Source organism: Balaenoptera borealis, assembly GCF_965194805.1.
Source record: "Balaenoptera borealis genome assembly, contig: HAP1_SCAFFOLD_137, whole genome shotgun sequence".
Classification (NCBI taxonomy): domain Eukaryota; kingdom Metazoa; phylum Chordata; class Mammalia; order Artiodactyla; family Balaenopteridae; genus Balaenoptera; species Balaenoptera borealis.
Window position 1 is genome coordinate 755406 of NW_028123955.1, and position 288358 is coordinate 1043763.

Below are 288358 nucleotides of genomic sequence, written 5' to 3' on the forward strand. Positions count from 1 at the left end.
TCTTATCCTAGTGTCTAAACTCTTCTCCATGGCTGGACCCCCAAATAATATTCCTTTACGTGCTAAGGGGTATCTAGAGAGTGGGATAGGTTTAATAACTACCCTAACCCTAACGCGTACCCTAACCCTAACCCCTACCCTAACCCTAACACGTAGCCTAATCCTAACCCGTACCCTAAACTGAGCCCTAACCCTAACACTAACCCTAACCCTAACCCTAACCCATACCCTACGCCGTACCCGCACCCCTCCCCGAACCCGTACCCTAAGCCGTACCCTAAGCCTAACCCTAAGCCTAACCCTAACCCTAGGCTACCCTTGACTAATTCTGCCTCCAATAGATTTCCTAAGCACTAGTGTTTTAAGGAACAGCTTTAAAAGAGAATCCTAATGTGATTTCTTTATAATGGGTGTGTTCCTTATCTTATCCCAGTGTGTAAACTCTTCTCCATGGCTGGACCCCCAAATAATATTCCTTTACGTGCTAAGGGGTATCTAGAGAGTGGGATAGGTTTAATAACTACCCTAACCCTAACGCGTACCCTAACCCTAACCCCTAACCTAACCCTAACACGTACCCTATTCCTAACCCGTACCGTAAACCGAGCCCTAACCCTAACACTAACCCTAACCCTAACCCTAACCCATACCCTACGCCGTACCCGCACCCCTCCCCGAACCCGTACCCTAAGCCGTACCCTGACCCTAACCCTAAGCCTAACCCTAACCCTAGGCTACCCTTGACTGCTTCTGCCTCCAATAGATTTCCTAAGCACTAGTGTTTTAAGGAACAGCTTAAAAAGAGAATCCTAATGTGATTTCTTTATAATGGGTGTGTTCCTTATCTTATCCTAGTGTCTAAACTCTTCTCCATGGCTGGACCCCCAAATAATATTCCTTTACGTGCTAAGGGGTATCTAGAGAGTGGGATAGGTTTAATAACTACCCTAACCCTAACGCGTACCCTAACCCTAACCCCTACCCTAACCCTAACACGTACCCTAATCCTAACCCGTACCCTAAACCGAGCCCTAACCCTAACACTAACCCTAACCCTAACCCATACCCTATGCCGTACCCGCACCCCTCCCCGAACCCGTACCCTAAGCCGTACCCTAAGCCTAACCCTAAGCCTAACCCTAACCCTAGGCTACCCTTGACTGCTTCTGCCTCCAAGAGATTTCCTAAGCACTACTGTTTTAAGGAACAGCTTAAAAAGAGAATCCTAATGTGATTTCTTTATAATGGGTGTGTTCCTTATCTTATCCCAGTGTCTAAACTCTTCTCCATGGCTGAACCCCCAAATAATATTCCTTTACGTGCTAAGGGGTGTCTAGAGAGTGGGATAGGTTTAATAACTACCCTAACCCTAACGCGTACCCTAACCCTAACCCCTACACTAACCCTAACACGTACCCTATTCCTAACCCGTACCCTAAACCGAGACCTAACCCTAACACTAACCCTAACCCTAACCCTAACCCATACCCTACGCCGTACCCGCACCCCTCCCCGAACCCGTACCCTAAGCCATACCCTAACCGTAACCCTAAGCCTAACCCTAACCCTTGGCTACCCTTGAATGCTTCTGCCTCCAATAGATTTCCTAAGCACTAGTGTTTTAAGGAACAGCTTAAAAAGAGAATCCTAATGTGATTTCTTTATAATGGGTGTGTTCCTTATCTTATACTAGTGTCTAAACTCTTCTCCATGGCTGGACCCCCAAATAATATTCCTTTACGTGCTACGGGGTATCTAGAGAGTGGGATAGGTTTAATAACTACCCTAACCCTAATGCGTACCCTAACCCTAACCCCTACCCTAACCCTAACACGTACCCTAATCCTAACCCGTACCCTAAACCGAGCCCTAACCCTAACCCTAACCCTAACCCATACCCTACGCCGTACCCGCACCCTTCCCCGAACCCGTACCCTAAGCCGTACCCTAAGCCTAACCCTAAGCCTAACCCTAACCCTAGGCTACCCTTGACTGCTTCTGCCTCCAATAGATTTCCTAAGCACTAGTGTTTTAAGGAACAGCTTAAAAAGAGAATCCTAATGTGATTTCTTTATAATGGGTGTGTTCCTTATCTTATCCTAGTGTCTAAACTCTTCTCCATGGCTGGACCCCCAAATAATATTCCTTTACGTGCTAAGGGGTATCTAGAGAGTGGGATAGGTTTAATAACTACCCTAACCCTAACGCGTACCCTAACCCTAACCCCTACCCTAACCCTAACAAGTACCCTAATCCTAACCCGTACCCTAAACTGAGCCCTAACCCTAACACTAACCCTAACCCTAACCCTAACCCATACCCTACGCCGTACCCGCACCCCTCCCCGAACCCGTACCCTAAGCCGTACCCTAAGCCTAACCCTAAGCCTAAACCTAACCCTAGGCTACCCTTGACTGCTTCTGCCTCCAATAGATTTCCTAAGCACTAGTGTTTTAAGGAACAGCTTTAAAAGAGAATCCTAATGTGATTTCTTTATAATGGGTGTGTTCCTTATCTTATCCCAGTGTCTAAACTCTTCTCCATGGCTGGACCCCCAAATAATATTCCTTTACGTGCTAAGGGGTATCTAGAGAGTGGGATAGGTTTAATAACTACCCTAACCCTAACGCGTACCCTAACCCTAACCCCTACCCTAACCCTAACACGTACCCTATTCCTAACCCGTACCGTAAAACGAGCCCTAACCCTAACACTACCCCTAACCCATACCCTACGCCGTACCCGCACCCCTCCCCGAACCCGTACCCTAAGCCGTACCCTGACCCTAACCCTAAGCCTAACCCTAACCCTAGGCTACCCTTGACTGCTTCTGCCTCCAATAGATTTCCTAAGCACTAGTGTTTTAAGGAACAGCTTAAAAAGAGAATCCTAAGGTGATTTCTTTATAATGGGTGTGTTCCTTATCTTATCCTAGTGTCCAAACTCTTCTCCATGGCTGGACCCCCAAATAATATTCCTTTACGTGCTAAGGGGTATCTAGAGAGTGGGATAGGTTTAATAACTACCCTAACCCTAACGCGTACCCTAACCCTAACCCCTACCCTAACCCTAACACGTAGCCTAATCCTAACCCGTACCCTAAACCGAGCCCTAACCCTAACACTAACCCTAACCCTAACCCTAACCCATACCCTACGCCGTACCCGCACCCCTCCCCGAACCCGTACCCTAAGCCGTACCCTAAGCCTAACCCTAAGCCTAACCCTAACCCTAGGCTACCCTTGACTAATTCTGCCTCCAATAGATTTCCTAAGCACTAGTGTTTTAAGGAACAGCTTTAAAAGAGAATCCTAATGTGATTTCTTTATAATGGGTGTGTTCCTTATCTTATCCCAGTGTGTAAACTCTTCTCCATGGCTGGACCCCCAAATAATATTCCTTTACGTGCTAAGGGGTGTCTAGAGAGTGGGATAGGTTTAATAACTACTCTAACCCTAACGTGTACCCTAACCCTAACCCCTACCCTAACCCTAACACGTACCCTATTCCTAACCCGTACCCTAAACCGAGCCCTAACCCTAACACTAACCCTAACCCTAACCCTAACCCATACCCTACGCCATACCCGCACCCCTCCCCGAACCCGTACCCTAATCCGTACCCTAACCCTAACCCTGAGCCTAACCCTAACCCTAGGCTACCCTTGACTGCTTCTGCCTCCAATAGATTTCCTAAGCACTAGTGTTTTAAGGAACAGCTTAAAAAGAGAATCCTAATGTGATTTCTTTATAATGGGTGTGTTCCTTATCTTATCCCAGTGTCTAAACTCTTCTCCATGGCTGGACCCCCAAATAATATTCCTTTACGTGCTAAGGGGTATCTAGAGAGTGGGATAGGTTTAATAACTACCCTAACCCTAACGCGTACCCTAACCCTAACCCCTACCCTAACCCTAACACGTACCCTAATCCTAACCCGTACCCTAAACCGAGCCCTAACCCTAACACTAACCTTAACCCTAACCCTAACCCATACCCTACGCCGTACCCGCACCCCTCCCCGAACCCGTACCCTATCCGTACCCTAAGCCTAACCCTAAGCCTAACCCTAACCCTAGGCTACCCTTGACTGCTTCTGCCTCCAATAGATTTCCTAAGCACTAGTGTTTTAAGGAACAGCTTAAAAAGAGAATCCTAATGTGATTTCTTTATAATGGGTGTGTTCCTTATCTTATCCTAGTGTCCAAACTCTTCTCCATGGCTGGACCCCGAAATAATATTCCTTTACGTGCTAACGGGTATCTAGAGAGTGGGATAGGTTTAATAACTACCCTAACCCTAACGCGTACCCTAACCCTAACCCCTACCCTAACCCTAACACGTACCCTAATCCTAACCCGTACCCTAAACCGAGCCCTAACCCTAACACTAACCCTAACCCTAACCCTAACCCATACCCTACGCCGTACCCGCACCCCTCCCCGAACCCGTACCCTAAGCCGTACCCTAAGCCTAACCCTAAGCCTAACCCTAACCCTAGGCTACCCTTGACTGCTTCTGCCTCCAATAGATTTCCTAAGCACTAGTGTTTTAAGGAACAGCTTAAAAAGAGAATCCTAATGTGATTTCTTTATAATGGGTGTGTTCCTTATGTTATCCTAGTGTCTAAACTCTTCTCCATGGCTGGACCCCCAAATAATATTCCTTTACGTGCTAACGGGTATCTAGAGAGTGGGATAGGTTTAATAACTACCCTAACCCTAACGCGTACCCTTACCCTAACCCCTACCCTAACCCTAACACGTACCCTAATCCTAACCCGTACCCTAAACCGAGCCCTAACCCTAACACTAACCCTAACCCTAACCCCAACCCATACCCTACGCCGTACCCGCACCCCTCCCCGAACCCGTACCCTAAGCCGTACCCTAAGCCTAACCCTAAGCCTAACCCTAACCCTAGGCTACCCTTGACTGCTTCTGCCTCCAATAGATTTCCTAACCACTAGTGTTTTAAGGAACAGCTTAAAAAGAGAATCCTAATGTGATTTCTTTATAATGGGTGTGTTCCTTATCTTATCCTAGTTTCTAAACTCTTCTCCATGGCTGGACCCCCAAATAATATTCCTTTACGTGCTAAGGGGTATCTAGAGAGTGGGATAGGTTTAATAACTACCCTAACCCTAACGCGTACCCTAACCCTAACCCCTACCCTAACCCTAACACGTACCCTATTCCCAACCCGTACCCTAAACCGAGCCCTAACCCTAACACTAACCCTAACCCTAACCCTAACCCATACCCTACGCCGTACCCGCACCCCTCCCCGAACCCGTACCCTAAGCGGTACCCTGACCCTAACCCTAAGCCTAACCCTAACCCTAGGCTACCCTTGACTGCTTCTGCCTCCAATAGATTTCCTAAGCACTAGTGTTTTAAGGAACAGCTTAAAAAGAGAATCCTAATGTGATTTCTTTATAATGGGTGTGTTCCTTATCTTATCCTAGTGTCTAAACTCTTCTCCATGGCTGGACCACCAAATAATATTCCTTTACGTGCTAAGGGGTATCTAGAGAGTGGGATAGGTTTACTATCTACCCTAACCCTAACGCGTACCCTAACCCTAACCCCTACCCTAACCCTAACACGTACCCTAATCCTAACCCGTACCCTAAACCGAGCCCTAACCCTAACACTAACCCTAACCCTAACCCATACCCTATGCCGTACCCGCACCCCTCCCCGAACCCGTACCCTAAGCCGTACCCTAAGCCTAACTCTAAGCCTAACCCTAACCCTAGGCTACCCTTGACTGCTTCTGCCTCCAAGAGATTTCCTAAGCACTACTGTTTTAAGGAACAGCTTAAAAAGAGAATCCTAATGTGATTTCTTTATAATGGGTGTGTTCCTTATCTTATCCCAGTGTCTAAACTCTTCTCCATGGCTGAACCCCCAAATAATATTCCTTTACGTGCTAAGGGGTGTCTAGAGAGTGGGATAGGTTTAATAACTACCCTAACCCTAACGCGTACCCTAACCCTAACCCCTACACTAACCCTAACACGTACCCTATTCCTAACCCGTACCCTAAACCGAGACCTAACCCTAACACTAACCCTAACCCTAACCCTAACCCATACCCTACGCCGTACCCGCACCCCTCCCCGAACCCGTACCCTAAGCCATACCCTAACCGTAACCCTAAGCCTAACCCTAACCCTTGGCTACCCTTGAATGCTTCTGCCTCCAATAGATTTCCTAAGCACTAGTGTTTTAAGGAACAGCTTAAAAAGAGAATCCTAATGTGATTTCTTTATAATGGGTGTGTTCCTTATCTTATACTAGTGTCTAAACTCTTCTCCATGGCTGGACCCCCAAATAATATTCCTTTACGTGCTAAGGGGTATCTAGAGAGTGGGATAGGTTTAATAACTACCCTAACCCTAATGCGTACCCTAACCCTAACCCCTACCCTAACCCTAACACGTACCCTAATCCTAACCCGTACCCTAAACCGAGCCCTAACCCTAACCCTAACCCTAACCCATACCCTACGCCGTACCCGCACCCTTCCCCGAACCCGTACCCTAAGCCGTACCCTAAGCCTAACCCTAAGCCTAACCCTAACCCTAGGCTGCCCTTGACTGCTTCTGCCTCCAATAGATTTCCTAAGCACTAGTGTTTTAAGGAACAGCTTAAAAAGAGAATCCTAATGTGATTTCTTTATAATGGGTGTGTTCCTTATCTTATCCTAGTGTCTAATCTCTTCTCCATGGCTGGACCCCCAAATAATATTCCTTTACGTGCTAAAGGGTATCTATAGAGTGGGATAGGTTTAATAACTACCCTAACCCTAACGCGTACCCTAACCCTAACCCCTACCCTAACCCTAACACGTACCCTAATCCTAACCCGTACCCTAAAACGAGCCCTAACCCTAACACTAACCCTAACCCTAACCCTAACCCATACCCTACACCGTACCCGAACCCCTCCCCGAACCCGTACCCTACGCCGTAACCTAAGCCTAACCCTGAGCCTAACCCTAACCCTAGGCTACCCTTGACTGCTTGTGCCTCCAATAGTTTTCCTAAGCACTAGTGTTTTAAGGAACAGCTTAAAAAGAGAATCCTAATGTGATTTCTTTATAATGGGTGTGTTCCTTATCTTATCCTAGTGTCTAAACTCTTCTCCATGGCTGGACCCCCAAATAATATTCCTTTACGTGCTAAGGGGTATCTAGAGAGTGGGATAGGTTTAATAACTACCCTAACCCTAACGCGTACCCTAACCCTAACCCCTATCCTAACCCTAACAAGTACCCTAATCCTAACCCGTACCCTAAACTGAGCCCTAACCCTAACACTAACCCTAACCCTAACCCTAACCGATACCCTACGCCGTACCCGCACCCCTCCCCGAACCCGTACCCTAAGCCGTACCCTAAGCCTAACCCTAAGCCTAAACCTAACCCTAGGCTACCGTTGACTGCTTCTGCCTCCAATAGATTTCCTAAGCACTAGTGTTTTAAGGAACAGCTTTAAAAGAGAATCCTAATGTGATTTCTTTATAATGGGTGTGTTCCTTATCTTATCCCAGTGTCTAAACTCTTCTCCATGGCTGGACCCCCAAATAATATTCCTTTACGTGCTAAGGGGTATCTAGAGAGTGGGATAGGTTTAATAACTACCCTAACCCTAACGCGTACCCTAACCCTAACCCCTACCCTAACCCTAACACGTACCCTATTCCTAACCCGTACCGTAAAACGAGCCCTAACCCTAACACTAACCCTAACCCATACCCTACGCCGTACCCGCACCCCTCCCCGAACCCGTACCCTAAGCCGTACCCTGACCCTAACCCTAAGCCTAACCCTAACCCTAGGCTACCCTTGACTGCTTCTGCCTCCAATAGATTTCCTAAGCACTAGTGTTTTAAGGAACAGCTTAAAAAGAGAATCCTAATGTGATTTCTTTATAATGGGTGTGTTCCTTATCTTATCCTAGTGTCTAAACTCTTCTCCATGGCTGGACCCCCAAATAATATTCCTTTACGTGCTAAGGGGTATCTAGAGAGTGGGATAGGTTTAATAACTACCCTAACCCTAACGCGTACCCTAACCCTAACCCCTACCCTAACCCTAACACGTAGCCTAATCCTAACCCGTACCCTAAACTGAGCCCTAACCCTAACACTAACCCTAACCCTAACCCTAACCCATACCCTACGCCGTACCCGCACCCCTCCCCGAACCCGTACCCTAAGCCGTACCCTAAGCCTAACCCTAAGCCTAACCCTAACCCTAGGCTACCCTTGACTAATTCTGCCTCCAATAGATTTCCTAAGCACTAGTGTTTTAAGGAACAGCTTTAAAAGAGAATCCTAATGTGATTTCTTTATAATGGGTGTGTTCCTTATCTTATCCCAGTGTGTAAACTCTTCTCCATGGCTGGACCCCCAAATAATATTCCTTTACGTGCTAAGGGGTATCTAGAGAGTGGGATAGGTTTAATAACTACCCTAACCCTAACGCGTACCCTAACCCTAACCCCTAACCTAACCCTAACACGTACCCTATTCCTAACCCGTACCGTAAACCGAGCCCTAACCCTAACACTAACCCTAACCCTAACCCTAACCCATACCCTACGCCGTACCCGCACCCCTCCCCGAACCCGTACCCTAAGCCGTACCCTGACCCTAACCCTAAGCCTAACCCTAACCCTAGGCTACCCTTGACTGCTTCTGCCTCCAATAGATTTCCTAAGCACTAGTGTTTTAAGGAACAGCTTAAAAAGAGAATCCTAATGTGATTTCTTTATAATGGGTGTGTTCCTTATCTTATCCTAGTGTCTAAACTCTTCTCCATGGCTGGACCCCCAAATAATATTCCTTTACGTGCTAAGGGGTATCTAGAGAGTGGGATAGGTTTAATAACTACCCTAACCCTAACGCGTACCCTAACCCTAACCCCTACCCTAACCCTAACACGTACCCTAATCCTAACCCGTACCCTAAACCGAGCCCTAACCCTAACACTAACCCTAACCCTAACCCTAACCCATACCCTACGCCGTACCCGAACCTCTTCCCGAACCCGTACCCTAGGCCGTACCCTAAGCCTAACCCTGAGCCTAACCCTAACCCTAGGCTACCCTTGACTGCTTCTGCCTCCAATAGATTTCCTAAGCACTAGTGTTTTAAGGAACAGCTTAAAAAGAGAATCCTAATGTGATTTCTTTATAATGGGTGTGTTCCTTATCTTATCCCAGTGTGTAAACTCTTCTCCATGGCTGAACCCCCAAATAATATTCCTTTACGTGCTAAGGGGTGTGTAGAGAGTGGGATAGGTTTAATAACTACCCTAACCCTAACGCGTACCCTAACCCTAACCCCTACCCTAACCCTAACATGAACCCTAATCCTAACCCGTACCCTAAACCGAGCCCTAACCCTAACACTAACCCTAACCCTAACCCTAACCCATACCCTACGCCGTACCCGCACCCCTCCCCGAACCCGTACCCTAAGCCGTACCCTAAGCCTAACCCTAAGCCTAACCCTAACCCTAGGCTACCCTTGACTGCTTCTGCCTCCAATAGATTTCCTAAGCACTAGTGTTTTAAGGAACAGCTTAAAAAGAGAATCCTAATGTGATTTCTTAATACTGGGTGTCTTCCTTATCTTATCCTAGTGTCTAAACTCTTCTCCATGGCTGGACCCCCAAATAATATTCCTTTATGTGCTAAGGGGTATCTAGAGAGTGGGATAGGTTTAATAACTACCCTAACCCTAAAGTGTACCCTAACCCTAACCCCTACCCTAACCCTAACACGTACCCTAATCCTAAGCCGTACCCTAAACCGAGCCCTAACCCTAACCCTAACCCTAACCCTAACCCATACCCTACGCCGTACCCGAACCCCTACCCCAAACCCGTACCCTAAGCCGTCCCCTAAGCCTAACCCTAAGCCTGAGCCTAACCCTAGGCTACCCTTGACTGCTTCTGCTTCCAATAGATTTCCTAAGAACTAGTGTTTTAAGGAACAGCTTAAAAAGAGAATCCTTGTGTGATTTCTTTATAATGGGTGTGTTCCTTATCTTATCCTAGTGTCTAAACTCTTCTCCATGGCTGGACCCCCAAATAATATTCCTTTACGTGCTAAGGGGTATCTAGAGAGTGGGATAGGTTTAATAACTACCCTAACCCTAACGCGTACCCTAACCCTAACCCCTACCCTAACCCTAACGCGTACCCTAATCCTAAGCCGTACCCTAAACCGAGCCCTAACCCTAACACTAACCCTAACCCTAACCCTAACCCATACCCTACGCTGTACTCGAACCCCTCCCCGAACCCGTACCCTAAGCCGTATCCTAAGCCTAACCCTAAGCCTAACCCTAACCCTAGGCTACCCTTGACTGCTTCTGCCTCCAATACATTTCCTAAGCACTAGTGTTTTAAAGAACAGCTTAAAAAGAGAATCCTAATGTGATTTCTTTATAATGGGTGTGTTCCTTATCTTATCCTAGTGTCTAAACTCTTCTCCATGGCTGGACCCCCAAATAATATTCCTTTACGTGCTAAGGGGTATCTAGAGAGTGGGATAGGTTTAATAACTACTCTAACCCTAACGTGTACCCTAACCCTAACCCCTACCCTAACCCTAACACGTACCCTATTCCTAACCCGTACCCTAAACCGAGCCCTAACCCTAACACTAACCCTAACCCTAACCCTAACCCTAACCCATACCCTACGCCATACCCGCACCCCTCCCCGAACCCGTACCCTAATCCGTACCCTAACCCTAACCCTGAGCCTAACCCTAACCCTAGGCTACCCTTGACTGCTTCTGCCTCCAATAGATTTCCTAAGCACTAGTGTTTTAAGGAACAGCTTAAAAAGAGAATGCTAATGTGATTTCTTTATAATGGGTGTGTTCCTTATCTTATCCCAGTGTCTAAACTCTTCTCCATGGCTGGACCCCCAAATAATATTCCTTTACGTGCTAAGGGGTATCTAGAGAGTGGGATAGGTTTAATAACTACCCTAACCCTAACGCGTACCCTAACCCTAACCCCTACCCTAACCCTAACACGTACCCTAATCCTAACCCGTACCCTAAACCGAGCTCTAACCCTAACACTAACCCTAACCCTAACCCTAACCCATACCCTACGCCGTACCCGCACCCCTCCCCGAACCCGTACCCTAAGCCGTACCCTAAGCCGTACCCTAAGCCTAACCCTAACCTTAGGCTACCCTTGACTGCTTCTGCATCCAATAGATTTCCTAAGCACTAGTGTTTTAAGGAACAGCTTAAAAAGAGAATCCTAATGTGATTTCTTTATAATGGGTGTGTTCCTTATGTTATCCTAGTGTCTAAACTCTTCTCCATGGCTGGACCCCCAAATAATATTCCTTTACGTGCTAAGGGGTATCTAGAGAGTGGGATAGGTTTAATAACTACCCTAACCCTAACGCGTACCCTTACCCTAATCCATACCCTAACCCTAACACGTACCCTAATCCTAAGCCGTACCCTAAACCGAGCCCTAACCCTAACACTAACCCTAACCCTAACCCCAACCCATACCCTACGCCGTACCCGCACCTCTCCCCGAACCCGTACCCTAAGCCGTACCCTAAGCCTAACCCTAAGCCTAACCCTAACCCTAGGCTACCCTTGACTGCTTCTGCCTCCAATAGATTTCCTAAGCACTAGTGTTTTAAGGAACAGCTTAAAAAGAGAATCCTAATGTGATTTCTTTATAATGGGTGTGTTCCTTATCTTATCCTAGTGTCTAAACTCTTCTCCATGGCTGGACCCCCAAATAATATTCCTTTACGTGCTAAGGGGTATCTAGAGAGTGGGATAGGTTTAATAACTACCCTAAACCTAACGCGTACCCTAACCCTAACCCCTACCCTAACCCTAACGCGTACCCTATCCCTAACCACTACCCTAACCCTAACACGTACCCTAATCCTAACCCGTACCCTAAACCGAGCCCTAACCCTAACACTAGCCCTAACCCTAACCCTAACCCATACCCTACGCCATAACCGAACCCCTCCCCGAACCCGTACCCTAGGCCGTACCCTAAGCCTAACCCTGAGCCTAACCCTAACCCTAGGCTACCCTTGACTGCTTCTGCCTCCAATAGATTTCCTAAGCACTAGTGTTTTAAGGAACAGCTTAAAAAGAGAATCCTAATGTGATTTCTTTATAATGGGTGTGTTCCTTATCTTATCCCAGTGTGTAAACTCTTCTCCATGGCTGAACCCCCAAATAATATTCCTTTACGTGCTAAGGGGTGTCTAGAGAGTGGGATAGGTTTAATAACTACTCTAACCCTAACGCGTACCCTAACCCTAACCCCTATCCTAACCCTAACACGTACCCTATTCCTAACCCGTACCCTAAACCGAGCCCTAACCCTAACACTAACCCTAACCATAACCCTAACCCATGCCCTACGCCGTACCCGCACCCCTCCATGAACCCGTACCCTAAGCCGTACCCTAAGCCTAACCCTAAGCCTAACCCTAACCCTAGGCTACCCTTGACTGCTTCTGCCTCCAATAGATTTCCTAAGCACTAGTGTTTTAAGGAACAGCTTAAAAAGAGAATCCTAATGTGATTTCTTTATAATAGGTGTGTTCCTTTTCTTATCCTAGTGTCTAAACTCTTCTCCATGGCTGGACCCCCAAATAATATTCCTTTACGTGCTAAGGGGTATCTAGAGAGTGGGATAGGTTTAATAACTACCCTAACCCTAACGCGTACCCTAACCCTAACCCCTACCCTAACCCTAACACGTACCCTATTCCTAACCCATACCCTAAACCGAGCCCTAACCCTAACACTAACCCTAACCCTAACCCTAACCCATACCCTACGCCGTACCCGCACCCCTCCCCGAAACCGTACCCTAAGCCGTACCCTAACCCTAAACCTAAGCCTAACCCTAACCCTAGGCTACCCTTGACTGCTTCTGCCTCCAATAGATTTCCTAAGCACTAGTGTTTTAAGGAACAGCTTAAAAAGAGAATCCTAATGTGATTTCTTTATAATGGGTGTGTTCCTTATCTTATCCTAGTGTCTAAACTCTTCTCCATGGCTGGACCCCCAAATAATATTCCTTTACGTGCTAAGGGGTATCTAGAGAGTGGGATAGGTTTAATAACTACCCTAACCCTAACGCGTACCCTAACCCTAACCCCTACCCTAACCCTAACACGTACCCTAATCCTAACCCGTACCATAAACCGAGCCCTAACCCTAACACTAACCCTAACCTTAACCCTAACCCATACCATACGCCGTACTCGAACCCCTCCCCGAACCCGTACCCTAAGCCGTATCCTAAGCCTAACCCTAAGCCTAACCCTAACCCTAGGCTACCCTTGACTGCTTCTGCCTCCAATACATTTCCTAAGCACTAGTGTTTTAAAGAACAGCTTAAAAAGAGAATCCTAATGTGATTTCTTTATAATGGGTGTGTTCCTTATCTTATCCTAGTGTCTAAACTCTTCTCCATGGCTGGACCCCCAAATAATATTCCTTTACGTGCTAAGGGGTATCTAGAGAGTGGGATAGGTTTAATAACTACTCTAACCCTAACGTGTACCCTAACCCTAACCCCTACCCTAACCCTAACACGTACCCTATTCCTAACCCGTACCCTAAACCGAGTCCTAACCCTAACACTAACCCTAACCCTAACCCTAACCCATACCCTACGCCATACCCGCACCCCTCCCCGAACCCGTACCCTAAGCCGTACCCTAAGCCTAACCCTAAGCCTAACCCTAACCCTAGGCTACCCTTGACTGCTTCTGCCTCCAATAGATTTCCTAAGCACTAGTGTTTTAAGGAACAGCTTAAAAAGAGAATCCTAATGTGATTTCTTTATAATGGGTGTGTTCCTTATCTTATCCTAGTGTCCAAACTCTTCTCCATGGCTGGACCCCCAAATAATATTCCTTTACGTGCTAACGGGTATCTAGAGAGTGGGATAGGTTTAATAACTACCCTAACCCTAACGCGTACCCTAAACCTAACCCCTACCCTAACCCTAACGCGTACCCTATCCCTAACCCCTACCCTAACCCTAACACGTACCCTAATCCTAACCCGTACCCTAAACCGAGCCCTAACCCTAACACTAACCCTAACCCTAACCCTAACCCATACCCTACGCCGTACCCGCACCCCTCCCCGAACCCGTACCCTAAGCCGTACCCTAACCCTAAACCTAAGCCTAACCCTAACCCTAGGCTACCCTTGACTGCTTCTGCCTCCAATAGATTTCCTAAGCACTAGTGTTTTAAGGAACAACTTAAAAAGAGAATCCTAATGTGATTTCTTTATAATGGGTGTGTTCCTTATCTTATCCTAGTGTCTAAACTCTTCTCCATGGCTGGACCCCCAAATAATATTCCTTTACGTGCTAAGGGGTATCTAGAGAGTGGGATAGGTTTAATAACTACTCTAACCCTAACGTGTACCCTAACCCTAACCACTACCCTAACCCTAACACGTACCCTATTCCTAACCCGTACCCTAAACCGAGCCCTAACCCTAACACTAACCCTAACCCTAACCCTAACCCATACCCTACGCCATACCCGCACCCCTCCCCGAACCCGTACCCTAATCCGTACCCTAACCCTAACCCTGAGCCTAACCCTAACCCTAGGCTACCCTTGACTGCTTCTGCCTCCAATAGATTTCCTAAGCACTAGTGTTTTAAGGAACAGCTTAAAAAGAGAATCCTAATGTGATTTCTTTATAATGGGTGTGTTCCTTATCTTATCCCAGTGTCTAAACTCTTCTCCATGGCTGGACCCCCAAATAATATTCCTTTACGTGCTAAGGGGTATCTAGAGAGTGGGATAGGTTTAATAACTACCCTAACCCTAACGCGTACCCTAACCCTAACCCCTACCCTAACCCTAACACGTACCCTAATCCTAACCCGTACCCTAAACCGAGCCCTAACCCTAACACTAACCTTAACCCTAACCCTAACCCATACCCTACGCCGTACCCGCACCCCTCCCCGAACCCGTACCCTAAGCCGTACCCTAAGCCTAACCCTAAGCCTAACACTAACCCTAGGCTACCCTTGACTGCTTCTGCCTCCAATAGATTTCCTAAGCACTAGTGTTTTAAGCAACAGCTTAAAAAGAGAATCCTAATGTGATTTCTTTATAATGGGTGTGTTCCTTATCTTATCCTAGTGTCCAAACTCTTCTCCATGGCTGGACCCCCAAATAATATTCCTTTACGTGCTAACGGGTATCTAGAGAGTGGGATAGGTTTAATAACTACCCTAACCCTAACGCGTACCCTAACCCTAACCCCTACCCTAACCCTAACACGTACCCTAATCCTAACCCGTACCCTAAACCGAGCCCTAACCCTAACACTAACCCTAACCCTAACCCTAACCCATACCCTACGCCGTACCCGCACCCCTCCCCGAACCCGTACCCTAAGCCGTACCCTAAGCCTAACCCTAAGCCTAACCCTAACCCTAGGCTACCCTTGACTGCTTCTGCCTCCAATAGATTTCCTAAGCACTAGTGTTTTAAGGAACAGCTTAAAAAGAGAATCCTAATGTGATTTCTTTATAATGGGTGTGTTCCTTATGTTATCCTAGTGTCTAAACTCTTCTCCATGGCTGGACCCCCAAATAATATTCCTTTACGTGCTAAGGGGTATCTTGAGAGTGGGATAGGTTTAATAACTACCCTAACCCTAACGCGTACCCTTACCCTAATCCATACCCTAACCCTAACACGTACCCTAATCCTAAGCCGTACCCTAAACCGAGCCCTAACCCTAACACTAACCCTAACCCTAACCCCAACCCATACCCTACGCCGTACCCGCACCCCTCCCCGAACCCGTACCCTAAGCCGTACCCTAAGCCTAACCCTAAGCCTAACCCTAACCCTAGGCTACCCTTGACTGCTTCTGCCTCCAATAGATTTCCTAACCACTAGTGTTTTAAGGAACAGCTTAAAAAGAGAATCCTAATGTGATTTCTTTATAATGGGTGTGTTCCTTATCTTATCCTAGTTTCTAAACTCTTCTCCATGGCTGGACCCCCAAATAATATTCCTTTACGTGCTAAGGGGTATCTAGAGAGTGGGATAGGTTTAATAACTACTCTAACCCTAACGCGTACCCTAACCCTAACCCCTACCCTAACCCTAACACGTACCCTATTCCCAACCCGTACCCTAAACCGAGCCCTAACCCTAACACTAACCCTAACCCTAACCCTAACCCATACCCTACGCCGTACCCGCACCCCTCCCCGAACCCGTACCCTAAGCGGTACCCTGACCCTAACCCTAAGCCTAACCCTAACCCTAGGCTACCCTTGACTGCTTCTGCCTCCAATAGATTTCCTAAGCACTAGTGTTTTAAGGAACAGCTTAAAAAGAGAATCCTAATGTGATTTCTTTATAATGGGTGTGTTCCTTATCTTATCCTAGTGTCTAAACTCTTCTCCATGGCTGGACCCCCAAATAATATTCCTTTACGTGCTAAGGGGTATCTAGAGAGTGGGATAGGTTTAATATCTACCCTAACCCTAACGCGTACCCTAACCCTAACCCCTACCCTAACCCTAACACGTACCCTAATCCTAACCCGTACCCTAAACCGAGCCCTAACCCTAACACTAACCCTAACCCTAACCCATACCCTATGCCGTACCCGCACCCCTCCCCGAACCCGTACCCTAAGCCGTACCCTAAGCCTAACCCTAAGCCTAACCCTAACCCTAGGCTACCCTTGACTGCTTCTGCCTCCAAGAGATTTCCTAAGCACTACTGTTTTAAGGAACAGCTTAAAAAGAGAATCCTAATGTGATTTCTTTATAATGGGTGTGTTCCTTATCTTATCCCACTGTCTAAACTCTTCTCCATGGCTGAACCCCCAAATAATATTCCTTTACGTGCTAAAGGGTATCTAGAGAGTGGGATAGGTTTAATAACTACCCTAACCCTAACGCGTACCCTAACCCTAACCCCTACACTAACCCTAACACGTACCCTATTCCTAACCCGTACCCTAAACCGAGACCTAACCCTAACACTAACCCTAACCCTAACCCTAACCCATACCCTACGCCGTACCCGCACCCCTCCCCGAACCCGTACCCTAAGCCATACCCTAACCGTAACCCTAAGCCTAACCCTAACCCTTGGCTACCCTTGAATGCTTCTGCCTCCAATAGATTTCGTAAGCACTAGTGTTTTAAGGAACAGCTTAAAAAGAGAATCCTAATGGGATTTCTTTATAATGGGTGTGTTCCTTATCTTATACTAGTGTCTAAACTCTTCTCCATGGCTGGACCCCCAAATAATATTCCTTTACGTGCTAAGGGGTATCTAGAGAGTGGGATAGGTTTAATAACTACCCTAACCCTAATGCGTACCCTAACCCTAACCCCTACCCTAACCCTAACACGTACCCTAATCCTAACCCGTACCCTAAACCGAGCCCTAACCCTAACACTAATCCTAACCCTAACCCTAACCCATACCCTACGCCGTACCCGCACCCTTCCCCGAACCCGTACCCTAAGCCGTACCCTAAGCCTAACCCTAAGCCTAACCCTAACCCTAGGCTACCCTTGACTGCTTCTGCCTCCAATAGATTTCCTAAGCACTAGTGTTTTAAGGAACAGCTTAAAAAGAGAATCCTAATGTGATTTCTTTATAATGGGTGTGTTCCTTATCTTATCCTAGTGTCTAATCTCTTCTCCATGGCTGGACCCCCAAATAATATTCCTTTACGTGCTAAAGGGTATCTAGAGAGTGGGATAGGTTTAATAACTACCCTAACCCTAACGCGTACCCTAACCCTAACCCCTACCCTAACCCTAACACGTACCCTAATCCTAACCCGTACCCTAAAACGAGCCCTAACCCTAACACTAACCCTAACCCTAACCCTAACCCATACCCTACACCGTACCCGAACCCCTCCCCGAACCCGTACCCTACGCCGTAACCTAAGCCTAACCCTGAGCCTAACCCTAACCCTAGGCTACCCTTGACTGCTTGTGCCTCCAATAGATTTCCTAAGCACTAGTGTTTTAAGGAACAGCTTAAAAAGAGAATCCTAATGTGATTTCTTTATAATGGGTGTGTTCCTTATCTTATCCTAGTGTCTAAACTCTTCTCCATGGCTGGACCCCCAAATAATATTCCTTTACGTGCTAAGGGGTATCTAGAGAGTGGGATAGGTTTAATAACTACCCTAACCCTAACGCGTACCCTAACCCTAACCCCTACCCTAACCCTAACAAGTACCCTAATCCTAACCCGTACCCTAAACTGAGCCCTAACCCTAACACTAACCCTAACCCTAACCCTAACCCATACCCTACGCCGTACCCGCACCCCTCCCCGAACCCGTACCCTAAGCCGTACCCTAAGCCTAACCCTAAGCCTAAACCTAACCCTAGGCTACCCTTGACTGCTTCTGCCTCCAATAGATTTCCTAAGCACTAGTGTTTTAAGGAACAGCTTTAAAAGAGAATCCTAATGTGATTTCTTTATAATGGGTGTGTTCCTTATCTTATCCCAGTGTCTAAACTCTTCTCCATGGCTGGACCCCCAAATAATATTCCTTTACGTGCTAAGGGGTATCTAGAGAGTGGGATAGGTTTAATAACTACCCTAACCCTAACGCGTACCCTAACCCTAACCCCTACCCTAACCCTAACACGTACCCTATTCCTAACCCGTACCGTAAAACGAGCCCTAACCCTAACACTAACCCTAACCCATACCCTACGCCGTACCCGCACCCCTCCCCGAACCCGTACCCTAAGCCGTACCCTGACCCTAACCCTAAGCCTAACCCTAACCCTAGGCTACCCTTGACTGCTTCTGCCTCCAATAGATTTCCTAAGCACTAGTGTTTTAAGGAACAGCTTAAAAAGAGAATCCTAATGTGATTTCTTTATAATGGGTGTGTTCCTTATCTTATCCTAGTGTCTAAACTCTTCTCCATGGCTGGACCCCCAAATAATATTCCTTTATGTGCTAACGGGTATCTAGAGAGTGGGATAGGTTTAATAACTACCCTAACACTAACGCGTACCCTAACCCTAACCCCTACCATAACCCTGACACGTACCCTAATCCTAACCCGTACCCTAAACCGAGCCCTAACCCTAACACTAACCCTAACCCTAACCCTAACCCATACCCTACGCCGTACCCGAACCCCTACCCCAAACCCGTACCCTAAGCCGTCCCCTAAGCCTAACCCTAAGCCTGACCCTAACCCTAGGCTACCCTTGACTGCTTCTGCTTCCAATAGATTTCCTAAGCACTAGTGTTTTAAGGAACAGCTTAAAAAGAGAATCCTTGTGTGATTTCTTTATAATGGGTGTGTTCCTTATCTTATCCTACTGTCTAAACTCTTCTCCATGGCTGGACCCCCAAATAATATTCCTTTACGTGCTAAGCGGTATCTAGAGAGTGGGATAGGTTTAATAACTACTCTAACCCTAACGCGTACCCTAACCCTAACCCCTATCCTAACCCTAACACGTACCCTATTCCTAACCAGTACCCTAAACCGAGCCCTAACCCTAACACTAACCCTAACCCTAACCCTAACCCATGCCCTACGCCGTACCCGCACCCCTCCATGAACCCGTACCCTAAGCCGTACCCTAAGCCTAACCCTAAGCCTAACCCTAACCCTAGGCTACCCTTGACTGCTTCTGCCTCCAATAGATTTCCTAAGCACTAGTGTTTTAAGGAACAGCTTAAAAAGAGAATCCTAATGTGATTTCTTTATAATGGGTGTGTTCCTTTTCTTATCCTAGTGTCTAAACTCTTCTCCATGGCTGGACCCCCAAATAATATTCCTTTACGTGCTAAGGGGTATCTAGAGAGTGGGATAGGTTTAATAACTACCCTAACCCTAACGCGTACCCTAACCCTAACCCCTACCCTAACCCTAACACGTACCCTATTCCTAACCCATACCCTAAACCGAGCCCTAACCCTAACACTAACCCTAACCCTAACCCTAACCCATACCCTACGCCGTACCCGCACCCCTCCCCGAAACCGTACCCTAAGCCGTACCCTAACCCTAAACCTAAGCCTAACCCTAACCCTAGGCTACCCTTGACTGCTTCTGCCTCCAATAGATTTCCTAAGCACTAGTGTTTTAAGGAACAGCTTAAAAAGAGAATCCTAATGTGATTTCTTTATAATGGGTGTGTTCCTTATCTTATCCTAGTGTCCAAACTCTTCTCCATGGCTGGACCCCCAAATAATATTCCTTTACGTGCTAACGGGTATCTAGAGAGTGGGATAGGTTTAATAACTACCCTAACCCTAACGCGTACCCTAAACCTAACCCCTACCCTAACCCTAACGCGTACCCTATCCCTAACCCCTACCCTAACCCTAACACGTACCCTAATCCTAACCCGTACCCTAAACCGAGCCCTAACCCTAACACTAACCCTAACCCTAACCCTAACCCATACCCTACGCCGTACCCGCACCCCTCCCCGAACCCGTACCCTAAGCCGTACCCTAACCCTAAACCTAAGCCTAACCCTAACCCTAGGCTACCCTTGACTGCTTCTGCCTCCAATAGATTTCCTAAGCACTAGTGTTTTAAGGAACAACTTAAAAAGAGAATCCTAATGTGATTTCTTTATAATGGGTGTGTTCCTTATCTTATCCTAGTGTCTAAATTCTTCTCCATGGCAGGACCCCCAAATAATATTCCTTTACGTGCTAAGGGGTGTCTAGAGAGTGGGATAGGTTTAATAACTACTCTAACCCTAACGTGTACCCTAACCCTAACCCCTACCCTAACCCTAACACGTACCCTATTCCTAACCCGTACCCTAAACCGAGCCCTAACCCTAACACTAACCCTAACCCTAACCCTAACCCATACCCTACGCCATACCCGCACCCCTCCCCGAACCCGTACCCTAATCCGTACCCTAACCCTAACCCTGAGCCTAACCCTAACCCTAGGCTACCCTTGACTGCTTCTGCCTCCAATAGATTTCCTAAGCACTAGTGTTTTAAGGAACAGCTTAAAAAGAGAATCCTAATGTGATTTCTTTATAATGGGTGTGTTCCTTATCTTATCCCAGTGTCTAAACTCTTCTCCATGGCTGGACCCCCAAATAATATTCCTTTACGTGCTAAGGGGTATCTAGAGAGTGGGATAGGTTTAATAACTACCCTAACCCTAACGCGTACCCTAACCCTAACCCCTACCCTAACCCTAACACGTACCCTAATCCTAACCCGTACCCTAAACCGAGCCCTAACCCTAACACTAACCTTAACCCTAACCCTAACCCATACCCTACGCCGTACCCGCACCCCTCCCCGAACCCGTACCCTAAGCCGTACCCTAAGCCTAACCCTAAGCCTAACCCTAACCCTAGGCTACCCTTGATTGCTTCTGCCTCCAATAGATTTCCTAAGCACTAGTGTTTTAAGGAACAGCTTAAAAAGAGAATCCTAATGTGATTTCTTTATAATGGGTGTGTTCCTTATCTTATCCTAGTGTCCAAACTCTTCTCCATGGCTGGACCCCCAAATAATATTCCTTTACGTGCTAACGGGTATCTAGAGAGTGGGATAGGTTTAATAACTACCCTAACCCTAACGCGTACCCTAACCCTAACCCCTACCCTAACCCTAACACGTACCCTAATCCTAACCCGTACCCTAAACCGAGCCCTAACCCTAACACTAACCCTAACCCTAACCCTAACCCATACCCTACGCCGTACCCGCACCCCTCCCCGAACCCGTACCCTAAGCCGTACCCTAAGCCTAACCCTAAGCCTAACCCTAACCCTAGGCTACCCTTGACTGCTTCTGCCTCCAATAGATTTCCTAAGCACTAGTGTTTTAAGGAACAGCTTAAAAAGAGAATCCTAATGTGATTTCTTTATAATGGGTGTGTTCCTTATGTTATCCTAGTGTCTAAACTCTTCTCCATGGCTGGACCCCCAAATAATATTCCTTTACGTGCTAACGGGTATCTAGAGAGTGGGATAGGTTTAATAACTACCCTAACCCTAACGCGTACCCTTACCCTAACCCCTACCCTAACCCTAACACGTACCCTAATCCTAACCCGTACCCTAAACCGAGCCCTAACCCTAACACTAACCCTAACCCTAACCCCAACCCATACCCTACGCCGTACCCGCACCCCTCCCCGAACCCGTACCCTAAGCCGTACCCTAAGCCTAACCCTAAGCCTAACCCTAACCCTAGGCTACCCTTCACTGCTTCTGCCTCCAATAGATTTCCTAACCACTAGTGTTTTAAGGAACAGCTTAAAAAGAGAATCCTAATGTGATTTCTTTATAATGGGTGTGTTCCTTATCTTATCCTAGTGTCTAAACTCTTCTCCATGGCTGGACCCCCAAATAATATTCCTTTACGTGCTAAGGGGTATCTAGAGAGTGGGATAGGTTTAATAACTACTCTAACCCTAACGTGTACCCTAACCCTAACCCCTACCCTAACCCTAACACGTACCCTATTCCTAACCCGTACCCTAAACCGAGTCCTAACCCTAACACTAACCCTAACCCTAACCCTAACCCATACCCTACGCCATACCCGCACCCCTCCCCGAACCCGTACCCTAAGCCGTACCCTAAGCCTAACCCTAAGCCTAACCCTAACCCTAGGCTACCCTTGACTGCTTCTGCCTCCAATAGATTTCCTAAGCACTAGTGTTTTAAGGAACAGCTTAAAAAGAGAATCCTAATGTGATTTCTTTATAATGGGTGTGTTCCTTATCTTATCCTAGTGTCCAAACTCTTCTCCATGGCTGGACCCCCAAATAATATTCCTTTACGTGCTAACGGGTATCTAGAGAGTGGGATAGGTTTAATAACTACCCTAACCCTAACGCGTACCCTAAACCTAACCCCTACCCTAACCCTAACGCGTACCCTATCCCTAACCCCTACCCTAACCCTAACACGTACCCTAATCCTAACCCGTACCCTAAACCGAGCCCTAACCCTAACACTAACCCTAACCCTAACCCTAACCCATACCCTACGCCGTACCCGCACCCCTCCCCGAACCCGTACCCTAAGCCGTACCCTAACCCTAAACCTAAGCCTAACCCTAACCCTAGGCTACCCTTGACTGCTTCTGCCTCCAATAGATTTCCTAAGCACTAGTGTTTTAAGGAACAACTTAAAAAGAGAATCCTAATGTGATTTCTTTATAATGGGTGTGTTCCTTATCTTATCCTAGTGTCTAAACTCTTCTCCATGGCTGGACCCCCAAATAATATTCCTTTACGTGCTAAGGGGTATCTAGAGAGTGGGATAGGTTTAATAACTACTCTAACCCTAACGTGTACCCTAACCCTAACCACTACCCTAACCCTAACACGTACCCTATTCCTAACCCGTACCCTAAACCGAGCCCTAACCCTAACACTAACCCTAACCCTAACCCTAACCCATACCCTACGCCATACCCGCACCCCTCCCCGAACCCGTACCCTAATCCGTACCCTAACCCTAACCCTGAGCCTAACCCTAACCCTAGGCTACCCTTGACTGCTTCTGCCTCCAATAGATTTCCTAAGCACTAGTGTTTTAAGGAACAGCTTAAAAAGAGAATCCTAATGTGATTTCTTTATAATGGGTGTGTTCCTTATCTTATCCCAGTGTCTAAACTCTTCTCCATGGCTGGACCCCCAAATAATATTCCTTTACGTGCTAAGGGGTATCTAGAGAGTGGGATAGGTTTAATAACTACCCTAACCCTAACGCGTACCCTAACCCTAACCCCTACCCTAACCCTAACACGTACCCTAATCCTAACCCGTACCCTAAACCGAGCCCTAACCCTAACACTAACCTTAACCCTAACCCTAACCCATACCCTACGCCGTACCCGCACCCCTCCCCGAACCCGTACCCTAAGCCGTACCCTAAGCCTAACCCTAAGCCTAACACTAACCCTAGGCTACCCTTGACTGCTTCTGCCTCCAATAGATTTCCTAAGCACTAGTGTTTTAAGCAACAGCTTAAAAAGAGAATCCTAATGTGATTTCTTTATAATGGGTGTGTTCCTTATCTTATCCTAGTGTCCAAACTCTTCTCCATGGCTGGACCCCCAAATAATATTCCTTTACGTGCTAACGGGTATCTAGAGAGTGGGATAGGTTTAATAACTACCCTAACCCTAACGCGTACCCTAACCCTAACCCCTACCCTAACCCTAACACGTACCCTAATCCTAACCCGTACCCTAAACCGAGCCCTAACCCTAACACTAACCCTAACCCTAACCCTAACCCATACCCTACGCCGTACCCGCACCCCTCCCCGAACCCGTACCCTAAGCCGTACCCTAAGCCTAACCCTAAGCCTAACCCTAACCCTAGGCTACCCTTGACTGCTTCTGCCTCCAATAGATTTCCTAAGCACTAGTGTTTTAAGGAACAGCTTAAAAAGAGAATCCTAATGTGATTTCTTTATAATGGGTGTGTTCCTTATGTTATCCTAGTGTCTAAACTCTTCTCCATGGCTGGACCCCCAAATAATATTCCTTTACGTGCTAAGGGGTATCTTGAGAGTGGGATAGGTTTAATAACTACCCTAACCCTAACGCGTACCCTTACCCTAATCCATACCCTAACCCTAACACGTACCCTAATCCTAAGCCGTACCCTAAACCGAGCCCTAACCCTAACACTAACCCTAACCCTAACCCCAACCCATACCCTACGCCGTACCCGCACCCCTCCCCGAACCCGTACCCTAAGCCGTACCCTAAGCCTAACCCTAAGCCTAACCCTAACCCTAGGCTACCCTTGACTGCTTCTGCCTCCAATAGATTTCCTAACCACTAGTGTTTTAAGGAACAGCTTAAAAAGAGAATCCTAATGTGATTTCTTTATAATGGGTGTGTTCCTTATCTTATCCTAGTTTCTAAACTCTTCTCCATGGCTGGACCCCCAAATAATATTCCTTTACGTGCTAAGGGGTATCTAGAGAGTGGGATAGGTTTAATAACTACTCTAACCCTAACGCGTACCCTAACCCTAACCCCTACCCTAACCCTAACACGTACCCTATTCCCAACCCGTACCCTAAACCGAGCCCTAACCCTAACACTAACCCTAACCCTAACCCTAACCCATACCCTACGCCGTACCCGCACCCCTCCCCGAACCCGTACCCTAAGCGGTACCCTGACCCTAACCCTAAGCCTAACCCTAACCCTAGGCTACCCTTGACTGCTTCTGCCTCCAATAGATTTCCTAAGCACTAGTGTTTTAAGGAACAGCTTAAAAAGAGAATCCTAATGTGATTTCTTTATAATGGGTGTGTTCCTTATCTTATCCTAGTGTCTAAACTCTTCTCCATGGCTGGACCCCCAAATAATATTCCTTTACGTGCTAAGGGGTATCTAGAGAGTGGGATAGGTTTAATATCTACCCTAACCCTAACGCGTACCCTAACCCTAACCCCTACCCTAACCCTAACACGTACCCTAATCCTAACCCGTACCCTAAACCGAGCCCTAACCCTAACACTAACCCTAACCCTAACCCATACCCTATGCCGTACCCGCACCCCTCCCCGAACCCGTACCCTAAGCCGTACCCTAAGCCTAACCCTAAGCCTAACCCTAACCCTAGGCTACCCTTGACTGCTTCTGCCTCCAAGAGATTTCCTAAGCACTACTGTTTTAAGGAACAGCTTAAAAAGAGAATCCTAATGTGATTTCTTTATAATGGGTGTGTTCCTTATCTTATCCCACTGTCTAAACTCTTCTCCATGGCTGAACCCCCAAATAATATTCCTTTACGTGCTAAAGGGTATCTAGAGAGTGGGATAGGTTTAATAACTACCCTAACCCTAACGCGTACCCTAACCCTAACCCCTACACTAACCCTAACACGTACCCTATTCCTAACCCGTACCCTAAACCGAGACCTAACCCTAACACTAACCCTAACCCTAACCCTAACCCATACCCTACGCCGTACCCGCACCCCTCCCCGAACCCGTACCCTAAGCCATACCCTAACCGTAACCCTAAGCCTAACCCTAACCCTTGGCTACCCTTGAATGCTTCTGCCTCCAATAGATTTCGTAAGCACTAGTGTTTTAAGGAACAGCTTAAAAAGAGAATCCTAATGGGATTTCTTTATAATGGGTGTGTTCCTTATCTTATACTAGTGTCTAAACTCTTCTCCATGGCTGGACCCCCAAATAATATTCCTTTACGTGCTAAGGGGTATCTAGAGAGTGGGATAGGTTTAATAACTACCCTAACCCTAATGCGTACCCTAACCCTAACCCCTACCCTAACCCTAACACGTACCCTAATCCTAACCCGTACCCTAAACCGAGCCCTAACCCTAACACTAATCCTAACCCTAACCCTAACCCATACCCTACGCCGTACCCGCACCCTTCCCCGAACCCGTACCCTAAGCCGTACCCTAAGCCTAACCCTAAGCCTAACCCTAACCCTAGGCTACCCTTGACTGCTTCTGCCTCCAATAGATTTCCTAAGCACTAGTGTTTTAAGGAACAGCTTAAAAAGAGAATCCTAATGTGATTTCTTTATAATGGGTGTGTTCCTTATCTTATCCTAGTGTCTAATCTCTTCTCCATGGCTGGACCCCCAAATAATATTCCTTTACGTGCTAAAGGGTATCTAGAGAGTGGGATAGGTTTAATAACTACCCTAACCCTAACGCGTACCCTAACCCTAACCCCTACCCTAACCCTAACACGTACCCTAATCCTAACCCGTACCCTAAAACGAGCCCTAACCCTAACACTAACCCTAACCCTAACCCTAACCCATACCCTACACCGTACCCGAACCCCTCCCCGAACCCGTACCCTACGCCGTAACCTAAGCCTAACCCTGAGCCTAACCCTAACCCTAGGCTACCCTTGACTGCTTGTGCCTCCAATAGATTTCCTAAGCACTAGTGTTTTAAGGAACAGCTTAAAAAGAGAATCCTAATGTGATTTCTTTATAATGGGTGTGTTCCTTATCTTATCCTAGTGTCTAAACTCTTCTCCATGGCTGGACCCCCAAATAATATTCCTTTACGTGCTAAGGGGTATCTAGAGAGTGGGATAGGTTTAATAACTACCCTAACCCTAACGCGTACCCTAACCCTAACCCCTACCCTAACCCTAACAAGTACCCTAATCCTAACCCGTACCCTAAACTGAGCCCTAACCCTAACACTAACCCTAACCCTAACCCTAACCCATACCCTACGCCGTACCCGCACCCCTCCCCGAACCCGTACCCTAAGCCGTACCCTAAGCCTAACCCTAAGCCTAAACCTAACCCTAGGCTACCCTTGACTGCTTCTGCCTCCAATAGATTTCCTAAGCACTAGTGTTTTAAGGAACAGCTTTAAAAGAGAATCCTAATGTGATTTCTTTATAATGGGTGTGTTCCTTATCTTATCCCAGTGTCTAAACTCTTCTCCATGGCTGGACCCCCAAATAATATTCCTTTACGTGCTAAGGGGTATCTAGAGAGTGGGATAGGTTTAATAACTACCCTAACCCTAACGCGTACCCTAACCCTAACCCCTACCCTAACCCTAACACGTACCCTATTCCTAACCCGTACCGTAAAACGAGCCCTAACCCTAACACTAACCCTAACCCATACCCTACGCCGTACCCGCACCCCTCCCCGAACCCGTACCCTAAGCCGTACCCTGACCCTAACCCTAAGCCTAACCCTAACCCTAGGCTACCCTTGACTGCTTCTGCCTCCAATAGATTTCCTAAGCACTAGTGTTTTAAGGAACAGCTTAAAAAGAGAATCCTAATGTGATTTCTTTATAATGGGTGTGTTCCTTATCTTATCCTAGTGTCTAAACTCTTCTCCATGGCTGGACCCCCAAATAATATTCCTTTATGTGCTAACGGGTATCTAGAGAGTGGGATAGGTTTAATAACTACCCTAACACTAACGCGTACCCTAACCCTAACCCCTACCATAACCCTGACACGTACCCTAATCCTAACCCGTACCCTAAACCGAGCCCTAACCCTAACACTAACCCTAACCCTAACCCTAACCCATACCCTACGCCGTACCCGAACCCCTACCCCAAACCCGTACCCTAAGCCGTCCCCTAAGCCTAACCCTAAGCCTGACCCTAACCCTAGGCTACCCTTGACTGCTTCTGCTTCCAATAGATTTCCTAAGCACTAGTGTTTTAAGGAACAGCTTAAAAAGAGAATCCTTGTGTGATTTCTTTATAATGGGTGTGTTCCTTATCTTATCCTACTGTCTAAACTCTTCTCCATGGCTGGACCCCCAAATAATATTCCTTTACGTGCTAAGCGGTATCTAGAGAGTGGGATAGGTTTAATAACTACTCTAACCCTAACGCGTACCCTAACCCTAACCCCTATCCTAACCCTAACACGTACCCTATTCCTAACCAGTACCCTAAACCGAGCCCTAACCCTAACACTAACCCTAACCCTAACCCTAACCCATGCCCTACGCCGTACCCGCACCCCTCCATGAACCCGTACCCTAAGCCGTACCCTAAGCCTAACCCTAAGCCTAACCCTAACCCTAGGCTACCCTTGACTGCTTCTGCCTCCAATAGATTTCCTAAGCACTAGTGTTTTAAGGAACAGCTTAAAAAGAGAATCCTAATGTGATTTCTTTATAATGGGTGTGTTCCTTTTCTTATCCTAGTGTCTAAACTCTTCTCCATGGCTGGACCCCCAAATAATATTCCTTTACGTGCTAAGGGGTATCTAGAGAGTGGGATAGGTTTAATAACTACCCTAACCCTAACGCGTACCCTAACCCTAACCCCTACCCTAACCCTAACACGTACCCTATTCCTAACCCATACCCTAAACCGAGCCCTAACCCTAACACTAACCCTAACCCTAACCCTAACCCATACCCTACGCCGTACCCGCACCCCTCCCCGAACCCGTACCCTAAGCCGTACCGTAACCCTAAACCTAAGCCTAACCCTAACCCTAGGCTACCCTTGACTGCTTCTGCCTCCAATAGATTTCCTAAGCACTAGTGTTTTAAGGAACAGCTTAAAAAGAGAATCCTAATGTGATTTCTTTATAATGGGTGTGTTCCTTATGTTATCCTAGTGTCTAAACTCTTCTCCATGGCTGGACCCCCAAATAATATTCCTTTACGTGCTAAGGGGTATCTTGAGAGTGGGATAGGTTTAATAACTACCCTAACCCTAACGCGTACCCTTACCCTAATCCATACCCTAACCCTAACACGTACCCTAATCCTAAGCCGTACCCTAAACCGAGCCCTAACCCTAACACTAACCCTAACCCTAACCCCAACCCATACCCTACGCCGTACCCGCACCCCTCCCCGAACCCGTACCCTAAGCCGTACCCTAAGCCTAACCCTAAGCCTAACCCTAACCCTAGGCTACCCTTGACTGCTTCTGCCTCCAATAGATTTCCTAACCACTAGTGTTTTAAGGAACAGCTTAAAAAGAGAATCCTAATGTGATTTCTTTATAATGGGTGTGTTCCTTATCTTATCCTAGTTTCTAAACTCTTCTCCATGGCTGGACCCCCAAATAATATTCCTTTACGTGCTAAGGGGTATCTAGAGAGTGGGATAGGTTTAATAACTACTCTAACCCTAACGCGTACCCTAACCCTAACCCCTACCCTAACCCTAACACGTACCCTATTCCCAACCCGTACCCTAAACCGAGCCCTAACCCTAACACTAACCCTAACCCTAACCCTAACCCATACCCTACGCCGTACCCGCACCCCTCCCCGAACCCGTACCCTAAGCGGTACCCTGACCCTAACCCTAAGCCTAACCCTAACCCTAGGCTACCCTTGACTGCTTCTGCCTCCAATAGATTTCCTAAGCACTAGTGTTTTAAGGAACAGCTTAAAAAGAGAATCCTAATGTGATTTCTTTATAATGGGTGTGTTCCTTATCTTATCCTAGTGTCTAAACTCTTCTCCATGGCTGGACCCCCAAATAATATTCCTTTACGTGCTAAGGGGTATCTAGAGAGTGGGATAGGTTTAATATCTACCCTAACCCTAACGCGTACCCTAACCCTAACCCCTACCCTAACCCTAACACGTACCCTAATCCTAACCCGTACCCTAAACCGAGCCCTAACCCTAACACTAACCCTAACCCTAACCCATACCCTATGCCGTACCCGCACCCCTCCCCGAACCCGTACCCTAAGCCGTACCCTAAGCCTAACCCTAAGCCTAACCCTAACCCTAGGCTACCCTTGACTGCTTCTGCCTCCAAGAGATTTCCTAAGCACTACTGTTTTAAGGAACAGCTTAAAAAGAGAATCCTAATGTGATTTCTTTATAATGGGTGTGTTCCTTATCTTATCCCACTGTCTAAACTCTTCTCCATGGCTGAACCCCCAAATAATATTCCTTTACGTGCTAAAGGGTATCTAGAGAGTGGGATAGGTTTAATAACTACCCTAACCCTAACGCGTACCCTAACCCTAACCCCTACACTAACCCTAACACGTACCCTATTCCTAACCCGTAACCTAAACCGAGACCTAACCCTAACACTAACCCTAACCCTAACCCTAACCCATACCCTACGCCGTACCCGCACCCCTCCCCGAACCCGTACCCTAAGCCATACCCTAACCGTAACCCTAAGCCTAACCCTAAACCTTGGCTACCCTTGAATGCTTCTGCCTCCAATAGATTTCGTAAGCACTAGTGTTTTAAGGAACAGCTTAAAAAGAGAATCCTAATGGGATTTCTTTATAATGGGTGTGTTCCTTATCTTATACTAGTGTCTAAACTCTTCTCCATGGCTGGACCCCCAAATAATATTCCTTTACGTGCTAAGGGGTATCTAGAGAGTGGGATAGGTTTAATAACTACCCTAACCCTAATGCGTACCCTAACCCTAACCCCTACCCTAACCCTAACACGTACCCTAATCCTAACCCGTACCCTAAACCGAGCCCTAACCCTAACACTAATCCTAACCCTAACCCTAACCCATACCCTACGCCGTACCCGCACCCTTCCCCGAACCCGTACCCTAAGCCGTACCCTAAGCCTAACCCTAAGCCTAACCCTAACCCTAGGCTACCCTTGACTGCTTCTGCCTCCAATAGATTTCCTAAGCACTAGTGTTTTAAGGAACAGCTTAAAAAGAGAATCCTAATGTGATTTCTTTATAATGGGTGTGTTCCTTATCTTATCCTAGTGTCTAATCTCTTCTCCATGGCTGGACCCCCAAATAATATTCCTTTACGTGCTAAAGGGTATCTAGAGAGTGGGATAGGTTTAATAACTACCCTAACCCTAACGCGTACCCTAACCCTAACCCCTACCCTAACCCTAACACGTACCCTAATCCTAACCCGTACCCTAAAACGAGCCCTAACCCTAACACTAACCCTAACCCTAACCCTAACCCATACCCTACACCGTACCCGAACCCCTCCCCGAACCCGTACCCTACGCCGTAACCTAAGCCTAACCCTGAGCCTAACCCTAACCCTAGGCTACCCTTGACTGCTTGTGCCTCCAATAGATTTCCTAAGCACTAGTGTTTTAAGGAACAGCTTAAAAAGAGAATCCTAATGTGATTTCTTTATAATGGGTGTGTTCCTTATCTTATCCTAGTGTCTAAACTCTTCTCCATGGCTGGACCCCCAAATAATATTCCTTTACGTGCTAAGGGGTATCTAGAGAGTGGGATAGGTTTAATAACTACCCTAACCCTAACGCGTACCCTAACCCTAACCCCTACCCTAACCCTAACAAGTACCCTAATCCTAACCCGTACCCTAAACTGAGCCCTAACCCTAACACTAACCCTAACCCTAACCCTAACCCATACCCTACGCCGTACCCGCACCCCTCCCCGAACCCGTACCCTAAGCCGTACCCTAAGCCTAACCCTAAGCCTAAACCTAACCCTAGGCTACCCTTGACTGCTTCTGCCTCCAATAGATTTCCTAAGCACTAGTGTTTTAAGGAACAGCTTTAAAAGAGAATCCTAATGTGATTTCTTTATAATGGGTGTGTTCCTTATCTTATCCCAGTGTCTAAACTCTTCTCCATGGCTGGACCCCCAAATAATATTCCTTTACGTGCTAAGGGGTATCTAGAGAGTGGGATAGGTTTAATAACTACCCTAACCCTAACGCGTACCCTAACCCTAACCCCTACCCTAACCCTAACACGTACCCTATTCCTAACCCGTACCGTAAAACGAGCCCTAACCCTAACACTAACCCTAACCCATACCCTACGCCGTACCCGCACCCCTCCCCGAACCCGTACCCTAAGCCGTACCCTGACCCTAACCCTAAGCCTAACCCTAACCCTAGGCTACCCTTGACTGCTTCTGCCTCCAATAGATTTCCTAAGCACTAGTGTTTTAAGGAACAGCTTAAAAAGAGAATCCTAATGTGATTTCTTTATAATGGGTGTGTTCCTTATCTTATCCTAGTGTCTAAACTCTTCTCCATGGCTGGACCCCCAAATAATATTCCTTTATGTGCTAACGGGTATCTAGAGAGTGGGATAGGTTTAATAACTACCCTAACACTAACGCGTACCCTAACCCTAACCCCTACCATAACCCTGACACGTACCCTAATCCTAACCCGTACCCTAAACCGAGCCCTAACCCTAACACTAACCCTAACCCTAACCCTAACCCATACCCTACGCCGTACCCGAACCCCTACCCCAAACCCGTACCCTAAGCCGTCCCCTAAGCCTAACCCTAAGCCTGACCCTAACCCTAGGCTACCCTTGACTGCTTCTGCTTCCAATAGATTTCCTAAGCACTAGTGTTTTAAGGAACAGCTTAAAAAGAGAATCCTTGTGTGATTTCTTTATAATGGGTGTGTTCCTTATCTTATCCTACTGTCTAAACTCTTCTCCATGGCTGGACCCCCAAATAATATTCCTTTACGTGCTAAGCGGTATCTAGAGAGTGGGATAGGTTTAATAACTACTCTAACCCTAACGCGTACCCTAACCCTAACCCCTATCCTAACCCTAACACGTACCCTATTCCTAACCAGTACCCTAAACCGAGCCCTAACCCTAACACTAACCCTAACCCTAACCCTAACCCATGCCCTACGCCGTACCCGCACCCCTCCATGAACCCGTACCCTAAGCCGTACCCTAAGCCTAACCCTAAGCCTAACCCTAACCCTAGGCTACCCTTGACTGCTTCTGCCTCCAATAGATTTCCTAAGCACTAGTGTTTTAAGGAACAGCTTAAAAAGAGAATCCTAATGTGATTTCTTTATAATGGGTGTGTTCCTTTTCTTATCCTAGTGTCTAAACTCTTCTCCATGGCTGGACCCCCAAATAATATTCCTTTACGTGCTAAGGGGTATCTAGAGAGTGGGATAGGTTTAATAACTACCCTAACCCTAACGCGTACCCTAACCCTAACCCCTACCCTAACCCTAACACGTACCCTATTCCTAACCCATACCCTAAACCGAGCCCTAACCCTAACACTAACCCTAACCCTAACCCTAACCCATACCCTACGCCGTACCCGCACCCCTCCCCGAAACCGTACCCTAAGCCGTACCGTAACCCTAAACCTAAGCCTAACCCTAACCCTAGGCTACCCTTGACTGCTTCTGCCTCCAATAGATTTCCTAAGCACTAGTGTTTTAAGGAACAGCTTAAAAAGAGAATCCTAATGTGATTTCTTTATAATGGGTGTGTTCCTTATCTTATCCTAGTGTCCAAACTCTTCTCCATGGCTGGACCCCCAAATAATATTCCTTTACGTGCTAACGGGTATCTAGAGAGTGGGATAGGTTTAATAACTACCCTAACCCTAACGCGTACCCTAAACCTAACCCCTACCCTAACCCTAACGCGTACCCTATCCCTAACCCCTACCCTAACCCTAACACGTACCCTAATCCTAACCCGTACCCTAAACCGAGCCCTAACCCTAACACTAACCCTAACCCTAACCCTAACCCATACCCTACGCCGTACCCGCACCCCTCCCCGAACCCGTACCCTAAGCCGTACCCTAACCCTAAACCTAAGCCTAACCCTAACCCTAGGCTACCCTTGACTGCTTCTGCCTCCAATAGATTTCCTAAGCACTAGTGTTTTAAGGAACAACTTAAAAAGAGAATCCTAATGTGATTTCTTTATAATGGGTGTGTTCCTTATCTTATCCTAGTGTCTAAATTCTTCTCCATGGCAGGACCCCCAAATAATATTCCTTTACGTGCTAAGGGGTGTCTAGAGAGTGGGATAGGTTTAATAACTACTCTAACCCTAACGTGTACCCTAACCCTAACCCCTACCCTAACCCTAACACGTACCCTATTCCTAACCCGTACCCTAAACCGAGCCCTAACCCTAACACTAACCCTAACCCTAACCCTAACCCATACCCTACGCCATACCCGCACCCCTCCCCGAACCCGTACCCTAATCCGTACCCTAACCCTAACCCTGAGCCTAACCCTAACCCTAGGCTACCCTTGACTGCTTCTGCCTCCAATAGATTTCCTAAGCACTAGTGTTTTAAGGAACAGCTTAAAAAGAGAATCCTAATGTGATTTCTTTATAATGGGTGTGTTCCTTATCTTATCCCAGTGTCTAAACTCTTCTCCATGGCTGGACCCCCAAATAATATTCCTTTACGTGCTAAGGGGTATCTAGAGAGTGGGATAGGTTTAATAACTACCCTAACCCTAACGCGTACCCTAACCCTAACCCCTACCCTAACCCTAACACGTACCCTAATCCTAACCCGTACCCTAAACCGAGCCCTAACCCTAACACTAACCTTAACCCTAACCCTAACCCATACCCTACGCCGTACCCGCACCCCTCCCCGAACCCGTACCCTAAGCCGTACCCTAAGCCTAACCCTAAGCCTAACCCTAACCCTAGGCTACCCTTGATTGCTTCTGCCTCCAATAGATTTCCTAAGCACTAGTGTTTTAAGGAACAGCTTAAAAAGAGAATCCTAATGTGATTTCTTTATAATGGGTGTGTTCCTTATCTTATCCTAGTGTCCAAACTCTTCTCCATGGCTGGACCCCCAAATAATATTCCTTTACGTGCTAACGGGTATCTAGAGAGTGGGATAGGTTTAATAACTACCCTAACCCTAACGCGTACCCTAACCCTAACCCCTACCCTAACCCTAACACGTACCCTAATCCTAACCCGTACCCTAAACCGAGCCCTAACCCTAACACTAACCCTAACCCTAACCCTAACCCATACCCTACGCCGTACCCGCACCCCTCCCCGAACCCGTACCCTAAGCCGTACCCTAAGCCTAACCCTAAGCCTAACCCTAACCCTAGGCTACCCTTGACTGCTTCTGCCTCCAATAGATTTCCTAAGCACTAGTGTTTTAAGGAACAGCTTAAAAAGAGAATCCTAATGTGATTTCTTTATAATGGGTGTGTTCCTTATGTTATCCTAGTGTCTAAACTCTTCTCCATGGCTGGACCCCCAAATAATATTCCTTTACGTGCTAACGGGTATCTAGAGAGTGGGATAGGTTTAATAACTACCCTAACCCTAACGCGTACCCTTACCCTAACCCCTACCCTAACCCTAACACGTACCCTAATCCTAACCCGTACCCTAAACCGAGCCCTAACCCTAACACTAACCCTAACCCTAACCCCAACCCATACCCTACGCCGTACCCGCACCCCTCCCCGAACCCGTACCCTAAGCCGTACCCTAAGCCTAACCCTAAGCCTAACCCTAACCCTAGGCTACCCTTCACTGCTTCTGCCTCCAATAGATTTCCTAACCACTAGTGTTTTAAGGAACAGCTTAAAAAGAGAATCCTAATGTGATTTCTTTATAATGGGTGTGTTCCTTATCTTATCCTAGTTTCTAAACTCTTCTCCATGGCTGGACCCCCAAATAATATTCCTTTACGTGCTAAGGGGTATCTAGAGAGTGGGATAGGTTTAATAACTACCCTAACCCTAACGCGTACCCTAACCCTAACCCCTACCCTAACCCTAACACGTACCCTATTCCCAACCCGTACCCTAAACCGAGCCCTAACCCTAACACTAACCCTAACCCTAACCCTAACCCATACCCTACGCCGTACCCGCACCCCTCCCCGAACCCGTACCCTAAGCGGTACCCTGACCCTAACCCTAAGCCTAACCCTAACCCTAGGCTACCCTTGACTGCTTCTGCCTCCAATAGATTTCCTAAGCACTAGTGTTTTAAGGAACAGCTTAAAAAGAGAATCCTAATGTGATTTCTTTATAATGGGTGTGTTCCTTATCTTATCCTAGTGTCTAAACTCTTCTCCATGGCTGGACCACCAAATAATATTCCTTTACGTGCTAAGGGGTATCTAGAGAGTGGGATAGGTTTACTATCTACCCTAACCCTAACGCGTACCCTAACCCTAACCCCTACCCTAACCCTAACACGTACCCTAATCCTAACCCGTACCCTAAACCGAGCCCTAACCCTAACACTAACCCTAACCCTAACCCATACCCTATGCCGTACCCGCACCCCTCCCCGAACCCGTACCCTAAGCCGTACCCTAAGCCTAACCCTAAGCCTAACCCTAACCCTAGGCTACCCTTGACTGCTTCTGCCTCCAAGAGATTTCCTAAGCACTACTGTTTTAAGGAACAGCTTAAAAAGAGAATCCTAATGTGATTTCTTTATAATGGGTGTGTTCCTTATCTTATCCCAGTGTCTAAACTCTTCTCCATGGCTGAACCCCCAAATAATATTCCTTTACGTGCTAAGGGGTGTCTAGAGAGTGGGATAGGTTTAATAACTACCCTAACCCTAACGCGTACCCTAACCCTAACCCCTACACTAACCCTAACACGTACCCTATTCCTAACCCGTACCCTAAACCGAGACCTAACCCTAACACTAACCCTAACCCTAACCCTAACCCATACCCTACGCCGTACCCGCACCCTTCCCCGAACCCGTACCCTAAGCCGTACCCTAAGCCTAACCCTAAGCCTAACCCTAACCCTAGGCTACCCTTGACTGCTTCTGCCTCCAATAGATTTCCTAAGCACTAGTGTTTTAAGGAACAGCTTAAAAAGAGAATCCTAATGTGATTTCTTTATAATGGGTGTGTTCCTTATCTTATCCTAGTGTCTAATCTCTTCTCCATGGCTGGACCCCCAAATAATATTCCTTTACGTGCTAAAGGGTATCTAGAGAGTGGGATAGGTTTAATAACTACCCTAACCCTAACGCGTACCCTAACCCTAACCCCTACCCTAACCCTAACACGTACCCTAATCCTAAGCCGTACCCTAAAACGAGCCCTAACCCTAACACTAACCCTAACCCTAACCCTAACCCATACCCTACGCCGTACCCGCACCCCTCCCCGAACCCGTACCCTAAGCCGTACCATAAGCCTAACCCTAAGCCTAAACCTAACCCTAGGCTACCCTTGACTGCTTCTGCCTCCAATAGATTTCCTAAGCACTAGTGTTTTAAGGAACAGCTTTAAAAGAGAATCCTAATGTGATTTCTTTATAATGGGTGTGTTCCTTATCTTATCCCAGTGTCTAAACTCTTCTCCATGGCTGGACCCCCAAATAATATTCCTTTACGTGCTAAGGGGTATCTAGAGAGTGGGATAGGTTTAATAACTACCCTAACCCTAACGCGTACCCTAACCCTAACCCCTACCCTAACCCTAACACGTACCCTATTCCTAACCCGTACCGTAAAACGAGCCCTAACCCTAACACTAACCCTAACCCATACCCTACGCCGTACCCGCACCCCTCCCCGAACCCGTACCCTAAGCCGTACCCTGACCCTAACCCTAAGCCTAACCCTAACCCTAGGCTACCCTTGACTGCTTCTGCCTCCAATAGATTTCCTAAGCACTAGTGTTTTAAGGAACAGCTTAAAAAGAGAATCCTAATGTGATTTCTTTATAATGGGTGTGTTCCTTATCTTATCCTAGTGTCTAAACTCTTCTCCATGGCTGGACCCCCAAATAATATTCCTTTACGTGCTAAGGGGTATCTAGAGAGTGGGATAGGTTTAATAACTACCCTAACCCTAACGCGTACCCTAACCCTAACCCCTACCCTAACCCTAACACGTAGCCTAATCCTAACCCGTACCCTAAACCGAGCCCTAACCCTAACACTAACCCTAACCCTAACCCTAACCCATACCCTACGCCGTACCCGCACCCCTCCCCGAACCCGTACCCTAAGCCGTACCCTAAGCCTAACCCTAAGCCTAACCCTAACCCTAGGCTACCCTTGACTAATTCTGCCTCCAATAGATTTCCTAAGCACTAGTGTTTTAAGGAACAGCTTTAAAAGAGAATCCTAATGTGATTTCTTTATAATGGGTGTGTTCCTTATCTTATCCCAGTGTGTAAACTCTTCTCCATGGCTGGACCCCCAAATAATATTCCTTTACGTGCTAAGGGGTGTCTAGAGAGTGGGATAGGTTTAATAACTACTCTAACCCTAACGTGTACCCTAACCCTAACCCCTACCCTAACCCTAACACGTACCCTATTCCTAACCCGTACCCTAAACCGAGCCCTAACCCTAACACTAACCCTAACCCTAACCCTAACCCATACCCTACGCCATACCCGCACCCCTCCCCGAACCCGTACCCTAATCCGTACCCTAACCCTAACCCTGAGCCTAACCCTAACCCTAGGCTACCCTTGACTGCTTCTGCCTCCAATAGATTTCCTAAGCACTAGTGTTTTAAGGAACAGCTTAAAAAGAGAATCCTAATGTGATTTCTTTATAATGGGTGTGTTCCTTATCTTATCCCAGTGTCTAAACTCTTCTCCATGGCTGGACCCCCAAATAATATTCCTTTACGTGCTAAGGGGTATCTAGAGAGTGGGATAGGTTTAATAACTACCCTAACCCTAACGCGTACCCTAACCCTAACCCCTACCCTAACCCTAACACGTACCCTAATCCTAACCCGTACCCTAAACCGAGCCCTAACCCTAACACTAACCTTAACCCTAACCCTAACCCATACCCTACGCCGTACCCGCACCCCTCCCCGAACCCGTACCCTAAGCCGTACCCTAAGCCTAACCCTAAGCCTAACCCTAACCCTAGGCTACCCTTGACTGCTTCTGCCTCCAATAGATTTCCTAAGCACTAGTGTTTTAAGGAACAGCTTAAAAAGAGAATCCTAATGTGATTTCTTTATAATGGGTGTGTTCCTTATCTTATCCTAGTGTCCAAACTCTTCTCCATGGCTGGACCCCCAAATAATATTCCTTTACGTGCTAACGGGTATCTAGAGAGTGGGATAGGTTTAATAACTACCCTAACCCTAACGCGTACCCTAACCCTAACCCCTACCCTAACCCTAACACGTACCCTAATCCTAACCCGTACCCTAAACCGAGCCCTAACCCTAACACTAACCCTAACCCTAACCCTAACCCATACCCTACGCCGTACCCGCACCCCTCCCCGAACCCGTACCATAAGCCGTACCCTAAGCCTAACCCTAAGCCTAACCCTAACCCTAGGCTACCCTTGACTGCTTCTGCCTCCAATAGATTTCCTAAGCACTAGTGTTTTAAGGAACAGCTTAAAAAGAGAATCCTAATGTGATTTCTTTATAATGGGTGTGTTCCTTATCTTATCCTAGTTTCTAAACTCTTCTCCATGGCTGGACCCCCAAATAATATTCCTTTACGTGCTAAGGGGTATCTAGAGAGTGGGATAGGTTTAATAACTACCCTAACCCTAACGCGTACCCTAACCCTAACCCCTACCCTAACCCTAACACGTACCCTATTCCCAACCCGTACCCTAAACCGAGCCCTAACCCTAACACTAACCCTAACCCTAACCCTAACCCATACCCTACGCCGTACCCGCACCCCTCCCCGAACCCGTACCCTAAGCGGTACCCTGACCCTAACCCTAAGCCTAACCCTAACCCTAGGCTACCCTTGACTGCTTCTGCCTCCAATAGATTTCCTAAGCACTAGTGTTTTAAGGAACAGCTTAAAAAGAGAATCCTAATGTGATTTCTTTATAATGGGTGTGTTCCTTATCTTATCCTAGTGTCTAAACTCTTCTCCATGGCTGGACCACCAAATAATATTCCTTTACGTGCTAAGGGGTATCTAGAGAGTGGGATAGGTTTACTATCTACCCTAACCCTAACGCGTACCCTAACCCTAACCCCTACCCTAACCCTAACACGTACCCTAATCCTAACCCGTACCCTAAACCGAGCCCTAACCCTAACACTAACCCTAACCCTAACCCATACCCTATGCCGTACCCGCACCCCTCCCCGAACCCGTACCCTAAGCCGTACCCTAAGCCTAACCCTAAGCCTAACCCTAACCCTAGGCTACCCTTGACTGCTTCTGCCTCCAAGAGATTTCCTAAGCACTACTGTTTTAAGGAACAGCTTAAAAAGAGAATCCTAATGTGATTTCTTTATAATGGGTGTGTTCCTTATCTTATCCCAGTGTCTAAACTCTTCTCCATGGCTGAACCCCCAAATAATATTCCTTTACGTGCTAAGGGGTGTCTAGAGAGTGGGATAGGTTTAATAACTACCCTAACCCTAACGCGTACCCTAACCCTAACCCCTACACTAACCCTAACACGTACCCTATTCCTAACCCGTACCCTAAACCGAGACCTAACCCTAACACTAACCCTAACCCTAACCCTAACCCATACCCTACGCCGTACCCGCACCCCTCCCCGAACCCGTACCCTAAGCCATACCCTAACCGTAACCCTAAGCCTAACCCTAACCCTTGGCTACCCTTGAATGCTTCTGCCTCCAATAGATTTCCTAAGCACTAGTGTTTTAAGGAACAGCTTAAAAAGAGAATCCTAATGTGATTTCTTTATAATGGGTGTGTTCCTTATCTTATACTAGTGTCTAAACTCTTCTCCATGGCTGGACCCCCAAATAATATTCCTTTACGTGCTAAGGGGTATCTAGAGAGTGGGATAGGTTTAATAACTACCCTAACCCTAATGCGTACCCTAACCCTAACCCCTACCCTAACCCTAACACGTACCCTAATCCTAACCCGTACCCTAAACCGAGCCCTAACCCTAACCCTAACCCTAACCCATACCCTACGCCGTACCCGCACCCTTCCCCGAACCCGTACCCTAAGCCGTACCCTAAGCCTAACCCTAAGCCTAACCCTAACCCTAGGCTGCCCTTGACTGCTTCTGCCTCCAATAGATTTCCTAAGCACTAGTGTTTTAAGGAACAGCTTAAAAAGAGAATCCTAATGTGATTTCTTTATAATGGGTGTGTTCCTTATCTTATCCTAGTGTCTAATCTCTTCTCCATGGCTGGACCCCCAAATAATATTCCTTTACGTGCTAAAGGGTATCTAGAGAGTGGGATAGGTTTAATAACTACCCTAACCCTAACGCGTACCCTAACCCTAACCCCTACCCTAACCCTAACACGTACCCTAATCCTAACCCGTACCCTAAAACGAGCCCTAACCCTAACACTAACCCTAACCCTAACCCTAACCCATACCCTACACCGTACCCGAACCCCTCCCCGAACCCGTACCCTACGCCGTAACCTAAGCCTAACCCTGAGCCTAACCCTAACCCTAGGCTACCCTTGACTGCTTGTGCCTCCAATAGTTTTCCTAAGCACTAGTGTTTTAAGGAACAGCTTAAAAAGAGAATCCTAATGTGATTTCTTTATAATGGGTGTGTTCCTTATCTTATCCTAGTGTCTAAACTCTTCTCCATGGCTGGACCCCCAAATAATATTCCTTTACGTGCTAAGGGGTATCTAGAGAGTGGGATAGGTTTAATAACTACCCTAACCCTAACGCGTACCCTAACCCTAACCCCTACCCTAACCCTAACAAGTACCCTAATCCTAACCCGTACCCTAAACTGAGCCCTAACCCTAACACTAACCCTAACCCTAACCCTAACCGATACCCTACGCCGTACCCGCACCCCTCCCCGAACCCGTACCCTAAGCCGTACCCTAAGCCTAACCCTAAGCCTAAACCTAACCCTAGGCTACCCTTGACTGCTTCTGCCTCCAATAGATTTCCTAAGCACTAGTGTTTTAAGGAACAGCTTTAAAAGAGAATCCTAATGTGATTTCTTTATAATGGGTGTGTTCCTTATCTTATCCCAGTGTCTAAACTCTTCTCCATGGCTGGACCCCCAAATAATATTCCTTTACGTGCTAAGGGGTATCTAGAGAGTGGGATAGGTTTAATAACTACCCTAACCCTAACGCGTACCCTAACCCTAACCCCTACCCTAACCCTAACACGTACCCTATTCCTAACCCGTACCGTAAAACGAGCCCTAACCCTAACACTAACCCTAACCCATACCCTACGCCGTACCCGCACCCCTCCCCGAACCCGTACCCTAAGCCGTACCCTGACCCTAACCCTAAGCCTAACCCTAACCCTAGGCTACCCTTGACTGCTTCTGCCTCCAATAGATTTCCTAAGCACTAGTGTTTTAAGGAACAGCTTAAAAAGAGAATCCTAATGTGATTTCTTTATAATGGGTGTGTTCCTTATCTTATCCTAGTGTCTAAACTCTTCTCCATGGCTGGACCCCCAAATAATATTCCTTTACGTGCTAAGGGGTATCTAGAGAGTGGGATAGGTTTAATAACTACCCTAACCCTAACGCGTACCCTAACCCTAACCCCTACCCTAACCCTAACACGTACCCTAATCCTAACCCGTACCCTAAACCGAGCCCTAACCCTAACACTAACCCTAACCCTAACCCTAACCCATACCCTACGCCGTACCCGAACCTCTTCCCGAACCCGTACCCTAGGCCGTACCCTAAGCCTAACCCTGAGCCTAACCCTAACCCTAGGCTACCCTTGACTGCTTCTGCCTCCAATAGATTTCCTAAGCACTAGTGTTTTAAGGAACAGCTTAAAAAGAGAATCCTAATGTGATTTCTTTATAATGGGTGTGTTCCTTATCTTATCCCAGTGTCTAAACTCTTCTCCATGGCTGGACCCCCAAATAATATTCCTTTACGTGCTAAGGGGTATCTAGAGAGTGGGATAGGTTTAATAACTACCCTAACCCTAACGCGTACCCTAACCCTAACCCCTACCCTAACCCTAACACGTACCCTAATCCTAACCCGTACCCTAAACCGAGCCCTAACCCTAACACTAACCTTAACCCTAACCCTAACCCATACCCTACGCCGTACCCGCACCCCTCCCCGAACCTGTACCCTAAGCCGTACCCTAAGCCTAACCCTAAGCCTAACACTAACCCTAGGCTACCCTTGACTGCTTCTGCCTCCAATAGATTTCCTAAGCACTAGTGTTTTAAGCAACAGCTTAAAAAGAGAATCCTAATGTGATTTCTTTATAATGGGTGTGTTCCTTATCTTATCCTAGTGTCCAAACTCTTCTCCATGGCTGGACCCCCAAATAATATTCCTTTACGTGCTAACGGGTATCTAGAGAGTGGGATAGGTTTAATAACTACCCTAACCCTAACGCGTACCCTAACCCTAACCCCTACCCTAACCCTAACACGTACCCTAATCCTAACCCGTACCCTAAACCGAGCCCTAACCCTAACACTAACCCTAACCCTAACCCTAACCCATACCCTACGCCGTACCCGCACCCCTCCCCGAACCCGTACCCTAAGCCGTACCCTAAGCCTAACCCTAAGCCTAACCCTAACCCTAGGCTACCCTTGACTGCTTCTGCCTCCAATAGATTTCCTAAGCACTAGTGTTTTAAGGAACAGCTTAAAAAGAGAATCCTAATGTGATTTCTTTATAATGGGTGTGTTCCTTATGTTATCCTAGTGTCTAAACTCTTCTCCATGGCTGGACCCCCAAATAATATTCCTTTACGTGCTAAGGGGTATCTTGAGAGTGGGATAGGTTTAATAACTACCCTAACCCTAACGCGTACCCTTACCCTAATCCATACCCTAACCCTAACACGTACCCTAATCCTAAGCCGTACCCTAAACCGAGCCCTAACCCTAACACTAACCCTAACCCTAACCCCAACCCATACCCTACGCCGTACCCGCACCCCTCCCCGAACCCGTACCCTAAGCCGTACCCTAAGCCTAACCCTAAGCCTAACCCTAACCCTAGGCTACCCTTGACTGCTTCTGCCTCCAATAGATTTCCTAACCACTAGTGTTTTAAGGAACAGCTTAAAAAGAGAATCCTAATGTGATTTCTTTATAATGGGTGTGTTCCTTATCTTATCCTAGTTTCTAAACTCTTCTCCATGGCTGGACCCCCAAATAATATTCCTTTACGTGCTAAGGGGTATCTAGAGAGTGGGATAGGTTTAATAACTACTCTAACCCTAACGCGTACCCTAACCCTAACCCCTACCCTAACCCTAACACGTACCCTATTCCCAACCCGTACCCTAAACCGAGCCCTAACCCTAACACTAACCCTAACCCTAACCCTAACCCATACCCTACGCCGTACCCGCACCCCTCCCCGAACCCGTACCCTAAGCGGTACCCTGACCCTAACCCTAAGCCTAACCCTAACCCTAGGCTACCCTTGACTGCTTCTGCCTCCAATAGATTTCCTAAGCACTAGTGTTTTAAGGAACAGCTTAAAAAGAGAATCCTAATGTGATTTCTTTATAATGGGTGTGTTCCTTATCTTATCCTAGTGTCTAAACTCTTCTCCATGGCTGGACCCCCAAATAATATTCCTTTACGTGCTAAGGGGTATCTAGAGAGTGGGATAGGTTTAATATCTACCCTAACCCTAACGCGTACCCTAACCCTAACCCCTACCCTAACCCTAACACGTACCCTAATCCTAACCCGTACCCTAAACCGAGCCCTAACCCTAACACTAACCCTAACCCTAACCCATACCCTATGCCGTACCCGCACCCCTCCCCGAACCCGTACCCTAAGCCGTACCCTAAGCCTAACCCTAAGCCTAACCCTAACCCTAGGCTACCCTTGACTGCTTCTGCCTCCAAGAGATTTCCTAAGCACTACTGTTTTAAGGAACAGCTTAAAAAGAGAATCCTAATGTGATTTCTTTATAATGGGTGTGTTCCTTATCTTATCCCACTGTCTAAACTCTTCTCCATGGCTGAACCCCCAAATAATATTCCTTTACGTGCTAAAGGGTATCTAGAGAGTGGGATAGGTTTAATAACTACCCTAACCCTAACGCGTACCCTAACCCTAACCCCTACACTAACCCTAACACGTACCCTATTCCTAACCCGTACCCTAAACCGAGACCTAACCCTAACACTAACCCTAACCCTAACCCTAACCCATACCCTACGCCGTACCCGCACCCCTCCCCGAACCCGTACCCTAAGCCATACCCTAACCGTAACCCTAAGCCTAACCCTAACCCTTGGCTACCCTTGAATGCTTCTGCCTCCAATAGATTTCGTAAGCACTAGTGTTTTAAGGAACAGCTTAAAAAGAGAATCCTAATGGGATTTCTTTATAATGGGTGTGTTCCTTATCTTATACTAGTGTCTAAACTCTTCTCCATGGCTGGACCCCCAAATAATATTCCTTTACGTGCTAAGGGGTATCTAGAGAGTGGGATAGGTTTAATAACTACCCTAACCCTAATGCGTACCCTAACCCTAACCCCTACCCTAACCCTAACACGTACCCTAATCCTAACCCGTACCCTAAACCGAGCCCTAACCCTAACACTAATCCTAACCCTAACCCTAACCCATACCCTACGCCGTACCCGCACCCTTCCCCGAACCCGTACCCTAAGCCGTACCCTAAGCCTAACCCTAAGCCTAACCCTAACCCTAGGCTACCCTTGACTGCTTCTGCCTCCAATAGATTTCCTAAGCACTAGTGTTTTAAGGAACAGCTTAAAAAGAGAATCCTAATGTGATTTCTTTATAATGGGTGTGTTCCTTATCTTATCCTAGTGTCTAATCTCTTCTCCATGGCTGGACCCCCAAATAATATTCCTTTACGTGCTAAAGGGTATCTAGAGAGTGGGATAGGTTTAATAACTACCCTAACCCTAACGCGTACCCTAACCCTAACCCCTACCCTAACCCTAACACGTACCCTAATCCTAACCCGTACCCTAAAACGAGCCCTAACCCTAACACTAACCCTAACCCTAACCCTAACCCATACCCTACACCGTACCCGAACCCCTCCCCGAACCCGTACCCTACGCCGTAACCTAAGCCTAACCCTGAGCCTAACCCTAACCCTAGGCTACCCTTGACTGCTTGTGCCTCCAATAGATTTCCTAAGCACTAGTGTTTTAAGGAACAGCTTAAAAAGAGAATCCTAATGTGATTTCTTTATAATGGGTGTGTTCCTTATCTTATCCTAGTGTCTAAACTCTTCTCCATGGCTGGACCCCCAAATAATATTCCTTTACGTGCTAAGGGGTATCTAGAGAGTGGGATAGGTTTAATAACTACCCTAACCCTAACGCGTACCCTAACCCTAACCCCTACCCTAACCCTAACAAGTACCCTAATCCTAACCCGTACCCTAAACTGAGCCCTAACCCTAACACTAACCCTAACCCTAACCCTAACCCATACCCTACGCCGTACCCGCACCCCTCCCCGAACCCGTACCCTAAGCCGTACCCTAAGCCTAACCCTAAGCCTAAACCTAACCCTAGGCTACCCTTGACTGCTTCTGCCTCCAATAGATTTCCTAAGCACTAGTGTTTTAAGGAACAGCTTTAAAAGAGAATCCTAATGTGATTTCTTTATAATGGGTGTGTTCCTTATCTTATCCCAGTGTCTAAACTCTTCTCCATGGCTGGACCCCCAAATAATATTCCTTTACGTGCTAAGGGGTATCTAGAGAGTGGGATAGGTTTAATAACTACCCTAACCCTAACGCGTACCCTAACCCTAACCCCTACCCTAACCCTAACACGTACCCTATTCCTAACCCGTACCGTAAAACGAGCCCTAACCCTAACACTAACCCTAACCCATACCCTACGCCGTACCCGCACCCCTCCCCGAACCCGTACCCTAAGCCGTACCCTGACCCTAACCCTAAGCCTAACCCTAACCCTAGGCTACCCTTGACTGCTTCTGCCTCCAATAGATTTCCTAAGCACTAGTGTTTTAAGGAACAGCTTAAAAAGAGAATCCTAATGTGATTTCTTTATAATGGGTGTGTTCCTTATCTTATCCTAGTGTCTAAACTCTTCTCCATGGCTGGACCCCCAAATAATATTCCTTTATGTGCTAACGGGTATCTAGAGAGTGGGATAGGTTTAATAACTACCCTAACACTAACGCGTACCCTAACCCTAACCCCTACCATAACCCTGACACGTACCCTAATCCTAACCCGTACCCTAAACCGAGCCCTAACCCTAACACTAACCCTAACCCTAACCCTAACCCATACCCTACGCCGTACCCGAACCCCTACCCCAAACCCGTACCCTAAGCCGTCCCCTAAGCCTAACCCTAAGCCTGACCCTAACCCTAGGCTACCCTTGACTGCTTCTGCTTCCAATAGATTTCCTAAGCACTAGTGTTTTAAGGAACAGCTTAAAAAGAGAATCCTTGTGTGATTTCTTTATAATGGGTGTGTTCCTTATCTTATCCTACTGTCTAAACTCTTCTCCATGGCTGGACCCCCAAATAATATTCCTTTACGTGCTAAGCGGTATCTAGAGAGTGGGATAGGTTTAATAACTACTCTAACCCTAACGCGTACCCTAACCCTAACCCCTATCCTAACCCTAACACGTACCCTATTCCTAACCAGTACCCTAAACCGAGCCCTAACCCTAACACTAACCCTAACCCTAACCCTAACCCATGCCCTACGCCGTACCCGCACCCCTCCATGAACCCGTACCCTAAGCCGTACCCTAAGCCTAACCCTAAGCCTAACCCTAACCCTAGGCTACCCTTGACTGCTTCTGCCTCCAATAGATTTCCTAAGCACTAGTGTTTTAAGGAACAGCTTAAAAAGAGAATCCTAATGTGATTTCTTTATAATGGGTGTGTTCCTTTTCTTATCCTAGTGTCTAAACTCTTCTCCATGGCTGGACCCCCAAATAATATTCCTTTACGTGCTAAGGGGTATCTAGAGAGTGGGATAGGTTTAATAACTACCCTAACCCTAACGCGTACCCTAACCCTAACCCCTACCCTAACCCTAACACGTACCCTATTCCTAACCCATACCCTAAACCGAGCCCTAACCCTAACACTAACCCTAACCCTAACCCTAACCCATACCCTACGCCGTACCCGCACCCCTCCCCGAAACCGTACCCTAAGCCGTACCCTAACCCTAAACCTAAGCCTAACCCTAACCCTAGGCTACCCTTGACTGCTTCTGCCTCCAATAGATTTCCTAAGCACTAGTGTTTTAAGGAACAGCTTAAAAAGAGAATCCTAATGTGATTTCTTTATAATGGGTGTGTTCCTTATCTTATCATAGCGTCTAAACTCTTCTCCATGGCTGGACCCCCAAATAATATTCCTTTACGTGCTAAGGGGTATCTAGAGAGTGGGATAGGTTTAATAACTACCCTAACCCTAACGCGTACCCTAACCCTAACCCCTACCCTAACCCTAACACGTACCCTAATCCTAACCCGTACCATAAACCGAGCCCTAACCCTAACACTAACCCTAACCCTAACCCTAACCCATACCCTACGCTGTACTCGAACCCCTCCCCGAAACCGTACCCTAAGCCGTACCCTAAGCCTAACCCTAAGCCTAACCCTAACCCTAGGCTACCCTTGACTGCTTCTGCCTCCAATAGATTTCCTAAGCACTAGTGTTTTAAGGAACAGCTTAAAAAGAGAATCCTAATGTGATTTCTTTATAATGGGTGTGTTCCTTATCTTATCCTAGTGTCCAAACTCTTCTCCATGGCTGGACCCCCAAATAATATTCCTTTACGTGCTAACGGGTATCTAGAGAGTGGGATAGGTTTAATAACTACCCTAACCCTAACGCGTACCCTAAACCTAACCCCTACCCTAACCCTAACGCGTACCCTATCCCTAACCCCTACCCTAACCCTAACACGTACCCTAATCCTAACCCGTACCCTAAACCGAGCCCTAACCCTAACACTAACCCTAACCCTAACCCTAACCCATACCCTACGCCGTACCCGCACCCCTCCCCGAACCCGTACCCTAAGCCGTACCCTAACCCTAAACCTAAGCCTAACCCTAACCCTAGGCTACCCTTGACTGCTTCTGCCTCCAATAGATTTCCTAAGCACTAGTGTTTTAAGGAACAACTTAAAAAGAGAATCCTAATGTGATTTCTTTATAATGGGTGTGTTCCTTATCTTATCCTAGTGTCTAAATTCTTCTCCATGGCAGGACCCCCAAATAATATTCCTTTACGTGCTAAGGGGTGTCTAGAGAGTGGGATAGGTTTAATAACTACTCTAACCCTAACGTGTACCCTAACCCTAACCCCTACCCTAACCCTAACACGTACCCTATTCCTAACCCGTACCCTAAACCGAGCCCTAACCCTAACACTAACCCTAACCCTAACCCTAACCCATACCCTACGCCATACCCGCACCCCTCCCCGAACCCGTACCCTAATCCGTACCCTAACCCTAACCCTGAGCCTAACCCTAACCCTAGGCTACCCTTGACTGCTTCTGCCTCCAATAGATTTCCTAAGCACTAGTGTTTTAAGGAACAGCTTAAAAAGAGAATCCTAATGTGATTTCTTTATAATGGGTGTGTTCCTTATCTTATCCCAGTGTCTAAACTCTTCTCCATGGCTGGACCCCCAAATAATATTCCTTTACGTGCTAAGGGGTATCTAGAGAGTGGGATAGGTTTAATAACTACCCTAACCCTAACGCGTACCCTAACCCTAACCCCTACCCTAACCCTAACACGTACCCTAATCCTAACCCGTACCCTAAACCGAGCCCTAACCCTAACACTAACCTTAACCCTAACCCTAACCCATACCCTACGCCGTACCCGCACCCCTCCCCGAACCCGTACCCTAAGCCGTACCCTAAGCCTAACCCTAAGCCTAACCCTAACCCTAGGCTACCCTTGATTGCTTCTGCCTCCAATAGATTTCCTAAGCACTAGTGTTTTAAGGAACAGCTTAAAAAGAGAATCCTAATGTGATTTCTTTATAATGGGTGTGTTCCTTATCTTATCCTAGTGTCCAAACTCTTCTCCATGGCTGGACCCCCAAATAATATTCCTTTACGTGCTAACGGGTATCTAGAGAGTGGGATAGGTTTAATAACTACCCTAACCCTAACGCGTACCCTAACCCTAACCCCTACCCTAACCCTAACACGTACCCTAATCCTAACCCGTACCCTAAACCGAGCCCTAACCCTAACACTAACCCTAACCCTAACCCTAACCCATACCCTACGCCGTACCCGCACCCCTCCCCGAACCCGTACCCTAAGCCGTACCCTAAGCCTAACCCTAAGCCTAACCCTAACCCTAGGCTACCCTTGACTGCTTCTGCCTCCAATAGATTTCCTAAGCACTAGTGTTTTAAGGAACAGCTTAAAAAGAGAATCCTAATGTGATTTCTTTATAATGGGTGTGTTCCTTATGTTATCCTAGTGTCTAAACTCTTCTCCATGGCTGGACCCCCAAATAATATTCCTTTACGTGCTAACGGGTATCTAGAGAGTGGGATAGGTTTAATAACTACCCTAACCCTAACGCGTACCCTTACCCTAACCCCTACCCTAACCCTAACACGTACCCTAATCCTAACCCGTACCCTAAACCGAGCCCTAACCCTAACACTAACCCTAACCCTAACCCCAACCCATACCCTACGCCGTACCCGCACCCCTCCCCGAACCCGTACCCTAAGCCGTACCCTAAGCCTAACCCTAAGCCTAACCCTAACCCTAGGCTACCCTTCACTGCTTCTGCCTCCAATAGATTTCCTAACCACTAGTGTTTTAAGGAACAGCTTAAAAAGAGAATCCTAATGTGATTTCTTTATAATGGGTGTGTTCCTTATCTTATCCTAGTTTCTAAACTCTTCTCCATGGCTGGACCCCCAAATAATATTCCTTTACGTGCTAAGGGGTATCTAGAGAGTGGGATAGGTTTAATAACTACCCTAACCCTAACGCGTACCCTAACCCTAACCCCTACCCTAACCCTAACACGTACCCTATTCCCAACCCGTACCCTAAACCGAGCCCTAACCCTAACACTAACCCTAACCCTAACCCTAACCCATACCCTACGCCGTACCCGCACCCCTCCCCGAACCCGTACCCTAAGCGGTACCCTGACCCTAACCCTAAGCCTAACCCTAACCCTAGGCTACCCTTGACTGCTTCTGCCTCCAATAGATTTCCTAAGCACTAGTGTTTTAAGGAACAGCTTAAAAAGAGAATCCTAATGTGATTTCTTTATAATGGGTGTGTTCCTTATCTTATCCTAGTGTCTAAACTCTTCTCCATGGCTGGACCACCAAATAATATTCCTTTACGTGCTAAGGGGTATCTAGAGAGTGGGATAGGTTTACTATCTACCCTAACCCTAACGCGTACCCTAACCCTAACCCCTACCCTAACCCTAACACGTACCCTAATCCTAACCCGTACCCTAAACCGAGCCCTAACCCTAACACTAACCCTAACCCTAACCCATACCCTATGCCGTACCCGCACCCCTCCCCGAACCCGTACCCTAAGCCGTACCCTAAGCCTAACCCTAAGCCTAACCCTAACCCTAGGCTACCCTTGACTGCTTCTGCCTCCAATAGATTTCCTAAGCACTAGTGTTTTAAGGAACAGCTTAAAAAGAGAATCCTAATGTGATTTCTTTATAATGGGTGTGTTCCTTATCTTATCCCAGTGTCTAAACTCTTCTCCATGGCTGAACCCCCAAATAATATTCCTTTACGTGCTAAGGGGTGTCTAGAGAGTGGGATAGGTTTAATAACTACCCTAACCCTAACGCGTACCCTAACCCTAACCCCTACACTAACCCTAACACGTACCCTATTCCTAACCCGTACCCTAAACCGAGACCTAACCCTAACACTAACCCTAACCCTAACCCTAACCCATACCCTACGCCGTACCCGCACCCTTCCCCGAACCCGTACCCTAAGCCGTACCCTAAGCCTAACCCTAAGCCTAACCCTAACCCTAGGCTACCCTTGACTGCTTCTGCCTCCAATAGATTTCCTAAGCACTAGTGTTTTAAGGAACAGCTTAAAAAGAGAATCCTAATGTGATTTCTTTATAATGGGTGTGTTCCTTATCTTATCCTAGTGTCTAATCTCTTCTCCATGGCTGGACCCCCAAATAATATTCCTTTACGTGCTAAAGGGTATCTAGAGAGTGGGATAGGTTTAATAACTACCCTAACCCTAACGCGTACCCTAACCCTAACCCCTACCCTAACCCTAACACGTACCCTAATCCTAAGCCGTACCCTAAAACGAGCCCTAACCCTAACACTAACCCTAACCCTAACCCTAACCCATACCCTACACCGTATCCGAACCCCTCCCCGAACCCGTACCCTACGCCGTAACCTAAGCCTAACCCTGAGCCTAACCCTAACCCTAGGCTACCCTTGACTGCTTGTGCCTCCAATAGTTTTCCTAAGCACTAGTGTTTTAAGGAACAGCTTAAAAAGAGAATCCTAATGTGATTTCTTTATAATGGGTGTGTTCCTTATCTTATCCTAGTGTCTAAACTCTTCTCCATGGCTGGACCCCCAAATAATATTCCTTTACGTGCTAAGGGGTATCTAGAGAGTGGGATAGGTTTAATAACTACCCTAACCCTAACGCGTACCCTAACCCTAACCCCTACCCTAACCCTAACAAGTACCCTAATCCTAACCCGTACCCTAAACTGAGCCCTAACCCTAACACTAACCCTAACCCTAACCCTAACCCATACCCTACGCCGTACCCGCACCCCTCCCCGAACCCGTACCCTAAGCCGTACCATAAGCCTAACCCTAAGCCTAAACCTAACCCTAGGCTACCCTTGACTGCTTCTGCCTCCAATAGATTTCCTAAGCACTAGTGTTTTAAGGAACAGCTTTAAAAGAGAATCCTAATGTGATTTCTTTATAATGGGTGTGTTCCTTATCTTATCCCAGTGTCTAAACTCTTCTCCATGGCTGGACCCCCAAATAATATTCCTTTACGTGCTAAGGGGTATCTAGAGAGTGGGATAGGTTTAATAACTACCCTAACCCTAACGCGTACCCTAACCCTAACCCCTACCCTAACCCTAACACGTACCCTATTCCTAACCCGTACCGTAAAACGAGCCCTAACCCTAACACTAACCCTAACCCATACCCTACGCCGTACCCGCACCCCTCCCCGAACCCGTACCCTAAGCCGTACCCTGACCCTAACCCTAAGCCTAACCCTAACCCTAGGCTACCCTTGACTGCTTCTGCCTCCAATAGATTTCCTAAGCACTAGTGTTTTAAGGAACAGCTTAAAAAGAGAATCCTAATGTGATTTCTTTATAATGGGTGTGTTCCTTATCTTATCCTAGTGTCTAAACTCTTCTCCATGGCTGGACCCCCAAATAATATTCCTTTACGTGCTAAGGGGTATCTAGAGAGTGGGATAGGTTTAATAACTACCCTAACCCTAACGCGTACCCTAACCCTAACCCCTACCCTAACCCTAACACGTAGCCTAATCCTAACCCGTACCCTAAACCGAGCCCTAACCCTAACACTAACCCTAACCCTAACCCTAACCCATACCCTACGCCGTACCCGCACCCCTCCCCGAACCCGTACCCTAAGCCGTACCCTAAGCCTAACCCTAAGCCTAACCCTAACCCTAGGCTACCCTTGACTAATTCTGCCTCCAATAGATTTCCTAAGCACTAGTGTTTTAAGGAACAGCTTTAAAAGAGAATCCTAATGTGATTTCTTTATAATGGGTGTGTTCCTTATCTTATCCCAGTGTGTAAACTCTTCTCCATGGCTGGACCCCCAAATAATATTCCTTTACGTGCTAAGGGGTGTCTAGAGAGTGGGATAGGTTTAATAACTACTCTAACCCTAACGTGTACCCTAACCCTAACCCCTACCCTAACCCTAACACGTACCCTATTCCTAACCCGTACCCTAAACCGAGCCCTAACCCTAACACTAACCCTAACCCTAACCCTAACCCATACCCTACGCCATACCCGCACCCCTCCCCGAACCCGTACCCTAATCCGTACCCTAACCCTAACCCTGAGCCTAACCCTAACCCTAGGCTACCCTTGACTGCTTCTGCCTCCAATAGATTTCCTAAGCACTAGTGTTTTAAGGAACAGCTTAAAAAGAGAATCCTAATGTGATTTCTTTATAATGGGTGTGTTCCTTATCTTATCCCAGTGTCTAAACTCTTCTCCATGGCTGGACCCCCAAATAATATTCCTTTACGTGCTAAGGGGTATCTAGAGAGTGGGATAGGTTTAATAACTACCCTAACCCTAACGCGTACCCTAACCCTAACCCCTACCCTAACCCTAACACGTACCCTAATCCTAACCCGTACCCTAAACCGAGCCCTAACCCTAACACTAACCTTAACCCTAACCCTAACCCATACCCTACGCCGTACCCGCACCCCTCCCCGAACCCGTACCCTAAGCCGTACCCTAAGCCTAACCCTAAGCCTAACCCTAACCCTAGGCTACCCTTGACTGCTTCTGCCTCCAATAGATTTCCTAAGCACTAGTGTTTTAAGGAACAGCTTAAAAAGAGAATCCTAATGTGATTTCTTTATAATGGGTGTGTTCCTTATCTTATCCTAGTGTCCAAACTCTTCTCCATGGCTGGACCCCCAAATAATATTCCTTTACGTGCTAACGGGTATCTAGAGAGTGGGATAGGTTTAATAACTACCCTAACCCTAACGCGTACCCTAACCCTAACCCCTACCCTAACCCTAACACGTACCCTAATCCTAACCCGTACCCTAAACCGAGCCCTAACCCTAACACTAACCCTAACCCTAACCCTAACCCATACCCTACGCCGTACCCGCACCCCTCCCCGAACCCGTACCATAAGCCGTACCCTAAGCCTAACCCTAAGCCTAACCCTAACCCTAGGCTACCCTTGACTGCTTCTGCCTCCAATAGATTTCCTAAGCACTAGTGTTTTAAGGAACAGCTTAAAAAGAGAATCCTAATGTGATTTCTTTATAATGGGTGTGTTCCTTATCTTATCCTAGTTTCTAAACTCTTCTCCATGGCTGGACCCCCAAATAATATTCCTTTACGTGCTAAGGGGTATCTAGAGAGTGGGATAGGTTTAATAACTACCCTAACCCTAACGCGTACCCTAACCCTAACCCCTACCCTAACCCTAACACGTACCCTATTCCCAACCCGTACCCTAAACCGAGCCCTAACCCTAACACTAACCCTAACCCTAACCCTAACCCATACCCTACGCCGTACCCGCACCCCTCCCCGAACCCGTACCCTAAGCGGTACCCTGACCCTAACCCTAAGCCTAACCCTAACCCTAGGCTACCCTTGACTGCTTCTGCCTCCAATAGATTTCCTAAGCACTAGTGTTTTAAGGAACAGCTTAAAAAGAGAATCCTAATGTGATTTCTTTATAATGGGTGTGTTCCTTATCTTATCCTAGTGTCTAAACTCTTCTCCATGGCTGGACCACCAAATAATATTCCTTTACGTGCTAAGGGGTATCTAGAGAGTGGGATAGGTTTACTATCTACCCTAACCCTAACGCGTACCCTAACCCTAACCCCTACCCTAACCCTAACACGTACCCTAATCCTAACCCGTACCCTAAACCGAGCCCTAACCCTAACACTAACCCTAACCCTAACCCATACCCTATGCCGTACCCGCACCCCTCCCCGAACCCGTACCCTAAGCCGTACCCTAAGCCTAACCCTAAGCCTAACCCTAACCCTAGGCTACCCTTGACTGCTTCTGCCTCCAAGAGATTTCCTAAGCACTACTGTTTTAAGGAACAGCTTAAAAAGAGAATCCTAATGTGATTTCTTTATAATGGGTGTGTTCCTTATCTTATCCCAGTGTCTAAACTCTTCTCCATGGCTGAACCCCCAAATAATATTCCTTTACGTGCTAAGGGGTGTCTAGAGAGTGGGATAGGTTTAATAACTACCCTAACCCTAACGCGTACCCTAACCCTAACCCCTACACTAACCCTAACACGTACCCTATTCCTAACCCGTACCCTAAACCGAGACCTAACCCTAACACTAACCCTAACCCTAACCCTAACCCATACCCTACGCCGTACCCGCACCCCTCCCCGAACCCGTACCCTAAGCCATACCCTAACCGTAACCCTAAGCCTAACCCTAACCCTTGGCTACCCTTGAATGCTTCTGCCTCCAATAGATTTCCTAAGCACTAGTGTTTTAAGGAACAGCTTAAAAAGAGAATCCTAATGTGATTTCTTTATAATGGGTGTGTTCCTTATCTTATACTAGTGTCTAAACTCTTCTCCATGGCTGGACCCCCAAATAATATTCCTTTACGTGCTAAGGGGTATCTAGAGAGTGGGATAGGTTTAATAACTACCCTAACCCTAATGCGTACCCTAACCCTAACCCCTACCCTAACCCTAACACGTACCCTAATCCTAACCCGTACCCTAAACCGAGCCCTAACCCTAACCCTAACCCTAACCCATACCCTACGCCGTACCCGCACCCTTCCCCGAACCCGTACCCTAAGCCGTACCCTAAGCCTAACCCTAAGCCTAACCCTAACCCTAGGCTGCCCTTGACTGCTTCTGCCTCCAATAGATTTCCTAAGCACTAGTGTTTTAAGGAACAGCTTAAAAAGAGAATCCTAATGTGATTTCTTTATAATGGGTGTGTTCCTTATCTTATCCTAGTGTCTAATCTCTTCTCCATGGCTGGACCCCCAAATAATATTCCTTTACGTGCTAAAGGGTATCTAGAGAGTGGGATAGGTTTAATAACTACCCTAACCCTAACGCGTACCCTAACCCTAACCCCTACCCTAACCCTAACACGTACCCTAATCCTAACCCGTACCCTAAAACGAGCCCTAACCCTAACACTAACCCTAACCCTAACCCTAACCCATACCCTACACCGTACCCGAACCCCTCCCCGAACCCGTACCCTACGCCGTAACCTAAGCCTAACCCTGAGCCTAACCCTAACCCTAGGCTACCCTTGACTGCTTGTGCCTCCAATAGTTTTCCTAAGCACTAGTGTTTTAAGGAACAGCTTAAAAAGAGAATCCTAATGTGATTTCTTTATAATGGGTGTGTTCCTTATCTTATCCTAGTGTCTAAACTCTTCTCCATGGCTGGACCCCCAAATAATATTCCTTTACGTGCTAAGGGGTATCTAGAGAGTGGGATAGGTTTAATAACTACCCTAACCCTAACGCGTACCCTAACCCTAACCCCTACCCTAACCCTAACAAGTACCCTAATCCTAACCCGTACCCTAAACTGAGCCCTAACCCTAACACTAACCCTAACCCTAACCCTAACCGATACCCTACGCCGTACCCGCACCCCTCCCCGAACCCGTACCCTAAGCCGTACCCTAAGCCTAACCCTAAGCCTAAACCTAACCCTAGGCTACCCTTGACTGCTTCTGCCTCCAATAGATTTCCTAAGCACTAGTGTTTTAAGGAACAGCTTTAAAAGAGAATCCTAATGTGATTTCTTTATAATGGGTGTGTTCCTTATCTTATCCCAGTGTCTAAACTCTTCTCCATGGCTGGACCCCCAAATAATATTCCTTTACGTGCTAAGGGGTATCTAGAGAGTGGGATAGGTTTAATAACTACCCTAACCCTAACGCGTACCCTAACCCTAACCCCTACCCTAACCCTAACACGTACCCTATTCCTAACCCGTACCGTAAAACGAGCCCTAACCCTAACACTAACCCTAACCCATACCCTACGCCGTACCCGCACCCCTCCCCGAACCCGTACCCTAAGCCGTACCCTGACCCTAACCCTAAGCCTAACCCTAACCCTAGGCTACCCTTGACTGCTTCTGCCTCCAATAGATTTCCTAAGCACTAGTGTTTTAAGGAACAGCTTAAAAAGAGAATCCTAATGTGATTTCTTTATAATGGGTGTGTTCCTTATCTTATCCTAGTGTCTAAACTCTTCTCCATGGCTGGACCCCCAAATAATATTCCTTTACGTGCTAAGGGGTATCTAGAGAGTGGGATAGGTTTAATAACTACCCTAACCCTAACGCGTACCCTAACCCTAACCCCTACCCTAACCCTAACACGTACCCTAATCCTAACCCGTACCCTAAACCGAGCCCTAACCCTAACACTAACCCTAACCCTAACCCTAACCCATACCCTACGCCGTACCCGAACCTCTTCCCGAACCCGTACCCTAGGCCGTACCCTAAGCCTAACCCTGAGCCTAACCCTAACCCTAGGCTACCCTTGACTGCTTCTGCCTCCAATAGATTTCCTAAGCACTAGTGTTTTAAGGAACAGCTTAAAAAGAGAATCCTAATGTGATTTCTTTATAATGGGTGTGTTCCTTATCTTATCCCAGTGTCTAAACTCTTCTCCATGGCTGGACCCCCAAATAATATTCCTTTACGTGCTAAGGGGTATCTAGAGAGTGGGATAGGTTTAATAACTACCCTAACCCTAACGCGTACCCTAACCCTAACCCCTACCCTAACCCTAACACGTACCCTAATCCTAACCCGTACCCTAAACCGAGCCCTAACCCTAACACTAACCTTAACCCTAACCCTAACCCATACCCTACGCCGTACCCGCACCCCTCCCCGAACCCGTACCCTAAGCCGTACCCTAAGCCTAACCCTAAGCCTAACCCTAACCCTAGGCTACCCTTGACTGCTTCTGCCTCCAATAGATTTCCTAAGCACTAGTGTTTTAAGGAACAGCTTAAAAAGAGAATCCTAATGTGATTTCTTTATAATGGGTGTGTTCCTTATCTTATCCTAGTGTCCAAACTCTTCTCCATGGCTGGACCCCCAAATAATATTCCTTTACGTGCTAACGGGTATCTAGAGAGTGGGATAGGTTTAATAACTACCCTAACCCTAACGCGTACCCTAACCCTAACCCCTACCCTAACCCTAACACGTACCCTAATCCTAACCCGTACCCTAAACCGAGCCCTAACCCTAACACTAACCCTAACCCTAACCCTAACCCATACCCTACGCCGTACCCGCACCCCTCCCCGAACCCGTACCCTAAGCCGTACCCTAAGCCTAACCCTAAGCCTAACCCTAACCCTAGGCTACCCTTGACTGCTTCTGCCTCCAATAGATTTCCTAAGCACTAGTGTTTTAAGGAACAGCTTAAAAAGAGAATCCTAATGTGATTTCTTTATAATGGGTGTGTTCCTTATCTTATCCTAGTTTCTAAACTCTTCTCCATGGCTGGACCCCCAAATAATATTCCTTTACGTGCTAAGGGGTATCTAGAGAGTGGGATAGGTTTAATAACTACCCTAACCCTAACGCGTACCCTAACCCTAACCCCTACCCTAACCCTAACACGTACCCTATTCCCAACCCGTACCCTAAACCGAGCCCTAACCCTAACACTAACCCTAACCCTAACCCTAACCCATACCCTACGCCGTACCCGCACCCCTCCCCGAACCCGTACCCTAAGCGGTACCCTGACCCTAACCCTAAGCCTAACCCTAACCCTAGGCTACCCTTGACTGCTTCTGCCTCCAATAGATTTCCTAAGCACTAGTGTTTTAAGGAACAGCTTAAAAAGAGAATCCTAATGTGATTTCTTTATAATGGGTGTGTTCCTTATCTTATCCTAGTGTCTAAACTCTTCTCCATGGCTGGACCACCAAATAATATTCCTTTACGTGCTAAGGGGTATCTAGAGAGTGGGATAGGTTTACTATCTACCCTAACCCTAACGCGTACCCTAACCCTAACCCCTACCCTAACCCTAACACGTACCCTAATCCTAAACCGTACCCTAAACCGAGCCCTAACCCTAACACTAACCCTAACCCTAACCCATACCCTATGCCGTACCCGCACCCCTCCCCGAACCCGTACCCTAAGCCGTACCCTAAGCCTAACCCTAAGCCTAACCCTAACCCTAGGCTACCCTTGACTGCTTTTGCCTCCAAGAGATTTCCTAAGCACTACTGTTTTAAGGAACAGCTTAAAAAGAGAATCCTAATGTGATTTCTTTATAATGGGTGTGTTCCTTATCTTATCCCAGTGTCTAAACTCTTCTCCATGGCTGAACCCCCAAATAATATTCCTTTACGTGCTAAGGGGTGTCTAGAGAGTGGGATAGGTTTAATAACTACCCTAACCCTAACGCGTACCCTAACCCTAACCCCTACACTAACCCTAACACGTACCCTATTCCTAACCCGTACCCTAAACCGAGACCTAACCCTAACACTAACCCTAACCCTAACCCTAACCCATACCCTACGCCGTACCCGCACCCCTCCCCGAACCCGTACCCTAAGCCATACCCTAACCGTAACCCTAAGCCTAACCCTAACCCTTGGCTACCCTTGAATGCTTCTGCCTCCAATAGATTTCCTAAGCACTAGTGTTTTAAGGAACAGCTTAAAAAGAGAATCCTAATGTGATTTCTTTATAATGGGTGTGTTCCTTATCTTATACTAGTGTCTAAACTCTTCTCCATGGCTGGACCCCCAAATAATATTCCTTTACGTGCTAAGGGGTATCTAGAGAGTGGGATAGGTTTAATAACTACCCTAACCCTAATGCGTACCCTAACCCTAACCCCTACCCTAACCCTAACACGTACCCTAATCCTAACCCGTACCCTAAACCGAGCCCTAACCCTAACCCTAACCCTAACCCATACCCTACGCCGTACCCGCACCCTTCCCCGAACCCGTACCCTAAGCCGTACCCTAAGCCTAACCCTAAGCCTAACCCTAACCCTAGGCTGCCCTTGACTGCTTCTGCCTCCAATAGATTTCCTAAGCACTAGTGTTTTAAGGAACAGCTTAAAAAGAGAATCCTAATGTGATTTCTTTATAATGGGTGTGTTCCTTATCTTATCCTAGTGTCTAATCTCTTCTCCATGGCTGGACCCCCAAATAATATTCCTTTACGTGCTAAAGGGTATCTAGAGAGTGGGATAGGTTTAATAACTACCCTAACCCTAACGCGTACCCTAACCCTAACCCCTACCCTAACCCTAACACGTACCCTAATCCTAACCCGTACCCTAAAACGAGCCCTAACCCTAACACTAACCCTAACCCTAACCCTAACCCATACCCTACACCGTACCCGAACCCCTCCCCGAACCCGTACCCTACGCCGTAACCTAAGCCTAACCCTGAGCCTAACCCTAACCCTAGGCTACCCTTGACTGCTTGTGCCTCCAATAGTTTTCCTAAGCACTAGTGTTTTAAGGAACAGCTTAAAAAGAGAATCCTAATGTGATTTCTTTATAATGGGTGTGTTCCTTATCTTATCCTAGTGTCTAAACTCTTCTCCATGGCTGGACCCCCAAATAATATTCCTTTACGTGCTAAGGGGTATCTAGAGAGTGGGATAGGTTTAATAACTACCCTAACCCTAACGCGTACCCTAACCCTAACCCCTACCCTAACCCTAACAAGTACCCTAATCCTAACCCGTACCCTAAACTGAGCCCTAACCCTAACACTAACCCTAACCCTAACCCTAACCGATACCCTACGCCGTACCCGCACCCCTCCCCGAACCCGTACCCTAAGCCGTACCCTAAGCCTAACCCTAAGCCTAAACCTAACCCTAGGCTACCCTTGACTGCTTCTGCCTCCAATAGATTTCCTAAGCACTAGTGTTTTAAGGAACAGCTTTAAAAGAGAATCCTAATGTGATTTCTTTATAATGGGTGTGTTCCTTATCTTATCCCAGTGTCTAAACTCTTCTCCATGGCTGGACCCCCAAATAATATTCCTTTACGTGCTAAGGGGTATCTAGAGAGTGGGATAGGTTTAATAACTACCCTAACCCTAACGCTTACCCTAACCCTAACCCCTACCCTAACCCTAACACGTACCCTATTCCTAACCCGTACCGTAAAACGAGCCCTAACCCTAACACTAACCCTAACCCATACCCTACGCCGTACCCGCACCCCTCCCCGAACCCGTACCCTAAGCCGTACCCTGACCCTAACCCTAAGCCTAACCCTAACCCTAGGCTACCCTTGACTGCTTCTGCCTCCAATAGATTTCCTAAGCACTAGTGTTTTAAGGAACAGCTTAAAAAGAGAATCCTAATGTGATTTCTTTATAATGGGTGTGTTCCTTATCTTATCCTAGTGTCTAAACTCTTCTCCATGGCTGGACCCCCAAATAATATTCCTTTACGTGCTAAGGGGTATCTAGAGAGTGGGATAGGTTTAATAACTACCCTAACCCTAACGCGTACCCTAACCCTAACCCCTACCCTAACCCTAACACGTACCCTAATCCTAACCCGTACCCTAAACCGAGCCCTAACCCTAACACTAACCCTAACCCTAACCCTAACCCATACCCTACGCCGTACCCGAACCTCTTCCCGAACCCGTACCCTAGGCCGTACCCTAAGCCTAACCCTGAGCCTAACCCTAACCCTAGGCTACCCTTGACTGCTTCTGCCTCCAATAGATTTCCTAAGCACTAGTGTTTTAAGGAACAGCTTAAAAAGAGAATCCTAATGTGATTTCTTTATAATGGGTGTGTTCCTTATCTTATCCCAGTGTGTAAACTCTTCTCCATGGCTGAACCCCCAAATAATATTCCTTTACGTGCTAAGGGGTGTGTAGAGAGTGGGATAGGTTTAATAACAACCCTAACCCTAACGCGTACCCTAACCCTAACCCCTACCCTAACCCTAACATGAACCCTAATCCTAACCCGTACCCTAAACCGAGCCCTAACCCTAACACTAACCCTAACCCTAACCCTAACCCATACCCTACGCCGTACCCGCACCCCTCCCCGAACCCGTACCCTAAGCCGTACCCTAAGCCTAACCCTAAGCCTAACCCTAACCCTAGGCTACCCTTGACTGCTTCTGCCTCCAATAGATTTCCTAAGCACTAGTGTTTTAAGGAACAGCTTAAAAAGAGAATCCTAATGTGATTTCTTAATACTGGGTGTCTTCCTTATCTTATCCTAGTGTCTAAACTCTTCTCCATGGCTGGACCCCCAAATAATATTCCTTTATGTGCTAAGGGGTATCTAGAGAGTGGGATAGGTTTAATAACTACCCTAACCCTAAAGTGTACCCTAACCCTAACCCCTACCCTAACCCTAACACGTACCCTAATCCTAAGCCGTACCCTAAACCGAGCCCTAACCCTAACCCTAACCCTAACCCTAACCCATACCCTACGCCGTACCCGAACCCCTACCCCAAACCCGTACCCTAAGCCGTCCCCTAAGCCTAACCCTAAGCCTGAGCCTAACCCTAGGCTACCCTTGACTGCTTCTGCTTCCAATAGATTTCCTAAGAACTAGTGTTTTAAGGAACAGCTTAAAAAGAGAATCCTTGTGTGATTTCTTTATAATGGGTGTGTTCCTTATCTTATCCTAGTGTCTAAACTCTTCTCCATGGCTGGACCCCCAAATAATATTCCTTTACGTGCTAAGGGGTATCTAGAGAGTGGGATAGGTTTAATAACTACCCTAACCCTAACGCGTACCCTAACCCTAACCCCTACCCTAACCCTAACGCGTACCCTAATCCTAAGCCGTACCCTAAACCGAGCCCTAACCCTAACACTAACCCTAACCCTAACCCTAACCCATACCCTACGCCGTACCTGAACCCCTCCCCGAAACCGTACCCTAAGCCGTACCCTAAGCCTAACCCTAAGCCTAACCCTAACCCTAGGCTACCCTTGACTGCTTCTGCCTCCAATACACTTCCTAAGCACTAGTGTTTTAAGGAACAGCTTAAAAAGTGAATCCTAATGTGATTTCTTAATAATGGGTGTGTTCCTTATCTTATCCTAGTGTCTAAACTCTTCTCCATGCCTGGACCCCCAAATAATATTCCTTTACGTGCTAAGGGGTATCTAGAGACTGAGATAGGTTTAATAACTACGCTAACCCTAATGCGTACCCTAACCCTAACCCCTACCCTAACCCTAACACGTACCCTAATCCTAACCCGTACCCTAAACCGAGCCCTTACCCTAATACTAACCCTAACCCTAACCCTAACCCATACACTACGCCGTACCCGAACCCCTCCCTGAACCCGTACCCTAAGCCGTACCCTAACCCTAACCCTAAGCCTAACCCTAACCCTAGGCTACCCTTGACTGCTTCTGCCTCCAATAGATTTCCTAAGCACTAGTGTTTTAAGGAACAGCTTAAAAAGAGAATCCTAATGTGATTTCTTTATAATGGGTGTGTTCCTTATCTTATCCTAGTGTCTAAATTCTTCTCCATGGCTGGACCCCCAAATAATATTCCTTTACGTGCTAAGGGGTATGTAGAGAGTGGAGTAGTTTTAATGACTACCCTAACCCTAACGCGTACCCTAACCCTAACCCCTACCCTAACCCTAACACGTACCCTAATCCTAAACCGTACCCTAAACCGAGCCCTAACCGTAACACTAACCCTAACCTTAACCCTAACCCATACCCTACGCCGTACCCGAACCCCTCCCTGAACCCGTACCCTAAGCCGTACACTAAGCCTAACCCTAAGCCTAACCCTAACCCTAGGCTACCCTTGACTGCTTCTGCCTCCAATAGATTTCCTAAGCACTAGTGTTTTAAGGAACAGCTTAAAAAGAGAATCCTAATGTGATTTCTTTATAATGGGTGTGTTCCTTATCTTATCCTAGTGTCTAAACTCTTCTCCATGGCTGGACCCCCAAATAATATTCCTTTACGTGCTAACGGGTATCTAGAGAGTGGGATAGGTTTAATAACTACCCTAACACTAACGCGTACCCTAACCCTAACCCCTACCATAACCCTGACACGTACCCTAATCCTAACCCGTACCCTAAACCGAGCCCTAACCCTAATACTAACCCTAACCCTAACCCTAACCCATACCCTACGCCGTACCCGAACCCCTCCCCGAACCCGTACCCTAAGCCGTACCCTAAGCCTAACCCTAACCCTAGGCTACCCTTGACTGCTTCTGCCTCCAATAGATTTCCTAAGCACTAGTGTTTTAAGGAACAGCTTAAAAAGAGAATCCTAATGTGATTTCTTTATAATGGGTGTGTTCCTTATCTTATCCTAGTGTCTAAACTCTTCTCCATGGCTGGACCCCCAAATAATATTCCTTTACGTGCTAAGGGGTATCTAGAGAGTGGGATAGGTTTAATAACTACCCTAACCCTAACGTGTACCCTAACCCTAACCCCTACCCTAACCCTAACACGTACCCTAATCCTAAGCCGTACCCTAAACCGAGCCCTAACCCTAACACTAACCCTAACCCTAACCCTAACCCATACCCTACGCCGTACCCGAACCCCTACCCCAAACCCGTACCCTAAGCCGTCCCCTAAGCCTAACCCTAAGCCTGACCCTAACCCTAGGCTACCCTTGACTGCTTCTGCTTCCAATAGATTTCCTAAGCACTAGTGTTTTAAGGAACAGCTTAAAAAGAGAATCCTTGTGTGATTTCTTTATAATGGGTGTGTTCCTTATCTTATCCTACTGTCTAAACTCTTCTCCATGGCTGGACCCCCAAATAATATTCCTTTACGTGCTAAGGGGTATCTAGAGAGTGGGATAGGTTTAATAACTACCCTAACCCTAACGCGTACCCTAACCCCTACCCTAACCCTAACACGTACCCTATTCCTAACCATACCCTAAACCGAGCCCTAACCCTAACACTAACCCTAACCCTAACCCTAACCCATACCCTACACCGTACCCGCACCCCTCCCCGAACCCGTACCCTAAGCCGTACCCTAACCCTAACCCTAAGCCTAACCCTAACCCTAGGCTACCCTTGACTGCTTCTGCCTCCAATAGATTTCCTAAGCACTAGTGTTTTAAGGAACAGCTTAAAAAGAGAATCCTAATGTGATTTCTTTATAATGGGTGTGTTCCTTATCTTATCCTAGTGTCTAAACTCTTCTCCATGGCTGGACCCCCAAATAATATTCCTTTACGTGCTAAGGGGTATCTAGAGAGTGGGATAGGTTTAATAACTACCCTAAACCTAACGCGTACCCTAACCCTAACCCCTACCCTAACCCTAACGCGTACCCTATCCCTAACCACTACCCTAACCCTAACACGTACCCTAATCCTAACCCGTACCCTAAACCGAGCCCTAACCCTAACACTAACCCTAACCCTAACCCTAACCCATACCCTACGCCATAACCGAACCCCTCCCCGAACCCGTACCCTAGGCCGTACCCTAAGCCTAACCGTGAGCCTAACCCTAACCCTAGGCTACCCTTGACTGCTTCTGCCTCCAATAGATTTCCTAAGCACTAGTGTTTTAAGGAACAGCTTAAAAAGAGAATCCTAATGTGATTTCTTTATAATGGGTGTGTTCCTTATCTTATCCCAGTGTGTAAACTCTTCTCCATGGCTGAACCCCCAAATAATATTCCTTTACGTGCTAAGGGGTGTCTAGAGAGTGGGATAGGTTTAATAACTACTCTAACCCTAACGCGTACCCTAACCCTAACCCCTATCCTAACTTTAACACGTACCCTATTCCTAACCCGTACCCTAAACCGAGCCCTAACCCTAACACTAACCCTAACCCTAACCCTAACCCATGCCCTACGCCGTACCCGCACCCCTCCATGAACCCGTACCCTAAGCCGTACCCTAAGCCTAACCCTAAGCCTAACCCTAACCCTAGGCTACCCTTGACTGCTTCTGCCTCCAATAGATTTCCTAAGCACTAGTGTTTTAAGGAACAGCTTAAAAAGAGAATCCTAATGTGATTTCTTTATAATGGGTGTGTTCCTTATCTTATCCTAGTTTCTAAACTCTTCTCCATGGCTGGACCCCCAAATAATATTCCTTTACGTGCTAAGGGGTATCTAGAGAGTGGGATAGGTTTAATAACTACCCTAACCCTAACGCGTACCCTAACCCTAACCCCTACCCTAACCCTAACACGTACCCTATTCCCAACCCGTACCCTAAACCGAGCCCTAACCCTAACACTAACCCTAACCCTAACCCTAACCCATACCCTACGCCGTACCCGCACCCCTCCCCGAACCCGTACCCTAAGCGGTACCCTGACCCTAACCCTAAGCCTAACCCTAACCCTAGGCTACCCTTGACTGCTTCTGCCTCCAATAGATTTCCTAAGCACTAGTATTTTAAGGAACAGCTTAAAAAGAGAATCCTAATGTGATTTCTTTATAATGGGTGTGTTCCTTATCTTATCCTAGTGTCTAAACTCTTCTCCATGGCTGGGTCACCAAATAATATTCCTTTACGTGCTAAGGGGTATCTAGAGAGTGGGATAGGTTTACTATCTACCCTAACCCTAACGCGTACCCTAACCCTAACCCCTACCCTAACCCTAACACGTACCCTAATCCTAACCCGTACCCTAAACCGAGCCCTAACCCTAACACTAACCCTAACCCTAACCCATACCCTATGCCGTACCCGCACCCCTCCCCGAACCCGTACCCTAAGCCGTACCCTAAGCCTAACCCTAAGCCTAACCCTAACCCTAGGCTACCCTTGACTGCTTCTGCCTCCAAGAGATTTCCTAAGCACTACTGTTTTAAGGAACAGCTTAAAAAGAGAATCCTAATGTGATTTCTTTATAATGGGTGTGTTCCTTATCTTATCCCAGTGTCTAAACTCTTCTCCATGGCTGAACCCCCAAATAATATTCCTTTACGTGCTAAGGGGTGTCTAGAGAGTGGGATAGGTTTAATAACTACCCTAACCCTAACGCGTACCCTAACCCTAACCCCTACACTAACCCTAACACGTACCCTATTCCTAACCCGTACCCTAAACCGAGACCTAACCCTAACACTAACCCTAACCCTAACCCTAACCCATACCCTACGCCGTATCCGCACCCCTCCCCGAACCCGTACCCTAAGCCATACCCTAACCGTAACCCTAAGCCTAACCCTAACCCTTGGCTACCCTTGAATGCTTCTGCCTCCAATAGATTTCCTAAGCACTAGTGTTTTAAGGAACAGCTTAAAAAGAGAATCCTAATGTGATTTCTTTATAATGGGTGTGTTCCTTATCTTATACTAGTGTCTAAACTCTTCTCCATGGCTGGACCCCCAAATAATATTCCTTTACGTGCTAAGGGGTATCTAGAGAGTGGGATAGGTTTAATAACTACCCTAACCCTAATGCGTACCCTAACCCTAACCCCTACCCTAACCCTAACACGTACCCTAATCCTAACCCGTACCCTAAACCGAGCCCTAACCCTAACCCTAACCCTAACCCATACCCTACGCCGTACCCGCACCCTTCCCCGAACCCGTACCCTAAGCCGTACCCTAAGCCTAACCCTAAGCCTAACCCTAACCCTAGGCTGCCCTTGACTGCTTCTGCCTCCAATAGATTTCCTAAGCACTAGTGTTTTAAGGAACAGCTTAAAAAGAGAATCCTAATGTGATTTCTTTATAATGGGTGTGTTCCTTATCTTATCCTAGTGTCTAATCTCTTCTCCATGGCTGGACCCCCAAATAATATTCCTTTACGTGCTAAAGGGTATCTAGAGAGTGGGATAGGTTTAATAACTACCCTAACCCTAACGCGTACCCTAACCCTAACCCCTACCCTAACCCTAACAAGTACCCTAATCCTAACCCGTACCCTAAACTGAGCCCTAACCCTAACACTAACCCTAACCCTAACCCTAACCGATACCCTACGCCGTACCCGCACCCCTCCCCGAACCCGTACCCTAAGCCGTACCCTAAGCCTAACCCTAAGCCTAAACCTAACCCTAGGCTACCCTTGACTGCTTCTGCCTCCAATAGATTTCCTAAGCACTAGTGTTTTAAGGAACAGCTTTAAAAGAGAATCCTAATGTGATTTCTTTATAATGGGTGTGTTCCTTATCTTATCCCAGTGTCTAAACTCTTCTCCATGGCTGGACCCCCAAATAATATTCCTTTACGTGCTAAGGGGTATCTAGAGAGTGGGATAGGTTTAATAACTACCCTAACCCTAACGCGTACCCTAACCCTAACCCCTACCCTAACCCTAACACGTACCCTATTCCTAACCCGTACCGTAAAACGAGCCCTAACCCTAACACTAACCCTAACCCATACCCTACGCCGTACCCGCACCCCTCCCCGAACCCGTACCCTAAGCCGTACCCTGACCCTAACCCTAAGCCTAACCCTAACCCTAGGCTACCCTTGACTGCTTCTGCCTCCAATAGATTTCCTAAGCACTAGTGTTTTAAGGAACAGCTTAAAAAGAGAATCCTAATGTGATTTCTTTATAATGGGTGTGTTCCTTATCTTATCCTAGTGTCTAAACTCTTCTCCATGGCTGGACCCCCAAATAATATTCCTTTACGTGCTAAGGGGTATCTAGAGAGTGGGATAGGTTTAATAACTACCCTAACCCTAACGCGTACCCTAACCCTAACCCCTACCCTAACCCTAACACGTAGCCTAATCCTAACCCGTACCCTAAACTGAGCTCTAACCCTAACACTAACCCTAACCCTAACCCTAACCCATACCCTACGCCGTACCCGCACCCCTCCCCGAACCCGTACCCTAAGCCGTACCCTAAGCCTAACCCTAAGCCTAACCCTAACCCTAGGCTACCCTTGACTAATTCTGCCTCCAATAGATTTCCTAAGCACTAGTGTTTTAAGGAACAGCTTAAAAAGAGAATCCTAATGTGATTTCTTTATAATGGGTGTGTTCCTTATCTTATCCTAGTGTCTAAACTCTTCTCCATGGCTGGACCCCCAAATAATATTCCTTTACGTGCTAACGGGTATCTAGAGAGTGGGATAGGTTTAATAACTACCCTAACACTAACGCGTACCCTAACCCTAACCCCTACCATAACCCTGACACGTACCCTAATCCTAACCCGTACCCTAAACCGAGCCCTAACCCTAATACTAACCCTAACCCTAACCCTAACCCATACCCTACGCCGTACCCGAACCCCTCCCCGAACCCGTACCCTAAGCCGTACCCTAAGCCTAACCCTAAGCCTAACCCTAACCCTAGGCTACCCTTGACTGCTTCTGCCTCCAATAGATTTCCTAAGCACTAGTGTTTTAAGGAACAGCTTAAAAAGAGAATCCTAATGTGATTTCTTTATAATGGGTGTGTTCCTTATCTTATCCTAGTGTCTAAACTCTTCTCCATGGCTGGACCCCCAAATAATATTCCTTTACGTGCTAAGGGGTATCTAGAGAGTGGGATAGGTTTAATAACTACCCTAACCCTAACGTGTACCCTAACCCTAACCCCTACCCTAACCCTAACACGTACCCTAATCCTAAGCCGTACCCTAAACCGAGCCCTAACCCTAACACTAACCCTAACCCTAACCCTAACCCATACCCTACGCCGTACCCGAACCCCTACCCCAAACCCGTACCCTAAGCCGTCCCCTAAGCCTAACCCTAAGCCTGACCCTAACCCTAGGCTACCCTTGACTGCTTCTGCTTCCAATAGATTTCCTAAGCACTAGTGTTTTAAGGAACAGCTTAAAAAGAGAATCCTTGTGTGATTTCTTTATAATGGGTGTGTTCCTTATCTTATCCTACTGTCTAAACTCTTCTCCATGGCTGGACCCCCAAATAATATTCCTTTACGTGCTAAGGGGTATCTAGAGAGTGGGATAGGTTTAATAACTACCCTAACCCTAACGCGTACCCTAACCCCTACCCTAACCCTAACACGTACCCTATTCCTAACCATACCCTAAACCGAGCCCTAACCCTAACACTAACCCTAACCCTAACCCTAACCCATACCCTACACCGTACCCGCACCCCTCCCCGAACCCGTACCCTAAGCCGTACCCTAACCCTAACCCTAAGCCTAACCCTAACCCTAGGCTACCCTTGACTGCTTCTGCCTCCAATAGATTTCCTAAGCACTAGTGTTTTAAGGAACAGCTTAAAAAGAGAATCCTAATGTGATTTCTTTATAATGGGTGTGTTCCTTATCTTATCCTAGTGTCTAAACTCTTCTCCATGGCTGGACCCCCAAATAATATTCCTTTACGTGCTAAGGGGTATCTAGAGAGTGGGATAGGTTTAATAACTACCCTAAACCTAACGCGTACCCTAACCCTAACCCCTACCCTAACCCTAACGCGTACCCTATCCCTAACCACTACCCTAACCCTAACACGTACCCTAATCCTAACCCGTACCCTAAACCGAGCCCTAACCCTAACACTAACCCTAACCCTAACCCTAACCCATACCCTACGCCATAACCGAACCCCTCCCCGAACCCGTACCCTAGGCCGTACCCTAAGCCTAACCGTGAGCCTAACCCTAACCCTAGGCTACCCTTGACTGCTTCTGCCTCCAAGAGATTTCCTAAGCACTACTGTTTTAAGGAACAGCTTAAAAAGAGAATCCTAATGTGATTTCTTTATAATGGGTGTGTTCCTTATCTTATCCCAGTGTCTAAACTCTTCTCCATGGCTGAACCCCCAAATAATATTCCTTTACGTGCTAAGGGGTGTCTAGAGAGTGGGATAGGTTTAATAACTACCCTAACCCTAACGCGTACCCTAACCCTAACCCCTACACTAACCCTAACACGTACCCTATTCCTAACCCGTACCCTAAACCGAGACCTAACCCTAACACTAACCCTAACCCTAACCCTAACCCATACCCTACGCCGTACCCGCACCCCTCCCCGAACCCGTACCCTAAGCCATACCCTAACCGTAACCCTAAGCCTAACCCTAACCCTTGGCTACCCTTGAATGCTTCTGCCTCCAATAGATTTCCTAAGCACTAGTGTTTTAAGGAACAGCTTAAAAAGAGAATCCTAATGTGATTTCTTTATAATGGGTGTGTTCCTTATCTTATACTAGTGTCTAAACTCTTCTCCATGGCTGGACCCCCAAATAATATTCCTTTACGTGCTAAGGGGTATCTAGAGAGTGGGATAGGTTTAATAACTACCCTAACCCTAATGCGTACCCTAACCCTAACCCCTACCCTAACCCTAACACGTACCCTAATCCTAACCCGTACCCTAAACCGAGCCCTAACCCTAACCCTAACCCTAACCCATACCCTACGCCGTACCCGCACCCTTCCCCGAACCCGTACCCTAAGCCGTACCCTAAGCCTAACCCTAAGCCTAACCCTAACCCTAGGCTGCCCTTGACTGCTTCTGCCTCCAATAGATTTCCTAAGCACTAGTGTTTTAAGGAACAGCTTAAAAAGAGAATCCTAATGTGATTTCTTTATAATGGGTGTGTTCCTTATCTTATCCTAGTGTCTAATCTCTTCTCCATGGCTGGACCCCCAAATAATATTCCTTTACGTGCTAAAGGGTATCTATAGAGTGGGATAGGTTTAATAACTACCCTAACCCTAACGCGTACCCTAACCCTAACCCCTACCCTAACCCTAACACGTACCCTAATCCTAACCCGTACCCTAAAACGAGCCCTAACCCTAACACTAACCCTAACCCTAACCCTAACCCATACCCTACACCGTACCCGAACCCCTCCCCGAACCCGTACCCTACGCCGTAACCTAAGCCTAACCCTGAGCCTAACCCTAACCCTAGGCTACCCTTGACTGCTTGTGCCTCCAATAGTTTTCCTAAGCACTAGTGTTTTAAGGAACAGCTTAAAAAGAGAATCCTAATGTGATTTCTTTATAATGGGTGTGTTCCTTATCTTATCCTAGTGTCTAAACTCTTCTCCATGGCTGGACCCCCAAATAATATTCCTTTACGTGCTAAGGGGTATCTAGAGAGTGGGATAGGTTTAATAACTACCCTAACCCTAACGCGTACCCTAACCCTAACCCCTACCCTAACCCTAACAAGTACCCTAATCCTAACCCGTACCCTAAACTGAGCCCTAACCCTAACACTAACCCTAACCCTAACCCTAACCGATACCCTACGCCGTACCCGCACCCCTCCCCGAACCCGTACCCTAAGCCGTACCCTAAGCCTAACCCTAAGCCTAAACCTAACCCTAGGCTACCGTTGACTGCTTCTGCCTCCAATAGATTTCCTAAGCACTAGTGTTTTAAGGAACAGCTTTAAAAGAGAATCCTAATGTGATTTCTTTATAATGGGTGTGTTCCTTATCTTATCCCAGTGTCTAAACTCTTCTCCATGGCTGGACCCCCAAATAATATTCCTTTACGTGCTAAGGGGTATCTAGAGAGTGGGATAGGTTTAATAACTACCCTAACCCTAACGCGTACCCTAACCCTAACCCCTACCCTAACCCTAACACGTACCCTATTCCTAACCCGTACCGTAAAACGAGCCCTAACCCTAACACTAACCCTAACCCATACCCTACGCCGTACCCGCACCCCTCCCCGAACCCGTACCCTAAGCCGTACCCTGACCCTAACCCTAAGCCTAACCCTAACCCTAGGCTACCCTTGACTGCTTCTGCCTCCAATAGATTTCCTAAGCACTAGTGTTTTAAGGAACAGCTTAAAAAGAGAATCCTAATGTGATTTCTTTATAATGGGTGTGTTCCTTATCTTATCCTAGTGTCTAAACTCTTCTCCATGGCTGGACCCCCAAATAATATTCCTTTACGTGCTAAGGGGTATCTAGAGAGTGGGATAGGTTTAATAACTACCCTAACCCTAACGCGTACCCTAACCCTAACCCCTACCCTAACCCTAACACGTAGCCTAATCCTAACCCGTACCCTAAACTGAGCCCTAACCCTAACACTAACCCTAACCCTAACCCTAACCCATACCCTACGCCGTACCCGCACCCCTCCCCGAACCCGTACCCTAAGCCGTACCCTAAGCCTAACCCTAAGCCTAACCCTAACCCTAGGCTACCCTTGACTAATTCTGCCTCCAATAGATTTCCTAAGCACTAGTGTTTTAAGGAACAGCTTTAAAAGAGAATCCTAATGTGATTTCTTTATAATGGGTGTGTTCCTTATCTTATCCCAGTGTGTAAACTCTTCTCCATGGCTGGACCCCCAAATAATATTCCTTTACGTGCTAAGGGGTATCTAGAGAGTGGGATAGGTTTAATAACTACCCTAACCCTAACGCGTACCCTAACCCTAACCCCTAACCTAACCCTAACACGTACCCTATTCCTAACCCGTACCGTAAACCGAGCCCTAACCCTAACACTAACCCTAACCCTAACCCTAACCCTAACCCATACCCTACGCCGTACCCGCACCCCTCCCCGAACCCGTACCCTAAGCCGTACCCTGACCCTAACCCTAAGCCTAACCCTAACCCTAGGCTACCCTTGACTGCTTCTGCCTCCAATAGATTTCCTAAGCACTAGTGTTTTAAGGAACAGCTTAAAAAGAGAATCCTAATGTGATTTCTTTATAATGGGTGTGTTCCTTATCTTATCCTAGTGTCTAAACTCTTCTCCATGGCTGGACCCCCAAATAATATTCCTTTACGTGCTAAGGGGTATCTAGAGAGTGGGATAGGTTTAATAACTACCCTAACCCTAACGCGTACCCTAACCCTAACCCCTACCCTAACCCTAACACGTACCCTAATCCTAACCCGTACCCTAAACCGAGCCCTAACCCTAACACTAACCCTAACCCTAACCCTAACCCATACCCTACGCCGTACCCGAACCTCTTCCCGAACCCGTACCCTAGGCCGTACCCTAAGCCTAACCCTGAGCCTAACCCTAACCCTAGGCTACCCTTGACTGCTTCTGCCTCCAATAGATTTCCTAAGCACTAGTGTTTTAAGGAACAGCTTAAAAAGAGAATCCTAATGTGATTTCTTTATAATGGGTGTGTTCCTTATCTTATCCCAGTGTGTAAACTCTTCTCCATGGCTGAACCCCCAAATAATATTCCTTTACGTGCTAAGGGGTGTGTAGAGAGTGGGATAGGTTTAATAACTACCCTAACCCTAACGCGTACCCTAACCCTAACCCCTACCCTAACCCTAACATGAACCCTAATCCTAACCCGTACCCTAAACCGAGCCCTAACCCTAACACTAACCCTAACCCTAACCCTAACCCATACCCTACGCCGTACCCGCACCCCTCCCCGAACCCGTACCCTAAGCCGTACCCTAAGCCTAACCCTAAGCCTAACCCTAACCCTAGGCTACCCTTGACTGCTTCTGCCTCCAATAGATTTCCTAAGCACTAGTGTTTTAAGGAACAGCTTAAAAAGAGAATCCTAATGTGATTTCTTAATACTGGGTGTCTTCCTTATCTTATCCTAGTGTCTAAACTCTTCTCCATGGCTGGACCCCCAAATAATATTCCTTTATGTGCTAAGGGGTATCTAGAGAGTGGGATAGGTTTAATAACTACCCTAACCCTAAAGTGTACCCTAACCCTAACCCCTACCCTAACCCTAACACGTACCCTAATCCTAAGCCGTACCCTAAACCGAGCCCTAACCCTAACCCTAACCCTAACCCTAACCCATACCCTACGCCGTACCCGAACCCCTACCCCAAACCCGTACCCTAAGCCGTCCCCTAAGCCTAACCCTAAGCCTGAGCCTAACCCTAGGCTACCCTTGACTGCTTCTGCTTCCAATAGATTTCCTAAGAACTAGTGTTTTAAGGAACAGCTTAAAAAGAGAATCCTTGTGTGATTTCTTTATAATGGGTGTGTTCCTTATCTTATCCTAGTGTCTAAACTCTTCTCCATGGCTGGACCCCCAAATAATATTCCTTTACGTGCTAAGGGGTATCTAGAGAGTGGGATAGGTTTAATAACTACCCTAACCCTAACGCGTACCCTAACCCTAACCCCTACCCTAACCCTAACGCGTACCCTAATCCTAAGCCGTACCCTAAACCGAGCCCTAACCCTAACACTAACCCTAACCCTAACCCTAACCCATACCCTACGCTGTACTCGAACCCCTCCCCGAACCCGTACCCTAAGCCGTATCCTAAGCCTAACCCTAAGCCTAACCCTAACCCTAGGCTACCCTTGACTGCTTCTGCCTCCAATACATTTCCTAAGCACTAGTGTTTTAAAGAACAGCTTAAAAAGAGAATCCTAATGTGATTTCTTTATAATGGGTGTGTTCCTTATCTTATCCTAGTGTCTAAACTCTTCTCCATGGCTGGACCCCCAAATAATATTCCTTTACGTGCTAAGGGGTATCTAGAGAGTGGGATAGGTTTAATAACTACTCTAACCCTAACGTGTACCCTAACCCTAACCCCTACCCTAACCCTAACACGTACCCTATTCCTAACCCGTACCCTAAACCGAGCCCTAACCCTAACACTAACCCTAACCCTAACCCTAACCCTAACCCATACCCTACGCCATACCCGCACCCCTCCCCGAACCCGTACCCTAATCCGTACCCTAACCCTAACCCTGAGCCTAACCCTAACCCTAGGCTACCCTTGACTGCTTCTGCCTCCAATAGATTTCCTAAGCACTAGTGTTTTAAGGAACAGCTTAAAAAGAGAATGCTAATGTGATTTCTTTATAATGGGTGTGTTCCTTATCTTATCCCAGTGTCTAAACTCTTCTCCATGGCTGGACCCCCAAATAATATTCCTTTACGTGCTAAGGGGTATCTAGAGAGTGGGATAGGTTTAATAACTACCCTAACCCTAACGCGTACCCTAACCCTAACCCCTACCCTAACCCTAACACGTACCCTAATCCTAACCCGTACCCTAAACCGAGCTCTAACCCTAACACTAACCCTAACCCTAACCCTAACCCATACCCTACGCCGTACCCGCACCCCTCCCCGAACCCGTACCCTAAGCCGTACCCTAAGCCGTACCCTAAGCCTAACCCTAACCTTAGGCTACCCTTGACTGCTTCTGCATCCAATAGATTTCCTAAGCACTAGTGTTTTAAGGAACAGCTTAAAAAGAGAATCCTAATGTGATTTCTTTATAATGGGTGTGTTCCTTATGTTATCCTAGTGTCTAAACTCTTCTCCATGGCTGGACCCCCAAATAATATTCCTTTACGTGCTAAGGGGTATCTAGAGAGTGGGATAGGTTTAATAACTACCCTAACCCTAACGCGTACCCTTACCCTAATCCATACCCTAACCCTAACACGTACCCTAATCCTAAGCCGTACCCTAAACCGAGCCCTAACCCTAACACTAACCCTAACCCTAACCCCAACCCATACCCTACGCCGTACCCGCACCTCTCCCCGAACCCGTACCCTAAGCCGTACCCTAAGCCTAACCCTAAGCCTAACCCTAACCCTAGGCTACCCTTGACTGCTTCTGCCTCCAATAGATTTCCTAAGCACTAGTGTTTTAAGGAACAGCTTAAAAAGAGAATCCTAATGTGATTTCTTTATAATGGGTGTGTTCCTTATCTTATCCTAGTGTCTAAACTCTTCTCCATGGCTGGACCCCCAAATAATATTCCTTTACGTGCTAAGGGGTATCTAGAGAGTGGGATAGGTTTAATAACTACCCTAAACCTAACGCGTACCCTAACCCTAACCCCTACCCTAACCCTAACGCGTACCCTATCCCTAACCACTACCCTAACCCTAACACGTACCCTAATCCTAACCCGTACCCTAAACCGAGCCCTAACCCTAACACTAGCCCTAACCCTAACCCTAACCCATACCCTACGCCATAACCGAACCCCTCCCCGAACCCGTACCCTAGGCCGTACCCTAAGCCTAACCCTGAGCCTAACCCTAACCCTAGGCTACCCTTGACTGCTTCTGCCTCCAATAGATTTCCTAAGCACTAGTGTTTTAAGGAACAGCTTAAAAAGAGAATCCTAATGTGATTTCTTTATAATGGGTGTGTTCCTTATCTTATCCCAGTGTGTAAACTCTTCTCCATGGCTGAACCCCCAAATAATATTCCTTTACGTGCTAAGGGGTGTCTAGAGAGTGGGATAGGTTTAATAACTACTCTAACCCTAACGCGTACCCTAACCCTAACCCCTATCCTAACCCTAACACGTACCCTATTCCTAACCCGTACCCTAAACCGAGCCCTAACCCTAACACTAACCCTAACCATAACCCTAACCCATGCCCTACGCCGTACCCGCACCCCTCCATGAACCCGTACCCTAAGCCGTACCCTAAGCCTAACCCTAAGCCTAACCCTAACCCTAGGCTACCCTTGACTGCTTCTGCCTCCAATAGATTTCCTAAGCACTAGTGTTTTAAGGAACAGCTTAAAAAGAGAATCCTAATGTGATTTCTTTATAATGGGTGTGTTCCTTTTCTTATCCTAGTGTCTAAACTCTTCTCCATGGCTGGACCCCCAAATAATATTCCTTTACGTGCTAAGGGGTATCTAGAGAGTGGGATAGGTTTAATAACTACCCTAACCCTAACGCGTACCCTAACCCTAACCCCTACCCTAACCCTAACACGTACCCTATTCCTAACCCATACCCTAAACCGAGCCCTAACCCTAACACTAACCCTAACCCTAACCCTAACCCATACCCTACGCCGTACCCGCACCCCTCCCCGAAACCGTACCCTAAGCCGTACCCTAACCCTAAACCTAAGCCTAACCCTAACCCTAGGCTACCCTTGACTGCTTCTGCCTCCAATAGATTTCCTAAGCACTAGTTTTTTAAGGAACAGCTTAAAAAGAGAATCCTAATGTGATTTCTTTATAATGGGTGTGTTCCTTATCTTATCCTAGTGTCTAAACTCTTCTCCATGGCTGGACCCCCAAATAATATTCCTTTACGTGCTAAGGGGTATCTAGAGAGTGGGATAGGTTTAATAACTACCCTAACCCTAACGCGTACCCTAACCCTAACCCCTACCCTAACCCTAACACGTACCCTAATCCTAACCCGTACCATAAACCGAGCCCTAACCCTAACACTAACCCTAACCTTAACCCTAACCCATACCATACGCCGTACTCGAACCCCTCCCCGAACCCGTACCCTAAGCCGTATCCTAAGCCTAACCCTAAGCCTAACCCTAACCCTAGGCTACCCTTGACTGCTTCTGCCTCCAATACATTTCCTAAGCACTAGTGTTTTAAAGAACAGCTTAAAAAGAGAATCCTAATGTGATTTCTTTATAATGGGTGTGTTCCTTATCTTATCCTAGTGTCTAAACTCTTCTCCATGGCTGGACCCCCAAATAATATTCCTTTACGTGCTAAGGGGTATCTAGAGAGTGGGATAGGTTTAATAACTACTCTAACCCTAACGTGTACCCTAACCCTAACCCCTACCCTAACCCTAACACGTACCCTATTCCTAACCCGTACCCTAAACCGAGTCCTAACCCTAACACTAACCCTAACCCTAACCCTAACCCATACCCTACGCCATACCCGCACCCCTCCCCGAACCCGTACCCTAAGCCGTACCCTAAGCCTAACCCTAAGCCTAACCCTAACCCTAGGCTACCCTTGACTGCTTCTGCCTCCAATAGATTTCCTAAGCACTAGTGTTTTAAGGAACAGCTTAAAAAGAGAATCCTAATGTGATTTCTTTATAATGGGTGTGTTCCTTATCTTATCCTAGTGTCCAAACTCTTCTCCATGGCTGGACCCCCAAATAATATTCCTTTACGTGCTAACGGGTATCTAGAGAGTGGGATAGGTTTAATAACTACCCTAACCCTAACGCGTACCCTAAACCTAACCCCTACCCTAACCCTAACGCGTACCCTATCCCTAACCCCTACCCTAACCCTAACACGTACCCTAATCCTAACCCGTACCCTAAACCGAGCCCTAACCCTAACACTAACCCTAACCCTAACCCTAACCCATACCCTACGCCGTACCCGCACCCCTCCCCGAACCCGTACCCTAAGCCGTACCCTAACCCTAAACCTAAGCCTAACCCTAACCCTAGGCTACCCTTGACTGCTTCTGCCTCCAATAGATTTCCTAAGCACTAGTGTTTTAAGGAACAACTTAAAAAGAGAATCCTAATGTGATTTCTTTATAATGGGTGTGTTCCTTATCTTATCCTAGTGTCTAAACTCTTCTCCATGGCTGGACCCCCAAATAATATTCCTTTACGTGCTAAGGGGTATCTAGAGAGTGGGATAGGTTTAATAACTACTCTAACCCTAACGTGTACCCTAACCCTAACCACTACCCTAACCCTAACACGTACCCTATTCCTAACCCGTACCCTAAACCGAGCCCTAACCCTAACACTAACCCTAACCCTAACCCTAACCCATACCCTACGCCATACCCGCACCCCTCCCCGAACCCGTACCCTAATCCGTACCCTAACCCTAACCCTGAGCCTAACCCTAACCCTAGGCTACCCTTGACTGCTTCTGCCTCCAATAGATTTCCTAAGCACTAGTGTTTTAAGGAACAGCTTAAAAAGAGAATCCTAATGTGATTTCTTTATAATGGGTGTGTTCCTTATCTTATCCCAGTGTCTAAACTCTTCTCCATGGCTGGACCCCCAAATAATATTCCTTTACGTGCTAAGGGGTATCTAGAGAGTGGGATAGGTTTAATAACTACCCTAACCCTAACGCGTACCCTAACCCTAACCCCTACCCTAACCCTAACACGTACCCTAATCCTAACCCGTACCCTAAACCGAGCCCTAACCCTAACACTAACCTTAACCCTAACCCTAACCCATACCCTACGCCGTACCCGCACCCCTCCCCGAACCCGTACCCTAAGCCGTACCCTAAGCCTAACCCTAAGCCTAACACTAACCCTAGGCTACCCTTGACTGCTTCTGCCTCCAATAGATTTCCTAAGCACTAGTGTTTTAAGCAACAGCTTAAAAAGAGAATCCTAATGTGATTTCTTTATAATGGGTGTGTTCCTTATCTTATCCTAGTGTCCAAACTCTTCTCCATGGCTGGACCCCCAAATAATATTCCTTTACGTGCTAACGGGTATCTAGAGAGTGGGATAGGTTTAATAACTACCCTAACCCTAACGCGTACCCTAACCCTAACCCCTACCCTAACCCTAACACGTACCCTAATCCTAACCCGTACCCTAAACCGAGCCCTAACCCTAACACTAACCCTAACCCTAACCCTAACCCATACCCTACGCCGTACCCGCACCCCTCCCCGAACCCGTACCCTAAGCCGTACCCTAAGCCTAACCCTAAGCCTAACCCTAACCCTAGGCTACCCTTGACTGCTTCTGCCTCCAATAGATTTCCTAAGCACTAGTGTTTTAAGGAACAGCTTAAAAAGAGAATCCTAATGTGATTTCTTTATAATGGGTGTGTTCCTTATGTTATCCTAGTGTCTAAACTCTTCTCCATGGCTGGACCCCCAAATAATATTCCTTTACGTGCTAAGGGGTATCTTGAGAGTGGGATAGGTTTAATAACTACCCTAACCCTAACGCGTACCCTTACCCTAATCCATACCCTAACCCTAACACGTACCCTAATCCTAAGCCGTACCCTAAACCGAGCCCTAACCCTAACACTAACCCTAACCCTAACCCCAACCCATACCCTACGCCGTACCCGCACCCCTCCCCGAACCCGTACCCTAAGCCGTACCCTAAGCCTAACCCTAAGCCTAACCCTAACCCTAGGCTACCCTTGACTGCTTCTGCCTCCAATAGATTTCCTAACCACTAGTGTTTTAAGGAACAGCTTAAAAAGAGAATCCTAATGTGATTTCTTTATAATGGGTGTGTTCCTTATCTTATCCTAGTTTCTAAACTCTTCTCCATGGCTGGACCCCCAAATAATATTCCTTTACGTGCTAAGGGGTATCTAGAGAGTGGGATAGGTTTAATAACTACTCTAACCCTAACGCGTACCCTAACCCTAACCCCTACCCTAACCCTAACACGTACCCTATTCCCAACCCGTACCCTAAACCGAGCCCTAACCCTAACACTAACCCTAACCCTAACCCTAACCCATACCCTACGCCGTACCCGCACCCCTCCCCGAACCCGTACCCTAAGCGGTACCCTGACCCTAACCCTAAGCCTAACCCTAACCCTAGGCTACCCTTGACTGCTTCTGCCTCCAATAGATTTCCTAAGCACTAGTGTTTTAAGGAACAGCTTAAAAAGAGAATCCTAATGTGATTTCTTTATAATGGGTGTGTTCCTTATCTTATCCTAGTGTCTAAACTCTTCTCCATGGCTGGACCCCCAAATAATATTCCTTTACGTGCTAAGGGGTATCTAGAGAGTGGGATAGGTTTAATATCTACCCTAACCCTAACGCGTACCCTAACCCTAACCCCTACCCTAACCCTAACACGTACCCTAATCCTAACCCGTACCCTAAACCGAGCCCTAACCCTAACACTAACCCTAACCCTAACCCATACCCTATGCCGTACCCGCACCCCTCCCCGAACCCGTACCCTAAGCCGTACCCTAAGCCTAACCCTAAGCCTAACCCTAACCCTAGGCTACCCTTGACTGCTTCTGCCTCCAAGAGATTTCCTAAGCACTACTGTTTTAAGGAACAGCTTAAAAAGAGAATCCTAATGTGATTTCTTTATAATGGGTGTGTTCCTTATCTTATCCCACTGTCTAAACTCTTCTCCATGGCTGAACCCCCAAATAATATTCCTTTACGTGCTAAAGGGTATCTAGAGAGTGGGATAGGTTTAATAACTACCCTAACCCTAACGCGTACCCTAACCCTAACCCCTACACTAACCCTAACACGTACCCTATTCCTAACCCGTACCCTAAACCGAGACCTAACCCTAACACTAACCCTAACCCTAACCCTAACCCATACCCTACGCCGTACCCGCACCCCTCCCCGAACCCGTACCCTAAGCCATACCCTAACCGTAACCCTAAGCCTAACCCTAACCCTTGGCTACCCTTGAATGCTTCTGCCTCCAATAGATTTCGTAAGCACTAGTGTTTTAAGGAACAGCTTAAAAAGAGAATCCTAATGGGATTTCTTTATAATGGGTGTGTTCCTTATCTTATACTAGTGTCTAAACTCTTCTCCATGGCTGGACCCCCAAATAATATTCCTTTACGTGCTAAGGGGTATCTAGAGAGTGGGATAGGTTTAATAACTACCCTAACCCTAATGCGTACCCTAACCCTAACCCCTACCCTAACCCTAACACGTACCCTAATCCTAACCCGTACCCTAAACCGAGCCCTAACCCTAACACTAATCCTAACCCTAACCCTAACCCATACCCTACGCCGTACCCGCACCCTTCCCCGAACCCGTACCCTAAGCCGTACCCTAAGCCTAACCCTAAGCCTAACCCTAACCCTAGGCTACCCTTGACTGCTTCTGCCTCCAATAGATTTCCTAACCACTAGTGTTTTAAGGAACAGCTTAAAAAGAGAATCCTAATGTGATTTCTTTATAATGGGTGTGTTCCTTATCTTATCCTAGTTTCTAAACTCTTCTCCATGGCTGGACCCCCAAATAATATTCCTTTACGTGCTAAGGGGTATCTAGAGAGTGGGATAGGTTTAATAACTACCCTAACCCTAACGCGTACCCTAACCCTAACCCCTACCCTAACCCTAACACGTACCCTATTCCCAACCCGTACCCTAAACCGAGCCCTAACCCTAACACTAACCCTAACCCTAACCCTAACCCATACCCTACGCCGTACCCGCACCCCTCCCCGAACCCGTACACTAAGCGGTACCCTGACCCTAACCCTAAGCCTAACCCTAACCCTAGGCTACCCTTGACTGCTTCTGCCTCCAATAGATTTCCTAAGCACTAGTGTTTTAAGGAACAGCTTAAAAAGAGAATCCTAATGTGATTTCTTTATAATGGGTGTGTTCCTTATCTTATCCTAGTGTCTAAACTCTTCTCCATGGCTGGACCCCCAAATAATATTCCTTTACGTGCTAAGGGGTATCTAGAGAGTGGGATAGGTTTAATATCTACCCTAACCCTAACGCGTACCCTAACCCTAACCCCTACCCTAACCCTAACACGTACCCTAATCCTAACCCGTACCCTAAACCGAGCCCTAACCCTAACACTAACCCTAACCCTAACCCATACCCTATGCCGTACCCGCACCCCTCCCCGAACCCGTACCCTAAGCCGTACCCTAAGCCTAACCCTAAGCCTAACCCTAACCCTAGGCTACCCTTGACTGCTTCTGCCTCCAAGAGATTTCCTAAGCACTACTGTTTTAAGGAACAGCTTAAAAAGAGAATCCTAATGTGATTTCTTTATAATGGGTGTGTTCCTTATCTTATCCCACTGTCTAAACTCTTCTCCATGGCTGAACCCCCAAATAATATTCCTTTACGTGCTAAAGGGTATCTAGAGAGTGGGATAGGTTTAATAACTACCCTAACCCTAACGCGTACCCTAACCCTAACCCCTACACTAACCCTAACACGTACCCTATTCCTAACCCGTACCCTAAACCGAGACCTAACCCTAACACTAACCCTAACCCTAACCCTAACCCATACCCTACGCCGTACCCGCACCCCTCCCCGAACCCGTACCCTAAGCCATACCCTAACCGTAACCCTAAGCCTAACCCTAAACCTTGGCTACCCTTGAATGCTTCTGCCTCCAATAGATTTCGTAAGCACTAGTGTTTTAAGGAACAGCTTAAAAAGAGAATCCTAATGGGATTTCTTTATAATGGGTGTGTTCCTTATCTTATACTAGTGTCTAAACTCTTCTCCATGGCTGGACCCCCAAATAATATTCCTTTACGTGCTAAGGGGTATCTAGAGAGTGGGATAGGTTTAATAACTACCCTAACCCTAATGCGTACCCTAACCCTAACCCCTACCCTAACCCTAACACGTACCCTAATCCTAACCCGTACCCTAAACCGAGCCCTAACCCTAACACTAATCCTAACCCTAACCCTAACCCATACCCTACGCCGTACCCGCACCCTTCCCCGAACCCGTACCCTAAGCCGTACCCTAAGCCTAACCCTAAGCCTAACCCTAACCCTAGGCTACCCTTGACTGCTTCTGCCTCCAATAGATTTCCTAAGCACTAGTGTTTTAAGGAACAGCTTAAAAAGAGAATCCTAATGTGATTTCTTTATAATGGGTGTGTTCCTTATCTTATCCTAGTGTCTAATCTCTTCTCCATGGCTGGACCCCCAAATAATATTCCTTTACGTGCTAAAGGGTATCTAGAGAGTGGGATAGGTTTAATAACTACCCTAACCCTAACGCGTACCCTAACCCTAACCCCTACCCTAACCCTAACACGTACCCTAATCCTAACCCGTACCCTAAAACGAGCCCTAACCCTAACACTAACCCTAACCCTAACCCTAACCCATACCCTACACCGTACCCGAACCCCTCCCCGAACCCGTACCCTACGCCGTAACCTAAGCCTAACCCTGAGCCTAACCCTAACCCTAGGCTACCCTTGACTGCTTGTGCCTCCAATAGATTTCCTAAGCACTAGTGTTTTAAGGAACAGCTTAAAAAGAGAATCCTAATGTGATTTCTTTATAATGGGTGTGTTCCTTATCTTATCCTAGTGTCTAAACTCTTCTCCATGGCTGGACCCCCAAATAATATTCCTTTACGTGCTAAGGGGTATCTAGAGAGTGGGATAGGTTTAATAACTACCCTAACCCTAACGCGTACCCTAACCCTAACCCCTACCCTAACCCTAACAAGTACCCTAATCCTAACCCGTACCCTAAACTGAGCCCTAACCCTAACACTAACCCTAACCCTAACCCTAACCCATACCCTACGCCGTACCCGCACCCCTCCCCGAACCCGTACCCTAAGCCGTACCCTAAGCCTAACCCTAAGCCTAAACCTAACCCTAGGCTACCCTTGACTGCTTCTGCCTCCAATAGATTTCCTAAGCACTAGTGTTTTAAGGAACAGCTTTAAAAGAGAATCCTAATGTGATTTCTTTATAATGGGTGTGTTCCTTATCTTATCCCAGTGTCTAAACTCTTCTCCATGGCTGGACCCCCAAATAATATTCCTTTACGTGCTAACGGGTATCTAGAGAGTGGGATAGGTTTAATAACTACCCTAACCCTAACGCGTACCCTAACCCTAACCCCTACCCTAACCCTAACACGTACCCTATTCCTAACCCGTACCGTAAAACGAGCCCTAACCCTAACACTAACCCTAACCCATACCCTACGCCGTACCCGCACCCCTCCCCGAACCCGTACCCTAAGCCGTACCCTGACCCTAACCCTAAGCCTAACCCTAACCCTAGGCTACCCTTGACTGCTTCTGCCTCCAATAGATTTCCTAAGCACTAGTGTTTTAAGGAACAGCTTAAAAAGAGAATCCTAATGTGATTTCTTTATAATGGGTGTGTTCCTTATCTTATCCTAGTGTCTAAACTCTTCTCCATGGCTGGACCCCCAAATAATATTCCTTTATGTGCTAACGGGTATCTAGAGAGTGGGATAGGTTTAATATCTACCCTAACACTAACGCGTACCCTAACCCTAACCCCTACCATAACCCTGACACGTACCCTAATCCTAACCCGTACCCTAAACCGAGCCCTAACCCTAATACTAACCCTAACCCTAACCCTAACCCATACCCTACGCCGTACCCGAACCCCTCCCCGAACCCGTACCCTAAGCCGTACCCTAAGCCTAACCCTAAGCCTAACCCTAACCCTAGGCTACCCTTGACTGCTTCTGCCTCCAATAGATTTCCTAAGCACTAGTGGTTTAAGGAACAGCTTAAAAAGAGAATCCTAATGTGATTTCTTTATAATGGGTGTGTTCCTTATCTTATCCTAGTGTCTAAACTCTTCTCCATGGCTGGACCCCCAAATAATATTCCTTTACGTGCTAAGGGGTATCTAGAGAGTGGGATAGGTTTAATAACTACCCTAACCCTAACGTGTACCCTAACCCTAACCCCTACCCTAACCCTAACACGTACCCTAATCCTAAGCCGTACCCTAAACCGAGCCCTAACCCTAACACTAACCCTAACCCTAACCCTAACCCATACCCTACGCCGTACCCGAACCCCTACCCCAAACCCGTACCCTAAGCCGTCCCCTAAGCCTAACCCTAAGCCTGACCCTAACCCTAGGCTACCCTTGACTGCTTCTGCTTCCAATAGATTTCCTAAGCACTAGTGTTTTAAGGAACAGCTTAAAAAGAGAATCCTTGTGTGATTTCTTTATAATGGGTGTGTTCCTTATCTTATCCTACTGTCTAAACTCTTCTCCATGGCTGGACCCCCAAATAATATTCCTTTACGTGCTAAGGGGTATCTAGAGAGTGGGATAGGTTTAATAACTACTCTAACCCTAACGCGTACCCTAACCCTAACCCCTATCCTAACCCTAACACGTACCCTATTCCTAACCAGTACCCTAAACCGAGCCCTAACCCTAACACTAACCCTAACCCTAACCCTAACCCATGCCCTACGCCGTACCCGCACCCCTCCATGAACCCGTACCCTAAGCCGTACCCTAAGCCTAACCCTAAGCCTAACCCTAACCCTAGGCTACCCTTGACTGCTTCTGCCTCCAATAGATTTCCTAAGCACTAGTGTTTTAAGGAACAGCTTAAAAAGAGAATCCTAATGTGATTTCTTTATAATGGGTGTGTTCCTTTTCTTATCCTAGTGTCTAAACTCTTCTCCATGGCTGGACCCCCAAATAATATTCCTTTACGTGCTAAGGGGTATCTAGAGAGTGGGATAGGTTTAATAACTACCCTAACCCTAACGCGTACCCTAACCCTAACCCCTACCCTAACCCTAACACGTACCCTATTCCTAACCCATACCCTAAACCGAGCCCTAACCCTAACACTAACCCTAACCCTAACCCTAACCCATACCCTACGCCGTACCCGCACCCCTCCCCGAAACCGTACCCTAAGCCGTACCCTAACCCTAAACCTAAGCCTAACCCTAACCCTAGGCTACCCTTGACTGCTTCTGCCTCCAATAGATTTCCTAAGCACTAGTGTTTTAAGGAACAGCTTAAAAAGAGAATCCTAATGTGATTTCTTTATAATGGGTGTGTTCCTTATCTTATCATAGCGTCTAAACTCTTCTCCATGGCTGGACCCCCAAATAATATTCCTTTACGTGCTAAGGGGTATCTAGAGAGTGGAATAGGTTTAATAACTACCCTAACCCTAACGCGTACCCTAACCCTAACCCCTACCCTAACCCTAACACGTACCCTAATCCTAACCCGTACCATAAACCGAGCCCTAACCCTAACACTAACCCTAACCCTAACCCTAACCCATACCCTACGCTGTACTCGAACCCCTCCCCGAAACCGTACCCTAAGCCGTACCCTAAGCCTAACCCTAAGCCTAACCCTAACCCTAGGCTACCCTTGACTGCTTCTGCCTCCAATAGATTTCCTAAGCACTAGTGTTTTAAGGAACAGCTTAAAAAGAGAATCCTAATGTGATTTCTTTATAATGGGTGTGTTCCTTATCTTATCCTAGTGTCCAAACTCTTCTCCATGGCTGGACCCCCAAATAATATTCCTTTACGTGCTAACGGGTATCTAGAGAGTGGGATAGGTTTAATAACTACCCTAACCCTAACGCGTACCCTAAACCTAACCCCTACCCTAACCCTAACGCGTACCCTATCCCTAACCCCTACCCTAACCCTAACACGTACCCTAATCCTAACCCGTACCCTAAACCGAGCCCTAACCCTAACACTAACCCTAACCCTAACCCTAACCCATACCCTACGCCGTACCCGCACCCCTCCCCGAACCCGTACCCTAAGCCGTACCCTAACCCTAAACCTAAGCCTAACCCTAACCCTAGGCTACCCTTGACTGCTTCTGCCTCCAATAGATTTCCTAAGCACTAGTGTTTTAAGGAACAACTTAAAAAGAGAATCCTAATGTGATTTCTTTATAATGGGTGTGTTCCTTATCTTATCCTAGTGTCTAAATTCTTCTCCATGGCTGGACCCCCAAATAATATTCCTTTACGTGCTAAGGGGTGTCTAGAGAGTGGGATAGGTTTAATAACTACTCTAACCCTAACGTGTACCCTAACCCCAACCCCTACCCTAACCCTAACACGTACCCTATTCCTAACCCGTACCCTAAACCGAGCCCTAACCCTAACACTAACCCTAACCCTAACCCTAACCCATACCCTACGCCATACCCGCACCCCTCCCCGAACCCGTACCCTAATCCGTACCCTAACCCTAACCCTGAGCCTAACCCTAACCCTAGGCTACCCTTGACTGCTTCTGCCTCCAATAGATTTCCTAAGCACTAGTGTTTTAAGGAACAGCTTAAAAAGAGAATCCTAATGTGATTTCTTTATAATGGGTGTGTTCCTTATCTTATCCCAGTGTCTAAACTCTTCTCCATGGCTGGACCCCCAAATAATATTCCTTTACGTGCTAAGGGGTATCTAGAGAGTGGGATAGGTTTAATAACTACCCTAACCCTAACGCGTACCCTAACCCTAACCCCTACCCTAACCCTAACACGTACCCTAATCCTAACCCGTACCCTAAACCGAGCCCTAACCCTAACACTAACCCTAACCCTAACCCTAACCCATACCCTACGCCGTACCCGCACCCCTCCCCGAACCCGTACCCTAAGCCGTACCCTAAGCCTAACCCTAAGCCTAACCCTAACCCTAGGCTACCCTTGACTGCTTCTGCCTCCAATAGATTTCCTAAGCACTAGTGTTTTAAGGAACAGCTTAAAAAGAGAATCCTAATGTGATTTCTTTATAATGGGTGTGTTCCTTATGTTATCCTAGTGTCTAAACTCTTCTCCATGGCTGGACCCCCAAATAATATTCCTTTACGTGCTAACGGGTATCTAGAGAGTGGGATAGGTTTAATAACTACCCTAACCCTAACGCGTACCCTTACCCTAACCCCTACCATAACCCTAACACGTACCCTAATCCTAACCCGTACCCTAAACCGAGCCCTAACCCTAACACTAACCCTAACCCTAACCCCAACCCATACCCTACGCCGTACCCGCACCCCTCCCCGAACCCGTACCCTAAGCCGTACCCTAAGCCTAACCCTAAGCCTAACCCTAACCCTAGGCTACCCTTGACTGCTTCTGCCTCCAATAGATTTCCTAACCACTAGTGTTTTAAGGAACAGCTTAAAAAGAGAATCCTAATGTGATTTCTTTATAATGGGTGTGTTCCTTATCTTATCCTAGTTTCTAAACTCTTCTCCATGGCTGGACCCCCAAATAATATTCCTTTACGTGCTAAGGGGTATCTAGAGAGTGGGATAGGTTTAATAACTACCCTAACCCTAACGCGTACCCTAACCCTAACCCCTACCCTAACCCTAACACGTACCCTATTCCCAACCCGTACCCTAAACCGAGCCCTAACCCTAACACTAACCCTAACCCTAACCCTAACCCATACCCTACGCCGTACCCGCACCCCTCCCCGAACCCGTACCCTAAGCGGTACCCTGACCCTAACCCTAAGCCTAACCCTAACCCTAGGCTACCCTTGACTGCTTCTGCCTCCAATAGATTTCCTAAGCACTAGTGTTTTAAGGAACAGCTTAAAAAGAGAATCCTAATGTGATTTCTTTATAATGGGTGTGTTCCTTATCTTATCCTAGTGTCTAAACTCTTCTCCATGGCTGGACCACCAAATAATATTCCTTTACGTGCTAAGGGGTATCTAGAGAGTGGGATAGGTTTACTATCTACCCTAACCCTAACGCGTACCCTAACCCTAACCCCTACCCTAACCCTAACACGTACCCTAATCCTAACCCGTACCCTAAACCGAGCCCTAACCCTAACACTAACCCTAACCCTAACCCATACCCTATGCCGTACCCGCACCCCTCCCCGAACCCGTACCCTAAGCCGTACCCTAAGCCTAACCCTAAGCCTAACCCTAACCCTAGGCTACCCTTGACTGCTTCTGCCTCCAAGAGATTTCCTAAGCACTACTGTTTTAAGGAACAGCTTAAAAAGAGAATCCTAATGTGATTTCTTTATAATGGGTGTGTTCCTTATCTTATCCCAGTGTCTAAACTCTTCTCCATGGCTGAACCCCCAAATAATATTCCTTTACGTGCTAAGGGGTGTCTAGAGAGTGGGATAGGTTTAATAACTACCCTAACCCTAACGCGTACCCTAACCCTAACCCCTACACTAACCCTAACACGTACCCTATTCCTAACCCGTACCCTAAACCGAGACCTAACCCTAACACTAACCCTAACCCTAACCCTAACCCATACCCTACGCCGTACCCGCACCCCTCCCCGAACCCGTACCCTAAGCCATACCCTAACCGTAACCCTAAGCCTAACCCTAACCCTTGGCTACCCTTGAATGCTTCTGCCTCCAATAGATTTCCTAAGCACTAGTGTTTTAAGGAACAGCTTAAAAAGAGAATCCTAATGTGATTTCTTTATAATGGGTGTGTTCCTTATCTTATACTAGTGTCTAAACTCTTCTCCATGGCTGGACCCCCAAATAATATTCCTTTACGTGCTACGGGGTATCTAGAGAGTGGGATAGGTTTAATAACTACCCTAACCCTAATGCGTACCCTAACCCTAACCCCTACCCTAACCCTAACACGTACCCTAATCCTAACCCGTACCCTAAACCGAGCCCTAACCCTAACCCTAACCCTAACCCATACCCTACGCCGTACCCGCACCCTTCCCCGAACCCGTACCCTAAGCCGTACCCTAAGCCTAACCCTAAGCCTAACCCTAACCCTAGGCTACCCTTGACTGCTTCTGCCTCCAATAGATTTCCTAAGCACTAGTGTTTTAAGGAACAGCTTAAAAAGAGAATCCTAATGTGATTTCTTTATAATGGGTGTGTTCCTTATCTTATCCTAGTGTCTAAACTCTTCTCCATGGCTGGACCCCCAAATAATATTCCTTTACGTGCTAAGGGGTATCTAGAGAGTGGGATAGGTTTAATAACTACCCTAACCCTAACGCGTACCCTAACCCTAACCCCTACCCTAACCCTAACAAGTACCCTAATCCTAACCCGTACCCTAAACTGAGCCCTAACCCTAACACTAACCCTAACCCTAACCCTAACCCATACCCTACGCCGTACCCGCACCCCTCCCCGAACCCGTACCCTAAGCCGTACCCTAAGCCTAACCCTAAGCCTAAACCTAACCCTAGGCTACCCTTGACTGCTTCTGCCTCCAATAGATTTCCTAAGCACTAGTGTTTTAAGGAACAGCTTTAAAAGAGAATCCTAATGTGATTTCTTTATAATGGGTGTGTTCCTTATCTTATCCCAGTGTCTAAACTCTTCTCCATGGCTGGACCCCCAAATAATATTCCTTTACGTGCTAAGGGGTATCTAGAGAGTGGGATAGGTTTAATAACTACCCTAACCCTAACGCGTACCCTAACCCTAACCCCTACCCTAACCCTAACACGTACCCTATTCCTAACCCGTACCGTAAAACGAGCCCTAACCCTAACACTACCCCTAACCCATACCCTACGCCGTACCCGCACCCCTCCCCGAACCCGTACCCTAAGCCGTACCCTGACCCTAACCCTAAGCCTAACCCTAACCCTAGGCTACCCTTGACTGCTTCTGCCTCCAATAGATTTCCTAAGCACTAGTGTTTTAAGGAACAGCTTAAAAAGAGAATCCTAAGGTGATTTCTTTATAATGGGTGTGTTCCTTATCTTATCCTAGTGTCCAAACTCTTCTCCATGGCTGGACCCCCAAATAATATTCCTTTACGTGCTAAGGGGTATCTAGAGAGTGGGATAGGTTTAATAACTACCCTAACCCTAACGCGTACCCTAACCCTAACCCCTACCCTAACCCTAACACGTAGCCTAATCCTAACCCGTACCCTAAACCGAGCCCTAACCCTAACACTAACCCTAACCCTAACCCTAACCCATACCCTACGCCGTACCCGCACCCCTCCCCGAACCCGTACCCTAAGCCGTACCCTAAGCCTAACCCTAAGCCTAACCCTAACCCTAGGCTACCCTTGACTAATTCTGCCTCCAATAGATTTCCTAAGCACTAGTGTTTTAAGGAACAGCTTTAAAAGAGAATCCTAATGTGATTTCTTTATAATGGGTGTGTTCCTTATCTTATCCCAGTGTGTAAACTCTTCTCCATGGCTGGACCCCCAAATAATATTCCTTTACGTGCTAAGGGGTGTCTAGAGAGTGGGATAGGTTTAATAACTACTCTAACCCTAACGTGTACCCTAACCCTAACCCCTACCCTAACCCTAACACGTACCCTATTCCTAACCCGTACCCTAAACCGAGCCCTAACCCTAACACTAACCCTAACCCTAACCCTAACCCATACCCTACGCCATACCCGCACCCCTCCCCGAACCCGTACCCTAATCCGTACCCTAACCCTAACCCTGAGCCTAACCCTAACCCTAGGCTACCCTTGACTGCTTCTGCCTCCAATAGATTTCCTAAGCACTAGTGTTTTAAGGAACAGCTTAAAAAGAGAATCCTAATGTGATTTCTTTATAATGGGTGTGTTCCTTATCTTATCCCAGTGTCTAAACTCTTTTCCATGGCTGGACCCCCAAATAATATTCCTTTACGTGCTAAGGGGTATCTAGAGAGTGGGATAGGTTTAATAACTACCCTAACCCTAACGCGTACCCTAACCCTAACCCCTACCCTAACCCTAACACGTACCCTAATCCTAACCCGTACCCTAAACCGAGCCCTAACCCTAACACTAACCTTAACCCTAACCCTAACCCATACCCTACGCCGTACCCGCACCCCTCCCCGAACCCGTACCCTAAGCCGTACCCTAAGCCTAACCCTAAGCCTAACCCTAACCCTAGGCTACCCTTGACTGCTTCTGCCTCCAATAGATTTCCTAAGCACTAGTGTTTTAAGGAACAGCTTAAAAAGAGAATCCTAATGTGATTTCTTTATAATGGGTGTGTTCCTTATCTTATCCTAGTGTCCAAACTCTTCTCCATGGCTGGACCCCCAAATAATATTCCTTTACGTGCTAACGGGTATCTAGAGAGTGGGATAGGTTTAATAACTACCCTAACCCTAACGCGTACCCTAACCCTAACCCCTACCCTAACCCTAACACGTACCCTAATCCTAACCCGTACCCTAAACCGAGCCCTAACCCTAACACTAACCCTAACCCTAACCCTAACCCATACCCTACGCCGTACCCGCACCCCTCCCCGAACCCGTACCCTAAGCCGTACCCTAAGCCTAACCCTAAGCCTAACCCTAACCCTAGGCTACCCTTGACTGCTTCTGCCTCCAATAGATTTCCTAAGCACTAGTGTTTTAAGGAACAGCTTAAAAAGAGAATCCTAATGTGATTTCTTTATAATGGGTGTGTTCCTTATGTTATCCTAGTGTCTAAACTCTTCTCCATGGCTGGACCCCCAAATAATATTCCTTTACGTGCTAACGGGTATCTAGAGAGTGGGATAGGTTTAATAACTACCCTAACCCTAATGCGTACCCTTACCCTAACCCCTACCCTAACCCTAACACGTACCCTAATCCTAACCCGTACCCTAAACCGAGCCCTAACCCTAACACTAACCCTAACCCTAACCCCAACCCATACCCTACGCCGTACCCGCACCCCTCCCCGAACCCGTACCCTAAGCCGTACCCTAAGCCTAACCCTAAGCCTAACCCTAACCCTAGGCTACCCTTGACTGCTTCTGCCTCCAATAGATTTCCTAACCACTAGTGTTTTAAGGAACAGCTTAAAAAGAGAATCCTAATGTGATTTCTTTATAATGGGTGTGTTCCTTATCTTATCCTAGTTTCTAAACTCTTCTCCATGGCTGGACACCCAAATAATATTCCTTTACGTGCTAAGGGGTATCTAGAGAGTGGGATAGGTTTAATAACTACCCTAACCCTAACGCGTACCCTAACCCTAACCCCTACCCTAACCCTAACACGTACCCTATTCCCAACCCGTACCCTAAACCGAGCCCTAACCCTAACACTAACCCTAACCCTAACCCTAACCCATACCCTACGCCGTACCCGCACCCCTCCCCGAACCCGTACCCTAAGCGGTACCCTGACCCTAACCCTAAGCCTAACCCTAACCCTAGGCTACCCTTGACTGCTTCTGCCTCCAATAGATTTCCTAAGCACTAGTGTTTTAAGGAACAGCTTAAAAAGAGAATCCTAATGTGATTTCTTTATAATGGGTGTGTTCCTTATCTTATCCTAGTGTCTAAACTCTTCTCCATGGCTGGACCACCAAATAATATTCCTTTACGTGCTAAGGGGTATCTAGAGAGTGGGATAGGTTTACTATCTACCCTAACCCTAACGCGTACCCTAACCCTAACCCCTACCCTAACCCTAACACGTACCCTAATCCTAACCCGTACCCTAAACCGAGCCCTAACCCTAACACTAACCCTAACCCTAACCCATACCCTATGCCGTACCCGCACCCCTCCCCGAACCCGTACCCTAAGCCGTACCCTAAGCCTAACTCTAAGCCTAACCCTAACCCTAGGCTACCCTTGACTGCTTCTGCCTCCAAGAGATTTCCTAAGCACTACTGTTTTAAGGAACAGCTTAAAAAGAGAATCCTAATGTGATTTCTTTATAATGGGTGTGTTCCTTATCTTATCCCAGTGTCTAAACTCTTCTCCATGGCTGAACCCCCAAATAATATTCCTTTACGTGCTAAGGGGTGTCTAGAGAGTGGGATAGGTTTAATAACTACCCTAACCCTAACGCGTACCCTAACCCTAACCCCTACACTAACCCTAACACGTACCCTATTCCTAACCCGTACCCTAAACCGAGACCTAACCCTAACACTAACCCTAACCCTAACCCTAACCCATACCCTACGCCGTACCCGCACCCCTCCCCGAACCCGTACCCTAAGCCATACCCTAACCGTAACCCTAAGCCTAACCCTAACCCTTGGCTACCCTTGAATGCTTCTGCCTCCAATAGATTTCCTAAGCACTAGTGTTTTAAGGAACAGCTTAAAAAGAGAATCCTAATGTGATTTCTTTATAATGGGTGTGTTCCTTATCTTATACTAGTGTCTAAACTCTTCTCCATGGCTGGACCCCCAAATAATATTCCTTTACGTGCTAAGGGGTATCTAGAGAGTGGGATAGGTTTAATAACTACCCTAACCCTAATGCGTACCCTAACCCTAACCCCTACCCTAACCCTAACACGTACCCTAATCCTAACCCGTACCCTAAACCGAGCCCTAACCCTAACCCTAACCCTAACCCATACCCTACGCCGTACCCGCACCCTTCCCCGAACCCGTACCCTAAGCCGTACCCTAAGCCTAACCCTAAGCCTAACCCTAACCCTAGGCTGCCCTTGACTGCTTCTGCCTCCAATAGATTTCCTAAGCACTAGTGTTTTAAGGAACAGCTTAAAAAGAGAATCCTAATGTGATTTCTTTATAATGGGTGTGTTCCTTATCTTATCCTAGTGTCTAATCTCTTCTCCATGGCTGGACCCCCAAATAATATTCCTTTACGTGCTAAAGGGTATCTATAGAGTGGGATAGGTTTAATAACTACCCTAACCCTAACGCGTACCCTAACCCTAACCCCTACCCTAACCCTAACACGTACCCTAATCCTAACCCGTACCCTAAAACGAGCCCTAACCCTAACACTAACCCTAACCCTAACCCTAACCCATACCCTACACCGTACCCGAAGCCCTCCCCGAACCCGTACCCTACGCCGTAACCTAAGCCTAACCCTGAGCCTAACCCTAACCCTAGGCTACCCTTGACTGCTTGTGCCTCCAATAGTTTTCCTAAGCACTAGTGTTTTAAGGAACAGCTTAAAAAGAGAATCCTAATGTGATTTCTTTATAATGGGTGTGTTCCTTATCTTATCCTAGTGTCTAAACTCTTCTCCATGGCTGGACCCCCAAATAATATTCCTTTACGTGCTAAGGGGTATCTAGAGAGTGGGATAGGTTTAATAACTACCCTAACCCTAACGCGTACCCTAACCCTAACCCCTACCCTAACCCTAACAAGTACCCTAATCCTAACCCGTACCCTAAACTGAGCCCTAACCCTAACACTAACCCTAACCCTAACCCTAACCGATACCCTACGCCGTACCCGCACCCCTCCCCGAACCCGTACCCTAAGCCGTACCCTAAGCCTAACCCTAAGCCTAAACCTAACCCTAGGCTACCCTTGACTGCTTCTGCCTCCAATAGATTTCCTAAGCACTAGTGTTTTAAGGAACAGCTTTAAAAGAGAATCCTAATGTGATTTCTTTATAATGGGTGTGTTCCTTATCTTATCCCAGTGTCTAAACTCTTCTCCATGGCTGGACCCCCAAATAATATTCCTTTACGTGCTAAGGGGTATCTAGAGAGTGGGATAGGTTTAATAACTACCCTAACCCTAACGCGTACCCTAACCCTAACCCCTACCCTAACCCTAACACGTACCCTATTCCTAACCCGTACCGTAAAACGAGCCCTAACCCTAACACTAACCCTAACCCATACCCTACGCCGTACCCGCACCCCTCCCCGAACCCGTACCCTAAGCCGTACCCTGACCCTAACCCTAAGCCTAACCCTAACCCTAGGCTACCCTTGACTGCTTCTGCCTCCAATAGATTTCCTAAGCACTAGTGTTTTAAGGAACAGCTTAAAAAGAGAATCCTAATGTGATTTCTTTATAATGGGTGTGTTCCTTATCTTATCCTAGTGTCTAAACTCTTCTCCATGGCTGGACCCCCAAATAATATTCCTTTACGTGCTAAGGGGTATCTAGAGAGTGGGATAGGTTTAATAACTACCCTAACCCTAACGCGTACCCTAACCCTAACCCCTACCCAAACCCTAACACGTAGCCTAATCCTAACCCGTACCCTAAACTGAGCCCTAACCCTAACACTAACCCTAACCCTAACCCTAACCCATACCCTACGCCGTACCCGCACCCCTCCCCGAACCCGTACCCTAAGCCGTACCCTAAGCCTAACCCTAAGCCTAACCCTAACCCTAGGCTACCCTTGACTAATTCTGCCTCCAATAGATTTCCTAAGCACTAGTGTTTTAAGGAACAGCTTTAAAAGAGAATCCTAATGTGATTTCTTTATAATGGGTGTGTTCCTTATCTTATCCCAGTGTGTAAACTCTTCTCCATGGCTGGACCCCCAAATAATATTCCTTTACGTGCTAAGGGGTATCTAGAGAGTGGGATAGGTTTAATAACTACCCTAACCCTAACGCGTACCCTAACCCTAACCCCTAACCTAACCCTAACACGTACCCTATTCCTAACCCGTACCGTAAACCGAGCCCTAACCCTAACACTAACCCTAACCCTAACCCTAACCCATACCCTACGCCGTACCCGCACCCCTCCCCGAACCCGTACCCTAAGCCGTACCCTGACCCTAACCCTAAGCCTAACCCTAACCCTAGGCTACCCTTGACTGCTTCTGCCTCCAATAGATTTCCTAAGCACTAGTGTTTTAAGGAACAGCTTAAAAAGAGAATCCTAATGTGATTTCTTTATAATGGGTGTGTTCCTTATCTTATCCTAGTGTCTAAACTCTTCTCCATGGCTGGACCCCCAAATAATATTCCTTTACGTGCTAAGGGGTATCTAGAGAGTGGGATAGGTTTAATAACTACCCTAACCCTAACGCGTACCCTAACCCTAACCCCTACCCTAACCCTAACACGTACCCTAATCCTAACCCGTACCCTAAACCGAGCCCTAACCCTAACACTAACCCTAACCCTAACCCTAACCCATACCCTACGCCGTACCCGAACCTCTTCCCGAACCCGTACCCTAGGCCGTACCCTAAGCCTAACCCTGAGCCTAACCCTAACCCTAGGCTACCCTTGACTGCTTCTGCCTCCAATAGATTTCCTAAGCACTAGTGTTTTAAGGAACAGCTTAAAAAGAGAATCCTAATGTGATTTCTTTATAATGGGTGTGTTCCTTATCTTATCCCAGTGTGTAAACTCTTCTCCATGGCTGAACCCCCAAATAATATTCCTTTACGTGCTAAGGGGTGTGTAGAGAGTGGGATAGGTTTAATAACTACCCTAACCCTAACGCGTACCCTAACCCTAACCCCTACCCTAACCCTAACATGAACCCTAATCCTAACCCGTACCCTAAACCGAGCCCTAACCCTAACACTAACCCTAACCCTAACCCTAACCCATACCCTACGCCGTACCCGCACCCCTCCCCGAACCCGTACCCTAAGCCGTACCCTAAGCCTAACCCTAAGCCTAACCCTAACCCTAGGCTACCCTTGACTGCTTCTGCCTCCAATAGATTTCCTAAGCACTAGTGTTTTAAGGAACAGCTTAAAAAGAGAATCCTAATGTGATTTCTTAATACTGGGTGTCTTCCTTATCTTATCCTAGTGTCTAAACTCTTCTCCATGGCTGGACCCCCAAATAATATTCCTTTATGTGCTAAGGGGTATCTAGAGAGTGGGATAGGTTTAATAACTACCCTAACCCTAAAGTGTAACCTAACCCTAACCCCTACCCTAACCCTAACACGTACCCTAATCCTAAGCCGTACCCTAAACCGAGCCCTAACCCTAACCCTAACCCTAACCCTAACCCATACCCTACGCCGTACCCGAACCCCTACCCCAAACCCGTACCCTAAGCCGTCCCCTAAGCCTAACCCTAAGCCTGAGCCTAACCCTAGGCTACCCTTGACTGCTTCTGCTTCCAATAGATTTCCTAAGAACTAGTGTTTTAAGGAACAGCTTAAAAAGAGAATCCTTGTGTGATTTCTTTATAATGGGTGTGTTCCTTATCTTATCCTAGTGTCTAAACTCTTCTCCATGGCTGGACCCCCAAATAATATTCCTTTACGTGCTAAGGGGTATCTAGAGAGTGGGATAGGTTTAATAACTACCCTAACCCTAACGCGTACCCTAACCCTAACCCCTACCCTAACCCTAACGCGTACCCTAATCCTAAGCCGTACCCTAAACCGAGCCCTAACCCTAACACTAACCCTAACCCTAACCCTAACCCATACCCTACGCTGTACTCGAACCCCTCCCCGAACCCGTACCCTAAGCCGTATCCTAAGCCTAACCCTAAGCCTAACCCTAACCCTAGGCTACCCTTGACTGCTTCTGCCTCCAATACATTTCCTAAGCACTAGTGTTTTAAAGAACAGCTTAAAAAGAGAATCCTAATGTGATTTCTTTATAATGGGTGTGTTCCTTATCTTATCCTAGTGTCTAAACTCTTCTCCATGGCTGGACCCCCAAATAATATTCCTTTACGTGCTAAGGGGTATCTAGAGAGTGGGATAGGTTTAATAACTACTCTAACCCTAACGTGTACCCTAACCCTAACCCCTACCCTAACCCTAACACGTACCCTATTCCTAACCCGTACCCTAAACCGAGCCCTAACCCTAACACTAACCCTAACCCTAACCCTAACCCTAACCCATACCCTACGCCATACCCGCACCCCTCCCCGAACCCGTACCCTAATCCGTACCCTAACCCTAACCCTGAGCCTAACCCTAACCCTAGGCTACCCTTGACTGCTTCTGCCTCCAATAGATTTCCTAAGCACTAGTGTTTTAAGGAACAGCTTAAAAAGAGAATGCTAATGTGATTTCTTTATAATGGGTGTGTTCCTTATCTTATCCCAGTGTCTAAACTCTTCTCCATGGCTGGACCCCCAAATAATATTCCTTTACGTGCTAAGGGGTATCTAGAGAGTGGGATAGGTTTAATAACTACCCTAACCCTAACGCGTACCCTAACCCTAACCCCTACCCTAACCCTAACACGTACCCTAATCCTAACCCGTACCCTAAACCGAGCTCTAACCCTAACACTAACCCTAACCCTAACCCTAACCCATACCCTACGCCGTACCCGCACCCCTCCCCGAACCCGTACCCTAAGCCGTACCCTAAGCCGTACCCTAAGCCTAACCCTAACCTTAGGCTACCCTTGACTGCTTCTGCATCCAATAGATTTCCTAAGCACTAGTGTTTTAAGGAACAGCTTAAAAAGAGAATCCTAATGTGATTTCTTTATAATGGGTGTGTTCCTTATGTTATCCTAGTGTCTAAACTCTTCTCCATGGCTGGACCCCCAAATAATATTCCTTTACGTGCTAAGGGGTATCTTGAGAGTGGGATAGGTTTAATAACTACCCTAACCCTAACGCGTACCCTTACCCTAATCCATACCCTAACCCTAACACGTACCCTAATCCTAAGCCGTACCCTAAACCGAGCCCTAACCCTAACACTAACCCTAACCCTAACCCCAACCCATACCCTACGCCGTACCCGCACCTCTCCCCGAACCCGTACCCTAAGCCGTACCCTAAGCCTAACCCTAAGCCTAACCCTAACCCTAGGCTACCCTTGACTGCTTCTGCCTCCAATAGATTTCCTAAGCACTAGTGTTTTAAGGAACAGCTTAAAAAGAGAATCCTAATGTGATTTCTTTATAATGGGTGTGTTCCTTATCTTATCCTAGTGTCTAAACTCTTCTCCATGGCTGGACCCCCAAATAATATTCCTTTACGTGCTAAGGGGTATCTAGAGAGTGGGATAGGTTTAATAACTACCCTAAACCTAACGCGTACCCTAACCCTAACCCCTACCCTAACCCTAACGCGTACCCTATCCCTAACCACTACCCTAACCCTAACACGTACCCTAATCCTAACCCGTACCCTAAACCGAGCCCTAACCCTAACACTAGCCCTAACCCTAACCCTAACCCATACCCTACGCCATAACCGAACCCCTCCCCGAACCCGTACCCTAGGCCGTACCCTAAGCCTAACCCTGAGCCTAACCCTAACCCTAGGCTACCCTTGACTGCTTCTGCCTCCAATAGATTTCCTAAGCACTAGTGTTTTAAGGAACAGCTTAAAAAGAGAATCCTAATGTGATTTCTTTATAATGGGTGTGTTCCTTATCTTATCCCAGTGTGTAAACTCTTCTCCATGGCTGAACCCCCAAATAATATTCCTTTACGTGCTAAGGGGTGTCTAGAGAGTGGGATAGGTTTAATAACTACTCTAACCCTAACGCGTACCCTAACCCTAACCCCTATCCTAACCCTAACACGTACCCTATTCCTAACCCGTACCCTAAACCGAGCCCTAACCCTAACACTAACCCTAACCATAACCCTAACCCATGCCCTACGCCGTACCCGCACCCCTCCATGAACCCGTACCCTAAGCCGTACCCTAAGCCTAACCCTAAGCCTAACCCTAACCCTAGGCTACCCTTGACTGCTTCTGCCTCCAATAGATTTCCTAAGCACTAGTGTTTTAAGGAACAGCTTAAAAAGAGAATCCTAATGTGATTTCTTTATAATGGGTGTGTTCCTTATCTTATCCTAGTGTCTAAACTCTTCTCCATGGCTGGACCCCCAAATAATATTCCTTTACGTGCTAAGGGGTATCTAGAGAGTGGGATAGGTTTAATAACTACCCTAACCCTAACGCGTACCCTAACCCTAACCCCTACCCTAACCCTAACACGTACCCTAATCCTAACCCGTACCATAAACCGAGCCCTAACCCTAACACTAACCCTAACCTTAACCCTAACCCATACCATACGCCGTACTCGAACCCCTCCCCGAACCCGTACCCTAAGCCGTATCCTAAGCCTAACCCTAAGCCTAACCCTAACCCTAGGCTACCCTTGACTGCTTCTGCCTCCAATACATTTCCTAAGCACTAGTGTTTTAAAGAACAGCTTAAAAAGAGAATCCTAATGTGATTTCTTTATAATGGGTGTGTTCCTTATCTTATCCTAGTGTCTAAACTCTTCTCCATGGCTGGACCCCCAAATAATATTCCTTTACGTGCTAAGGGGTATCTAGAGAGTGGGATAGGTTTAATAACTACTCTAACCCTAACGTGTACCCTAACCCTAACCCCTACCCTAACCCTAACACGTACCCTATTCCTAACCCGTACCCTAAACCGAGTCCTAACCCTAACACTAACCCTAACCCTAACCCTAACCCATACCCTACGCCATACCCGCACCCCTCCCCGAACCCGTACCCTAAGCCGTACCCTAAGCCTAACCCTAAGCCTAACCCTAACCCTAGGCTACCCTTGACTGCTTCTGCCTCCAATAGATTTCCTAAGCACTAGTGTTTTAAGGAACAGCTTAAAAAGAGAATCCTAATGTGATTTCTTTATAATGGGTGTGTTCCTTATCTTATCCTAGTGTCCAAACTCTTCTCCATGGCTGGACCCCCAAATAATATTCCTTTACGTGCTAACGGGTATCTAGAGAGTGGGATAGGTTTAATAACTACCCTAACCCTAACGCGTACCCTAAACCTAACCCCTACCCTAACCCTAACGCGTACCCTATCCCTAACCCCTACCCTAACCCTAACACGTACCCTAATCCTAACCCGTACCCTAAACCGAGCCCTAACCCTAACACTAACCCTAACCCTAACCCTAACCCATACCCTACGCCGTACCCGCACCCCTCCCCGAACCCGTACCCTAAGCCGTACCCTAACCCTAAACCTAAGCCTAACCCTAACCCTAGGCTACCCTTGACTGCTTCTGCCTCCAATAGATTTCCTAAGCACTAGTGTTTTAAGGAACAACTTAAAAAGAGAATCCTAATGTGATTTCTTTATAATGGGTGTGTTCCTTATCTTATCCTAGTGTCTAAACTCTTCTCCATGGCTGGACCCCCAAATAATATTCCTTTACGTGCTAAGGGGTATCTAGAGAGTGGGATAGGTTTAATAACTACTCTAACCCTAACGTGTACCCTAACCCTAACCACTACCCTAACCCTAACACGTACCCTATTCCTAACCCGTACCCTAAACCGAGCCCTAACCCTAACACTAACCCTAACCCTAACCCTAACCCATACCCTACGCCATACCCGCACCCCTCCCCGAACCCGTACCCTAATCCGTACCCTAACCCTAACCCTGAGCCTAACCCTAACCCTAGGCTACCCTTGACTGCTTCTGCCTCCAATAGATTTCCTAAGCACTAGTGTTTTAAGGAACAGCTTAAAAAGAGAATCCTAATGTGATTTCTTTATAATGGGTGTGTTCCTTATCTTATCCCAGTGTCTAAACTCTTCTCCATGGCTGGACCCCCAAATAATATTCCTTTACGTGCTAAGGGGTATCTAGAGAGTGGGATAGGTTTAATAACTACCCTAACCCTAACGCGTACCCTAACCCTAACCCCTACCCTAACCCTAACACGTACCCTAATCCTAACCCGTACCCTAAACCGAGCCCTAACCCTAACACTAACCTTAACCCTAACCCTAACCCATACCCTACGCCGTACCCGCACCCCTCCCCGAACCCGTACCCTAAGCCGTACCCTAAGCCTAACCCTAAGCCTAACACTAACCCTAGGCTACCCTTGACTGCTTCTGCCTCCAATAGATTTCCTAAGCACTAGTGTTTTAAGCAACAGCTTAAAAAGAGAATCCTAATGTGATTTCTTTATAATGGGTGTGTTCCTTATCTTATCCTAGTGTCCAAACTCTTCTCCATGGCTGGACCCCCAAATAATATTCCTTTACGTGCTAACGGGTATCTAGAGAGTGGGATAGGTTTAATAACTACCCTAACCCTAACGCGTACCCTAACCCTAACCCCTACCCTAACCCTAACACGTACCCTAATCCTAACCCGTACCCTAAACCGAGCCCTAACCCTAACACTAACCCTAACCCTAACCCTAACCCATACCCTACGCCGTACCCGCACCCCTCCCGGAACCCGTACCCTAAGCCGTACCCTAAGCCTAACCCTAAGCCTAACCCTAACCCTAGGCTACCCTTGACTGCTTCTGCCTCCAATAGATTTCCTAAGCACTAGTGTTTTAAGGAACAGCTTAAAAAGAGAATCCTAATGTGATTTCTTTATAATGGGTGTGTTCCTTATGTTATCCTAGTGTCTAAACTCTTCTCCATGGCTGGACCCCCAAATAATATTCCTTTACGTGCTAAGGGGTATCTTGAGAGTGGGATAGGTTTAATAACTACCCTAACCCTAACGCGTACCCTTACCCTAATCCATACCCTAACCCTAACACGTACCCTAATCCTAAGCCGTACCCTAAACCGAGCCCTAACCCTAACACTAACCCTAACCCTAACCCCAACCCATACCCTACGCCGTACCCGCACCCCTCCCCGAACCCGTACCCTAAGCCGTACCCTAAGCCTAACCCTAAGCCTAACCCTAACCCTAGGCTACCCTTGACTGCTTCTGCCTCCAATAGATTTCCTAACCACTAGTGTTTTAAGGAACAGCTTAAAAAGAGAATCCTAATGTGATTTCTTTATAATGGGTGTGTTCCTTATCTTATCCTAGTTTCTAAACTCTTCTCCATGGCTGGACCCCCAAATAATATTCCTTTACGTGCTAAGGGGTATCTAGAGAGTGGGATAGGTTTAATAACTACTCTAACCCTAACGCGTACCCTAACCCTAACCCCTACCCTAACCCTAACACGTACCCTATTCCCAACCCGTACCCTAAACCGAGCCCTAACCCTAACACTAACCCTAACCCTAACCCTAACCCATACCCTACGCCGTACCCGCACCCCTCCCCGAACCCGTACCCTAAGCGGTACCCTGACCCTAACCCTAAGCCTAACCCTAACCCTAGGCTACCCTTGACTGCTTCTGCCTCCAATAGATTTCCTAAGCACTAGTGTTTTAAGGAACAGCTTAAAAAGAGAATCCTAATGTGATTTCTTTATAATGGGTGTGTTCCTTATCTTATCCTAGTGTCTAAACTCTTCTCCATGGCTGGACCCCCAAATAATATTCCTTTACGTGCTAAGGGGTATCTAGAGAGTGGGATAGGTTTAATATCTACCCTAACCCTAACGCGTACCCTAACCCTAACCCCTACCCTAACCCTAACACGTACCCTAATCCTAACCCGTACCCTAAACCGAGCCCTAACCCTAACACTAACCCTAACCCTAACCCATACCCTATGCCGTACCCGCACCCCTCCCCGAACCCGTACCCTAAGCCGTACCCTAAGCCTAACCCTAAGCCTAACCCTAACCCTAGGCTACCCTTGACTGCTTCTGCCTCCAAGAGATTTCCTAAGCACTACTGTTTTAAGGAACAGCTTAAAAAGAGAATCCTAATGTGATTTCTTTATAATGGGTGTGTTCCTTATCTTATCCCACTGTCTAAACTCTTCTCCATGGCTGAACCCCCAAATAATATTCCTTTACGTGCTAAAGGGTATCTAGAGAGTGGGATAGGTTTAATAACTACCCTAACCCTAACGCGTACCCTAACCCTAACCCCTACACTAACCCTAACACGTACCCTATTCCTAACCCGTACCCTAAACCGAGACCTAACCCTAACACTAACCCTAACCCTAACCCTAACCCATACCCTACGCCGTACCCGCACCCCTCCCCGAACCCGTACCCTAAGCCATACCCTAACCGTAACCCTAAGCCTAACCCTAACCCTTGGCTACCCTTGAATGCTTCTGCCTCCAATAGATTTCGTAAGCACTAGTGTTTTAAGGAACAGCTTAAAAAGAGAATCCTAATGGGATTTCTTTATAATGGGTGTGTTCCTTATCTTATACTAGTGTCTAAACTCTTCTCCATGGCTGGACCCCCAAATAATATTCCTTTACGTGCTAAGGGGTATCTAGAGAGTGGGATAGGTTTAATAACTACCCTAACCCTAATGCGTACCCTAACCCTAACCCCTACCCTAACCCTAACACGTACCCTAATCCTAACCCGTACCCTAAACCGAGCCCTAACCCTAACACTAATCCTAACCCTAACCCTAACCCATACCCTACGCCGTACCCGCACCCTTCCCCGAACCCGTACCCTAAGCCGTACCCTAAGCCTAACCCTAAGCCTAACCCTAACCCTAGGCTACCCTTGACTGCTTCTGCCTCCAATAGATTTCCTAAGCACTAGTGTTTTAAGGAACAGCTTAAAAAGAGAATCCTAATGTGATTTCTTTATAATGGGTGTGTTCCTTATCTTATCCTAGTGTCTAATCTCTTCTCCATGGCTGGACCCCCAAATAATATTCCTTTACGTGCTAAAGGGTATCTAGAGAGTGGGATAGGTTTAATAACTACCCTAACCCTAACGCGTACCCTAACCCTAACCCCTACCCTAACCCTAACACGTACCCTAATCCTAACCCGTACCCTAAAACGAGCCCTAACCCTAACACTAACCCTAACCCTAACCCTAACCCATACCCTACACCGTACCCGAACCCCTCCCCGAACCCGTACCCTACGCCGTAACCTAAGCCTAACCCTGAGCCTAACCCTAACCCTAGGCTACCCTTGACTGCTTGTGCCTCCAATAGATTTCCTAAGCACTAGTGTTTTAAGGAACAGCTTAAAAAGAGAATCCTAATGTGATTTCTTTATAATGGGTGTGTTCCTTATCTTATCCTAGTGTCTAAACTCTTCTCCATGGCTGGACCCCCAAATAATATTCCTTTACGTGCTAAGGGGTATCTAGAGAGTGGGATAGGTTTAATAACTACCCTAACCCTAACGCGTACCCTAACCCTAACCCCTACCCTAACCCTAACAAGTACCCTAATCCTAACCCGTACCCTAAACTGAGCCCTAACCCTAACACTAACCCTAACCCTAACCCTAACCCATACCCTACGCCGTACCCGCACCCCTCCCCGAACCCGTACCCTAAGCCGTACCCTAAGCCTAACCCTAAGCCTAAACCTAACCCTAGGCTACCCTTGACTGCTTCTGCCTCCAATAGATTTCCTAAGCACTAGTGTTTTAAGGAACAGCTTTAAAAGAGAATCCTAATGTGATTTCTTTATAATGGGTGTGTTCCTTATCTTATCCCAGTGTCTAAACTCTTCTCCATGGCTGGACCCCCAAATAATATTCCTTTACGTGCTAAGGGGTATCTAGAGAGTGGGATAGGTTTAATAACTACCCTAACCCTAACGCGTACCCTAACCCTAACCCCTACCCTAACCCTAACACGTACCCTATTCCTAACCCGTACCGTAAAACGAGCCCTAACCCTAACACTAACCCTAACCCATACCCTACGCCGTACCCGCACCCCTCCCCGAACCCGTACCCTAAGCCGTACCCTGACCCTAACCCTAAGCCTAACCCTAACCCTAGGCTACCCTTGACTGCTTCTGCCTCCAATAGATTTCCTAAGCACTAGTGTTTTAAGGAACAGCTTAAAAAGAGAATCCTAATGTGATTTCTTTATAATGGGTGTGTTCCTTATCTTATCCTAGTGTCTAAACTCTTCTCCATGGCTGGACCCCCAAATAATATTCCTTTATGTGCTAACGGGTATCTAGAGAGTGGGATAGGTTTAATAACTACCCTAACACTAACGCGTACCCTAACCCTAACCCCTACCATAACCCTGACACGTACCCTAATCCTAACCCGTACCCTAAACCGAGCCCTAACCCTAACACTAACCCTAACCCTAACCCTAACCCATACCCTACGCCGTACCCGAACCCCTACCCCAAACCCGTACCCTAAGCCGTCCCCTAAGCCTAACCCTAAGCCTGACCCTAACCCTAGGCTACCCTTGACTGCTTCTGCTTCCAATAGATTTCCTAAGCACTAGTGTTTTAAGGAACAGCTTAAAAAGAGAATCCTTGTGTGATTTCTTTATAATGGGTGTGTTCCTTATCTTATCCTACTGTCTAAACTCTTCTCCATGGCTGGACCCCCAAATAATATTCCTTTACGTGCTAAGCGGTATCTAGAGAGTGGGATAGGTTTAATAACTACTCTAACCCTAACGCGTACCCTAACCCTAACCCCTATCCTAACCCTAACACGTACCCTATTCCTAACCAGTACCCTAAACCGAGCCCTAACCCTAACACTAACCCTAACCCTAACCCTAACCCATGCCCTACGCCGTACCCGCACCCCTCCATGAACCCGTACCCTAAGCCGTACCCTAAGCCTAACCCTAAGCCTAACCCTAACCCTAGGCTACCCTTGACTGCTTCTGCCTCCAATAGATTTCCTAAGCACTAGTGTTTTAAGGAACAGCTTAAAAAGAGAATCCTAATGTGATTTCTTTATAATGGGTGTGTTCCTTTTCTTATCCTAGTGTCTAAACTCTTCTCCATGGCTGGACCCCCAAATAATATTCCTTTACGTGCTAAGGGGTATCTAGAGAGTGGGATAGGTTTAATAACTACCCTAACCCTAACGCGTACCCTAACCCTAACCCCTACCCTAACCCTAACACGTACCCTATTCCTAACCCATACCCTAAACCGAGCCCTAACCCTAACACTAACCCTAACCCTAACCCTAACCCATACCCTACGCCGTACCCGCACCCCTCCCCGAAACCGTACCCTAAGCCGTACCCTAACCCTAAACCTAAGCCTAACCCTAACCCTAGGCTACCCTTGACTGCTTCTGCCTCCAATAGATTTCCTAAGCACTAGTGTTTTAAGGAACAGCTTAAAAAGAGAATCCTAATGTGATTTCTTTATAATGGGTGTGTTCCTTATCTTATCATAGCGTCTAAACTCTTCTCCATGGCTGGACCCCCAAATAATATTCCTTTACGTGCTAAGGGGTATCTAGAGAGTGGGATAGGTTTAATAACTACCCTAACCCTAACGCGTACCCTAACCCTAACCCCTACCCTAACCCTAACACGTACCCTAATCCTAACCCGTACCATAAACCGAGCCCTAACCCTAACACTAACCCTAACCCTAACCCTAACCCATACCCTACGCTGTACTCGAACCCCTCCCCGAAACCGTACCCTAAGCCGTACCCTAAGCCTAACCCTAAGCCTAACCCTAACCCTAGGCTACCCTTGACTGCTTCTGCCTCCAATAGATTTCCTAAGCACTAGTGTTTTAAGGAACAGCTTAAAAAGAGAATCCTAATGTGATTTCTTTATAATGGGTGTGTTCCTTATCTTATCCTAGTGTCCAAACTCTTCTCCATGGCTGGACCCCCAAATAATATTCCTTTACGTGCTAACGGGTATCTAGAGAGTGGGATAGGTTTAATAACTACCCTAACCCTAACGCGTACCCTAAACCTAACCCCTACCCTAACCCTAACGCGTACCCTATCCCTAACCCCTACCCTAACCCTAACACGTACCCTAATCCTAACCCGTACCCTAAACCGAGCCCTAACCCTAACACTAACCCTAACCCTAACCCTAACCCATACCCTACGCCGTACCCGCACCCCTCCCCGAACCCGTACCCTAAGCCGTACCCTAACCCTAAACCTAAGCCTAACCCTAACCCTAGGCTACCCTTGACTGCTTCTGCCTCCAATAGATTTCCTAAGCACTAGTGTTTTAAGGAACAACTTAAAAAGAGAATCCTAATGTGATTTCTTTATAATGGGTGTGTTCCTTATCTTATCCTAGTGTCTAAACTCTTCTCCATGGCTGGACCCCCAAATAATATTCCTTTACGTGCTAAGGGGTGTCTAGAGAGTGGGATAGGTTTAATAACTACTCTAACCCTAACGTGTACCCTAACCCTAACCCCTACCCTAACCCTAACACGTACCCTATTCCTAACCCGTACCCTAAACCGAGCCCTAACCCTAACACTAACCCTAACCCTAACCCTAACCCATACCCTACGCCATACCCGCACCCCTCCCCGAACCCGTACCCTAATCCGTACCCTAACCCTAACCCTGAGCCTAACCCTAACCCTAGGCTACCCTTGACTGCTTCTGCCTCCAATAGATTTCCTAAGCACTAGTGTTTTAAGGAACAGCTTAAAAAGAGAATCCTAATGTGATTTCTTTATAATGGGTGTGTTCCTTATCTTATCCCAGTGTCTAAACTCTTCTCCATGGCTGGACCCCCAAATAATATTCCTTTACGTGCTAAGGGGTATCTAGAGAGTGGGATAGGTTTAATAACTACCCTAACCCTAACGCGTACCCTAACCCTAACCCCTACCCTAACCCTAACACGTACCCTAATCCTAACCCGTACCCTAAACCGAGCCCTAACCCTAACACTAACCTTAACCCTAACCCTAACCCATACCCTACGCCGTACCCGCACCCCTCCCCGAACCCGTACCCTAAGCCGTACCCTAAGCCTAACCCTAAGCCTAACCCTAACCCTAGGCTACCCTTGACTGCTTCTGCCTCCAATAGATTTCCTAAGCACTAGTGTTTTAAGGAACAGCTTAAAAAGAGAATCCTAATGTGATTTCTTTATAATGGGTGTGTTCCTTATCTTATCCTAGTGTCCAAACTCTTCTCCATGGCTGGACCCCCAAATAATATTCCTTTACGTGCTAACGGGTATCTAGAGAGTGGGATAGGTTTAATAACTACCCTAACCCTAACGCGTACCCTAACCCTAACCCCTACCCTAACCCTAACACGTACCCTAATCCTAACCCGTACCCTAAACCGAGCCCTAACCCTAACACTAACCCTAACCCTAACCCTAACCCATACCCTACGCCGTACCCGCACCCCTCCCCGAACCCGTACCCTAAGCCGTACCCTAAGCCTAACCCTAAGCCTAACCCTAACCCTAGGCTATCCTTGACTGCTTCTGCCTCCAATAGATTTCCTAAGCACTAGTGTTTTAAGGAACAGCTTAAAAAGAGAATCCTAATGTGATTTCTTTATAATGGGTGTGTTCCTTATGTTATCCTAGTGTCTAAACTCTTCTCCATGGCTGGACCCCCAAATAATATTCCTTTACGTGCTAACGGGTATCTAGAGAGTGGGATAGGTTTAATAACTACCCTAACCCTAACGCGTACCCTTACCCTAACCCCTACCCTAACCCTAACACGTACCCTAATCCTAACCCGTACCCTAAACCGAGCCCTAACCCTAACACTAACCCTAACCCTAACCCCAACCCATACCCTACACCGTACCCGCACCCCTCCCCGAACCCGTACCCTAAGCCGTACCCTAAGCCTAACCCTAAGCCTAACCCTAACCCTAGGCTACCCTTGACTGCTTCTGCCTCCAATAGATTTCCTAACCACTAGTGTTTTAAGGAACAGCTTAAAAAGAGAATCCTAATGTGATTTCTTTATAATGGGTGTGTTCCTTATCTTATCCTAGTTTCTAAACTCTTCTCCATGGCTGGACCCCCAAATAATATTCCTTTACGTGCTAAGGGGTATCTAGAGAGTGGGATAGGTTTAATAACTACCCTAACCCTAACGCGTACCCTAACCCTAACCCCTACCCTAACCCTAACACGTACCCTATTCCTAACCCGTACCCTAAACCGAGACCTAACCCTAACACTAACCCTAACCCTAACCCTAACCCATACCCTACGCCGTACCCGCACCCCTCCCCGAACCCGTACCCTAAGCCATACCCTAACCGTAACCCTAAGCCTAACCCTAACCCTTGGCTACCCTTGAATGCTTCTGCCTCCAATAGATTTCCTAAGCACTAGTGTTTTAAGGAACAGCTTAAAAAGAGAATCCTAATGTGATTTCTTTATAATGGGTGTGTTCCTTATCTTATACTAGTGTCTAAACTCTTCTCCATGGCTGGACCCCCAAATAATATTCCTTTACGTGCTAAGGGGTATCTAGAGAGTGGGATAGGTTTAATAACTACCCTAACCCTAATGCGTACCCTAACCCTAACCCCTACCCTAACCCTAACACGTACCCTAATCCTAACCCGTACCCTAAACCGAGCCCTAACCCTAACCCTAACCCTAACCCATACCCTACGCCGTACCCGCACCCTTCACCGAACCCGTACCCTAAGCCGTACCCTAAGCCTAACCCTAAGCCTAACCCTAACCCTAGGCTACCCTTGACTGCTTCTGCCTCCAATAGATTTCCTAAGCACTAGTGTTTTAAGGAACAGCTTAAAAAGAGAATCCTAATGTGATTTCTTTATAATGGGTGTGTTCCTTATCTTATCCTAGTGTCTAATCTCTTCTCCATGGCTGGACCCCCAAATAATATTCCTTTACGTGCTAAAGGGTATCTAGAGAGTGGGATAGGTTTAATAACTACCCTAACCCTAACGCGTACCCTAACCCTAACCCCTACCCTAACCCTAACACGTACCCTAATCCTAACCCGTACCCTAAAACGAGCCCTAACCCTAACACTAACCCTAACCCTAACTCTAACCCATACCCTACACCGTACCCGAACCCCTCCCCGAACCCGTACCCTACGCCGTAACCTAAGCCTAACCCTGAGCCTAACCCTAACCCTAGGCTACCCTTGACTGCTTGTGCCTCCAATAGTTTTCCTAAGCACTAGTGTTTTAAGGAACAGCTTAAAAAGAGAATCCTAATGTGATTTCTTTATAATGGGTGTGTTCCTTATCTTATCCTAGTGTCTAAACTCTTCTCCATGGCTGGACCCCCAAATAATATTCCTTTACGTGCTAAGGGGTATCTAGAGAGTGGGATAGGTTTAATATCTACCCTAACCCTAACGCGTACCCTAACCCTAACCCCTACCCTAACCCTAACACGTACCCTAATCCTAACCCGTACCCTAAACTGAGCCCTAACCCTAACACTAACCCTAACCCTAACCCTAACCCATACCCTACGCCGTACCCGCACCCCTCCCCGAACCCGCACCCTAAGCCGTACCCTAAGCCTAACCCTAAGCCTAAACCTAACCCTAGGCTACCCTTGACTGCTTCTGCCTCCAATAGATTTCCTAAGCACTAGTGTTTTAAGGAACAGCTTTAAAAGAGAATCCTAATGTGATTTCTTTATAATGGGTGTGTTCCTTATCTTATCCCAGTGTCTAAACTCTTCTCCATGGCTGGACCCCCAAATAATATTCCTTTACGTGCTAAGGGGTATCTAGAGAGTGGGATAGGTTTAATAACTACCCTAACCCTAACGCGTACCCTAACCCTAACCCCTACCCTAACCCTAACACGTACCCTATTCCTAACCCGTACCGTAAAACGAGCCCTAACCCTAACACTAACCCTAACCCATACCCTACGCCGTACCCGCACCCCTCCCCGAACCCGTACCCTAAGCCGTACCCTGACCCTAACCCTAAGCCTAACCCTAACCCTAGGCTACCCTTGACTGCTTCTGCCTCCAATAGATTTCCTAAGCACTAGTGTTTTAAGGAACAGCTTAAAAAGAGAATCCTAATGTGATTTCTTTATAATGGGTGTGTTCCTTATCTTATCCTAGTGTCTAAACTCTTCTCCATGGCTGGACCCCCAAATAATATTCCTTTACGTGCTAAGGGGTATCTAGAGAGTGGGATAGGTTTAATAACTACCCTAACCCTAACGCGTACCCTAACCCTAACCCCTACCCTAACCCTAACACGTAGCCTAATCCTAACCCGTACCCTAAACTGAGCCCTAACCCTAACACTAACCCTAACCCTAACCCTAACCCATACCCTACGCCGTACCCGCACCCCTCCCCGAACCCGTACCCTAAGCCGTACCCTAAGCCTAACCCTAAGCCTAACCCTAACCCTAGGCTACCCTTGACTAATTCTGCCTCCAATAGATTTCCTAAGCACTAGTGTTTTAAGGAACAGCTTTAAAAGAGAATCCTAATGTGATTTCTTTATAATGGGTGTGTTCCTTATCTTATCCCAGTGTGTAAACTCTTCTCCATGGCTGGACCCCCAAATAATATTCCTTTACGTGCTAAGGGGTATCTAGAGAGTGGGATAGGTTTAATAACTACCCTAACCCTAACGCGTACCCTAACCCTAACCCCTAACCTAACCCTAACACGTACCCTATTCCTAACCCGTACCCTAAACCGAGCCCTAACCCTAACACTAACCCTAACCCTAACCCTAACCCATACCCTACGCCGTACCCGCACCCCTCCCCGAACCCGTACCCTAAGCCGTACCCTGACCCTAACCCTAAGCCTAACCCTAACCCTAGGCTACCCTTGACTGCTTCTGCCTCCAATAGATTTCCTAAGCACTAGTGTTTTAAGGAACAGCTTAAAAAGAGAATCCTAATGTGATTTCTTTATAATGGGTGTGTTCCTTATCTTATCCTAGTGTCTAAACTCTTCTCCATGGCTGGACCCCCAAATAATATTCCTTTACGTGCTAAGGGGTATCTAGAGAGTGGGATAGGTTTAATAACTACCCTAACCCTAACGCGTACCCTAACCCTAACCCCTACCCTAACCCTAACACGTACCCTAATCCTAACCCGTACCCTAAACCGAGCCCTAACCCTAACACTAACCCTAACCCTAACCCTAACCCATACCCTACGCCGTACCCGAACCTCTTCCCGAACCCGTACCCTAGGCCGTACCCTAAGCCTAACCCTGAGCCTAACCCTAACCCTAGGCTACCCTTGACTGCTTCTGCCTCCAATAGATTTCCTAAGCACTAGTGTTTTAAGGAACAGCTTAAAAAGAGAATCCTAATGTGATTTCTTTATAATGGGTGTGTTCCTTATCTTATCCCAGTGTGTAAACTCTTCTCCATGGCTGAACCCCCAAATAATATTCCTTTACGTGCTAAGGGGTGTGTAGAGAGTGGGATAGGTTTAATAACTACCCTAACCCTAACGCGTACCCTAACCCTAACCCCTACCCTAACCCTAACATGAACCCTAATCCTAACCCGTACCCTAAACCGAGCCCTAACCCTAACACTAACCCTAACCCTAACCCTAACCCATACCCTACGCCGTACCCGCACCCCTCCCCGAACCCGTACCCTAAGCCGTACCCTAAGCCTAACCCTAAGCCTAACCCTAACCCTAGGCTACCCTTGACTGCTTCTGCCTCCAATAGATTTCCTAAGCACTAGTGTTTTAAGGAACAGCTTAAAAAGAGAATCCTAATGTGATTTCTTAATACTGGGTGTCTTCCTTATCTTATCCTAGTGTCTAAACTCTTCTCCATGGCTGGACCCCCAAATAATATTCCTTTATGTGCTAAGGGGTATCTAGAGAGTGGGATAGGTTTAATAACTACCCTAACCCTAAAGTGTACCCTAACCCTAACCCCTACCCTAACCCTAACACGTACCCTAATCCTAAGCCGTACCCTAAACCGAGCCCTAACCCTAACCCTAACCCTAACCCTAACCCATACCCTACGCCGTACCCGAACCCCTACCCCAAACCCGTACCCTAAGCCGTCCCCTAAGCCTAACCCTAAGCCTGAGCCTAACCCTAGGCTACCCTTGACTGCTTCTGCTTCCAATAGATTTCCTAAGAACTAGTGTTTTAAGGAACAGCTTAAAAAGAGAATCCTTGTGTGATTTCTTTATAATGGGTGTGTTCCTTATCTTATCCTAGTGTCTAAACTCTTCTCCATGGCTGGACCCCCAAATAATATTCCTTTACGTGCTAAGGGGTATCTAGAGAGTGGGATAGGTTTAATAACTACCCTAACCCTAACGCGTACCCTAACCCTAACCCCTACCCTAACCCTAACGCGTACCCTAATCCTAAGCCGTACCCTAAACCGAGCCCTAACCCTAACACTAACCCTAACCCTAACCCTAACCCATACCCTACGCCGTACCTGAACCCCTCCCCGAAACCGTACCCTAAGCCGTACCCTAAGCCTAACCCTAAGCCTAACCCTAACCCTAGGCTACCCTTGACTGCTTCTGCTTCCAATAGATTTCCTAAGCACTAGTGTTTTAAGGAACAGCTTAAAAAGAGAATCCTAATGTGATTTCTTTATAATGGGTGTGTTCCTTATCTTATCCTAGTGTCTAAACTCTTCTCCATGGCTGGACCCCCAAATAATATTCCTTTACGTGCTAAGGGGTATCTAGAGAGTGGGATAGGTTTAATAACTACCCTAACCCTAACGTGTACCCTAACCCTAACCCCTACCCTAACCCTAACACGTACCCTAATCCTAAGCCGTACCCTAAACCGAGCCCTAACCCTAACACTAACCCTAACCCTAACCCTAACCCATACCCTACGCCGTACCCGAACCCCTACCCCAAACCCGTACCCTAAGCCGTCCCCTAAGCCTAACCCTAAGCCTGACCCTAACCCTAGGCTACCCTTGACTGCTTCTGCTTCCAATAGATTTCCTAAGCACTAGTGTTTTAAGGAACAGCTTAAAAAGAGAATCCTTGTGTGATTTCTTTATAATGGGTGTGTTCCTTATCTTATCCTACTGTCTAAACTCTTCTCCATGGCTGGACCCCCAAATAATATTCCTTTACGTGCTAAGGGGTATCTAGAGAGTGGGATAGGTTTAATAACTACCCTAACCCTAACGCGTACCCTAACCCCTACCCTAACCCTAACACGTACCCTATTCTTAACCATACCCTAAACCGAGCCCTAACCCTAACACTAACCCTAACCCTAACCCTAACCCATACCCTACACCGTACCCGCACCCCTCCCCGAACCCGTACCCTAAGCCGTACCCTAACCCTAACCCTAAGCCTAACCCTAACCCTAGGCTACCCTTGACTGCTTCTGCCTCCAATAGATTTCCTAAGCACTAGTGTTTTAAGGAACAGCTTAAAAAGAGAATCCTAATGTGATTTCTTTATAATGGGTGTGTTCCTTATCTTATCCTAGTGTCTAAACTCTTCTCCATGGCTGGACCCCCAAATAATATTCCTTTACGTGCTAAGGGGTATCTAGAGAGTGGGATAGGTTTAATAACTACCCTAAACCTAACGCGTACCCTAACCCTAACCCCTACCCTAACCCTAACGCGTACCCTATCCCTAACCACTACCCTAACCCTAACACGTACCCTAATCCTAACCCGTACCCTAAACCGAGCCCTAACCCTAACACTAACCCTAACCCTAACCCTAACCCATGCCCTACGCCGTACCCGCACCCCTCCATGAACCCGTACCCTAAGCCGTACCCTAAGCCTAACCCTAAGCCTAACCCTAACCCTAGGCTACCCTTGACTGCTTCTGCCTCCAATAGATTTCCTAAGCACTAGTGTTTTAAGGAACAGCTTAAAAAGAGAATCCTAATGTGATTTCTTTATAATGGGTGTGTCCCTTATCTTATCCTAGTTTCTAAACTCTTCTCCATGGCTGGACCCCCAAATAATATTCCTTTACGTGCTAAGGGGTATCTAGAGAGTGGGATAGGTTTAATAACTACCCTAACCCTAACGCGTACCCTAACCCTAACCCCTACCCTAACCCTAACACGTACCCTATTCCCAACCCGTACCCTAAACCGAGCCCTAACCCTAACACTAACCCTAACCCTAACCCTAACCCATACCCTACGCCGTACCCGCACCCCTCCCCGAACCCGTACCCTAAGCGGTACCCTGACCCTAACCCTAAGCCTAACCCTAACCCTAGGCTACCCTTGACTGCTTCTGCCTCCAATAGATTTCCTAAGCACTAGTATTTTAAGGAACAGCTTAAAAAGAGAATCCTAATGTGATTTCTTTATAATGGGTGTGTTCCTTATCTTATCCTAGTGTCTAAACTCTTCTCCATGGCTGGACCACCAAATAATATTCCTTTACGTGCTAAGGGGTATCTAGAGAGTGGGATAGGTTTACTATCTACCCTAACCCTAACGCGTACCCTAACCCTAACCCCTACCCTAACCCTAACACGTACCCTAATCCTAACCCGTACCCTAAACCGAGCCCTAACCCTAACACTAACCCTAACCCTAACCCATACCCTATGCCGTACCCGCACCCCTCCCCGAACCCGTACCCTAAGCCGTACCCTAAGCCTAACCCTAAGCCTAACCCTAACCCTAGGCTACCCTTGACTGCTTCTGCCTCCAAGAGATTTCCTAAGCACTACTGTTTTAAGGAACAGCTTAAAAAGAGAATCCTAATGTGATTTCTTTATAATGGGTGTGTTCCTTATCTTATCCCAGTGTCTAAACTCTTCTCCATGGCTGAACCCCCAAATAATATTCCTTTACGTGCTAAGGGGTGTCTAGAGAGTGGGATAGGTTTAATAACTACCCTAACCCTAACGCGTACCCTAACCCTAACCCCTACACTAACCCTAACACGTACCCTATTCCTAACCCGTACCCTAAACCGAGACCTAACCCTAACACTAACCCTAACCCTAACCCTAACCCATACCCTACGCCGTACCCGCACCCCTCCCCGAACCCGTACCCTAAGCCATACCCTAACCGTAACCCTAAGCCTAACCCTAACCCTTGGCTACCCTTGAATGCTTCTGCCTCCAATAGATTTCCTAAGCACTAGTGTTTTAAGGAACAGCTTAAAAAGAGAATCCTAATGTGATTTCTTTATAATGGGTGTGTTCCTTATCTTATACTAGTGTCTAAACTCTTCTCCATGGCTGGACCCCCAAATAATATTCCTTTACGTGCTAAGGGGTATCTAGAGAGTGGGATAGGTTTAATAACTACCCTAACCCTAATGCGTACCCTAACCCTAACCCCTACCCTAACCCTAACACGTACCCTAATCCTAACCCGTACCCTAAACCGAGCCCTAACCCTAACCCTAACCCTAACCCATACCCTACGCCGTACCCGCACCCTTCCCCGAACCCGTACCCTAAGCCGTACCCTAAGCCTAACCCTAAGCCTAACCCTAACACTAGGCTGCCCTTGACTGCTTCTGCCTCCAATAGATTTCCTAAGCACTAGTGTTTTAAGGAACAGCTTAAAAAGAGAATCCTAATGTGATTTCTTTATAATGGGTGTGTTCCTTATCTTATCCTAGTGTCTAATCTCTTCTCCATGGCTGGACCCCCAAATAATATTCCTTTACGTGCTAAAGGGTATCTAGAGAGTGGGATAGGTTTAATAACTACCCTAACCCTAACGCGTACCCTAACCCTAACCCCTACCCTAACCCTAACAAGTACCCTAATCCTAACCCGTACCCTAAACTGAGCCCTAACCCTAACACTAACCCTAACCCTAACCCTAACCGATACCCTACGCCGTACCCGCACCCCTCCCCGAACCCGTACCCTAAGCCGTACCCTAAGCCTAACCCTAAGCCTAAACCTAACCCTAGGCTACCCTTGACTGCTTCTGCCTCCAATAGATTTCCTAAGCACTAGTGTTTTAAGGAACAGCTTTAAAAGAGAATCCTAATGTGATTTCTTTATAATGGGTGTGTTCCTTATCTTATCCCAGTGTCTAAACTCTTCTCCATGGCTGGACCCCCAAATAATATTCCTTTACGTGCTAAGGGGTATCTAGAGAGTGGGATAGGTTTAATAACTACCCTAACCCTAACGCGTACCCTAACCCTAACCCCTACCCTAACCCTAACACGTACCCTATTCCTAACCCGTACCGTAAAACGAGCCCTAACCCTAACACTAACCCTAACCCATACCCTACGCCGTACCCGCACCCCTCCCCGAACCCGTACCCTAAGCCGTACCCTGACCCTAACCCTAAGCCTAACCCTAACCCTAGGCTACCCTTGACTGCTTCTGCCTCCAATAGATTTCCTAAGCACTAGTGTTTTAAGGAACAGCTTAAAAAGAGAATCCTAATGTGATTTCTTTATAATGGGTGTGTTCCTTATCTTATCCTAGTGTCTAAACTCTTCTCCATGGCTGGACCCCCAAATAATATTCCTTTACGTGCTAAGGGGTATCTAGAGAGTGGGATAGGTTTAATAACTACCCTAACCCTAACGCGTACCCTAACCCTAACCCCTACCCTAACCCTAACACGTAGCCTAATCCTAACCCGTACCCTAAACTGAGCTCTAACCCTAACACTAACCCTAACCCTAACCCTAACCCATACCCTACGCCGTACCCGCACCCCTCCCCGAACCCGTACCCTAAGCCGTACCCTAAGCCTAACCCTAAGCCTAACCCTAACCCTAGGCTACCCTTGACTAATTCTGCCTCCAATAGATTTCCTAAGCACTAGTGTTTTAAGGAACAGCTTTAAAAGAGAATCCTAATGTGATTTCTTTATAATGGGTGTGTTCCTTATCTTATCCCAGTGTGTAAACTCTTCTCCATGGCTGGACCCCCAAATAATATTCCTTTACGTGCTAAGGGGTATCTAGAGAGTGGGATAGGTTTAATAACTACCCTAACCCTAACGCGTACCCTAACCCTAACCCCTAACCTAACCCTAACACGTACCCTATTCCTAACCCGTACCGTAAACCGAGCCCTAACCCTAACACTAACCCTAACCCTAACCCTAACCCATACCCTACGCCGTACCCGCACCCCTCCCCGAACCCGTACCCTAAGCCGTACCCTGACCCTAACCCTAAGCCTAACCCTAACCCTAGGCTACCCTTGACTGCTTCTGCCTCCAATAGATTTCCTAAGCACTAGTGTTTTAAGGAACAGCTTAAAAAGAGAATCCTAATGTGATTTCTTTATAATGGGTGTGTTCCTTATCTTATCCTAGTGTCTAAACTCTTCTCCATGGCTGGACCCCCAAATAATATTCCTTTACGTGCTAAGGGGTATCTAGAGAGTGGGATAGGTTTAATAACTACCCTAACCCTAACGCGTACCCTAACCCTAACCCCTACCCTAACCCTAACACGTACCCTAATCCTAACCCGTACCCTAAACCGAGCCCTAACCCTAACACTAACCCTAACCCTAACCCTAACCCATACCCTACGCCGTACCCGAACCTCTTCCCGAACCCGTACCCTAGGCCGTACCCTAAGCCTAACCCTGAGCCTAACCCTAACCCTAGGCTACCCTTGACTGCTTCTGCCTCCAATAGATTTCCTAAGCACTAGTGTTTTAAGGAACAGCTTAAAAAGAGAATCCTAATGTGATTTCTTTATAATGGGTGTGTTCCTTATCTTATCCCAGTGTGTAAACTCTTCTCCATGGCTGAACCCCCAAATAATATTCCTTTACGTGCTAAGGGGTGTGTAGAGAGTGGGATAGGTTTAATAACTACCCTAACCCTAACGCGTACCCTAACCCTAACCCCTACCCTAACCCTAACATGAACCCTAATCCTAACCCGTACCCTAAACCGAGCCCTAACCCTAACACTAACCCTAACCCTAACCCTAACCCATACCCTACGCCGTACCCGCACCCCTCCCCGAACCCGTACCCTAAGCCGTACCCTAAGCCTAACCCTAAGCCTAACCCTAACCCTAGGCTACCCTTGACTGCTTCTGCCTCCAATAGATTTCCTAAGCACTAGTGTTTTAAGGAACAGCTTAAAAAGAGAATCCTAATGTGATTTCTTAATACTGGGTGTCTTCCTTATCTTATCCTAGTGTCTAAACTCTTCTCCATGGCTGGACCCCCAAATAATATTCCTTTATGTGCTAAGGGGTATCTAGAGAGTGGGATAGGTTTAATAACTACCCTAACCCTAAAGTGTACCCTAACCCTAACCCCTACCCTAACCCTAACACGTACCCTAATCCTAAGCCGTACCCTAAACCGAGCCCTAACCCTAACCCTAACCCTAACCCTAACCCATACCCTACGCCGTACCCGAACCCCTACCCCAAACCCGTACCCTAAGCCGTACCCTAAGCCTAACCCTAAGCCTAACCCTAACCCTAGGCTACCCTTGACTGCTTCTGCCTCCAATACACTTCCTAAGTACTAGTGTTTTAAGGAACAGCTTAAAAAGTGAATCCTAATGTGATTTCTTAATAATGGGTGTGTTCCTTATCTTATCCTAGTGTCTAAACTCTTCTCCATGCCTGGACCCCCAAATAATATTCCTTTACGTGCTAAGGGGTATCTAGAGACTGAGATAGGTTTAATAACTACGCTAACCCTAATGCGTACCCTAACCCTAACCCCTACCCTAACCCTAACACGTACCCTAATCCTAACCCGTACCCTAAACCGAGCCCTTACCCTAATACTAACCCTAACCCTAACCCTAACCCATACACTACGCCGTACCCGAACCCCTCCCTGAACCCGTACCCTAAGCCGTACCCTAACCCTAACCCTAAGCCTAACCCTAACCCTAGGCTACCCTTGACTGCTTCTGCCTCCAATAGATTTCCTAAGCACTAGTGTTTTAAGGAACAGCTTAAAAAGAGAATCCTAATGTGATTTCTTTATAATGGGTGTGTTCCTTATCTTATCCTAGTGTCTAAATTCTTCTCCATGGCTGGACCCCCAAATAATATTCCTTTACGTGCTAAGGGGTATGTAGAGAGTGGAGTAGTTTTAATGACTACCCTAACCCTAACGCGTACCCTAACCCTAACCCCTACACTAACCCTAACACGTACCCTAATCCTAAACCGTACCCTAAACCGAGCCCTAACCGTAACACTAACCCTAACCTTAACCCTAACCCATACCCTACGCCGTACCCGAACCCCTCCCTGAACCCGTACCCTAAGCCGTACACTAAGCCTAACCCTAAGCCTAACCCTAACCCTAGGCTACCCTTGACTGCTTCTGCCTCCAATAGATTTCCTAAGCACTAGTGTTTTAAGGAACAGCTTAAAAAGAGAATCCTAATGTGATTTCTTTATAATGGGTGTGTTCCTTATCTTATCCTAGTGTCTAAACTCTTCTCCATGGCTGGACCCCCAAATAATATTCCTTTACGTGCTAACGGGTATCTAGAGAGTGGGATAGGTTTAATAACTACCCTAACACTAACGCGTACCCTAACCCTAACCCCTACCATAACCCTGACACGTACCCTAATCCTAACCCGTACCCTAAACCGAGCCCTAACCCTAATACTAACCCTAACCCTAACCCTAACCCATACCCTACGCCGTACCCGAACCCCTCCCCGAACCCGTACCCTAAGCCGTACCCTAAGCCTAACCCTAAGACTAACCCTAACCCTAGGCTACCCTTGACTGCTTCTGCCTCCAATAGATTTCCTAAGCACTAGTGTTTTAAGGAACAGCTTAAAAAGAGAATCCTAATGTGATTTCTTTATAATGGGTGTGTTCCTTATCTTATCCTAGTGTCTAAACTCTTCTCCATGGCTGGACCCCCAAATAATATTCCTTTACGTGCTAAGGGGTATCTAGAGAGTGGGATAGGTTTAATAACTACCCTAACCCTAACGTGTACCCTAACCCTAACCCCTACCCTAACCCTAACACGTACCCTAATCCTAAGCCGTACCCTAAACCGAGCCCTAACCCTAACACTAACCCTAACCCTAACCCTAACCCATACCCTACGCCGTACCCGAACCCCTACCCCAAACCCGTACCCTAAGCCGTCCCCTAAGCCTAACCCTAAGCCTGACCCTAACCCTAGGCTACCCTTGACTGCTTCTGCTTCCAATAGATTTCCTAAGCACTAGTGTTTTAAGGAACAGCTTAAAAAGAGAATCCTTGTGTGATTTCTTTATAATGGGTGTGTTCCTTATCTTATCCTACTGTCTAAACTCTTCTCCATGGCTGGACCCCCAAATAATATTCCTTTACGTGCTAAGGGGTATCTAGAGAGTGGGATAGGTTTAATAACTACCCTAACCCTAACGCGTACCCTAACCCCTACCCTAACCCTAACACGTACCCTATTCCTAACCATACCCTAAACCGAGCCCTAACCCTAACACTAACCCTAACCCTAACCCTAACCCATACCCTACACCGTACCCGCACCCCTCCCCGAACCCGTACCCTAAGCCGTACCCTAACCCTAACCCTAAGCCTAACCCTAACCCTAGGCTACCCTTGACTGCTTCTGCCTCCAATAGATTTCCTAAGCACTAGTGTTTTAAGGAACAGCTTAAAAAGAGAATCCTAATGTGATTTCTTTATAATGGGTGTGTTCCTTATCTTATCCTAGTGTCTAAACTCTTCTCCATGGCTGGACCCCCAAATAATATTCCTTTACGTGCTAAGGGGTATCTAGAGAGTGGGATAGGTTTAATAACTACCCTAAACCTAACGCGTACCCTAACCCTAACCCCTACCCTAACCCTAACGCGTACCCTATCCCTAACCACTACCCTAACCCTAACACGTACCCTAATCCTAACCCGTACCCTAAACCGAGCCCTAACCCTAACACTAACCCTAACCCTAACCCTAACCCATACCCTACGCCATAACCGAACCCCTCCCCGAACCCGTACCCTAGGCCGTACCCTAAGCCTAACCGTGAGCCTAACCCTAACCCTAGGCTACCCTTGACTGCTTCTGCCTCCAATAGATTTCCTAAGCACTAGTGTTTTAAGGAACAGCTTAAAAAGAGAATCCTAATGTGATTTCTTTATAATGGGTGTGTTCCTTATCTTATCCCAGTGTGTAAACTCTTCTCCATGGCTGAACCCCCAAATAATATTCCTTTACGTGCTAAGGGGTGTCTAGAGAGTGGGATAGGTTTAATAACTACTCTAACCCTAACGCGTACCCTAACCCTAACCCCTATCCTAACCCTAACACGTACCCTATTCCTAACCCGTACCCTAAACCGAGCCCTAACCCTAACACTAACCCTAACCCTAACCCTAACCCATGCCCTACGCCGTACCCGCACCCCTCCATGAACCCGTACCCTAAGCCGTACCCTAAGCCTAACCCTAAGCCTAACCCTAACCCTAGGCTACCCTTGACTGCTTCTGCCTCCAATAGATTTCCTAAGCACTAGTGTTTTAAGGAACAGCTTAAAAAGAGAATCCTAATGTGATTTCTTTATAATGGGTGTGTTCCTTTTCTTATCCTAGTGTCTAAACTCTTCTCCATGGCTGGACCCCCAAATAATATTCCTTTACGTGCTAAGGGGTATCTAGAGAGTGGGATAGGTTTAATAACTACCCTAACCCTAACGCGTACCCTAACCCTAACCCCTACCCTAACCCTAACACGTACCCTATTCCTAACCCATACCCTAAACCGAGCCCTAACCCTAACACTAACCCTAACCCTAACCCTAACCCATACCCTACGCCGTACCCGCACCCCTCCCCGAAACCGTACCCTAAGCCGTACCCTAACCCTAAACCTAAGCCTAACCCTAACCCTAGGCTACCCTTGACTGCTTCTGCCTCCAATAGATTTCCTAACCACTAGTGTTTTAAGGAACAGCTTAAAAAGAGAATCCTAATGTGATTTCTTTATAATGGGTGTGTTCCTTATCTTATCCTAGTTTCTAAACTCTTCTCCATGGCTGGACCCCCAAATAATATTCCTTTACGTGCTAAGGGGTATCTAGAGAGTGGGATAGGTTTAATAACTACCCTAACCCTAACGCGTACCCTAACCCTAACCCCTACCCTAACCCTAACACGTACCCTATTCCCAACCCGTACCCTAAACCGAGCCCTAACCCTAACACTAACCCTAACCCTAACCCTAACCCATACCCTACGCCGTACCCGCACCCCTCCCCGAACCCGTACCCTAAGCGGTACCCTGACCCTAACCCTAAGCCTAACCCTAACCCTAGGCTACCCTTGACTGCTTCTGCCTCCAATAGATTTCCTAAGCACTAGTGTTTTAAGGAACAGCTTAAAAAGAGAATCCTAATGTGATTTCTTTATAATGGGTGTGTTCCTTATCTTATCCTAGTGTCTAAACTCTTCTCCATGGCTGGACCACCAAATAATATTCCTTTACGTGCTAAGGGGTATCTAGAGAGTGGGATAGGTTTACTATCTACCCTAACCCTAACGCGTACCCTAACCCTAACCCCTACCCTAACCCTAACACGTACCCTAATCCTAACCCGTACCCTAAACCGAGCCCTAACCCTAACACTAACCCTAACCCTAACCCATACCCTATGCCGTACCCGCACCCCTCCCCGAACCCGTACCCTAAGCCGTACCCTAAGCCTAAGCCTAAGCCTAACCCTAACCCTAGGCTACCCTTGACTGCTTCTGCCTCCAAGAGATTTCCTAAGCACTACTGTTTTAAGGAACAGCTTAAAAAGAGAATCCTAATGTGATTTCTTTATAATGGGTGTGTTCCTTATCTTATCCCAGTGTCTAAACTCTTCTCCATGGCTGAACCCCCAAATAATATTCCTTTACGTGCTAAAGGGTATCTAGAGAGTGGGATAGGTTTAATAACTACCCTAACCCTAACGCGTACCCTAACCCTAACCCCTACCCTAACCCTAACACGTACCCTAATCCTAACCCGTACCCTAAAACGAGCCCTAACCCTAACACTAACCCTAACCCTAACCCTAACCCATACCCTACACCGTACCCGAACCCCTCCCCGAACCCGTACCCTACGCCGTAACCTAAGCCTAACCCTGAGCCTAACCCTAACCCTAGGCTACCCTTGACTGCTTGTGCCTCCAATAGTTTTCCTAAGCACTAGTGTTTTAAGGAACAGCTTAAAAAGAGAATCCTAATGTGATTTCTTTATAATGGGTGTGTTCCTTATCTTATCCTAGTGTCTAAACTCTTCTCCATGGCTGGACCCCCAAATAATATTCCTTTACGTGCTAAGGGGTATCTAGAGAGTGGGATAGGTTTAATAACTACCCTAACCCTAACGCGTACCCTAACCCTAACCCCTACCCTAACCCTAACAAGTACCCTAATCCTAACCCGTACCCTAAACTGAGCCCTAACCCTAACACTAACCCTAACCCTAACCCTAACCGATACCCTACGCCGTACCCGCACCCCTCCCCGAACCCGTACCCTAAGCCGTACCCTAAGCCTAACCCTAAGCCTAAACCTAACCCTAGGCTACCCTTGACTGCTTCTGCCTCCAATAGATTTCCTAAGCACTAGTGTTTTAAGGAACAGCTTTAAAAGAGAATCCTAATGTGATTTCTTTATAATGGGTGTGTTCCTTATCTTATCCCAGTGTCTAAACTCTTCTCCATGGCTGGACCCCCAAATAATATTCCTTTACGTGCTAAGGGGTATCTAGAGAGTGGGATAGGTTTAATAACTACCCTAACCCTAACGCGTACCCTAACCCTAACCCCTACCCTAACCCTAACACGTACCCTATTCCTAACCCGTACCGTAAAACGAGCCCTAACCCTAACACTAACCCTAACCCATACCCTACGCCGTACCCGCACCCCTCCCCGAACCCGTACCCTAAGCCGTACCCTGACCCTAACCCTAAGCCTAACCCTAACCCTAGGCTACCCTTGACTGCTTCTGCCTCCAATAGATTTCCTAAGCACTAGTGTTTTAAGGAACAGCTTAAAAAGAGAATCCTAATGTGATTTCTTTATAATGGGTGTGTTCCTTATCTTATCCTAGTGTCTAAACTCTTCTCCATGGCTGGACCCCCAAATAATATTCCTTTACGTGCTAAGGGGTATCTAGAGAGTGGGATAGGTTTAATAACTACCCTAACCCTAACGCGTACCCTAACCCTAACCCCTACCCTAACCCTAACACGTACCCTAATCCTAACCCGTACCCTAAACCGAGCCCTAACCCTAACACTAACCCTAACCCTAACCCTAACCCATACCCTACGCCGTACCCGAACCTCTTCCCGAACCCGTACCCTAGGCCGTACCCTAAGCCTAACCCTGAGCCTAACCCTAACCCTAGGCTACCCTTGACTGCTTCTGCCTCCAATAGATTTCCTAAGCACTAGTGTTTTAAGGAACAGCTTAAAAAGAGAATCCTAATGTGATTTCTTTATAATGGGTGTGTTCCTTATCTTATCCCAGTGTGTAAACTCTTCTCCATGGCTGAACCCCCAAATAATATTCCTTTACGTGCTAAGGGGTGTGTAGAGAGTGGGATAGGTTTAATAACTACCCTAACCCTAACGCGTACCCTAACCCTAACCCCTACCCTAACCCTAACATGAACCCTAATCCTAACCCGTACCCTAAACCGAGCCCTAACCCTAACACTAACCCTAACCCTAACCCTAACCCATACCCTACGCCGTACCCGCACCCCTCCCCGAACCCGTACCCTAAGCCGTACCCTAAGCCTAACCCTAAGCCTAACCCTAACCCTAGGCTACCCTTGACTGCTTCTGCCTCCAATAGATTTCCTAAGCACTAGTGTTTTAAGGAACAGCTTAAAAAGAGAATCCTAATGTGATTTCTTAATACTGGGTGTCTTCCTTATCTTATCCTAGTGTCTAAACTCTTCTCCATGCCTGGACCCCCAAATAATATTCCTTTATGTGCTAAGGGGTATCTAGAGAGTGGGATAGGTTTAATAACTACCCTAACCCTAAAGTGTACCCTAACCCTAACCCCTACCCTAACCCTAACACGTACCCTAATCCTAAGCCGTACCCTAAACCGAGCCCTAACCCTAACCCTAACCCTAACCCTAACCCATACCCTACGCCGTACCCGAACCCCTACCCCAAACCCGTACCCTAAGCCGTCCCCTAAGCCTAACCCTAAGCCTGAGCCTAACCCTAGGCTACCCTTGACTGCTTCTGCTTCCAATAGATTTCCTAAGAACTAGTGTTTTAAGGAACAGCTTAAAAAGAGAATCCTTGTGTGATTTCTTTATAATGGGTGTGTTCCTTATCTTATCCTAGTGTCTAAACTCTTCTCCATGGCTGGACCCCCAAATAATATTCCTTTACGTGCTAAGGGGTATCTAGAGAGTGGGATAGGTTTAATAACTACCCTAACCCTAACGCGTACCCTAACCCTAACCCCTACCCTAACCCTAACGCGTACCCTAATCCTAAGCCGTACCCTAAACCGAGCCCTAACCCTAACACTAACCCTAACCCTAACCCTAACCCATACCCTACGCCGTACCTGAACCCCTCCCCGAAACCGTACCCTAAGCCGTACCCTAAGCCTAACCCTAAGCCTAACCCTAACCCTAGGCTACCCTTGACTGCTTCTGCCTCCAATACACTTCCTAAGCACTAGTGTTTTAAGGAACAGCTTAAAAAGTGAATCCTAATGTGATTTCTTAATAATGGGTGTGTTCCTTATCTTATCCTAGTGTCTAAACTCTTCTCCATGCCTGGACCCCCAAATAATATTCCTTTACGTGCTAAGGGGTATCTAGAGACTGAGATAGGTTTAATAACTACGCTAACCCTAATGCGTACCCTAACCCTAACCCCTACCCTAACCCTAACACGTACCCTAATCCTAACCCGTACCCTAAACCGAGCCCTTACCCTAATACTAACCCTAACCCTAACCCTAACCCATACACTACGCCGTACCCGAACCCCTCCCTGAACCCGTACCCTAAGCCGTACCCTAACCCTAACCCTAAGCCTAACCCTAACCCTAGGCTACCCTTGACTGCTTCTGCCTCCAATAGATTTCCTAAGCACTAGTGTTTTAAGGAACAGCTTAAAAAGAGAATCCTAATGTGATTTCTTTATAATGGGTGTGTTCCTTATCTTATCCTAGTGTCTAAATTCTTCTCCATGGCTGGACCCCCAAATAATATTCCTTTACTTGCTAAGGGGTATGTAGAGAGTGGAGTAGTTTTAATGACTACCCTAACCCTAACGCGTACCCTAACCCTAACCCCTACCCTAACCCTAACACGTACCCTAATCCTAAACCGTACCCTAAACCGAGCCCTAACCGTAACACTAACCCTAACCTTAACCCTAACCCATACCCTACGCCGTACCCGAACCCCTCCCTGAACCCGTACCCTAAGCCGTACACTAAGCCTAACCCTAAGCCTAACCCTAACCCTAGGCTACCCTTGACTGCTTCTGCCTCCAATAGATTTCCTAAGCACTAGTGTTTTAAGGAACAGCTTAAAAAGAGAATCCTAATGTGATTTCTTTATAATGGGTGTGTTCCTTATCTTATCCTAGTGTCTAAACTCTTCTCCATGGCTGGACCCCCAAATAATATTCCTTTACGTGCTAACGGGTATCTAGAGAGTGGGATAGGTTTAATAACTACCCTAACACTAACGCGTACCCTAACCCTAACCCCTACCATAACCCTGACACGTACCCTAATCCTAACCCGTACCCTAAACCGAGCCCTAACCCTAATACTAACCCTAACCCTAACCCTAACCCATACCCTACGCCGTACCCGAACCCCTCCCCGAACCCGTACCCTAAGCCGTACCCTAAGCCTAACCCTAACCCTAGGCTACCCTTGACTGCTTCTGCCTCCAATAGATTTCCTAAGCACTAGTGTTTTAAGGAACAGCTTAAAAAGAGAATCCTAATGTGATTTCTTTATAATGGGTGTGTTCCTTATCTTATCCTAGTGTCTAAACTCTTCTCCATGGCTGGACCCCCAAATAATATTCCTTTACGTGCTAAGGGGTATCTAGAGAGTGGGATAGGTTTAATAACTACCCTAACCCTAACGTGTACCCTAACCCTAACCCCTACCCTAACCCTAACACGTACCCTAATCCTAAGCCGTACCCTAAACCGAGCCCTAACCCTAACACTAACCCTAACCCTAACCCTAACCCATACCCTACGCCGTACCCGAACCCCTACCCCAAACCCGTACCCTAAGCCGTCCCCTAAGCCTAACCCTAAGCCTGACCCTAACCCTAGGCTACCCTTGACTGCTTCTGCTTCCAATAGATTTCCTAAGCACTAGTGTTTTAAGGAACAGCTTAAAAAGAGAATCCTTGTGTGATTTCTTTATAATGGGTGTGTTCCTTATCTTATCCTACTGTCTAAACTCTTCTCCATGGCTGGACCCCCAAATAATATTCCTTTACGTGCTAAGGGGTATCTAGAGAGTGGGATAGGTTTAATAACTACCCTAACCCTAACGCGTACCCTAACCCCTACCCTAACCCTAACACGTACCCTATTCCTAACCATACCCTAAACCGAGCCCTAACCCTAACACTAACCCTAACCCTAACCCTAACCCATACCCTACACCGTACCCGCACCCCTCCCCGAACCCGTACCCTAAGCCGTACCCTAACCCTAACCCTAAGCCTAACCCTAACCCTAGGCTACCCTTGACTGCTTCTGCCTCCAATAGATTTCCTAAGCACTAGTGTTTTAAGGAACAGCTTAAAAAGAGAATCCTAATGTGATTTCTTTATAATGGGTGTGTTCCTTATCTTATCCTAGTGTCTAAACTCTTCTCCATGGCTGGACCCCCAAATAATATTCCTTTACGTGCTAAGGGGTATCTAGAGAGTGGGATAGGTTTAATAACTACCCTAAACCTAACGCGTACCCTAACCCTAACCCCTACCCTAACCCTAACGCGTACCCTATCCCTAACCACTACCCTAACCCTAACACGTACCCTAATCCTAACCCGTACCCTAAACCGAGCCCTAACCCTAACACTAACCCTAACCCTAACCCTAACCCATACCCTACGCCATAACCGAACCCCTCCCCGAACCCGTACCCTAGGCCGTACCCTAAGCCTAACCGTGAGCCTAACCCTAACCCTAGGCTACCCTTGACTGCTTCTGCCTCCAATAGATTTCCTAAGCACTAGTGTTTTAAGGAACAGCTTAAAAAGAGAATCCTAATGTGATTTCTTTATAATGGGTGTGTTCCTTATCTTATCCCAGTGTGTAAACTCTTCTCCATGGCTGAACCCCCAAATAATATTCCTTTACGTGCTAAGGGGTGTCTAGAGAGTGGGATAGGTTTAATAACTACTCTAACCCTAACGCGTACCCTAACCCTAACCCCTATCCTAACTTTAACACGTACCCTATTCCTAACCCGTACCCTAAACCGAGCCCTAACCCTAACACTAACCCTAACCCTAACCCTAACCCATGCCCTACGCCGTACCCGCACCCCTCCATGAACCCGTACCCTAAGACGTACCCTAAGCCTAACCCTAAGCCTAACCCTAACCCTAGGCTACCCTTGACTGCTTCTGCCTCCAATAGATTTCCTAAGCACTAGTGTTTTAAGGAACAGCTTAAAAAGAGAATCCTAATGTGATTTCTTTATAATGGGTGTGTTCCTTATCTTATCCTAGTTTCTAAACTCTTCTCCATGGCTGGACCCCCAAATAATATTCCTTTACGTGCTAAGGGGTATCTAGAGAGTGGGATAGGTTTAATAACTACCCTAACCCTAACGCGTACCCTAACCCTAACCCCTACCCTAACCCTAACACGTACCCTATTCCCAACCCGTACCCTAAACCGAGCCCTAACCCTAACACTAACCCTAACCCTAACCCTAACCCATACCCTACGCCGTACCCGCACCCCTCCCCGAACCCGTACCCTAAGCGGTACCCTGACCCTAACCCTAAGCCTAACCCTAACCCTAGGCTACCCTTGACTGCTTCTGCCTCCAATAGATTTCCTAAGCACTAGTATTTTAAGGAACAGCTTAAAAAGAGAATCCTAATGTGATTTCTTTATAATGGGTGTGTTCCTTATCTTATCCTAGTGTCTAAACTCTTCTCCATGGCTGGACCACCAAATAATATTCCTTTACGTGCTAAGGGGTATCTAGAGAGTGGGATAGGTTTACTATCTACCCTAACCCTAACGCGTACCCTAACCCTAACCCCTACCCTAACCCTAACACGTACCCTAATCCTAACCCGTACCCTAAACCGAGCCCTAACCCTAACACTAACCCTAACCCTAACCCATACCCTATGCCGTACCCGCACCCCTCCCCGAACCCGTACCCTAAGCCGTACCCTAAGCCTAACCCTAAGCCTAACCCTAACCCTAGGCTACCCTTGACTGCTTCTGCCTCCAAGAGATTTCCTAAGCACTACTGTTTTAAGGAACAGCTTAAAAAGAGAATCCTAATGTGATTTCTTTATAATGGGTGTGTTCCTTATCTTATCCCAGTGTCTAAACTCTTCTCCATGGCTGAACCCCCAAATAATATTCCTTTACGTGCTAAGGGGTGTCTAGAGAGTGGGATAGGTTTAATAACTACCCTAACCCTAACGCGTACCCTAACCCTAACCCCTACACTAACCCTAACACGTACCCTATTCCTAACCCGTACCCTAAACCGAGACCTAACCCTAACACTAACCCTAACCCTAACCCTAACCCATACCCTACGCCGTACCCGCACCCCTCCCCGAACCCGTACCCTAAGCCATACCCTAACCGTAACCCTAAGCCTAACCCTAACCCTTGGCTACCCTTGAATGCTTCTGCCTCCAATAGATTTCCTAAGCACTAGTGTTTTAAGGAACAGCTTAAAAAGAGAATCCTAATGTGATTTCTTTATAATGGGTGTGTTCCTTATCTTATACTAGTGTCTAAACTCTTCTCCATGGCTGGACCCCCAAATAATATTCCTTTACGTGCTAAGGGGTATCTAGAGAGTGGGATAGGTTTAATAACTACCCTAACCCTAATGCGTACCCTAACCCTAACCCCTACCCTAACCCTAACACGTACCCTAATCCTAACCCGTACCCTAAACCGAGCCCTAACCCTAACCCTAACCCTAACCCATACCCTACGCCGTACCCGCACCCTTCCCCGAACCCGTACCCTAAGCCGTACCCTAAGCCTAACCCTAAGCCTAACCCTAACCCTAGGCTGCCCTTGACTGCTTCTGCCTCCAATAGATTTCCTAAGCACTAGTGTTTTAAGGAACAGCTTAAAAAGAGAATCCTAATGTGATTTCTTTATAATGGGTGTGTTCCTTATCTTATCCTAGTGTCTAATCTCTTCTCCATGGCTGGACCCCCAAATAATATTCCTTTACGTGCTAAAGGGTATCTAGAGAGTGGGATAGGTTTAATAACTACCCTAACCCTAACGCGTACCCTAACCCTAACCCCTACCCTAACCCTAACACGTACCCTAATCCTAACCCGTACCATAAAACGAGCCCTAACCCTAACACTAACCCTAACCCTAACCCTAACCCATACCCTACACCGTACCCGAACCCCTCCCCGAACCCGTACCCTACGCCGTAACCTAAGCCTAACCCTGAGCCTAACCCTAACCCTAGGCTACCCTTGACTGCTTGTGCCTCCAATAGTTTTCCTAAGCACTAGTGTTTTAAGGAACAGCTTAAAAAGAGAATCCTAATGTGATTTCTTTATAATGGGTGTGTTCCTTATCTTATCCTAGTGTCTAAACTCTTCTCCATGGCTGGACCCCCAAATAATATTCCTTTACGTGCTAAGGGGTATCTAGAGAGTGGGATAGGTTTAATAACTACCCTAACCCTAACGCGTACCCTAACCCTAACCCCTACCCTAACCCTAACAAGTACCCTAATCCTAACCCGTACCCTAAACTGAGCCCTAACCCTAACACTAACCCTAACCCTAACCCTAACCGATACCCTACGCCGTACCCGCACCCCTCCCCGAACCCGTACCCTAAGCCGTACCCTAAGCCTAACCCTAAGCCTAAACCTAACCCTAGGCTACCCTTGACTGCTTCTGCCTCCAATAGATTTCCTAAGCACTAGTGTTTTAAGGAACAGCTTTAAAAGAGAATCCTAATGTGATTTCTTTATAATGGGTGTGTTCCTTATCTTATCCCAGTGTCTAAACTCTTCTCCATGGCTGGACCCCCAAATAATATTCCTTTACGTGCTAAGGGGTATCTAGAGAGTGGGATAGGTTTAATAACTACCCTAACCCTAACGCGTACCCTAACCCTAACCCCTACCCTAACCCTAACACGTACCCTATTCCTAACCCGTACCGTAAAACGAGCCCTAACCCTAACACTAACCCTAACCCATACCCTACGCCGTACCCGCACCCCTCCCCGAACCCGTACCCTAAGCCGTACCCTGACCCTAACCCTAAGCCTAACCCTAACCCTAGGCTACCCTTGACTGCTTCTGCCTCCAATAGATTTCCTAAGCACTAGTGTTTTAAGGAACAGCTTAAAAAGAGAATCCTAATGTGATTTCTTTATAATGGGTGTGTTCCTTATCTTATCCTAGTGTCTAAACTCTTCTCCATGGCTGGACCCCCAAATAATATTCCTTTACGTGCTAAGGGGTATCTAGAGAGTGGGATAGGTTTAATAACTACCCTAACCCTAACGCGTACCCTAACCCTAACCCCTACCCTAACCCTAACACGTAGCCTAATCCTAACCCGTACCCTAAACTGAGCTCTAACCCTAACACTAACCCTAACCCTAACCCTAACCCATACCCTACGCCGTACCCGCACCCCTCCCCGAACCCGTACCCTAAGCCGTACCCTAAGCCTAACCCTAAGCCTAACCCTAACCCTAGGCTACCCTTGACTAATTCTGCCTCCAATAGATTTCCTAAGCACTAGTGTTTTAAGGAACAGCTTTAAAAGAGAATCCTAATGTGATTTCTTTATAATGGGTGTGTTCCTTATCTTATCCCAGTGTGTAAACTCTTCTCCATGGCTGGACCCCCAAATAATATTCCTTTACGTGCTAAGGGGTATCTAGAGAGTGGGATAGGTTTAATAACTACCCTAACCCTAACGCGTACCCTAACCCTAACCCCTAACCTAACCCTAACACGTACCCTATTCCTAACCCGTACCCTAAACCGAGCCCTAACCCTAACACTAACCCTAACCCTAACCCTAACCCATACCCTACGCCGTACCCGCACCCCTCCCCGAACCCGTACCCTAAGCCGTACCCTGACCCTAACCCTAAGCCTAACCCTAACCCTAGGCTACCCTTGACTGCTTCTGCCTCCAATAGATTTCCTAAGCACTAGTGTTTTAAGGAACAGCTTAAAAAGAGAATCCTAATGTGATTTCTTTATAATGGGTGTGTTCCTTATCTTATCCTAGTGTCTAAACTCTTCTCCATGGCTGGACCCCCAAATAATATTCCTTTACGTGCTAAGGGGTATCTAGAGAGTGGGATAGGTTTAATAACTACCCTAACCCTAACGCGTACCCTAACCCTAACCCCTACCCTAACCCTAACACGTACCCTAATCCTAACCCGTACCCTAAACCGAGCCCTAACCCTAACACTAACCCTAACCCTAACCCTAACCCATACCCTACGCCGTACCCGAACCTCTTCCCGAACCCGTACCCTAGGCCGTACCCTAAGCCTAACCCTGAGCCTAATCCTAACCCTAGGCTACCCTTGACTGCTTCTGCCTCCAATAGATTTCCTAAGCACTAGTGTTTTAAGGAACAGCTTAAAAAGAGAATCCTAATGTGATTTCTTTATAATGGGTGTGTTCCTTATCTTATCCCAGTGTGTAAACTCTTCTCCATGGCTGAACCCCCAAATAATATTCCTTTACGTGCTAAGGGGTGTGTAGAGAGTGGGATAGGTTTAATAACTACCCTAACCCTAACGCGTACCCTAACCCTAACCCCTACCCTAACCCTAACATGAACCCTAATCCTAACCCGTACCCTAAACCGAGCCCTAACCCTAACACTAACCCTAACCCTAACCCTAACCCATACCCTACGCCGTACCCGCACCCCTCCCCGAACCCGTACCCTAAGCCGTACCCTAAGCCTAACCCTAAGCCTAACCCTAACCCTAGGCTACCCTTGACTGCTTCTGCCTCCAATAGATTTCCTAAGCACTAGTGTTTTAAGGAACAGCTTAAAAAGAGAATCCTAATGTGATTTCTTAATACTGGGTGTCTTCCTTATCTTATCCTAGTGTCTAAACTCTTCTCCATGGCTGGACCCCCAAATAATATTCCTTTATGTGCTAAGGGGTATCTAGAGAGTGGGATAGGTTTAATAACTACCCTAACCCTAAAGTGTACCCTAACCCTAACCCCTACCCTAACCCTAACACGTACCCTAATCCTAAGCCGTACCCTAAACCGAGCCCTAACCCTAACCCTAACCCTAACCCTAACCCATACCCTACGCCGTACCCGAACCCCTACCCCAAACCCGTACCCTAAGCCGTCCCCTAAGCCTAACCCTAAGCCTGAGCCTAACCCTAGGCTACCCTTGACTGCTTCTGCTTCCAATAGATTTCCTAAGAACTAGTGTTTTAAGGAACAGCTTAAAAAGAGAATCCTTGTGTGATTTCTTTATAATGGGTGTGTTCCTTATCTTATCCTAGTGTCTAAACTCTTCTCCATGGCTGGACCCCCAAATAATATTCCTTTACGTGCTAAGGGGTATCTAGAGAGTGGGATAGGTTTAATAACTACCCTAACCCTAACGCGTACCCTAACCCTAACCCCTACCCTAACCCTAACGCGTACCCTAATCCTAAGCCGTACCCTAAACCGAGCCCTAACCCTAACACTAACCCTAACCCTAACCCTAACCCATACCCTACGCCGTACCTGAACCCCTCCCCGAAACCGTACCCTAAGCCGTACCCTAAGCCTAACCCTAAGCCTAACCCTAACCCTAGGCTACCCTTGACTGCTTCTGCCTCCAATACACTTCCTAAGTACTAGTGTTTTAAGGAACAGCTTAAAAAGTGAATCCTAATGTGATTTCTTAATAATGGGTGTGTTCCTTATCTTATCCTAGTGTCTAAACTCTTCTCCATGCCTGGACCCCCAAATAATATTCCTTTACGTGCTAAGGGGTATCTAGAGACTGAGATAGGTTTAATAACTACGCTAACCCTAATGCGTACCCTAACCCTAACCCCTACCCTAACCCTAACACGTACCCTAATCCTAACCCGTACCCTAAACCGAGCCCTTACCCTAATACTAACCCTAACCCTAACCCTAACCCATACACTACGCCGTACCCGAACCCCTCCCTGAACCCGTACCCTAAGCCGTACCCTAACCCTAACCCTAAGCCTAACCCTAACCCTAGGCTACCCTTGACTGCTTCTGCCTCCAATAGATTTCCTAAGCACTAGTGTTTTAAGGAACAGCTTAAAAAGAGAATCCTAATGTGATTTCTTTATAATGGGTGTGTTCCTTATCTTATCCTAGTGTCTAAATTCTTCTCCATGGCTGGACCCCCAAATAATATTCCTTTACGTGCTAAGGGGTATGTAGAGAGTGGAGTAGTTTTAATGACTACCCTAACCCTAACGCGTACCCTAACCCTAACCCCTACCCTAACCCTAACACGTACCCTAATCCTAAACCGTACCCTAAACCGAGCCCTAACCGTAACACTAACCATAACCTTAACCCTAACCCATACCCTACGCCGTACCCGAACCCCTCCCTGAACCCGTACCCTAAGCCGTACACTAAGCCTAACCCTAAGCCTAACCCTAACCCTAGGCTACCCTTGACTGCTTCTGCCTCCAATAGATTTCCTAAGCACTAGTGTTTTAAGGAACAGCTTAAAAAGAGAATCCTAATGTGATTTCTTTATAATGGGTGTGTTCCTTATCTTATCCTAGTGTCTAAACTCTTCTCCATGGCTGGACCCCCAAATAATATTCCTTTACGTGCTAACGGGTATCTAGAGAGTGGGATAGGTTTAATAACTACCCTAACACTAACGCGTACCCTAACCCTAACCCCTACCATAACCCTGACACGTACCCTAATCCTAACCCGTACCCTAAACCGAGCCCTAACCCTAATACTAACCCTAACCCTAACCCTAACCCATACCCTACGCCGTACCCGAACCCCTCCCCGAACCCGTACCCTAAGCCGTACCCTAAGCCTAACCCTAAGCCTAACCCTAACCCTAGGCTACCCTTGACTGCTTCTGCCTCCAATAGATTTCCTAAGCACTAGTGTTTTAAGGAACAGCTTAAAAAGAGAATCCTAATGTGATTTCTTTATAATGGGTGTGTTCCTTATCTTATCCTAGTGTCTAAACTCTTCTCCATGGCTGGACCCCCAAATAATATTCCTTTACGTGCTAAGGGGTATCTAGAGAGTGGGATAGGTTTAATAACTACCCTAACCCTAACGTGTACCCTAACCCTAACCCCTACCCTAACCCTAACACGTACCCTAATCCTAAGCCGTACCCTAAACCGAGCCCTAACCCTAACACTAACCCTAACCCTAACCCTAACCCATACCCTACGCCGTACCCGAACCCCTACCCCAAACCCGTACCCTAAGCCGTCCCCTAAGCCTAACCCTAAGCCTGACCCTAACCCTAGGCTACCCTTGACTGCTTCTGCTTCCAATAGATTTCCTAAGCACTAGTGTTTTAAGGAACAGCTTAAAAAGAGAATCCTTGTGTGATTTCTTTATAATGGGTGTGTTCCTTATCTTATCCTACTGTCTAAACTCTTCTCCATGGCTGGACCCCCAAATAATATTCCTTTACGTGCTAAGGGGTATCTAGAGAGTGGGATAGGTTTAATAACTACCCTAACCCTAACGCGTACCCTAACCCCTACCCTAACCCTAACACGTACCCTATTCCTAACCATACCCTAAACCGAGCCCTAACCCTAACACTAACCCTAACCCTAACCCTAACCCATACCCTACACCGTACCCGCACCCCTCCCCGAACCCGTACCCTAAGCCGTACCCTAACCCTAACCCTAAGCCTAACCCTAACCCTAGGCTACCCTTGACTGCTTCTGCCTCCAATAGATTTCCTAAGCACTAGTGTTTTAAGGAACAGCTTAAAAAGAGAATCCTAATGTGATTTCTTTATAATGGGTGTGTTCCTTATCTTATCCTAGTGTCTAAACTCTTCTCCATGGCTGGACCCCCAAATAATATTCCTTTACGTGCTAAGGGGTATCTAGAGAGTGGGATAGGTTTAATAACTACCCTAAACCTAACGCGTACCCTAACCCTAACCCCTACCCTAACCCTAACGCGTACCCTATCCCTAACCACTACCCTAACCCTAACACGTACCCTGATCCTAACCCGTACCCTAAACCGAGCCCTAACCCTAACACTAACCCTAACCCTAACCCTAACCCATACCCTACGCCATAACCGAACCCCTCCCCGAACCCGTACCCTAGGCCGTACCCTAAGCCTAACCGTGAGCCTAACCCTAACCCTAGGCTACCCTTGACTGCTTCTGCCTCCAATAGATTTCCTAAGCACTAGTGTTTTAAGGAACAGCTTAAAAAGAGAATCCTAATGTGATTTCTTTATAATGGGTGTGTTCCTTATCTTATCCCAGTGTGTAAACTCTTCTCCATGGCTGAACCCCCAAATAATATTCCTTTACGTGCTAAGGGGTGTCTAGAGAGTGGGATAGGTTTAATAACTACTCTAACCCTAACGCGTACCCTAACCCTAACCCCTATCCTAACCCTAACACGTACCCTATTCCTAACCCGTACCCTAAACCGAGCCCTAACCCTAACACTAACCCTAACCCTAACCCTAACCCATGCCCTACGCCGTACCCGCACCCCTCCATGAACCCGTACCCTAAGCCGTACCCTAAGCCTAACCCTAAGCCTAACCCTAACCCTAGGCTACCCTTGACTGCTTCTGCCTCCAATAGATTTCCTAAGCACTAGTGTTTTAAGGAACAGCTTAAAAAGAGAATCCTAATGTGATTTCTTTATAATGGGTGTGTTCCTTATCTTATCCTAGTGTCTAAACTCTTCTCCATGGCTGGACCCCCAAATAATATTCCTTTACGTGCTAAGGGGTATCTAGAGAGTGGGATAGGTTTAATAACTACCCTAACCCTAACGCGTACCCTAACCCTAACCCCTACCCTAACCCTAACACGTACCCTATTCCTAACCCATACCCTAAACCGAGCCCTAACCCTAACACTAACCCTAACCCTAACCCTAACCCATACCCTACGCCGTACCCGCACCCCTCCCCGAAACCGTACCCTAAGCCGTACCCTAACCCTAAACCTAAGCCTAACCCTAACCCTAGGCTACCCTTGACTGCTTCTGCCTCCAATAGATTTCCTAAGCACTAGTGTTTTAAGGAACAGCTTAAAAAGAGAATCCTAATGTGATTTCTTTATAATGGGTGTGTTCCTTATCTTATCCTAGTGTCTAAACTCTTCTCCATGGCTGGACCCCCAAATAATATTCCTTTACGTGCTAAGGGGTATCTAGAGAGTGGGATAGGTTTAATAACTACCCTAACCCTAACGCGTACCCTAACCCTAACCCCTACCCTAACCCTAACACGTACCCTAATCCTAACCCGTACCATAAACCGAGCCCTAACCCTAACACTAACCCTAACCCTAACCCTAACCCATATCCTACGCCGTACTCGAACCCCTCCCCGAACCCGTACCCTAAGCCGTATCCTAAGCCTAACCCTAAGCCTAACCCTAACCCTAGGCTACCCTTGACTGCTTCTGCCTCCAATACATTTCCTAAGCACTAGTGTTTTAAAGAACAGCTTAAAAAGAGAATCCTAATGTGATTTCTTTATAATGGGTGTGTTCCTTATCTTATCCTAGTGTCTAAACTCTTCTCCATGGCTGGACCCCCAAATAATATTCCTTTACGTGCTAAGGGGTATCTAGAGAGTGGGATAGGTTTAATAACTACTCTAACCCTAACGTGTACCCTAACCCTAACCCCTACCCTAACCCTAACACGTACCCTATTCCTAACCCGTACCCTAAACCGAGCCCTAACCCTAACACTAACCCTAACCCTAACCCTAACCCATACCCTACGCCATACCCGCACCCCTCCCTGAACCCGTACCCTAATCCGTACCCTAACCCTAACCCTGAGCCTAACCCTAACTTTAGGCTACCCTTGACTGCTTCTGCCTCCAATAGATTTCCTAAGCACTAGTGTTTTAAGGAACAGCTTAAAAAGAGAATGCTAATGTGATTTCTTTATAATGGGTGTGTTCCTTATCTTATCCCAGTGTCTAAACTCTTCTCCATGGCTGGACCCCCAAATAATATTCCTTTACGTGCTAAGGGGTATCTAGAGAGTGGGATAGGTTTAATAACTACCCTAACCCTAACGCGTACCCTAACCCTAACCCCTACCCTAACCCTAACACGTACCCTAATCCTAACCCGTACCCTAAACCGAGCTCTAACCCTAACACTAACCCTAACCCTAACCCTAACCCATACCCTACGCCGTACCCGCACCCCTCCCCGAACCCGTACCCTAAGCCGTACCCTAAGCCTAACCCTAAGCCTAACCCTAACCCTAGGCTACCCTTGACTGCTTCTGCCTCCAATAGATTTCCTAAGCACTAGTGTTTTAAGGAACAGCTTAAAAAGAGAATCCTAATGTGATTTCTATATAATGGGTGTGTTCCTTATCTTATCCTAGTGTCCAAACTCTTCTCCATGGCTGGACCCCCAAATAATATTCCTTTACGTGCTAACGGGTATCTAGAGAGTGGGATAGGTTTAATAACTACCCTAACCCTAACGCGTACCCTAAACCTAACCCCTAACCTAACCCTAACGCGTACCCTATCCCTAACCCCTACCCTAACCCTAACACGTACCCTAATCCTAACCCGTACCCTAAACCGAGCCCTAACCCTAACACTAACCCTAACCCTAACCCTAACCCATACCCTACGCCGTACCCGCACCCCTCCCCGAACCCGTACCCTAAGCCGTACCCTAACCCTAAACCTAAGCCTAACCCTAACCCTAGGCTACCCTTGACTGCTTCTGCCTCCAATAGATTTCCTAAGCACTAGTGTTTTAAGGAACAACTTAAAAAGAGAATCCTAATGTGATTTCTTTATAATGGGTGTGTTCCTTATCTTATCCTAGTGTCTAAACTCTTCTCCATGGCTGGACCCCCAAATAATATTCCTTTACGTGCTAAGGGGTATCTAGAGAGTGGGATAGGTTTAATAACTACCCTAACCCTAACGCGTACCCTAACCCTAACCCCTACCCTAACCCTAACACGTACCCTAATCCTAACCCGTACCCTAAACCGAGCCCTAACCCTAACACTAACCCTAACCCTAACCCTAACCCATACCCTACGCCGTACCCGAACCCCTACCCCAAACCCGTACCCTAAGCCGTCCCCTAAGCCTAACCCTAAGCCTGACCCTAACCCTAGGCTACCCTTGACTGCTTCTGCTTCCAATAGATTTCCTAAGCACTAGTGTTTTAAGGAACAGCTTAAAAAGAGAATCCTTGTGTGATTTCTTTATAATGGGTGTGTTCCTTATCTTATCCTACTGTCTAAACTCTTCTCCATGGCTGGACCCCCAAATAATATTCCTTTACGTGCTAAGGGGTATCTAGAGAGTGGGATAGGTTTAATAACTACCCTAACCCTAACGCGTACCCTAACCCCTACCCTAACCCTAACACGTACCCTATTCCTAACCATACCCTAAACCGAGCCCTAACCCTAACACTAACCCTAACCCTAACCCTAACCCATACCCTACACCGTACCCGCACCCCTCCCCGAACCCGTACCCTAAGCCGTACCCTAACCCTAACCCTAAGCCTAACCCTAACCCTAGGCTACCCTTGACTGCTTCTGCCTCCAATAGATTTCCTAAGCACTAGTGTTTTAAGGAACAGCTTAAAAAGAGAATCCTAATGTGATTTCTTTATAATGGGTGTGTTCCTTATCTTATCCTAGTGTCTAAACTCTTCTCCATGGCTGGACCCCCAAATAATATTCCTTTACGTGCTAAGGGGTATCTAGAGAGTGGGATAGGTTTAATAACTACCCTAAACCTAACGCGTACCCTAACCCTAACCCCTACCCTAACCCTAACGCGTACCCTATCCCTAACCACTACCCTAACCCTAACACGTACCCTAATCCTAACCCGTACCCTAAACCGAGCCCTAACCCTAACACTAACCCTAACCCTAACCCTAACCCATACCCTACGCCATAACCGAACCCCTCCCCGAACCCGTACCCTAGGCCGTACCCTAAGCCTAACCGTGAGCCTAACCCTAACCCTAGGCTACCCTTGACTGCTTCTGCCTCCAATAGATTTCCTAAGCACTAGTGTTTTAAGGAACAGCTTAAAAAGAGAATCCTAATGTGATTTCTTTATAATGGGTGTGTTCCTTATCTTATCCCAGTGTGTAAACTCTTCTCCATGGCTGAACCCCCAAATAATATTCCTTTACGTGCTAAGGGGTGTCTAGAGAGTGGGATAGGTTTAATAACTACTCTAACCCTAACGCGTACCCTAACCCTAACCCCTATCCTAACCCTAACACGTACCCTATTCCTAACCCATACCCTAAACCGAGCCCTAACCCTAACACTAACCCTAACCCTAACCCTAACCCATGCCCTACGCCGTACCCGCACCCCTCCATGAACCCGTACCCTAAGCCGTACCCTAAGCCTAACCCTAAGCCTAACCCTAACCCTAGGCTACCCTTGACTGCTTCTGCCTCCAATAGATTTCCTAAGCACTAGTGTTTTAAGGAACAGCTTAAAAAGAGAATCCTAATGTGATTTCTTTATAATGGGTGTGTTCCTTTTCTTATCCTAGTGTCTAAACTCTTCTCCATGGCTGGACCCCCAAATAATATTCCTTTACGTGCTAAGGGGTATCTAGAGAGTGGGATAGGTTTAATAACTACCCTAACCCTAACGCGTACCCTAACCCTAACCCCTACCCTAACCCTAACACGTACCCTATTCCTAACCCATACCCTAAACCGAGCCCTAACCCTAACACTAACCCTAACCCTAACCCTAACCCATACCCTACGCCGTACCCGCACCCCTCCCCGAAACCGTACCCTAAGCCGTACCCTAACCCTAAACCTAAGCCTAACCCTAACCCTAGGCTACCCTTGACTGCTTCTGCCTCCAATAGATTTCCTAAGCACTAGTGTTTTAAGGAACAGCTTAAAAAGAGAATCCTAATGTGATTTCTTTATAATGGGTGTGTTCCTTATCTTATCCTAGTGTCTAAACTCTTCTCCATGGCTGGACCCCCAAATAATATTCCTTTACGTGCTAAGGGGTATCTAGAGAGTGGGATAGGTTTAATAACTACCCTAACCCTAACGCGTACCCTAACCCTAACCCCTACCCTAACCCTAACACGTACCCTAATCCTAACCCGTACCATAAACCGAGCCCTAACCCTAACACTAACCCTAACCCTAACCCTAACCCATATCCTACGCCGTACTCGAACCCCTCCCCGAACCCGTACCCTAAGCCGTATCCTAAGCCTAACCCTAAGCCTAACCCTAACCCTAGGCTACCCTTGACTGCTTCTGCCTCCAATACATTTCCTAAGCACTAGTGTTTTAAAGAACAGCTTAAAAAGAGAATCCTAATGTGATTTCTTTATAATGGGTGTGTTCCTTATCTTATCCTAGTGTCTAAACTCTTCTCCATGGCTGGACCCCCAAATAATATTCCTTTACGTGCTAAGGGGTATCTAGAGAGTGGGATAGGTTTAATAACTACTCTAACCCTAACGTGTACCCTAACCCTAACCCCTACCCTAACCCTAACACGTACCCTATTCCTAACCCGTACCCTAAACCGAGCCCTAACCCTAACACTAACCCTAACCCTAACCCTAACCCATACCCTACGCCATACCCGCACCCCTCCCTGAACCCGTACCCTAATCCGTACCCTAACCCTAACCCTGAGCCTAACCCTAACCCTAGGCTACCCTTGACTGCTTCTGCCTCCAATAGATTTCCTAAGCACTAGTGTTTTAAGGAACAGCTTAAAAAGAGAATGCTAATGTGATTTCTTTATAATGGGTGTGTTCCTTATCTTATCCCAGTGTCTAAACTCTTCTCCATGGCTGGACCCCCAAATAATATTCCTTTACGTGCTAAGGGGTATCTAGAGAGTGGGATAGGTTTAATAACTACCCTAACCCTAACGCGTACCCTAACCCTAACCCCTACCCTAACCCTAACACGTACCCTAATCCTAACCCGTACCCTAAACCGAGCTCTAACCCTAACACTAACCCTAACCCTAACCCTAACCCATACCCTACGCCGTACCCGCACCCCTCCCCGAACCCGTACCCTAAGCCGTACCCTAAGCCTAACCCTAAGCCTAACCCTAACCCTAGGCTACCCTTGACTGCTTCTGCCTCCAATAGATTTCCTAAGCACTAGTGTTTTAAGGAACAGCTTAAAAAGAGAATCCTAATGTGATTTCTATATAATGGGTGTGTTCCTTATCTTATCCTAGTGTCCAAACTCTTCTCCATGGCTGGACCCCCAAATAATATTCCTTTACGTGCTAACGGGTATCTAGAGAGTGGGATAGGTTTAATAACTACCCTAACCCTAACGCGTACCCTAAACCTAACCCCTAACCTAACCCTAACGCGTACCCTATCCCTAACCCCTACCCTAACCCTAACACGTACCCTAATCCTAACCCGTACCCTAAACCGAGCCCTAACCCTAACACTAACCCTAACCCTAACCCTAACCCATACCCTACGCCGTACCCGCACCCCTCCCCGAACCCGTACCCTAAGCCGTACCCTAACCCTAAACCTAAGCCTAACCCTAACCCTAGGCTACCCTTGACTGCTTCTGCCTCCAATAGATTTCCTAAGCACTAGTGTTTTAAGGAACAACTTAAAAAGAGAATCATAATGTGATTTCTTTATAATGGGTGTGTTCCTTATCTTATCCTAGTGTCTAAACTCTTCTCCATGGCTGGACCCCCAAATAATATTCCTTTACGTGCTAAGGGGTATCTAGAGAGTGGGATAGGTTTAATAACTACCCTAACCCTAACGCGTACCCTAACCCTAACCCCTACCCTAACCCTAACACGTACCCTAATCCTAACCCGTACCCTAAACCGAGCCCTAACCCTAACACTAACCCTAACCCTAACCCTAACCCATACCCTACGCCGTACCCGAACCCCTACCCCAAACCCGTACCCTAAGCCGTCCCCTAAGCCTAACCCTAAGCCTGACCCTAACCCTAGGCTACCCTTGACTGCTTCTGCTTCCAATAGATTTCCTAAGCACTAGTGTTTTAAGGAACAGCTTAAAAAGAGAATCCTTGTGTGATTTCTTTATAATGGGTGTGTTCCTTATCTTATCCTACTGTCTAAACTCTTCTCCATGGCTGGACCCCCAAATAATATTCCTTTACGTGCTAAGGGGTATCTAGAGAGTGGGATAGGTTTAATAACTACCCTAACCCTAACGCGTACCCTAACCCCTACCCTAACCCTAACACGTACCCTATTCCTAACCATACCCTAAACCGAGCCCTAACCCTAACACTAACCCTAACCCTAACCCTAACCCATACGCTACACCGTACCCGCACCCCTCCCCGAACCCGTACCCAAAGCCGTACCCTAACCCTAACCCTAAGCCTAACCCTAACCCTAGGCTACCCTTGACTGCTTCTGCCTCCAATAGATTTCCTAAGCACTAGTGTTTTAAGGAACACCTTAAAAAGAGAATCCTAATGTGATTTCTTTATAATGGGTGTGTTCCTTATCTTATCCTAGTGTCTAAACTCTTCTCCATGGCTGGACCCCCAAATAATATTCCTTTACGTGCTAAGGGGTATCTAGAGAGTGGGATAGGTTTAATAACTACCCTAAACCTAACGCGTACCCTAACCCTAACCCCTACCCTAACCCTAACGCGTACCCTATCCCTAACCACTACCCTAACCCTAACACGTACCCTAATCCTAACCCGTACCCTAAACCGAGCCCTAACCCTAACACTAACCCTAACCCTAACCCTAACCCATACCCTACGCCATAACCGAACCCCTCCCCGAACCCGTACCCTAGGCCGTACCCTAAGCCTAACCCTGAGCCTAACCCTAACCCTAGGCTACCCTTGACTGCTTCTGCCTCCAATAGATTTCCTAAGCACTAGTGTTTTAAGGAACAACTTAAAAAGAGAATCCTAATGTGATTTCTTTATAATGGGTGTGTTCCTTATCTTATCCTAGTGTCTAAACTCTTCTCCATGGCTGGACCCCCAAATAATATTCCTTTACGTGCTAAGGGGTGTCTAGAGAGTGGGATAGGTTTAATAACTACTCTAACCCTAACGTGTACCCTAACCCTAACCCCTACCCTAACCCTAACACGTACCCTATTCCTAACCCGTGCCCTAAACCGAGCCCTAACCCTAACACTAACCCTAACCCTAACCCATACCCTACGCCATACCCGCACCCCTCCCCGAACCCGTACCCTAATCCGTACCCTAACCCTAACCCTGAGCCTAACCCTAACCCTAGGCTACCCTTGACTGCTTCTGCCTCCAATAGATTTCCTAAGCACTAGTGTTTTAAGGAACAGCTTAAAAAGAGAATCCTAATGTGATTTCTTTATAATGGGTGTGTTCCTTATCTTATCCCAGTGTCTAAACTCTTCTCCATGGCTGGACCCCCAAATAATATTCCTTTACGTGCTAAGGGGTATCTAGAGAGTGGGATAGGTTTAATAACTACCCTAACCCTAACGCGTACCCTAACCCTAACCCCTACCCTAACCCTAACACGTACCCTAATCCTAACCCGTACCCTAAACCGAGCCCTTACCCTAACACTAACCCTAACCCTAACCCTAACCCATACCCTACGCCGTACCCGCACCCCTCCCCGAACCCGTACCCTAAGCCGTACCCTAAGCCTAACCCTAAGCCTAACCCTAACCCTAGGCTACCCTTGACTGCTTCTGCCTCCAATAGATTTCCTAAGCACTAGTGTTTTAAGGAACAGCTTAAAAAGAGAATCCTAATGTGATTTCTTTATAATGGGTGTGTTCCTTATGTTATCCTAGTGTCTAAACTCTTCTCCATGGCTGGACCCCCAAATAATATTCCTTTACGTGCTAAGGGGTATCTTGAGAGTGGGATAGGTTTAATAACTACCCTAACCCTAACGCGTACCCTTACCCTAATCCATACCCTAACCCTAACACGTACCCTAATCCTAAGCCGTACCCTAAACCGAGCCCTAACCCTAACACTAACCCTAACCCTAACCCCAACCCATACCCTACGCCGTACCCGCACCCCTCCCCGAACCCGTACCCTAAGCCGTACCCTAAGCCTAACCCTAAGCCTAACCCTAACCCTAGGCTACCCTTGACTGCTTCTGCCTCCAATAGATTTCCTAACCACTAGTGTTTTAAGGAACAGCTTAAAAAGAGAATCCTAATGTGATTTCTTTATAATGGGTGTGTTCCTTATCTTATCCTAGTTTCTAAACTCTTCTCCATGGCTGGACCCCCAAATAATATTCCTTTATGTGCTAAGGGGTATCTAGAGAGTGGGATAGGTTTAATAACTACCCTAACCCTAACGCGTACCCTAACCCTAACCCCTACCCTAACCCTAACACGTACCCTATTCCCAACCCGTACCCTAAACCGAGCCCTAACCCTAACACTAACCCTAACCCTAACCCTAACCCATACCCTACGCCGTACCCGCACCCCTCCCCGAACCCGTACCCTAAGCGGTACCCTGACCCTAACCCTAAGCCTAACCCTAACCCTAGGCTACCCTTGACTGCTTCTGCCTCCAATAGATTTCCTAAGCACTAGTGTTTTAAGGAACAGCTTAAAAAGAGAATCCTAATGTGATTTCTTTATAATGGGTGTGTTCCTTATCTTATCCTAGTGTCTAAACTCTTCTCCATGGCTGGACCCCCGAATAATATTCCTTTACGTGCTAAGGGGTATCTAGAGAGTGGGATAGGTTTAATATCTACCCTAACCCTAACGCGTACCCTAACCCTAACCCCTACCCTAACCCTAACACGTACCCTAATCCTAACCCGTACCCTAAACCGAGCCCTAACCCTAACACTAACCCTAACCCTAACCCATACCCTATGCCGTACCCGCACCCCTCCCCGAACCCGTACCCTAAGCCGTACCCTAAGCCTAACCCTAAGCCTAACCCTAACCCTAGGCTACCCTTGACTGCTTCTGCCTCCAAGAGATTTCCTAAGCACTACTGTTTTAAGGAACAGCTTAAAAAGAGAATCCTAATGTGATTTCTTTATAATGGGTGTGTTCCTTATCTTATCCCAGTGTCTAAACTCTTCTCCATGGCTGAACCCCCAAATAATATTCCTTTACGTGCTAAGGGGTGTCTAGAGAGTGGGATAGGTTTAATAACTACCCTAACCCTAACGCGTACCCTAACCCTAACCCCTACACTAACCCTAACACGTACCCTATTCCTAACCCGTACCCTAAACCGAGACCTAACCCTAACACTAACCCTAACCCTAACCCTAACCCATACCCTACGCCGTACCCGCACCCCTCCCCGAACCCGTACCCTAAGCCATACCCTAACCGTAACCCTAAGCCTAACCCTAACCCTTGGCTACCCTTGAATGCTTCTGCCTCCAACAGATTTCCTAAGCACTAGTGTTTTAAGGAACAGCTTAAAAAGAGAATCCTAATGTGATTTCTTTATAATGGGTGTGTTCCTTATCTTATACTAGTGTCTAAACTCTTCTCCATGGCTGGACCCCCAAATAATATTCCTTTACGTGCTAAGGGGTATCTAGAGAGTGGGATAGGTTTAATAACTACCCTAACCCTAATGCGTACCCTAACCCTAACCCCTACCCTAACCCTAACACGTACCCTAATCCTAACCCGTACCCTAAACCGAGCTCTAACCCTAACACTAACCCTAACCCTAACCCTAACCCATACCCTACGCCGTACCCGCACCCCTCCCCGAACCCGTACCCTAAGCCGTACCCTAAGCCTAACCCTAAGCCTAACCCTAACCCTAGGCTACCCTTGACTGCTTCTGCCTCCAATAGATTTCCTAAGCACTAGTGTTTTAAGGAACAGCTTAAAAAGAGAATCCTAATGTGATTTCTTTATAATGGGTGTGTTCCTTATCTTATCCTAGTGTCCAAACTCTTCTCCATGGCTGGACCCCCAAATAATATTCCTTTACGTGCTAACGGGTATCTAGAGAGTGGGATAGGTTTAATAACTACCCTAACCCTAACGCGTACCCTAAACCTAACCCCTACCCTAACCCTAACGCGTACCCTATCCCTAACCCCTACCCTAACCCTAACACGTACCCTAATCCTTACCCGTACCCTAAACCGAGCCCTAACCCTAACACTAACCCTAACCCTAACCCTAACCCATACCCTACGCCGTACCCGCACCCCTCCCCGAACCCGTACCCTAAGCCGTACCCTAACCCTAAACCTAAGCCTAACCCTAACCCTAGGCTACCCTTGACTGCTTCTGCCTCCAATAGATTTCCTAAGCACTAGTGTTTTAAGGAACAACTTAAAAAGAGAATCCTAATGTGATTTCTTTATAATGGGTGTGTTCCTTATCTTATCCTAGTGTCTAAACTCTTCTCCATGGCTGGACCCCCAAATAATATTCCTTTACGTGCTAAGGGGTATCTAGAGAGTGGGATAGGTTTAATAACTACCCTAACCCTAACGCGTACCCTAACCCCTACCCTAACCCTAACACGTACCCTATTCCTAACCATACCCTAAACCGAGCCCTAACCCTAACACTAACCCTAACCCTAACCCTAACCCATACGCTACACCGTACCCGCACCCCTCCCCGAACCCGTACCCAAAGCCGTACCCTAACCCTAACCCTAAGCCTAACCCTAACCCTAGGCTACCCTTGACTGCTTCTGCCTCCAATAGATTTCCTAAGCACTAGTGTTTTAAGGAACACCTTAAAAAGAGAATCCTAATGTGATTTCTTTATAATGGGTGTGTTCCTTATCTTATCCTAGTGTCTAAACTCTTCTCCATGGCTGGACCCCCAAATAATATTCCTTTACGTGCTAAGGGGTATCTAGAGAGTGGGATAGGTTTAATAACTACCCTAAACCTAACGCGTACCCTAACCCTAACCCCTACCCTAACCCTAACGCGTACCCTATCCCTAACCACTACCCTAACCCTAACACGTACCCTAATCCTAACCCGTACCCTAAACCGAGCCCTAACCCTAACTCTAACCCTAACCCTAACCCTAACCCATACCCTACGCCATAACCGAACCCCTCCCCGAACCCGTACCCTAGGCCATACCCTAAGCCTAACCCTGAGCCTAACCCTAACCCTAGGCTACCCTTGACTGCTTCTGCCTCCAATAGATTTCCTAAGCACTAGTGTTTTAAGGAACAACTTAAAAAGAGAATCCTAATGTGATTTCTTTATAATGGGTGTGTTCCTTATCTTATCCTAGTGTCTAAACTCTTCTCCATGGCTGGACCCCCAAATAATATTCCTTTACGTGCTAAGGGGTGTCTAGAGAGTGGGATAGGTTTAATAACTACTCTAACCCTAACGTGTACCCTAACCCTAACCCCTACCCTAACCCTAACACGTACCCTATTCCTAACCCGTGCCCTAAACCGAGCCCTAACCCTAACACTAACCCTAACCCTAACCCTAACCCATACCCTACGCCATACCCGCACCCCTCCCCGAACCCGTACCCTAATCCGTACCCTAACCCTAACCCTGAGCCTAACCCTAACCCTAGGCTACCCTTGACTGCTTCTGCCTCCAATAGATTTCCTAAGCACTAGTGTTTTAAGGAACAGCTTAAAAAGAGAATCCTAATGTGATTTCTTTATAATGGGTGTGTTCCTTATCTTATCCCAGTGTCTAAACTCTTCTCCATGGCTGGACCCCCAAATAATATTCCTTTACGTGCTAAGGGGTATCTAGAGAGTGGGATAGGTTTAATAACTACCCTAACCCTAACGCGTACCCTAACCCTAACCCCTACCCTAACCCTAACACGTACCCTAATCCTAACCCGTACCCTAAACCGAGCCCTTACCCTAACACTAACCCTAACCCTAACCCTAACCCATACCCTACGCCGTACCCGCACCCCTCCCCGAACCCGTACCCTAAGCCGTACCCTAAGCCTAACCCTAAGCCTAACCCTAACCCTAGGCTACCCTTGACTGCTTCTGCCTCCAATAGATTTCCTAAGCACTAGTGTTTTAAGGAACAGCTTAAAAAGAGAATCCTAATGTGATTTCTTTATAATGGGTGTGTTCCTTATGTTATCCTAGTGTCTAAACTCTTCTCCATGGCTGGACCCCCAAATAATATTCCTTTACGTGCTAAGGGGTATCTTGAGAGTGGGATAGGTTTAATAACTACCCTAACCCTAACGCGTACCCTTACCCTAATCCATACCCTAACCCTAACACGTACCCTAATCCTAAGCCGTACCCTAAACCGAGCCCTAACCCTAACACTAACCCTAACCCTAACCCCAACCCATACCCTACGCCGTACCCGCACCCCTCCCCGAACCCGTACCCTAAGCCGTACCCTAAGCCTAACCCTAAGCCTAACCCTAACCCTAGGCTACCCTTGACTGCTTCTGCCTCCAATAGATTTCCTAACCACTAGTGTTTTAAGGAACAGCTTAAAAAGAGAATCCTAATGTGATTTCTTTATAATGGGTGTGTTCCTTATCTTATCCTAGTTTCTAAACTCTTCTCCATGGCTGGACCCCCAAATAATATTCCTTTATGTGCTAAGGGGTATCTAGAGAGTGGGATAGGTTTAATAACTACCCTAACCCTAACGCGTACCCTAACCCTAACCCCTACCCTAACCCTAACACGTACCCTATTCCCAACCCGTACCCTAAACCGAGCCCTAACCCTAACACTAACCCTAACCCTAACCCTAACCCATACCCTACGCCGTACCCGCACCCCTCCCCGAACCCGTACCCTAAGCGGTACCCTGACCCTAACCCTAAGCCTAACCCTAACCCTAGGCTACCCTTGACTGCTTCTGCCTCCAATAGATTTCCTAAGCACTAGTGTTTTAAGGAACAGCTTAAAAAGAGAATCCTAATGTGATTTCTTTATAATGGGTGTGTTCCTTATCTTATCCTAGTGTCTAAACTCTTCTCCATGGCTGGACCCCCGAATAATATTCCTTTACGTGCTAAGGGGTATCTAGAGAGTGGGATAGGTTTAATATCTACCCTAACCCTAACGCGTACCCTAACCCTAACCCCTACCCTAACCCTAACACGTACCCTAATCCTAACCCGTACCCTAAACCGAGCCCTAACCCTAACACTAACCCTAACCCTAACCCATACCCTATGCCGTACCCGCACCCCTCCCCGAACCCGTACCCTAAGCCGTACCCTAAGCCTAACCCTAAGCCTAACCCTAACCCTAGGCTACCCTTGACTGCTTCTGCCTCCAAGAGATTTCCTAAGCACTACTGTTTTAAGGAACAGCTTAAAAAGAGAATCCTAATGTGATTTCTTTATAATGGGTGTGTTCCTTATCTTATCCCAGTGTCTAAACTCTTCTCCATGGCTGAACCCCCAAATAATATTCCTTTACGTGCTAAGGGGTGTCTAGAGAGTGGGATAGGTTTAATAACTACCCTAACCCTAACGCGTACCCTAACCCTAACCCCTACACTAACCCTAACACGTACCCTATTCCTAACCCGTACCCTAAACCGAGAACTAACCCTAACACTAACCCTAACCCTAACCCTAACCCATACCCTACGCCGTACCCGCACCCCTCCCCGAACCCGTACCCTAAGCCATACCCTAACCGTAACCCTAAGCCTAACCCTAACCCTTGGCTACCCTTGAATGCTTCTGCCTCCAACAGATTTCCTAAGCACTAGTGTTTTAAGGAACAGCTTAAAAAGAGAATCCTAATGTGATTTCTTTATAATGGGTGTGTTCCTTATCTTATACTAGTGTCTAAACTCTTCTCCATGGCTGGACCCCCAAATAATATTCCTTTACGTGCTAAGGGGTATCTAGAGAGTGGGATAGGTTTAATAACTACCCTAACCCTAATGCGTACCCTAACCCTAACCCCTACCCTAACCCTAACACGTACCCTAATCCTAACCCGTACCCTAAACCGAGCTCTAACCCTAACACTAACCCTAACCCTAACCCTAACCCATACCCTACGCCGTACCCGCACCCCTCCCCGAACCCGTACCCTAAGCCGTACCCTAAGCCTAACCCTAAGCCTAACCCTAACCCTAGGCTACCCTTGACTGCTTCTGCCTCCAATAGATTTCCTAAGCACTAGTGTTTTAAGGAACAGCTTAAAAAGAGAATCCTAATGTGATTTCTTTATAATGGGTGTGTTCCTTATCTTATCCTAGTGTCCAAACTCTTCTCCATGGCTGGACCCCCAAATAATATTCCTTTACGTGCTAACGGGTATCTAGAGAGTGGGATAGGTTTAATAACTACCCTAACCCTAACGCATACCCTAAACCTAACCCCTACCCTAACCCTAACGCGTACCCTATCCCTAACCCCTACCCTAACCCTAACACGTACCCTAATCCTTACCCGTACCCTAAACCGAGCCCTAACCCTAACACTAACCCTAACCCTAACCCTAACCCATACCCTACGCCGTACCCGCACCCCTCCCCGAACCCGTACCCTAAGCCGTACCCTAACCCTAAACCTAAGCCTAACCCTAACCCTAGGCTACCCTTGACTGCTTCTGCCTCCAATAGATTTCCTAAGCACTAGTGTTTTAAGGAACAACTTAAAAAGAGAATCCTAATGTGATTTCTTTATAATGGGTGTGTTCCTTATCTTATCCTAGTGTCTAAACTCTTCTCCATGGCTGGACCCCCAAATAATATTCCTTTACGTGCTAAGGGGTATCTAGAGAGTGGGATAGGTTTAATAACTACCCTAACCCTAACGCGTACCCTAACCCCTACCCTAACCCTAACACGTACCCTATTCCTAACCATACCCTAAACCGAGCCCTAACCCTAACACTAACCCTAACCCTAACCCTAACCCATACGCTACACCGTACCCGCACCCCTCCCCGAACCCGTACCCAAAGCCGTACCCTAACCCTAACCCTAAGCCTAACCCTAACCCTAGGCTACCCTTGACTGCTTCTGCCTCCAATAGATTTCCTAAGCACTAGTGTTTTAAGGAACACCTTAAAAAGAGAATCCTAATGTGATTTCTTTATAATGGGTGTGTTCCTTATCTTATCCTAGTGTCTAAACTCTTCTCCATGGCTGGACCCCCAAATAATATTCCTTTACGTGCTAAGGGGTATCTAGAGAGTGGGATAGGTTTAATAACTACCCTAAACCTAACGCGTACCCTAACCCTAACCCCTACCCTAACCCTAACGCGTACCCTATCCCTAACCACTACCCTAACCCTAACACGTACCCTAATCCTAACCCGTACCCTAAACCGAGCCCTAACCCTAACACTAACCCTAACCCTAACCCTAACCCATACCCTACGCCATAACCGAACCCCTCCCCGAACCCGTACCCTAGGCCATACCCTAAGCCTAACCCTGAGCCTAACCCTAACCCTAGGCTACCCTTGACTGCTTCTGCCTCCAATAGATTTCCTAAGCACTAGTGTTTTAAGGAACAACTTAAAAAGAGAATCCTAATGTGATTTCTTTATAATGGGTGTGTTCCTTATCTTATCCTAGTGTCTAAACTCTTCTCCATGGCTGGACCCCCAAATAATATTCCTTTACGTGCTAAGGGGTGTCTAGAGAGTGGGATAGGTTTAATAACTACTCTAACCCTAACGTGTACCCTAACCCTAACCCCTACCCTAACCCTAACACGTACCCTATTCCTAACCCGTGCCCTAAACCGAGCCCTAACCCTAACACTAACCCTAACCCTAACCCTAACCCATACCCTACGCCATACCCGCACCCCTCCCCGAACCCGTACCCTAATCCGTACCCTAACCCTAACCCTGAGCCTAACCCTAACCCTAGGCTACCCTTGACTGCTTCTGCCTCCAATAGATGTCCTAAGCACTACTGTTTTAAGGAACAGCTTAAAAAGAGAATCCTAATGTGATTTCTTTATAATGGGTGTGTTCCTTATCTTATCCCAGTGTCTAAACTCTTCTCCATGGCTGGACCCCCAAATAATATTCCTTTACGTGCTAAGGGGTATCTAGAGAGTGGGATAGGTTTAATAACTACCCTAACCCTAACGCGTACCCTAACCCTAACCCCTACCCTAACCCTAACACGTACCCTAATCCTAACCCGTACCCTAAACCGAGCCCTTACCCTAACACTAACCCTAACCCTAACCCTAACCCATACCCTACGCCGTACCCGCACCCCTCCCCGAACCCGTACCCTAAGCCGTACCCTAAGCCTAACCCTAAGCCTAACCCTAACCCTAGGCTACCCTTGACTGCTTCTGCCTCCAATAGATTTCCTAAGCACTAGTGTTTTAAGGAACAGCTTAAAAAGAGAATCCTAATGTGATTTCTTTATAATGGGTGTGTTCCTTATGTTATCCTATTGTCTAAACTCTTCTCCATGGCTGGACCCCCAAATAATATTCCTTTACGTGCTAAGGGGTATCTTGAGAGTGGGATAGGTTTAATAACTACCCTAACCCTAACGCGTACCCTTACCCTAATCCATACCCTAACCCTAACACGTACCCTAATCCTAAGCCGTACCCTAAACCGAGCCCTAACCCTAACACTAACCCTAACCCTAACCCCAACCCATACCCTACGCCGTACCCGCACCCCTCCCCGAACCCGTACCCTAAGCCGTACCCTAAGCCTAACCCTAAGCCTAACCCTAACCCTAGGCTACCCTTGACTGCTTCTGCCTCCAATAGATTTCCTAACCACTAGTGTTTTAAGGAACAGCTTAAAAAGAGAATCCTAATGTGATTTCTTTATAATGGGTGTGTTCCTTATCTTATCCTAGTTTCTAAACTCTTCTCCATGGCTGGACCCCCAAATAATATTCCTTTATGTGCTAAGGGGTATCTAGAGAGTGGGATAGGTTTAATAACTACCCTAACCCTAACGCGTACCCTAACCCTAACCCCTACCCTAACCCTAACACGTACCCTATTCCCAACCCGTACCCTAAACCGAGCCCTAACCCTAACACTAACCCTAACCCTAACCCTAACCCATACCCTACGCCGTACCCGCACCCCTCCCCGAACCCGTACCCTAAGCGGTACCCTGACCCTAACCCTAAGCCTAACCCTAACCCTAGGCTACCCTTGACTGCTTCTGCCTCCAATAGATTTCCTAAGCACTAGTGTTTTAAGGAACAGCTTAAAAAGAGAATCCTAATGTGATTTCTTTATAATGGGTGTGTTCCTTATCTTATCCTAGTGTCTAAACTCTTCTCCATGGCTGGACCCCCGAATAATATTCCTTTACGTGCTAAGGGGTATCTAGAGAGTGGGATAGGTTTAATATCTACCCTAACCCTAACGCGTACCCTAACCCTAACCCCTACCCTAACCCTAACACGTACCCTAATCCTAACCCGTACCCTAAACCGAGCCCTAACCCTAACACTAACCCTAACCCTAACCCATACCCTATGCCGTACCCGCACCCCTCCCCGAACCCGTACCCTAAGCCGTACCCTAAGCCTAACCCTAAGCCTAACCCTAACCCTAGGCTACCCTTGACTGCTTCTGCCTCCAAGAGATTTCCTAAGCACTACTGTTTTAAGGAACAGCTTAAAAAGAGAATCCTAATGTGATTTCTTTATAATGGGTGTGTTCCTTATCTTATCCCAGTGTCTAAACTCTTCTCCATGGCTGAACCCCCAAATAATATTCCTTTACGTGCTAAGGGGTGTCTAGAGAGTGGGATAGGTTTAATAACTACCCTAACCCTAACGCGTACCCTAACCCTAACCCCTACACTAACCCTAACACGTACCCTATTCCTAACCCGTACCCTAAACCGAGACCTAACCCTAACACTAACCCTAACCCTAACCCTAACCCATACCCTACGCCGTACCCGCACCCCTCCCCGAACCCGTACCCTAAGCCATACCCTAACCGTAACCCTAAGCCTAACCCTAACCCTTGGCTACCCTTGAATGCTTCTGCCTCCAACAGATTTCCTAAGCACTAGTGTTTTAAGGAACAGCTTAAAAAGAGAATCCTAATGTGATTTCTTTATAATGGGTGTGTTCCTTATCTTATACTAGTGTCTAAACTCTTCTCCATGGCTGGACCCCCAAATAATATTCCTTTACGTGCTAAGGGGTATCTAGAGAGTGGGATAGGTTTAATAACTACCCTAACCCTAATGCGTACCCTAACCCTAACCCCTACCCTAACCCTAACACGTACCCTAATCCTAACCCGTACCCTAAACCGAGCTCTAACCCTAACACTAACCCTAACCCTAACCCTAACCCATACCCTACGCCGTACCCGCACCCCTCCCCGAACCCGTACCCTAAGCCGTACCCTAAGCCTAACCCTAAGCCTAACCCTAACCCTAGGCTACCCTTGACTGCTTCTGCCTCCAATAGATTTCCTAAGCACTAGTGTTTTAAGGAACAGCTTAAAAAGAGAATCCTAATGTGATTTCTTTATAATGGGTGTGTTCCTTATCTTATCCTAGTGTCCAAACTCTTCTCCATGGCTGGACCCCCAAATAATATTCCTTTACGTGCTAACGGGTATCTAGAGAGTGGGATAGGTTTAATAACTACCCTAACCCTAACGCGTACCCTAATCCTAACCCCTACCCTAACCCTAACGCGTACCCTATCCCTAACCCCTACCCTAACCCTAACACGTACCCTAATCCTTACCCGTACCCTAAACCGAGCCCTAACCCTAACACTAACCCTAACCCTAACCCTAACCCATACCCTACGCCGTACCCGCACCCCTCCCCGAACCCGTACCCTAAGCCGTACCCTAAACCTAAACCTAAGCCTAACCCTAACCCTAGGCTACCCTTGACTGCTTCTGCCTCCAATAGATTTCCTAAGCACTAGTGTTTTAAGGAACAACTTAAAAAGAGAATCCTAATGTGATTTCTTTATAATGGGTGTGTTCCTTATCTTATCCTAGTGTCTAAACTCTTCTCCATGGCTGGACCCCCAAATAATATTCCTTTACGTGCTAAGGGGTATCTAGAGAGTGGGATAGGTTTAATAACTACCCTAACCCTAACGCGTACCCTAACCCTAACCCCTACCCTAACCCTAACACGTACCCTAATCCTAACCCGTACCCTAAACCGAGCCCTAACCCTAACACTAACCCTAACCCTAACCCTAACCCATACCCTACGCCGTACCCGAACCCCTACCCCAAACCCGTACCCTAAGCCGTCCCCTAAGCCTAACCCTAAGCCTGACCCTAACCCTAGGCTACCCTTGACTGCTTCTGCTTCCAATAGATTTCCTAAGCACTAGTGTTTTAAGGAACAGCTTAAAAAGAGAATCCTTGTGTGATTTCTTTATAATGGGTGTGTTCCTTATCTTATCCTACTGTCTAAACTCTTCTCCATGGCTGGACCCCCAAATAATATTCCTTTACGTGCTAAGGGGTATCTAGAGAGTGGGATAGGTTTAATAACTACCCTAACCCTAACGCGTACCCTAACCCCTACCCTAACCCTAACACGTACCCTATTCCTAACCATACCCTAAACCGAGCCCTAACCCTAACACTAACCCTAACCCTAACCCTAACCCATACCCTACACCGTACCCGCACCCCTCCCCGAACCCGTACCCTAAGCCGTACCCTAACCCTAACCCTAAGCCTAACCCTAACCCTAGGCTACCCTTGACTGCTTCTGCCTCCAATAGATTTCCTAAGCACTAGTGTTTTAAGGAACAGCTTAAAAAGAGAATCCTAATGTGATTTCTTTATAATGGGTGTGTTCCTTATCTTATCCTAGTGTCTAAACTCTTCTCCATGGCTGGACCCCCAAATAATATTCCTTTACGTGCTAAGGGGTATCTAGAGAGTGGCATAGGTTTAATAACTACCCTAAACCTAACGCGTACCCTAACCCTAACCCCTACCCTAACCCTAACGCGTACCCTATCCCTAACCACTACCCTAACCCTAACACGTACCCTAATCCTAACCCGTACCCTAAACCGAGCCCTAACCCTAACACTAACCCTAACCCTAACCCTAACCCATACCCTACGCCATAACCGAACCCCTCCCCGAACCCGTACCCTAGGCCGTACCCTAAGCCTAACCCTGAGCCTAACCCTAACCCTAGGCTACCCTTGACTGCTTCTGCCTCCAATAGATTTCCTAAGCACTAGTGTTTTAAGGAACAACTTAAAAAGAGAATCCTAATGTGATTTCTTTATAATGGGTGTGTTCCTTATCTTATCCTAGTGTCTAAACTCTTCTCCATGGCTGGACCCCCAAATAATATTCCTTTACGTGCTAAGGGGTGTCTAGAGAGTGGGATAGGTTTAATAACTACTCTAACCCTAACGTGTACCCTAACCCTAACCCCTACCCTAACCCTAACACGTACCCTATTCCTAACCCGTACCCTAAACCGAGCCCTAACCCTAACACTAACCCTAACCCTAACCCTAACCCATACCCTACGCCATACCCGCACCCCTCCCCGAACCCGTACCCTAATCCGTACCCTAACCCTAACCCTGAGCCTAACCCTAACCCTAGGCTACCCTTGACTGCTTCTGCCTCCAATAGATTTCCTAAGCACTAGTGTTTTAAGGAACAGCTTAAAAAGAGAATCCTAATGTGATTTCTTTATAATGGGTGTGTTCCTTATCTTATCCCAGTGTCTAAACTCTTCTCCATGGCTGGACCCCCAAATAATATTCCTTTACGTGCTAAGGGGTATCTAGAGAGTGGGATAGGTTTAATAACTACCCTAACCCTAACGCGTACCCTAACCCTAACCCCTACCCTAACCCTAACACGTACCCTAATCCTAACCCGTACCCTAAACCGAGCCCTAACCCTAACACTAACCTTAACCCTAACCCTAACCCATACCCTACGCCGTACCCGCACCCCTCCCCGAACCTGTACCCTAAGCCGTACCCTAAGCCTAACCCTAAGCCTAACCCTAACCCTAGGCTACCCTTGACTGCTTCTGCCTCCAATAGATTTCCTAAGCACTAGTGTTTTAAGGAACAGCTTAAAAAGAGAATCCTAATGTGATTTCTTTATAATGGGTGTGTTCCTCATCTTATCCTAGTGTCCAAACTCTTCTCCATGGCTGGACCCCCAAATAATATTCCTTTACGTGCTAACGGGTATCTAGAGAGTGGGATAGGTTTAATAACTACCCTAACCCTAACGCGTACCCTAACCCTAACACCTACCCTAACCCTAACACGTACCCTAATCCTAACCCGTACCCTAAACCGAGCCCTAACCCTAACACTAACCCTAACCCTAACCCTAACCCATACCCTACGCCGTACCCGCACCCCTCCCCGAACCCGTACCCTAAGCCGTACCCTAAGCCTAACCCTAAGCCTAACCCTAACCCTAGGCTACCCTTGACTGCTTCTGCCTCCAATAGATTTCCTAAGCACTAGTGTTTTAAGGAACAGCTTAAAAAGAGAATCCTAATGTGATTTCTTTATAATGGGTGTGTTCCTTATGTTATCCTAGTGTCTAAACTCTTCTCCATGGCTGGACCCCCAAATAATATTCCTTTACGTGCTAAGGGGTATCTTGAGAGTGGGATAGGTTTAATAACTACCCTAACCCTAACGCGTACCCTTACCCTAATCCATACCCTAACCCTAACACGTACCCTAATCCTAAGCCGTACCCTAAACCGAGCCCTAACCCTAACACTAACCCTAACCCTAACCCCAACCCATACCCTACGCCGTACCCGCACCCCTCCCCGAACCCGTACCCTAAGCCGTACCCTAAGCCTAACCCTAATCCTAACCCTAACCCTAGGCTACCCTTGACTGCTTCTGCCTCCAATAGATTTCCTAACCACTAGTGTTTTAAGGAACAGCTTAAAAAGAGAATCCTAATGTGATTTCTTTATAATGGGTGTGTTCCTTATCTTATCCTAGTTTCTAAACTCTTCTCCATGGCTGGACCCCCAAATAATATTCCTTTACGTGCTAAGGGGTATCTAGAGAGTGGGATAGGTTTAATAACTACCCTAACCCTAACGCGTACCCTAACGCTAACCCCTACCCTAACCCTAACACGTACCCTATTCCCAACCCGTACCCTAAACCGAGCCCTAACCCTAACACTAACCCTAACCCTAACCCTAACCCATACCCTACGCCGTACCCGCACCCCTCCCCGAACCCGTACCCTAAGCGGTACCCTGACCCTAACCCTAAGCCTAACCCTAACCCTAGGCTACCCTTGACTGCTTCTGCCTCCAATAGATTTCCTAAGCACTAGTGTTTTAAGGAACAGCTTAAAAAGAGAATCCTAATGTGATTTCTTTATAATGGGTGTGTTCCTTATCTTATCCTAGTGTCTAAACTCTTCTCCATGGCTGGACCCCCAAATAATATTCCTTTACGTGCTAAGGGGTATCTAGAGAGTGGGATAGGTTTAATATCTACCCTAACCCTAACGCGTACCCTAACCCTAACTCCTACCCTAACCCTAACACGTACCCTAATCCTAACCCGTACCCTAAACCGAGCCCTAACCCTAACACTAACCCTAACCCTAACCCATACCCTATGCCGTACCCGCACCCCTCCCCGAACCCGTACCCTAAGCCGTACCCTAAGCCTAACCCTAAGCCTAACCCTAACCCTAGGCTACCCTTGACTGCTTCTGCCTCCAAGAGATTTCCTAAGCACTACTGTTTTAAGGAACAGTTTAAAAAGAGAATCCTAATGTGATTTCTTTATAATGGGTGTGTTCCTTATCTTATCCCAGTGTCTAAACTCTTCTCCATGGCTGAACCCCCAAATAATATTCCTTTACGTGCTAAGGGGTGTCTAGAGAGTGGGATAGGTTTAATAACTACCCTAACCCTAACGCGTACCCTAACACTAACCCCTACACTAACCCTAACACGTACCCTATTCCTAACCCGTACCCTAAACCGAGACCTAACCCTAACACTAACCCTAACCCTAACCCTAACCCATACCCTACGCCGTACCCGCACCCCTCCCCGAACCCGTACCCTAAGCCATACCCTAACCGTAACCCTAAGCCTAACCCTAACCCTTGGCTACCCTTGAATGCTTCTGCCTCCAATAGATTTCCTAAGCACTAGTGTTTTAAGGAACAGCTTAAAAAGAGAATCCTAATGTGATTTCTTTATAATGGGTGTGTTCCTTATCTTATACTAGTGTCTAAACTCTTCTCCATGGCTGGACCCCCAAATAATATTCCTTTACGTGCTAAGGGGTATCTAGAGAGTGGGATAGGTTTAATAACTACCCTAACCCTAATGCGTACCCTAACCCTAACCCCTACCCTAACCCTAACACGTACCCTAATCCTAACCCGTACCCTAAACCGAGCCCTAACCCTAACACTAATCCTAACCCTAACCCTAACCCATACCCTACGCCGTACCCGCACCCTTCCCCGAACCCGTACCCTAAGCCGTACCCTAAGCCTAACCCTAAGCCTAACCCTAACCCTAGGCTACCCTTGACTGCTTCTGCCTCCAATAGATTTCCTAAGCACTAGTGTTTTAAGGAACAGCTTAAAAAGAGAATCCTAATGTGATTTCTTTATAATGGGTGTGTTCCTTATCTTATCCTAGTGTCTAATCTCTTCTCCATGGCTGGACCCCCAAATAATATTCCTTTACGTGCTAAAGGGTATCTAGAGAGTGGGATAGGTTTAATAACTACCCTAACCCTAACGCGTACCCTAACCCTAACCCCTACCCTAACCCTAACACGTACCCTAATCCTAACCCGTACCCTAAAACGAGCCCTAACCCTAACCCTAACCCTAACCCTAACCCTAACCCATACCCTACACCGTACCCGAACCCCTCCCCGAACCCGTACCCTACGCCGTAACCTAAGCCTAACCCTGAGCCTAACCCTAACCCTAGGCTACCCTTGACTGCTTGTGCCTCCAATAGATTTCCTAAGCACTAGTGTTTTAAGGAACAGCTTAAAAAGAGAATCCTAATGTGATTTCTTTATAATGGGTGTGTTCCTTATCTTATCCTAGTGTCGAAACTCTTCTCCATGGCTGGACCCCCAAATAATATTCCTTTACGTGCTAAGGGGTATCTAGAGAGTGGGATAGGTTTAATAACTACCCTAACCCTAACGCGTACCCTAACCCTAACCCCTACCCTAACCCTAACAAGTACCCTAATCCTAACCCGTACCCTAAACTGAGCCCTAACCCTAACACTAACCCTAACCCTAACCCTAACCCATACCCTACGCCGTACCCGCACCCCTCCCCGAACCCGTACCCTAAGCCGTACCCTAAGCCTAACCCTAAGCCTAAACCTAACCCTAGGCTACCCTTGACTGCTTCTGCCTCCAATAGATTTCCTAAGCACTAGTGTTTTAAGGAACAGCTTAAAAAGAGAATCCTAATGTGATTTCTTTATAATGGGTGTGTTCCTTATCTTATCCCAGTGTCTAAACTCTTCTCCATGGCTGGACCCCCAAATAATATTCCTTTACGTGCTAAGGGGTATCTAGAGAGTGGGATAGGTTTAATAACTACCCTAACCCTAACGCGTACCCTAACCCTAACCCCTACCCTAACCCTAACACGTACCCTATTCCTAACCCGTACCGTAAAACGAGCCCTAACCCTAACACTAACCCTAACCCATACCCTACGCCGTACCCGCACCCCTCCCCGAACCCGTACCCTAAGCCGTACCCTGACCCTAACCCTAAGCCTAACCCTAACCCTAGGCTACCCTTGACTGCTTCTGCCTCCAATAGATTTCCTAAGCACTAGTGTTTTAAGGAACAGCTTAAAAAGAGAATCCTAATGTGATTTCTTTATAATGGGTGTGTTCCTTATCTTATCCTAGTGTCTAAACTCTTCTCCATGGCTGGACCCCCAAATAATATTCCTTTACGTGCTAAGGGGTATCTAGAGAGTGGGATAGGTTTAATAACTACCCTAACCCTAACGCGTACCCTAACCCTAACCCCTACCCTAACCCTAACACGTACCCTATTCCTAACCCGTACCGTAAAACGAGCCCTAACCCTAACACTAACCCTAACCCATACCCTACGCCGTACCCGCACCCCTCCCCGAACCCGTACCCTAAGCCGTACCCTGACCCTAACCCTAAGCCTAACCCTAACCCTAGGCTACCCTTGACTGCTTCTGCCTCCAATAGATTTCCTAAGCACTAGTGTTTTAAGGAACAGCTTAAAAAGAGAATCCTAATGTGATTTCTTTATAATGGGTGTGTTCCTTATCTTATCCTAGTTTCTAAACTCTTCTCCATGGCTGGACCCCCAAATAATATTCCTTTACGTGCTAAGGGGTATCTAGAGAGTGGGATAGGTTTAATAACTACCCTAACCCTAACGCGTACCCTAACCCTAACCCCTACCCTAACCCTAACACGTACCCTATTCCCAACCCGTACCCTAAACCGAGCCCTAACCCTAACACTAACCCTAACCCTAACCCTAAACCATACCGTACGCCGTACCCGCACCCCTCCCCGAACCCGTACCCTAAGCGGTACCCTGACCCTAACCCTAAGCCTAACCCTAACCCTAGGCTACCCTTGACTGCTTGTGCCTCCAATAGATTTCCTAAGCACTAGTGTTTTAAGGAACAGCTTAAAAAGAGAATCCTAATGTGATTTCTTTATAATGGGTGTGTTCCTTATCTTATCCTAGTGTCTAAACTCTTCTCCATGGCTGGACCCCCAAATAATATTCCTTTACGTGCTAAGGGGTATCTAGAGAGTGGGATAGGTTTAATAACTACCCTAACCCTAACGCGTACCCTAACCCCTACCCTAACCCTAACACGTACCCTATTCCTAACCATACCCTAAACCGAGCCCTAACCCTAACACTAACCCTAACCCTAACCCTAACCCATACGCTACACCGTACCCGCACCCCTCCCCGAACCCGTACCCAAAGCCGTACCCTAACCCTAACCCTAAGCCTAACCCTAACCCTAGGCTACCCTTGACTGCTTCTGCCTCCAATAGATTTCCTAAGCACTAGTGTTTTAAGGAACACCTTAAAAAGAGAATCCTAATGTGATTTCTTTATAATGGGTGTGTTCCTTATCTTATCCTAGTGTCTAAACTCTTCTCCATGGCTGGACCCCCAAATAATATTCCTTTACGTGCTAAGGGGTATCTAGAGAGTGGGATAGGTTTAATAACTACCCTAAACCTAACGCGTACCCTAACCCTAACCCCTACCCTAACCCTAACGCGTACCCTATCCCTAACCACTACCCTAACCCTAACACGTACCCTAATCCTAACCCGTACCCTAAACCGAGCCCTAACCCTAACACTAACCCTAACCCTAACCCTAACCCATACCCTACGCCATAACCGAACCCCTCCCCGAACCCGTACCCTAGGCCGTACCCTAAGCCTAACCCTGAGCCTAACCCTAACCCTAGGCTACCCTTGACTGCTTCTGCCTCCAATAGATTTCCTAAGCACTAGTGTTTTAAGGAACAACTTAAAAAGAGAATCCTAATGTGATTTCTTTATAATGGGTGTGTTCCTTATCTTATCCTAGTGTCTAAACTCTTCTCCATGGCTGGACCCCCAAATAATATTCCTTTACGTGCTAAGGGGTGTCTAGAGAGTGGGATAGGTTTAATAACTACTCTAACCCTAACGTGTACCCTAACCCTAACCCCTACCCTAACCCTAACACGTACCCTATTCCTAACCCGTGCCCTAACCCGAGCCCTAACCCTAACACTAACCCTAACCCTAACCCATACCCTACGCCATACCCGCACCCCTCCCCGAACCCGTACCCTAATCCGTACCCTAACCCTAACCCTGAGCCTAACCCTAACCCTAGGCTACCCTTGACTGCTTCTGCCTCCAATAGATTTCCTAAGCACTAGTGTTTTAAGGAACAGCTTAAAAAGAGAATCCTAATGTGATTTCTTTATAATGGGTGTGTTCCTTATCTTATCCCAGTGTCTAAACTCTTCTCCATGGCTGGACCCCCAAATAATATTCCTTTACGTGCTAAGGGGTATCTAGAGAGTGGGATAGGTTTAATAACTACCCTAACCCTAACGCGTACCCTAACCCTAACCCCTACCCTAACCCTAACACGTACCCTAATCCTAACCCGTACCCTAAACCGAGCCCTTACCCTAACACTAACCCTAACCCTAACCCTAACCCATACCCTACGCCGTACCCGCACCCCTCCCCGAACCCGTACCCTAAGCCGTACCCTAAGCCTAACCCTAAGCCTAACCCTAACCCTAGGCTACCCTTGACTGCTTCTGCCTCCAATAGATTTCCTAAGCACTAGTGTTTTAAGGAACAGCTTAAAAAGAGAATCCTAATGTGATTTCTTTATAATGGGTGTGTTCCTTATGTTATCCTAGTGTCTAAACTCTTCTCCATGGCTGGACCCCCAAATAATATTCCTTTACGTGCTAAGGGGTATCTTGAGAGTGGGATAGGTTTAATAACTACCCTAACCCTAACGCGTACCCTTACCCTAATCCATACCCTAACCCTAACACGTACCCTAATCCTAAGCCGTACCCTAAACCGAGCCCTAACCCTAACACTAACCCTAACCCTAACCCCAACCCATACCCTACGCCGTACCCGCACCCCTCCCCGAACCCGTACCCTAAGCCGTACCCTAAGCCTAACCCTAAGCCTAACCCTAACCCTAGGCTACCCTTGACTGCTTCTGCCTCCAATAGATTTCCTAACCACTAGTGTTTTAAGGAACAGCTTAAAAAGAGAATCCTAATGTGATTTCTTTATAATGGGTGTGTTCCTTATCTTATCCTAGTGTCTAAACTCTTCTCCATGGCTGGACCCCCGAATAATATTCCTTTACGTGCTAAGGGGTATCTAGAGAGTGGGATAGGTTTAATATCTACCCTAACCCTAACGCGTACCCTAACCCTAACCCCTACCCTAACCCTAACACGTACCCTAATCCTAACCCGTACCCTAAACCGAGCCCTAACCCTAACACTAACCCTAACCCTAACCCATACCCTATGCCGTACCCGCACCCCTCCCCGAACCCGTACCCTAAGCCGTACCCTAAGCCTAACCCTAAGCCTAACCCTAACCCTAGGCTACCCTTGACTGCTTCTGCCTCCAAGAGATTTCCTAAGCACTACTGTTTTAAGGAACAGCTTAAAAAGAGAATCCTAATGTGATTTCTTTATAATGGGTGTGTTCCTTATCTTATCCCAGTGTCTAAACTCTTCTCCATGGCTGAACCCCCAAATAATATTCCTTTACGTGCTAAGGGGTGTCTAGAGAGTGGGATAGGTTTAATAACTACCCTAACCCTAACGCGTACCCTAACCCTAACCCCTACACTAACCCTAACACGTACCCTATTCCTAACCCGTACCCTAAACCGAGACCTAACCCTAACACTAACCCTAACCCTAACCCTAACCCATACCCTACGCCGTACCCGCACCCCTCCCCGAACCCGTACCCTAAGCCATACCCTAACCGTAACCCTAAGCCTAACCCTAACCCTTGGCTACCCTTGAATGCTTCTGCCTCCAACAGATTTCCTAAGCACTAGTGTTTTAAGGAACAGCTTAAAAAGAGAATCCTAATGTGATTTCTTTATAATGGGTGTGTTCCTTATCTTATACTAGTGTCTAAACTCTTCTCCATGGCTGGACCCCCAAATAATATTCCTTTACGTGCTAAGGGGTATCTAGAGAGTGGGATAGGTTTAATAACTACCCTAACCCTAATGCGTACCCTAACCCTAACCCCTACCCTAACCCTAACACGTACCCTAATCCTAACCCGTACCCTAAACCGAGCTCTAACCCTAACACTAACCCTAACCCTAACCCTAACCCATACCCTACGCCGTACCCGCACCCCTCCCCGAACCCGTACCCTAAGCCGTACCCTAAGCCTAACCCTAAGCCTAACCCTAACCCTAGGCTACCCTTGACTGCTTCTGCCTCCAATAGATTTCCTAAGCACTAGTGTTTTAAGGAACAGCTTAAAAAGAGAATCCTAATGTGATTTCTTTATAATGGGTGTGTTCCTTATCTTATCCTAGTGTCCAAACTCTTCTCCATGGCTGGACCCCCAAATAATATTCCTTTACGTGCTAACGGGTATCTAGAGAGTGGGATAGGTTTAATAACTACCCTAACCCTAACGCGTACCCTAAACCTAACCCCTACCCTAACCCTAACGCGTACCCTATCCCTAACCCCTACCCTAACCCTAACACGTACCCTAATCCTTACCCGTACCCTAAACCGAGCCCTAACCCTAACACTAACCCTAACCCTAACCCTAACCCATACCCTACGCCGTACCCGCACCCCTCCCCGAACCCGTACCCTAAGCCGTACCCTAACCCTAAACCTAAGCCTAACCCTAACCCTAGGCTACCCTTGACTGCTTCTGCCTCCAATAGATTTCCTAAGCACTAGTGTTTTAAGGAACAACTTAAAAAGAGAATCCTAATGTGATTTCTTTATAATGGGTGTGTTCCTTATCTTATCCTAGTGTCTAAACTCTTCTCCATGGCTGGACCCCCAAATAATATTCCTTTACGTGCTAAGGGGTATCTAGAGAGTGGGATAGGTTTAATAACTACCCTAACCCTAACGCGTACCCTAACCCCTACCCTAACCCTAACACGTACCCTATTCCTAACCATACCCTAAACCGAGCCCTAACCCTAACACTAACCCTAAACCTAACCCTAACCCATACGCTACACCGTACCCGCACCCCTCCCCGAACCCGTACCCAAAGCCGTACCCTAACCCTAACCCTAAGCCTAACCCTAACCCTAGGCTACCCTTGACTGCTTCTGCCTCCAATAGATTTCCTAAGCACTAGTGTTTTAAGGAACACCTTAAAAAGAGAATCCTAATGTGATTTCTTTATAATGGGTGTGTTCCTTATCTTATCCTAGTGTCTAAACTCTTCTCCATGGCTGGACCCCCAAATAATATTCCTTTACGTGCTAAGGGGTATCTAGAGAGTGGGATAGGTTTAATAACTACCCTAAACCTAACGCGTACCCTAACCCTAACCCCTACCCTAACCCTAACGCGTACCCTATCCCTAACCACTACCCTAACCCTAACACGTACCCTAATCCTAACCCGTACCCTAAACCGAGCCCTAACCCTAACACTAACCCTAACCCTAACCCTAACCCATACCCTACGCCATAACCGAACCCCTCCCCGAACCCGTACCCTAGGCCGTACCCTAAGCCTAACCCTGAGCCTAACCCTAACCCTAGGCTACCCTTGACTGCTTCTGCCTCCAATAGATTTCCTAAGCACTAGTGTTTTAAGGAACAACTTAAAAAGAGAATCCTAATGTGATTTCTTTATAATGGGTGTGTTCCTTATCTTATCCTAGTGTCTAAACTCTTCTCCATGGCTGGACCCCCAAATAATATTCCTTTACGTGCTAAGGGGTGTCTAGAGAGTGGGATAGGTTTAATAACTACTCTAACCCTAACGTGTACCCTAACCCTAACCCCTACCCTAACCCTAACACGTACCCTATTCCTAACCCGTGCCCTAAACCGAGCCCTAACCCTAACACTAACCCTAACCCTAACCCTAACCCATACCCTACGCCATACCCGCACCCCTCCCCGAACCCGTACCCTAATCCGTACCCTAACCCTAACCCTGAGCCTAACCCTAACCCTAGGCTACCCTTGACTGCTTCTGCCTCCAATAGATTTCCTAAGCACTAGTGTTTTAAGGAACAGCTTAAAAAGAGAATCCTAATGTGATTTCTTTATAATGGGTGTGTTCCTTATCTTATCCCAGTGTCTAAACTCTTCTCCATGGCTGGACCCCCAAATAATATTCCTTTACGTGCTAAGGGGTATCTAGAGAGTGGGATAGGTTTAATAACTACCCTAACCCTAACGCGTACCCTAACCCTAACCCCTACCCTAACCCTAACACGTACCCTAATCCTAACCCGTACCCTAAACCGAGCCCTTACCCTAACACTAACCCTAACCCTAACCCTAACCCATACCCTACGCCGTACCCGCACCCCTCCCCGAACCCGTACCCTAAGCCGTACCCTAAGCCTAACCCTAAGCCTAACCCTAACCCTAGGCTACCCTTGACTGCTTCTGCCTCCAATAGATTTCCTAAGCACTAGTGTTTTAAGGAACAGCTTAAAAAGAGAATCCTAATGTGATTTCTTTATAATGGGTGTGTTCCTTATGTTATCCTAGTGTCTAAACTCTTCTCCATGGCTGGACCCCCAAATAATATTCCTTTACGTGCTAAGGGGTATCTTGAGAGTGGGATAGGTTTAATAACTACCCTAACCCTAACGCGTACCCTTACCCTAATCCATACCCTAACCCTAACACGTACCCTAATCCTAAGCCGTACCCTAAACCGAGCCCTAACCCTAACACTAACCCTAACCCTAACCCCAACCCATACCCTACGCCGTACCCGCACCCCTCCCCGAACCCGTACCCTAAGCCGTACCCTAAGCCTAAACCTAAGCCTAACCCTAACCCTAGGCTACCCTTGACTGCTTCTGCCTCCAATAGATTTCCTAACCACTAGTGTTTTAAGGAACAGCTTAAAAAGAGAATCCTAATGTGATTTCTTTATAATGGGTGTGTTCCTTATCTTATCCTAGTTTCTAAACTCTTCTCCATGGCTGGACCCCCAAATAATATTCCTTTATGTGCTAAGGGGTATCTAGAGAGTGGGATAGGTTTAATAACTACCCTAACCCTAACGCGTACCCTAACCCTAACCCCTACCCTAACCCTAACACGTACCCTATTCCCAACCCGTACCCTAAACCGAGCCCTAACCCTAACACTAACCCTAACCCTAACCCTAACCCATACCCTACGCCGTACCCGCACCCCTCCCCGAACCCGTACCCTAAGCGGTACCCTGACCCTAACCCTAAGCCTAACCCTAACCCTAGGCTACCCTTGACTGCTTCTGCCTCCAATAGATTTCCTAAGCACTAGTGTTTTAAGGAACAGCTTAAAAAGAGAATCCTAATGTGATTTCTTTATAATGGGTGTGTTCCTTATCTTATCCTAGTGTCTAAACTCTTCTCCATGGCTGGACCCCCGAATAATATTCCTTTACGTGCTAAGGGGTATCTAGAGAGTGGGATAGGTTTAATATCTACCCTAACCCTAACGCGTACCCTAACCCTAACCCCTACCCTAACCCTAACACGTACCCTAATCCTAACCCGTACCCTAAACCGAGCCCTAACCCTAACACTAACCCTAACCCTAACCCATACCCTATGCCGTACCCGCACCCCTCCCCGAACCCGTACCCTAAGCCGTACCCTAAGCCTAACCCTAAGCCTAACCCTAACCCTAGGCTACCCTTGACTGCTTCTGCCTCCAAGAGATTTCCTAAGCACTACTGTTTTAAGGAACAGCTTAAAAAGAGAATCCTAATGTGATTTCTTTATAATGGGTGTGTTCCTTATCTTATCCCAGTGTCTAAACTCTTCTCCATGGCTGAACCCCCAAATAATATTCCTTTACGTGCTAAGGGGTGTCTAGAGAGTGGGATAGGTTTAATAACTACCCTAACCCTAACGCGTACCCTAACCCTAACCCCTACACTAACCCTAACACGTACCCTATTCCTAACCCGTACCCTAAACCGAGACCTAACCCTAACACTAACCCTAACCCTAACCCTAACCCATACCCTACGCCGTACCCGCACCCCTCCCCGAACCCGTACCCTAAGCCATACCCTAACCGTAACCCTAAGCCTAACCCTAACCCTTGGCTACCCTTGAATGCTTCTGCCTCCAACAGATTTCCTAAGCACTAGTGTTTTAAGGAACAGCTTAAAAAGAGAATCCTAATGTGATTTCTTTATAATGGGTGTGTTCCTTATCTTATACTAGTGTCTAAACTCTTCTCCATGGCTGGACCCCCAAATAATATTCCTTTACGTGCTAAGGGGTATCTAGAGAGTGGGATAGGTTTAATAACTACCCTAACCCTAATGCGTACCCTAACCCTAACCCCTACCCTAACCCTAACACGTACCCTAATCCTAACCCGTACCCTAAACCGAGCTCTAACCCTAACACTAACCCTAACCCTAACCCTAACCCATACCCTACGCCGTACCCGCACCCCTCCCCGAACCCGTACCCTAAGCCGTACCCTAAGCCTAACCCTAAGCCTAACCCTAACCCTAGGCTACCCTTGACTGCTTCTGCCTCCAATAGATTTCCTAAGCACTAGTGTTTTAAGGAACAGCTTAAAAAGAGAATCCTAATGTGATTTCTTTATAATGGGTGTGTTCCTTATCTTATCCTAGTGTCCAAACTCTTCTCCATGGCTGGACCCCCAAATAATATTCCTTTACGTGCTAACGGGTATCTAGAGAGTGGGATAGGTTTAATAACTACCCTAACCCTAACGCGTACCCTAAACCTAACCCCTACCCTAACCCTAACGCGTACCCTATCCCTAACCCCTACCCTAACCCTAACACGTACCCTAATCCTTACCCGTACCCTAAACCGAGCCCTAACCCTAACACTAACCCTAACCCTAACCCTAACCCATACCCTACGCCGTACCCGCACCCCTCCCCGAACCCGTACCCTAAGCCGTACCCTAACCCTAAACCTAAGCCTAACCCTAACCCTAGGCTACCCTTGACTGCTTCTGCCTCCAATAGATTTCCTAAGCACTAGTGTTTTAAGGAACAACTTAAAAAGAGAATCCTAATGTGATTTCTTTATAATGGGTGTGTTCCTTATCTTATCCTAGTGTCTAAACTCTTCTCCATGGCTGGACCCCCAAATAATATTCCTTTACGTGCTAAGGGGTATCTAGAGAGTGGGATAGGTTTAATAACTACCCTAACCCTAACGCGTACCCTAACCCTAACCCCTACCCTAACCCTAACACGTACCCTAATCCTAACCCGTACCCTAAACCGAGCCCTAACCCTAACACTAACCCTAACCCTAACCCTAACCCATACCCTACGCCGTACCCGAACCCCTACCCCAAACCCGTACCCTAAGCCGTCCCCTAAGCCTAACCCTAAGCCTGACCCTAACCCTAGGCTACCCTTGACTGCTTCTGCTTCCAATAGATTTCCTAAGCACTAGTGTTTTAAGGAACAGCTTAAAAAGAGAATCCTTGTGTGATTTCTTTATAATGGGTGTGTTCCTTATCTTATCCTACTGTCTAAACTCTTCTCCATGGCTGGACCCCCAAATAATATTCCTTTACGTGCTAAGGGGTATCTAGAGAGTGGGATAGGTTTAATAACTACCCTAACCCTAACGCGTACCCTAACCCCTACCCTAACCCTAACACGTACCCTATTCCTAACCATACCCTAAACCGAGCCCTAACCCTAACACTAACCCTAACCCTAACCCTAACCCATACCCTACACCGTACCCGCACCCCTCCCCGAACCCGTACCCTAAGCCGTACCCTAACCCTAACCCTAAGCCTAACCCTAACCCTAGGCTACCCTTGACTGCTTCTGCCTCCAATAGATTTCCTAAGCACTAGTGTTTTAAGGAACAGCTTAAAAAGAGAATCCTAATGTGATTTCTTTATAATGGGTGTGTTCCTTATCTTATCCTAGTGTCTAAACTCTTCTCCATGGCTGGACCCCCAAATAATATTCCTTTACGTGCTAAGGGGTATCTAGAGAGTGGCATAGGTTTAATAACTACCCTAAACCTAACGCGTACCCTAACCCTAACCCCTACCCTAACCCTAACGCGTACCCTATCCCTAACCACTACCCTAACCCTAACACGTACCCTAATCCTAACCCGTACCCTAAACCGAGCCCTAACCCTAACACTAACCCTAACCCTAACCCTAACCCATACCCTACGCCATAACCGAACCCCTCCCCGAACCCGTACCCTAGGCCGTACCCTAAGCCTAACCCTGAGCCTAACCCTAACCCTAGGCTACCCTTGACTGCTTCTGCCTCCAATAGATTTCCTAAGCACTAGTGTTTTAAGGAACAACTTAAAAATAGAATCCTAATGTGATTTCTTTATAATGGGTGTGTTCCTTATCTTATCCTAGTGTCTAAACTCTTCTCCATGGCTGGACCCCCAAATAATATTCCTTTACGTGCTAAGGGGTGTCTAGAGAGTGGGATAGGTTTAATAACTACTCTAACCCTAACGTGTACCCTAACCCTAACCCCTACCCTAACCCTAACACGTACCCTATTCCTAACCCGTACCCTAAACCGAGCCCTAACCCTAACACTAACCCTAACCCTAACCCTAACCCATACCCTACGCCATACCCGCACCCCTCCCCGAACCCGTACCCTAATCCGTACCCTAACCCTAACCCTGAGCCTAACCCTAACCCTAGGCTACCCTTGACTGCTTCTGCCTCCAATAGATTTCCTAAGCACTAGTGTTTTAAGGAACAGCTTAAAAAGAGAATCCTAATGTGATTTCTTTATAATGGGTGTGTTCCTTATCTTATCCCAGTGTCTAAACTCTTCTCCATGGCTGGACCCCCAAATAATATTCCTTTACGTGCTAAGGGGTATCTAGAGAGTGGGATAGGTTTAATAACTACCCTAACCCTAACGCGTACCCTAACCCTAACCCCTACCCTAACCCTAACACGTACCCTAATCCTAACCCGTACCCTAAACCGAGCCCTAACCCTAACACTAACCTTAACCCTAACCCTAACCCATACCCTACGCCGTACCCGCACCCCTCCCCGAACCTGTACCCTAAGCCGTACCCTAAGCCTAACCCTAAGCCTAACCCTAACCCTAGGCTACCCTTGACTGCTTCTGCCTCCAATAGATTTCCTAAGCACTAGTGTTTTAAGGAACAGCTTAAAAAGAGAATCCTAATGTGATTTCTTTATAATGGGTGTGTTCCTCATCTTATCCTAGTGTCCAAACTCTTCTCCATGGCTGGACCCCCAAATAATATTCCTTTACGTGCTAACGGGTATCTAGAGAGTGGGATAGGTTTAATAACTACCCTAACCCTAACGCGTACCCTAACCCTAACCCCTACCCTAACCCTAACACGTACCCTAATCCTAACCCGTACCCTAAACCGAGCCCTAACCCTAACACTAACCCTAACCCTAACCCTAACCCATACCCTACGCCGTACCCGCACCCCTCCCCGAACCCGTACCCTAAGCCGTACCCTAAGCCTAACCCTAAGCCTAACCCTAACCCTAGGCTACCCTTGACTGCTTCTGCCTCCAATAGATTTCCTAAGCACTAGTGTTTTAAGGAACAGCTTAAAAAGAGAATCCTAATGTGATTTCTTTATAATGGGTGTGTTCCTTATGTTATCCTAGTGTCTAAACTCTTCTCCATGGCTGGACCCCCAAATAATATTCCTTTACGTGCTAAGGGGTATCTTGAGAGTGGGATAGGTTTAATAACTACCCTAACCCTAACGCGTACCCTTACCCTAATCCATACCCTAACCCTAACACGTACCCTAATCCTAAGCCGTACCCTAAACCGAGCCCTAACCCTAACACTAACCCTAACCCTAACCCCAACCCATACCCTACGCCGTACCCGCACCCCTCCCCGAACCCGTACCCTAAGCCGTACCCTAAGCCTAACCCTAATCCTAACCCTAACCCTAGGCTACCCTTGACTGCTTCTGCCTCCAATAGATTTCCTAACCACTAGTGTTTTAAGGAACAGCTTAAAAAGAGAATCCTAATGTGATTTCTTTATAATGGGTGTGTTCCTTATCTTATCCTAGTTTCTAAACTCTTCTCCATGGCTGGACCCCCAAATAATATTCCTTTACGTGCTAAGGGGTATCTAGAGAGTGGGATAGGTTTAATAACTACCCTAACCCTAACGCGTACCCTAACGCTAACCCCTACCCTAACCCTAACACGTACCCTATTCCCAACCCGTACCCTAAACCGAGCCCTAACCCTAACACTAACCCTAACCCTAACCCTAACCCATACCCTACGCCGTACCCGCACCCCTCCCCGAACCCGTACCCTAAGCGGTACCCTGACCCTAACCCTAAGCCTAACCCTAACCCTAGGCTACCCTTGACTGCTTCTGCCTCCAATAGATTTCCTAAGCACTAGTGTTTTAAGGAACAGCTTAAAAAGAGAATCCTAATGTGATTTCTTTATAATGGGTGTGTTCCTTATCTTATCCTAGTGTCTAAACTCTTCTCCATGGCTGGACCCCCAAATAATATTCCTTTACGTGCTAAGGGGTATCTAGAGAGTGGGATAGGTTTAATATCTACCCTAACCCTAACGCGTACCCTAACCCTAACTCCTACCCTAACCCTAACACGTACCCTAATCCTAACCCGTACCCTAAACCGAGCCCTAACCCTAACACTAACCCTAACCCTAACCCATACCCTATGCCGTACCCGCACCCCTCCCCGAACCCGTACCCTAAGCCGTACCCTAAGCCTAACCCTAAGCCTAACCCTAACCCTAGGCTACCCTTGACTGCTTCTGCCTCCAAGAGATTTCCTAAGCACTACTGTTTTAAGGAACAGTTTAAAAAGAGAATCCTAATGTGATTTCTTTATAATGGGTGTGTTCCTTATCTTATCCCAGTGTCTAAACTCTTCTCCATGGCTGAACCCCCAAATAATATTCCTTTACGTGCTAAGGGGTGTCTAGAGAGTGGGATAGGTTTAATAACTACCCTAACCCTAACGCGTACCCTAACACTAACCCCTACACTAACCCTAACACGTACCCTATTCCTAACCCGTACCCTAAACCGAGACCTAACCCTAACACTAACCCTAACCCTAACCCTAACCCATACCCTACGCCGTACCCGCACCCCTCCCCGAACCCGTACCCTAAGCCATACCCTAACCGTAACCCTAAGCCTAACCCTAACCCTTGGCTACCCTTGAATGCTTCTGCCTCCAATAGATTTCCTAAGCACTAGTGTTTTAAGGAACAGCTTAAAAAGAGAATCCTAATGTGATTTCTTTATAATGGGTGTGTTCCTTATCTTATACTAGTGTCTAAACTCTTCTCCATGGCTGGACCCCCAAATAATATTCCTTTACGTGCTAAGGGGTATCTAGAGAGTGGGATAGGTTTAATAACTACCCTAACCCTAATGCGTACCCTAACCCTAACCCCTACCCTAACCCTAACACGTACCCTAATCCTAACCCGTACCCTAAACCGAGCCCTAACCCTAACACTAATCCTAACCCTAACCCTAACCCATACCCTACGCCGTACCCGCACCCTTCCCCGAACCCGTACCCTAAGCCGTACCCTAAGCCTAACCCTAAGCCTAACCCTAACCCTAGGCTACCCTTGACTGCTTCTGCCTCCAATAGATTTCCTAAGCACTAGTGTTTTAAGGAACAGCTTAAAAAGAGAATCCTAATGTGATTTCTTTATAATGGGTGTGTTCCTTATCTTATCCTAGTGTCTAATCTCTTCTCCATGGCTGGACCCCCAAATAATATTCCTTTACGTGCTAAAGGGTATCTAGAGAGTGGGATAGGTTTAATAACTACCCTAACCCTAACGCGTACCCTAACCCTAACCCCTACCCTAACCCTAACACGTACCCTAATCCTAACCCGTACCCTAAAACGAGCCCTAACCCTAACACTAACCCTAACCCTAACCCTAACCCATACCCTACACCGTACCCGAACCCCTCCCCGAACCCGTACCCTACGCCGTAACCTAAGCCTAACCCTGAGCCTAACCCTAACCCTAGGCTACCCTTGACTGCTTGTGCCTCCAATAGATTTCCTAAGCACTAGTGTTTTAAGGAACAGCTTAAAAAGAGAATCCTAATGTGATTTCTTTATAATGGGTGTGTTCCTTATCTTATCCTAGTGTCGAAACTCTTCTCCATGGCTGGACCCCCAAATAATATTCCTTTACGTGCTAAGGGGTATCTAGAGAGTGGGATAGGTTTAATAACTACCCTAACCCTAACGCGTACCCTAACCCTAACCCCTACCCTAACCCTAACAAGTACCCTAATCCTAACCCGTACCCTAAACTGAGCCCTAACCCTAACACTAACCCTAACCCTAACCCTAACCCATACCCTACGCCGTACCCGCACCCCTCCCCGAACCCGTACCCTAAGCCGTACCCTAAGCCTAACCCTAAGCCTAAACCTAACCCTAGGCTACCCTTGACTGCTTCTGCCTCCAATAGATTTCCTAAGCACTAGTGTTTTAAGGAACAGCTTTAAAAGAGAATCCTAATGTGATTTCTTTATAATGGGTGTGTTCCTTATCTTATCCCAGTGTCTAAACTCTTCTCCATGGCTGGACCCCCAAATAATATTCCTTTACGTGCTAAGGGGTATCTAGAGAGTGGGATAGGTTTAATAACTACCCTAACCCTAACGCGTACCCTAACCCTAACCCCTACCCTAACCCTAACACGTACCCTATTCCTAACCCGTACCGTAAAACGAGCCCTAACCCTAACACTAACCCTAACCCATACCCTACGCCGTACCCGCACCCCTCCCCGAACCCGTACCCTAAGCCGTACCCTGACCCTAACCCTAAGCCTAACCCTAACCCTAGGCTACCCTTGACTGCTTCTGCCTCCAATAGATTTCCTAAGCACTAGTGTTTTAAGGAACAGCTTAAAAAGAGAATCCTAATGTGATTTCTTTATAATGGGTGTGTTCCTTATCTTATCCTAGTGTCTAAACTCTTCTCCATGGCTGGACCCCCAAATAATATTCCTTTACGTGCTAAGGGGTATCTAGAGAGTGGGATAGGTTTAATAACTACCCTAACCCTAACGCGTACCCTAACCCTAACCCCTACCCTAACCCTAACACGTACCCTATTCCTAACCCGTACCGTAAAACGAGCCCTAACCCTAACACTAACCCTAACCCATACCCTACGCCGTACCCGCACCCCTCCCCGAACCCGTACCCTAAGCCGTACCCTGACCCTAACCCTAAGCCTAACCCTAACCCTAGGCTACCCTTGACTGCTTCTGCCTCCAATAGATTTCCTAAGCACTAGTGTTTTAAGGAACAGCTTAAATAGAGAATCCTAATGTGATTTCTTTATAATGGGTGTGTTCCTTATCTTATCCTAGTTTCTAAACTCTTCTCCATGGCTGGACCCCCAAATAATATTCTTTTACGTGCTAAGGGGTATCTAGAGAGTGGGATAGGTTTAATAACTACCCTAACCCTAACGCGTACCCTAACCCTAACCCCTACCCTAACCCTAACACGTACCCTATTCCCAACCCGTACCCTAAACCGAGCCCTAACCCTAACACTAACCCTAACCCTAACCCTAAACCATACCGTACGCCGTACCCGCACCCCTCCCCGAACCCGTACCCTAAGCGGTACCCTGACCCTAACCCTAAGCCTAACCCTAACCCTAGGCTACCCTTGACTGCTTCTGCCTCCAATAGATTTCCTAAGCACTAGTGTTTTAAGGAACAGCTTAAAAAGAGAATCCTAATGTGATTTCTTTATAATGGGTGTGTTCCTTATCTTATCCTAGTGTCTAAACTCTTCTCCATGGCTGGACCCCCAAATAATATTCCTTTACGTGCTAAGGGGTATCTAGAGAGTGGGATAGGTTTAATATCTACCCTAACCCTAACGCGTACCCTAACCCTAACCCCTACCCTAACCCTAACACGTACCCTAATCCTAACCCGTACCCTAAACCGAGCCCTAACCCTAACACTAACCCTAACCCTAACCCATACCCTATGCCGTACCCGCACCCCTCCCCGAACCCGTACCCTAAGCCGTACCCTAAGCCTAACCCTAAGCCTAACCCTAACCCTAGGCTACCCTTGACTGCTTCTGCCTCCAAGAGATTTCCTAAGCACTACTGTTTTAAGGAACAGCTTAAAAAGAGAATCCTAATGTGATTTCTTTATAATGGGTGTGTTCCTTATCTTATCCCAGTGTCTAAACTCTTCTCCATGGCTGAACCCCCAAATAATATTCCTTTACGTGCTAAGGAGTGTCTAGAGAGTGGGATAGGTTTAATAACTACCCTAACCCTAACGCGTACCCTAACCCTAACCCCTACCCTAACCCTAACACGTACCCTAATCCTAACCCGTACCCTAAAACGAGCCCTAACCCTAACACTAACCCTAACCCTAACCCTAACCCATACCCTACACCGTACCCGAACCCCTCCCCGAACCCGTACCCTACGCCGTAACCTAAGCCTAACCCTGAGCCTAACCCTAACCCTAGGCTACCCTTGACTGCTTGTGCCTCCAATAGATTTCCTAAGCACTAGTGTTTTAAGGAACAGCTTAAAAAGAGAATCCTAATGTGATTTCTTTATAATGGGTGTGTTCCTTATCTTATCCTAGTGTCTAAACTCTTCTCCATGGCTGGACCCCCAAATAATATTCCTTTACGTGCTAAGGGGTATCTAGAGAGTGGGATAGGTTTAATAACTACCCTAACCCTAACGCGTACCCTAACCCTAACCCCTACCCTAACCCTAACAAGTACCCTAATCCTAACCCGTACCCTAAACTGAGCCCTAACCCTAACACTAACCCTAACCCTAACCCTAACCCATACCCTACGCCGTACCCGCACCCCTCCCCGAACCCGTACCCTAAGCCGTACCCTAAGCCTAACCCTAAGCCTAAACCTAACCCTAGGCTACCCTTGACTGCTTCTGCCTCCAATAGATTTCCTAAGCACTAGTGTTTTAAGGAACAGCTTTAAAAGAGAATCCTAATGTGATTTCTTTATAATGGGTGTGTTCCTTATCTTATCCCAGTGTCTAAACTCTTCTCCATGGCTGGACCCCCAAATAATATTCCTTTACGTGCTAAGGGGTATCTAGAGAGTGGGATAGGTTTAATAACTACCCTAACCCTAACGCGTACCCTAACCCTAACCCCTACCCTAACCCTAACACGTACCCTATTCCTAACCCGTACCGTAAAACGAGCCCTAACCCTAACACTAACCCTAACCCATACCCTACGCCGTACCCGCACCCCTCCCCGAACCCGTACCCTAAGCCGTACCCTGACCCTAACCCTAAGCCTAACCCTAACCCTAGGCTACCCTTGACTGCTTCTGCCTCCAATAGATTTCCTAAGCACTAGTGTTTTAAGGAACAGCTTAAAAAGAGAATCCTAATGTGATTTCTTTATAATGGGTGTGTTCCTTATCTTATCCTAGTGTCTAAACTCTTCTCCATGGATGGACCCCCAAATAATATTCCTTTACGTGCTAAGGGGTATCTAGAGAGTGGGATAGGTTTAATAACTACCCTAACCCTAACGCGTACCCTAACCCTAACCCCTACCCTAACCCTAACACGTAGCCTAATCCTAACCCGTACCCTAAACTGAGCCCTAACCCTAACACTAACCCTAACCCTAACCCTAACCCATACCCTACGCCGTACCCGCACCCCTCCCCGAACCCGTACCCTAAGCCGTACCCTAAGCCTAACCCTAAGCCTAACCCTAACCCTGGGCTACCCTTGACTAATTCTGCCTCCAATAGATTTCCTAAGCACTAGTGTTTTAAGGAACAGCTTTAAAAGAGAATCCTAATGTGATTTCTTTATAATGGGTGTGTTCCTTATCTTATCCCAGTGTGTAAACTCTTCTCCATGGCTGGACCCCCAAATAATATTCCTTTACGTGCTAAGGGGTATCTAGAGAGTGGGATAGGTTTAATAACTACCCTAACCCTAACGCGTACCCTAACCCTAACCCCTAACCTAACCCTAACACGTACCCTATTCCTAACCCGTACCCTAAACCGAGCCCTAACCCTAACACTAACCCTAACCCTAACCCTAACCCATACCCTACGCCGTACCCGCACCCCTCCCCGAACCCGTACCCTAAGCCGTACCCTGACCCTAACCCTAAGCCTAACCCTAACCCTAGGCTACCCTTGACTGCTTCTGCCTCCAATAGATTTCCTAAGCACTAGTGTTTTAAGGAACAGCTTAAAAAGAGAATCCTAATGTGATTTCTTTATAATGGGTGTGTTCCTTATCTTATCCTAGTGTCTAAACTCTTCTCCATGGCTGGACCCCCAAATAATATTCCTTTACGTGCTAAGGGGTATCTAGAGAGTGGGATAGGTTTAATAACTACCCTAACCCTAACGCGTACCCTAACCCTAACCCCTACCCTAACCCTAACACGTACCCTAATCCTAACCCGTACCCTAAACCGAGCCCTAACCCTAACACTAACCCTAACCCTAACCCTAACCCATACCCTACGCCGTACCCGAACCTCTTCCCGAACCCGTACCCTAGGCCGTACCCTAAGCCTAACCCTGAGCCTAACCCTAACCCTAGGCTACCCTTGACTGCTTCTGCCTCCAATAGATTTCCTAAGCACTAGTGTTTTAAGGAACAGCTTAAAAAGAGAATCCTAATGTGATTTCTTTATAATGGGTGTGTTCCTTATCTTATCCCAGTGTGTAAACTCTTCTCCATGGCTGAACCCCCAAATAATATTCCTTTACGTGCTAAGGGGTGTGTAGAGAGTGGGATAGGTTTAATAACTACCCTAACCCTAACGCGTACCCTAACCCTAACCCCTACCCTAACCCTAACGCGTACCCTAATCCTAAGCCGTACCCTAAACCGAGCCCTAACCCTAACACTAACCCTAACCCTAACCCTAACCCATACCCTACGCCGTACCTGAACCCCTCCCCGAAACCGTACCCTAAGCCGTACCCTAAGCCTAACCCTAAGCCTAACCCTAACCCTAGGCTACCCTTGACTGCTTCTGCCTCCAATACACTTCCTAAGCACTAGTGTTTTAAGGAACAGCTTAAAAAGTGAATCCTAATGTGATTTCTTAATAATGGGTGTGTTCCTTATCTTATCCTAGTGTCTAAACTCTTCTCCATGCCTGGACCCCCAAATAATATTCCTTTACGTGCTAAGGGGTATCTAGAGACTGAGATAGGTTTAATAACTACGCTAACCCTAACGCGTACCCTAACCCTAACCCCTACCCTAACCCTAACACGTACCCTAATCCTAACCCGTACCCTAAACCGAGCCCTTACCCTAATACTAACCCTAACCCTAACCCTAACCCATACACTACGCCGTACCCGAACCCCTCCCTGAACCCGTACCCTAAGCCGTACCCTAACCCTAACCCTAAGCCTAACCCTAACCCTAGGCTACCCTTGACTGCTTCTGCCTCCAATAGATTTCCTAAGCACTAGTGTTTTAAGGAACAGCTTAAAAAGAGAATCCTAATGTGATTTCTTTATAATGGGTGTGTTCCTTATCTTATCCTAGTGTCTAAATTCTTCTCCATGGCTGGACCCCCAAATAATATTCCTTTACGTGCTAAGGGGTATGTAGAGAGTGGAGTAGTTTTAATGACTACCCTAACCCTAACGCGTACCCTAACCCTAACCCCTACCCTAACCCTAACACGTACCCTAATCCTAAACCGTACCCTAAACCGAGCCCTAACCCTAACACTAACCCTAACCCTAACCCATACCCTATGCCGTACCCGCACCCCTCCCCGAACCCGTACCCTAAGCCGTACCCTAAGCCTAACCCTAAGCCTAACCCTAACCCTAGGCTACCCTTGACTGCTTCTGCCTCCAAGAGATTTCCTAAGCACTACTGTTTTAAGGAACAGCTTAAAAAGAGAATCCTAATGTGATTTCTTTATAATGGGTGTGTTCCTTATCTTATCCCAGTGTCTAAACTCTTCTCCATGGCTGAACCCCCAAATAATATTCCTTTACGTGCTAAGGGGTGTCTAGAGAGTGGGATAGGTTTAATAACTACCCTAACCCTAACGCGTACCCTAACACTAACCCCTACACTAACCCTAACACGTACCCTATTCCTAACCCGTACCCTAAACCGAGACCTAACCCTAACACTAACCCTAACCCTAACCCTAACCCATACCCTACGCCGTACCCGCACCCCTCCCCGAACCCGTACCCTAAGCCATACCCTAACCGTAACCCTAAGCCTAACCCTAACCCTTGGCTACCCTTGAATGCTTCTGCCTCCAATAGATTTCCTAAGCACTAGTGTTTTAAGGAACAGCTTAAAAAGAGAATCCTAATGTGATTTCTTTATAATGGGTGTGTTCCTTATCTTATACTAGTGTCTAAACTCTTCTCCATGGCTGGACCCCCAAATAATATTCCTTTACGTGCTAAGGGGTATCTAGAGAGTGGGATAGGTTTAATAACTACCCTAACCCTAATGCGTACCCTAACCCTAACCCCTACCCTAACCCTAACACGTACCCTAATCCTAACCCGTACCCTAAACCGAGCCCTAACCCTAACACTAATCCTAACCCTAACCCTAACCCATACCCTACGCCGTACCCGCACCCTTCCCCGAACCCGTACCCTAAGCCGTACCCTAAGCCTAACCCTAAGCCTAACCTTACCCTAGGCTACCCTTGACTGCTTCTGCCTCCAATAGATTTCCTAAGCACTAGTGTTTTAAGGAACAGCTTAAAAAGAGAATCCTAATGTGATTTCTTTATAATGGGTGTGTTCCTTATCTTATCCTAGTGTCTAATCTCTTCTCCATGGCTGGACCCCCAAATAATATTCCTTTACGTGCTAAAGGGTATCTAGAGAGTGGGATAGGTTTAATAACTACCCTAACCCTAACGCGTACCCTAACCCTAACCCCTACCCTAACCCTAACACGTACCCTAATCCTAACCCGTACCCTAAAACGAGCCCTAACCCTAACACTAACCCTAACCCTAACCCTAACCCATACCCTACACCGTACCCGAACCCCTCCCCGAACCCGTACCCTACGCCGTAACCTAAGCCTAACTCTGAGCCTAACCCTAACCCTAGGCTACCCTTGACTGCTTGTGCCTCCAATAGATTTCCTAAGCACTAGTGTTTTAAGGAACAGCTTAAAAAGAGAATCCTAATGTGATTTCTTTATAATGGGTGTGTTCCTTATCTTATCCCAGTGTGTAAACTCTTCTCCATGGCTGAACCCCCAAATAATATTCCTTTACGTGCTAAGGGGTGTGTAGAGAGTGGGATAGGTTTAATAACTACCCTAACCCTAACGCGTACCCTAACCCTAACCCCTACCCTAACCCTAACGCGTACCCTAATCCTAAGCCGTAACCTAAACCGAGCCCTAACCCTAACACTAACCCTAACCCTAACCCTAACCCATACCCTACGCCGTACCTGAACCCCTCCCCGAAACCGTACCCTAAGCCGTACCCTAAGCCTAACCCTAAGCCTAACCCTAACCCTAGGCTACCCTTGACTGCTTCTGCCTCCAATACACTTCCTAAGCACTAGTGTTTTAAGGAACAGCTTAAAAAGTGAATCCTAATGTGATTTCTTAATAATGGGTGTGTTCCTTATCTTATCCTAGTGTCTAAACTCTTCTCCATGCCTGGACCCCCAAATAATATTCCTTTACGTGCTAAGGGGTATCTAGAGACTGAGATAGGTTTAATAACTACGCTAACCCTAACGCGTACCCTAACCCTAACCCCTACCCTAACCCTAACACGTACCCTAATCCTAACCCGTACCCTAAACCGAGCCCTTACCCTAATACTAACCCTAACCCTAACCCTAACCCATACACTACGCCGTACCCGAACCCCTCCCTGAACCCGTACCCTAAGCCGTACCCTAACCCTAACCCTAAGCCTAACCCTAACCCTAGGCTACCCTTGACTGCTTCTGCCTCCAATAGATTTCCTAAGCACTAGTGTTTTAAGGAACAGCTTAAAAAGAGAATCCTAATGTGATTTCTTTATAATGGGTGTGTTCCTTATCTTATCCTAGTGTCTAAATTCTTCTCCATGGCTGGACCCCCAAATAATATTCCTTTACGTGCTAAGGGGTATGTAGAGAGTGGAGTAGTTTTAATGACTACCCTAACCCTAACGCGTACCCTAACCCTAACCCCTACCCTAACCCTAACACGTACCCTAATCCTAAACCGTACCCTAAACCGAGCCCTAACCCTAACACTAACCCTAACCCTAACCCATACCCTATGCCGTACCCGCACCCCTCCCCGAACCCGTACCCTAAGCCGTACCCTAAGCCTAACCCTAAGCCTAACCCTAACCCTAGGCTACCCTTGACTGCTTCTGCCTCCAAGAGATTTCCTAAGCACTACTGTTTTAAGGAACAGCTTAAAAAGAGAATCCTAATGTGATTTCTTTATAATGGGTGTGTTCCTTATCTTATCCCAGTGTCTAAACTCTTCTCCATGGCTGAACCCCCAAATAATATTCCTTTACGTGCTAAGGGGTGTCTAGAGAGTGGGATAGGTTTAATAACTACCCTAACCCTAACGCGTACCCTAACACTAACCCCTACACTAACCCTAACACGTACCCTATTCCTAACCCGTACCCTAAACCGAGACCTAACCCTAACACTAACCCTAACCCTAACCCTAACCCATACCCTACGCCGTACCCGCACCCCTCCCCGAACCCGTACCCTAAGCCATACCCTAACCGTAACCCCAAGCCTAACCCTAACCCTTGGCTACCCTTGAATGCTTCTGCCTCCAATAGATTTCCTAAGCACTAGTGTTTTAAGGAACAGCTTAAAAAGAGAATCCTAATGTGATTTCTTTATAATGGGTGTGTTCCTTATCTTATACTAGTGTCTAAACTCTTCTCCATGGCTGGACCCCCAAATAATATTCCTTTACGTGCTAAGGGGTATCTAGAGAGTGGGATAGGTTTAATAACTACCCTAACCCTAATGCGTACCCTAACCCTAACCCCTACCCTAACCCTAACACGTACCCTAATCCTAACCCGTACCCTAAACCGAGCCCTAACCCTAACACTAATCCTAACCCTAACCCTAACCCATACCCTACGCCGTACCCGCACCCTTCCCCGAACCCGTACCCTAAGCCGTACCCTAAGCCTAACCCTAAGCCTAACCCTAACCCTAGGCTACCCTTGACTGCTTCTGCCTCCAATAGATTTCCTAAGCACTAGTGTTTTAAGGAACAGCTTAAAAAGAGAATCCTAATGTGATTTCTTTATAATGGGTGTGTTCCTTATCTTATCCTAGTGTCTAATCTCTTCTCCATGGCTGGACCCCCAAATAATATTCCTTTACGTGCTAAAGGGTATCTAGAGAGTGGGATAGGTTTAATAACTACCCTAACCCTAACGCGTACCCTAACCCTAACCCCTACCCTAACCCTAACACGTACCCTAATCCTAACCCGTACCCTAAAACGAGCCCTAACCCTAACACTAACCCTAACCCTAACCCTAACCCATACCCTACACCGTACCCGCACCCCTCCCCGAACCCGTACCCTAAGCCGTACCCTAAGCCTAACCCTAAGCCTAAACCTAACCCTAGGCTACCCTTGACTGCTTCTGCCTCCAATAGATTTCCTAAGCACTAGTGTTTTAAGGAACAGCTTTAAAAGAGAATCCTAATGTGATTTCTTTATAATGGGTGTGTTCCTTATCTTATCCCAGTGTCTAAACTCTTCTCCATGGCTGGACCCCCAAATAATATTCCTTTACGTGCTAAGGGGTATCTAGAGAGTGGGATAGGTTTAATAACTACCCTAACCCTAACGCGTACCCTAACCCTAACCCCTACCCTAACCCTAACACGTACCCTATTCCTAACCCGTACCGTAAAACGAGCCCTAACCCTAACACTAACCCTAACCCATACCCTACGCCGTACCCGCACCCCTCCCCGAACCCGTACCCTAAGCCGTACCCTGACCCTAACCCTAAGCCTAACCCTAACCCTAGGCTACCCTTGACTGCTTCTGCCTCCAATAGATTTCCTAAGCACTAGTGTTTTAAGGAACAGCTTAAAAAGAGAATCCTAATGTGATTTCTTTATAATGGGTGTGTTCCTTATCTTATCCTAGTGTCTAAACTCTTCTCCATGGCTGGACCCCCAAATAATATTCCTTTACGTGCTAAGGGGTATCTAGAGAGTGGGATAGGTTTAATAACTACCCTAACCCTAACGCGTACCCTAACCCTAACCCCTACCCTAACCCTAACACGTACCCTATTCCTAACCCGTACCGTAAAACGAGCCCTAACCCTAACACTAACCCTAACCCATACCCTACGCCGTACCCGCACCCCTCCCCGAACCCGTACCCTAAGCCGTACCCTGACCCTAACCCTAAGCCTAACCCTAACCCTAGGCTACCCTTGACTGCTTCTGCCTCCAATAGATTTCCTAAGCACTAGTGTTTTAAGGAACAGCTTAAAAAGAGAATCCTAATGTGATTTCTTTATAATGGGTGTGTTCCTTATCTTATCCTAGTTTCTAAACTCTTCTCCATGGCTGGACCCCCAAATAATATTCCTTTACGTGCTAAGGGGTATCTAGAGAGTGGGATAGGTTTAATAACTACCCTAACCCTAACGCGTACCCTAACCCTAACCCCTACCCTAACCCTAACACGTACCCTATTCCCAACCCGTACCCTAAACCGAGCCCTAACCCTAACACTAACCCTAACCCTAACCCTAAACCCTACCGTACGCCGTACCCGCACCCCTCCCCGAACCCGTACCCTAAGCGGTACCCTGACCCTAACCCTAAGCCTAACCCTAACCCTAGGCTACCCTTGACTGCTTCTGCCTCCAATAGATTTCCTAAGCACTAGTGTTTTAAGGAACAGCTTAAAAAGAGAATCCTAATGTGATTTCTTTATAATGGGTGTGTTCCTTATCTTATCCTAGTGTCTAAACTCTTCTCCATGGCTGGACCCCCAAATAATATTCCTTTACGTGCTAAGGGGTATCTAGAGAGTGGGATAGGTTTAATATCTACCCTAACCCTAACGCGTACCCTAACCCTAACCCCTACCCTAACCCTAACACGTACCCTAATCCTAACCCGTACCCTAAACCGAGCCCTAACCCTAACACTAACCCTAACCCTAACCCATACCCTATGCCGTACCCGCACCCCTCCCCGAACCCGTACCCTAAGCCGTACCCTAAGCCTAACCCTAAGCCTAACCCTAACCCTAGGCTACCCTTGACTGCTTCTGCCTCCAAGAGATTTCCTAAGCACTACTGTTTTAAGGAACAGCTTAAAAAGAGAATCCTAATGTGATTTCTTTATAATGGGTGTGTTCCTTATCTTATCCCAGTGTCTAAACTCTTCTCCATGGCTGAACCCCCAAATAATATTCCTTTACGTGCTAAGGAGTGTCTAGAGAGTGGGATAGGTTTAATAACTACCCTAACCCTAACGCGTACCCTAACCCTAACCCCTACCCTAACCCTAACACGTACCCTAATCCTAACCCGTACCCTAAAACGAGCCCTAACCCTAACACTAACCCTAACCCTAACCCTAACCCATACCCTACACCGTACCCGAACCCCTCCCCGAACCCGTACCCTACGCCGTAACCTAAGCCTAACCCTGAGCCTAACCCTAACCCTAGGCTACCCTTGACTGCTTGTGCCTCCAATAGATTTCCTAAGCACTAGTGTTTTAAGGAACAGCTTAAAAAGAGAATCCTAATGTGATTTCTTTATAATGGGTGTGTTCCTTATCTTATCCTAGTGTCTAAACTCTTCTCCATGGCTGGACCCCCAAATAATATTCCTTTACGTGCTAAGGGGTATCTAGAGAGTGGGATAGGTTTAATAACTACCCTAACCCTAACGCGTACCCTAACCCTAACCCCTACCCTAACCCTAACAAGTACCCTAATCCTAACCCGTACCCTAAACTGAGCCCTAACCCTAACACTAACCCTAACCCTAACCCTAACCCATACCCTACGCCGTACCCGCACCCCTCCCCGAACCCGTACCCTAAGCCGTACCCTAAGCCTAACCCTAAGCCTAAACCTAACCCTAGGCTACCCTTGACTGCTTCTGCCTCCAATAGATTTCCTAAGCACTAGTGTTTTAAGGAACAGCTTTAAAAGAGAATCCTAATGTGATTTCTTTATAATGGGTGTGTTCCTTATCTTATCCCAGTGTCTAAACTCTTCTCCATGGCTGGACCCCCAAATAATATTCCTTTACGTGCTAAGGGGTATCTAGAGAGTGGGATAGGTTTAATAACTACCCTAACCCTAACGCGTACCCTAACCCTAACCCCTACCCTAACCCTAACGCGTACCCTAATCCTAAGCCGTAACCTAAACCGAGCCCTAACCCTAACACTAACCCTAACCCTAACCCTAACCCATACCCTACGCCGTACCTGAACCCCTCCCCGAAACCGTACCCTAAGCCGTACCCTAAGCCTAACCCTAAGCCTAACCCTAACCCTAGGCTACCCTTGACTGCTTCTGCCTCCAATACACTTCCTAAGCACTAGTGTTTTAAGGAACAGCTTAAAAAGTGAATCCTAATGTGATTTCTTAATAATGGGTGTGTTCCTTATCTTATCCTAGTGTCTAAACTCTTCTCCATGCCTGGACCCCCAAATAATATTCCTTTACGTGCTAAGGGGTATCTAGAGACTGAGATAGGTTTAATAACTACGCTAACCCTAACGCGTACCCTAACCCTAACCCCTACCCTAACCCTAACACGTACCCTAATCCTAACCCGTACCCTAAACCGAGCCCTTACCCTAATACTAACCCTAACCCTAACCCTAACCCATACACTACGCCGTACCCGAACCCCTCCCTGAACCCGTACCCTAAGCCGTACCCTAACCCTAACCCTAAGCCTAACCCTAACCCTAGGCTACCCTTGACTGCTTCTGCCTCCAATAGATTTCCTAAGCACTAGTGTTTTAAGGAACAGCTTAAAAAGAGAATCCTAATGTGATTTCTTTATAATGGGTGTGTTCCTTATCTTATCCTAGTGTCTAAATTCTTCTCCATGGCTGGACCCCCAAATAATATTCCTTTACGTGCTAAGGGGTATGTAGAGAGTGGAGTAGTTTTAATGACTACCCTAACCCTAACGCGTACCCTAACCCTAACCCCTACCCTAACCCTAACACGTACCCTAATCCTAAACCGTACCCTAAACCGAGCCCTAACCCTAACACTAACCCTAACCCTAACCCATACCCTATGCCGTACCCGCACCCCTCCCCGAACCCGTACCCTAAGCCGTACCCTAAGCCTAACCCTAAGCCTAACCCTAACCCTAGGCTACCCTTGACTGCTTCTGCCTCCAAGAGATTTCCTAAGCACTACTGTTTTAAGGAACAGCTTAAAAAGAGAATCCTAATGTGATTTCTTTATAATGGGTGTGTTCCTTATCTTATCCCAGTGTCTAAACTCTTCTCCATGGCTGAACCCCCAAATAATATTCCTTTACGTGCTAAGGGGTGTCTAGAGAGTGGGATAGGTTTAATAACTACCCTAACCCTAACGCGTACCCTAACACTAACCCCTACACTAACCCTAACACGTACCCTATTCCTAACCCGTACCCTAAACCGAGACCTAACCCTAACACTAACCCTAACCCTAACCCTAACCCATACCCTACGCCGTACCCGCACCCCTCCCCGAACCCGTACCCTAAGCCATACCCTAACCGTAACCCCAAGCCTAACCCTAACCCTTGGCTACCCTTGAATGCTTCTGCCTCCAATAGATTTCCTAAGCACTAGTGTTTTAAGGAACAGCTTAAAAAGAGAATCCTAATGTGATTTCTTTATAATGGGTGTGTTCCTTATCTTATACTAGTGTCTAAACTCTTCTCCATGGCTGGACCCCCAAATAATATTCCTTTACGTGCTAAGGGGTATCTAGAGAGTGGGATAGGTTTAATAACTACCCTAACCCTAATGCGTACCCTAACCCTAACCCCTACCCTAACCCTAACACGTACCCTAATCCTAACCCGTACCCTAAACCGAGCCCTAACCCTAACACTAATCCTAACCCTAACCCTAACCCATACCCTACGCCGTACCCGCACCCTTCCCCGAACCCGTACCCTAAGCCGTACCCTAAGCCTAACCCTAAGCCTAACCCTAACCCTAGGCTACCCTTGACTGCTTCTGCCTCCAATAGATTTCCTAAGCACTAGTGTTTTAAGGAACAGCTTAAAAAGAGAATCCTAATGTGATTTCTTTATAATGGGTGTGTTCCTTATCTTATCCTAGTGTCTAATCTCTTCTCCATGGCTGGACCCCCAAATAATATTCCTTTACGTGCTAAAGGGTATCTAGAGAGTGGGATAGGTTTAATAACTACCCTAACCCTAACGCGTACCCTAACCCTAACCCCTACCCTAACCCTAACACGTACCCTAATCCTAACCCGTACCCTAAAACGAGCCCTAACCCTAACACTAACCCTAACCCTAACCCTAACCCATACCCTACACCGTACCCGCACCCCTCCCCGAACCCGTACCCTAAGCCGTACCCTAAGCCTAACCCTAAGCCTAAACCTAACCCTAGGCTACCCTTGACTGCTTCTGCCTCCAATAGATTTCCTAAGCACTAGTGTTTTAAGGAACAGCTTTAAAAGAGAATCCTAATGTGATTTCTTTATAATGGGTGTGTTCCTTATCTTATCCCAGTGTCTAAACTCTTCTCCATGGCTGGACCCCCAAATAATATTCCTTTACGTGCTAAGGGGTATCTAGAGAGTGGGATAGGTTTAATAACTACCCTAACCCTAACGCGTACCCTAACCCTAACCCCTACCCTAACCCTAACACGTACCCTATTCCTAACCCGTACCGTAAAACGAGCCCTAACCCTAACACTAACCCTAACCCATACCCTACGCCGTACCCGCACCCCTCCCCGAACCCGTACCCTAAGCCGTACCCTGACCCTAACCCTAAGCCTAACCCTAACCCTAGGCTACCCTTGACTGCTTCTGCCTCCAATAGATTTCCTAAGCACTAGTGTTTTAAGGAACAGCTTAAAAAGAGAATCCTAATGTGATTTCTTTATAATGGGTGTGTTCCTTATCTTATCCTAGTGTCTAAACTCTTCTCCATGGCTGGACCCCCAAATAATATTCCTTTACGTGCTAAGGGGTATCTAGAGAGTGGGATAGGTTTAATAACTACCCTAACCCTAACGCGTACCCTAACCCTAACCCCTACCCTAACCCTAACACGTACCCTATTCCTAACCCGTACCGTAAAACGAGCCCTAACCCTAACACTAACCCTAACCCATACCCTACGCCGTACCCGCACCCCTCCCCGAACCCGTACCCTAAGCCGTACCCTGACCCTAACCCTAAGCCTAACCCTAACCCTAGGCTACCCTTGACTGCTTCTGCCTCCAATAGATTTCCTAAGCACTAGTGTTTTAAGGAACAGCTTAAAAAGAGAATCCTAATGTGATTTCTTTATAATGGGTGTGTTCCTTATCTTATCCTAGTTTCTAAACTCTTCTCCATGGCTGGACCCCCAAATAATATTCCTTTACGTGCTAAGGGGTATCTAGAGAGTGGGATAGGTTTAATAACTACCCTAACCCTAACGCGTACCCTAACCCTAACCCCTACCCTAACCCTAACACGTACCCTATTCCCAACCCGTACCCTAAACCGAGCCCTAACCCTAACACTAACCCTAACCCTAACCCTAAACCATACCGTACGCCGTACCCGCACCCCTCCCCGAACCCGTACCCTAAGCGGTACCCTGACCCTAACCCTAAGCCTAACCCTAACCCTAGGCTACCCTTGACTGCTTCTGCCTCCAATAGATTTCCTAAGCACTAGTGTTTTAAGGAACAGCTTAAAAAGAGAATCCTAATGTGATTTCTTTATAATGGGTGTGTTCCTTATCTTATCCTAGTGTCTAAACTCTTCTCCATGGCTGGACCCCCAAATAATATTCCTTTACGTGCTAAGGGGTATCTAGAGAGTGGGATAGGTTTAATATCTACCCTAACCCTAACGCGTACCCTAACCCTAACCCCTACCCTAACCCTAACACGTACCCTAATCCTAACCCGTACCCTAAACCGAGCCCTAACCCTAACACTAACCCTAACCCTAACCCATACCCTATGCCGTACCCGCACCCCTCCCCGAACCCGTACCCTAAGCCGTACCCTAAGCCTAACCCTAAGCCTAACCCTAACCCTAGGCTACCCTTGACTGCTTCTGCCTCCAAGAGATTTCCTAAGCACTACTGTTTTAAGGAACAGCTTAAAAAGAGAATCCTAATGTGATTTCTTTATAATGGGTGTGTTCCTTATCTTATCCCAGTGTCTAAACTCTTCTCCATGGCTGAACCCCCAAATAATATTCCTTTACGTGCTAAGGAGTGTCTAGAGAGTGGGATAGGTTTAATAACTACCCTAACCCTAACGCGTACCCTAACCCTAACCCCTACCCTAACCCTAACACGTACCCTAATCCTAACCCGTACCCTAAAACGAGCCCTAACCCTAACACTAACCCTAACCCTAACCCTAACCCATACCCTACACCGTACCCGAACCCCTCCCCGAACCCGTACCCTACGCCGTAACCTAAGCCTAACCCTGAGCCTAACCCTAACCCTAGGCTACCCTTGACTGCTTGTGCCTCCAATAGATTTCCTAAGCACTAGTGTTTTAAGGAACAGCTTAAAAAGAGAATCCTAATGTGATTTCTTTATAATGGGTGTGTTCCTTATCTTATCCTAGTGTCTAAACTCTTCTCCATGGCTGGACCCCCAAATAATATTCCTTTACGTGCTAAGGGGTATCTAGAGAGTGGGATAGGTTTAATAACTACCCTAACCCTAACGCGTACCCTAACCCTAACCCCTACCCTAACCCTAACAAGTACCCTAATCCTAACCCGTACCCTAAACTGAGCCCTAACCCTAACACTAACCCTAACCCTAACCCTAACCCATACCCTACGCCGTACCCGCACCCCTCCCCGAACCCGTACCCTAAGCCGTACCCTAAGCCTAACCCTAAGCCTAAACCTAACCCTAGGCTACCCTTGACTGCTTCTGCCTCCAATAGATTTCCTAAGCACTAGTGTTTTAAGGAACAGCTTTAAAAGAGAATCCTAATGTGATTTCTTTATAATGGGTGTGTTCCTTATCTTATCCCAGTGTCTAAACTCTTCTCCATGGCTGGACCCCCAAATAATATTCCTTTACGTGCTAAGGGGTATCTAGAGAGTGGGATAGGTTTAATAACTACCCTAACCCTAACGCGTACCCTAACCCTAACCCCTACCCTAACCCTAACACGTACCCTATTCCTAACCCGTACCGTAAAACGAGCCCTAACCCTAACACTAACCCTAACCCATACCCTACGCCGTACCCGCACCCCTCCCCGAACCCGTACCCTAAGCCGTACCCTGACCCTAACCCTAAGCCTAACCCTAACCCTAGGCTACCCTTGACTGCTTCTGCCTCCAATAGATTTCCTAAGCACTAGTGTTTTAAGGAACAGCTTAAAAAGAGAATCCTAATGTGATTTCTTTATAATGGGTGTGTTCCTTATCTTATCCTAGTGTCTAAACTCTTCTCCATGGATGGACCCCCAAATAATATTCCTTTACGTGCTAAGGGGTATCTAGAGAGTGGGATAGGTTTAATAACTACCCTAACCCTAACGCGTACCCTAACCCTAACCCCTACCCTAACCCTAACACGTAGCCTAATCCTAACCCGTACCCTAAACTGAGCCCTAACCCTAACACTAACCCTAACCCTAACCCTAACCCATACCCTACGCCGTACCCGCACCCCTCCCCGAACCCGTACCCTAAGCCGTACCCTAAGCCTAACCCTAAGCCTAACCCTAACCCTGGGCTACCCTTGACTAATTCTGCCTCCAATAGATTTCCTAAGCACTAGTGTTTTAAGGAACAGCTTTAAAAGAGAATCCTAATGTGATTTCTTTATAATGGGTGTGTTCCTTATCTTATCCCAGTGTGTAAACTCTTCTCCATGGCTGGACCCCCAAATAATATTCCTTTACGTGCTAAGGGGTATCTAGAGAGTGGGATAGGTTTAATAACTACCCTAACCCTAACGCGTACCCTAACCCTAACCCCTAACCTAACCCTAACACGTACCCTATTCCTAACCCGTACCCTAAACCGAGCCCTAACCCTAACACTAACCCTAACCCTAACCCTAACCCATACCCTACGCCGTACCCGCACCCCTCCCCGAACCCGTACCCTAAGCCGTACCCTGACCCTAACCCTAAGCCTAACCCTAACCCTAGGCTACCCTTGACTGCTTCTGCCTCCAATAGATTTCCTAAGCACTAGTGTTTTAAGGAACAGCTTAAAAAGAGAATCCTAATGTGATTTCTTTATAATGGGTGTGTTCCTTATCTTATCCTAGTGTCTAAACTCTTCTCCATGGCTGGACCCCCAAATAATATTCCTTTACGTGCTAAGGGGTATCTAGAGAGTGGGATAGGTTTAATAACTACCCTAACCCTAACGCGTACCCTAACCCTAACCCCTACCCTAACCCTAACACGTACCCTAATCCTAACCCGTACCCTAAACCGAGCCCTAACCCTAACACTAACCCTAACCCTAACCCTAACCCATACCCTACGCCGTACCCGAACCTCTTCCCGAACCCGTACCCTAGGCCGTACCCTAAGCCTAACCCTGAGCCTAACCCTAACCCTAGGCTACCCTTGACTGCTTCTGCCTCCAATAGATTTCCTAAGCACTAGTGTTTTAAGGAACAGCTTAAAAAGAGAATCCTAATGTGATTTCTTTATAATGGGTGTGTTCCTTATCTTATCCCAGTGTGTAAACTCTTCTCCATGGCTGAACCCCCAAATAATATTCCTTTACGTGCTAAGGGGTGTGTAGAGAGTGGGATAGGTTTAATAACTACCCTAACCCTAACGCGTACCCTAACCCTAACCCCTACCCTAACCCTAACGCGTACCCTAATCCTAAGCCGTACCCTAAACCGAGCCCTAACCCTAACACTAACCCTAACCCTAACCCTAACCCATACCCTACGCCGTACCTGAACCCCTCCCCGAAACCGTACCCTAAGCCGTACCCTAAGCCTAACCCTAAGCCTAACCCTAACCCTAGGCTACCCTTGACTGCTTCTGCCTCCAATACACTTCCTAAGCACTAGTGTTTTAAGGAACAGCTTAAAAAGTGAATCCTAATGTGATTTCTTAATAATGGGTGTGTTCCTTATCTTATCCTAGTGTCTAAACTCTTCTCCATGCCTGGACCCCCAAATAATATTCCTTTACGTGCTAAGGGGTATCTAGAGACTGAGATAGGTTTAATAACTACGCTAACCCTAACGCGTACCCTAACCCTAACCCCTACCCTAACCCTAACACGTACCCTAATCCTAACCCGTACCCTAAACCGAGCCCTTACCCTAATACTAACCCTAACCCTAACCCTAACCCATACACTACGCCGTACCCGAACCCCTCCCTGAACCCGTACCCTAAGCCGTACCCTAACCCTAACCCTAAGCCTAACCCTAACCCTAGGCTACCCTTGACTGCTTCTGCCTCCAATAGATTTCCTAAGCACTAGTGTTTTAAGGAACAGCTTAAAAAGAGAATCCTAATGTGATTTCTTTATAATGGGTGTGTTCCTTATCTTATCCTAGTGTCTAAATTCTTCTCCATGGCTGGACCCCCAAATAATATTCCTTTACGTGCTAAGGGGTATGTAGAGAGTGGAGTAGTTTTAATGACTACCCTAACCCTAACGCGTACCCTAACCCTAACCCCTACCCTAACCCTAACACGTACCCTAATCCTAAACCGTACCCTAAACCGAGCCCTAACCCTAACACTAACCCTAACCCTAACCCATACCCTATGCCGTACCCGCACCCCTCCCCGAACCCGTACCCTAAGCCGTACCCTAAGCCTAACCCTAAGCCTAACCCTAACCCTAGGCTACCCTTGACTGCTTCTGCCTCCAAGAGATTTCCTAAGCACTACTGTTTTAAGGAACAGCTTAAAAAGAGAATCCTAATGTGATTTCTTTATAATGGGTGTGTTCCTTATCTTATCCCAGTGTCTAAACTCTTCTCCATGGCTGAACCCCCAAATAATATTCCTTTACGTGCTAAGGGGTGTCTAGAGAGTGGGATAGGTTTAATAACTACCCTAACCCTAACGCGTACCCTAACACTAACCCCTACACTAACCCTAACACGTACCCTATTCCTAACCCGTACCCTAAACCGAGACCTAACCCTAACACTAACCCTAACCCTAACCCTAACCCATACCCTACGCCGTACCCGCACCCCTCCCCGAACCCGTACCCTAAGCCATACCCTAACCGTAACCCTAAGCCTAACCCTAACCCTTGGCTACCCTTGAATGCTTCTGCCTCCAATAGATTTCCTAAGCACTAGTGTTTTAAGGAACAGCTTAAAAAGAGAATCCTAATGTGATTTCTTTATAATGGGTGTGTTCCTTATCTTATACTAGTGTCTAAACTCTTCTCCATGGCTGGACCCCCAAATAATATTCCTTTACGTGCTAAGGGGTATCTAGAGAGTGGGATAGGTTTAATAACTACCCTAACCCTAATGCGTACCCTAACCCTAACCCCTACCCTAACCCTAACACGTACCCTAATCCTAACCCGTACCCTAAACCGAGCCCTAACCCTAACACTAATCCTAACCCTAACCCTAACCCATACCCTACGCCGTACCCGCACCCTTCCCCGAACCCGTACCCTAAGCCGTACCCTAAGCCTAACCCTAAGCCTAACCTTACCCTAGGCTACCCTTGACTGCTTCTGCCTCCAATAGATTTCCTAAGCACTAGTGTTTTAAGGAACAGCTTAAAAAGAGAATCCTAATGTGATTTCTTTATAATGGGTGTGTTCCTTATCTTATCCTAGTGTCTAATCTCTTCTCCATGGCTGGACCCCCAAATAATATTCCTTTACGTGCTAAAGGGTATCTAGAGAGTGGGATAGGTTTAATAACTACCCTAACCCTAACGCGTACCCTAACCCTAACCCCTACCCTAACCCTAACACGTACCCTAATCCTAACCCGTACCCTAAAACGAGCCCTAACCCTAACACTAACCCTAACCCTAACCCTAACCCATACCCTACACCGTACCCGAACCCCTCCCCGAACCCGTACCCTACGCCGTAACCTAAGCCTAACTCTGAGCCTAACCCTAACCCTAGGCTACCCTTGACTGCTTGTGCCTCCAATAGATTTCCTAAGCACTAGTGTTTTAAGGAACAGCTTAAAAAGAGAATCCTAATGTGATTTCTTTATAATGGGTGTGTTCCTTATCTTATCCCAGTGTGTAAACTCTTCTCCATGGCTGAACCCCCAAATAATATTCCTTTACGTGCTAAGGGGTGTGTAGAGAGTGGGATAGGTTTAATAACTACCCTAACCCTAACGCGTACCCTAACCCTAACCCCTACCCTAACCCTAACGCGTACCCTAATCCTAAGCCGTAACCTAAACCGAGCCCTAACCCTAACACTAACCCTAACCCTAACCCTAACCCATACCCTACGCCGTACCTGAACCCCTCCCCGAAACCGTACCCTAAGCCGTACCCTAAGCCTAACCCTAAGCCTAACCCTAACCCTAGGCTACCCTTGACTGCTTCTGCCTCCAATACACTTCCTAAGCACTAGTGTTTTAAGGAACAGCTTAAAAAGTGAATCCTAATGTGATTTCTTAATAATGGGTGTGTTCCTTATCTTATCCTAGTGTCTAAACTCTTCTCCATGCCTGGACCCCCAAATAATATTCCTTTACGTGCTAAGGGGTATCTAGAGACTGAGATAGGTTTAATAACTACGCTAACCCTAACGCGTACCCTAACCCTAACCCCTACCCTAACCCTAACACGTACCCTAATCCTAACCCGTACCCTAAACCGAGCCCTTACCCTAATACTAACCCTAACCCTAACCCTAACCCATACACTACGCCGTACCCGAACCCCTCCCTGAACCCGTACCCTAAGCCGTACCCTAACCCTAACCCTAAGCCTAACCCTAACCCTAGGCTACCCTTGACTGCTTCTGCCTCCAATAGATTTCCTAAGCACTAGTGTTTTAAGGAACAGCTTAAAAAGAGAATCCTAATGTGATTTCTTTATAATGGGTGTGTTCCTTATCTTATCCTAGTGTCTAAATTCTTCTCCATGGCTGGACCCCCAAATAATATTCCTTTACGTGCTAAGGGGTATGTAGAGAGTGGAGTAGTTTTAATGACTACCCTAACCCTAACGCGTACCCTAACCCTAACCCCTACCCTAACCCTAACACGTACCCTAATCCTAAACCGTACCCTAAACCGAGCCCTAACCCTAACACTAACCCTAACCCTAACCCATACCCTATGCCGTACCCGCACCCCTCCCCGAACCCGTACCCTAAGCCGTACCCTAAGCCTAACCCTAAGCCTAACCCTAACCCTAGGCTACCCTTGACTGCTTCTGCCTCCAAGAGATTTCCTAAGCACTACTGTTTTAAGGAACAGCTTAAAAAGAGAATCCTAATGTGATTTCTTTATAATGGGTGTGTTCCTTATCTTATCCCAGTGTCTAAACTCTTCTCCATGGCTGAACCCCCAAATAATATTCCTTTACGTGCTAAGGGGTGTCTAGAGAGTGGGATAGGTTTAATAACTACCCTAACCCTAACGCGTACCCTAACACTAACCCCTACACTAACCCTAACACGTACCCTATTCCTAACCCGTACCCTAAACCGAGACCTAACCCTAACACTAACCCTAACCCTAACCCTAACCCATACCCTACGCCGTACCCGCACCCCTCCCCGAACCCGTACCCTAAGCCATACCCTAACCGTAACCCCAAGCCTAACCCTAACCCTTGGCTACCCTTGAATGCTTCTGCCTCCAATAGATTTCCTAAGCACTAGTGTTTTAAGGAACAGCTTAAAAAGAGAATCCTAATGTGATTTCTTTATAATGGGTGTGTTCCTTATCTTATACTAGTGTCTAAACTCTTCTCCATGGCTGGACCCCCAAATAATATTCCTTTACGTGCTAAGGGGTATCTAGAGAGTGGGATAGGTTTAATAACTACCCTAACCCTAATGCGTACCCTAACCCTAACCCCTACCCTAACCCTAACACGTACCCTAATCCTAACCCGTACCCTAAACCGAGCCCTAACCCTAACACTAATCCTAACCCTAACCCTAACCCATACCCTACGCCGTACCCGCACCCTTCCCCGAACCCGTACCCTAAGCCGTACCCTAAGCCTAACCCTAAGCCTAACCCTAACCCTAGGCTACCCTTGACTGCTTCTGCCTCCAATAGATTTCCTAAGCACTAGTGTTTTAAGGAACAGCTTAAAAAGAGAATCCTAATGTGATTTCTTTATAATGGGTGTGTTCCTTATCTTATCCTAGTGTCTAATCTCTTCTCCATGGCTGGACCCCCAAATAATATTCCTTTACGTGCTAAAGGGTATCTAGAGAGTGGGATAGGTTTAATAACTACCCTAACCCTAACGCGTACCCTAACCCTAACCCCTACCCTAACCCTAACACGTACCCTAATCCTAACCCGTACCCTAAAACGAGCCCTAACCCTAACACTAACCCTAACCCTAACCCTAACCCATACCCTACACCGTACCCGCACCCCTCCCCGAACCCGTACCCTAAGCCGTACCCTAAGCCTAACCCTAAGCCTAAACCTAACCCTAGGCTACCCTTGACTGCTTCTGCCTCCAATAGATTTCCTAAGCACTAGTGTTTTAAGGAACAGCTTTAAAAGAGAATCCTAATGTGATTTCTTTATAATGGGTGTGTTCCTTATCTTATCCCAGTGTCTAAACTCTTCTCCATGGCTGGACCCCCAAATAATATTCCTTTACGTGCTAAGGGGTATCTAGAGAGTGGGATAGGTTTAATAACTACCCTAACCCTAACGCGTACCCTAACCCTAACCCCTACCCTAACCCTAACACGTACCCTATTCCTAACCCGTACCGTAAAACGAGCCCTAACCCTAACACTAACCCTAACCCATACCCTACGCCGTACCCGCACCCCTCCCCGAACCCGTACCCTAAGCCGTACCCTGACCCTAACCCTAAGCCTAACCCTAACCCTAGGCTACCCTTGACTGCTTCTGCCTCCAATAGATTTCCTAAGCACTAGTGTTTTAAGGAACAGCTTAAAAAGAGAATCCTAATGTGATTTCTTTATAATGGGTGTGTTCCTTATCTTATCCTAGTGTCTAAACTCTTCTCCATGGCTGGACCCCCAAATAATATTCCTTTACGTGCTAAGGGGTATCTAGAGAGTGGGATAGGTTTAATAACTACCCTAACCCTAACGCGTACCCTAACCCTAACCCCTACCCTAACCCTAACACGTACCCTATTCCTAACCCGTACCGTAAAACGAGCCCTAACCCTAACACTAACCCTAACCCATACCCTACGCCGTACCCGCACCCCTCCCCGAACCCGTACCCTAAGCCGTACCCTGACCCTAACCCTAAGCCTAACCCTAACCCTAGGCTACCCTTGACTGCTTCTGCCTCCAATAGATTTCCTAAGCACTAGTGTTTTAAGGAACAGCTTAAAAAGAGAATCCTAATGTGATTTCTTTATAATGGGTGTGTTCCTTATCTTATCCTAGTTTCTAAACTCTTCTCCATGGCTGGACCCCCAAATAATATTCCTTTACGTGCTAAGGGGTATCTAGAGAGTGGGATAGGTTTAATAACTACCCTAACCCTAACGCGTACCCTAACCCTAACCCCTACCCTAACCCTAACACGTACCCTATTCCCAACCCGTACCCTAAACCGAGCCCTAACCCTAACACTAACCCTAACCCTAACCCTAAACCCTACCGTACGCCGTACCCGCACCCCTCCCCGAACCCGTACCCTAAGCGGTACCCTGACCCTAACCCTAAGCCTAACCCTAACCCTAGGCTACCCTTGACTGCTTCTGCCTCCAATAGATTTCCTAAGCACTAGTGTTTTAAGGAACAGCTTAAAAAGAGAATCCTAATGTGATTTCTTTATAATGGGTGTGTTCCTTATCTTATCCTAGTGTCTAAACTCTTCTCCATGGCTGGACCCCCAAATAATATTCCTTTACGTGCTAAGGGGTATCTAGAGAGTGGGATAGGTTTAATATCTACCCTAACCCTAACGCGTACCCTAACCCTAACCCCTACCCTAACCCTAACACGTACCCTAATCCTAACCCGTACCCTAAACCGAGCCCTAACCCTAACACTAACCCTAACCCTAACCCATACCCTATGCCGTACCCGCACCCCTCCCCGAACCCGTACCCTAAGCCGTACCCTAAGCCTAACCCTAAGCCTAACCCTAACCCTAGGCTACCCTTGACTGCTTCTGCCTCCAAGAGATTTCCTAAGCACTACTGTTTTAAGGAACAGCTTAAAAAGAGAATCCTAATGTGATTTCTTTATAATGGGTGTGTTCCTTATCTTATCCCAGTGTCTAAACTCTTCTCCATGGCTGAACCCCCAAATAATATTCCTTTACGTGCTAAGGAGTGTCTAGAGAGTGGGATAGGTTTAATAACTACCCTAACCCTAACGCGTACCCTAACCCTAACCCCTACCCTAACCCTAACACGTACCCTAATCCTAACCCGTACCCTAAAACGAGCCCTAACCCTAACACTAACCCTAACCCTAACCCTAACCCATACCCTACACCGTACCCGAACCCCTCCCCGAACCCGTACCCTACGCCGTAACCTAAGCCTAACCCTGAGCCTAACCCTAACCCTAGGCTACCCTTGACTGCTTGTGCCTCCAATAGATTTCCTAAGCACTAGTGTTTTAAGGAACAGCTTAAAAAGAGAATCCTAATGTGATTTCTTTATAATGGGTGTGTTCCTTATCTTATCCTAGTGTCTAAACTCTTCTCCATGGCTGGACCCCCAAATAATATTCCTTTACGTGCTAAGGGGTATCTAGAGAGTGGGATAGGTTTAATAACTACCCTAACCCTAACGCGTACCCTAACCCTAACCCCTACCCTAACCCTAACAAGTACCCTAATCCTAACCCGTACCCTAAACTGAGCCCTAACCCTAACACTAACCCTAACCCTAACCCTAACCCATACCCTACGCCGTACCCGCACCCCTCCCCGAACCCGTACCCTAAGCCGTACCCTAAGCCTAACCCTAAGCCTAAACCTAACCCTAGGCTACCCTTGACTGCTTCTGCCTCCAATAGATTTCCTAAGCACTAGTGTTTTAAGGAACAGCTTTAAAAGAGAATCCTAATGTGATTTCTTTATAATGGGTGTGTTCCTTATCTTATCCCAGTGTCTAAACTCTTCTCCATGGCTGGACCCCCAAATAATATTCCTTTACGTGCTAAGGGGTATCTAGAGAGTGGGATAGGTTTAATAACTACCCTAACCCTAACGCGTACCCTAACCCTAACCCCTACCCTAACCCTAACGCGTACCCTAATCCTAAGCCGTAACCTAAACCGAGCCCTAACCCTAACACTAACCCTAACCCTAACCCTAACCCATACCCTACGCCGTACCTGAACCCCTCCCCGAAACCGTACCCTAAGCCGTACCCTAAGCCTAACCCTAAGCCTAACCCTAACCCTAGGCTACCCTTGACTGCTTCTGCCTCCAATACACTTCCTAAGCACTAGTGTTTTAAGGAACAGCTTAAAAAGTGAATCCTAATGTGATTTCTTAATAATGGGTGTGTTCCTTATCTTATCCTAGTGTCTAAACTCTTCTCCATGCCTGGACCCCCAAATAATATTCCTTTACGTGCTAAGGGGTATCTAGAGACTGAGATAGGTTTAATAACTACGCTAACCCTAACGCGTACCCTAACCCTAACCCCTACCCTAACCCTAACACGTACCCTAATCCTAACCCGTACCCTAAACCGAGCCCTTACCCTAATACTAACCCTAACCCTAACCCTAACCCATACACTACGCCGTACCCGAACCCCTCCCTGAACCCGTACCCTAAGCCGTACCCTAACCCTAACCCTAAGCCTAACCCTAACCCTAGGCTACCCTTGACTGCTTCTGCCTCCAATAGATTTCCTAAGCACTAGTGTTTTAAGGAACAGCTTAAAAAGAGAATCCTAATGTGATTTCTTTATAATGGGTGTGTTCCTTATCTTATCCTAGTGTCTAAATTCTTCTCCATGGCTGGACCCCCAAATAATATTCCTTTACGTGCTAAGGGGTATGTAGAGAGTGGAGTAGTTTTAATGACTACCCTAACCCTAACGCGTACCCTAACCCTAACCCCTACCCTAACCCTAACACGTACCCTAATCCTAAACCGTACCCTAAACCGAGCCCTAACCCTAACACTAACCCTAACCCTAACCCATACCCTATGCCGTACCCGCACCCCTCCCCGAACCCGTACCCTAAGCCGTACCCTAAGCCTAACCCTAAGCCTAACCCTAACCCTAGGCTACCCTTGACTGCTTCTGCCTCCAAGAGATTTCCTAAGCACTACTGTTTTAAGGAACAGCTTAAAAAGAGAATCCTAATGTGATTTCTTTATAATGGGTGTGTTCCTTATCTTATCCCAGTGTCTAAACTCTTCTCCATGGCTGAACCCCCAAATAATATTCCTTTACGTGCTAAGGGGTGTCTAGAGAGTGGGATAGGTTTAATAACTACCCTAACCCTAACGCGTACCCTAACACTAACCCCTACACTAACCCTAACACGTACCCTATTCCTAACCCGTACCCTAAACCGAGACCTAACCCTAACACTAACCCTAACCCTAACCCTAACCCATACCCTACGCCGTACCCGCACCCCTCCCCGAACCCGTACCCTAAGCCATACCCTAACCGTAACCCCAAGCCTAACCCTAACCCTTGGCTACCCTTGAATGCTTCTGCCTCCAATAGATTTCCTAAGCACTAGTGTTTTAAGGAACAGCTTAAAAAGAGAATCCTAATGTGATTTCTTTATAATGGGTGTGTTCCTTATCTTATACTAGTGTCTAAACTCTTCTCCATGGCTGGACCCCCAAATAATATTCCTTTACGTGCTAAGGGGTATCTAGAGAGTGGGATAGGTTTAATAACTACCCTAACCCTAATGCGTACCCTAACCCTAACCCCTACCCTAACCCTAACACGTACCCTAATCCTAACCCGTACCCTAAACCGAGCCCTAACCCTAACACTAATCCTAACCCTAACCCTAACCCATACCCTACGCCGTACCCGCACCCTTCCCCGAACCCGTACCCTAAGCCGTACCCTAAGCCTAACCCTAAGCCTAACCCTAACCCTAGGCTACCCTTGACTGCTTCTGCCTCCAATAGATTTCCTAAGCACTAGTGTTTTAAGGAACAGCTTAAAAAGAGAATCCTAATGTGATTTCTTTATAATGGGTGTGTTCCTTATCTTATCCTAGTGTCTAATCTCTTCTCCATGGCTGGACCCCCAAATAATATTCCTTTACGTGCTAAAGGGTATCTAGAGAGTGGGATAGGTTTAATAACTACCCTAACCCTAACGCGTACCCTAACCCTAACCCCTACCCTAACCCTAACACGTACCCTAATCCTAACCCGTACCCTAAAACGAGCCCTAACCCTAACACTAACCCTAACCCTAACCCTAACCCATACCCTACACCGTACCCGCACCCCTCCCCGAACCCGTACCCTAAGCCGTACCCTAAGCCTAACCCTAAGCCTAAACCTAACCCTAGGCTACCCTTGACTGCTTCTGCCTCCAATAGATTTCCTAAGCACTAGTGTTTTAAGGAACAGCTTTAAAAGAGAATCCTAATGTGATTTCTTTATAATGGGTGTGTTCCTTATCTTATCCCAGTGTCTAAACTCTTCTCCATGGCTGGACCCCCAAATAATATTCCTTTACGTGCTAAGGGGTATCTAGAGAGTGGGATAGGTTTAATAACTACCCTAACCCTAACGCGTACCCTAACCCTAACCCCTACCCTAACCCTAACACGTACCCTATTCCTAACCCGTACCGTAAAACGAGCCCTAACCCTAACACTAACCCTAACCCATACCCTACGCCGTACCCGCACCCCTCCCCGAACCCGTACCCTAAGCCGTACCCTGACCCTAACCCTAAGCCTAACCCTAACCCTAGGCTACCCTTGACTGCTTCTGCCTCCAATAGATTTCCTAAGCACTAGTGTTTTAAGGAACAGCTTAAAAAGAGAATCCTAATGTGATTTCTTTATAATGGGTGTGTTCCTTATCTTATCCTAGTGTCTAAACTCTTCTCCATGGCTGGACCCCCAAATAATATTCCTTTACGTGCTAAGGGGTATCTAGAGAGTGGGATAGGTTTAATAACTACCCTAACCCTAACGCGTACCCTAACCCTAACCCCTACCCTAACCCTAACACGTACCCTATTCCTAACCCGTACCGTAAAACGAGCCCTAACCCTAACACTAACCCTAACCCATACCCTACGCCGTACCCGCACCCCTCCCCGAACCCGTACCCTAAGCCGTACCCTGACCCTAACCCTAAGCCTAACCCTAACCCTAGGCTACCCTTGACTGCTTCTGCCTCCAATAGATTTCCTAAGCACTAGTGTTTTAAGGAACAGCTTAAAAAGAGAATCCTAATGTGATTTCTTTATAATGGGTGTGTTCCTTATCTTATCCTAGTTTCTAAACTCTTCTCCATGGCTGGACCCCCAAATAATATTCCTTTACGTGCTAAGGGGTATCTAGAGAGTGGGATAGGTTTAATAACTACCCTAACCCTAACGCGTACCCTAACCCTAACCCCTACCCTAACCCTAACACGTACCCTATTCCCAACCCGTACCCTAAACCGAGCCCTAACCCTAACACTAACCCTAACCCTAACCCTAAACCATACCGTACGCCGTACCCGCACCCCTCCCCGAACCCGTACCCTAAGCGGTACCCTGACCCTAACCCTAAGCCTAACCCTAACCCTAGGCTACCCTTGACTGCTTCTGCCTCCAATAGATTTCCTAAGCACTAGTGTTTTAAGGAACAGCTTAAAAAGAGAATCCTAATGTGATTTCTTTATAATGGGTGTGTTCCTTATCTTATCCTAGTGTCTAAACTCTTCTCCATGGCTGGACCCCCAAATAATATTCCTTTACGTGCTAAGGGGTATCTAGAGAGTGGGATAGGTTTAATATCTACCCTAACCCTAACGCGTACCCTAACCCTAACCCCTACCCTAACCCTAACACGTACCCTAATCCTAACCCGTACCCTAAACCGAGCCCTAACCCTAACACTAACCCTAACCCTAACCCATACCCTATGCCGTACCCGCACCCCTCCCCGAACCCGTACCCTAAGCCGTACCCTAAGCCTAACCCTAAGCCTAACCCTAACCCTAGGCTACCCTTGACTGCTTCTGCCTCCAAGAGATTTCCTAAGCACTACTGTTTTAAGGAACAGCTTAAAAAGAGAATCCTAATGTGATTTCTTTATAATGGGTGTGTTCCTTATCTTATCCCAGTGTCTAAACTCTTCTCCATGGCTGAACCCCCAAATAATATTCCTTTACGTGCTAAGGAGTGTCTAGAGAGTGGGATAGGTTTAATAACTACCCTAACCCTAACGCGTACCCTAACCCTAACCCCTACCCTAACCCTAACACGTACCCTAATCCTAACCCGTACCCTAAAACGAGCCCTAACCCTAACACTAACCCTAACCCTAACCCTAACCCATACCCTACACCGTACCCGAACCCCTCCCCGAACCCGTACCCTACGCCGTAACCTAAGCCTAACCCTGAGCCTAACCCTAACCCTAGGCTACCCTTGACTGCTTGTGCCTCCAATAGATTTCCTAAGCACTAGTGTTTTAAGGAACAGCTTAAAAAGAGAATCCTAATGTGATTTCTTTATAATGGGTGTGTTCCTTATCTTATCCTAGTGTCTAAACTCTTCTCCATGGCTGGACCCCCAAATAATATTCCTTTACGTGCTAAGGGGTATCTAGAGAGTGGGATAGGTTTAATAACTACCCTAACCCTAACGCGTACCCTAACCCTAACCCCTACCCTAACCCTAACAAGTACCCTAATCCTAACCCGTACCCTAAACTGAGCCCTAACCCTAACACTAACCCTAACCCTAACCCTAACCCATACCCTACGCCGTACCCGCACCCCTCCCCGAACCCGTACCCTAAGCCGTACCCTAAGCCTAACCCTAAGCCTAAACCTAACCCTAGGCTACCCTTGACTGCTTCTGCCTCCAATAGATTTCCTAAGCACTAGTGTTTTAAGGAACAGCTTTAAAAGAGAATCCTAATGTGATTTCTTTATAATGGGTGTGTTCCTTATCTTATCCCAGTGTCTAAACTCTTCTCCATGGCTGGACCCCCAAATAATATTCCTTTACGTGCTAAGGGGTATCTAGAGAGTGGGATAGGTTTAATAACTACCCTAACCCTAACGCGTACCCTAACCCTAACCCCTACCCTAACCCTAACACGTACCCTATTCCTAACCCGTACCGTAAAACGAGCCCTAACCCTAACACTAACCCTAACCCATACCCTACGCCGTACCCGCACCCCTCCCCGAACCCGTACCCTAAGCCGTACCCTGACCCTAACCCTAAGCCTAACCCTAACCCTAGGCTACCCTTGACTGCTTCTGCCTCCAATAGATTTCCTAAGCACTAGTGTTTTAAGGAACAGCTTAAAAAGAGAATCCTAATGTGATTTCTTTATAATGGGTGTGTTCCTTATCTTATCCTAGTGTCTAAACTCTTCTCCATGGATGGACCCCCAAATAATATTCCTTTACGTGCTAAGGGGTATCTAGAGAGTGGGATAGGTTTAATAACTACCCTAACCCTAACGCGTACCCTAACCCTAACCCCTACCCTAACCCTAACACGTAGCCTAATCCTAACCCGTACCCTAAACTGAGCCCTAACCCTAACACTAACCCTAACCCTAACCCTAACCCATACCCTACGCCGTACCCGCACCCCTCCCCGAACCCGTACCCTAAGCCGTACCCTAAGCCTAACCCTAAGCCTAACCCTAACCCTGGGCTACCCTTGACTAATTCTTCCTCCAATAGATTTCCTAAGCACTAGTGTTTTAAGGAACAGCTTTAAAAGAGAATCCTAATGTGATTTCTTTATAATGGGTGTGTTCCTTATCTTATCCCAGTGTGTAAACTCTTCTCCATGGCTGGACCCCCAAATAATATTCCTTTACGTGCTAAGGGGTATCTAGAGAGTGGGATAGGTTTAATAACTACCCTAACCCTAACGCGTACCCTAACCCTAACCCCTACCCTAACCCTAACACGTACCCTAATCCTAACCCGTACCCTAAACCGAGCCCTAACCCTAACACTAACCCTAACCCTAACCCTAACCCATACCCTACGCCGTACCCGAACCCCTACCCCAAACCCGTACCCTAAGCCGTCCCCTAAGCCTAACCCTAAGCCTGACCCTAACCCTAGGCTACCCTTGACTGCTTCTGCTTCCAATAGATTTCCTAAGCACTAGTGTTTTAAGGAACAGCTTAAAAAGAGAATCCTTGTGTGATTTCTTTATAATGGGTGTGTTCCTTATCTTATCCTACTGTCTAAACTCTTCTCCATGGCTGGACCCCCAAATAATATTCCTTTACGTGCCAAGGGGTATCTAGAGAGTGGGATAGGTTTAATAACTACCCTAACCCTAACGCGTACCCTAACCCCTACCCTAACCCTAACACGTACCCTATTCCTAACCATACCCTAAACCGAGCCCTAACCCTAACACTAACCCTAACCCTAACCCTAACCCATACCCTACACCGTACCCGCACCCCTCCCCGAACCCGTACCCTAAGCCGTACCCTAACCCTAACCCTAAGCCTAACCCTAACCCTAGGCTACCCTTGACTGCTTCTGCCTCCAATAGATTTCCTAAGCACTAGTGTTTTAAGGAACAGCTTAAAAAGAGAATCCTAATGTGATTTCTTTATAATGGGTGTGTTCCTTATATTATCCTAGTGTCTAAACTCTTCTCCATGGCTGGACCCCCAAATAATATTCCTTTACGTGCTAAGGGGTATCTAGAGAGTGGGATAGGTTTAATAACTACCCTAAACCTAACGCGTACCCTAACCCTAACCCCTACCCTAACCCTAACGCGTACCCTATCCCTAACCACTACCCTAACCCTAACACGTACCCTAATCCTAACCCGTAACCTAAACCGAGCCCTAACCCTAACACTAACCCTAACCCTAACCCTAACCCATACCCTACGCCATAACCGAACCCCTCCCCGAACCCGTACCCTAGGCCGTACCCTAAGCCTAACCCTGAGCCTAACCCTAACCCTAGGCTACCCTTGACTGCTTCTGCCTCCAATAGATTTCCTAAGCACTAGTGTTTTAAGGAACAGCTTAAAAAGAGAATCCTAATGTGATTTCTTTATAATGGGTGTGTTCCTTATCTCATCCCAGTGTGTAAACTCTTCTCCATGGCTGAACCCCCAAATAATATTCCTTTACGTGCTAAGGGGTGTCTAGAGAGTGGGATAGGTTTAATAACTATTCTAACCCTAACGCGTACCCTAACCCTAACCCCTATCCTAACCCTAACACGTACCCTATTCCTAACCCGTACCCTAAACCGAGCCCTAACCCTAACACTAACCCTAACCCTAACCCTAACCCATGCCCTACGCCGTACCCGCACCCCTCCATGAACCCGTACCCTAAGCCGTACCCTAAGCCTAACCCTAAGCCTAACCCTAACCCTAGGCTACCCTTGACTGCTTCTGCCTCCAATAGATTTCCTAAGCACTAGTGTTTTAAGGAACAGCTTAAAAAGAGAATCCTAATGTGATTTCTTTATAATGGGTGTGTTCCTTTTCTTATCCTAGTGTCTAAACTCTTCTCCATGGCTGGACCCCCAAATAATATTCCTTTACGTGCTAAGGGGTATCTAGAGAGTGGGATAGGTTTAATAACTACCCTAACCCTAACGCGTACCCTAACCCTAACCCCTACCCTAACCCTAACACGTACCCTATTCCTAACCCATACCCTAAACCGAGCCCTAACCCTAACACTAACCCTAACCCTAACCCTAACCCATACCCTACGCCGTACCCGCACCCCTCCCCAAAACCGTACCCTAAGCCGTACCCTAACCCTAAACCTAAGCCTAACCCTAACCCTAGGCTACCCTTGACTGCTTCTGCCTCCAATAGATTTCCTAAGCACTAGTGTTTTAAGGAACAGCTTAAAAAGAGAATCCTAATGTGATTTCTTTATAATGGGTGTGTTCCTTATCTTATCCTAGTGTCTAAACTCTTCTCCATGGCTGGACCCCCAAATAATATTCCTTTACGTGCTAAGGGGTATCTAGAGAGTGGGATAGGTTTAATAACTACCCTAACCCTAACGCGTACCCTAACCCTAACCCCTACCCTAACCCTAACACGTACCCTAATCCTAACCCGTACCATAAACCGAGCCCTAACCCTAACACTAACCCTAACCCTAACCCTAACCCATACCCTACGCCGTACTCGAACCCCTCCCCGAACCCGTACCCTAAGCCGTATCCTAAGCCTAACCCTAAGCCTAACCCTAACCCTAGGCTACCCTTGACTGCTTCTGCCTCCAATACATTTCCTAAGCACTAGTGTTTTAAAGAACAGCTTAAAAAGAGAATCCTAATGTGATTTCTTTATAATGGGTGTGTTCCTTATCTTATCCTAGTGTCTAAACTCTTCTCCATGGCTGGACCCCCAAATAATATTCCTTTACGTGCTAAGGGGTATCTAGAGAGTGGGATAGGTTTAATAACTACTCTAACCCTAACGTGTACCCTAACCCTAACCCCTACCCTAACCCTAACACGTACCCTATTCCTAACCCGTACCCTAAACCGAGCCCTAACCCTAACACTAACCCTAACCCTAACCCTAACCCATACCCTACGCCATACCCGCACCCCTCCCCGAACCCGTACCCTAATCCGTACCCTAACCCTAACCCTGAGCCTAACCCTAACCCTAGGCTACCCTTGACTGCTTCTGCCTCCAATAGATTTCCTAAGCACTAGTGTTTTAAGGAACAGCTTAAAAAGAGAATGCTAATGTGATTTCTTTATAATGGGTGTGTTCCTTATCTTATCCCAGTGTCTAAACTCTTCTCCATGGCTGGACCCCCAAATAATATTCCTTTACGTGCTAAGGGGTATCTAGAGAGTGGGATAGGTTTAATAACTACCCTAACCCTAACGCGTACCCTAACCCTAACCCCTACCCTAACCCTAACACGTACCCTAATCCTAACCCGTACCCTAAACCGAGCTCTAACCCTAACACTAACCCTAACCCTAACCCTAACCCATACCCTACGCCGTACCCGCACCCCTCCCCGAAACCGTACCCTAAGCCGTACCCTAAGCCTAACCCTAAGCCTAACCCTAACCCTAGGCTACCCTTGACTGCTTCTGCCTCCAATAGATTTCCTAAGCACTAGTGTTTTAAGGAACAGCTTAAAAAGAGAATCCTAATGTGATTTCTTTATAATGGGTGTGTTCCTTATCTTATCCTAGTGTCCAAACTCTTCTCCATGGCTGGACCCCCAAATAATATTCCTTTACGTGCTAACGGGTATCTAGAGAGTGGGATAGGTTTAATAACTACCCTAAACCTAACGCGTACCCTAAACCTAACCCCTACCCTAACCCTAACGCGTACCCTATCCCTAACCCCTACCCTAACCCTAACACGTACCCTAATCCTAACCCGTGCCCTAAACCGAGCCCTAACCCTAACACTAACCCTAACCCTAACCCTAACCCATACCCTACGCCGTACCCGCACCCCTCCCCGAACCCGTACCCTACGCCGTAACCTAAGCCTAACCCTGAGCCTAACCCTAACCCTAGGCTACCCTTGACTGCTTGTGCCTCCAATAGATTTCCTAAGCACTAGTGTTTTAAAGAACAGCTTAAAAAGAGAATCCTAATGTGATTTCTTTATAATGGGTGTGTTCCTTATCTTATCCTAGTGTCTAAACTCTTCTCCATGGCTGGACCCCCAAATAATATTCCTTTACGTGCTAAGGGGTATCTAGAGAGTGGGATAGGTTTAATAACTACCCTAACCCTAACGCGTACCCTAACCCTAACCCCTACCCTAACCCTAACAAGTACCCTAATCCTAACCCGTACCCTAAACTGAGCCCTAACCCTAACACTAACCCTAACCCTAACCCTAACCCATACCCTACGCCGTACCCGCACCCCTCCCCGAACCCGTACCCTAAGCCGTACCCTAAGCCTAACCCTAAGCCTAAACCTAACCCTAGGCTACCCTTGACTGCTTCTGCCTCCAATAGATTTCCTAAGCACTAGTGTTTTAAGGAACAGCTTTAAAAGAGAATCCTAATGTGATTTCTTTATAATGGGTGTGTTCCTTATCTTATCCCAGTGTCTAAACTCTTCTCCATGGCTGGACCCCCAAATAATATTCCTTTACGTGCTAAGGGGTATCTAGAGAGTGGGATAGGTTTAATAACTACCCTAACCCTAACGCGTACCCTAACCCTAACCCCTACCCTAACCCTAACACGTACCCTATTCCTAACCCGTACCGTAAAACGAGCCCTAACCCTAACACTAACCCTAACCCATACCCTACGCCGTACCCGCACCCCTCCCCGAACCCGTACCCTAAGCCGTACCCTGACCCTAACCCTAAGCCTAACCCTAACCCTAGGCTACCCTTGACTGCTTCTGCCTCCAATAGATTTCCTAAGCACTAGTGTTTTAAGGAACAGCTTAAAAAGAGAATCCTAATGTGATTTCTTTATAATGGGTGTGTTCCTTATCTTATCCTAGTGTCTAAACTCTTCTCCATGGCTGGACCCCCAAATAATATTCCTTTACGTGCTAAGGGGTATCTAGAGAGTGGGATAGGTTTAATAACTACCCTAACCCTAACGCGTACCCTAACCCTAACCCCTACCCTAACCCTAACACGTAGCCTAATCCTAACCCGTACCCTAAACTGAGCCCTAACCCTAACACTAACCCTAACCCTAACCCTAACCCATACCCTACGCCGTACCCGCACCCCTCCCCGAACCCGTACCCTAAGCCGTACCCTAAGCCTAACCCTAAGCCTAACCCTAACCCTAGGCTACCCTTGACTAATTCTGCCTCCAATAGATTTCCTAAGCACTAGTGTTTTAAGGAACAGCTTTAAAAGAGAATCCTAATGTGATTTCTTTATAATGGGTGTGTTCCTTATCTTATCCCAGTGTGTAAACTCTTCTCCATGGCTGGACCCCCAAATAATATTCCTTTACCTGCTAAGGGGTATCTAGAGAGTGGGATAGGTTTAATAACTACCCTAACCCTAACGCGTACCCTAACCCTAACCCCTAACCTAACCCTAACACGTACCCTATTCCTAACCCGTACCCTAAACCGAGCCCTAACCCTAACACTAACCCTAACCCTAACCCTAACCCATACCCTACGCCGTACCCGCACCCCTCCCCGAACCCGTACCCTAAGCCGTACCCTGACCCTAACCCTAAGCCTAACCCTAACCCTAGGCTACCCTTGACTGCTTCTGCCTCCAATAGATTTCCTAAGCACTAGTGTTTTAAGGAACAGCTTAAAAAGAGAATCCTAATGTGATTTCTTTATAATGGGTGTGTTCCTTATCTTATCCTAGTGTCTAAACTCTTCTCCATGGCTGGACCCCCAAATAATATTCCTTTACGTGCTAAGGGGTATCTAGAGAGTGGGATAGGTTTAATAACTACCCTAACCCTAACGCATACCCTAACCCTAACCCCTACCCTAACCCTAACACGTACCCTATTCCTAACCCGTACCCTAAACCGAGCCCTAACCCTAACACTAATCCTAACCCTAACCCTAACCCATACCCTACGCCGTACCCGCACTCCTCCCCGAACCCGTACCCTAAGCCGTACCCTAAGCCTAACCCTAAGCCTAACCCTAACCCTAGGCTACCCTTGACTGCTTCTGCCTCCAATAGATTTCCTAAGCACTAGTGTTTTAAGGAACAGCTTAAAAAGAGAATCCTAATGTGATTTCTTTATAATGGGTGTGTTCCTTATCTTATCCTTGTGTCTAAACTCTTCTCCATGGCTGGACCCCCAAATAATATTCCTTTACGTGCTAAGGGGTATCTAGAGAGTGGGATAGGTTTAATAACTACTCTAACCCTAACGCGTACCCTAACCCTAACCCCTACCCTAACACTAACACGCACCCTATTCCTAACCCGTACCCTAAACCAAGCCCTAACCCTAACACTAACCCTAACCCTAACCCTAACCCATACCCTACGCCGTACCCGCACCCCTCCCCGAACCCGTACCCTAATCCGTACCCTAACCCTAACCCTGAGCCTAACCCTAACCCTAGGCTACCCTTGACTGCTTCTGCCTCCAATAGATTTCCTAAGCACTAGTGTTTTAAGGAACAGCTTAAAAAGAGAATCCTAATGTGATTTCTTTATAATGGGTGTGTTCTTTATCTTATCCCAGTGTCTAAACTCTTCTCCATGGCTGGACCCCCAAATAATATTCCTTTACGTGCTAAGGGGTATCTAGAGAGTGGGATAGCTTTAATAACTACCCTAACCCTAACGCGTACCCTAACCTTAACCCCTATCCTAACCCTACCACGTACCCTAATCCTAACCCGTACCCTAAACCGAGCCCTAACCCTAACACTAACCCTAACCCTAACCCTAACCCATACCCTACGCCGTACCCGCACCCCTCCCCGAACCCGTACCCTAAGCCGTACCCTAAGCCTAACCCTAAGCCTAACCCTAACCCTAGGCTACCCTTGACTGCTTCTGCCTCCAATAGATTTCCTAAGCACTAGTGTTTTAAGGAACAGCTTAAAAAGAGAATCCTAATGTGATTTCTTTATAATGGGTGTGTTCCTTATCTTATCCTAGTGTCTAAACTCTTCTCCATGGCTGGACCCCCAAATAATATTCCTTTACGTGCTAACGGGTATCTAGAGAGTGGGATAGGTTTAATAACTACCCTAACCCTAACGCGTACCCTAACCCTAACCCCTACCCTAACCCTAACACGTACCCTAATCCTAACCCGTACCCTAAACCGAGCCCTAACCCTAACACTAACCCTAACCCTAACCCTAACCCATACCCTACGCCGTACCCGCACCCCTCCCCGAACCCGTACCCTAAGCCGTACCCTAAGCCTAACCCTAAGCCTAACCCTAACCCTAGGCTACCCTTGACTGCTTCTGCCTCCAATAGATTTCCTAAGCACTAGTGTTTTAAGGAACAGCTTAAAAAGAGAATCCTAATGTGATTTCTTTATAATGGGTGTGTTCCTTATCTTATCCCAGTGTCTAAACTCTTCTCCATGGCTGGACCCCCAAATAATATTCCTTTACGTGCTAACGGGTATCTAGAGAGTGGGATAGGTTTAATAACTACCCTAACCCTAACGCGTACCCTAACCCTAACCCCTACCCTAACCCTAACACGTACCCTATTCCTAACCCGTACCGTAAAACGAGCCCTAACCCTAACACTAACCCTAACCCATACCCTACGCCGTACCCGCACCCCTCCCCGAACCCGTACCCTAAGCCGTACCCTGACCCTAACCCTAAGCCTAACCCTAACCCTAGGCTACCCTTGACTGCTTCTGCCTCCAATAGATTTCCTAAGCACTAGTGTTTTAAGGAACAGCTTAAAAAGAGAATCCTAATGTGATTTCTTTATAATGGTTGTGTTCCTTATCTTATCCTAGTGTCTAAACTCTTCTCCATGGCTGGACCCCCAAATAATATTCCTTTACGTGCTAAGGGGTATCTAGAGAGTGGGATAGGTTTAATAACTACCCTAACCCTAACGCGTACCCTAACCCTAACCCCTACCCTAACCCTAACACGTAGCCTAATCCTAACCCGTACCCTAAACTGAGCCCTAACCCTAACACTAACCCAAACCCTAACCCTAACCCATACCCTACGCCGTACCCGCACCCCTCCCCGAACCCGTACCCTAAGCCGTACCCTAAGCCTAACCCTAAGCCTAACCCTAACCCTAGGCTACCCTTGACTAATTCTGCCTCCAATAGATTTCCTAAGCACTAGTGTTTTAAGGAACAGCTTTAAAAGAGAATCCTAATGTGATTTCTTTATAATGGGTGTGTTCCTTATCTTATCCCAGTGTGTAAACTCTTCTCCATGGCTGGACCCCCAAATAATATTCCTTTACGTGCTAAGGGGTATCTAGAGAGTGGGATAGGTTTAATAACTACCCTAACCCTAACGCGTACCCTAACCCTAACCCCTAACCTAACCCTAACACGTACCCTATTCCTAACCCGTACCCTAAACCGAGCCCTAACCCTAACACTAACCCTAACCCTAACCCTAACCCATACCCTACGCCGTACCCGCACCCCTCCCCGAACCCGTACCCTAAGCCGTACCCTGACCCTAACCCTAAGCCTAACCCTAACCCTAGGCTACCCTTGACTGCTTCTGCCTCCAATAGATTTCCTAAGCACTAGTGTTTTAAGGAACAGCTTAAAAAGAGAATCCTAATGTGATTTCTTTATAATGGGTGTGTTCCTTATCTTATCCTAGTGTCTAAACTCCTCCATGGCTGGACCCCCAAATAATATTCCTTTACGTGCTAAGGGGTATCTAGAGAGTGGGATAGGTTTAATAACTACCCTAACCCTAACGCGTACCCTAACCCTAACCCCTACCCTAACCCTAACACGTACCCTATTCCTAACCCGTACCCTAAACCGAGCCCTAACCCTAACACAAATCCTAACCCTAACCCTAACCCATACCCTACGCCGTACCCGCACTCCTCCCCGAACCCGTACCCTAAGCCGTACCCTAAGCCTAACCCTAAGCCTAACCCTAACCCTAGGCTACCCTTGACTGCTTCTGCCTCCAATAGATTTCCTAAGCACTAGTGTTTTAAGGAACAGCTTAAAAAGAGAATCCTAATGTGATTTCTTTATAATGGGTGTGTTCCTTATCTTATCCTAGTGTCTAAACTCTTCTCCATGGCTGGACCCCCAAATAATATTCCTTTACGTGCTAAGGGGTATCTAGAGAGTGGGATAGGTTTAATAACTACTCTAACCCTAACGCGTACCCTAACCCTAACCCCTACCCTAACCCTAACACGCACCCTATTCCTAACCCGTACCCTAAACCAAGCCCTAACCCTAACACTAACCCTAACCCTAACCCTAACCCATACCCTACGCCGTACCCGCACCCCTCCCCGAACCCGTACCCTAATCCGTACCCTAACCCTAACCCTGAGCCTAACCCTAACCCTAGGCTACCCTTGACTGCTTCTGCCTCCAATAGATTTCCTAAGCACTAGTGTTTTAAGGAACAGCTTAAAAAGAGAATCCTAATGTGATTTCTTTATAATGGGTGTGTTCCTTATCTTATCCCAGTGTCTAAACTCTTCTCCATGGCTGGACCCCCAAATAATATTCCTTTACGTGCTAAGGGGTATCTAGAGAGTGGGATAGCTTTAATAACTACCCTAACCCTAACGCGTACCCTAACCTTAACCCCTACCCTAACCCTACCACGTACCCTAATCCTAACCCGTACCCTAAACCGAGCCCTAACCCTAACACTAACCCTAACCCTAACCCTAACCCATACCCTACGCCGTACCCGCACCCCTCCCCGAACCCGTACCCTAAGCCGTACCCTAAGCCTAACCCTAAGCCTAACCCTAACCCTAGGCTACCCTTGACTGCTTCTGCCTCCAATAGATTTCCTAAGCACTAGTGTTTTAAGGAACAGCTTAAAAAGAGAATCCTAATGTGATTTCTTTATAATGGGTGTGTTCCTTATCTTATCCTAGTGTCTAAACTCTTCTCCATGGCTGGACCCCCAAATAATATTCCTTTACGTGCTAACGGGTATCTAGAGAGTGGGATAGGTTTAATAACTACCCTAACCCTAACGCGTACCCTAACCCTAACCCCTACCCTAACCCTAACACGTACCCTAATCCTAACCCGTACCCTAAACCGAGCCCTAACCCTAACACTAACCCTAACCCTAACCCTAACCCATACCCTACGCCGTACAGAAACCCCTCCCCGAACCCGTACCCTAAGCCGTACCCTATCCCTAACCCTAAGCCTAGGCTACCCTTGACTGCTTCTGCCTCCAATAGATTTCCTAAGCACTAGTGTTTTAAGGAACAGCTTAAAAAGAGAATCCTAATGTGATTTCTTTATAATGGGTGTGTTCCTTATCTTATCCTAGTGTCTAAACTCTTCTCCATGGCTGGACCCCCAAATAATATTCCTTTACGTGCTAAGGGGTATCTAGAGAGTGGGATAGGTTTAATAACTACCCTAACCCTAACGCGTACCCTAACCCTAACCCCTACCCTAACCCTAACAAGTACCCTATTCCTAACCCATACCCTGAACCGAGCCCTAACCCTAACACTCACCCTAACCCTAACCCTAACCCATACCCTACGCCGTACCCGCACCCCTCCCCGAACCCGTACCCTAAGCCGTACCCTAAGCCTAACCCTAAGCCTAACCCTAACCCTAGGCTACCCTTGACTGCTTCTGCCTCCAATAGATTTCCTAAGCACTAGTGTATTAAGGAACAGCTTAAAAAGAGAATCCTAATGTGATTTCTTTATAATGGGTGTGTTCCTTATCTTATCCTAGTGTCTAAACTCTTCTCCATGGCTGGACCCCCAAATAATATTCCTTTACGTGCTAACGGGTATCTAGAGAGTGGGATAGGTTTAATAACTACCCTAACCCTAACGCGTACCCTAACCCTAACCCCTACCCTAACCCTAACACGTACCCTAATCCTAACCCATACCCTAAACCGAGCCCTAACCCTAACACTAACCCTAACCCTAAACCTAACCCTAACCGATACCCTACGCCGTACCCGCACCCCTCCCCGAACCCGTACCCTAATCCGTACCCTAACCCTAACCCTGAGCCTAACCCTAACCCTAGGCTACCCTTGACTGCTTCTGCCTCCAATAGATTTCCTAAGCACTAGTGTTTTAAGGAACAGCTTAAAAAGAGAATCCTAATGTGATTTCTTTATAATGGGTGTGTTCCTTATCTTATCCTAGTGTCTAAACTCTTCTCCATGGCTGGACCCCCAAATAATATTCCTTTACGTGCTAAGGGATATCTAGAGAGTGGGATAGGTTTAATAACTACCCTAACCCTAACGCGTACCCTAACCCTAACCCCTACCCTAACCCTAACACGTACCCTAATCCTAACCCGTACCCTAAACCGAGCCCTAACCCTAACACTAACCCTAACCCTAAACCTAACCCATACCCTACGCCGTACAGAAACCCCTCCCCGAACCCGTACCCTAAGCCGTACCCTATCCCTAACCCTAAGCCTAGGCTACCCTTGACTGCTTCTGCCTCCAATAGATTTCCTAAGCACTAGTGTTTTAAGGAACAGCTTAAAAAGAGAATCCTAATGTGATTTCTTTATAATGGGTGTGTTCCTTATCTTATCCTAGTGTCTAAACTCTTCTCCATGGCTGGACCCCCAAATAATATTCCTTTACGTGCTAAGGGGTATCTAGAGAGTGGGATAGGTTTAATAACTACCCTAACCCTAACGCGTACCCTAACCCTAACCCCTACCCTAACCCTAACACGTACCCTAATCCTAACCCGTACCCTAAACCGAGCCCTAACCCTAACACTAACCCTAACCCTAAACCTAACCCTAACCCATACCCTACGCCGTACAGAAACCCCTCCCCGAACCCGTACCCTAAGCCGTACCCTAAGCCTAACCCTAACCTTAGGCTACCCTTGACTGCTTCTGCATCCAATAGATTTCCTAAGCACTAGTGTTTTAAGGAACAGCTTAAAAAGAGAATCCTAATGTGATTTCTTTATAATGGGTGTGTTCCTTATCTTATCCCAGTGTCTAAACTCTTCTCCATGGCTGGACCCCCAAATAATATTCCTTTACGTGCTAAGGGGTATCTAGAGAGTGGGATAGGTTTAATAACTACCCTAACCCTTACGTGTACCCTAACCCTAACCCCTACCCTAACCCTAACACGTACCCTAATCCTAACCCGTACCCTAAACAGAGCCCTAACCCTATCACTAACCCTAACCCTAACCCTAACCCATACCCTACGCCGTACCCGCACCCCTCCCCGAACCCGTACCCTAAGCCGTACCCTAAGCCTAACCCTGAGCCTAACCCTAACCCTAGGCTACCCTTGACTGCTTCTGCCTCCAATAGATTTCCTAAGCACTAGTGTTTTAAGGAACAGCTTAAAGAGAATCCTAATGTGATTTCTTTATAATGGGTGTGTTCCTTATCTTATCCCAGTGTCTAAACTCTTCTCCATGGCTGGACCCCCAAATAATATTCCTTTACGTGCTAAGGGGTATCTAGAGAGTGGGATAGGTTTAATAACTACCCTAACCCTTACGTGTACCCTAACCCTAACCCCTACCCTAACCCTAACACGTACCCTAATCCTAACCCGTACCCTAAACAGAGCCCTAACCCTATCACTAACCCTAACCCTAACCCTAACCCATACCCTACACCGTACCCGCACCCCTCCCCGAACCCGTACCCTAAGCCGTACCCTAAGCCTAACCCTGAGCCTAACCCTAACCCTAGGCTACCCTTGACTGCTTCTGCCTCCAATAGATTTCCTAAGCACTAGTGTTTTAAGGAACAGCTTAAAAAGAGAATCCTAATGTGATTTCTTTATAATGGGTGTGTTCCTTATCTTATCCCAGTGTGTAAACTCTTCTCCATGGCTGGACCCCCAAATAATATTCCTTTACGTGCTAAGGGGTGTCTAGAGAGTGGGATAGGTTTAATAACTACCCTAACCCTAATGCGTACCCTAACCCTAACCCCTACCCTAACCCTAACACGTACCCTATTCCTAACCCGTACCCTAAACCGAGCCCTAACCCTAACACTAACCCTAACCCTAACCCTAACCCATGCCCTACGCCATACCCGCACCCCTCCCCGAACCCGTACCCTAAGCCGTACCCTAAGCCTAACCCTGAGCCTAACCCTAACCCTAGGCTACCCTTGACTGCTTCTGCCTCCAATAGATTTCCTAAGCACTAGTGTTTTAAGGAACAGCTTAAAAAGAGAATCCTAATGTGATTTCTTTATAATGGGTGTGTTCCTTATCTTATCCCAGTGTGTAAACTCTTCTCCATGGCTGAACCCCCAAATAATATTCCTTTACGTGCTAAGGGGTGTCTAGAGAGTGGGATAGGTTTAATAACTACCCTAACCCTAATGCGTACCCTAACCCTAACCCTAACACGTACCCTATTCCTAACCCGTACCCTAAACCGAGCCCTAACCCTAACACTAACCCTAAACCTAACCCTAACCCATGCCCTACGCCGTACCCGCACCCCTCCCTGAACCCGTACCCTAAGGCGTACCCTAACCCTAACCCTAAGCCTAACCCTAACCCTAGGCTACCCTTGACTGCTTCTGCCTCCAATAGATTTCCTAAGCACTAGTGTTTTAAAGAACAGCTTAAAAAGAGAATCCTAATGTGATTTCTTTATAATGGGTGTGTTCCTTATCTTATCCTAGTGTCTAAACCCTTCTCCATGGCTGGACCCCCAAATAATATTCCTTTACGTGCTAAAGGGTATCTAGAGAGTGGGATAGGTTTAATAACTACTCTAACCCTAATGCGTACCCTAACCCTAACCCCTATCCTAACCCTAACACGTACCCTATTCCTAACCCGTACCCTAAACCGAGCCCTAACCCTAACACTAACCCTAACCCTAACCCAAACCCATACCCTACGCCGTACCCGCACCCCTCCCCGAACCCGTACCCTAATCCGTACCCTAACCCTAACCCTGAGCCTAACCCTAACCCTAGGCTACCCTTGACTGCTTCTGCCTCCAATAGATTTCCTAAGCACTAGTGTTTTAAGGAACAGCTTAAAAAGAGAATCCTAATGTGATTTCTTTATAATGGGTGTGTTCCTTATCTTATCCTAGTGTCTAAACTCTTCTCCATGGCTGGACCCCCAAATAATATTCCTTTACGTGCTAAGGGATATCTAGAGAGTGGGATAGGTTTAATAACTACCCTAACCCTAACGCGTACCCTAACCCTAACCCCTACCCTAACCCTAACACGTACCCTAATCCTAACCCGTACCCTAAACCGAGCCCTAACCCTAACACTAACCCTAAACCTAACCCTAACCCATACACTACGCCGTACAGAAACCCCTCCCCGAACCCGTACCCTAAGCCGTACCCTATCCCTAACCCTAAGCCTAGGCTACCCTTGACTGCTTCTGCCTCCAATAGATTTCCTAAGCACTAGTGTTTTAAGGAACAGCTTAAAAAGAGAATCCTAATGTGATTTCTTTATAATGGGTGTGTTCCTTATCTTATCCTAGTGTCTAAACTCTTCTCCATGGCTGGACCCCCAAATAATATTCCTTTACGTGCTAAGGGGTATCTAGAGAGTGGGATAGGTTTAATAACTACCCTAACCCTAACGCGTACCCTAACCCTAACCCCTACCCTAACCCTAACACGTACCCTATTCCTAACCCGTACCGTAAACCGAGCCCTAACCCTAACACTAACCCTAACCCTAAACCTAACCCTAACCCATACCCTACGCCGTACAGAAACCCCTCCCCGAACCCGTACCCTAAGCCGTACCCTAAGCCTAACCCTAACCTTAGGCTACCCTTGACTGCTTCTGCATCCAATAGATTTCCTAAGCACTAGTGTTTTAAGGAACAGCTTAAAAAGAGAATCCTAATGTGATTTCTTTATAATGGGTGTGTTCCTTATCTTATCCCAGTGTCTAAACTCTTCTCCATGGCTGGACCCCCAAATAATATTCCTTTACGTGCTAAGGGGTATCTAGAGAGTGGGATAGGTTTAATAACTACCCTAACCCTTACGTGTACCCTAACCCTAACCCCTACCCTAACCCTAACACGTACCCTAATCCTAACCCGTACCCTAAACCGAGCCCTAACCCTAACACTAACCCTAACCCTAACCCTAACCCATGCCCTACGCCGTACCCGCACCCCTCCCTGAACCCGTACCCTAAGCCGTACCCTAACTCTAACCCTAAGCCTAACCCTAACCCTAGGCTACCCTTGACTGCTTCTGCCTCCAATAGATTTCCTAAGCACTAGTGTTTTAAGGAACAGCTTAAAAAGAGAATCCTAATGTGATTTCTTTATAATGGGTGTGTTCCTTTTCTTATCCTAGTGTCTAAACTCTTCTCCATGGCTGGACCCCCAAATAATATTCCTTTACGTGCTAAGGGGTATCTAGAGAGTGGGATAGGTTTAATAACTACCCTAACCCTAACGCGTACCCTAACCCTAACCCCTACCCTAACCCTAACACGTACCCTATTCCTAACCCATACCCTGAACCGAGCCCTAACCCTAACACTCACCCTAACCCTAACCCTAACCCATACCCTACGCCGTACCCGCACCCCTCCCCGAACCCGTACCCTAAGCCGTACCGTAACCCTAACCCTAAGCCTAACCCTAACCCTAGGCTACCCTTGACTGCTTCTGCCTCCAATAGATTTCCTAAGCACTAGTGTATTATGGAACAGCTTAAAAAGAGAATCCTAATGTGATTTCTTTATAATGGGTGTGTTCCTTATCTTATCCTAGTGTCTAAACTCTTCTCCATGGCTGGACCCCCAAATAATATTCCTTTACGTGCTAAGGGGTATCTAGAGAGTGGGATAGGTTTAATAACTACCCTAACCCTAACACGTACCCTAACCCTAACCCCTACCCTAACCCTAACACGTACCCTAATCCTAACCCATACCCTAAACCGAGCCCTAACCCTAACACTAACCCTAACCCTAACCCTAACCAATACCCTACGCCGTACTCGAACCCCTCCCCCAACCCGTACCCTAAGCCGTACCCTAAGCCTAACCCTAAGCCTAACGCTAACCCTAGGCTACCCTTGACTGCTTCTGCCTCCAATAGATTTCCTAAGCACTAGTGTTTTAAAGAACAGCTTAAAAAGAGAATCCTAATGTGATTTCTTTATAATGGGTGTGTTCCTTATCTTATCCTAGTGTCTAAACCCTTCTCCATGGCTGGACCCCCAAATAATATTCCTTTACGTGCTAAGGGGTATCTAGAGAGTGGGATAGGTTTAATAACTACTCTAACCCTAACGCGTACCCTAACCCTAACCCCTACCCTAACCCTAACACGTACCCTATTCCTAACCCGTACCCTAAACCGAGCCCTAACCCTAACACTAACCCTAACCCTAACCCTAACCCATACCCTACGCCGTACCCGCACCCCTCCCCGAACCCGTACACTAATCCGTACCCTAACCCTAACCCTGAGCCTAACCCTAACCCTAGGCTACCCTTGACTGCTTCTGCCTCCAATAGATTTCCTAAGCACTAGTGTTTTAAGGAACAGCTTAAAAAGAGAATCCTAATGTGATTTCTTTATAATGGGTGTGTTCCTTATCTTATCCTAGTGTCTAAACTCTTCTCCATGGCTGGACCCCCAAATAATATTCCTTTACGTGCTAAGGGATATCTAGAGAGTGGGATAGGTTTAATAACTACCCTAACCCTAACACGTACCCTAATCCTAACCCGTACCCTAAACCGAGCCCTAACCCTAACACTAACCCTAACCCTAACCCATACCCTACGCCGTACAGAAACCCCTCCCCGAACCCGTACCCTAAGCCGTACCCTATCCCTAACCCTAAGCCTAGGCTACCCTTGACTGCTTCTGCCTCCAATAGATTTCCTAAGCACTAGTGTTTTAAGGAACAGCTTAAAAAGAGAATCCTAATGTGATTTCTTTATAATGGGTGTGTTCCTTATCTTATCCTAGTGTCTAAACTCTTCTCCATGGCTGGACCCCCAAATAATATTCCTTTACGTGCTAAGGGGTATCTAGAGAGTGGGATAGGTTTAATAACTACCCTAACCCTTACGTGTACCCTAACCCTAACCCCTACCCTAACCCTAACACGTACCCTAATCCTAACCCGTACCCTAAACAGAGCCCTAACCCTATCACTAACCCTAACCCTAACCCTAACCCATACCCTACGCCGTACCCGCACCCCTCCCCGAACCCGTACCCTAAGCCGTACCCTAAGCCTAACCCTGAGCCTAACCCTAACCCTAGGCTACCCTTGACTGCTTCTGCCTCCAATAGATTTCCTAAGCACTAGTGTTTTAAGGAACAGCTTAAAAAGAGAATCCTAATGTGATTTCTTTATAATGGGTGTGTTCCTTATCTTATCCTAGTGTCTAAACTCTTCTCCATGGCTGGACCCCCAAATAATATTCCTTTACGTGCTAAGGGGTATCTAGAGAGTGGGATAGGTTTAATAACTACCCTAACCCTAACGCGTACCCTAACCCTAACCCCTACCCTAACCCTAACACGTACCCTATTCCTAACCCGTACCCTAAACCGAGCCCTAACCCTAACACTAACCCTAACCCTAAACCTAACCCTAACCCATACCCTACGCCGTACAGAAACCCCTCCCCGAACCCGTACCAAAAGCCGTACCCTAAGCCTAACCCTAACCTTAGGCTACCCTTGACTGCTTCTGCATCCAATAGATTTCCTAAGCACTAGTGTTTTAAGGAACAGCATAAAAAGAGAATCCTAATGTGATTTCTTTATAATGGGTGTGTTCCTTATCTTATCCCAGTGTCTAAACTCTTCTCCATGGCTGGACCCCCAAATAATATTCCTTTACGTGCTAAGGGGTATCTAGAGAGTGGGATAGGTTTAATAACTACCCTAACCCTTACGTGTACCCTAACCCTAACCCCTACCCTAACCCTAACACGTACCCTAATCCTAACCCGTACCCTAAACAGAGCCCTAACCCTATCACTAACCCTAACCCTAACCCTAACCCATACCCTACGCCGTACCCGCACCCCTCCCCGAACCCGTACCCTAAGCCGTACCCTAAGCCTAACCCTGAGCCTAACCCTAACCCTAGGCTACCCTTGACTGCTTCTGCCTCCAATAGATTTCCTAAGCACTAGTGTTTTAAGGAACAGCTTAAAAAGAGAATCCTAATGTGATTTCTTTATAATGGGTGTGTTCCTTATCTTATCCCAGTGTGTAAACTCTTCTCCATGGCTGAACCCCCAAATAATATTCCTTTACGTGCTAAGGGGTGTCTAGAGAGTGGGATAGGTTTAATAACTACCCTAACCCTAATGCGTACCCTAACCCTAACCCCTACCCTAACCCTAACACGTACCCTATTCCTAACCCGTACCCTAAACCGAGCCCTAACCCTAACACTAACCCTAACCCTAACCCTAACCCATGCCCTACGCCGTACCCGCACCCCTCCCTGAACCCGTACCCTAAGCCGTACCCTAACTCTAACCCTAAGCCTAACCCTAACCCTAGGCTACCCTTGACTGCTTCTGCCTCCAATAGATTTCCTAAGCACTAGTGTTTTAAGGAACAGCTTAAAAAGAGAATCCTAATGTGATTTCTTTATAATGGGTGTGTTCCTTTTCTTATCCTAGTGTCTAAACTCTTCTCCATGGCTGGACCCCCAAATAATATTCCTTTACGTGCTAAGGGGTATCTAGAGAGTGGGATAGGTTTAATAACTACCCTAACCCTAACGCGTACCCTAACCCTAACCCCTACCCTAACCCTAACACGTACCCTATTCCTAACCCATACCCTGAACCGAGCCCTAACCCTAACACTCACCCTAACCCTAACCCTAACCCATACCCTACGGCGTACCCGCACCCCTCCCCGAACCCGTACCCTAAGCCGTACCGTAACCCTAACCGTAAGCCTAACCCTAACCCTAGGCTACCCTTGACTGCTTCTGCCTCCAATAGATTTCCTAAGCACTAGTGTATTAAGGAACAGCTTAAAAAGAGAATCCTAATGTGATTTCTTTATAATGGGTGTGTTCCTTATCTTATCCTAGTGTCTAAACTCTTCTCCATGGCTGGACCCCCAAATAATATTCCTTTACGTGCTAAGGGGTATCTAGAGAGTGGGATAGGTTTAATAACTACCCTAACCCTAACACGTACCCTAACCCTAACCCCTACCCTAACCCTAACACGTACCCTAATACTAACCCATACCCTAAACCGAGCCCTAACCCTAACACTAAACCTAACCCTAACCCTAACCAATACCCTACACCGTACTCGAACCCCTCCCCCAACCCGTACCCTAAGCCGTACCCTAAGCCTAACCCTAAGCCTAACCCTAACCCTAGGCTACCCTTGACTGCTTCTGCCTCCAATAGATTTCCTAAGCACTAGTGTTTTAAAGAACAGCTTAAAAAGAGAATCCTAATGTGATTTCTTTATAATGGGTGTGTTCCTTATCTTATCCTAGTGTCTAAACCCTTCTCCATGGCTGGACCCCCAAATAATATTCCTTTACGTGCTAAGGGGTATCTAGAGAGTGGGATAGGTTTAATAACTACCCTAACCCTAACGCGTACCCTAACCCTAACCCCTACCCTAACCCTAACACGTACCCTAATCCTAACCCGTACCCTAAACCGAGCCCTAACCCTAACACTAACCCTAACCCTAAACCTAACCCTAACCCATACCCTACGCCGTACAGAAACCCCTCCCCGAACCCGTACCCTAAGCCGTACCCTAAGCCTAACCCTAACCTTAGGCTACCCTTGACTGCTTCTGCATCCAATAGATTTCCTAAGCACTAGTGTTTTAAGGAACAGCTTAAAAAGAGAATCCTAATGTGATTTCTTTATAATGGGTGTGTTCCTTATCTTATCCCAGTGTCTAAACTCTTCTCCATGGCTGGACCCCCAAATAATATTCCTTTACGTGCTAAGGGGTATCTAGAGAGTGGGATAGGTTTAATAACTACCCTAACCCTTACGTGTACCCTAACCCTAACCCCTACCCTAACCCTAGCACGTACCCTAATCCTAACCCGTACCCTAAACAGAGCCCTAACCCTATCACTAACCCTAACCCTAACCCTAACCCATACCCTACGCCGTACCCGCACCCCTCCCCGAACCCGTACCCTAATCCGTACCCTAACCCTAACCCTGAGCCTAACCCTAACCCTAGGCTACCCTTGACTGCTTCTGCCTCCAATAGATTTCCTAAGCACTAGTGTTTTAAGGAACAGCTTAAAAAGAGAATCCTAATGTGATTTCTTTATAATGGGTGTGTTCCTTATCTTATCCTAGTGTCTAAACTCTTCTCCATGGCTGGACCCCCAAATAATATTCCTTTACGTGCTAAGGGATATCTAGAGAGTGGGATAGGTTTAATAACTACCCTAACCCTAACGCGTACCCTAACCCTAACCCCTACCCTAACCCTAACACGTACCCTAATCCTAACCCGTACCCTAAACCGAGCCCTAACCCTAACACTAACCCTAAAACTAACCCTAACCCATACCCTACGCCGTACAGAAACCCCTCCCCGAACCCGTACCCTAAGCCGTACCCTATCCCTAACCCTAAGCCTAGGCTACCCTTGACTGCTTCTGCCTCCAATAGATTTCCTAAGCACTAGTGTTTTAAGGAACAGCTTAAAAAGAGAATCCTAATGTGATTTCTTTATAATGGGTGTGTTCCTTATCTTATCCTAGTGTCTAAACTCTTCTCCATGGCTGGACCCCCAAATAATATTCCTTTACGTGCTAAGGGGTATCTAGAGAGTGGGATAGGTTTAATAACTACCCTAACCCTAACGCGTACCCTAACCCTAACCCCTACCCTAACCCTAACACGTACCCTATTCCTAACCCGTACCCTAAACCGAGCCCTAACCCTAACACTAACCCTAACCCTAAACCTAACCCTAACCCATACCCTACGCCGTACAGAAACCCCTCCCCGAACCCGTACCCTAAGCCGTACCCTAAGCCTAACCCTAACCTTAGGCTACCCTTGACTGCTTCTGCATCCAATAGATTTCCTAAGCACTAGTGTTTTAAGGAACAGCTTAAAAAGAGAATCCTAATGTGATTTCTTTATAATGGGTGTGTTCCTTATCTTATCCCAGTGTCTAAACTCTTCTCCATGGCTGGACCCCCAAATAATATTCCTTTACGTGCTAAGGGGTATCTAGAGAGTGGGATAGGTTTAATAACTACCCTAACCCTTACGTGTACCCTAACCCTAACCCCTACCCTAACCCTAACACGTACCCTAATCCTAACCCGTACACTAAACAGAGCCCTAACCCTATCACTAACCCTAACCCTAACCCTAACCCATACCCTACGCCGTACCCGCACCCCTCCCCGAACCCGTACCCTAAGCCGTACCCTAAGCCTAACCCTGAGCCTAACCCTAACCCTAGGCTACCCTTGACTGCTTCTGCCTCCAATAGATTTCCTAAGCACTAGTGTTTTAAGGAACAGTTTAAAAAGAGAATCCTAATGTGATTTCTTTATAATGGGTGTGTTCCTTATCTTATCCCAGTGTGTAAACTCTTCTCCATGGCTGAACACCCAAATAATATTCCTTTACGTGCTAAGGGGTATCTAGAGAGTGGGATAGGTTTAATAACTACCCTAACCCTAACGCGTACCCTAACCCTAACCCCTACCCTAACCCTAACACGTACCCTAATCCTAACCCGTACCCTAAACCGAGCCCTAACCCTAACACTAACCCTAACCCTAAACCTAACCCTAACCCATACCCTACGCCGTACAGAAACCCCTCCCCGAACCCGTACCCTAAGCCGTACCCTAAGCCTAACCCTAACCTTAGGCTACCCTTGACTGCTTCTGCATCCAATAGATTTCCTAAGCACTAGTGTTTTAAGGAACAGCTTAAAAAGAGAATCCTAATGTGATTTCTTTATAATGGGTGTGTTCCTTATCTTATCCCAGTGTCTAAACTCTTCTCCATGGCTGGACCCCCAAATAATATTCCTTTACGTGCTAAGGGGTATCTAGAGAGTGGGATAGGTTTAATAACTACCCTAACCCTTACGTGTACCCTAACCCTAACCCCTACCCTAACCCTAGCACGTACCCTAATCCTAACCCGTACCCTAAACAGAGCCCTAACCCTATCACTAACCCTAACCCTAACCCTAACCCATACCCTACGCCGTACCCGCACCCCTCCCCGAACCCGTACCCTAATCCGTACCCTAACCCTTACCCTGAGCCTAACCCTAACCCTAGGCTACCCTTGACTGCTTCTGCCTCCAATAGATTTCCTAAGCACTAGTGTTTTAAGGAACAGCTTAAAAAGAGAATCCTAATGTGATTTCTTTATAATGGGTGTGTTCCTTATCTTATCCTTGTGTCTAAACTCTTCTCCATGGCTGGACCCCCAAATAATATTCCTTTACGTGCTAAGGGATATCTAGAGAGTGGGATAGGTTTAATAACTACCCTAACCCTAACGCGTACCCTAACCCTAACCCCTACCCTAACCCTAACACGTACCCTAATCCTAACCCGTACCCTAAACCGAGCCCTAACCCTAACACTAACCCTAAACCTAACCCTAACCCATACCCTACGCCGTACAGAAACCCCTCCCCGAACCCGTACCCTAAGCCGTACCCTATCCCTAACCCTAAGCCTAGGCTACCCTTGACTGCTTCTGCCTCCAATAGATTTCCTAAGCACTAGTGTTTTAAGGAACAGCTTAAAAAGAGAATCCTAATGTGATTTCTTTATAATGGGTGTGTTCCTTATCTTATCCTAGTGTCTAAACTCTTCTCCATGGCTGGACCCCCAAATAATATTCCTTTACGTGCTAAGGGGTATCTAGAGAGTGGGATAGGTTTAATAACTACCCTAACCCTAACGCGTACCCTAACCCTAACCCCTACCCTAACCCTAACACGTACCCTATTCCTAACCCGTACCCTAAACCGAGCCCTAACCCTAACACTAACCCTAACCCTAAACCTAACCCTAACCCATACCCTACGCCGTACAGAAACCCCTCCCCGAACCCGTACCCTAAGCCGTACCCTAAGCCTAACCCTAACCTTAGGCTACCCTTGACTGCTTCTGCATCCAATAGATTTCCTAAGCACTAGTGTTTTAAGGAACAGCTTAAAAAGAGAATCCTAATGTGATTTCTTTATAATGGGTGTGTTCCTTATCTTATCCCAGTGTCTAAACTCTTCTCCATGGCTGGACCCCCAAATAATATTCCTTTACGTGCTAAGGGGTATCTAGAGAGTGGGATAGGTTTAATAACTACCCTAACCCTTACGTGTACCCTAACCCTAACCCCTACCCTAACCCTAACACGTACCCTAATCCTAACCCGTACACTAAACAGAGCCCTAACCCTATCACTAACCCTAACCCTAACCCTAACCCATACCCTACGCCGTACCCGCACCCCTCCCCGAAGCCGTACCCTAAGCCGTACCCTAAGCCTAACCCTGAGCCTAACCCGAACCCTAGGCTACCCTTGACTGCTTCTGCCTCCAATAGATTTCCTAAGCACTAGTGTTTTAAGGAACAGCTTAAAAAGAGAATCCTAATGTGATTTCTTTATAATGGGTGTGTTCCTTATCTTATCCCAGTGTGTAAACTCTTCTCCATGGCTGAACCCCCAAATAATATTCCTTTACGTGCTAAGGGGTGTCTAGAGAGTGGGATAGGTTTAATAACTACCCTAACCCTAATGCGTACCCTAACCCTAACCCCTACCCTAACCCTAACACGTACCCTATTCCTAACCCGTACCCTAAACCGAGCCCTAACCCTAACACTAACCCTAACCCTAACCCTAACCCATGCCCTACGCCGTACCCGCACCCCTCCCTGAACCCGTACCCTAAGCCGTACCCTAACTCTAACCCTAAGCCTAACCCTAACCCTAGGCTACCCTTGACTGCTTCTGCCTCCAATAGATTTCCTAAGCACTAGTGTTTTAAGGAACAGCTTAAAAAGAGAATCCTAATGTGATTTCTTTATAATGGGTGTGTTCCTTTTCTTATCCTAGTGTCTAAACTCTTCTCCATGGCTGGACCCCCAAATAATATTCCTTTACGTGCTAAGGGGTATCTAGAGAGTGGGATAGGTTTAATAACTACCCTAACCCTAACGCGTACCCTAACCCTAACCCCTACCCTAACCCTAACACGTACCCTATTCCTAACCCATACCCTGAACCGAGCCCTAACCCTAACACTCACCCTAACCCTAACCCTAACCCATACCCTACGCCGTACCCGCACCCCTCCCCGAACCCGTACCCTAAGCCGTACCGTAACCCTAACCCTAAGCCTAACCCTAACCCTAGGCTACCCTTGACTGCTTCTGCCTCCAATAGAATTCCTAAGCACTAGTGTATTAAGGAACAGCTTAAAAAGAGAATCCTAATGTGATTTCTTTATAATGGGTGTGTTCCTTATCTTATCCTAGTGTCTAAACTCTTCTCCTTGGCTGGACCCCCAAATAATATTCCTTTACGTGCTAAGGGGTATCTAGAGAGTGGGATAGGTTTAATAACTACCCTAACCCTAACACGTACCCTAACCCTAACCCCTACCCTAACCCTAACACGTACCCTAATCCTAACCCATACCCTAAACCGAGCCCTAACCCTAACACTAAACCTAACCCTAACCCTAACCAATACCCTACGCCGTACTCGAACCCCTCCCCCAACCCGTACCCTAAGCCGTACCCTAAGCCTAACCCTAAGCCTAACCCTAACCCTAGGCTACCCTTGACTGCTTCTGCCTCCAATAGATTTCCTAAGCACTAGTGTTTTAAAGAACAGCTTAAAAAGAGAATCCTAATGTGATTTCTTTATAATGGGTGTGTTCCTTATCTTATCCTAGTGTCTAAACCCTTCTCCATGGCTGGACCCCCAAATAATATTCCTTTACGTGCTAAGGGGTATCTAGAGAGTGGGATAGGTTTAATAACTACCCTAACCCTAACGCGTACCCTAACCCTAACCCCTACCCTAACCCTAACACGTACCCTAATCCTAACCCGTACCCTAAACCGAGCCCTAACCCTAACACTAACCCTAACCCTAAACCTAACCCTAACCCATACCCTACGCCGTACAGAAACCCCTCCCCGAACCCGTACCCTAAGCCGTACCCTAAGCCTAACCCTAACCTTAGGCTACCCTTGACTGCTTCTGCATCCAATAGATTTCCTAAGCACTAGTGTTTTAAGGAACAGCTTAAAAAGAGAATCCTAATGTGATTTCTTTATAATGGGTGTGTTCCTTATCTTATCCCAGTGTCTAAACTCTTCTCCATGGCTGGACCCCCAAATAATATTCCTTTACGTGCTAAGGGGTATCTAGAGAGTGGGATAGGTTTAATAACTACCCTAACCCTTACGTGTACCCTAACCCTAACCCCTACCCTAACCCTAGCACGTACCCTAATCCTAACCCGTACCCTAAACAGAGCCCTAACCCTATCACTAACCCTAACCCTAACCCTAACCCATACCCTACGCCGTACCCGCACCCCTCCCCGAACCCGTACCCTAATCCGTACCCTAACCCTAACCCTGAGCCTAACCCTAACCCTAGGCTACCCTTGACTGCTTCTGCCTCCAATAGATTTCCTAAGCACTAGTGTTTTAAGGAACAGCTTAAAAAGAGAATCCTAATGTGATTTCTTTATAATGGGTGTGTTCCTTATCTTATCCTAGTGTCTAAACTCTTCTCCATGGCTGGACCCCCAAATAATATTCCTTTACGTGCTAAGGGATATCTAGAGAGTGGGATAGGTTTAATAACTACCCTAACCCTAACGCGTACCCTAACCCTAACCCCTACCCTAACCCTAACACGTACCCTAATCCTAACCCGTACCCTAAACCGAGCCCTAACCCTAACACTAACCCTAAACCTAACCCTAACCCATACCCTACGCCGTACAGAAACCCCTCCCCGAACCCGTACCCTAAGCCGTACCCTATCCCTAACCCTAAGCCTAGGCTACCCTTGACTGCTTCTGCCTCCAATAGATTTCCTAAGCACTAGTGTTTTAAGGAACAGCTTAAAAAGAGAATCCTAATGTGATTTCTTTATAATGGGTGTGTTCCTTATCTTATCCTAGTGTCTAAACTCTTCTCCATGGCTGGACCCCCAAATAATATTCCTTTACGTGCTAAGGGGTATCTAGAGAGTGGGATAGGTTTAATAACTACCCTAACCCTAACGCGTACCCTAACCCTAACCCCTACCCTAACCCTAACACGTACCCTATTCCTAACCCGTACCCTAAACCGAGCCCTAACCCTAACAGTAACCCTAACCCTAAACCTAACCCTAACCCATACCCTACGCCGTACAGAAACCCCTCCCCGAACCCGTACCCTAAGCCGTACCCTAAGCCTAACCCTAACCTTAGGCTACCCTTGACTGCTTCTGCATCCAATAGATTTCCTAAGCACTAGTGTTTTAAGGAACAGCTTAAAAAGAGAATCCTAATGTGATTTCTTTATAATGGGTGTGTTCCTTATCTTATCCCAGTGTCTAAACTCTTCTCCATGGCTGGACCCCCAAATAATATTCCTTTACGTGCTAAGGGGTATCTAGAGAGTGGGATAGGTTTAATAACTACCCTAACCCTTACGTGTACCCTAACCCTAACCCCTACCCTAACCCTAACACGTACCCTAATCCTAACCCGTACCCTAAACAGAGCCCTAACCCTATCACTAACCCTAACCCTAACCCTAACCCATACCCTACGCCGTACCCGCACCCCTCCCCGAACCCGTACCCTAAGCCGTACCCTAAGCCTAACCCTGAGCCTAACCCTAACCCTAGGCTACCCTTGACTGCTTCTGCCTCCAATAGATTTCCTAAGCACTAGTGTTTTAAGGAACAGCTTAAAAAGAGAATCCTAATGTGATTTCTTTATAATGGGTGTGTTCCTTATCTTATCCCAGTGTGTAAACTCTTCTCCATGGCTGAACCCCCAAATAATATTCCTTTACGTGCTAAGGGGTGTCTAGAGAGTGGGATAGGTTTAATAACTACCCTAACCCTAATGCGTACCCTAACCCTAACCCCTACCCTAACCCTAACACGTACCCTATTCCTAACCCGTACCCTAAACCGAGCCCTAACCCTAACACTAACCCTAACCCTAACCCTAACCCATGCCCTACGCCGTACCCGCACCCCTCCCTGAACCCGTACCCTAAGCCGTACCCTAACTCTAACCCTAAGCCTAACCCTAACCCTAGGCTACCCTTGACTGCTTCTGCCTCCAATAGATTTCCTAAGCACTAGTGTTTTAAGGAACAGCTTAAAAAGAGAATCCTAATGTGATTTCCTTATAATGGGTGTGTTCCTTTTCTTATCCTAGTGTCTAAACTCTTCTCCATGGCTGGACCCCCAAATAATATTCCTTTACGTGCTAAGGGGTATCTAGAGAGTGGGATAGGTTTAATAACTACCCTAACCCTAACGCGTACCCTAACCCTAACCCCTACCCTAACCCTAACACGTACCCTATTCCTAACCCATACCCTGAACCGAGCCCTAACCCTAACACTCACCCTAACCCTAACCCTAACCCATACCCTACGCCGTACCCGCACCCCTCCCCGAACCCGTACCCTAAGCCGTACCGTAACCCTAACCCTAAGCCTAACCCTAACCCTAGGCTACCCTTGACTGCTTCTGCCTCCAATAGATTTCCTAAGCACTAGTGTATTAAGGAACAGCTTAAAAAGAGAATCCTAATGTGATTTCTTTATAATGGGTGTGTTCCTTATCTTATCCTAGTGTCTAAACTCTTCTCCATGGCTGGACCCCCAAATAATATTCCTTTACGTGCTAAGGGGTATCTAGAGAGTGGGATAGGTTTAATAACTACCCTAACCCTAACACGTACCCTAACCCTAACCCCTACCCTAACCCTAACACGTACCCTAATCCTAACCCATACCCTAAACCGAGCCGTAACCCTAACACTAAACCTAACCCTAACCCTAACCAATACCCTACGCCGTACTCGAACCCCTCCCCCAACCCGTACCCTAAGCCGTACCCTAAGCCTAACCCTAAGCCTAACCCTAACCCTAGGCTACCCTTGACTGCTTCTGCCTCCAATAGATTTCCTAAGCACTAGTGTTTTAAAGAACAGCTTAAAAAGAGAATCCTAATGTGATTTCTTTATAATGGGTGTGTTCCTTATCTTATCCTAGTGTCTAAACCCTTCTCCATGGCTGGACCCCCAAATAATATTCCTTTACGTGCTAAGGGGTATCTAGAGAGTGGGATAGGTTTAATAACTACCCTAACCCTAACGCGTACCCTAACCCTAACCCCTACCCTAACCCTAACACGTACCCTAATCCTAACCCGTACCCTAAACCGAGCCCTAACCCTAACACTAACCCTAACCCTAAACCTAACCCTAACCCATACCCTACGCCGTACAGAAACCCCTCCCCGAACCCGTACCCTAAGCCGTACCCTAAGCCTAACCCTAACCTTAGGCTACCCTTGACTGCTTCTGCATCCAATAGATTTCCTAAGCACTAGTGTTTTAAGGAACAGCTTAAAAAGAGAATCCTAATGTGATTTCTTTATAATGGGTGTGTTCCTTATCTTATCCCAGTGTCTAAACTCTTCTCCATGGCTGGACCCCCAAATAATATTCCTTTACGTGCTAAGGGGTATCTAGAGAGTGGGATAGGTTTAATAACTACCCTAACCCTTACGTGTACCCTAACCCTAACCCCTACCCTAACCCTAGCACGTACCCTAATCCTAACCCGTACCCTAAACAGAGCCCTAACCCTATCACTAACCCTAACCCTAACCCTAACCCATACCCTACGCCGTACCCGCACCCCTCCCCGAACCCGTACCCTAATCCGTACCCTAACCCTAACCCTGAGCCTAACCCTAACCCTAGGCTACCCTTGACTGCTTCTGCCTCCAATAGATTTCCTAAGCACTAGTGTTTTAAGGAACAGCTTAAAAAGAGAATCCTAATGTGATTTCTTTATAATGGGTGTGTTCCTTATCTTATCCTAGTGTCTAAACTCTTCTCCATGGCTGGACCCCCAAATAATATTCCTTTACGTGCTAAGGGATATCTAGAGAGTGGGATAGGTTTAATAACTACCCTAACCCTAACGCGTACCCTAACCCTAACCCCTACCCTAACCCTAACACGTACCCTAATCCTAACCCGTACCCTAAACCGAGCCCTAACCCTAACACTAACCCTAAACCTAACCCTAACCCATACCCTACGCCGTACAGAAACCCCTCCCCGAACCCGTACCCTAAGCCGTACCCTATCCCTAACCCTAAGCCTAGGCTACCCTTGACTGCTTCTGCCTCCAATAGATTTCCTAAGCACTAGTGTTTTAAGGAACAGCTTAAAAAGAGAATCCTAATGTGATTTCTTTATAATGGGTGTGTTCCTTATCTTATCCTAGTGTCTAAACTCTTCTCCATGGCTGGACCCCCAAATAATATTCCTTTACGTGCTAAGGGGTATCTAGAGAGTGGGATAGGTTTAATAACTACCCTAACCCTAACGCGTACCCTAACCCTAACCCCTACCCTAACCCTAACACGTACCCTATTCCTAACCCGTACCCTAAACCGAGCCCTAACCCTAACACTAACCCTAACCCTAAACCTAACCCTAACCCATACCCTACGCCGTACAGAAACCCCTCCCCGAACCCGTACCCTAAGCCGTACCCTAAGCCTAACCCTAACCTTAGGCTACCCTTGACTGCTTCTGCATCCAATAGATTTCCTAAGCACTAGTGTTTTAAGGAACAGCTTAAAAAGAGAATCCTAATGTGATTTCTTTATAATGGGTGTGTTCCTTATCTTATCCCAGTGTCTAAACTCTTCTCCATGGCTGGACCCCCAAATAATATTCCTTTACGTGCTAAGGGGTATCTAGAGAGTGGGATAGGTTTAATAACTACCCTAACCCTTACGTGTACCCTAACCCTAACCCCTACCCTAACCCTAACACGTACCCTAATCCTAACCCGTACCCTAAACAGAGCCCTAACCCTATCACTAACCCTAACCCTAACCCTAACCCATACCCTACGCCGTACCCGCACCCCTCCCCGAACCCGTACCCTAAGCCGTACCCTAAGCCTAACCCTGAGCCTAACCCTAACCCTAGGCTACCCTTGACTGCTTCTGCCTCCAATAGATTTCCTAAGCACTAGTGTTTTAAGGAACAGCTTAAAAAGAGAATCCTAATGTGATTTCTTTATAATGGGTGTGTTCCTTATCTTATCCCAGTGTGTAAACTCTTCTCCATGGCTGAACCCCCAAATAATATTCCTTTACGTGCTAAGGGGTGTCTAGAGAGTGGGATAGGTTTAATAACTACCCTAACCCTAATGCGTACCCTAACCCTAACCCCTACCCTAACCCTAACACGTACCCTATTCCTAACCCGTACCCTAAACCGAGCCCTAACCCTAACACTAACCCTAACCCTAACCCTAACCCATGCCCTACGCCGTACCCGCACCCCTCCCTGAACCCGTACCCTAAGCCATACCCTAACTCTAACCCTAAGCCTAACCCTAACCCTAGGCTACCCTTGACTGCTTCTGCCTCCAATAGATTTCCTAAGCACTAGTGTTTTAAGGAACAGCTTAAAAAGAGAATCCTAATGTGATTTCCTTATAATGGGTGTGTTCCTTTTCTTATCCTAGTGTCTAAACTCTTCTCCATGGCTGGACCCCCAAATAATATTCCTTTACGTGCTAAGGGGTATCTAGAGAGTGGGATAGGTTTAATAACTACCCTAACCCTAACGCGTACCCTAACCCTAACCCCTACCCTAACCCTAACACGTACCCTATTCCTAACCCATACCCTGAACCGAGCCCTAACCCTAACACTCACCCTAACCCTAACCCTAACCCATACCCTACGCCGTACCCGCACCCCTCCCCGAACCCGTACCCTAAGCCGTACCGTAACCCTAACCCTAAGCCTAACCCTAACCCTAGGCTACCCTTGACTGCTTCTGCCTCCAATAGATTTCCTAAGCACTAGTGTATTAAGGAACAGCTTAAAAAGAGAATCCTAATGTGATTTCTTTATAATGGGTGTGTTCCTTATCTTATCCTAGTGTCTAAACTCTTCTCCATGGCTGGACCCCCAAATAATATTCCTTTACGTGCTAAGGGGTATCTAGAGAGTGGGATAGGTTTAATAACTACCCTAACCCTAACACGTACCCTAACCCTAACCCCTACCCTAACCCTAACACGTACCCTAATCCTAACCCATACCCTAAACCGAGCCCTAACCCTAACACTAAACCTAACCCTAACCCTAACCAATACCCTACGCCGTACTCGAACCCCTCCCCCAACCCGTACCCTAAGCCGTACCCTAAGCCTAACCCTAAGCCTAACCCTAACCCTAGGCTACCCTTGACTGCTTCTGCCTCCAATAGATTTCCTAAGCACTAGTGTTTTAAAGAACAGCTTAAAAAGAGAATCCTAATGTGATTTCTTTATAATGGGTGTGTTCCTTATCTAATCCTAGTGTCTAAACCCTTCTCCATGGCTGGACCCCCAAATAATATTCCTTTACGTGCTAAGGGGTATCTAGAGAGTGGGATAGGTTTAATAACTACTCTAACCCTAACGCGTACCCTAACCCTAACCCCTACCCTAACCCTAACACGTACCCTATTCCTAACCCGTACCCTAAACCGAGCCCTAACCCTAACACTAACCCTAACCCTAACCCTAACCCATACCCTACGCCGTACCCGCACCCCTCCCCGAACCCGTACCCTAATCCGTACCCTAACCCTAACCCTGAGCCTAACCCTAACCCTAGGCTACCCTTGACTGCTTCTGCCTCCAATAGATTTCCTAAGCACTAGTGTTTTAAGGAACAGCTTAAAAAGAGAATCCTAATGTGATTTCTTTATAATGGGTGTGTTCCTTATCTTATCCTAGTGTCTAAACTCTTCTCCATGGCTGGACCCCCAAATAATATTCCTTTACGTACTAAGGGATATCTAGAGAGTGGGATAGGTTTAATAACTACCCTAACCCTAACGCGTACCCTAACCCTAACCCCTACCCTAACCCCAACACGTACCCTAATCCTAACCCGTACCCTAAACCGAGCCCTAACCCTAACACTAACCCTAACCCTAACCCATACCCTACGCCGTACAGAAACCCCTCCCCGAACCCGTACCCTAAGCCGTACCCTATCCCTAACCCTAAGCCTAGGCTACCCTTGACTGCTTCTGCCTCCAATAGATTTCCTAAGCACTAGTGTTTTAAGGAACAGCTTAAAAAGAGAATCCTAATGTGATTTCTTTATAATGGGTGTGTTCCTTATCTTATCCTAGTGTCTAAACTCTTCTCCATGGCTGGACCCCCAAATAATATTCCTTTACGTGCTAAGGGGTATCTAGAGAGTGGGATAGGTTTAATAACTACCCTAACCCTAACGCGTACCCTAACCCTAACCCCTACCCTAACCCTAACACGTACCCTAATCCTAACCCGTACCCTAAACCGAGCCCTAACCCTAACACTAACCCTAACCCTAACCCTAACCCATACCCTACGCCGTACCCGCACCCCTCCCCGAACCCGTACCCTAAGCCGTACCCTAAGCCTAACCCTGAGCCTAACCCTAACCCTAGGCTACCCTTGACTGCTTCTGCCTCCAATAGATTTCCTAAGCACTAGTGTTTTAAGGAACAGTTTAAAAAGAGAATCCTAATGTGATTTCTTTATAATGGGTGTGTTCCTTATCTTATCCCAGTGTGTAAACTCTTCTCCATGGCTGAACACCCAAATAATATTCCTTTACGTGCTAAGGGGTATCTAGAGAGTGGGATAGGTTTAATAACTACCCTAACCCTAACGCGTACCCTAACCCTAACCCCTACCCTAACCCTAACACGTACCCTAATCCTAACCCGTACCCTAAACCGAGCCCTAACCCTAACACTAACCCTAACCCTAAACCTAACCCTAACCCATACCCTACGCCGTACAGAAACCCCTCCCCGAACCCGTACCCTAAGCCGTACCCTAAGCCTAACCCTAACCTTAGGCTACCCTTGACTGCTTCTGCATCCAATAGATTTCCTAAGCACTAGTGTTTTAAGGAACAGCTTAAAAAGAGAATCCTAATGTGATTTCTTTATAATGGGTGTGTTCCTTATCTTATCCCAGTGTCTAAACTCTTCTCCATGGCTGGACCCCCAAATAATATTCCTTTACGTGCTAAGGGGTATCTAGAGAGTGGGATAGGTTTAATAACTACCCTAACCCTTACGTGTACCCTAACCCTAACCCCTACCCTAACCCTAGCACGTACCCTAATCCTAACCCGTACCCTAAACAGAGCCCTAACCCTATCACTAACCCTAACCCTAACCCTAACCCATACCCTACGCCGTACCCGCACCCCTCCCCGAACCCGTACCCTAATCCGTACCCTAACCCTAACCCTGAGCCTAACCCTAACCCTAGGCTACCCTTGACTGCTTCTGCCTCCAATAGATTTCCTAAGCACTAGTGTTTTAAGGAACAGCTTAAAAAGAGAATCCTAATGTGATTTCTTTATAATGGGTGTGTTCCTTATCTTATCCTTGTGTCTAAACTCTTCTCCATGGCTGGACCCCCAAATAATATTCCTTTACGTGCTAAGGGATATCTAGAGAGTGGGATAGGTTTAATAACTACCCTAACCCTAACGCGTACCCTAACCCTAACCCCTACCCTAACCCTAACACGTACCCTAATCCTAACCCGTACCCTAAACCGAGCCCTAACCCTAACACTAACCCTAAACCTAACCCTAACCCATACCCTACGCCGTACAGAAACCCCTCCCCGAACCCGTACCCTAAGCCGTACCCTATCCCTAACCCTAAGCCTAGGCTACCCTTGACTGCTTCTGCCTCCAATAGATTTCCTAAGCACTAGTGTTTTAAGGAACAGCTTAAAAAGAGAATCCTAATGTGATTTCTTTATAATGGGTGTGTTCCTTATCTTATCCTAGTGTCTAAACTCTTCTCCATGGCTGGACCCCCAAATAATATTCCTTTACGTGCTGAGGGGTATCTAGAGAGTGGGATAGGTTTAATAACTACCCTAACCCTAACGCGTACCCTAACCCTAACCCCTACCCTAACCCTAACACGTACCCTATTCCTAACCCGTACCCTAAACCGAGCCCTAACCCTAACACTAACCCTAACCCTAAACCTAACCCTAACCCATACCCTACGCCGTACAGAAACCCCTCCCCGAACCCGTACCCTAAGCCGTACCCTAAGCCTAACCCTAACCTTAGGCTACCCTTGACTGCTTCTGCATCCAATAGATTTCCTAAGCACTAGTGTTTTAAGGAACAGCTTAAAAAGAGAATCCTAATGTGATTTCTTTATAATGGGTGTGTTCCTTATCTTATCCCAGTGTCTAAACTCTTCTCCATGGCTGGACCCCCAAATAATATTCCTTTACGTGCTAAGGGGTATCTAGAGAGTGGGATAGGTTTAATAACTACCCTAACCCTTACGTGTACCCTAACCCTAACCCCTACCCTAACCCTAACACGTACCCTAATCCTAACCCGTACACTAAACAGAGCCCTAACCCTATCACTAACCCTAACCCTAACCCTAACCCATACCCTACGCCGTACCCGCACCCCTCCCCGAACCCGTACCCTAAGCCGTACCCTAAGCCTAACCCTGAGCCTAACCCGAACCCTAGGCTACCCTTGACTGCTTCTGCCTCCAATAGATTTCCTAAGCACTAGTGTTTTAAGGAACAGCTTAAAAAGAGAATCCTAATGTGATTTCTTTATAATGGGTGTGTTCCTTATCTTATCCCAGTGTGTAAACTCTTCTCCATGGCTGAACCCCCAAATAATATTCCTTTACGTGCTAAGGGGTGTCTAGAGAGTGGGATAGGTTTAATAACTACCCTAACCCTAATGCGTACCCTAACCCTAACCCCTACCCTAACCCTAACACGTACCCTATTCCTAACCCGTACCCTAAACCGAGCCCTAACCCTAACACTAACCCTAACCCTAACCCTAACCCATGCCCTACGCCGTACCCGCACCCCTCCCTGAACCCGTACCCTAAGCCGTACCCTAACTCTAACCCTAAGCCTAACCCTAACCCTAGGCTACCCTTGACTGCTTCTGCCTCCAATAGATTTCCTAAGCACTAGTGTTTTAAGGAACAGCTTAAAAAGAGAATCCTAATGTGATTTCTTTATAATGGGTGTGTTCCTTTTCTTATCCTAGTGTCTAAACTCTTCTCCATGGCTGGACCCCCAAATAATATTCCTTTACGTGCTAAGGGGTATCTAGAGAGTGGGATAGGTTTAATAACTACCCTAACCCTAACGCGTACCCTAACCCTAACCCCTACCCTAACCCTAACACGTACCCTATTCCTAACCCATACCCTGAACCGAGCCCTAACCCTAACACTCACCCTAACCCTAACCCTAACCCATACCCTACGCCGTACCCGCACCCCTCCCCGAACCCGTACCCTAAGCCGTACCGTAACCCTAACCCTAAGCCTAACCCTAACCCTAGGCTACCCTTGACTGCTTCTGCCTCCAATAGAATTCCTAAGCACTAGTGTATTAAGGAACAGCTTAAAAAGAGAATCCTAATGTGATTTCTTTATAATGGGTGTGTTCCTTATCTTATCCTAGTGTCTAAACTCTTCTCCATGGCTGGACCCCCAAATAATATTCCTTTACGTGCTAAGGGGTATCTAGAGAGTGGGATAGGTTTAATAACTACCCTAACCCTAACACGTACCCTAACCCTAACCCCTACCCTAACCCTAACACGTACCCTAATCCTAACCCATACCCTAAACCGAGCCCTAACCCTAACACTAAACCTAACCCTAACCCTAACCAATACCCTACGCCGTACTCGAACCCCTCCCCCAACCCGTACCCTAAGCCGTACCCTAAGCCTAACCCTAAGCCTAACCCTAACCCTAGGCTACCCTTGACTGCTTCTGCCTCCAATAGATTTCCTAAGCACTAGTGTTTTAAAGAACAGCTTAAAAAGAGAATCCTAATGTGATTTCTTTATAATGGGTGTGTTCCTTATCTTATCCTAGTGTCTAAACCCTTCTCCATGGCTGGACCCCCAAATAATATTCCTTTACGTGCTAAGGGGTATCTAGAGAGTCGGATAGGTTTAATAACTACCCTAACCCTAACGCGTACCCTAACCCTAACCCCTACCCTAACCCTAACACGTACCCTAATCCTAACCCGTACCCTAAACCGAGCCCTAACCCTAACACTAACCCTAACCCTAAACCTAACCCTAACCCATACCCTACGCCGTACAGAAACCCCTCCCCGAACCCGTACCCTAAGCCGTACCCTAAGCCTAACCCTAACCTTAGGCTACCCTTGACTGCTTCTGCATCCAATAGATTTCCTAAGCACTAGTGTTTTAAGGAACAGCTTAAAAAGAGAATCCTAATGTGATTTCTTTATAATGGGTGTGTTCCTTATCTTATCCCAGTGTCTAAACTCTTCTCCATGGCTGGACCCCCAAATAATATTCCTTTACGTGCTAAGGGGTATCTAGAGAGTGGGATAGGTTTAATAACTACCCTAACCCTTACGTGTACCCTAACCCTAACCCCTACCCTAACCCTAGCACGTACCCTAATCCTAACCCGTACCCTAAACAGAGCCCTAACCCTATCACTAACCCTAACCCTAACCCTAACCCATACCCTACGCCGTACCCGCACCCCTCCCCGAACCCGTACCCTAATCCGTACCCTAACCCTAACCCTGAGCCTAACCCTAACCCTAGGCTACCCTTGACTGCTTCTGCCTCCAATAGATTTCCTAAGCACTAGTGTTTTAAGGAACAGCTTAAAAAGAGAATCCTAATGTGATTTCTTTATAATGGGTGTGTTCCTTATCTTATCCTAGTGTCTAAACTCTTCTCCATGGCTGGACCCCCAAATAATATTCCTTTACGTGCTAAGGGATATCTAGAGAGTGGGATAGGTTTAATAACTACCCTAACCCTAACGCGTACCCTAACCCTAACCCCTACCCTAACCCTAACACGTACCCTAATCCTAACCCGTACCCTAAACCGAGCCCTAACCCTAACACTAACCCTAAACCTAACCCTAACCCATACCCTACGCCGTACAGAAACCCCTCCCCGAACCCGTACCCTAAGCCGTACCCTATCCCTAACCCTAAGCCTAGGCTACCCTTGACTGCTTCTGCCTCCAATAGATTTCCTAAGCACTAGTGTTTTAAGGAACAGCTTAAAAAGAGAATCCTAATGTGATTTCTTTATAATGGGTGTGTTCCTTATCTTATCCTAGTGTCTAAACTCTTCTCCATGGCTGGACCCCCAAATAATATTCCTTTACGTGCTAAGGGGTATCTAGAGAGTGGGATAGGTTTAATAACTACCCTAACCCTAACGCGTACCCTAACCCTAACCCCTACCCTAACCCTAACACGTACCCTATTCCTAACCCGTACCCTAAACCGAGCCCTAACCCTAACAGTAATCCTAACCCTAAACCTAACCCTAACCCATACCCTACGCCGTACAGAAACCCCTCCCCGAACCCGTACCCTAAGCCGTACCCTAAGCCTAACCCTAACCTTAGGCTACCCTTGACTGCTTCTGCATCCAATAGATTTCCTAAGCACTAGTGTTTTAAGGAACAGCTTAAAAAGAGAATCCTAATGTGATTTCTTTATAATGGGTGTGTTCCTTATCTTATCCCAGTGTCTAAACTCTTCTCCATGGCTGGACCCCCAAATAATATTCCTTTACGTGCTAAGGGGTATCTAGAGAGTGGGATAGGTTTAATAACTACCCTAACCCTTACGTGTACCCTAACCCTAACCCCTACCCTAACCCTAACACGTACCCTAATCCTAACCCGTACCCTAAACAGAGCCCTAACCCTATCACTAACCCTAACCCTAACCCTAACCCATACCCTACGCCGTACCCGCACCCCTCCCCGAACCCGTACCCTAAGCCGTACCCTAAGCCTAACCCTGAGCCTAACCCTAACCCTAGGCTACCCTTGACTGCTTCTGCCTCCAATAGATTTCCTAAGCACTAGTGTTTTAAGGAACAGCTTAAAAAGAGAATCCTAATGTGATTTCTTTATAATGGGTGTGTTCCTTATCTTATCCCAGTGTGTAAACTCTTCTCCATGGCTGAACCCCCAAATAATATTCCTTTACGTGCTAAGGGGTGTCTAGAGAGTGGGATAGGTTTAATAACTACCCTAACCCTAATGCGTACCCTAACCCTAACCCCTACCCTAACCCTAACACGTACCCTATTCCTAACCCGTACCCTAAACCGAGCCCTAACCCTAACACTAACCCTAACCCTAACCCTAACCCATGCCCTACGCCGTACCCGCACCCCTCCCTGAACCCGTACCCTAAGCCGTACCCTAACTCTAACCCTAAGCCTAACCCTAACCCTAGGCTACCCTTGACTGCTTCTGCCTCCAATAGATTTCCTAAGCACTAGTGTTTTAAGGAACAGCTTAAAAAGAGAATCCTAATGTGATTTCCTTATAATGGGTGTGTTCCTTTTCTTATCCTAGTGTCTAAACTCTTCTCCATGGCTGGACCCCCAAATAATATTCCTTTACGTGCTAAGGGGTATCTAGAGAGTGGGATAGGTTTAATAACTACCCTAACCCTAACGCGTACCCTAACCCTAACCCCTACCCTAACCCTAACACGTACCCTATTCCTAACCCATACCCTGAACCGAGCCCTAACCCTAACACTCACCCTAACCCTAACCCTAACCCATACCCTACGCCGTACCCGCACCCCTCCCCGAACCCGTACCCTAAGCCGTACCCTAACCCTAACCCTAAGCCTAACCCTAACCCTAGGCTACCCTTGACTGCTTCTGCCTCCAATAGATTTCCTAAGCACTAGTGTATTAAGGAACAGCTTAAAAAGAGAATCCTAATGTGATTTCTTTATAATGGGTGTGTTCCTTATCTTATCCTAGTGTCTAAACTCTTCTCCATGGCTGGACCCCCAAATAATATTCCTTTACGTGCTAAGGGGTATCTAGAGAGTGGGATAGGTTTAATAACTACCCTAACCCTAACACGTACCCTAACCCTAACCCCTACCCTAACCCTAACACGTACCCTAATCCTAACCCATACCCTAAACCGAGCCGTAACCCTAACACTAAACCTAACCCTAACCCTAACCAATACCCTACGCCGTACTCGAACCCCTCCCCCAACCCGTACCCTAAGCCGTACCCTAAGCCTAACCCTAAGCCTAACCCTAACCCTAGGCTACCCTTGACTGCTTCTGCCTCCAATAGATTTCCTAAGCACTAGTGTTTTAAAGAACAGCTTAAAAAGAGAATCCTAATGTGATTTCTTTATAATGGGTGTGTTCCTTATCTTATCCTAGTGTCTAAACCCTTCTCCATGGCTGGACCCCCAAATAATATTCCTTTACGTGCTAAGGGGTATCTAGAGAGTGGGATAGGTTTAATAACTACCCTAACCCTAACGCGTACCCTAACCCTAACCCCTACCCTAACCCTAACACGTACCCTAATCCTAACCCGTACCCTAAACCGAGCCCTAACCCTAACACTAACCCTAACCCTAAACCTAACCCTAACCCATACCCTACGCCGTACAGAAACCCCTCCCCGAACCCGTACCCTAAGCCGTACCCTAAGCCTAACCCTAACCTTAGGCTACCCTTGACTGCTTCTGCATCCAATAGATTTCCTAAGCACTAGTGTTTTAAGGAACAGCTTAAAAAGAGAATCCTAATGTGATTTCTTTATAATGGGTGTGTTCCTTATCTTATCCCAGTGTCTAAACTCTTCTCCATGGCTGGACCCCCAAATAATATTCCTTTACGTGCTAAGGGGTATCTAGAGAGTGGGATAGGTTTAATAACTACCCTAACCCTTACGTGTACCCTAACCCTAACCCCTACCCTAACCCTAGCACGTACCCTAATCCTAACCCGTACCCTAAACAGAGCCCTAACCCTATCACTAACCCTAACCCTAACCCTAACCCATACCCTACGCCGTACCCGCACCCCTCCCCGAACCCGTACCCTAATCCGTACCCTAACCCTAACCCTGAGCCTAACCCTAACCCTAGGCTACCCTTGACTGCTTCTGCCTCCAATAGATTTCCTAAGCACTAGTGTTTTAAGGAACAGCTTAAAAAGAGAATCCTAATGTGATTTCTTTATAATGGGTGTGTTCCTTATCTTATCCTAGTGTCTAAACTCTTCTCCATGGCTGGACCCCCAAATAATATTCCTTTACGTGCTAAGGGATATCTAGAGAGTGGGATAGGTTTAATAACTACCCTAACCCTAACGCGTACCCTAACCCTAACCCCTACCCTAACCCTAACACGTACCCTAATCCTAACCCGTACCCTAAACCGAGCCCTAACCCTAACACTAACCCTAAACCTAACCCTAACCCATACCCTACGCCGTACAGAAACCCCTCCCCGAACCCGTACCCTAAGCCGTACCCTATCCCTAACCCTAAGCCTAGGCTACCCTTGACTGCTTCTGCCTCCAATAGATTTCCTAAGCACTAGTGTTTTAAGGAACAGCTTAAAAAGAGAATCCTAATGTGATTTCTTTATAATGGGTGTGTTCCTTATCTTATCCTAGTGTCTAAACTCTTCTCCATGGCTGGACCCCCAAATAATATTCCTTTACGTGCTAAGGGGTATCTAGAGAGTGGGATAGGTTTAATAACTACCCTAACCCTAACGCGTACCCTAACCCTAACCCCTACCCTAACCCTAACACGTACCCTATTCCTAACCCGTACCCTAAACCGAGCCCTAACCCTAACACTAACCCTAACCCTAAACCTAACCCTAACCCATACCCTACGCCGTACAGAAACCCCTCCCCGAACCCGTACCCTAAGCCGTACCCTAAGCCTAACCCTAACCTTAGGCTACCCTTGACTGCTTCTGCATCCAATAGATTTCCTAAGCACTAGTGTTTTAAGGAACAGCTTAAAAAGAGAATCCTAATGTGATTTCTTTATAATGGGTGTGTTCCTTATCTTATCCCAGTGTCTAAACTCTTCTCCATGGCTGGACCCCCAAATAATATTCCTTTACGTGCTAAGGGGTATCTAGAGAGTGGGATAGGTTTAATAACTACCCTAACCCTTACGTGTACCCTAACCCTAACCCCTACCCTAACCCTAACACGTACCCTAATCCTAACCCGTACCCTAAACAGAGCCCTAACCCTATCACTAACCCTAACCCTAACCCTAACCCATACCCTACGCCGTACCCGCACCCCTCCCCGAACCCGTACCCTAAGCCGTACCCTAAGCCTAACCCTGAGCCTAACCCTAACCCTAGGCTACCCTTGACTGCTTCTGCCTCCAATAGATTTCCTAAGCACTAGTGTTTTAAGGAACAGCTTAAAAAGAGAATCCTAATGTGATTTCTTTATAATGGGTGTGTTCCTTATCTTATCCCAGTGTGTAAACTCTTCTCCATGGCTGGACCCCCAAATAATATTCCTTTACGTGCTAAGGGATATCTAGAGAGTGGGATAGGTTTAATAACTACCCTAACCCTAACGCGTACCCTAACCCTAACCCCTACCCTAACCCTAACACGTACCCTAATCCTAACCCGTACCCTAAACCGAGCCCTAACCCTAACACTAACCCTAAACCTAACCCTAACCCATACCCTACGCCGTACAGAAACCCCTCCCCGAACCCGTACCCTAAGCCGTACCCTATCCCTAACCCTAAGCCTAGGCTACCCTTGACTGCTTCTGCCTCCAATAGATTTCCTAAGCACTAGTGTTTTAAGGAACAGCTTAAAAAGAGAATCCTAATGTGATTTCTTTATAATGGGTGTGTTCCTTATCTTATCCTAGTGTCTAAACTCTTCTCCATGGCTGGACCCCCAAATAATATTCCTTTACGTGCTAAGGGGTATCTAGAGAGTGGGATAGGTTTAATAACTACCCTAACCCTAACGCGTACCCTAACCCTAACCCCTACCCTAACCCTAACACGTACCCTATTCCTAACCCGTACCCTAAACCGAGCCCTAACCCTAACACTAACCCTAACCCTAAACCTAACCCTAACCCATACCCTACGCCGTACAGAAACCCCTCCCCGAACCCGTACCCTAAGCCGTACCCTAAGCCTAACCCTAACCTTAGGCTACCCTTGACTGCTTCTGCATCCAATAGATTTCCTAAGCACTAGTGTTTTAAGGAACAGCTTAAAAAGAGAATCCTAATGTGATTTCTTTATAATGGGTGTGTTCCTTATCTTATCCCAGTGTCTAAACTCTTCTCCATGGCTGGACCCCCAAATAATATTCCTTTACGTGCTAAGGGGTATCTAGAGAGTGGGATAGGTTTAATAACTACCCTAACCCTTACGTGTACCCTAACCCTAACCCCTACCCTAACCCTAACACGTACCCTAATCCTAACCCGTACCCTAAACAGAGCCCTAACCCTATCACTAACCCTAACCCTAACCCTAACCCATACCCTACGCCGTACCCGCACCCCTCCCCGAACCCGTACCCTAAGCCGTACCCTAAGCCTAACCCTGAGCCTAACCCTAACCCTAGGCTACCCTTGACTGCTTCTGCCTCCAATAGATTTCCTAAGCACTAGTGTTTTAAGGAACAGCTTAAAAAGAGAATCCTAATGTGATTTCTTTATAATGGGTGTGTTCCTTATCTTATCCCAGTGTGTAAACTCTTCTCCATGGCTGAACCCCCAAATAATATTCCTTTACGTGCTAAGGGGTGTCTAGAGAGTGGGATAGGTTTAATAACTACCCTAACCCTAATGCGTACCCTAACCCTAACCCCTACCCTAACCCTAACACGTACCCTATTCCTAACCCGTACCCTAAACCGAGCCCTAACCCTAACACTAACCCTAACCCTAACCCTAACCCATGCCCTACGCCGTACCCGCACCCCTCCCTGAACCCGTACCCTAAGCCATACCCTAACTCTAACCCTAAGCCTAACCCTAACCCTAGGCTACCCTTGACTGCTTCTGCCTCCAATAGATTTCCTAAGCACTAGTGTTTTAAGGAACAGCTTAAAAAGAGAATCCTAATGTGATTTCCTTATAATGGGTGTGTTCCTTTTCTTATCCTAGTGTCTAAACTCTTCTCCATGGCTGGACCCCCAAATAATATTCCTTTACGTGCTAAGGGGTATCTAGAGAGTGGGATAGGTTTAATAACTACCCTAACCCTAACGCGTACCCTAACCCTAACCCCTACCCTAACCCTAACACGTACCCTATTCCTAACCCATACCCTGAACCGAGCCCTAACCCTAACACTCACCCTAACCCTAACCCTAACCCATACCCTACGCCGTACCCGCACCCCTCCCCGAACCCGTACCCTAAGCCGTACCGTAACCCTAACCCTAAGCCTAACCCTAACCCTAGGCTACCCTTGACTGCTTCTGCCTCCAATAGATTTCCTAAGCACTAGTGTATTAAGGAACAGCTTAAAAAGAGAATCCTAATGTGATTTCTTTATAATGGGTGTGTTCCTTATCTTATCCTAGTGTCTAAACTCTTCTCCATGGCTGGACCCCCAAATAATATTCCTTTACGTGCTAAGGGGTATCTAGAGAGTGGGATAGGTTTAATAACTACCCTAACCCTAACACGTACCCTAACCCTAACCCCTACCCTAACCCTAACACGTACCCTAATCCTAACCCATACCCTAAACCGAGCCCTAACCCTAACACTAAACCTAACCCTAACCCTAACCAATACCCTACGCCGTACTCGAACCCCTCCCCCAACCCGTACCCTAAGCCGTACCCTAAGCCTAACCCTAAGCCTAACCCTAACCCTAGGCTACCCTTGACTGCTTCTGCCTCCAATAGATTTCCTAAGCACTAGTGTTTTAAAGAACAGCTTAAAAAGAGAATCCTAATGTGATTTCTTTATAATGGGTGTGTTCCTTATCTAATCCTAGTGTCTAAACCCTTCTCCATGGCTGGACCCCCAAATAATATTCCTTTACGTGCTAAGGGGTATCTAGAGAGTGGGATAGGTTTAATAACTACTCTAACCCTAACGCGTACCCTAACCCTAACCCCTACCCTAACCCTAACACGTACCCTATTCCTAACCCGTACCCTAAACCGAGCCCTAACCCTAACACTAACCCTAACCCTAACCCTAACCCATACCCTACGCCGTACCCGCACCCCTCCCCGAACCCGTACCCTAATCCGTACCCTAACCCTAACCCTGATCCTAACCCTAACCCTAGGCTACCCTTGACTGCTTCTGCCTCCAATAGATTTCCTAAGCACTAGTGTTTTAAGGAACAGCTTAAAAAGAGAATCCTAATGTGATTTCTTTATAATGGGTGTGTTCCTTATCTTATCCTAGTGTCTAAACTCTTCTCCATGGCTGGACCCCCAAATAATATTCCTTTACGTGCTAAGGGATATCTAGAGAGTGGGATAGGTTTAATAACTACCCTAACCCTAACGCGTACCCTAACCCTAACCCCTACCCTAACCCCAACACGTACCCTAATCCTAACCCGTACCCTAAACCGAGCCCTAACCCTAACACTAACCCTAACCCTAACCCATACCCTACGCCGTACAGAAACCCCTCCCCGAACCCGTACCCTAAGCCGTACCCTATCCCTAACCCTAAGCCTAGGCTACCCTTGACTGCTTCTGCCTCCAATAGATTTCCTAAGCACTAGTGTTTTAAGGAACAGCTTAAAAAGAGAATCCTAATGTGATTTCTTTATAATGGGTGTGTTCCTTATCTTATCCTAGTGTCTAAACTCTTCTCCATGGCTGGACCCCCAAATAATATTCCTTTACGTGCTAAGGGGTATCTAGAGAGTGGGATAGGTTTAATAACTACCCTAACCCTAACGCGTACCCTAACCCTAACCCCTACCCTAACCCTAACACGTACCCTAATCCTAACCCGTACCCTAAACCGAGCCCTAACCCTAACACTAACCCTAACCCTAAACCTAACCATAACCCATACCCTACGCCGTACAGAAACCCCTCCCCGAACCCGTACCCTAAGCCGTACCCTAAGCCTAACCCTAACCTTAGGCTACCCTTGACTGCTTCTGCATCCAATAGATTTCCTAAGCACTTGTGTTTTAAGGAACAGCTTAAAAAGAGAATCCTAATGTGATTTCTTTATAATGGGTGTGTTCCTTATCTTATCCCAGTGTCTAAACTCTTCTCCATGGCTGGACCCCCAAATAATATTCCTTTACGTGCTAAGGGGTATCTAGAGAGTGGGATAGGTTTAATAACTACCCTAACCCTTACGTGTACCCTAACCCTAACCCCTACCCTAACCCTAACACGTACCCTAATCCTAACCCGTACCCTAAACAGAGCCCTAACCCTATCACTAACCCTAACCCTAACCCTAACCCATACCCTACGCCGTACCCGCACCCCTCCCCGAACCCGTACCCTAAGCCGTACCCTAAGCCTAACCCTGAGCCTAACCCTAACCCTAGGCTACCCTTGACTGCTTCTGCCTCCAATAGATTTCCTAAGCACTAGTGTTTTAAGGAACAGCTTAAAAAGAGAATCCTAATGTGATTTCTTTATAATGGGTGTGTTCCTTATCTTATCCCAGTGTGTAAACTCTTCTCCATGGCTGAACCCCCAAATAATATTCCTTTACGTGCTAAGGGGTGTCTAGAGAGTGGGATAGGTTTAATAACTACCCTAACCCTAATGCGTACCCTAACCCTAACCCCTACCCTAACCCTAACACGTACCCTATTCCTAACCCGTACCCTAAACCGAGCCCTAACCCTAACACTAACCCTAACCCTAACCCTAACCCATGCCCTACGCCGTACCCGCTCCCCTCCCTGAACCCGTACCCTAAGGCGTACCCTAACCCTAACCCTAAGCCTAACCCTAACCCTAGGCTACCCTTGACTGCTTCTGCCTCCAATAGATTTCCTAAGCACTAGTGTTTTAAGGAACAGCTTAAAAAGAGAATCCTAATGTGATTTCTTTATAATGGGTGTGTTCCTTTTCTTATCCTAGTGTCTAAACTCTTCTCCATGGCTGGACCCCCAAATAATATTCCTTTACGTGCTAAGGGGTATCTAGAGAGTGGGATAGGTTTAATAACTACCCTAACCCTAACGCGTACCCTAACCCTAACCCCTACCCTAACCCTAACACGTACCCTATTCCTAACCCATACCCTGAACCGAGCCCTAACCCTAACACTCACCCTAACCCTAACCCTAACCCATACCCTACGCCGTACCCGCACCCCTCCCAGAACCCGTACCCTAAGCCGTACCGTAACCCTAACCCTAAGCCTAACCCTAATCCTAGGCTACCCTTGACTGCTTCTGCCTCCAATAGATTTCCTAAGCACTAGTGTATTAAGGAACAGCTTAAAAAGAGAATCCTAATGTGATTTCTTTATAATGGGTGTGTTCCTTATCTTATCCTAGTGTCTAAACTCTTCTCCATGGCTGGACCCCCAAATAATATTCCTTTACGTGCTAAGGGGTATCTAGAGAGTGGGATAGGTTTAATAACTACCCTAACCCTAACACGTACCCTAACCCTAACCCCTACCCTAACCCTAACATGTACCCTAATCCTAACCCATACCCTAAACCGAGCCCTAACCCTAACACTAACCCTAACCCTAACCCTAACCAATACCCTACGCCGTACTCGAACCCCTCCCCCAACCCGTACCCTAAGCCGTACCCTAAGCATAACCCTAAGCCTAACCCTAACCCTAGGCTACCCTTGACTGCTTCTGCCTCCAATAGATTTCCTAAGCACTAGTGTTTTAAAGAACAGCTTAAAAAGAGAATCCTAATGTGATTTCTTTATAATGGGTGTGTTCCTTATCTTATCCTAGTGTCTAAACCCTTCTCCATGGCTGGACCCCCAAATAATATTCCTTTACGTGCTAAAGGGTATCTAGAGAGTGGGATAGGTTTAATAACTACTCTAACCCTAATGCGTACCCTAACCCTAACCCCTATCCTAACCCTAACACGTACCCTATTCCTAACCCGTACCCTAAACCGAGCCCTAACCCTAACACTAACCCTAACCCTAACCCAAACCCATACCCTACGCCGTACCCGCACCCCTCCCCGAACCCGTACCCTAATCCGTACCCTAACCCTAACCCTGAGCCTAACCCTAAGCCTAGGCTACCCTTGACTGCTTCTGCCTCCAATAGATTTCCTAAGCACTAGTGTTTTAAGGAACAGCTTAAAAAGAGAATCCTAATGTGATTTCTTTATAATGGGTGTGTTCCTTATCTTATCCTAGTGTCTAAACTCTTCTCCATGGCTGGACCCCCAAATAATATTCCTTTACGTGCTAAGGGATATCTAGAGAGTGGGATAGGTTTAATAACTACCCTAACCCTAACGCGTACCCTAACCCTAACCCCTACCCTAACCCTAACACGTACCCTAATCCTAACCCGTACCCTAAACCGAGCCCTAACCCTAACACTAACCCTAAACCTAACCCTAACCCATACCCTACGCCGTACAGAAACCCCTCCCCGAACCCGTACCCTAAGCCGTACCCTATCCCTAACCCTAAGCCTAGGCTACCCTTGACTGCTTCTGCCTCCAATAGATTTCCTAAGCACTAGTGTTTTAAGGAACAGCTTAAAAAGAGAATCCTAATGTGATTTCTTTATAATGGGTGTGTTCCTTATCTTATCCTAGTGTCTAAACTCTTCTCCATGGCTGGACCCCCAAATAATATTTCTTTACGTGCTAAGGGGTATCTAGAGAGTGGGATAGGTTTAATAACTACCCTAACCCTAACGCGTACCCTAACCCTAACCCCTACCCTAACCCTAACACGTACCCTATTCCTAACCCGTACCCTAAACCGAGCCCTAACCCTAACACTAACCCTAACCCTAAACCTAACCCTAACCCATACCCTACGCCGTACAGAAACCCCTCCCCGAACCCGTACCCTAAGCCGTACCCTAAGCCTAACCCTAACCTTAGGCTACCCTTGACTGCTTCTGCATCCAATAGATTTCCTAAGCACTAGTGTTTTAAGGAACAGCTTAAAAAGAGAATCCTAATGTGATTTCTTTATAATGGGTGTGTTCCTTATCTTATCCCAGTGTCTAAACTCTTCTCCATGGCTGGACCCCCAAATAATATTCCTTTACGTGCTAAGGGGTATCTAGAGAGTGGGATAGGTTTAATAACTACCCTAACCCTTACGTGTACCCTAACCCTAACCCCTACCCTAACCCTAACACGTACCCTAATCCTAACCCGTACCCTAAACAGAGCCCTAACCCTATCACTAACCCTAACCCTAACCCTAACCCATACCCTACGCCGTACCCGCACCCCTCCCCGAACCCGTACCCTAAGCCGTACCCTAAGCCTAACCCTGAGCCTAACCCTAACCCTAGGCTACCCTTGACTGCTTCTGCCTCCAATAGATTTCCTAAGCACTAGTGTTTTAAGGAACAGCTTAAAAAGAGAATCCTAATGTGATTTCTTTATAATGGGTGTGTTCCTTATCTTATCCCAGTGTGTAAACTCTTCTCCATGGCTGAACCCCCAAATAATATTCCTTTACGTGCTAAGGGGTGTCTAGAGAGTGGGATAGGTTTAATAACTACCCTAACCCTAATGCGTACCCTAACCCTAACCCCTACCCTAACCCTAACACGTACCCTATTCCTAACCCGTACCCTAAACCGAGCCCTAACCCTAACACCAACCCTAACCCTAACCCTAACCCATGCCCTACGCCGTACCCGCACCCCTCCCTGAACCCGTACCCTAAGCCGTACCCTAACTCTAACCCTAAGCCTAACCCTAACCCTAGGCTACCCTTGACTGCTTCTGCCTCCAATAGATTTCCTAAGCACTAGTGTTTTAAGGAACAGCTTAAAAAGAGAATCCTAATGTGATTTCTTTATAATGGGTGTGTTCCTTTTCTTATCCTAGTGTCTAAACTCTTCTCCATGGCTGGACCCCCAAATAATATTCCTTTACGTGCTAAGGGGTATCTAGAGAGTGGGATAGGTTTAATAACTACCCTAACCCTAACGCGTACCCTAACCCTAACCCCTACCCTAACCCTAACACGTACCCTATTCCTAACCCATACCCTGAACCGAGCCCTAACCCTAACACTCACCCTAACCCTAACCCTAACGCATACCCTACGCCGTACCCGCACCCCTCCCCGAACCCGTACCCTAAGCCGTACCGTAACCCTAACCCTAAGCCTAACCCTAACCCTAGGCTACCCTTGACTGCTTCTGCCTCCAATAGATTTCCTAAGCACTAGTGTATTAAGGAACAGCTTAAAAAGAGAATCCTAATGTGATTTCTTTATAATGGGTGTGTTCCTTATCTTATCCTAGTGTCTAAACTCTTCTCCATGGCTGGACCCCCAAATAATATTCCTTTACGTGCTAAGGGGTATCTAGAGAGTGGGATAGGTTTAATAACTACCCTAACCCTAACACGTACCCTAACCCTAACCCCTACCCTAACCCTAACACGTACCCTAATCCTAACCCATACCCTAAACCGAGCCCTAACCCTAACACTAACCCTAACCCTAACCCTAACCAATACCCTACGCCGTACTCGAACCCCTCCCCCAAACCGTACCCTAAGCCGTACCCTAAGCTTAACCCTAAGCCTAACCCTAACCCTAGGCTACCCTTGACTGCTTCTGCCTCCAATAGATTTCCTAAGCACTAGTGTTTTAAAGAACAGCTTAAAAAGAGAATCCTAATGTGATTTCTTTATAATGGGTGTGTTCCTTATCTTATCCTAGTGTCTAAACCCTTCTCCATGGCTGGACCCCCAAATAATATTCCTTTACGTGCTAAGGGGTATCTAGAGAGTGGGATAGGTTTAATAACTACTCTAACCCTAACGCGTACCCTAACCCTAACCCCTACCCTAACCCTAACACGTACCCTATTCCTAACCCGTACCCTAAACCGAGCCCTAACCCTAACACTAACCCTAACCCTAACCCTAACCCATACCCTACGCCGTACCCGCACCCCTCCCCGAACCCGTACCCTAATCCGTACCCTAACCCTAACCCTGAGCCTAACCCTAACCCTAGGCTACCCTTGACTGCTTCTGCCTCCAATAGATTTCCTAAGCACTAGTGTTTTAAGGAACAGCTTAAAAAGAGAATCCTAATGTGATTTCTTTATAATGGGTGTGTTCCTTATCTTATCCTAGTGTCTAAACTCTTCTCCATGGCTGGACCCCCAAATAATATTCCTTTACGTGCTAAGGGATATCTAGAGAGTGGGATAGGTTTAATAACTACCCTAACCCTAACGCGTACCCTAACCCTAACCCCTACCCTAACCCTAACACGTACCCTAATCCTAACCCGTACCCTAAACCGAGCCCTAACCCTAACACTAACCCTAAACCTAACCCATACCCTACGCCGTACAGAAACCCCTCCCCGAACCCGTACCCTAAGCCGTACCCTATCCCTAACCCTAAGCCTAGGCTACCCTTGACTGCTTCTGCCTCCAATAGATTTCCTAAGCACTAGTGTTTTAAGGAACAGCTTAAAAAGAGAATCCTAATGTGATTTCTTTATAATGGGTGTGTTCCTTATCTTATCCTAGTGTCTAAACTCTTCTCCATGGCTGGACCCCCAAATAATATTCCTTTACGTGCTAAGGGGTATCTAGAGAGTGGGATAGGTTTAATAACTACCCTAACCCTAACGCGTACCCTAACCCTAACCCCTACCCTAACCCTAACACGTACCCTAATCCTAACCCGTACCCTAAACCGAGCCCTAACCCTAACACTAACCCTAACCCTAAACCTAACCCTAACCCATACCCTACGCCGTACAGAAACCCCTCCCCGAACCCGTACCCTAAGCCGTACCCTAAGCCTAACCCTAACCTTAGGCTACCCTTGACTGCTTCTGCATCCAATAGATTTCCTAAGCACTAGTGTTTTAAGGAACAGCTTAAAAAGAGAATCCTAATGTGATTTCTTTATAATGGGTGTGTTCCTTATCTTATCCCAGTGTCTAAACTCTTCTCCATGGCTGGACCCCCAAATAATATTCCTTTACGTGCTAAGGGGTATCTAGAGAGTGGGATAGGTTTAATAACTACCCTAACCCTTACGTGTACCCTAACCCTAACCCCTACCCTAACCCTAACACGTACCCTAATCCTAACCCGTACCCTAAACAGAGCCCTAACCCTATCACTAACCCTAACCCTAACCCTAACCCATACCCTACGCCGTACCCGCACCCCTCCCCGAACCCGTACCCTAAGCCGTACCCTAAGCCTAACCCTGAGCCTAACCCTAACCCTAGGCTACCCTTGACTGCTTCTGCCTCCAATAGATTTCCTAAGCACTAGTGTTTTAAGGAACAGCTTAAAAAGAGAATCCTAATGTGATTTCTTTATAATGGGTGTGTTCCTTATCTTATCCTAGTGTCTAAACTCTTCTCCATGGCTGGACCCCCAAATAATATTCCTTTACGTGCTAAGGGGTATCTAGAGAGTGGGATAGGTTTAATAACTACCCTAACCCTAACGCGTACCCTAACCCTAACCCCTACCCTAACCCTAACACGTACCCTATTCCTAACCCGTACCCTAAACCGAGCCCTAACCCTAACACTAACCCTAACCCTATACCTAACCCTAACCCATACCCTACGCCGTACAGAAACCCCTCCCCGAACCCGTACCCTAAGCCGTACCCTAAGCCTAACCCTAACCTTAGGCTACCCTTGACTGCTTCTGCATCCAATAGATTTCCTAAGCACTAGTGTTTTAAGGAACAGCATAAAAAGAGAATCCTAATGTGATTTCTTTATAATGGGTGTGTTCCTTATCTTATCCCAGTGTCTAAACTCTTCTCCATGGCTGGACCCCCAAATAATATTCCTTTACGTGCTAAGGGGTATCTAGAGAGTGGGATAGGTTTAATAACTACCCTAACCCTTACGTGTACCCTAACCCTAACCCCTACCCTAACCCTAGCACGTACCCTAATCCTAACCCGTACCCTAAACAGAGCCCTAACCCTATCACTAACCCTAACCCTAACCCTAACCCATACCCTACGCCGTACCCGCACCCCTCCCCGAACCCGTACCCTAATCCGTACCCTAACCCTAACCCTGAGCCTAACCCTAACCCTAGGCTACCCTTGACTGCTTCTGCCTCCAATAGATTTCCTAAGCACTAGTGTTTTAAGGAACAGCTTAAAAAGAGAATCCTAATGTGATTTCTTTATAATGGGTGTGTTCCTTATCTTATCCTAGTGTCTAAACTCTTCTCCATGGCTGGACCCCCAAATAATATTCCTTTACGTGCTAAGGGATATCTAGAGAGTGGGATAGGTTTAATAACTACCCTAACCCTAACGCGTACCCTAACCCTAACCCCTACCCTAACCCTAACACGTACCCTAATCCTAACCCGTACCCTAAACCGAGCCCTAACCCTAACACTAACCCTAAACCTAACCCTAACCCATACCCTACGCCGTACAGAAACCCCTCCCCGAACCCGTACCCTAAGCCGTACCCTATCCCTAACCCTAAGCCTAGGCTACCCTTGACTGCTTCTGCCTCCAATAGATTTCCTAAGCACTAGTGTTTTAAGGAACAGCTTAAAAAGAGAATCCTAATGTGATTTCTTTATAATGGGTGTGTTCCTTATCTTATCCTAGTGTCTAAACTCTTCTCCATGGCTGGACCCCCAAATAATATTCCTTTACGTGCTAAGGGGTATCTAGAGAGTGGGATAGGTTTAATAACTACCCTAACCCTAACGCGTACCCTAACCCTAACCCCTACCCTAACCCTAACACGTACCCTATTCCTAACCCGTACCCTAAACCGAGCCCTAACCCTAACACTAACCCTAACCCTAAACCTAACCCTAACCCATACCCTACGCCGTACAGAAACCCCTCCCCGAACCCGTACCCTAAGCCGTACCCTAAGCCTAACCCTAACCTTAGGCTACCCTTGACTGCTTCTGCATCCAATAGATTTCCTAAGCACTAGTGTTTTAAGGAACAGCTTAAAAAGAGAATCCTAATGTGATTTCTTTATAATGGGTGTGTTCCTTATCTTATCCCAGTGTCTAAACTCTTCTCCATGGCTGGACCCCCAAATAATATTCCTTTACGTGCTAAGGCGTATCTAGAGAGTGGGATAGGTTTAATAACTACCCTAACCCTTACGTGTACCCTAACCCTAACCCCTACCCTAACCCTAACACGTACCCTAATCCTAACCCGTACCCTAAACAGAGCCCTAACCCTATCACTAACCCTAACCCTAACCCTAACCCATACCCTACGCCGTACCCGCACCCCTCCCCGAACCCGTACCCTAAGCCGTACCCTAAGCCTAACCCTGAGCCTAACCCTAACCCTAGGCTACCCTTGACTGCTTCTGCCTCCAATAGATTTCCTAAGCACTAGTGTTTTAAGGAACAGCTTAAAAAGAGAATCCTAATGTGATTTCTTTATAATGGGTGTGTTCCTTATCTTATCCCAGTGTGTAAACTCTTCTCCATGGCTGAACCCCCAAATAATATTCCTTTACGTGCTAAGGGGTGTCTAGAGAGTGGGATAGGTTTAATAACTACCCTAACCCTAATGCGTACCCTAACCCTAACCCCTACCCTAACCCTAACACGTACCCTATTCCTAACCCGTACCCTAAACCGAGCCCTAACCCTAACACTAACCCTAACCCTAACCCTAACCCATGCCCTACGCCGTACCCGCACCCCTCCCTGAACCCGTACCCTAAGCCGTACCCTAACTCTAACCCTAAGCCTAACCCTAACCCTAGGCTACCCTTGACTGCTTCTGCCTCCAATAGATTTCCTAAGCACTAGTGTTTTAAGGAACAGCTTAAAAAGAGAATCCTAATGTGATTTCTTTATAATGGGTGTGTTCCTTTTCTTATCCTAGTGTCTAAACTCTTCTCCATGGCTGGACCCCCAAATAATATTCCTTTACGTGCTAAGGCGTATCTAGAGAGTGGGATAGGTTTAATAACTACCCTAACCCTAACGCGTACCCTAACCCTAACCCCTACCCTAACCCTAACACGTACCCTATTCCTAACCCATACCCTGAACCGAGCCCTAACCCTAACACTCACCCTAACCCTAACCCTAACCCATACCCTACGCCGTACCCGCACCCCTCCCCGAACCCGTACCCTAAGCCGTACCGTAACCCTAACCCTAAGCCTAACCCTAACCCTAGGCTACCCTTGACTGCTTCTGCCTCCAATAGATTTCCTAAGCACTAGTGTATTAAGGAACAGCTTAAAATGAGAATCCTAATGTGATTTCTTTATAATGGGTGTGTTCCTTATCTTATCCTAGTGTCTAAACTCTTCTCCATGGCTGGACCCCCAAATAATATTCCTTTACGTGCTAAGGGGTATCTAGAGAGTGGGATAGGTTTAATAACTACCCTAACCCTAACACGTACCCTAACCCTAACCCCTACCCTAACCCTAACACGTACCCTAATCCTAACCCATACCCTAAACCGAGCCGTAACCCTAACACTAAACCTAACCCTAACCCTAACCAATACCCTACGCCGTACTCGAACCCCTCCCCCAACCCGTACCCTAAGCCGTACCCTAAGCCTAACCCTAAGCCTAACCCTAACCCTAGGCTACCCTTGACTGCTTCTGCCTCCAATAGATTTCCTAAGCACTAGTGTTTTAAAGAACAGCTTAAAAAGAGAATCCTAATGTGATTTCTTTATAATGGGTGTGTTCCTTATCTTATCCTAGTGTCTAAACACTTCTCCATGGCTGGACCCCCAAATAATATTCCTTTACGTGCTAAGGGGTATCTAGAGAGTGGGATAGGTTTAATAACTACCCTAACCCTAACGCGTACCCTAACCCTAACCCCTACCCTAACCCTAACACGTACCCTAATCCTAACCCGTACCCTAAACCGAGCCCTAACCCTAACACTAACCCTAACCCTAAACCTAACCCTAACCCATACCCTACGCCGTACAGAAACCCCTCCCCGAACCCGTACCCTAAGCCGTACCCTAAGCCTAACCCTAACCTTAGGCTACCCTTGACTGCTTCTGCATCCAATAGATTTCCTAAGCACTAGTGTTTTAAGGAACAGCTTAAAAAGAGAATCCTAATGTGATTTCTTTATAATGGGTGTGTTCCTTATCTTATCCCAGTGTCTAAACTCTTCTCCATGGCTGGACCCCCAAATAATATTCCTTTACGTGCTAAGGGGTATCTAGAGAGTGGGATAGGTTTAATAACTACCCTAACCCTTACGTGTACCCTAACCCTAACCCCTACCCTAACCCTAGCACGTACCCTAATCCTAACCCGTACCCTAAACAGAGCCCTAACCCTATCACTAACCCTAACCCTAACCCTAACCCATACCCTACGCCGTACCCGCACCCCTCCCCGAACCCGTACCCTAATCCGTACCCTAACCCTAACCCTGAGCCTAACCCTAACCCTAGGCTACCCTTGACTGCTTCTGCCTCCAATAGATTTCCTAAGCACTAGTGTTTTAAGGAACAGCTTAAAAAGAGAATCCTAATGTGATTTCTTTATAATGGGTGTGTTCCTTATCTTATCCTAGTGTCTAAACTCTTCTCCATGGCTGGACCCCCAAATAATATTCCTTTACGTGCTAAGGGATATCTAGAGAGTGGGATAGGTTTAATAACTACCCTAACCCTAACGCGTACCCTAACCCTAACCCCTACCCTAACCCTAACACGTACCCTAATCCTAACCCGTACCCTAAACCGAGCCCTAACCCTAACACTAACCCTAAACTTAACCCTAACCCATACCCTACGCCGTACAGAAACCCCTCCCCGAACCCGTACCCTAAGCCGTACCCTATCCCTAACCCTAAGCCTAGGCTACCCTTGACTGCTTCTGCCTCCAATAGATTTCCTAAGCACTAGTGTTTTAAGGAACAGCTTAAAAAGAGAATCCTAATGTGATTTCTTTATAATGGGTGTGTTCCTTATCTTATCCTAGTGTCTAAACTCTTCTCCATGGCTGGACCCCCAAATAATATTCCTTTACGTGCTAAGGGGTATCTAGAGAGTGGGATAGGTTTAATAACTACCCTAACCCTAACGCGTACCCTAACCCTAACCCCTACCCTAACCCTAACACGTACCCTATTCCTAACCCGTACCCTAAACCGAGCCCTAACACTAACACTAACCCTAACCCTAAACCTAACCCTAACCCATACCCTACGCCGTACAGAAACCCCTCCCCGAACCCATACCCTAAGCCGTACCCTAAGCCTAACCCTAACCTTAGGCTACCCTTGACTGCTTCTGCATCCAATAGATTTCCTAAGCACTAGTGTTTTAAGGAACAGCTTAAAAAGAGAATCCTAATGTGATTTCTTTATAATGGGTGTGTTCCTTATCTTATCCCAGTGTCTAAACTCTTCTCCATGGCTGGACCCCCAAATAATATTCCTTTACGTGCTAAGGGGTATCTAGAGAGTGGGATAGGTTTAATAACTACCCTAACCCTTACGTGTACCCTAACCCTAACCCCTACCCTAACCCTAACACGTACCCTAATCCTAACCCGTACCCTAAACAGAGCCCTAACCCTATCACTAACCCTAACCCTAACCCTAACCCATACCCTACGCCGTACCCGCACCCCTCCCCGAACCCGTACCCTAAGTCGTACCCTAAGCCTAACCCTGAGCCTAACCCTAACCCTAGGCTACCCTTGACTGCTTCTGCCTCCAATAGATTTCCTAAGCACTAGTGTTTTAAGGAACAGCTTAAAAAGAGAATCCTAATGTGATTTCTTTATAATGGGTGTGTTCCTTATCTTATCCCAGTGTGTAAACTCTTCTCCATGGCTGAACCCCCAAATAATATTCCTTTACGTGCTAAGGGGTGTCTAGAGAGTGGGATAGGTTTAATAACTACCCTAACCCTAATGCGTACCCTAATCCTAACCCCTACCCTAACCCTAACACGTACCCTATTCCTAACCCGTACCCTAAACCGAGCCCTAACCCTAACACTAACCCTAACCCTAACCCTAACCCATGCCCTACGCCGTACCCGCACCCCTCCCTGAACCCGTACCCTAAGCCGTACCCTAACTCTAACCCTAAGCCTAACCCTAACCCTAGGCTACCCTTGACTGCTTCTGCCTCCAATAGATTTCCTAAGCACTAGTGTTTTAAGGAACAGCTTAAAAAGAGAATCCTAATGTGATTTCTTTATAATGGGTGTGTTCCTTATCTTATCCTAGTGTCTAAACTCTTCTCCATGGCTGGACCCCCAAATAATATTCCTTTACGTGCTAAGGGGTATCTAGAGAGTGGGATAGGTTTAATAACTACCCTAACCCTAACGCGTACCCTAACCCTAACCCCTACCCTAACCCTAACACGTACCCTATTCCTAACCCGTACCCTAAACCGAGCCCTAACCCTAACACTAACCCTAACCCTAAACCTAACCCTAACCCATACCCTACGCCGTACAGAAACCCCTCCCCGAACCCGTACCCTAAGCCGTACCCTAAGCCTAACCCTAACCTTAGGCTACCCTTGACTGCTTCTGCATCCAATAGATTTCCTAAGCACTAGTGTTTTAAGGAACAGCTTAAAAAGAGAATCCTAATGTGATTTCTTTATAATGGGTGTGTTCCTTATCTTATCCCAGTGTCTAAACTCTTCTCCATGGCTGGACCCCCAAATAATATTCCTTTACGTGCTAAGGGGTATCTAGAGAGTGGGATAGGTTTAATAACTACCCTAACCCTTACGTGTACCCTAACCCTAACCCCTACCCTAACCCTAACACGTACCCTAATCCTAACCCGTACCCTAAACAGAGCCCTAACCCTATCACTAACCCTAACCCTAACCCTAACCCATACCCTACGCCGTACCCGCACCCCTCCCCGAACCCGTACCCTAAGCCGTACCCTAAGCCTAACCCTGAGCCTAACCCTAACCCTAGGCTACCCTTGACTGCTTCTGCCTCCAATAGATTTCCTAAGCACTAGTGTTTTAAGGAACAGCTTAAAAAGAGAATCCTAATGTGATTTCTTTATAATGGGTGTGTTCCTTATCTTATCCCAGTGTGTAAACTCTTCTCCATGGCTGAACCCCCAAATAATATTCCTTTACGTGCTAAGGGGTGTCTAGAGAGTGGGATAGGTTTAATAACTACCCTAACCCTAATGCGTACCCTAACCCTAACCCCTACCCTAACCCTAACACGTACCCTATTCCTAACCCGTACCCTAAACCGAGCCCTAACCCTAACACTAACCCTAACCCTAACCCTAACCCATGCCCTACGCCGTACCCGCACCCCTCCCTGAACCCGTACCCTAAGCCGTACCCTAACTCTAACCCTAAGCCTAACCCTAACCCTAGGCTACCCTTGACTGCTTCTGCCTCCAATAGATTTCCTAAGCACTAGTGTTTTAAGGAACAGCTTAAAAAGAGAATCCTAATGTGATTTCTTTATAATGGGTGTGTTCCTTTTCTTATCCTAGTGTCTAAACTCTTCTCCATGGCTGGACCCCCAAATAATATTCCTTTACGTGCTAAGGGGTATCTAGAGAGTGGGATAGGTTTAATAACTACCCTAACCCTAACGCGTACCCTAACCCTAACCCCTACCCTAACCCTAACACGTACCCTATTCCTAACCCATACCCTGAACCGAGCCCTAACCCTAACACTCACCCTAACCCTAACCCTAACCCATACCCTACGCCGTACCCGCACCCCTCCCCGAACCCGTACCCTAAGCCGTACCGTAACCCTAACCCTAAGCCTAACCCTAACCCTAGGCTACCCTTGACTGCTTCTGCCTCCAATAGATTTGCTAAGCACTAGTGTATTAAGGAACAGCTTAAAAAGAGAATCCTAATGTGATTTCTTTATAATGGGTGTGTTCCTTATCTTATCCTAGTGTCTAAACTCTTCTCCATGGCTGGACCCCCAAATAATATTCCTTTACGTGCTAAGGGGTATCTAGAGAGTGGGATAGGTTTAATAACTACCCTAACCCTAACACGTACCCTAACCCTAACCCCTACCCTAACCCTAACACGTACCCTAATCCTAACCCATACCCTAAACCGAGCCCTAACCCTAACACTAAACCTAACCCTAACCCTAACCAATACCCTACGCCGTACTCGAACCCCTCCCCCAACCCGTACCCTAAGCCGTACCCTAAGCCTAACCCTAAGCCTAACCCTAACCCTAGGCTACCCTTGACTGCTTCTGCCTCCAATAGATTTCCTAAGCACTAGTGTTTTAAAGAACAGCTTAAAAAGAGAATCCTAATGTGATTTCTTTATAATGGGTGTGTTCCTTATCTTATCCTAGTGTCTAAACCCTTCTCCATGGCTGGACCCCCAAATAATATTCCTTTACGTGCTAAGGGGTATCTAGAGAGTGGGATAGGTTTAATAACTACCCTAACCCTAACGCGTACCCTAACCCTAACCCCTACCCTAACCCTAACACGTACCCTAATCCTAACCCGTACCCTAAACCGAGCCCTAACCCTAACACTAACCCTAACCCTAAACCTAACCCTAACCCATACCCTACGCCGTACAGAAACCCCTCCCCGAACCCGTACCCTAAGCCGTACCCTAAGCCTAACCCTAACCTTAGGCTACCCTTGACTGCTTCTGCATCCAATAGATTTCCTAAGCACTAGTGTTTTAAGGAACAGCTTAAAAAGAGAATCCTAATGTGATTTCTTTATAATGGGTGTGTTCCTTATCTTATCCCAGTGTCTAAACTCTTCTCCATGGCTGGACCCCCAAATAATATTCCTTTACGTGCTAAGGGGTATCTAGAGAGTGGGATAGGTTTAATAACTACCCTAACCCTTACGTGTACCCTAACCCTAACCCCTACCCTAACCCTAGCACGTACCCTAATCCTAACCCGTACCCTAAACAGAGCCCTAACCCTATCACTAACCCTAACCCTAACCCTAACCCATACCCTACGCCGTACCCGCACCCCTCCCCGAACCCGTACCCTAATCCGTACCCTAACCCTAACCCTGAGCCTAACCCTAACCCTAGGCTACCCTTGACTGCTTCTGCCTCCAATAGATTTCCTAAGCACTAGTGTTTTAAGGAACAGCTTAAAAAGAGAATCCTAATGTGATTTCTTTATAATGGGTGTGTTCCTTATCTTATCCTAGTGTCTAAACTCTTCTCCATGGCTGGACCCCCAAATAATATTCCTTTACGTGCTAAGGGATATCTAGAGAGTGGGATAGGTTTAATAACTACCCTAACCCTAACGCGTACCCTAACCCTAACCCCTACCCTAACCCTAACACGTACCCTAATCCTAACCCGTACCCTAAACCGAGCCCTAACCCTAACACTAACCCTAAACCTAACCCTAACCCATACCCTACGCCGTACAGAAACCCCTCCCCGAACCCGTACCCTAAGCCGTACCCTATCCCTAACCCTAAGCCTAGGCTACCCTTGACTGCTTCTGCCTCCAATAGATTTCCTAAGCACTAGTGTTTTAAGGAACAGCTTAAAAAGAGAATCCTAATGTGATTTCTTTATAATGGGTGTGTTCCTTATCTTATCCTAGTGTCTAAACTCTTCTCCATGGCTGGACCCCCAAATAATATTCCTTTACGTGCTAAGGGGTATCTAGAGAGTGGGATAGGTTTAATAACTACCCTAACCCTAACGCGTACCCTAACCCTAACCCCTACCCTAACCCTAACACGTACCCTATTCCTAACCACTACCCTAAACCGAGCCCTAACCCTAACACTAACCCTAACCCTAAACCTAACCCTAACCCATACCCTACGCTGTACAGAAACCCCTCCCCGAACCCATACCCTAAGCCGTACCCTAAGCCTAACCCTAACCTTAGGCTACCCTTGACTGCTTCTGCATCCAATAGATTTCCTAAGCACTAGTGTTTTAAGGAACAGCTTAAAAAGAGAATCCTAATGTGATTTCTTTATAATGGGTGTGTTCCTTATCTTATCCCAGTGTCTAAACTCTTCTCCATGGCTGGACCCCCAAATAATATTCCTTTACGTGCTAAGGGGTATCTAGAGAGTGGGATAGGTTTAATAACTACCCTAACCCTAACACGTACCCTAACCCTAACCCCTACCCTAACACGTACCCTAATCCTAACCCATACCCTAAACCGAGCCCTAACCCTAACACTAAACCTAACCCTAACCCTAACCAATACCCTACGCCGTACTCGAACCCCTCCCCCAACCCGTACCCTAAGCCGTACCCTAAGCCTAACCCTAAGCCTAACCCTAACCCTAGGCTACCCTTGACTGCTTCTGCCTCCAATAGATTTCCTAAGCACTAGTGTTTTAAAGAACAGCTTAAAAAGAGAATCCTAATGTGATTTCTTTATAATGGGTGTGTTCCTTATCTTATCCTAGTGTCTAAACCCTTCTCCATGGCTGGACCCACAAATAATATTCCTTTACGTGCTAAGGGGTATCTAGAGAGTGGGATAGGTTTAATAACTACTCTAACCCTAACGCGTACCCTAACCCTAACCCCTACCCTAACCCTAACACGTACCCTATTCCTAACCCGTACCCTAAACCGAGACCTAACCCTAACACTAACCCTAACCCTAACCCTAACCCATACCCTACGCCGTACCCGCACCCCTCCCCGAACCCGTACCCTAATCCGTACCCTAACCCTAACCCTGAGCCTAACCCTAACCCTAGGCTACCCTTGACTGCTTCTGCCTCCAATAGATTTCCTAAGCACTAGTGTTTTAAGGAACAGCTTAAAAAGAGAATCCTAATGTGATTTCTTTATAATGGGTGTGTTCCTTATCTTATCCTAGTGTCTAAACTCTTCTCCATGGCTGGACCCCCAAATAATATTCCTTTACGTGCTAAGGGATATCTAGAGAGTGGGATAGGTTTAATAACTACCCTAACCCTAACGCGTACCCTAACCCTAACCCCTACCCTAACCCTAACACGTACCCTAATCCTAACCCGTACCCTAAACCGAGCCCTAACCCTAACACTAACCCTAACCCTAACCCATACCCTACGCCGTACAGAAACCCCTCCCCGAACCCGTACCCTAAGCCGTACCCTATCCCTAACCCTAAGCCTAGGCTACCCTTGACTGCTTCTGCCTCCAATAGATTTCCTAAGCACTAGTGTTTTAAGGAACAGCTTAAAAAGAGAATCCTAATGTGATTTCTTTATAATGGGTGTGTTCCTTATCTTATCCTAGTGTCTAAACTCTTCTCCATGGCTGGACCCCCAAATAATATTCCTTTACGTGCTAAGGGGTATCTAGAGAGTGGGATAGGTTTAATAACTACCCTAACCCTAACGCGTACCCTAACCCTAACCCCTACCCTAACCCTAACACGTACCCTAATCCTAACCCGTACCCTAAACCGAGCCCTAACCCTAACACTAACCCTAACCCTAAACCTAACCCTAACCCATACCCTACGCCGTACAGAAACCCCTCCCCGAACCCGTACCCTAAGCCGTACCCTAAGCCTAACCCTAACCTTAGGCTACCCTTGACTGCTTCTGCATCCAATAGATTTCCTAAGCACTAGTGTTTTAAGGAACAGCTTAAAAAGAGAATCCTAATGTGATTTCTTTATAATGGGTGTGTTCCTTATCTTATCCCAGTGTCTAAACTCTTCTCCATGGCTGGACCCCCAAATAATATTCCTTTACGTGCTAAGGGGTATCTAGAGAGTGGGATAGGTTTAATAACTACCCTAACCCTTACGTGTACCCTAACCCTAACCCCTACCCTAACCCTAACACGTACCCTAATCCTAACCCGTACCCTAAACAGAGCCCTAACCCTATCACTAACCCTAACCCTAACCCTAACCCATACCCTACGCCGTACCCGCACCCCTCCCCGAACCCGTACCCTAAGCCGTACCCTAAGCCTAACCCTGAGCCTAACCCTAACCCTAGGCTACCCTTGACTGCTTCTGCCTCCAATAGATTTCCTAAGCACTAGTGTTTTAAGGAACAGCTTAAAAAGAGAATCCTAATGTGATTTCTTTATAATGGGTGTGTTCCTTATCTTATCCCAGTGTGTAAACTCTTCTCCATGGCTGAACCCCCAAATAATATTCCTTTACGTGCTAAGGGGTGTCTAGAGAGTGGGATAGGTTTAATAACTACCCTAACCCTAATGCGTACCCTAACCCTAACCCCTACCCTAACCCTAACACGTACCCTATTCCTAACCCGTACCCTAAACCGAGCCCTAACCCTAACACTAACCCTAACCCTAACCCTAACCCATGCCCTACGCCGTACCCGCACCCCTCCCTGAACCCGTACCCTAAGCCATACCCTAACTCTAACCCTAAGCCTAACCCTAACCCTAGGCTACCCTTGACTGCTTCTGCCTCCAATAGATTTCCTAAGCACTAGTGTTTTAAGGAACAGCTTAAAAAGAGAATCCTAATGTGATTTCCTTATAATGGGTGTGTTCCTTTTCTTATCCTAGTGTCTAAACTCTTCTCCATGGCTGGACCCCCAAATAATATTCCTTTACGTGCTAAGGGGTATCTAGAGAGTGGGATAGGTTTAATAACTACCCTAACCCTAACGCGTACCCTAACCCTAACCCCTACCCTAACCCTAACACGTACCCTATTCCTAACCCATACCCTGAACCGAGCCCTAACCCTAACACTCACCCTAACCCTAACCCTAACCCATACCCTACGCCGTACCCGCACCCCTCCCCGAACCCGTACCCTAAGCCGTACCGTAACCCTAACCCTAAGCCTAACCCTAACCCTAGGCTACCCTTGACTGCTTCTGCCTCCAATAGATTTCCTAAGCACTAGTGTATTAAGGAACAGCTTAAAAAGAGAATCCTAATGTGATTTCTTTATAATGGGTGTGTTCCTTATCTTATCCTAGTGTCTAAACTCTTCTCCATGGCTGGACCCCCAAATAATATTCCTTTACGTGCTAAGGGGTATCTAGAGAGTGGGATAGGTTTAATAACTACCCTAACCCTAACACGTACCCTAACCCTAACCCCTACCCTAACCCTAACACGTACCCTAATCCTAACCCATACCCTAAACCGAGCCCTAACCCTAACACTAAACCTAACCCTAACCCTAACCAATACCCTACGCCGTACTCGAACCCCTCCCCCAACCCGTACCCTAAGCCGTACCCTAAGCCTAACCCTAAGCCTAACCCTAACCCTAGGCTACCCTTGACTGCTTCTGCCTCCAATAGATTTCCTAAGCACTAGTGTTTTAAAGAACAGCTTAAAAAGAGAATCCTAATGTGATTTCTTTATAATGGGTGTGTTCCTTATCTAATCCTAGTGTCTAAACCCTTCTCCATGGCTGGACCCCCAAATAATATTCCTTTACGTGCTAAGGGGTATCTAGAGAGTGGGATAGGTTTAATAACTACTCTAACCCTAACGCGTACCCTAACCCTAACCCCTACCGTAACCCTAACACGTACCCTATTCCTAACCCGTACCCTAAACCGAGCCCTAACCCTAACACTAACCCTAACCCTAACCCTAACCCATACCCTACGCCGTACCCGCACCCCTCCCCGAACCCGTACCCTAATCCGTACCCTAACCCTAACCCTGAGCCTAACCCTAACCCTAGGCTACCCTTGACTGCTTCTGCCTCCAATAGATTTCCTAAGCACTAGTGTTTTAAGGAACAGCTTAAAAAGAGAATCCTAATGTGATTTCTTTATAATGGGTGTGTTCCTTATCTTATCCTAGTGTCTAAACTCTTCTCCATGGCTGGACCCCCAAATAATATTCCTTTACGTGCTAAGGGATATCTAGAGAGTGGGATAGGTTTAATAACTACCCTAACCCTAACGCGTACCCTAACCCTAACCCCTACCCTAACCCCAACACGTACCCTAATCCTAACCCGTACCCTAAACCGAGCCCTAACCCTAACACTAACCCTAACCCTAACCCATACCCTACGCCGTACAGAAACCCCTCCCCGAACCCGTACCCTAAGCCGTACCCTATCCCTAACCCTAAGCCTAGGCTACCCTTGACTGCTTCTGCCTCCAATAGATTTCCTAAGCACTAGTGTTTTAAGGAACAGCTTAAAAAGAGAATCCTAATGTGATTTCTTTATAATGGGTGTGTTCCTTATCTTATCCTAGTGTCTAAACTCTTCTCCATGGCTGGACCCCCAAATAATATTCCTTTACGTGCTAAGGGGTATCTAGAGAGTGGGATAGGTTTAATAACTACCCTAACCCTAACGCGTACCCTAACCCTAACCCCTACCCTAACCCTAACACGTACCCTAATCCTAACCCGTACCCTAAACCGAGCCCTAACCCTAACACTAACCCTAACCCTAAACCTAACCATAACCCATACCCTACGCCGTACAGAAACCCCTCCCCGAACCCGTACCCTAAGCCGTACCCTAAGCCTAACCCTAACCTTAGGCTACCCTTGACTGCTTCTGCATCCAATAGATTTCCTAAGCACTTGTGTTTTAAGGAACAGCTTAAAAAGAGAATCCTAATGTGATTTCTTTATAATGGGTGTGTTCCTTATCTTATCCCAGTGTCTAAACTCTTCTCCATGGCTGGACCCCCAAATAATATTCCTTTACGTGCTAAGGGGTATCTAGAGAGTGGGATAGGTTTAATAACTACCCTAACCCTTACGTGTACCCTAACCCTAACCCCTACCCTAACCCTAACACGTACCCTAATCCTAACCCGTACCCTAAACAGAGCCCTAACCCTATCACTAACCCTAACCCTAACCCTAACCCATACCCTACGCCGTACCCGCACCCCTCCCCGAACCCGTACCCTAAGCCGTACCCTAAGCCTAACCCTGAGCCTAACCCTAACCCTAGGCTACCCTTGACTGCTTCTGCCTCCAATAGATTTCCTAAGCACTAGTGTTTTAAGGAACAGCTTAAAAAGAGAATCCTAATGTGATTTCTTTATAATGGGTGTGTTCCTTATCTTATCCCAGTGTGTAAACTCTTCTCCATGGCTGAACCCCCAAATAATATTCCTTTACGTGCTAAGGGGTGTCTAGAGAGTGGGATAGGTTTAATAACTACCCTAACCCTAATGCGTACCCTAACCCTAACCCCTACCCTAACCCTAACACGTACCCTATTCCTAACCCGTACCCTAAACCGAGCCCTAACCCTAACACTAACCCTAACCCTAACCCTAACCCATGCCCTACGCCGTACCCGCTCCCCTCCCTGAACCCGTACCCTAAGGCGTACCCTAACCCTAACCCTAAGCCTAACCCTAACCCTAGGCTACCCTTGACTGCTTCTGCCTCCAATAGATTTCCTAAGCACTAGTGTTTTAAGGAACAGCTTAAAAAGAGAATCCTAATGTGATTTCTTTATAATGGGTGTGTTCCTTTTCTTATCCTAGTGTCTAAACTCTTCTCCATGGCTGGACCCCCAAATAATATTCCTTTACGTGCTAAGGGGTATCTAGAGAGTGGGATAGGTTTAATAACTACCCTAACCCTAACGCGTACCCTAACCCTAACCCCTACCCTAACCCTAACACGTACCCTATTCCTAACCCATACCCTGAACCGAGCCCTAACCCTAACACTCACCCTAACCCTAACCCTAACCCATACCCTACGCCGTACCCGCACCCCTCCCAGAACCCGTACCCTAAGCCGTACCGTAACCCTAACCCTAAGCCTAACCCTAACCCTAGGCTACCCTTGACTGCTTCTGCCTCCAATAGATTTCCTAAGCACTAGTGTATTAAGGAACAGCTTAAAAAGAGAATCCTAATGTGATTTCTTTATAATGGGTGTGTTCCTTATCTTATCCTAGTGTCTAAACTCTTCTCCATGGCTGGACCCTCAAATAATATTCCTTTACGTGCTAAGGGGTATCTAGAGAGTGGGATAGGTTTAATAACTACCCTAACCCTAACACGTACCCTAACCCTAACCCCTACCCTAACCCTAACATGTACCCTAATCCTAACCCATACCCTAAACCGAGCCCTAACCCTAACACTAACCCTAACCCTAACCCTAACCAATACCCTACGCCGTACTCGAACCCCTCCCCCAACCCGTACCCTAAGCCGTACCCTAAGCCTAACCCTAAGCCTAACCCTAACCCTAGGCTACCCTTGACTGCTTCTGCCTCCAATAGATTTCCTAAGCACTAGTGTTTTAAAGAACAGCTTAAAAAGAGAATCCTAATGTGATTTCTTTATAATGGGTGTGTTCCTTATCTTATCCTAGTGTCTAAACCCTTCTCCATGGCTGGACCCCCAAATAATATTCCTTTACGTGCTAAGGGGTATCTAGAGAGTGGGATAGGTTTAATAACTACCCTAACCCTAACGCGTACCCTAACCCTAACCCCTACCCTAACCCTAACACGTACCCTAATCCTAACCCGTACCCTAAACCGAGCCCTAACCCTAACACTAACCCTAACCCTAAACCTAACCCTAACCCATACCCTACGCCGTACAGAAACCCCTCCCCGAACCCGTACCCTAAGCCGTACCCTAAGCCTAACCCTAACCTTAGGCTACCCTTGACTGCTTCTGCATCCAATAGATTTCCTAAGCACTAGTGTTTTAAGGAACAGCTTAAAAAGAGAATCCTAATGTGATTTCTTTATAATGGGTGTGTTCCTTATCTTATCCCAGTGTCTAAACTCTTCTCCATGGCTGGACCCCCAAATAATATTCCTTTACGTGCTAAGGGGTATCTAGAGAGTGGGATAGGTTTAATAACTACCCTAACCCTTACGTGTACCCTAACCCTAACCCCTACCCTAACCCTAGCACGTACCCTAATCCTAACCCGTACCCTAAACAGAGCCCTAACCCTATCACTAACCCTAACCCTAACCCTAACCCATACCCTACGCCGTACCCGCACCCCTCCCCGAACCCGTACCCTAATCCGTACCCTAACCCTAACCCTGAGCCTAACCCTAACCGTAGGCTACCCTTGACTGCTTCTGCCTCCAATAGATTTCCTAAGCACTAGTGTTTTAAGGAACAGCTTAAAAAGAGAATCCTAATGTGATTTCTTTATAATGGGTGTGTTCCTTATCTTATCCTAGTGTCTAAACTCTTCTCCATGGCTGGACCCCCAAATAATATTCCTTTACGTGCTAAGGGATATCTAGAGAGTGGGATAGGTTTAATAACTACCGTAACCCTAACGCGTACCCTAACCCTAACCCCTACCCTAACCCTAACACGTACCCTATTCCTAACCAGTACCCTAAACCGAGCCCTAACCCTAACACTAACCCTAACCCTAAACCTAACCCTAACCCATACCCTACGCTGTACAGAAACCCCTCCCCGAACCCATACCCTAAGCCGTACCCTAAGCCTAACCCTAACCTTAGGCTACCCTTGACTGCTTCTGCATCCAATAGATTTCCTAAGCACTAGTGTTTTAAGGAACAGCTTAAAAAGAGAATCCTAATGTGATTTCTTTATAATGGGTGTGTTCCTTATCTTATCCCAGTGTCTAAACTCTTCTCCATGGCTGGACCCCCAAATAATATTCCTTTACGTGCTAAGGGGTATCTAGAGAGTGGGATAGGTTTAATAACTACCCTAACCCTAACACGTACCCTAACCCTAACCCCTACCCTAACACGTACCCTAATCCTAACCCATACCCTAAACCGAGCCCTAACCCTAACACTAAACCTAACCCTAACCCTAACCAATACCCTACGCCGTACTCGAACCCCTCCCCCAACCCGTACCCTAAGCCGTACCCTAAGCCTAACCCTAAGCCTAACCCTAACCCTAGGCTACCCTTGACTGCTTCTGCCTCCAATAGATTTCCTAAGCACTAGTGTTTTAAAGAACAGCTTAAAAAGAGAATCCTAATGTGATTTCTTTATAATGGGTGTGTTCCTTATCTTATCCTAGTGTCTAAACCCTTTTCCATGGCTGGACCCCCAAATAATATTCCTTTACGTGCTAAGGGGTATCTAGAGAGTGGGATAGGTTTAATAACTACTCTAACCCTAACGCGTACCCTAACCCTAACCCCTACCCTAACCCTAACACGTACCCTATTCCTAACCCGTACCCTAAACCGAGCCCTAACCCTAACACTAACCCTAACCCTAACCCTAACCCATACGCTACGCCGTACCCGCACCCCTCCCCGAACCCGTACCCTAATCCGTACCCTAACCCTAACCCTGAGCCTAACCCTAACCCTAGGCTACCCTTGACTGCTTCTGCCTCCAATAGATTTCCTAAGCACTAGTGTTTTAAGGAACAGCTTAAAAAGAGAATCCTAATGTGATTTCTTTATAATGGGTGTGTTCCTTATCTTATCCTAGTGTCTAAACTCTTCTCCATGGCTGGACCCCCAAATAATATTCCTTTACGTGCTAAGGGATATCTAGAGAGTGGGATAGGTTTAATAACTACCCTAACCCTAACGCGTACCCTAACCCTAACCCCTACCCTAACCCTAACACGTACCCTAATCCTAACCCGTACCCTAAACCGAGCCCTAACCCTAACACTAACCCTAACCCTAACCCATACCCTACGCCGTACAGAAACCCCTCCCCGAACCCGTACCCTAAGCCGTACCCTATCCCTAACCCTAAGCCTAGGCTACCCTTGACTGCTTCTGCCTCCAATAGATTTCCTAAGCACTAGTGTTTTAAGGAACAGCTTAAAAAGAGAATCCTAATGTGATTTCTTTATAATGGGTGTGTTCCTTATCTTATCCTAGTGTCTAAACTCTTCTCCATGGCTGGACCCCCAAATAATATTCCTTTACGTGCTAAGGGGTATCTAGAGAGTGGGATAGGTTTAATAACTACCCTAACCCTAACGCGTACCCTAACCCTAACCCCTACCCTAACCCTAACACGTACCCTAATCCTAACCCGTACCCTAAACCGAGCCCTAACCCTAACACTAACCCTAACCCTAAACCTAACCCTAACCCATACCCTACGCCGTACAGAAACCCCTCCCCGAACCCGTACCCTAAGCCGTACCCTAAGCCTAACCCTAACCTTAGGCTACCCTTGACTGCTTCTGCATCCAATAGATTTCCTAAGCACTAGTGTTTTAAGGAACAGCTTAAAAAGAGAATCCTAATGTGATTTCTTTATAATGGGTGTGTTCCTTATCTTATCCCAGTGTCTAAACTCTTCTCCATGGCTGGACCCCCAAATAATATTCCTTTACGTGCTAAGGGGTATCTAGAGAGTGGGATAGGTTTAATAACTACCCTAACCCTTACGTGTACCCTAACCCTAACCCCTACCCTAACCCTAACACGTACCCTAATCCTAACCCGTACCCTAAACAGAGCCCTAACCCTATCACTAACCCTAACCCTAACCCTAACCCATACCCTACGCCGTACCCGCACCCCTCCCCGAACCCGTACCCTAAGCCGTACCCTAAGCCTAACCCTGAGCCTAACCCTAACCCTAGGCTACCCTTGACTGCTTCTGCCTCCAATAGATTTCCTAAGCACTAGTGTTTTAAGGAACAGCTTAAAAAGAGAATCCTAATGTGATTTCTTTATAATGGGTGTGTTCCTTATCTTATCCCAGTGTGTAAACTCTTCTCCATGGCTGAACCCCCAAATAATATTCCTTTACGTGCTAAGGGGTGTCTAGAGAGTGGGATAGGTTTAATAACTACCCTAACCCTAATGCGTACCCTAACCCTAACCCCTACCCTAACCCTAACACGTACCCTATTCCTAACCCGTACCCTAAACCGAGCCCTAACCCTAACACTAACCCTAACCCTAACCCTAACCCATGCCCTACGCCGTACCCGCACCCCTCCCTGAACCCGTACCCTAAGCCATACCCTAACTCTAACCCTAAGCCTAACTCTAACCCTAGGCTACCCTTGACTGCTTCTGCCTCCAATAGATTTCCTAAGCACTAGTGTTTTAAGGAACAGCTTAAAAAGAGAATCCTAATGTGATTTCCTTATAATGGGTGTGTTCCTTTTCTTATCCTAGTGTCTAAACTCTTCTCCATGGCTGGACCCCCAAATAATATTCCTTTACGTGCTAAGGGGTATCTAGAGAGTGGGATAGGTTTAATAACTACCCTAACCCTAACGCGTACCCTAACCCTAACCCCTACCCTAACCCTAACACGTACCCTATTCCTAACCCATACCCTGAACCGAGCCCTAACCCTAACACTCACCCTAACCCTAACCCTAACCCATACCCTACGCCGTACCCGCACCCCTCCCCGAACCCGTACCCTAAGCCGTACCGTAACCCTAACCCTAAGCCTAACCCTAACCCTAGGCTACCCTTGACTGCTTCTGCCTCCAATAGATTTCCTAAGCACTAGTGTATTAAGGAACAGCTTAAAAAGAGAATCCTAATGTGATTTCTTTATAATGGGTGTGTTCCTTATCTTATCCTAGTGTCTAAACTCTTCTCCATGGCTGGACCCCCAAATAATATTCCTTTACGTGCTAAGGGGTATCTAGAGAGTGGGATAGGTTTAATAACTACCCTAACCCTAACACGTACCCTAACCCTAACCCCTACCCTAACCCTAACACGTACCCTAATCCTAACCCATACCCTAAACCGAGCCCTAACCCTAACACTAAACCTAACCCTAACCCTAACCAATACCCTACGCCGTACTCGAACCCCTCCCCCAACCCGTACCCTAAGCCGTACCCTAAGCCTAACCCTAAGCCTAACCCTAACCCTAGGCTACCCTTGACTGCTTCTGCCTCCAATAGATTTCCTAAGCACTAGTGTTTTAAAGAACAGCTTAAAAAGAGAATCCTAATGTGATTTCTTTATAATGGGTGTGTTCCTTATCTAATCCTAGTGTCTAAACCCTTCTCCATGGCTGGACCCCCAAATAATATTCCTTTACGTGCTAAGGGGTATCTAGAGAGTGGGATAGGTTTAATAACTACTCTAACCCTAACGCGTACCCTAACCCTAACCCCTACCCTAACCCTAACACGTACCCTATTCCTAACCCGTACCCTAAACCGAGCCCTAACCCTAACACTAACCCTAACCCTAACCCTAACCCATACCCTACGCCGTACCCGCACCCCTCCCCGAACCCGTACCCTAATCCGTACCCTAACCCTAACCCTGAGCCTAACCCTAACCCTAGGCTACCCTTGACTGCTTCTGCCTCCAATAGATTTCCTAAGCACTAGTGTTTTAAGGAACAGCTTAAAAAGAGAATCCTAATGTGATTTCTTTATAATGGGTGTGTTCCTTATCTTATCCTAGTGTCTAAACTCTTCTCCATGGCTGGACCCCCAAATAATATTCCTTTACGTGCTAAGGGATATCTAGAGAGTGGGATAGGTTTAATAACTACCCTAACCCTAACGCGTACCCTAACCCTAACCCCTACCCTAACCCCAACACGTACCCTAATCCTAACCCGTACCCTAAACCGAGCCCTAACCCTAACACTAACCCTAACCCTAACCCATACCCTACGCCGTACAGAAACCCCTCCCCGAACCCGTACCCTAAGCCGTACCCTATCCCTAACCCTAAGCCTAGGCTACCCTTGACTGCTTCTGCCTCCAATAGATTTCCTAAGCACTAGTGTTTTAAGGAACAGCTTAAAAAGAGAATCCTAATGTGATTTCTTTATAATGGGTGTGTTCCTTATCTTATCCTAGTGTCTAAACTCTTCTCCATGGCTGGACCCCCAAATAATATTCCTTTACGTGCTAAGGGGTATCTAGAGAGTGGGATAGGTTTAATAACTACCCTAACCCTAACGCGTACCCTAACCCTAACCCCTACCCTAACCCTAACACGTACCCTAATCCTAACCCGTACCCTAAACCGAGCCCTAACCCTAACACTAACCCTAACCCTAAACCTAACCATAACCCATACCCTACGCCGTACAGAAACCCCTCCCCGAACCCGTACCCTAAGCCGTACCCTAAGCCTAACCCTAACCTTAGGCTACCCTTGACTGCTTCTGCATCCAATAGATTTCCTAAGCACTTGTGTTTTAAGGAACAGCTTAAAAAGAGAATCCTAATGTGATTTCTTTATAATGGGTGTGTTCCTTATCTTATCCCAGTGTCTAAACTCTTCTCCATGGCTGGACCCCCAAATAATATTCCTTTACGTGCTAAGGGGTATCTAGAGAGTGGGATAGGTTTAATAACTACCCTAACCCTTACGTGTACCCTAACCCTAACCCCTACCCTAACCCTAACACGTACCCTAATCCTAACCCGTACCCTAAACAGAGCCCTAACCCTATCACTAACCCTAACCCTAACCCTAACCCATACCCTACGCCGTACCCGCACCCCTCCCCGAACCCGTACCCTAAGCCGTACCCTAAGCCTAACCCTGAGCCTAACCCTAACCCTAGGCTACCCTTGACTGCTTCTGCCTCCAATAGATTTCCTAAGCACTAGTGTTTTAAGGAACAGCTTAAAAAGAGAATCCTAATGTGATTTCTTTATAATGGGTGTGTTCCTTATCTTATCCCAGTGTGTAAACTCTTCTCCATGGCTGAACCCCCAAATAATATTCCTTTACGTGCTAAGGGGTGTCTAGAGAGTGGGATAGGTTTAATAACTACCCTAACCCTAATGCGTACCCTAACCCTAACCCCTACCCTAACCCTAACACGTACCCTATTCCTAACCCGTACCCTAAACCGAGCCCTAACCCTAACACTAACCCTAACCCTAACCCTAACCCATGCCCTACGCCGTACCCGCTCCCCTCCCTGAACCCGTACCCTAAGGCGTACCCTAACCCTAACCCTAAGCCTAACCCTAACCCTAGGCTACCCTTGACTGCTTCTGCCTCCAATAGATTTCCTAAGCACTAGTGTTTTAAGGAACAGCTTAAAAAGAGAATCCTAATGTGATTTCTTTATAATGGGTGTGTTCCTTTTCTTATCCTAGTGTCTAAACTCTTCTCCATGGCTGGACCCCCAAATAATATTCCTTTACGTGCTAAGGGGTATCTAGAGAGTGGGATAGGTTTAATAACTACCCTAACCCTAACGCGTACCCTAACCCTAACCCCTACCCTAACCCTAACACGTACCCTATTCCTAACCCATACCCTGAACCGAGCCCTAACCCTAACACTCACCCTAACCCTAACCCTAACCCATACCCTACGCCGTACCCGCACCCCTCCCAGAACCCGTACCCTAAGCCGTACCGTAACCCTAACCCTAAGCCTAACCCTAACCCTAGGCTACCCTTGACTGCTTCTGCCTCCAATAGATTTCCTAAGCACTAGTGTATTAAGGAACAGCTTAAAAAGAGAATCCTAATGTGATTTCTTTATAATGGGTGTGTTCCTTATCTTATCCTAGTGTCTAAACTCTTCTCCATGGCTGGACCCCCAAATAATATTCCTTTACGTGCTAAGGGGTATCTAGAGAGTGGGATAGGTTTAATAACTACCCTAACCCTAACACGTACCCTAACCCTAACCCCTACCCTAACCCTAACATGTACCCTAATCCTAACCCATACCCTAAACCGAGCCCTAACCCTAACACTAACCCTAACCCTAACCCTAACCAATACCCTACGCCGTACTCGAACCCCTCCCCCAACCCGTACCCTAAGCCGTACCCTAAGCCTAACCCTAAGCCTAACCCTAACCCTAGGCTACCCTTGACTGCTTCTGCCTCCAATAGATTTCCTAAGCACTAGTGTTTTAAAGAACAGCTTAAAAAGAGAATCCTAATGTGATTTCTTTATAATGGGTGTGTTCCTTATCTTATCCTAGTGTCTAAACCCTTCTCCATGGCTGGACCCCCAAATAATATTCCTTTACGTGCTAAAGGGTATCTAGAGAGTGGGATAGGTTTAATAACTACTCTAACCCTAACGCGTACCCTAACCCTAACCCCTACCCTAACCCTAACACGTACCCTATTCCTAACCCGTACCCTAAACCGAGCCCTAACCCTAACACTAACCCTAACCCTAACCCTAACCCATACCCTACGCCGTACCCGCACCCCTCCCCGAACCCGTACCCTAATCCGTACCCTAACCCTAACCCTGAGCCTAACCCTAACCCTAGGCTACCCTTGACTGCTTCTGCCTCCAATAGATTTCCTAAGCACTAGTGTTTTAAGGAACAGCTTAAAAAGAGAATCCTAATGTGATTTCTTTATAATGGGTGTGTTCCTTATCTTATC